Genomic DNA, 288358 nt, shown 5'->3' with positions numbered 1-288358 from the left:
ATATTGTCTCCATGCTTATTTAACTTATATGCAGAATTCATCATGCGAAAGGCTGGGCTGGATGAATCCCAAGCCGGAATTAAGATTGCCGGAAGAAATATCAACAACCTCAGATATGCAGATGACACAACCTTGGTGGCAGAAAGTGAAGAGGAATTAAAGAACCTTTTAATGAGGGTGAAAGAGGAGAGCACAAAATATGGTCTGAAGCTCAACATCAAAAAAACGAAGATCATGGCCACTGGGCCCATCACCTCCTGGCAAATAGATGGGGAAGAAATGAAGGCAGTGAGAGATTTTACTTTCTTGGGCTCCATGATCAGTGCAGATGGTGACAGCAGTCACGAAATTAAAAGACGCCTGCTCCTTGGGAGAAAGGCGATGGCAAACCTAGACAACATCTTAAAAAGCAGAGACATCACCTTGCCAACAAAGGTCCGTATAGTAAAAGCCATGGTTTTCCCAGTAGTGATGTATGGAAGTGAGAGCTGGACCATAAAGAAGGCTGATCGCCGAAGAATTGATGCTTTTGAATTATGGTGCTGGAGGAGACTCTTGAGAGTCCCATGGACTGCAAGAAGATCAAACCTCTCCATTCTGAAGGAAATCAGCCCTGAGCGCTCACTGGAAGGACAGATCGTGAAGCTGAGGCTCCAATACTTTGGCCACCTCATGAGAAGAGAAGACTCCCTGGAAAAGACCCTGATGTTGGGAAAGATGGAGGGCACAAGGAGAAGGAGACGACAGAGAATGAGATGGTTGGATGGTGTCCTTGAAGCTACTAGCATGAGTTTGATCAAACTGCGGGAGGCAGTGGAGGACAGAAGTGCCTGGCGTGCTCTGGTCCATGGGGTCACGAAGAGTCGGACACGACTAAATGACTAAACAACAACAACAACAACAACAACTCTATGCACATCTGTGAGTCCAAAATGACTCCCAGGCTGCACAGTTGCCCCATTCAGGACCAGGGAGTCCTCCATACCCACCCCCATACCCCCAAAACAGTACTTCTGTCTTGTCAGGATTCAACCTCAATCCGTTAGCTGCCACCCATCCTCCAGCCGCCTCCAGACACTCACACAGGACGTTCACCGCCTTCACTAGTTCTGATTTTAAAAAGAGGTAGAGCTGGGTATCATCCGCATACTGATGAACACCCAGCCCAAACCCCCTGATGATTGCTCCCAGCGGCTTCATATAGATATTAAAAAGCATGGGGGAGAGGACGGGCTCCTGAGGCACCCCACACGTGAGAGCCCAAGGGTCTGAACACTCATTCCCCAACACCACATTCCTGGCCCTTCCTGGAGCTGCCAGGGTTTAAACCTGGAACCTCCTGCATGCAAAACAGATTCTCTACAAGTGAGTTAATGCAGGAGAGGGAATTTGCATTTCTTCTTGGGTCGCCGTTAGTGTACAACTCCATCCCCTGTCCCCACCCCAAAGAGATTTGTTGATGTTCTGCTTCTCCAGCCATAAGAAGGAACCAGGAGAAGACTATGTTAGCAGGTGCCATATTAACGATCTCAGAGTCCTGGAAAGTTTCATGTCTTCTCTGCTTGCCTTTGGTGAAAATGATAAATTCATACATAATGGAACTGCATTTTCAGGAACAGTTATTCTGAATAGACCTCTAGCTAAGATAATATTTTACAATATACAAGAACTCTGAAGAATGGTGTATTCATTATTTATATGACAGCTAACCATGGATTCCTGACATCCCCCTCCCCTTGTAACACTGTCTACTCTGACACAGTACAGAACTTCTTTTAGTTTGTCACTGTAGGGCATAATTTCAGCTGCCTCTTGTCTGCCTCCCTGCGTACGTATGTGTGAAAGAGAGACTCCCTAATGAGGTATTTCTCCCTTCGTAGATCAATTGTTTGCATGGGCCAACACAGCGAAGCAATGTGAACCTTATATATAAAAAAGCATAAAGAACTCGAAACAAATCTGCTTAATGTTTGATTTTACAAGTTAACTAGAGTTGCTGTGAGGACCCTGTGTTGTGTTTGACAGATAATGTATCGCTTACAAGAGGAATTACTGGGACAGAACAGAGAACTGCATCTTTAAAAAGGTATTGCCTCTCAGCTCTTTTGCTCAGCATGGGTTTTCTTAGTTAAGGAGAAATGAGAAACTTCTGACATTCTCCTGTGCATTTGGCCTTTGTGTGCGGAGAGTAGCAAATTATCTCTGACAAAATAGAAAATAATGCGCCCAAACGCGACGTTGTTGCTAACAGAGTACATTTTTTTTAAAGGAAATAAAACAAGCCGTTGAAAAAGTGGCAAACAAATGACGGTACCTATGTATTGCTCTAGTTTGCTTTGTTTTGCATTGAACAAAAGATACTTAAAAGGTAAAGGGACCCCTGACCATTAGGTCCAGTTGTGGCTGACTCTGGGGTTGCGGCGCTCATCTTGCTTTATTGGCCGAGGGAGCCGGTGTACAGCTTCCGGGTCATGTGGCCAGCATGACTAAGCCGCTTCTGGTGAACCAGAGCAGCGCACGGAAATGCCGTTTACCTTCCCGCCAGAGCAGTACCTATTTATCTATTTGCACTTTTACGTGCTTTCGAACTGCTAGGTTGGCAGGAGCTGGGACTGAGCAACGGGAGCTCATTCTGTCACGGGGATTCTGATCAGGAAGTCCTAGGCTCTGTGGTTTAACCCACAGTGCCACCCGCGTCCGTCTAAACTGACATGGGCTCACCGTTGGGCTCTCAGTAGACTAATGCTACATAAACTGTATCTTAGGGGCAAAGCATTTGCTTTTCATGCAGAAGTTCCAAGGTTCAGTCCCTGTCATCTCCAGGGAAAGCTGGGAATGTTCCCTGTCTGAAACCCTGGAGAGTCACTGAAGTTGTAGCTCTTGTGGCTAGTAGCTCTTGTGGCTAGTAACCAGGAATAGCCTTATTTTCCATAAATTGGTCTAACTTGTGTAAAGCTATCCAAGTAGGGGGCCATCACTGTTTCTCATGGGAGTGTATTCCCTAATTTAATTATGTGCGGTGTGACATACAGTCGTACCTTGGAAGTCGGACGGAATCCATTCTGGAAGTCCGTTCAACTTCCGAAACATTCAGAAACCATATTGTGGCTTCTGATTGGTTGTGGGAAGCTCCTGCAGCCAATTGGAAGCCCCGTCAGATGTTCGGCTTCCAAAAATAGCTCACAAACCGGAATAGTCACTTCTGGGTTTGTGACGTTCGGGAGCCAAAACGTTCGGGAACTAAGCTGTTTGAAAACCAAGGTACGACTCTATATTTGTATCTTGACTTTCTACTCTGGAGTTCAAGATTGTGTATGTTTTTCTTCTTTCTGTTTTTTTTTAAAAAACATTTGGAACTGTCCTTTGTGGTAGGTTAGGTTACCATCAGGCCACCTCTTCCCTCAACTGTCAACTGGGGGAAGCCATTCTAGTTGCCTTAATGGAAGAGTGAGCAGCTCTCACCAGCTTTGCTGGAGGCCCAGCTCCATCCGGTACCTCCTCCTCCCAAACTGTGCCAGCTGGTCACCCCAGAAACATCTGGTGGGGGAAATTGGTGCCCAAGCTTTGATTTTGCTCTTTCCTCACTGTCCCTTGTCCGTTGGCTTGTCATTTTAATATTATTGTTTATTTAGATCAAATAAAATAAAATAAAAACATAAGCAGCAGGTCTTGTCAATAGATTGCAGGGAGAATTATACTGACTCAGTATAAGGAAGCTTCCTATGTTCCTATAGCACATTAAAGGTAAAGGGTAAAGGGACCCCTGAACATTAGGTCCAGTCGTGACCAACCCTGGGGTTGTGGTGCTCATCTCGCTTTATTGACTGAGGGAGCCAGCGTTTGTTCGCAGACAGCTTCTGGGTCATGTGGCCAGCATGACCAAGCTGCTTCTGGCGAACCACAGCAGTGCACGGAAACGCCGTTTACCTTCCCGCCTAGCGGTACCTATTTATCTACTTGCACTTTGACGTGCTTTCGAACTGCTAGGTTTTTATTGACTTGTATTGTTTAATTTCCTTTTTCCCCCTTTCCCCCCTCTTTTTCTTTTTTCTCTCTGTAATTTTAAATTCTCAATAAATATCATTAAAAACAAAACAAAACAAACCAAACTGCTAGGTTGGCAGGAGCTGGGACCAAGAAACGGGAGCTCACCCCGTTGTGGGGATTTGAACCGCTGACCTTCTGATCGGCAAGTCCTAGGCTCTGTGGTTTAACCCATAGCGCCAAACCTGTTCTAATGCCATGCTACATACCTTGCTCCCATTTAATTTGGAATTTCTTTATTTCTGTTATTTATTAATGGCCTCAATCCCACCCCCCACCCCAACCTACTCCCATCTTTACATTCTTCCTCCCAAACTACCTTTTGGACAAGCTGTTTTCCTCTTTCAAATTTAATGCAGATTGCGGACTCACCCCCAAAGAAACAATCCCCATGGAAACTACATTGCACAGACATGTCACTACAGAGTTCGTATTACGCATTTATTTCTAAAAAACAAAACAAAAACCTTGTTCATTGTTCTTCCTTCCCTGTCTCTGCTGTCGCTTTGTCTAAATGAGATCGGATGCCCTTCAGGGCAAAGATTCATCTCTTTTATGTTTGTAGAATTTTCTGGGGCTGGGGCCATAAACAATAGTAATCTGTTCAAAACAACTCAGAACTCACATTAACCTAACTCACATTACCTAAAGGGGAGCACTGGAAATCAAGGCAAATGCAGAAAGCCATGAATGGGCTGGTTTTCAGAGCTGCTATGCTACCAGAGAAGTACTTGGGATCAGAGCAGTATCAGGCTTATTGAGCTGCCATTGCCAACAGAAGGGCAGAAATGATGGTAGCTGCCAATGTTGGGCCTTTGCAATACTGGGGTCACTAAAGCTTACCTAGCTGGGACTGGGCAGGGGTAAGGCTGGGGCTGTGCATATGCATTGATGGAAATGTCAGATTGACTCCACTGGTGCCTCCACGTAGCTCTGGCTTACCTGTGAACTGACCGGGGAAAACTGCAACATCCTGTTTTTCTGCATGAGAAGATGGCAGCCATTTTGGGCACCTTACTCTCACATGATTTCGGGCTGAGATCTCGCACCGAAAACACAACCTTTTTCAGGTCCGTAATCTCATGCAGTGCCCCCAAACTGTGCATTTTTGGGTGCTGTGCCCCCCAAAAGTGCTTTCCCCGTGATCTGTGATCTCACACAGGTCACGTGATTCACAGGGTTATTTCGAACCCTGAAGATGGTGTCCTGGATTGGGGCCATGCCACCTTGGAGGGTATGCTCTGAGCTCACTGACAGCACGCCATGCTACATCCAAGGAAGCCGCAGCAACACCACGGTCAGGAAGGTGGCTCTATCCCTGCACAACAACTGCGGCTGAATGGTGCCACTGCCATGTTAGCAAACCGGTGTTTGCCTGCTCACCTTAAGTTGGCGTGTAATTGCTATTTGCTGGGAAATGCTTATGGTACTGGTCTCCACCCCCATCGTTCAGCTCAGACACTGAGGTCCAACTCTGAGGGCCTTCTGGTGGTTCCTTCACTGCAAGAAGTAAGGTTACAGGGGACTAGGCAGAGGGCCTTCTTGGTGGTGGCGCCTGCCCTGTGGAACGTCTTCCCATCAAATGTCAAGGAAATAAACTATCTCACTTTTAGAAGACATCTGAAGGCAGCCCGGTTTAGGGAAGTTTTTAAAGTTTGATGCTTTATCGTGTTTTTAATATTCTGTTGGGAGCCACCCAGAGTGGCTGGGGAAACCCTTCCAGATGGGCAGGGTATAAATAAATAAATAAATAAATAATAATAATAATAATAATAATAATTCCTTCTGCAAAAGCTTGGTTTTAAATGTTATGAGATATAAAGGTATAACAATGGATGGGTAATACAAATAGATAACATGAATGCTGGGTTTATGCAAAGTGTTTGAAATATTGTTCTTTGGCATATATTTGCCATGTTACTAGGAGACCCCTATTCCCCTCAGAGAGCTACAGTTTAACAATCAACTCTTCTTCCCAGGAAACACAGGGAATTGTAGTATTTAGGGTCTCCTGAGAGCTGGACCATAAAGAAGGCTGATCGCCGAAGAATTGATGCTTTTGAATTAAGGTGCTGTTGAGAGTCCCATGGACTGCAAGAAGATCAAACCTCTCCATTCTTAAGGAAATCAGCCGTGAGTGCTCACTGGAAGGACAGATCGTGAAGTGAGGCTCCAATACTTTGGCCACCTCATGAGAAGAGAAGACTCCCTGGAAAAGACCCTGATGTTGGGAAAGATGGAGGGCACAAGGAGAAGGGGACGACAGAGGACGAGATCGTTGGATAGTGTTCTCGAAGCTACCAGCATGAGTCTGACCAAACTGCGGAAGGCAGTGGAAGACAGGAGTGCCTGGCATGCTCTGGTCCATGGGGTCACGAAGAGTCGGACACGACTAAATGACTAAACAACAACAACTACTACTCTTAGTTGTCTGTGAGCTTTCAGAGACATTTTGATGGCTGCTGTTGCCAGAAGCGTGCTGGACTAGCTGGACCTTAGCCTGATCTAACAAGGCTTGAGTGGTGACATTCAAAATTGCAATTGTGCTCATGTGGTGGTGGTCAGCCTATTTGTCAAGCGCACTGCAAGCCGAATCCTTGCCTATTTGTCAAGCGGAATCTTTCCCTGCTTTGTCTAGTGCACTGAGCACTGAATTAGACAGCCATCCTGCAGTAAGCTCTACAGTACATATGTTGCCCCAAATGCCTCAGGGTAGGCTTGTCTCTAGTCTGCAGAGCAGTGAAGCAAGGAGTGGTCTTACAGCACCAAAGAAAAAAACTGAAGTTCAGGCTTAATATTAGCAATAGCTGGGCCTACAGGCCTTTTTGCACTTACCTGGTTGTGCCACAGACTACTTTTGTCTGTGCCATTTTGTGCACTCACCCCTGCACAAAAATTAGGACGACCACTGGTGCGTTACTGAAATAATAAAATAAAATAAAATAAAATAAAATATATGCATTGCCAGCAAAGAGGAGTGGTGAGGTTCTCATAACAACTGCATGTATTTATATCTTTGAATGTAAATTTAGAAACAATGCCTATAAATTAAGCCAGCCTTTTTCGATCTTGGCTCCCCAGCTGTTGTTGGATTACAACTCCCATCAACCCAACCACTAGTCCTGCTGGCTAGGGATGATGAGACACAAGGTTGAGAAGGGCTGAATTAAACAGATATGCAAGACGTCTCATCATGGTGTGAGTAGGTGACCTGGCTGCCTGCCCAGGTGCGGACTGCCAAAAAGTAACATCAAGGCTTTTGCTGATTTCCCATGTTAGGATTCTGTAATCTTTAAACTGAACTGGGATCAGACAGCCCTTCAAATAAAAGACTGCTTTCTCTAAAGCTACAGGTTGACCATTGGCCACCCATAGGCTATCCAATACATTCTGACCTGGAGACCAAAGATCGGTGCTTGTTTTAACCAACTCCAAAGTTCATTGTTGTGATGCTACTGTGAGAGAGCTAGAAAGTACCTGTGCTTCATTTCTGACACCAGGGAACAGTAGCAAGCAGGTAGCTATTACAATGCTATAAACCTCATAGGTACAATCCAGAGTAATTAAAGTACACAACTCAGGAAGTTGCCTTACACTGAATCAGGTCATTGGTCTATTTGGTTTAGTACTATCTACTCTGATTGGCAGTTTGGTCAAACTCATGTTCATAGCTTCGAGAGTTTGACCAAACTGCGGGAGGCAGTGGAAGACAGAAGTGCCTGGCGTGCTCTGGTCCATGGGGTCACAAAGAGTCAGACACGACTAAATGACTAAACAACAACAACAACTCTGATTGGCAGGACGCGGGTGGTGCTGTGGGTTAAACCACAGAGCCTAGGACTTGCTGATCAGAAGGTCGGCGGTTCGAATCCCCTGATGGGGTGAGCTCCTGTTGCTCGGTCCCTGCTCCTGCCAACTTAGCAGTTCCAAAGCATGTCAAAGTGCAAGTAGTAAATAGGTACAGCTCCAGCGGGTGCTCTGGTTCGCCAGAAGCGGCTTAGTCATGCTGGCCACATGACCCGGAAGCTGTACGCCAGCTCCCTCGGCCAATAAAGCAAGATGAGCACTGCATCATCTCCCCAGAGTCAGTCATGACTGGACTTACTGGTCAGGGGTCCCTTTACCTTTTACTCTGATTGGCAGCAGCTCTCCAGGATTTCAGACTGGAGACATTTCCAGTTCTACCTGCAGATGTCAGGGACTTAACCTATAATTTTTTTGCACGGGAAGCAGATGCTCTGCTGATGAGCTCCAGCACTTCCCAAACAAGTGCCACAGGGCGGATGGGCAGCATCAGTGATAAGTACATAGCTAAGCATTCGTATCCGCTTAATTTCAACGGACGTCAAGCACACCCAAGTTTCTCAGGATGCATTTCTACTTATTGGGTGCAATCCAAATTTCTCTATTGCTTAATATCATCTTATTTTTGTCCTACGAGAGACAAATAAAAGTTAATTACAATGAGCCAGTAATTGATTTGAGCAAGAGGGAGAAGGGAATGATTCATGCTTTAGTGTTTATGCAAATATGGGCCACTGAAATGTTGCGTGATGATTAAGAAAGGCTTTTTCTATCTGATTCCCCTGAGTCTGTCCCTTGTTCCTTTTCATCATGCATATAACAAGAGAAAAAGAATCCTCTTCCAACCATTACTTCTTTCAAAATATCATGGTTAATATTCAAATTAGCTTCCATCCCTATGTAAAATTTCAAGACCTATTTGGTAAACATTTGGTGATAAGGTGATGCTCTGCTTATTTAAGCTAGGAAGCCTTCGAACAAAATGACAACAAAGAAAACAGGGATGTGAGTATCTAGGAAGCCAACCTGGACAATTTGTCAAAACTGATGAATGTAGTGCTTGTGTCTAAACTAAGTGGCTCACAGCTTTGTGCCCCTGAATCAATTAACATTTAATTTGACTTTTTACAACCTCACTTATCACCGTTTTTCATTCTTGCGAGGCTAACGAATGGTAGCTTTTCAGAGCTGACACTTTATGATTACTCATAAGCAACCACAATTTCAGACCAATGTAATAAGAGATTAATGTACCTGGTCTAGAAGCCACTGAAGGATTTAGGAGACTGAAACAAAACACACACACCAAGAAATCTAATCAAGATGTACTATAATACCTCTGAGGAACCTCTTCACATATCAATGTGCAGGACTACAAACTGACCCAAGAGAGTGTCTGTGAAATATGCTACCATCAGCCTGAATTGAAAAGGATGCTGCTAGCATGCCCTTCAGCTGTCCCGGGGAAAATGGGACATCCAATTTTTTTCGTGCAAGAGCACAATGGGCATTTTGGGCACCACAATCTCACCCCAGAAAAGCACCTTTTTCAAGGCTTTGATCTTGCTTGGGAGCGTAGCCTAGAAGAAGCGTGGTCTGGTTTTTGGTCCGGATACGTTGGCAGGTATGTGATGGTATGAAATAAAGCTGGGGAACCTCAACCCACAACCAAGTAAGGTACTCTAGACATCTCCGTCTTGCCCTTAGGACTCTCTCTGTACCACAGCCCTCACTGCCCCTGCCTTACAAATGTTCTTGCCTTGCTGGAATGTGTCCTTCAACTTTTCCTTGGTGTGGATGTGACCTATATACTTCTATAAAAAGAAAGAAAGAAAGAAAGAAAGAAAGAAAGAAAGAAAGAAAGAAAGAAAGAAAGAAAGACATATCTCGCTGACAAGTAATTCAGCAAATCTGATTTGTACTTGGAAAGATTTCTCATATTACTGTAGCTTTATAAGTAAAAATTGTAGCAGTTCTTTATTAAAAAATCACCTTCAGGAAATACAGCATTAAAGGGAGGGAAATGTTTCGTTTAGAAGCCTTCACACATATCATGCATATCCTGACAGAGCTATCAAAAATCCATAAAACAATTTTCAAAAGGAACTCGCCCACGTGCTTCATGCTATCCCCCCCCCTCAATAGTTGGTGTAATTAAGCCTCCTAGGCAGGATTCACTTCCAGTGGGATCTTGAGTTCAGTTTAAATTTAGAACAAATATCCAAATCTTTGAGCTTTTGATTGATGTGCTTGTGCTTTATCATGTAAAATGTCACCATGGCATCAAGAGCCATGGAAGAGGAGGCTGTCTGTGAGTAGCGTGGAAAGTCCAACGCATGGACGGGGTGTTGGGACCTGGATACGGTTGCCTCGTGTGCTTCAGGCTGTAGCTGGGGAGTCAGGGGCCAAATGGCCTCTCTAGCTGGCCCCTGGGACTCTTTGCAGGCCACGCTCCCTCCCCTGCCACACCCTCTGTTGGTTGGAGAACAGTTTGTGTAGAAACTACATGCTCCAGTACAAGGGAAACTTACATTTATTTCTCCACCCACTTTGGCTTCTATCACTCATGTAAGGCCCCCGAAAGACTCCCCAGGAGAGAAACTGGCCCTCAGGCTGAAAAAGGTTCCCTACCCCTGCTTTAGGCCCTGGAATGACTCCACCAACCCCATCTGGCCATTACATCCTTCTGGGTAGGAAAGGAGTATAAAGGGCTTCTTCCTGCTGACCACATTCATTCCTGTTCAGAACTACGTTTCTCAGAGTGGTTACAGGGAATTCTGGCAATTGTAGGTCTGGGAGGGGAAGAGGGGTCTTCTAACCATTTTCAGCACCCTTAACAAACTTTAGTTCCCAGAGTTTTATAGATGAAGTCATGGCTGTTTAAATAGTGCTCTGGGATAGCTCAGTTGGTAGAGACTTTCAGTCTGAGGGTTGTGAGTTCAGGACCATGTTGGGCAAAACATTCCTGCCTTGAAGGGAGTTAGATAACCCTTGTGGTCCCTTCATGAATTCACAAATCTCTGAATTCTATGAAATGTATGGTGTGGATGTGACCTTTGGTCTTCTTGAGCTCTCCAGTGTGCTTGTGTGTGCTGGATTATGATCCTTTTGAGTGTTGCATCCTGGTTTGTCCTTCAAATTCCCTCTTAGCTCTTGGCTACTGGTTTGTTCCTTGAGCCAACCTCAAAATCACGGTTTGCGCTTCGGACCTGAACTGCCCCCATGGCTCCTGACTCACCTGAGAATGCTTTCAATATAGCTCAGCCCAGACTGTGTACAACCACTGTGTGCTATTGAGTACTGTCAATTACATACTGCCTACAAAGATCTTCCTAAAACGTCTCTAGTGCATTAGCACCTCTGTTGTCTAGAGACAACAAGTATTGTCTATTCTGGCCATTTTGGGGTCTTTCTCAGCACCTCGGTAAAAAGAGCAACGAAATAGACTGAGGAACAAAGCTCAGTTTTAGTGCTCATTCCCATTGTGGGTCATTGTGAACAACAACAATACATTTGTCATGCTTCTTTTACTTAAAACGAAATTTGTAAAATATATTTGTTTCATGTATTGTATTGTTTATGGCCTGTCATCTCTCTTCTGTCAAGCTCAGAATGATTCGGCTCACTTCCTAAGGGTGGTTTGGAGAGTGAGTTACTAAAGATGTGCTAAAACAAAAAATAAATTAAAAAAATGGAACATATGTTTATTTATTCTGAAGATTTCACCAGAGGACTATAACTGGGGGCACCAAACTGTCATCATTTCACCGGGAAGCACATCTGGTATAAGAAAACACCCTAAATGCAAAGTATTCTCTAGATCAGTGAAATGCTTCCTTCTGATTATTTGAAATCAAGAGATGAATCCAAACTTTGCCCTCAAAGGAAATGTTGGAAATAATTACATTGTCTAAATGTCAGGCGAGCTGTACAATGTAATATTCGTAGAGTTCTGTGTCATTATCAGTCCTCATTTTAATCAGAAAGCATTTCATTTCTCAAAAAAGGAAAGAAAAGGAGGAACATTCCCAGTAGAAGCAAGGAAAGAACAAGGTATCCTGATTAGGAAGAAGAAACCATGTTATTTCGTTTGCCCTGACAGGGAAAACATTCCCTCAAAAAACTCAGAATCTTAACTGAGTAAAAGCAGCTGAGGTTCGGATTTACTTAACTTGAGGTGCATTTATGCGTATGTTTCATGCACACTTTGGTAACTTCATGTCCCCAGGTAAAAAATATATGACATTAAAGGCGCTCATAGTTATTAAACCAAGTGGCTGCTCTTTGAACTTTTAAAGGTCTTCACGAACTTTATCTTCAAAAGGAACGGTTTTGCCTTGCGCCACTAGCTACCCTTCTAACTTGTGACCCAGTGTTGGTGAAGAATCACTTAGTTGTTGTGTGCCTTTTTGTTATACAAAATTCTTTGAGGATGTTGTCCTAGGCAGGAAGGATATTAAACCGGTAGTTCCAAAAGAAAATTGATCAGCATAATTGAAGAATGGAATTAATTTAGAAAGGCAGGTTTGCAACAAGTGACATTCTGAACCTGTAGATGGGAATGCCAGGACTGGTATTTGCACTGAAAACACGAACAGTAAAAGTGATGATGGAATTCATAGAATTGTAGAGTCCCCCATCCTATATTTGGGCAGCTGGCCCTTCCTACCTAAGTGCAGAACCTTGCATTTGTCCGTATTGAAATTCATTTTGGTAGTTTTGTTTTTTTTAAAAAATTATTTATTGCATTTTTTAAACACAAAACAAACCAACAAACATATACAATACCATCACCATAGAACAAAGCAAAAGAAAACAAAGAAGATTTAGAAAGTAAACAAAGAATGAATAAAGAATAAAATATATCAAGATCGATTTGACCGTAAATCATATTCTCATAACCTTTGGACTTCCTCACATCACCCTTTCCTGCGTTCTCAGTAATATAGTTACAAGCAGCAAATTATTACCTTATTTCAAATCTTATTTTGTAGTTCTCGAATATCATGTCCCCAATTTTCAATATTTTTATCTTATACTAAACAGGTTAACTTAAGCATACTATTACCTCGAATTCCACCATTTTCTTAAACATCACTTAATCATACATCTTACAACTAGGTTGCTGATGCCATGTTGTTTTCTATCGTACATTCTCTTAGCATTCATACAGCTTATGATATTTTTGTAAGTAGTCTTTAAATTTCTTCCAATCCTCTTCCACCGTCTCTTCTCCCAGGTCTCGAATTCTGCCAGTCATCTCGGCCAGTTCCATGTGGCCTATTTTGTTAGTTTTGACTCAGTTCTCCAATCTGTTACGGTCATCTTGAATCCCGATTCTGCCTTCCTGTGGTATTAGCTACTGCTCCCAGTTTGGTGTCGTCTGCAAACTGGACGAGCGTCTCCTCAATTCTCTCATCCAAGTCGTTTATAAAGACGTTGAACAACAATGGGACCAGTACAGAACCCTGCAGCACCCTGCTTGTTACTTTTCCCCAGGATGACGAAAAACTTGCTTTGAATATATCCTTTATATTTTACTTTCTTCTGTAATCTCTCTCCACCCCCCCAGTTTATTTGATGTTTTAGCGTAGGTTGTAAACCACTTTGACTTTTTCTCTTAAAAATATAAAGCAATATAGGTAAAGGTAAAGGGACCCCTGACCATTAGGTCCAGTCGTGGCCGACTCTGGGGTTGCAGCGCTCATCTTGCTTTACTGGCTGAGGGAGCCGGCGTACAGCTTCCGGGTCATGTGACCAGCATGACTAAGCCGCTTCTGGCAAACCAGAGCAGCGCACGGAAACACCATTTACCTTCCCGCCGGAGCGGTACCTATTTATCTACTTGCACTTTGACGTGCTTTCGAACTGCTAGGTGGGCAGGAGCAGGGACCGAGCAACGGGAGCTCACCCTGTCGCGGGGATTTGAACCGCCGACCTTCTGATCAGCAAGTCCTAGGCTCTGTGGTTTAACCCACAGCGCCACCCGCAATATATAAATGAAATTAATAACAACAGTTATAGTGGCCGGTGGCCACTATTTTCTCTATAATGATGGGAAGAGAAAAGGGTTTGCTGTTCTTGGTCTAGTTAAATTTGAGCCCTCTCTTGCATAACTGATTTTTGGTAATACAGTGGTGCCCCGCAAGACGAAATTAATTCGTTCCGCAATTTTTGTCGTCTAGCGAATTTTTCGTCTTGCGAAGCACGAAATCCCATAGGAATGCATTGAAAATCAATTAATGCGTTCCTATGGTCAAAAAAAGTCCAAACAAAGCCAAATTTGGTACAACAACAGTTTATTAACTGCTCTTTAAAGTCACACATACTGTAAAGAGCAGTTCAAAAATTTAAGGGAAAATAAATTAACTTTATAAACAAAACATGTCTTTGTTTTTAGTCATTGAAAAAAAGTCGTGAGACGTTTTCGTCTTGCGAAGCAAGCCCATAGGGGAAATTCGTCTTGCGAGGCAAATCGCGAACGGAAAAAACTTTCGTCTAGCGAGTTTTTTGTATTGCGAGGCATTCGTCTTGCGGGGCACCACTGTAACAGAAATAGACCTTAGAAATGGTAATTTTATCAAAAAAAACTACCAAGAGCTGGACTGGAAGGTTGTCTAACCTTTTCCCATTTGCCTTTGCTAATTTTTTTTTATTATAGGAAACACACAATCCTGCTAATTAGCCCCTTGCTGTTATCTTTATAACATCTTTATTGGAAATAAAGTTCTGTACATGAATGGAATTATAAAGTCTTTGTTTTAATACCATTCTCAGAAAGTTATTATGACATTTAGTAGATTGGCATGCTTCTGACTTAATTTTTTTTAATGGTTTTTAGACCTTAACCTTTTAGATGTCTTGAAAGCCATTCTAGTTCCAGAGATGGCCCCATGTATGAATTTTTCAACAAAGCGTTCTTGAAATATGTGAAATAAGAGGTGGAGGATGTTGTCAGGGGTTCAGGAGCAGAGGCGAGGGCAAGGGAGGAAACAGAGAGTGAAGGGGAGGAGTCTGAAGGAAAGATGAGCGATGACGACGACCCGAGATCTCCGAGTCTTTCCAGTGAATTGGAAGATTCACAGAAAGGAGCGCCAGTGACCAGAGCAAGGGGGGAGCTTAGGGGGACACCCCAGGAAGAAGGGACAAAAGGGGGTTCAGAGAGCAGCAGTTGGAAATCGGGGCCAACATCCCCAACAGAGCGCAGTGGGGAGGAAGGGCGCCAGGCATCGGGATCAGGCGGCTCGCCGCAGGGGGGAGGACATGAGTCAGGAGTGGCCACACCTCCATTGGAGAGAGAAGAAACGGTCAAACGGAAAGTGGGAGGTTGGGCGTGCGCGCCAAGTTCAAATGCACAGGAAGGCGGCACAGTAAGCAGCCCGGAAAGGGAGCCAGGTCCTAAAGCCCGCCGCAAGGAGACAGAAGGGTCCGGGGGGTCAGCGTCAGAAGAGTCCCGGAAGGAAGAGACCACGGGGGTCAGAGGGACCCAGAGAAGAACGGTCAGGAGGAAAAGGTGGAGTAAGGCTAGGGTATTAAGTTGGTGTACAGGAGGCGGAGACTCAGACGGAGCTTCGCCGGTCTAGCTTATAAGACGTAGAGTTGAGCGCTACAGCTTGAAAATGGAAACTGTAAATCAATAAAGACTTTTATACAGTGAATGCTGGCTAGCGTGATCCTCTGTGAGCTCGGATCTGGAAGCAGCTCTGACAGATGTCATTTCCCCCATTACTTCTCTGGTTCCTCGCTCCACATACCTGCCCCCCCTCCAAACCAGGCTTGTCTGAATCACTGTCAGTGGCTGGAACAAAATGTTAACTAACCTATATACTAAGGTTCCTTATGTGAGCGCAATCAGGGCCGTCTTTACCTGGAGGTGCAAGGGGTCTGGGGCACCCGGGTGCCAAATTCTGGGGGGCGCCAGGTGCCTGCCACTGAAGCCGCCTAAGCTCTTAACTCTCTACCTGTTATGAAATAATAAATAATTTTGATCAAGTTAGAAAAACAAAATACCGGTACATATACACCATGGTATGCCCGAAATGTATACCTACTGTTTCACTAAAGGACTTTCGACTTTGTGCACTCATTTACCAAAGACGTGACGTGCCAGCGGCAGCGCTTGTCATTCACAACGGCGCCGTGCATGCAAAATTAACTCTTACATCAAAATATTATGTTACGTATTGTATTGAGCTGCTATGCGGCAGCAGGGTCAGCGGCACCTTTGACACGACTGATGTGTCTCATAAGTAGGTGCCTAAACAATACTTATAGCTTTAAGTGTGGTGGTGTTGTATACTTAAGTATAGGTGTATTGTAAATAAATGAGCAAATAAAAAAAGTTTTTCCCCCTCCCTTCTTTTGTAAACAAGAGATAAGGCGTAAGCGTGGTGTCTGGCATAAGCGTAATAAAAGTTAATTTGGGGGCTAAACTAAATTTGGGGACGGTGGGTGGATCTTTGCACGCCGGCGGCGCATAGGCTAAAGGCAGCGCTGAGTGGAATGACACCACATGCACACAAACACAAGAAGGAGGTTATCAGCAGAATTTGGGATGCTCTAAGGGGTGAGTGAAACCACCAGAACAGCCCAGTGGTGACTGAAAACATGCTCAGTGAACAGAAGAAGATAGAATGGGATGGAGTATCCTGGAATAGGGTGTGTCTGGCTGGGGCAGGTCTCACCTGGTTCTGTGACTGTCTCTATTTCAGAATGTTCTTGTCTAATGATTAATTAGTGGCTTTTTTTCTTTAAGATTTTCTGGACTGGCACAGTAAACTAAAAAGAGCCAAATGCTGTAACCTTTCCCTGTAGGGGAATTGATCCACCTGCTTGATCATTCTGGTTTTCCTTTTCTGAACCTTTTCCAACTCTACAATATCCTTTTGAGGCAAGGTGACCACAACCGTCACAATATCCCAAATGCGGCTGTGCCATAGATTTGTATAACAGCATCGTCTAATTGACAAACGCCATAGAAATGGACAGATTTTAATAATAAATCACCCTGCTTTCAATACTCGGTAGTGTTCAAATATTCAAGAGCAAATACCTATTAAAAAGATCCCCGACAAACTATGAAAAGAAGCCTGGCTATATATATTAGCAGAACTTTGCAGGCATTCATATCTCCAGCTGGATTTACAGTATTATTAAGTATGTTTACTACCCTTTATGATAGGGAAAAAAATATTTTGAGATGCACGTTTAATGCACCCTTGTGCGGATACACGCTGGAGTGAGATCCAACATTCTTGCAATAAATTAAATTAAACCTGAGGACTTTTAATGCTTCATAAAGAGCAGGAGGTCAAAACACACAAAAGGATGACAGACACCTTTATGGGATATTAACCCAGCTCCAAGGATGTGTGAAATGAAAAGACTTCAGTGAAGTGAAATGAAGAGACTTATATGATTAACCCATAAGGAGGAGGAGGTCAAGTAAAGACAAACAAAGCATAAAAGTTACAAACTGAAGGAGACCTTTGTCTGGCGTCAACCCACACTCCAAAAGTTTCAGATCAGGAATTATCTCACCAGAGGTGCTATTATTCAAGTCCAGCCCTGGCAGACTTACCTTTTGTGCTGAGAGCTTCCCCTGAAAATTGTAGGTGCGTGAGGGAGATGATTTTGATCAGGCCATGGTAGGGACAAGGCTTAAAGTCCCCACATTCTCTCATGCCACGATTTTGACCCATTTCAGTCCTCCCCCCTGTCTAAAAATGGGAGAGAAATTTGGTTTCATTCACATTTTGATGCCTCACATTTTAAGGTGAACCTATTGGCTGGTTTGTCAGCCACAATCCCCTTTCAGACAGAGATGGTTTGGCCACTGTACTTCATTGCTCTGGTAACTTCCAGACTGGATTACTGCAATGCGCTCTACATGGGACTGCCCTTGAAGATGGCTTTGGAACTTCAGTTGGTCCGAAATGCAGCAGCCCGATAACTGGTGGCAGTTGCACTTACTGTATTTTTCGCTCAATAAGACGCACCAGACCATAAGACGCACCTAGTTTTCGGAGGTGGAAAACAAGAAAAAAAATATTCTGAATTCCAAAAGCCAGAACAGCAAGAGGGATCACTGTGCAGCAAAAGCAGCAATCCCTCTTGCTGTTCTGGCTTCTGGGATAGCTGCTCAGCCTGCATTCGCTCCATAAGAGGCACACACATTTCCCCTTACTTTTTTAGGAGGGAAAAAGTGAGTCTTATAGAGCAAAAAATACGGTAGATCTCATATAACTCTTGCTTTAAAACAGCTGCACTGGCTTAGCACTTTGTTTCTGGGCCCAGTTTTAAGGAGCTCACCTAAAGCCCTAAAGGACTTGAGTCCCAAATACCTGAAAAACCTTCTCTTTCCCTTCAGACCCTTTTGGGTGCTGAGGTTGGCAATGGGTAGTTTGGTAGTTTTTCTCTTGCTAGTTTTTCTGCCCTTAAAGACTTGGGGTGGTAATTGAGGAGAGGGCATCATCGGTGACAGCTCACCATTTGTGAGACTCCCTCTCCGCAGAGGTGCATCTGGAGAATGCTGAAGACACACCTCTTCATCCTGGCTTTTGATGCTTGAGGTGTCTTTTTTCCAGGACTCACCCTTATTCTTATGACTGTAAGTTGTTTTAAACTGCTGTTAATACCATGTTTTGATGCTGTAACCCATCCTGGGACCTTAGCATGAAGGGAACGGTGGGAAATATAGAAATAAATTGCACTTTGTGAAGGATGGCCATGTTTCATTTCGAAAGTGCAAACCAGGTGTGCCCACCTTTAAATGCAAACTGAATCGGATTCCTCCTCAGTCCCTGTAAGTAGAGCAAAATACCTCGAGAGCACTTGGACGGGGAAGGTGGATTCAGCCTCTTCCGTACCCTACAACTAAAATTCTCTCCTTTTGGACATTATCTCAGCTTCTTTCTTTAAATGCCTAAGCTCTTTCCTATAGCTTTTATGTCCTCTTTTTCCTCAGTCTCTCTCACCCCCTCTTCAGAATTTACTTTGGATGTTACTGCTTAACAACTACCCCCACCCCCCAATTCCACCTCTGCGCGTTTCACGTGTATCTCCTGTTTTTTTTTGTGTAATCCTAAGACTGTGGGCAGCGGACTTCTTATTGGTTGCAATTTATTTAGTGCCTTATGCTGACACCCGATGATGGGAAGAGGTATGTGAGTCAAACCTTGTGGAGATAAGACTCTGAATGTTTTAGCCTAGAGAGAAAGAAGAGCTAACGTACCGAAAGCTTTCAAGCATTTAAAAGGATCCCAGAAAGGACAGGGGCAACAATTATTCACCCTTGACTTTGAGGAAAGGGCAAGAAATGATGGCATTAAACTAGAGAAAGATAGACAAAGCATTTGGGAGAATATCCTAATCAGAAAATAGTTCATGGAAATAATAATGTTCCTAGGGTGGGCAGTATCTTGAAGGTTCCTGGAAGCCTTTGGACAGATCTGAAGGATTTTTCAGGTATAAATGTTACAGGAGTTGGGGAAGTGTAGGAATAACGAGGACGACGGGAGGTTGAATGCAGGTGAGCTGTGAGGAAGCACGCTGGCAAGCATGCTCCAAGCAGGCTGCCGGCTAGTTCTGTAGAGGCTCCTTTTATTAGCAGAAGTCAACAATTGAAAACAGTAGTGAAAGAAGGCTGATCGCCAAAGAATTGATGCCTTTGAATTATGGTGCTGGAGGAGACTCTTGAGAGTCCCATGGACTGCAAGAAGATCAAACCTATCCATTCTTAAGGAAATCAGCCCTGAGTGCTCACTGGAAGGACAGATCCTGAAGCTGAGACTCCAATACTTTGGCCACCTTATAAGAAGAGAAGACTCCCTGGAAAAGACCCTGATGTTGGGAAAGATGGAGGGCACAAGGAGAAGGGGATGACAGAGGATGAGATGGTTGGATAGTGTTCTCGAAGCTACCAGCATGAGTTTGACCAAACTGCGGGAGGCAGTGGAAGACAGGAGTGCCTGGCGTGCTCTGGTCCATGGGGTCACGAAGAGTCGGACACGACTAAACAACTAAACAACAACAACAACAGTGAAACCACCCTGTACATGACGTATTTCCATCTAAGCACATTTCCAGCGTTAGCAACTACACGTGTCAGCAGGTGTTTCCCTAAAATGTTTTTCCCCATACTTGATTGCACCTGTGTCCCCGGTCATGCTCCAGCCAAGTGTTATGTCTAGTAACCAAATCTGTGAGTGGACAAACGGTCAGGGGAAAAACCCTGTTTGCTAGCCAAGACGGCAAAAGGTCAGGGAGCGTGGGCGCAACGCTCCTGGCACACTGTTGCATGTCTGGTGCGAGGTTTGCCTCAGCAGAAGTGGAGCATCACCTCCACAGGGAAGCAAGGGAGTTATAGAAGCATAGAATTGTAAATGACCCTGAGGGTCATCTAGTCCAACCCCCTGCAATGTAGGGTCTGGGTTATGTTCCTTGGACTAAAGGAGTCTGCTGGGTGCAGTCTTGTAAGGGACTGAGCGGGGAGGTTTACAAGTCGTGATGGGGGAGAAATTTGATTCACTTTGCATTTAAAGGTGAAGCTATCTTTTGAAACAATATGAAAGTATTTTCTGAAACAATAGGAGAACTGCGACACAGCCATCCTTTAAAATCCACACTTCAGCAAATTTTGCAATGCAGTTTTCCAGCTAAGTCATATGTACAAAAAGGCATTTTCTAAAGTTTGCCCCAAAAAATAATTGAAAAGCTATACATTTGTGAACATAACATACAATTGTTATTAGGGACAATGTATTTGCACAAATCTGGATATTAAGCAAAATTGCAAAGAAAAATGTCTATACTTTGTTAGGAGAGACTCACACTAAAACGCTGAAGAATAAAAAACACACACAATAATCTCATGTGGAAATGGAGAACTGAACTTAATATTGGAAAAATGAGAAACTGAGAGAAACCAAAATTGACAGATTCAACCATCCCTATTTACAAACAAGCCCTTAAGGTCCAGGGCAGAGGTGTGTGTGTGGGGGGGCATTTGTCCAACTTTGTCCAAGTTAAAAACTTCGCAGAACACAAGAAGAGTCCTGATGGATCAAACCAAAAGCCTATCTAGTCCAGCATTCTGTTCTCATGGTGGCCAACCAGATGTTTATGGGGCATTGTTGCAATAATACTCTGCTGCTTGTGGTCTCCAAAAGCTGGCATTATGCATAGGCATAAACTCCTAGGGCCTGAGGCACTTGGGGCCCCCTCAATGGGATGCCCTCCCCAATGTTCAAAGGGCAGAGAAGGGCAAACACAGAACCAGATGCATATTTAGTGACCAGCATCTTCTTCCCTTCCTACTGCATGGGGACGGGATGGGGGAAAGAGCCTCTGGGGCTGTGCTGCCATTGTGCTTGACTTTGACCTCTGGCTCCTTGCGACGTCACACATGTGATGTCAGCTGGTCGTGTCGGTCCCCCACAATCTTTTTCAGAAGGTGGTGCCTCTGTGGTAGAGGAGCATTGATGCTGGTGATACTACATAGCCATAAGGATGAATAGCTGTTGGTAGCCTTCTCTGTGAATTTCTGTTTAGAGTAATAGGTAGTAAGATAAATAAACACAAATTTTGCAATCTATGACACCCCCTGCCTGCCCCCCATTTTAGGTGCAGCCTATTTTGATAGGTTTCTGATCAACATGTTGACCCATTTGGTGTCCCATTGTCTTAATATAATGCCGTGTAAATGGAATAATTTGCGAATCTCATAATTTGAGAATCTCATTCCCTCTTTTCTGTTGTCATTGCTTCTTCCTATATGCCTCTCCCCTCCCTAGATCTCCTCCATCTTTCCCTTTCCTTTTTAATTTTTTTTTTTACAATAATCACTGGGAATATTTTTTTTTATGTCTCTTATCTTCACTGAGAGCTGCTGAGATCTTTCCATTAATTTCCCTTATTATATTCAAGTACGCCAGGGTCACCTTTTGGAATGACTAATGAGCTGGTTTAAAGGTAGTGTGATTCATAAGTCTATAAGGGAATAAATAACACCAGGAAAACACAAGAGGGACCAAGAGAGGGAGGCAACTTCATCAGCGGTCCTCTACTTAAGAAGGAGGATTTCCATTAAAGGAGATCATATATGAGCAAATGAAGATGCACTCAGAAATAAGACTTTGAAGAGATGGGATAGAAGACAATCTCGGGGATTGTTGTTGGAGATTAAAATATACCAAAATTATAATGCATGCAACTGCAAACAACAGTAATTTTGAAGATGGGAGAGGACCCTTGTTCGCAAAAATCAAAGCCCTCCAGTGCACCAGTATGAAGAACCACAAATCAAGGGAGCTTGCATTTCTTAGGAATAACCCCACTGGATCAAACCAGGGGCCCATCTACTCCTACAGTGGGCTCCCAAAGTAGCTAACTAGACCACTATGGGAAGCCTGCAAGCAGGACCTGTGTACATTTTCCGCCTCTTCTGCTGTTTCTGCTGAACCAGGCCTATATGGGGAAGGGATCCCAGAGCATTTTTGCTCACTCCAAAAATGATCTCAATCCCATTTTTGTCACTGGTCAGGTTCAGGGCTCTTGAGCTGAAGGCTCATGTTGTCATTGTCATCTATCTGTGGTGTTCAGAAGCAAACTGCCTCCGATACTGGAGGCAGAATATAGTCAACATAATTCTCTTTGGGCGCGTCTTATGTGGTGTTACAGCTCTTGCAAGGGCAGATAGGGGCTGCATGCATAGGCCAGTGAGGAGTCTATAATGAATGCCACAGGATTATATGCATGGGTGGTGCCAGGGGGAGGGGTGGCGGGGGGGATGTCCCTCCAAACAAGGAGTCTGCGGAGTCTGCCCCCATTTGTCCCCTGCCATTGCTGGACCACTAAAAACTATTGTTGTTTTTTCTTTCAGAGATCCTAACAAATGGGACACAACTTCTCCACCTCGAAAAGTATTTTGCCTCTTTTGTGACTCCCCCTCCCCAAATTCTCTGACTGCAGGCCACCCATTTGAGAATTCTGGGTATCATCTCCACCCAGGTGTCTTGGATAGAGAGCATGCATGATTTGTACAGGGTTTTTTGAAGAGAGAAACAATGACAGAAGTCAGCAGGAGGAACCAGAATCACTGAGGAAATGGACAAAGTCTCCTCCCTTTCTTGCAGGTTTGAAATCTACACAGCTACAATTCTATATCCATTTATCCAGGAGTGTCCTGTTGAGCTCAATATGGCTTACTTTTAAGTGGAAATGCATCAGGTTGCACTAAAATAGGCTTGCTTTTTCTCATACTATGTTTAGTAGATTCACAGGGCACCAAACAAGCAGAGCATCCCAGTTCCCCTATTCTTGTAATGTTTGTACCATTAGGTCTGTCCAAATGCCGTCCAAATCAAGACACTATTTCAAATGCTTCATCTAAGATGCTACTTCCTTGAAGTTCAGGGCCATCACTTCTTGCCCTATCCCCATGGTAAAAAGATTACTCTCTGGGGAACAAAAGTTTTGTTGCATTGACACCTGTAGTTGTTCCAACCTAATTTCAACGTGCTGATTTCATATCTGAAGTTGGTTTTGTTCTGTAAGCTCTAGTCTTTTTTGCAATTCATGTTTTTCATTTTTCACCATAATCTTTGTTTTTCACAATGCAAGAATTCAATATTTTATTAAACACATAGCCAAAGTAGTACAAGACGAGTAAAAACGTAAGTGACTTATATAGAATTGAACATGACATGTATAGCATTGAAAATGACATGTATATCTATGTACAACTGGAGGTATGCAAAAAAATGTATTCCCTTGGGATCGCTTGTGGCCCATGGACCTTAGGCTGCCGACCCCTGATCTAGGCTAAGCATTAAGAGTCCCTGGGTGCAGCCTTATCTCCTTAGCTTTGCCCCCCATAGTCTACATCATCTTTATAGCTCTATTCAATCCTTGCTAGCTCATCAATCTCCTTCATGCATTGCGGTGCTTAGAACTTATCAGAGGGCTTTAAATGAGGTGTCCAAGTGGGTCTAGAAACCTGGGGATACCAGAAGGACTTCAAAGACGGCAGGGCACATAGTTAAAGTCTGAAAGTTGTCTACAATGCTGCAGCTCCACTGGTGCAAGCATCTTCCATGCATGCAACAGAACTTTCTCTTCCTCTCCTGTCCCACCCAAGCAGCCATACACACAAAATCAGCTCCAGAGGGCTGAGCTGAGGGAGCAGATTTTGTGGGGTGCACAAACTTTGTGTGGGTCAGCCTTCCCCAAGTTGCTGCTCTCCAAAGGTTTTTGACTACAACTTCCATGAACCCCAGCCTCCATTGCCAGTGATCAGGGATGATGGCTGTAGAGTAAAATGTCTAGAGGTCATCAGTTTGGGGGAGAATGGTGTGCAAGACAAACATCTGAAGAGAGTTTTCATGCTCCCAAGAAGTCAGTGGCTTCCCTGATCTTTATGGCTTCCCTGATCTTTATGATCTTGAGGGGCTGGGAGCTGGGGGCACAGTCATACAGTGGTTCTGCTCCTTCCTCCTGGGCCGTGTTCAGAAAGTGGTGGGGGGGGATGAGTGTTCAGACCCCTGGGCTCTCACTTGTGGGGTGCCTCAGGGTTCTGTCCTCTCCCCCATGCTTTTCAACATCTACATGCAGCCGCTGGGAGAGATCATCAGGAGGTTTGGGCTGGGTGTTCATCAGTATGCGGATGATACCCAGCTCTACCTCTCTTTTAAATCAGAACCAGTGAAGGCGGTGAAGGTCCTGTGTGAGTGTCTGGAGGCGGTTGGAGGATGGATGGTGGCTAAGAGATTGAGGTTGAATCCTGACAAGACAGAAGTACTGTTTTGGGGGAACAGGAGGCGGGCAGGTGTGGAGGATTCCCTGGTCCTGAATGGGGTAACTGTGCCCCTGAAGGACCAGGTGCGCAGCCTGGGAGTCATTTTGGACTCACAGCTGTCAATGGAGGCACAGGTGAAATCTGTATCCAGGGCAGCTGTTTACCAGCTCCATCTGGTACGTAGGCTGAGATCCTATCTGCCTGCGGACTGCCTCGCCAGAGTGGTGCATGCTCTGGTTATCTCCCGCTTGGACTACTGCAATGCGCTCTACGTGGGGCTACCTTTGAAGGTGACCCGGAAACTACAACTAATCCAGAATGCGGCAGCTAGACTGGTGACTGGGAGCGGCCGCCGAGACCATATAGCACCGCTCTTGAAAGACCTACATTGGCTCCCAGTACATTTCCGAGCACAATTCAAAGTGTTGGTGCTGACCTTTAAAGCCCTAAACGGCCTCGGTCCAGTATATCTGAAGGAGCGTCTCCTCCCCCATCGTTCTGCCCGGACACTGAGGTCCAGCTCCGAGGGCCTTCTGGCGGTTCCCTCACTGCGAGAGGCCAAGTTACAGGGAACCAGGCAGAGGGCCTTCTCGGTAGTGGCGCCCTCCCTGTGGAACGCCCTCCCATCAGATGTCAAAGCAATAAACAACTACCTGACATTCAGAAGACATCTGAAGGCAGCCCTGTTCAGGGAAGTTTTTAATATGTGACATTTTTGTGTATTTTTCATCTTTGTTGGAAGCCGCCCAGAGTGGCTGGGGAAACCCAGCCAGATGGGCGGGGTACAAATAATAAATTATTATTATTATTATTCAGCATTAGATCCTTGTGGGTATGCAGATGTTTTATGTGGGAGAAGAACTAAGATTGTTTTCAAGGGTTTTCATACATTCCTAACAAGAGCCAGAGCAGCATAACATGCCAATTTATTATGAAATACTTTGGGCATTTTCACTGTACAAATGTAATGAAATGAAAATATGGCATGGAATGAATCAATTTACCCTTGCTGTCTTGAAATTTCAATGTCACAATCCGTCCTGCATGACAGATCCAGCCTTTGGTGGGACTTTGGTACAAAAAACTTTAGATAGTTTAGCAGGTGCTAAATGATTCTGCACTGTAATTTTCTGAGGCCATTACCAGTCATATTCCATCTCCTGAATAATGTCTCATTTTTTTTTTGTAGTAAAAATGGCAAAAGGGTTTCTCTACAATGGAATCGGGACAATTACTTTAGGAAAATTACACTACATTATCTCTAGAGTGTCAGAAGATGGCAGCCAATTTCTGTTGTTTGATCAGGATATTAAAGATCGCCTCATTCTGCAAGAGCAAAAACTCTCTGAGGAGGAAATGAGATTTAATAGTAATGTTCAGATTACCTGTCAACCCTAAACACATTTCTATCCATCAAGCGGGCAACATAACATTGACTTCTCTAGCATTTAATAGTTAATTTGCATAACCCAACAGTGCTGGTATGTTCTTTAGTCTTAACGAGAACTTCTGTATGTATACAACATTCCTCTGCAAACCATAAGCAAAGGTAAGAATTCAAATTTGGAGACCTTTTTCCTTTGAAGAAACAGCACATAAGAAACAATACCAAAGTGTTTGATACACTTTCAATATGAGGTTCTGGTTTTGGACATCTTTATGCAAACAGTGGTTTTAAGTAGGAAATTTGTTCAAAGAGTGGACCACTTTAGATTGGAGACTAAAGAGGGAATTCCCATAAGCATCACCCTGGCTGCTACACATGCAGAAATACCACACTGAAAAGAAACACTCTTCTCCAAAACACCAGTGTCCTTCCCACTCCCCATTTATAGAGACTTCTGCATATGGAACAATGACAAACCTAGACAGCATCTTAAAAAGTAGAGACATCACCTTGCCAACAAAGGCCCGTATAGTAAAAGCTATGGTTTTCCCAGTATGTATGGAAGTGAGAGCTGGGCCATTAAGAAGGCTGATCGCCAAAGAATTGATGCTTTTGAATTATGGTGCTGGAGGAGACTCTTGAGAGTCCCATGGACTGCAAGAAGATCAAACCTAACCATTCTTAAGGAAATCAGCCCTGAGTGCTCACTGGAAGGACAGATCATGAAGTTGAGGCTCCAATACTTTGGCCACCTCATGAGAAGAGAAGACTCCCTGGAAAAGACCCTGATGCTTGGAAAGATGGAGGGCACAAGGAGAAGGGGACGACAGAGGACGAGATCGTTGGATAGTGTTCTCGAAGCTACCAGCATGAGTTTGACCAAGCTGCAGGAGGCAGTGGAAGACAGGAGTGCCTGGCGTGCTTTGGTCCATGGGGTCATGAAGAGTCGGACACGACTAAACGACTAAACAACAACACATATGAAAAGGCTGGCCAACCACATACTTCCCCCATCTGAAGAGGTACACTCCAGGAACATTTTCCGCCTCTTCTGCTGTTCGTGTGAACCAGGCCTATACGGGGAAGGGATCCCAGAGTATTTTTGCTCACTCCAAAAATGATCGCAATCCCATTTTTGTCATTGTTAAAGAATGTTTGACAAGAACCATAGCCACAGATGGATGACAATAGCAACATGGCATATATTCTTGCTAGACTGTTGTATTCTGGTCTGATGCCCGATATCACACAAAAGCATCAAAGGCTGGAAAACCCCACAGATAGCTCAAAATGAGCAATTTGCTCCAACAAAGGCTGGCAGCCTTTGAAGCTTCTGTCTCTAGACTCCATCCTCCAGACTTCAGAGCCTTAAAGGGCCACCAGACCTCTTGCCTGAAGACAGGCGCACTTCCTCCATTCTCCTTCCTGGTATGTTCTCTGGACTGCTGGACCAGTGACATGCACTGAGAGATATCTGACAACCCAGGGGAAGGTGTCCGTGAAGGTGCAGCCTCTGATCCTACAGGCCCTGGTGGTTTGAGAGGTTATTCTGGGGGGCTGTTCTCTGATAGGCCTTATATCCAGCCTTCAGCTCAAGAGCCCTGAACCTGACCAACCTCCTTATTTAGTGGCTCTGTAGCTTCTGGCTATGCTTCTGGATTGCTGCTGGATGTCAGCAACCTAGTCCAGAGATTGTGGGACAAAGCTGTCAGGCGCTCGTCCTACACTCGAGTAGGACCCTGGCAGAGACACATGCCCGACTGTCATGTTCCCTCCCTCCTGGTCAATCGCTTTCTTCTGCCCGAACATCACAGCGACCAATGCCAACAGACTCCAGCACACTTAGGGATCCGCAGAGTGTTTGCAGTTTGAGTAACAGACCTCAGCAATGCAGCATTTTGGCTAATCTACTTTATTTACATATAAACACACACGGAGCACTGCAACATGGCTCCCTCTCTCTCTAGCATCAGACAGCAAAGAGAATGAACAAACAACAATAGTCCCACTTCATGGAACACAGTAACACAAACATCCTGTCTTCGTCATTTCCCACTCTGTGGAGTCAAAACATACACCATCATGTGATTGACAACAATCCCATGACTGCAATCCCGGAGCAGGAATTCTAACAAAAGCTTCTAAGTGATACTCCTTTCCCATTCCATATGTTTGCTTTATATGCATTTGTTGTGTGTACAGGGCCAATGGCTGCCTAGCCAGAGGTGGGCCCCTGACTCGTGTTTCTCACCTATCGCTATCACTGGCAGCAGCAGAAAGAAATTTGGGGATGGAGGGTGGGGCGCAGAAGGAACAAAGTCTATTTCTAGGTGGGTGAGTTGAACCCCACACAATAAGATCTCTGAAAGAAAAATAGCAGTATATGTTAATGAGATTAATCTAGCAAAGGGTATGTGTAAGTGGGAGAAAGCTCTTTGGGTTTTTTTGGGGGGGAGGGGTTTGCTTCCCTGCCCCCTGGCACTGCCCATGTTCCCCTGGACTCCTAATTTATTATAAATGATAAATGTAATACTACTTAATATCCTGATCTTGATGCATTCGGTGAGAGGGTAAAAGGGGCTAATAAGAACTTTCCCTCTGTGTGTGTGTGTGTGTGTGTGTGTGTGTGTGTGTGTGTATAGGGTTCTGACATTTTAACATGCCCTTTTCACTGATAACTTCCCTGGGATTTGGTTGAAAAAGGTGGAGACATTCTTTTTCATGGGATAAGTGGAAGACGATATGAACTCTTTGGGGATCAATCTATGGCACCAGATCCAACAGATTTTCTGTTTTCCAGCGGAGTTTCCCCCCCCCTGACAGGTATTGAATGCAGAGAGGTTCAATTCACAATAGGAGGGTGCTTAAATCTGACAAAAAAGATAGATAATGATAATGAAGCCTAGTGGCACAATCAATAGGGCAAGAAATTCAAAAAGATGTTCTGTGACTTCGTTCTAAATGCTTTAGTTCTGGCAGTACCCACCGTGAAAGAAAAACTACTTAATACTTTCTTTTCAAAACTTTATAACCCAGAATGACTCCTGCACAGCTTTATTTTTCATGACAATGAGGTTTGGCTTTTTAATATAGCAGAGCGAACTGCCTGAAGGTTAGAGAATATCAGACATAACTTAAACCTGGGCCGGGGGGCGGAGGGGAGAAGGGGTCTCATTGCCATTCTGGCAGCTGCAGGATGTGCATCTAAATAATAAAAAGTAGCACCCAAAAGGCAAACTTATTAATGCTAATACAATTAAGACTTCTAAAACTCCTAAAAGCAACTGCCTACTATCAAACCAATAATTTCAGGATTCCAGAGAGACAACCTTCAGTCATCAAATGCTTGGGTAAGCAGGAATGCTTTTAAATTTCTCCTAAAAGTTAATAGTGAGGGATACTGACACACCTAACTGGGGAGGGCATTCCACAGACAGGGGGCTGCCACTGAGAAGGCCATGTTATATTCTATAGATCACTGCCAGCCAGGCAACCTCCAATAGCTTCACCACCAGAGGGCTTCCTCTGTTGATCACAGGACCCGAGATGGTTGATCATGGAGAAGGTCCTGAGTCATTTAGGATCTCATATGCTAGTAGTGATTCAGTGATTTGGGCCCAGTAGCTAACTAGCAGCCAGTATATGCTCTAAGGACCGGTGAAACATGCTCCCATCAGGATGATCCACTTTCCAACCTAGCAGCCACATTTTGCACCACCTGTGGAAGAGCTGGTAGAGCAATGAATGAAAATGTTACCGTTGTATAGTAGGCCAGCTTCTACACACACTCGCACCCCCCTCTCTAGGCAAGCATGAAGAAGAAGAAGAAGAAGAAGAAGAAGAAGAAGAAGAAGAAGAGGAGGAGGAGGAGGAGGAGGAGTTTGGATTTGATATCCTGCTTTATCACTACCATAAGGAGTCTCAAAGCAACTAACAATCTCCTTTCCCTTCCTCCCAGACAACAAACACTCTGTGAGGTGAGTGAGGTTGAGAGACTTCAGAGAAGTGTGACTAGCCCAAGGTCACCCAGCAGCTGCATGTGGAGGAGCGAGGACGCAAACCCGGTTCACCAGATTACGAGTCCACCTCTCTTAACCACTACACCACACAGGCTCTCCACCACAATGCATGAGGCATTATCAGGGTTCAAGCATGCAGAATTTGAGCCAGGCAAATGCATTTATGATGCAATGCAGGGCCTTTGGGGTATGTGGCTTGGGGAGAGCTTTAAGAGCCAGATAGTGAAGACCAGTGGGTAGCACTGAGCACCCAAGGCTAAGGGTTCTCACCCTGGTCTACGTCAGCCACTGAAATTACTGGATTTCCCATTGTTTTTCATGTTCTCTGGCAAAGGGACAACTTTAACTACCCAACCATTCTTAAGCTGCCACCTTAAGCACACTCAATTGAGAGAGTTAAAGGAAATCTGCCTATTCAAATAGATCACATGGCATGCCCTTCTTGAGACTGTGCCCTGTGGGGGATTGCAAGTTTTAATGCCACCTATTTAAAAAACAACTCCTGCACGCAGTGTATTTGAGTTATTTTAGACAATAAACATTTCAGTGCTAGCTACCCATATGCAAATATGTAGGGAATATTTAACTTATGGAATTGCCACAAGATATGGCGAGGACCATTGACTTTGATGGAGGATAGGTTGACCAATGGCAGTAAGCCATTACATCTACATGGAATATCCAGAATCAGTAAAAGGCAATTGCGAAAGGGCAATCTTGACAAGAATTATTGCCTCCAGCTTCCATTGTGCACTTCTGAGAAGTAACTGGCTGGTCACTGTAAGAGATGGGATGGTGAACTTCATGAATCTTTGGTCTGATCCTGCAGGATGCTTTCTATGTTGCTATGTTCATATTCTCAGAACCCATGGCTAGAGTCTACCTCATCCTTAGCAAATCAGTTTTAAAATTACTTTCGTGGATAAGGGGTGGTGGGAGGAGAGAAAATAAAAAGTAGCTCACTTGGAGCTAATCTAAAAATGAATTTCAGGAGAAGATGGAGCTGAAACTGTATCTTTGTGACCCAAATAGAGTTGGAGGTTATAGGGAGGAGGCAGCTAGGTAGTCATCAAAAATTATAGATCCTGAAATAAGTTACGTACACGTAGAATGTTTTGTTCCTGGGACTATTAGAGAGGTGTTATTTTGGATGACTATGCCAGCTATAATTAGTGTTCTGTGCCATTGCCAAGATGAATAGGCTTTTTCACAGAATAGATTGTGCCAAACATAACTGAGTTGGTTAGAAAAGAAATTAGTTTTGTTTATATTTTTGAGGGCATTTTGGGATTGCATTACGGTGAGCAGTAATAAAAAGAAAATTTTTCCAAAGAGTTCAAAGTACCTTATTTGTAACCTATTCATATGTATAATTCATCTTACAAATAACAAATGATATCCCTACTGCTGGAATACAATGAACATCTTTATCAAAAGGAACAAATGATGAGTTTCAGCTTACATTTATTGTTATGAGTTTTGTTATGAATTGCCTGGACCCTGCTTCTAATTCCTGGATCCAGCACAGATTCAATTGCTGGAAGAGCCAGGCCAGCCTGGTAATCACCTGGGAGACGAGCCATTAAGAAAGACAATGGTCCATTAAGATGTGAGAGCCTCCTCCGTGAACTCAGAGTTAGTTTGGAAGACAAAGAGTTTTGAAGTAGAGTTTTAGAATTGAGTTTAGAGTTGGCGTTTTTGCGTGATGTGAGCTGGGGAATAAAGGTTGCAGTCTGGTAAAGGCTGCAGTCTGTAAAACGCAGCAAGCTGGAGAGGTCAGAGCCATAGCTGGGGTCAGTTTGAATCCAGGCTTGAGAGAAGCAAGACTCTTTTGGAATGTTAATGCTGTGAGCCCCTTCATCCTAGGTTCAGGTTGTAAGGTAAAGGTAAATATGCAATCTATCATAAAGACACCACAGTCTCCTCTGTGCCTCATTTCCAAAGGAAACACAAACACTGGGTAAGTGGTTGGATCCCTGGAAATACTCCTCCATGCAATTTAAGAAAAACAAAATTGCTGCACTTACAAAATGAGATCAGACCAAGGATATCTGGTTTGCTATGTGGAGGGAATTTTTTTTGTATTGATGAGTATTTGATCATATAAACTCTCATCAGCACCCTGAAATGGTACAGGCTTATTAGCTCAGTGAGCACTGGGCCTGTGTGTCCCGTTATGAACTAACAAACGGCTATGTCTATGGAATAAAGAAATGCTTCATAGTCCTGATGGATAGCTAGCCTCTGGCTGTTTTCAACATTAACCACCTCAGTGAGAACGAGGTTGGAGACATTTCCTATCAAAACATGCAGTTAAGTTGTAGCTCTCTGAGAATGGTCACTTAGTCTCACAAGCATGCCTCTCAAACACCACATAATTCTTCGTGTCTGTCTATCTTTTTGATTCCATTTATTATTTCAATTCAACCTGTTCTTGATGAGCTTGCATTCCCCTTAAAGAGTAAGACATATGTAGTTGGGGTTGCTCTTCAACCCATGGCTTACCTTGATAGTCAGTGGTGAGGAGTGGTGTTGTTGTTTTTTAGCAGCTTGGGGTAGATTGTCAGCTGTGCCCTTTGCTGGAGAACACAGAGTTGGCCTCAATAATCAATGCCCTGGCAGAGGTTGGGGAACTTCAAACTTGAGGGTCACCTGCAGTCCTCCAGGCCTATCTAACGGGCCCTCTTGACTCTCGCCAGACCACACCCTCCTTGAGTATTTTTGCCTGGCTGAAATGTGTTCTTAAATGTAGCCTACTGTACAATGGTAAAATCACCTCTACTTTTGGCCCCTAAAAGGTTTTGCAGAAGGAAATGTCTCTCTCAGGCTGAAAAGCACCCCCCCCATCCTAGTTACTTCCAGGTTTCATTGTTGCCGTGCTCTGCAGTGCCATATGTTTTTCTGGGGCTTAAATATTGGACAACATCACACACTGGTCAAGAAAACCCAACCCACTCTGTTTTAAAGTGCAACCGGTATTTTTTTATTTTTATTTTTTTGCATTTAAGCAAGGAAGGGTCTTGGAAATATCGCTGTTATTTCCTACCTACACTGCATGCCAATAAAGGAAGATCATGGACAACAAAACAAAAATAGCTTCCATCCATCATCAAAGGAGTAAAGTCTACCCCTCTCAAGTGAACTACTGATTTTTTGTTCTCCCATCATCCATCTTGATTTTGGGCTGTTGCTGCAGTTCTAGTACGGGTGGCAGATGATTAGCAAATGCTGTGCCCATTTGAGTTTCTGAGATTGTCGAAGGTCAAACTGAGAAAAGCCTCTGGTGTTTCTGGCAGTGAAATACACAGTGCGAAGGGAATGTTCTGTTTTCACGAATGCCTTTGGCAGGGCTCCGTTTCAATATGTCCACTCATTAATCTTAACCTAAGAGTTGCTCTTCATCATCTGTCTTTCCTTGTGCTGTAGTTGAGTGGTCTTTGTAATTATGAGCAGGCCGAGCACTCTCAGGAGTACATTCTGCCTTGAGATGGCATTCCTTACAGCTGACAATTGTAGCATGGAATAGGACTGAATTGTGTACTTGATGTTTGCAATTTATTGGTAGATGTGTGTGTGTGTGTGTGTGTATATATATATATATATATATATATATATATATATATATATATATGCTTTCGTAGATTTTCACGGGTATAGGAATGCAGGTTTTGGTGTCTTCGGGTGTCTTCCCGTGTAAGAGTCGGGGTGTCTGTGAGACGTTTCGACGAGGTCTCACTCGTCATCTTCAGGCTGGTGCTTTCGGCTTCTTGTTACTGGAACAGAGCAGAGTCTGGTGTTTGAGTTCCTATAAATACTGTTGAGGGGTGTGGTGTATAGCCTCCAACGTTCTGGGTAGAGAGGAAGTTCCTAGATTAGTGTGCCTTTTCTTCTTTTGTTCCTTAATTACTTGAGGGATATCTTGGGTGATTTCATGAGTGATATTCTGAATATCACTGGGTGGGTCATTAATTACTTGAGGGATATCTTGGGTGATTTCATGAGTGATATTCTGAATATCACTGGGTGGGTCATTAAGTGTAGATTAGTTGCTAAAGCTCTCGTGTCTTGACCTCTTGAGCTTGTGAAGAGTTTTTCTGAGAAGATGGCTGTGCTGCATTTAGTTGTGCTCTGGCTTGGCTTCGTGTATAGGGGCGAGCTATGGTTTTGTGCCTTGTGCCAGCCAGAATCCATCGCTTCACATGTTACTAACTCCTTCCAGTTCATAGAAACAATAAAGAAACAATACCTACATCCCGATGACCTACTTGTGAGCTTCGATGTTGTATCTCTCTTCACTCAAGTGCCCATTAATGAAGCCTTGACAGCCATTCAAAACAAATACAACCCCCCCAAATACATCCTGGACCTGACCAACCACTGCCTAACCAACACGTACTTCATCCACAATGGACAAAGATACAAACAGATAGAAGGAGCACCCATGGGATCACCCCTCTCACCGGTCATCGCAAATCTGTACATGGAACACTTTGAAACCAATGCTTTAGACAAGTCAGAACACAAACCCAAACTTTGGCTCAGATATGTTGACGACACCTTTGTAATTTGGCCACACGGGAAAGAAAAACTAGATAGCTTCCTCACACATCTCAACAGCCTACACCCCAAAATACAATTCACTATGGAAATAGAAGACAACAACCAACTCCCCTTTCTTGACGTCCTAATCTACAAAAAACCTGATGGCTCCCTAGGACACACTATCTACCGGAAAAAAACACACACCAACCGCTACTTACATGCACAATCACACCACCACCCTGCACAAATAAACTCCGTAGCCAAGACTCTCATCTCCAGAACCAAACGCCTGGCTGACAAAGACCACTTGACAACTGAGTTACAGAATCTCTCAAATGTGTTAATCGCCAATGGATACCAGAAAAACAGGGTTACGAAGCTAATCCAAAAAGAAACACCCCCCAAAAACCAAGACACAGAAGAAAACAATGGCATGGCCCTCCTTCCTTATATCAAGGGCACTACAGACAAAATCAGCAAAATCCTCCATAAACACAATATCAAAACAGCCTTCTGCACCAACCAAAAAATAGCCAATATCCTCAGAAACCCAAAAGACAAAATCCAGCTGGAAAACCAAGGGGTCTATGAAATACCCTACAAAGTCTGCCCAGCCACGTACATTGGACAAACAAACAGACGAATAAATGCACGTATCGCAGAACACAAGAATGCCGTCAAAAAAGAAGAAAAAACTTCCTCTCTTTTCCAACACATGAAAGAAACAGGACACGAAATTAATTTTGCAGATTCCAAATTGCTCTTTAACATGGAACATCACCACAAGAGAATAATCATGGAAGCCATCGAGATAGAGAAACACCCTCACAACATGAACAAGCGTGACGACACGTCCCGCCTGCCAGACATCTGGAAATTAGCCCTCCCCACAAAAACCGACACCAGAACCAGAGGCACACAGAACGCCGTCACCAATCAACCACACCAGACCCAAACCCAGACCCTCTCCACAGACATATTACAGACTCCATCCAGCAACCAAACTATAGTGGCACCTCCGGATGCTGCACCCCCCTGCAATCCCTACACAGATCTGGCTGGCACAAGGCACAAAACCATAGCTCGCCCCTATACACGAAGCCAAGCCAGAGCACAACTAAATGCAGCACAGCCATCTTCTCAGAAAAACTCTTCACAAGCTCAAGAGGTCAAGACACGAGAGCTTTAGCAACTAATCTACACTTAATGACCCACCCAGTGATATTCAGAATATCACTCATGAAATCACCCAAGATATCCCTCAAGTAATTAATGACCCACCCAGTGATATTCAGAATATCACTCATGAAATCACCCAAGATATCCCTCAAGTAATTAAGGAACAAAAGAAGAAAAGGCACACTAATCTAGGAACTTCCTCTCTACCCAGAACGTTGGAGGCTATACACCACACCCCTCAACAGTATTTATAGGAACTCAAACACCAGACTCTGCTCTGTTCCAGTAACAAGAAGCCGAAAGCACCAGCCTGAAGATGACGAGTGAGACCTCGTCGAAATGTCGCACAGACACCCCGACTCTTACACGGGAAGACACCCGAAGACACCAAAACCTGCATATATATATATATATATATATATATATATATATATATATATATATGAGAGAATGGTGGTTTTAGGTACTTGGCAATGTTTTTAGTTGCTCCGTATGATGCCTTACATAACAAGAAGTGTGAAATTGTGCGTCATGATGTGTGTCTCCATATCTAGAGAGCTATATGTGACGGGCTTCTTTCTCTTGTTTTATAAGCTTCTAGCTCATAGCAGTCTCTACTGTATATGCCCTTGGGGAAAGATCAGAAGCATTCTGGACAGGGTTGCTTCACAGTTAGGTATGATAATTTAGATGTCAATGCTGGTGGGAAGGTCTTAGTGGTGATGAAACTTCTGCTGAAGAGATTCAAGAAGGATGAAAAGCTAGCTTATGGATCAATGGATGGATACAAGATTATGGAAAGCTGTTTGTTCTCCAAGCATTCAGACGCCTCTTAAGATGCTGTCTCAAAATATTACATGATGGTTCCTGAGACTGAGGAGCAGGTTTTGGTCCACGTTGTCCTACAACTGGACACCATTTTGAATCTTGATGGCAGAATGAACTTGGGTATGACAACTGGTAGACTGAATAACACTGAGCACAAAGCTGCTAGTTAACTAGAAAGTGCTAAATTAGTATAATTTATAATAGAGCCTTTGTTATGAATATTTTCAGTTCTCTACAGCACTGGTGATAATGGAAGTGTTATCAAACAATCACACTTGCTGAAGCAGAGGGATTTTGTGTTTTTGATAATTTTGTTGCAAGGGATAGATGAAGCAAAGGCCTGAAAATGATCCTCTCAAGCATTTCAGGAGAACTTTGAAACCCCTTGAAAGCATGTGATCTGATGTTTGAAAGAATGCTCAAGGTGGTATCTCCGACCTAGGGTTGGATTTCCCCTCCTCCGATTTAGTTCATATTTTCGTGGTTTTTTCTCCTAATAAACATAGTTTTAACTACCGTACACATTTTTTCAGGCAGTTTCCCCATAATATAATGCATTTTGTATGTTATTTTCATGGATGTATGTGTCTTTATGCAACTTTCCCTGAAAGTATATAGTTTTGTACCTATTGTTTGCTCAGACAACTCCATTGCAATATTCAGCAAACTGTGAATTTCAAAGGATATCTGTGTTTCAGTTTGTGTACTGATTCAAGAAGTGTGAATTAGGTAGTTTCTCATTAACATGCAAACAAAAACATCAGATTTCATCTCTGTCTGTAGCCATGACCTACCTGTGGTCAGTGTATTGTCAGTCAAGACCCTCTTGTATCAGATTCGTTAATAACCTACCTTGACACCTTATGTCATTTATCATTTTTTGATCATAATCTGTTGTTCACATAAAGGTCATTCTATTAGCTATTGTAAAAGGTCATTACAATACTGTGAATTACACCATAACCAATAAAACAACAAAACAACAATATATGAAGCTTTGAAAAAGACTTGTCACCTTGGCAGCACACCAAGTTGCTTTGCTCAAAGGTACGTCCCAGTTTCTGCAGGGTTATGTGGAACACAAAACTAGTTGCTTGGTGTCTTTCTTTGCAAGTCTCTGTTAAATTCCAGCCCTTACTGAGGTCAAACTTCTAGGCTCAAGAGGAGCAATAATGCATATAAGTGGGATAACCAGAGATTGAACATTGACAGGTTTTTAATGGGACTTGGCTGAACTTTCTCAGTGCTCAGTTTTCACCTGAACATTGCTCTTTAGAAATGGCAGGGTGGTGAAAGGGTGCTTTTGTGCAGAAATATTTTGTTTGGCTCCATAGAGTCCAGCATTTCTCATAATAAACTAAGCCTTCAACTGTTTTCAGTTTATATCACTTTGCTATCTTTTCTTATTCTATCTGAAAATGTCCATCATATGCTTTTCAAACAAGGAAAAGTTCTCAAAGCAAAATATATTTGGCTTACATGTTATATAAATGTTATTATGTGGCTATAGACCTGATAATATATATTGACTTTGTGATTCCATTGGTTCATTTTTAGCTGCCCCATGATGCAAAACATATCGAAAGAAGTCTCTCTCTCTCTCTCTCTCTCTCTCTCTCTCTCTCTCTCTCTCTCTCTCTCCACCCCCCTTTATCCCACTTTTGCCCCACTTTTCAGTTGAAAAGATAGATAGCTGGATGTCAGAGGTATCAGAGAACAACTAGCTATAAGTCCTGCAAGACCCTGAGGCAAGGCAGCGCACAGGCACACTGCTAAAACAGAGCAGCGTTCTGATGTTTGCTTCAGTCAAACTTAGACTGAGCCTTATAAGGGAGTGTGCATAGAAACTAGTCTACCTGCATAAAAGTAAAGCCACAGTTCCCAGGATTCTTTTTGGGGTAGCCATGACTTTTAAACTGTCATCAGAGGGTTGTAAAATGTATGATGTGGCTGTGACCAAGGTTTCCCTATCATGTACTTAACAGGATTTCAAAAACACATTTTGGCCAGGCTAAAATACTGGAGGAGAATGCAAAACAGGTCTGGTGAGGGGAGGAGCTTGGCAGCATGGGGGTGTGGTCTGGGGAGAGTACCAAGGGCCAATAGAGAGCCTTGGAGGGCCTTATTTGAACCCTGGGTCAGAAGTTGCTTGTGTCTGGGCTAGAAGGATGTTGAAAATAATCTAGCAGAAAGGATTTGGGTCTGGAGGGAGTAGTGGGCATGATGGGAGGTGGATAAATCCTGGCTGCCTCCCAAGATGGATAATACTGTATCTCTCCCCAATCGCCATTTATTTTTCAATTAACTAAAGGTCATTACAGTAATGGATTCTAATACTCATTAAAAACATCAGGACAGTGAATCAGTCATGACAAAGTTTGAGGCTTTTCAAATAGCCAAACCCCACTGGCACGTCACCAAATTATCTCGTGCAAAAGTATGTCACAGTTTTCATAGCCCCCCACCCCTGCTAAGATGGTTGTGCATTAGTCTGAGTTGAACAGCACAAAACGTAACTTTTGCCAGGTCATTAGAATTTGATATCAGACATAAATTTGTGAGGGGTTTTTCTCTTGGAGATGCATCGTATTTAAAGACGAGAAGAAAATCTCACTTCAGTTTCAAAGCTATCATCATAGATTTGTGTATGGAAAACTAACAGAAAGATAATAATAATAATAAAAACCAAGGAACTTCAAGTCTTCTCTTCTCTCTGCTGTGTTTGGTGTGTGGTTTGCTATGAGCTGAATGCAACACTGATGGCTCATAAAAAGACATTATCAAAACATTCAGACAAGCTGTTTTCAACACTCCTCTTGCAATGTGAGTTTGTTGCTAAAGGAAAACACCAAGAGCTGCTGCCTCCCCCTTTGCTGTCCTGCATTAGCCTAAATCATTACTCTTAAACACCCCTAAAAGCCTCACAGATGTGCAGCCGCTGCCTCTGAATTCGGCAGCACAGCAAAATGCATCCTTGCTTAATTCTTTCTAGGTTCTTCGACCTGAGATATGCAAATAGGTACTTGGCACATTTCCAGGGGCAAGTGATCCTTTCAGGTTAATTACTGGATATTATGGAGCCTCTAGCCCTCCTTGATAATCTGTCAGCATTTCATTTGAAGGAAGCAGATGTTCAACTGAGGAATTGGGCGAGAGCGCTGATGGCCTCATCTGCACCGAAAGCATCATCATACCTCTTTAAACAGTCACAGCTTCCCACAGTGAATCCTGGGAAGTGTAGTTTGTCACGGGGGCTGAGAATTGTTAGGAGACCTCTAGTCCCCTCATCAGTTCCCAGAGGTCCATGGGAAGAGAGATTTATTGGGAATTGTCATTTCAGTGGCTTGGATCAGGGTTTGCATCTACCCCTTTGTACTAAACTGAACGAGTGCCCTTCAGTTCTATGTGACTCAAAAATGGATAGAACTACAGAATCATCGAAGTGGAGGGAACCCTGAGAATCATCTAGTCCAGGAATATGCAGCTGTACGTTGTGTTTAAAGGGCACAGGTGGGAGGTACAAACAACAGGTGGATACTATGATCCTTAAGTCTCACTTGTAAACTTTCCTGAAACATCTGTTACATTGTCATCCAATAGGAGGTGGAGCCCAAGTCTTCTGTATGCTTAATTCCTTGATGATCAGGAGCACCAGCTGTGAACATGGCTTCTGCCTTCAGATTGATGTCAATAGTGCACACCTGTGTCTATGGTGTGTGGCTGGTTCCCTTGGGCATGAGATGCCTGGTCACTGATCATTTTTTGTGTGATAAAAGGAAGCCAAAAGCTGACTGCCAAATGCATCTTATGTTACTCTTGCTCACAATGCTTGAAAAGCTCCACTTTCTCGCTTTCCTAGGTCAAGCAACTGAACGGGTAAACAACACCCTCTGATACGAAAGTATTGTAACTGTTTAAGAAATGTGCAGCTCTGATTTATGCACTTACTTCATCACACAAGGGGTTTCCTTTACTTTAGACCTCCAGGTGTCCTTTTTTATTTTGCATTCATCATGAATTGCGCTCGTGATATTACTGGGATGGGTGGATAATATGTGATCCTGCTTTTTATATTGTTTCCCCCTGCAAAGGTTTTTGGGCAGACATACAGCTTTGCTTCCAGCCAGTGCAATTCCCATAATTTCCTGCTGAACTCCTGTAACTTTTAGCTAGGGTTGCCATATGTTTGGAATTTTCTGGCCATAGCCAGAATGCGGCAGTCAGAAGAAGTGTCCAGGAAGAAATGGGCTGGAATGTCTGGGAAAATCCAAACGTATGGCAAAAAAACTGAACAAAAAAAAAAGCTCACCAAAGTTTGTGTCCCGATATTCACCTTTTGAAATATGGCAAATATTCTTGGAAGTGGGGTTTTTGGCTCCATTTTTGTTGTGCTGTAGTTCAAGAGTGCCTCCCTAGATGGCAGTAATGTGGTGCTATTAGGGAAGCGTTGCAGAACAATTAATACAGTGTGGATGGTCCGATATAAATCAAAACCACAAATATATTATTATTGCATCAGTGACATGTTGCAGAATATACATGCTTAAAAAAACACAGTCTGGGGTGGGGGCATTAACTTCGAACACTTTGGTCTTCTTATCAGTGGTTTGCAGTGGCAAAGAATAGCATTCTCTCTCCTGCCTATCCAATTTCCCTGAGCTGGCAGCTGCAGCTTTCACTTTCTCAAACTGTAGGGCTTTGCAATTACCAAAAATGTTTATAATATCTGGGTAATTTGAAACAGGTGTTTAAATCTCTTTCCTCTTTTGGACAGCAGAAGGTTTCTGTGTCTTTCACTATTCACTCAGGCCAAGCCCAGCACTTAGGATGCCCATCTGTCATTGGTTCTAGGCTACCTTCCCAAAGTTAAGTGAGAGGAAATATCTACTTGAGATGCAGGCCAAGCTTGGTTCAAGAGCCATCTCTGTGTCTCATTTTGCAGGCTGCTTTTTCAGTGGGAACATTATCCTGAGATGATACTTCATGTTATATTAATTTTCATGTCAGGATGATGTCATTAAAAGCTCATAGGATGATACAGCTTTTTAAGTGTTCGGAGCTCCATATTAATTAGGGGATTTGCTGTTTCTCTACAGCTACGTCACTTTTTGGAATAGGGTGTGTTTATTTTCCCAGCAAACTCTTCTATTGAGTCATATGATGCCTTAGCTCAGCGGTTACCCATGTGCCTGTCTGTACCTCCTATGATGTCCACAGAAGGTTTCAGTAAATGTTGTTGTTGTTTAGTTGTTTAGTCGTGTCCGACTCTTCGTGACCCCATGGACCAGAGCACACCAGGCACTCCTGTCTTCCACTGCCTCCTGCAGTTTGGTCAAACTCATGCTGGTAGCTTCGAGAACACTGTCCAACTATCTCGGCCTCTGTCATCCCCTTCTCCTTGTGCCCTCAATCTTTCCCAACATCAGGGTCTTTTTCCAGGGAGTCTGCTCTTCTCATGAGGTGGCCAAAGTATTGGAGCCTCAGCTTCAGGATCTGTCCTTCCAGTGAGCACTCAGGGCTGATTTCCTTAAGAATGGATAGGTTTGATCTTCTTGCAGTCCATGGGACTCCCAAGAGTCTCCTCCAGCACCATAATTCAAAAGCATCAATTCTTTGGTGATCAGCCTTCTTTATGGTCCAGCTCTCACTTCTATACATCACTACTGGGAAAACCATAGCTTTAACTATATGGGCCTTTGTTGGCAAGGTGATGTTCAGTAAATATACGCCTTCAAAAATCCACAGTGAATGAGAGACTATTTGCTCATCCTGCTCAGTTCCTGTTTGCAATTGTTCAGCTTCCCCTATATTGAGTGCACACCCTTAAACATGGCCAAGAAGCAGAGATTAGTCTGACTAGTGAAGAGGCACAGGTATCTCCCCTTCCTGTTGTGACAAGCTCCCTCCTCCTCAGTTTCACAGGACCAGTAGAGGTATGAAGAGTGCAGAGGAGATGCAGGCGCAGTCTCTGATTGCTTTGGGAAAACCCTGAAGAGGAGGGGACTTAGCCATCTGTGGGAAGGTGGGGACCATCAGTCTCAGAAACTGCTTCACGGTGGCAAGACTTGCTGGAAATGAGTTGCTCTGCTCATTAGGCCTGACACTCCTGTGCAGATCCTGTTTTTGCTAATGAAGAGTTAACTCAAGCGTGCTTGGTGTGGCTTACTGCTGGCTCACTCCTGACAGATGCACATCTCCCTTTGTGCACTCAGACAGTTCAGTAAGGGTTAGGCATGGATGGGAATGAGCATCCTAACTGGGATCCACTTTAGTGGGGGCATGCAAAAGATTCTGTATTTATATATCTGTATCTCTCTCCCTTGCTAGATCAGGGTGCCTGTGTATAAGAAGCAAACCCCTTTCAAAGTCCCAAGTATGCAGTTTTATGCCTGATTCCAAAAGGAAGGGTTAATGAGGATCTGTGAGGTTTATTATCTTTCTTCATGTGCCAGCTAAAAAAACCCATTCCGCAACTGACAGCAGGTACTAAAACCACAAACAAATGTCTCATCTCATTAAAAGCCACATAAAACTTTTCTTGCTGTGTTCCCTGGGCGTTGAACTTCTGTGCTTCCAATCCTTCATAGCAATGCTCTGGGAAGCTCACCGGGTTCAAGGCCCAACAACTGTTCAATTCCTCTTGAGTACTTCAGTCATTTGAGCGTAAGACTCTTAATCTCAGGATAGTTGGTTCAAGACCCATGTCGGGCAAAAGATTCCTGCATTTCAGGGGGCTGGACTAAGATGACCCCACTGGTCCCTTCCAACTCTACAGTTCTGTGATTCTATGAGTTAGGTCTCTGAGGTAGCAAAGGGCAGATGGATATACATAGGGAAATAAGAAGGGACTTTATGTCCCGTCAAAAGCATTGGTCCATCCAACTCAGTATTGTCTACACTGTCTAAAAGCGGCTTACCTGGGGATTGAACCTAGGATTTTCTATATGTAGAGCTCAATCACCGATCTATGGGACCTTCCCCTGAGCTTTGGCTGTTTTCCCCCCACCCAACCACTGCTCCCGCCCTCAGATCACATGACACTCTCATTTTCAAACCAGAGGAAGATGTGTACATCAGCCTGTCGCCCTGACAATGCGTTCCCCACCACCATCTTCCTCCATCAAATTTTAATCCATTTACTTTCGCAGTTGTGGCACTCATCAGATTGTTGGCTGTGTTTGGAGAGTATCCCTCTGTTGCTGTGAAGGCGACCACCTCCAATCTCCTTGGATAAGTGTTGTTCAGGAGATGAACCGCGGCCCCCACATGAAAAGACTGTAAAGGTAAAGAGACCCCTGACCATTAGGTCCAGTTGCGGGCAACTCTGGGGTTGCGGCGCTCATCTTGCTTTATTGGCCGAGGGAACCGGCATACAGCTTCCGGGTCACATGGCCAGCATGACTAAGCCGCTTTTGGCGAACCAGAGCAGCGCACAGAAATGCCATTTACCTTCCCGCTGGACTGGTACCTATTTATCTACTTGCACTTTGACCTGTTTTCGAAGTGCTAGGTTGGCAGGAGCAGGGACCGAGCAACGGGAGCTCATCCCGTCGCGGGGATTTGAACCGCGGACCTGCAGATCGGCAAGCCCTAGGCTCTGTGGTTTAACCCACAGCGCCACCCACATCCCTCTGAAAAGACTGTAACTCCCCTTAACATTATAGGGCTATCTTCGTTCTTAAGCAGACTCAGTCAAAGTCTGTCAATAAACCACAAGAAAAATCAGCAAAGACATAGAAAAACAGCAACGACTAGGTAGGTCTGAGCTGAAATTTCTCAGGAAAGTATACTTTTTGAATGGTTCTTTTTAACCCTCCTCCTGAACTTGGGGGACTTCAGTCCTCCTCTGGAGAAAATTGGGCAAAATAACCTCCCCAATGTGTGTATTTTGGGCTTCAATATTATAATCAAAGTAATCAGTGCTGCAGCCCCCCCAACCCTCCTCTTCATAGACGTAGCAAGTTTCAGCAGAAGAAAACTCAAAAGAAACATAAAATTATAGCAAACATGCCCAGCAGACAAAACCACCCATCAATATTGTAAGCCAGAAAGAAGTCCTTAAGGACTCCTGAGTTTTATATTCCAGTGATGCCACTGTGCCACTCTGTTCTGTTCGCTAATTGAACAGTCACAGACACACAAAAAAGTTATTCACAGCAATTAAACAATGCTCAATTGAAGGAATTAGATTTTCCCCCCACACCGCAGAAAAACCAAAGAAATGGAACCCCACAATCCAAATAATAAAATGAGGAAACAGATGAAGGTGAAGCAGCAAGTTTGCTTTAATCATTCTGGTGGGGAGAAGTTAAGAGAGAATGAAATAGCAACTTGGCTTGTTACAACCACCAGGCAAAAAAGGCTGTAGGGATAAATTGGAGGTCAAAATGGTACCATGTGGTATAAGGAGTTAAATTTGTGGTAAATGACTTGAGATAAGAGGGGGGATGTAACTGTTTCCCAAAGCTTCTTTTGTAAAGAGCTACACTCACATAATAAAAATGTTACCATTTTTTTAAAAAAATGTTCCATCCATCCATTCCATTGCTCATAAGAACTCTGAAATGGGATGACTATTCCTCTCTCTGCACACACTAGCGTATTAGTGCAGATTTTTCCTAATTTACACATTTTTGTACCCAATTTTCTATAGTATATCTTTTTTTGTAAACAATTTTTTCCTAATATAATGCATTATGTAGGTTAAGCATTTTATACCCAGGGCTCACCCTGCTCCCCAGCCAAAACTCAGTTCCAGCACCTCTCAGGTGGGCACCACTGCCATTATAAGAGAACAAGGGAGGTGTTCATGGAGAGTTCTGGCACCTCCTTTTCTAGATTAATAGCAATGACCTTACCCCAGTGTGTGCAGTTTTCTACACATTACTTGGCTGGAAAACTGCATTTTAAGTTCTTTGAAAACTCCTGAGCAGTTGCCCCCCACCCCTCATAGAACAGGATATCTCATAAAATCATACAGTTGGAAGGGACCCTGACGATCACCTCGTCCCATGGTTCCTAATATGGGGCACACGCCCCACTGGGGGGCATTTTGATTTTTAAGGGGGAAATTCGAGAATGAGTTATTAACAGTGAATGGCCTTTTAGGCTTACTCCACGTGAATCATTCACTTTTTGACTAATAATAATAATTATATGTCACAGGAGGGGGCATCAGGATTTTGGAGGTGCTTAAGAGTTTGGAAGAAGAGTTTGGATTTGATATCCTGCTTTATCACTACCCTAAGGAGTCTCAAAGCGGCTAACATTCTCCTTTCCCTTCCTCTCCCACAACAAACACTCTGTGAGGTCAGTGGCGTAGCGTGGGGGGTGCCAAGGGTGCCGGCCGCACCGGGCGCAACATCTGGGGGGGGGCGCGAGTCCAGAGGGAAGGGACAAGTTCCTTCCTCCGCCGGGCTCCCCGCAGCCACCGCCAGCCTTGCGCCCTAGCGCGCGCGCGCCCCCCGCCGCCGCTGCGGCTGCGCTCCACTCACTGCTCACAGGAGGAGCAGCCGCTGCAGCAGCGCCTCCGCCGCCACCGACGCCTGGCCGGCACGGGCAGCCTCCACACCCCGACGCGCCACTGGGCCTCGCCGCGCCCTGCGCTCCCCAAAAACCTCCGAGAGGAAGCCGGTGGGCGGGCGAGGCCCGGCTAAGCCTCTCGCCAGCGGGTTAAGAGGCTTTCGGTTTCTTCAGCAAGTTTGGCGGGCTTGCTCACGAGTAAATGAGTGGTGGATCATCCCCCTAAGGGTGTGTGTGTGTGCTAAAGAAAGGCTTCCGGTTTAAGTTCTTTGTTACGCTGAATGTTTATCTTTTAAAGATACATAGTAATAATAAAAATAAATGAGAAAAACGAAAGGCGTTGGATTTTGCTGTGCATGGTGCCCTTTGGGAACTGGCAAGGTGGGTTTTGAAGCTACTGCTGCAGAGTGGCGTAGCATGGGGGGTGCAGGGGGGCCCGGTCGCACCGGCTGCACTGGCCGCAACATCTGGGGGTTAGGGTTAGGGGCGCAAATCCACTGGTTAGGGGGCGCAAATTACTTGCCTTGCCCCGGGTGCTGACAACCCACACTACGCCACTGTGTGAGGTGAGTGGGGCTGAGAGACTTCAGAGAAGCGTGACTGGCCCAAGGTCACCCAGCAGCTGCATGTGGAGGAGTGGAGACGTGAACCCGGTTCCCCAGATTACGAGTCCACCGCTCTTAACCACTGGCTCTCAAGGTGGGGCATGACCCCCCCAAACCACTGATCAAGTCCAACTCCCTGCAATGCAGTTGTCCCATACGGGAGTCGAACCTGCAACCTTGGCATTGTAAGCACAACACTCTAATCAACTGAGCTATCCGAGAAGACTTGTTACTTTTTAATTTGTGCCAAAGACGGCTTGACCACAGAAGTCCTGTGGGTTGTTTCTAAGACGAGACAGATCAAATCGATCTCTTTCTCACCTTTGCTTTGTACGCCTGCGCTCTTAAATTGTGCGGTATCTGTATTGCCGGTATGCAAAATCCATACGAACGATGTTTCTCATTTATGCCTGATATGTAGAGTGCAGCCCCGTTGCGGGCAAGGCTGAATATACATTCCAGCTGGGGGTTACTCCTAATAGCTTCCCCGCTTTTCTGGTTTTAATAAATGCCATTGGGCATTGCATTCCGTTAAATCAAGCGGCAGAGGAAATGGAATGCATTGCTAGCCTCTGAAGTCTGCACGCAAGCACACACACAAGTTCCCTCATAAAAGATACATGCAGAACACAGCGCCATAATTACAACAATCCAGTCTCGGTTGCTCCTTCCAAAGCTCTAGTATACTAGGGGCTCTAGACTTTAATTCTTCTCGCAAGTCATTCTGAGTCCCCACCCTTTTGTATTTGGTTACTTTTAATAAACTCTCCACAAGCATCTGTAACACACTGTCACATGTTGCCCCAGTGCTCTGTTTGCTCTCCCTTCCAGACATGCCATTGCTAGACTTGGGACGTGTTGCCTGCAGATGGCATCCTTGCCTTGCGATTCACTGCTGTGAGGAATCTGGTGGATCCCGTTCCTTGTCGGCATGCCAATGGAAAACCACCTCTTAACTCGTGCGTGACTCACCCTTTCAGGACAGCTGGTTCTGCTGCAGAGAATGGTGATGATAAATATGGGCACTAGATTCTCTGATAAACTGCCCAGTGAATAGTGCCAAACTGCATGTTGGCTCCTGCGGCTTTCCTCTGGTGAACAGAAAGCAAAATATCTAGAAAGATGTGCATGGTTCTGAAAGAGTAAAATCCTTCTCCTCGTGCCTCCCAGAGTGGCTGGGGCAACTCAGCCAGATGGGTGGGGTATAATTAATAAATTATTATTGTGAGGATGATGATGATGCAATGAATAGTACAGTGAACTATCTCACACATTCTGCAGATGCAAGTCTGGGTTTGCCACTCAGTCTGCTCTGGTGAGTGTAGCTCTCAGACACCTGTTAGCACCAGTGCTTTTTTCTAAAAAAATATTTAGGGGTACTCTCATTCTGACTCAAGAAAATCACCATTTTATAGTTCAAATTGGGAAAAATAAATACAGTACAGTCATACCTTGGGTTACAGATGCTTCAGGTTTTTTTTTGGGGGGGGGGGTTACGGATGTGCCAGAACCCAGATGTACCGGAACTGGTTACTTCCGGGTTGCAGTGGTTGCGCATGAACAGAAGTGCTAAATTGTGCTTTGCGCATGCGCAGAAGCGCCAAATTGCAACCTGCACATGCGCAGACGTGGCACTGCAGGTTGCAAATGCTGTGGGTTGCGAATGTGCCTGCCACATGGATCACGTTCGCAACCCGAGCATCCACTGTAAATGGACAAAAGGCTGCCATTGGGAGTAGCAACGAAATTGATAATTCACTGTGCTATTCAATGGAACTGATGATTCACTGTGCTTTTATTTTTTTAGTTTCTTCTCCCATTGGATTCACAAAATGTTGAGGGGTCCCCCTCAGGAAAAAAGCACTGGTTAGCACACCACTGGTTAGTTGGTGGGGGAGGGGGGCAGGTTTAGATTGCGCAGCCTCCACTGATTTTCAGTAGAGTCCCTGAGTTTTATTATCAGGTAAACAGGCTAGTTGTCACTGGCTGTTTTTGCAAGGTCATTCTAGTAGCGTTTGCTGAAATACATACACATCAAAGCAATAAAACTGGAGGCAATTCTACTCTGTGCGCCAAATCTGTCATTTAGCCGCATGAGTAAAGCAGCCATAAAAGGGAAGAAATAGTCCACATCTATAATGCTGCTACAAGAAGTAGAATGGTACATTTTGCTGGTGGTGTTTTCACTTGACAATAGCCTATTGAAAATTCTAGGTCAACACCGCTTCCTTTCGGTTTAACATTTTCCCCTTCCTTTCTTGCATTTTTTTTTAATTTAAAAAGAATTCATCCTTGATGTGTTCATGGGACAGAAACAAATCAGTGACAGTCTGACAGAGTTTGGTATGGAAGATCCCCCCCCCCCAACTCCCTTGCACAATAAGCTGCTCTTTTGTATGTTGAGAAATGACGGCCGCTACCCTACAAAGGGGAGGGGAATACATCACATCCCCTGGCTTGCTAAAAAGCAATTGGTCTTTGATTGCTCAACAAGCAAATCTTATAAGATGACATCAATCAACAGCACCACTGTTTTCTGTTGCCCAGAGCTAAAAATGTTCTTAGGCTCACTCCAAATCTCTGAGCCTCAAGGAGTTCCAGCACTCACCCAACTTTGGTCTTCTTCAGAAGGAGGTCACTGGAAACATTGGTATTTTACCATACAGTGGTACCTCGGGTTAAGAACTTAATCGTTCTGGAGGTCCGTTCTTAATCTGAAACTGTTCTTAACCTGAGGTACCACTTTAGCTAATGGGACCTCCTGCTGCCGCTGCACCGCCGGAGCACTATTTCTGTTCTTATCCTGAAGCAAAGTTCTTAACCCGAGGTATTATTTCTGGGTTAGCAGAGTCTGTAACCTGAAGCATCTGTAACCTGAAGCGTCTGTAACTTGAGGTACCACTTTATTAGTGTACATTTACAAATATACAAGTTGGCAACAGGTGGAGGCAATGCAACAGATAGCCAATGTTCATGGCTTCCACCACAGCAGATATCCAGGGAAATAGCTGGCACCCTAAAAGGTAAAGGACCCCTGACAGTTAAGTCCAGTCGCAGACGACTCTGGGGTTGCAGCGCTCATCTCGCTTTACAGGCTGAGGGAGCCAGTGTTTGTCCACAGATCATTTCTGGGTCATGTGGCCCTGGGTCATGACTAAGCCACTTCTGGTGCAATGGAACACCAGAGCAGTGCACGGAAACGCCATTTACCTTCCCGCCAAAGCGGTACCTATTTATCTACTTGCACTTTTTGGTGTGCTTTCAAACAGCTAGGTTGGCAGGAGCTGGGACCAAGCAATGGGAGCTCACCCCATTGTGGGGATTTGAACCACCGACCTTCTCATCGGCAAGGCCAAGAGGCTCAGTGGTTTAGACCACAGTGCCACCCGCGTCCCTGTAGCTGGCACCCTACCCCTCACCAAACACTGCTAGTCTAAAACTTGGTACCGGGTGCCTTTCGTTATCTCTAGCTCAAACTGCAGTCTCTCCTCACAAACATAGATCTAACTTGCTTTATTTAGCTGTGAGGGTCTCAGTCTCTTAACTGCAGTCTCTGATCACTTTTTCCTATGCACAACGTTCCCTGAATGTTTGTATCAAGAAGCAATTGTTAAAGAGTTTGGTTCCCGTGGCAACATGTCGCCTGCAATTTACCTCACAAAAGGATGAGAGCCAGTGTGGTGTAGTGGTTAAGAGCGGTAGTCACGTAATCTGGGTAACCGGGTTCGCGTCTCCGCTCCTCCACATGCAGCTGCTGGGTGACCTTGGGCCAGTCACACTTCTTTGAAGTCTCTCAGCCCCACTCACCTCACAGAGTGTTTGTTGTGGGGGAGGAAGGGAAAGGAGAATGTTAGCCGCTTTGAGACTCCTGAAGGGGAGTGAAAGGCGGGATATCAAATCCAAACTCTTCTCTTCTATGTGCCTCACCAGACCAGGTTTGAGCAACTGTTAAGCAGCCCTTTAAGCATTAACACTGACCAATTCCCAGTCTCACAATGCTATTAAGTTTTTTTAATTGTGGAAATTAACCAGTTCATTCTCATTAACCTGAATCTAATGTCTTCTCTTCTAGCACAGGGTTGTCTGTGAGTACACATTGGTTTTCAGCTGCTGGACAGATCCCCATTTCTGGGTTGCAGGCTGACCTACGGTTGATTGCTACCACCATATAAATATAAATATACTGTGATTTTTTTATATAAAAAGAAATGGGTCTCCAAATGTGTGTTTGGACTCAAAGTAGGTCCTGGACATATGCAGGGTCAAATGAAACATATCATTGAAAAATAGCTTTATATTTTCAAAAATGGGGATTAGCCATTCCTTCCTTCCTCCAGAGTCCTAATACCTACAGCACCTAATTCAGTCTGCAGTCTACATCTGGGAACAGAGTTCCCAGACCCCATGAGTTCAACATCCAGCCTCATCTTTGTACTTTCTTTGTTTCTGCTCACTCTCATGCCTGCTTTGTGTGCCATCTTGACTAATGAAGAGCTCTGGGGAGTTCAAAAGCTTGCTTATTGTTTTGTGACATTTTGGCTGATCTTAGAAAGGCAAAGGCACAACTGTGGATTTTGGAGTTTTCTCTCTCGTGCGGACCAACACACCTGCCTTTCCATTTATGTGCTTGTCAGTTAAGTTGGTTATAAAGACCTCTCTCCTCATTAGCCCCAAACCTAAGAGTACCTTCAGAGCCTTCTATTGTAGGAAAATGGTGACTCTGTTGATCCTTGAGGGAACTCAGTTCTACACACCATTCACCCACCTGGCCTTCCTTCTGTTCCCTCCTTCTTGCTTCCTTTAGTTCCAGGTTAACTTTACTTTTTCTGCTTCCTCACTGGGTTGTTTAACCTGGAAAGAAGGTTCCTGCTGGTACTCCTGAGGGCTCCTGTATCATCACTCCCTCACTGTGATAAAGTTCAGTATTGGCTTGATTCTTGAGTATGTAGCTGCTGTGCCCACTGCCCAGTCACCTTTCCCCAACAGAGTCTCTCCTTTCCCTGTTGGCAGGGAGGCAGGAACGTCCCACATGACCAGTCACCACCATACTGCACCACTTCCAGTTCACGTATATTTATATCTGGATGTTGCTGGACTACAACTCCCATCATCCCTGACCCTTTGGCCATGCTGGCTGGGACTGATGGGAGATGGTGTTCAACAACATCTGGAGAATTCCAGTTCCTCTTATGGAACCAGTGTGGTTTGGGGCCAGTGTGGTGTAGTGCTTAAGAGAGATAGACTCATAATCTGGGGAACTGGGTTCGCATCTCTGCTCCTCCACGTGCAGCTGCTGGGTGACCTAGGGCCAGTCACACTTCTTTGAAGTCTCTCAACCCCACTCACCTCACAGAGTGTTTGTTGTGGGGGAGGAAGGGAAAGGAGAATGTTAGCCGCTTTGAGACTCCTTCGGGTAGTGATAAAGTGGGATATCAAATCCAAACTCCTCCTCTTCCTTCTTCTTCTCCTCCTCCTCCTCCTCCTCCTCCTCTTCTTCTTCTTCTTCTTCTTCTTCTTCTTCTTCTTCTTCTCCTCCTCCTCCTCCTCCTCCTCCTCCTCCTCCTCCTCAGTATTTCTGAATATCATTGTATGGTCCAGCTTTTTGGCTAGTTTATCAGATGGCAGAAAATCAATTTATGGGATATATAGAAAATGGAATCAAGATTTCCTTTGTCAGGTTACTCTTTGGGTACTGATATTTCAGTCACATGCAAACATGCAGAGTGAAAGTATTCTGTTGAAACTGGACATATGCATCTTAAAGGGTGGGTATAATTAATCTTTTCTTTTGACTGTGGAAGTTGCAGCGAAAGAAAATGAAACCGATTCCCTTTGTTTTCTTAGTACATGGTAGGTTTTGTTATAGGAAGCACACCATAGATCCTTTCAAGTAAATATTCTGCTCTCCGTTATATTAGAAACTTGCCAGCCAGACCACAAAGGGGAATTCATTGACAGAATGATTTTAATTTTTACAGGATTTCATTTTGGTATCATAACACTGGAACTTTTAAATTAAACCTTCCGATTCTCGTGGCAGATTGGATTTAGAATAAGTTCGTTTTCTGTGCTGGTTGCCGTGAGAAAACAAATGGTTCGCTTTCTGTTTTTCACATAGAACTTGAGCAAATGAGCAATCTCCCATTCTGTGCTTTCAAACTATTGGTATTCAGAAGCCTTACTGCCTCCAACCTTGGAGGTGGCGCATATCCATCATGGCTAATAGCTATTGATATTCTTATTCTCCATGAAATGTGGTATCACCATTGCCATCTTAGCTCCATTGCACCCTTGTTTCCCTGTCCCTGGTTACTGCTCAATAGCTGGGATCTGAAAGGCTTGGTGTACAGCTCTTTTCATGCAATGTTTTCACCCCACCCTAAAATCATAGAATTGCAGAGTTAGAAGGGACCACAAGAATCATCTAGTCAATGCAGGAATATTTTGCCCAACATGGGGTGGGAACCCACAACCCTGAGATTGAAAGTCTCATGCTCTACCAACTAAGCTATCCCAGAATGGCGGCAAAAGCTACAGTGTTTTTCTGGCTCTGCTGATCCATCCTACATCACTGGAACTGTGATTGGCTTAACACATCACATGTGACACAGTCCTGGAGCAGACAGAGGAAGGGCACCTGTCTATGCTCAAAAGCAGTGCCCACCGTCTCAGCAGATGTAGATCAAATGGCCCAAGTGCATGTAGAATGTGTGGGTCTTGCATTTGAGAGCTTAGCATTGACGCAGAGTTGATCACTAGGGAATCCAGGCTACGATTAAGCTCTACAGCTGTTGACCACCAACAGTTCCCCAAGGTAGGGAATATTTCTCATCCCAGTGAAAAGGACTGCCCATCCTGATTATAACATGCTATGATCAGAGGGAAAAACAAAGAAAAATGGTACTCTATATACCCACCTGACTGAAGGAAGTCTTTGCACATTCAAAGTGCTATACAACTGAGATTTTTTCTGCATTAAGGCCCATAGCTCCATAGTAGAACAATCTACTATGAACAATCCCCAGCATCACAAGGTTAGTCTCTGAAAGACTGAAACCCTGGAGATCTGCAAGCCAACATGGGTAGTCAGCATGGTCCCCTCTAGATACTGCTGGACTACAACTCCCATGATCCCTGAACATTGTCTGTGCTGGCAGGGGTTGATGGAAGCTGTAGTTCAAAAATGTCTGGAGGGCACCACATTGGTTTCCCCTGGGACAATCCTGAGCTAGCTGTACTGGTGGTCTGTCTTAGTATAAACCACCTTCCTGTCTTCCTAAGTTCTTTGAGAAGAGAACTGAGAATTGCGGCACCTACTGAAGTCACCTGTCGCTAATATTTCTTAGAGGAACCGTTTGGCTTTAAAATATGCTATACTCCCTTTGTCAAAGTCACTCTTGATCTTTACATTACCACTGAATGCTTTGAAGCGTAAAGGAGAAAGAGGTCTTCTTACTTGTCAGGGTTACAGGGGAGGCCAACAGAGGGAAATTGTAACTGTCACACAGAACAGAAAAGCTGGAAATGCAACCCTCTCACAGGACTGAGGCCTGCTTCACCTAATGCTGTTGAACACAAGCAAGCTAATAATAATAATAATAATAATAATAATAATAATAATAATAATGCAATTATCACAAATATTGTGATAGCTCTCCATCAAAGAACACATATATTCTCTAAGCCACACTGGTGTTGTTGGGGTTTTTTTAAACATCCTCTATGTTTATTTCTTTTCGAGGATTTTGAAATGAATTATTTCCTTTGTTTAAGAAAGGAAATATCATTTACTTCTTGACAGTAAGTGCAGTTCATCAATGGAACCAATAACCTAAGGGTGGCAGTAGAATGCAGAGGGACAGATGAACAGATGTGTGTACCTGATGGGAAGACTAGAATTAGTGAGGCAGTCATAACTCCCCCCAAAGAATTCTGGGAACTGTAGTTTGTTAAGCTGAGAGTTGTTAGGGGCTTACAGGGCTATTGTTCCCAGAGTGGTTCAACAGTCCCACTGAGAGTTTCTGTGAGGGGACTAGGGGTTTCCTAACAGTTCTCCGCACGCTTTACAAGCCACAGTTCCCAGAATACTTTGGGGGAAGGCAAATCTGTTTAAAGTGGCATAATAGTACTTTCCCCTTCATGGATCACTGCCTTGCCGTGGCGAAGGGGCTTGAATAACTCAGAGAAGCTATGAACTATGCCTAGCAGGGCACCTAAGATAGACAGGTCATAGTGGAGAGTTTTGACCAAACGTGATCCACCTGGAGGAGGAACCGGCAAGCCACTACAGTATCCCTGCCAAGAAAACTCCATGGACAAAGACAATTTGACCAAACTGCGGGAGGCAGTGGAAGACAGAAGTGCCTGGCGTGCTCTGGTTTATGGGGTCACGAAGAGTTGGACACGACTCTTGGCAATCCTGCTTGGCAGGGGGTTGGACTCGATGGCCCTTGTGGTCTATTCCAACTCTATGATTCTATTCTGTGACTAAACGACTGAACAACAAACAACAATAGTACTTTAAATGTAAGGCGTGGGCGTAGTCTTATTTAGGGCTTCAAGTATCAAAAATAGCCCTTTCAATTGGGTCCAGAAACAAACTGGATGCCAATGAAATCGATGCAGATAAAGCAGGCTCCGGATAGCATTCTAGCTATTGCATTTTGCATTAGTTGATGTTTCTATGCAGCTTTCAAGGGCAGCCCTATGCCGAAGACATCACAGTAGTCTAATCTGGATGTGCCACCACATTAATGATTCGTTTCTCTCAGTTGTTTTCCATCTCCTCTCATAAATGCCAGTAAACTAGCGGGGTGGGTTGAGGGTAGGGAAGTATGTTAAAACGACTTCTGTGTCAAAGTGAAAAAAGGGAATTTATCATTTCCACTGTGTAGGTTTTATCAGTTTCATTTTTATCTTTACTTTGATAGAAGAGCAATTTTGTATCCTCTGATGCGTTGTTTCCGTGACTGCCGACTCTTGGCAATTATAAGGATGCATCAAATAAAACAAACAAGTCGTCCGAGGAGTGTTTTGAATATATCGCTCCTGTTTAGAAGGCTGTACAATGGTTATGCATTGCCACAGTCTTAGCGCAGCGTCTCCGTGACACATGCCATCTCTCCATGACAAGCTGCATGAGAAATAGGTTTTTGCATACAGAGGAAATAAATGCAGGAATCAATGGCCCCTGCTGGCTGCAGTGAACTGTGTAGGCCTCTGTAGCTTGACAATGGCATGTTTTATGCAGAAAGCAAAGCTCATGGGAAAGACACCAGGAACTCTATGCACAAAGGCATTTTCAATAAACGCGACAGAGAATATCCAGTTAAGTAGAGAGGCAACGGAAAAATAATGCCCTCCCTGGGGATCTGCAGTTATGGCGACTGGCAGAATCTACAGCTAAATACTGGAGGTGCTCCAAGCTGAGGTAAATCAGGGACTGCTTATCAGTTACAAAACTCTCTAGAAGGATGCAAGGCGAACGCATATCCTGGTGGAATCTAAGCAAACAGTTGTCCTCCATATGTTCTGGACTAGTCCCAACCAGCACGACTAATTGTCAGGACTCCAAAACACCTGCAAGGCCCCAGCTTTGGGGAAACTGTCTTGGATTGTATTTCTCTTAATTCATATTTGTGCTATGACCCAGACTCCTGCAGGAGAATTTGATGTAGTGACTACAGGCTCATCCTTTTGCCCTGCCGCTTTCCCCTGGGAAAACTTGTGTTTTAATGCTGAGTCGGAACAAATGGCAATTGGGTTTTCTGCAGATTGCTCTTTGTTCTGATTTAGCACTGAAGAGCAGGTTTCCCAGGGGAAAGCAGCAAGGCAAAGGCAAAACCTGGTCAGACCCATGCCTAGAAAGCACAGGGCAAGTGGAAAACCTCTTGGACCTGGAAATGTGGATGAGGCACGTTGCCTGAAAACAGCGCACACATATATGCAGCATCTGTGTGCTCAAACTGAAGCAAAATTTCTTGAATTTAACAGTGCTGGAGTAAGCCATTGTGTCATAAATTGCTGTTAAGGACAGTAAGTTCACAACAGAACCCCACCTGTTCAAGACCAGTAATGATGATAGGCCGCAGAATTTCACCGCCCTCCTGCAGGAGATCAGAGCTCCAAGGAGGCAGGAAGCTCGTAAAGTTTCTTCACTCCTTGTAGGACAACAGAAATGGTTGGCTCACAACATGCACACCACTTAGTGGGTGTCTGCATTCAGCTGCAATTTTGGAATAAGATCTCACAATCCCTTTGGATTTTCAGTAGCTGCCAATAAGCGATCGTGCTGGATGGAAGTAAGTGGACAGTTTCTAAATTATTATCATCATTATTCATGCTAAGATTTAAAGTGGCACAATTCTCCTAAATGGCCAACAGCTAAAAGGACTCATAACAGATTTTTGAGTGTAATTGTTCAAAAATCAGAGCAAACACAGATTATCCCATTGCTTTTCCCTAATCTTAAATGCCATAAATTCTCTCAACAGTGAAACTTGCATCAATATTGAATTCTGGTGTGTTTTATTAATGTTCCATTTGGGCTTCCAACTGATGAGATTAAATCCTAAAAGTACGGATCAAATGTGTCCTTGGGGTAGGGGTGGAGACGTATGAAAACATTGCACGGGTAGTGTACTTCCTTTAAAATTGCTCCAAAATATAATACTAGAGTCTTGCATGAATACAGAACTGCAGTGATATCAAATTAAGGTTCTCTATTTACTGAATGCAAATGCTTATTAGCAAAGCGCTATAATACTTCAAAGTGCTATTAGCTTGCCTCATTCAAGCTATTTCGTGTGCTCTGGGGTTTCCAACTGCTTCTGTCTATAACAGCTTTCCCATTTACTTCAATGGGGGATAACAGCTTGGCCTTGCATTCTTAAAATGACTCGCTGTGGAGCCTGCTCACAAGTAAATTTGCTCCTGGGGAATTATTTCATCTTGCCGTTGGGAGTAGCAAGCTTGATAGGGATAGTGTAAGAGAATCCTTTGAATGCTCTACATCAGGGGAAGCAAGCCAATGTGGTGCTCTCCAAAAATTGTGTATGACAACGGCCACCATCCTTTGCCAGCAGGACCAGTGTTCTTGGGGGTTGAAGCACACAACATATGGAGGGCACCAAGTTGACTATCCCTAGTCTAGGGGGCAATATTTGCAGTAGCAGCATCTTTCGATCCAAATCTTCCCTAAGGAGACCTCATTCTACCTGCTTCATTAATTTCCCTTGAAGAGAGTGTATGTACATTATATCCTTTATAATCTGTTCACTCTCCATTGCACAGGCTGTTTTTGTGAATTTTTATATTTCGATGAACAAGAGGTTAAGGTCAAATTTGGCCTTCCAGGACTCTCTTTCTGGCGCTCCGGGCTCTCCCCAGCCCACACCCCTCTCCAGCCCTTGTTTGCATCTCAGTGGAGTGTTTTTGCCTGACAGAATAGAAGATAGAGAGAGGTTTGTGTAGAAACTAACCTACTGCACACACATAAAATCCACATGTGTCGCTTCGCTCACCATCGGCATGTGGCCCCTGAGAGCTTGCCCAGAAGGAAATACGGCCCTCAGACTGAAAAAGATTCCCCACCAGTGCCAAGCAGTGTGCCCCACCTGTGGCAACTGTATTTGCAGAAACTACCCGTGGAGTGAGGCCTCACAAACTAAGTGGGGTTTCAGTGTAGATTACGCCGTAAGCCATTTTGCTATACCACTTATTAGGGAAATTTAGCTTGCTCCTTTCACAGAAGGGTAAAGGGAGGCTGAATGAATACTCTCCGCGTGATCCACATAATCGGATCGGCAGAGGCGAAAACTCTGAATTTCAATCCCTTAGGCCTCAACTCTAGCCAGAAAATCCTTCCCTGGCAGGAAATTGTGAGCACCACACATTAGGGTCAAGGGCTAAACCCCCTGGATCAAATGTTCACTGGTTAAGTCCTCTCGAAACTAAAATGAGAGGCATCAGACAAATGAACGAACGACTCCTCTGGCTATAATTCCAGCCACGGCGCTTACTTTGTGTGTGACAAATTTTATTTCTTTTCGCCAACAATGATTGATAAATGTATATGACTCAAGACTGGAGAAAGTTGCTACAAGCAGGAGTTCTGAAGGTCAGATAGCTTTAAAGAGACATGTTCTCCTGCCAGCTTGCTTGGTAAGGTCAATACTTTTTTGGGTGCTGTAAAAAAGTAAGAAAGCAATTAAATTCACCTCAAACTACTACTTGACCCTGCTTTTAGTTGCCTGTAGCCACTGTTCTGGAAAGCCAGCATTTGGTATGGATCACAACGTGTTGCCCAGCTTTTCGTAATGGTTAGAAAGAGAGGTTTTATAAATGCAGGAGTTGCTTATATATATCCCTTTATCATTTGACGTTCTTCTACCATACCGATAACAAGTAAAGCGTGCTGCATTAAAATAAGAAATAGATGTCAATGCACAGCTGGAATGGCAAATTAGCAGTAATCCCCCTGGGGTATCATTCACAACGCTGGGTAGAGACAGAAATTAATTTTGTCATGTTGTCAAAGGTCTGGGGTCCAACTAGGGACCAGAAAAATAAAGATTTTGCTGGAAGTCAACTGCTTGGCTCCAATCACTGTGACTCACATGAGGGAGAGGAGAATAAGTTAATCTCTCAGGAGAGTTCTCTTTCATTTGTGGGGCTGTAAAGCCCAAGGTGCAAGAGGAGAGCGCAAAATATGGACTGAAGCGCAACATAAAAAACCCCCTAAGATAATGGCCACTTGTCCCATCACCTCCTGGCAAATAGAAGGGGAAGAAATGGAGGCAGTGAGAGATTTTACTTTCTTGGGCTCCATGATCACTGCAGATGGTGACAGCAGTCACAAAATTAAAAGATGGCTGCTTCTTGGGAGAAAAGCAATGACAAACCTAGACAACGTCTTAAAAGCAGAGACATTACCTTGCCGATAAAGGTCTGTATAGTTAAAGCTATGGTTGTCCCAGTAGTGATGTATGGAAGTGAGAGCTGGACCATCAAGAAGGCTGATCGCCAAAGAATTGATGCTTTTGAATTATGGTGCTGGAGGACTCTTGAGAGTCCCATGGACTGCAAGAAGATCAAACCTATCCATTCTTAAGGAAATCAGCCCTGAGTGCTCACTGGAAGGACAGATCCTGAAACTGAGGCTCCAATACTTTGGCCACATCATGAGAAGAGCAGACTCCCTGGAAAAGACCCTGATGTTAGGAAAGATTGAGGGGACGAGGAGAAGGGGACAACAGAGGACGAGATGGTTGGACAGTGTTCTGGAAGCTACCAGCATGAGTTTGACCAAACTGCGGGAGGCAGTGGAAGACAGGAGTGCCTGGTGTGCTCTGGTCCATGGGGTCCCGAAGAGTCGGACACGACTAAACGACTAAACAACAATAACAAAGCCCAAGGTAGATTTGGAGGCACATATTCAGTAATCAGTTGTTAATCTGTTGTAGTTCTTACCCTTCCTTCCTTCCTTCCTTCCTTCCTTCCTTCCTTCCTTCCTTCCTTCCATTCCTTCCTTTATCTTGCCCAGGGTAACCCCAAAACATCCCACCCCTACAGATAGTTAAAGGCCAAAGACCTGGTTATAGACGAAAGCTTTTGCCTAGTGCCTAAAGATATATAATGATGGCGGCAGGTGAGCCTCCTCGGAGAGAGCATTCCTCAAAGGGAGAGCCACTGCAGAAAAGGCCCATTGTTGTGTTGCTGCCCTCTGGACCTCTTGCAGAGGAGGCGCATGCACAGTCTCGGTCAGTTCAAATGGAGAGAGGCAGTCCTTTTGGTATTCTGCTCTCAAGCTGTTTAAGGCTTTATAGGTTAAAAAAAAAAGTGTTGTAGATGTTGTAGATGGTAGATGGGTGACACCTGGCTTGAGAGCAGTACATGTGAAAAGGATCTAGGAGTCTTGGTTGACCACAAACTTGACATGAGCCAACAGTGTGACGTGGCAGCTAAAAAAGCCAATGCAATTCTGGGCTGCATCAATAGGAGTATAGCATCTAGATCAAGGGAAGTAATAGTGCCACTGTATTCTGCTCTGGTCAGACCTCACCTGGAGTACTGTGTCCAGTTCTGAGCACCACAATTCAAGAAGGACACTGACAAACTGGAACGTGTCCAGAGGAGGGCAACCAAAATGGTCAAAGGCCTGGAAACGATGCCTTATGAGGAACGGCTAAGGGAGCTGGGCATGTTTAGCCTGGAGAAGAGGAGGTTAAGGGGTGATATGATAGCCATGTTCAAATATATAAAAGGATGTCACATAGAGGAGGGAGAAAGGTTGTTTTCTGCTGCTCCAGAGAAGCGGACACGGAGCAATGGATCCAAACTACAAGAAAGAAGATTCCACCTAAACATTAGGAAGAACTTCCTGACAGTAAGAGCTGTTTGACAGTGGAATTTGCTGCCAAGGAGTGTGGTGGAGTCTCCTGCTTTGGAGGTCTTTAAGCAGAGGCTTGACAACCATATATCAGGAGTGCTCTGATGGTGTTTCCTGCTTGGCAGGGGGTTGGACTCGATGGCCCTTGTGATGTCTTCCAACTCTATGATTCTATTATTCTATGTTCCAAGGACTTGGTGTGTCTTCAGAGTATTTCCTAAGGTCATAGGACTGGTTCCTTGGGTGGGGCATGGGTTGCCAACCTTTTAAAGGCAGTAGCCACATTTGGAATTTTTGGCAAGTCATCTTTTATTAGCAGCAAAACTAATGGTTGCCCATTTTGGGGGAGAATTTGGCAGGAGCTACAGAAGAATACTGGTTTGGTTGAGAAGTTGACAAATAATGTTAGCTGGAGGAAATGCAGAATGTGGGTGTGGCATACTGCAAAAATGTCTGCTGGAAGTGTGATTTTAAAAAAAGCCCTTTAAGCTAAGCACACACACACACACACACACACACACACACACACAAACAATTATGAGCAGCTTGATGAAGTCATCTTGGTCTCCCTATGCTCTGCCTGTATGTGACCTCCATTAACAATGTGTTCACCCCTGGCTAGATTTACTTGGGTTTAACCTTGACCTAACCACGAATGACACTTTTGCCAGGAGTAAAAGTTAGCTAGGTTGTGGTTGCTAAGCGATAGAATGCCATGCTCCTCAGATAGCATGTATGGTCCTGGAGGGAAAGCTGTGGAAAGCGGCAGAATGTGAAGTTAGGGATGGGTGAATGTGCCCATTTCAGTTTCTTTTATTTTTTCCATGCACACTTGACCCTAGTATGTGTATTTTTGCACCCGTTACTTGGCTGGTGAACTGCATTGCAAAATTCAGACAAGAGTGAATTTTGAGGGTTGGCTGTGTTTCGATTCACATATTATTTCAGAACATGTGAATGAATTAGACTTGCCTTTAAATGTGAATTGAATAAGCATTTCACCCCTACGCCTAGTGAGGATGGGCCTGCTTCACAACAGGCAAGGTACGGTAAATGTAAGAGCAGCTGCCTTGCATCCATAGACCCCAAATAAAATTTCAAAGCTTTTCCTTCTTGCCTCTTCCTTTTGCAGGAAGAAAAGGGGCATACTATGTTGGCTAGATGAAACTTCCAGCGACAGCACCGGCTTCGGCAATAAATGGTGCCATTTGAATGTTTAGCTTTTCCTGAATCCTTGTTTACTGCAGTTTGCAAGGGGAGGGAAACCCCTGTGCAGTTCGGTGAACGAGCTGATGGTGTCATCCCATTACCACGGTAGGGAGATGGTGCACTGTGTTGTTTCTGCTGAAGCATTTAATACATTCTTCTGTAATTTTTGTCTCGGAAGTAATGAGGCCTGACAGCTTAGGCTTGTGCATGATAACAACCCCACACTGGTATCTTTTAAATTCTTCATTGCCAAATTCATAAAGGACAAAATGACTCCCTCTGCCAATCCCTCTCTCCGTAACTCCCCTCCCTCCGCTGCCACCCAATGACAGTAACCATGCTTCATTTTCTAAGACATCGTGGTTAACAACCTGAAACAATGAATGCCTTTTTTAAAATGAAAAAAACAACAACCTAGTTTGTGCTATTGGGGGGCGGAATCCTGCTGATCAGAATATTAAGCCATTTTTGTTTTGTAGAATGGCAAGAAAACAAACATGCCCAAAACTTTCAGGCTTTTGTTTATTACAAAAATACAACCCAAATGTATGTCGGCTGTTTGTCCTCTGCACCCTTTCAGGGAACATAGCAAAATGATCTTTTATCCCAGGCATAGGCAAACTCGGCCCTCCAGATGTTTTGGGACTACAACTCTCATCATCCATGACCACTGGTACTGTTAGCTAGGGATGATGGGAGTTGTAGTCCCAAAACATCTGGAGGGCCAAGTTTGCGTATGCCTGTTTTATCCCCACCCTCCATAATGGTCCGTTGTTTTATGTAGGTATAGGCAGAGGCCGCTCACTGGAAGGACAGATCGTGAAGCTGAGGCTCCAATACTTTGGCCACCTCATGAGAAGAGAAGACTCCCTGGAAAAGACTCTGATGTTGGGAAAGATTGAGGGCACAAGGAGAAGGGGACGACAGAGGACGAGATGGTTGGACAGTGTTCTTGAAGCTACTAACATGAATTTGACCCAACTGCGGGAGGCAGTGGAAGACAGGAGTGCCTGGCGTGCTTTGGTCCATGGGGTCACGAAGAGTCGGACACGACTAAACAACTAAACAACAAAGGCAGAGGCCATGAACTTATAGCGAATAAGGTGCCTGCCTAAGGCTCCTATTGTTAACACTTTCAATTTTCTGCTGCCACTATTACCTGGGCTTTCATCAGGCAAGCTGAGACAAGGCACTGCTGATGGCAGACTGAAGGACAACAAATGGCCAATTGCTTATTGTGCATTTCATGTGGGAGGGAGGACATACCACTTGGATTTGCCATGTATTGCTGCCTAATGTGCTGGGTGCTGGGGACCTGTTGTTTCATCATTTTATTGGATTTTTATAAATCAACACACACAGAGCATAGCTATTTGGGGAGGCATGTGGTGACCGGGGAAATGACCTTTTTTGTTGCTTCATTCCATCTGTGGAAGAGTTACCCGACACCATCCATGGATACCTTCAATGCTTTTTATGTTCCCAGTTTATTGCCCCCTAGTGTGCATAGCCTATAGGGTCTGTCATAGCCATTCTGCTGAGTTATACGGCTTGTTTCTAACCAGTGCTTCATCGCTTGGCTTGTTGTTTTATGATGATTATTAGCTTTATTAATTTTCATTTCGCTGCCTCTCCAGGAGATCTTAAATGAAGGCTGGCGTAGACAAATTTCAGACAAACAGCCTGACAGATGACAAAGAGATAGGTAAACAGATAGCTAGAATGAGACAAGCTCTGCCCAGGAGATTTGTAAGTTATAGGCAATGTCTGTTTTTAGCTTAACTGTTGATTTGAATTACACACACACACACGCACACACACACACACACACACACACACATACACACACACGACTTGTTCTTAACTTAATCTTTCGTTGACAATTTAAATGTTTCTTTAATATGTTTTTCTAAACTGCAAAGAGGAGGTTTCATTTACAATCAAGCGATACATATACTTTGTCAAATAAATACAAATAAATGGCATCCTGTCAAGTCTCTTGGCCAATGTAAGCGCTCAACATTCTTGGGCAGTTTCCAAGGCCCCGGTGTTTTGCCAGGGCATCTGCTCATGCCTGCCCTGAGTGTCCTCCTTATTCAAAACAAAACCCCTCTCAACTCGGAGCTGGATATAGACAGCCTTTTAATTTCCCACAATGCCCTCAACCCAGCATCACACTGGAGCAGTGCAGGAAAGCAGTGCTTTGAGGAAGGCTTAAAATCAAGCAGTGTGTAACTGTTACCTAATGAAATAATAATAATAAAAAAGTTTGAACATGGTAGAGCAGATACTTGGTGCGATGGGAAGGAGGAGTGTGGTTAAGAGCAGTAGTCACGTAATCTGGGGAACCGGGTTCGTGTCTCTGCTCCTCCACATGCAGCTGCTGGGTGACCTTGGGCTGGTCACACTTCTCTGAAGTCTCTCAGCCCCACTCACCTCACAGAGTGTTTGTTGTGGGGGAGGAAGGGAAAGGAGAATGTTAGCTGCTTTGAGGCTACTTTGGGTAGTGATAAAGTGGGATATCAAATCCAAACTCTTCTTCAGCCAGTGTGGTGTAGTGGTTAAGAGCGGTAGTCACGTAATCTGGGTAACCGGGTTCGCGTCTCCGCTCCTCCACATGCAGCTGCTGGGTGACCTTGGGCCAGTCACACTTCTGTGAAGTCTCTCAGCCCCACTCACCTCACAGAGTGTTTGTTGTGGGGGAGGAAGGGAAAGGAGAATGTTAGCCGCTTTGAGACTCCTGAAGGGGAGTGAAAGGCGGGATATCAAATCCCAACTCTTCTTCTTCTTCTTCTTCTCTCTCCCTGCCCATACATTCCCCCTGCCACCGCTGCCCAAGCTGTGAGCTGATCCCTGAGAGAGAGGCTGAAATAAGGCTCCGCGTCAGGATCAGCCCCATGGCAGGCAGCTGGGGGAGCAGCAGCAGTTGCTGCCAGGCAGCCCTTCCCCATTGCACAGCAGTAAAGCCCACCAACATCCTCAGTTCCCTCCCGGAGCTTCTGTTGTTGTTGTTGTTGTTGTTGTTGTTGTTGTTGTTGTTGTTGTTGTTGTTATTTACTGTAGTTTGCAAAAAAAGGAGGATGAAGAGGATGAAGATGTGCAATAAATGTGCCTATGCTCATTCATGTGCCAATCTGGAAACAATGAATAGAACTTGAATAGAAATACAATAAACCTAATCATAACTCTGCCTTACAAAGATGTCTGCAAACGTGACATGGAGGCTGGCAGTATTTACCTGCTATGTGGAAATTCCTCGCAGACTACCACAGAAATACTGAATCACCAGCCTGCGCTCTCCCAGGTTCCCATGCTTTGCTTAAAGTACAGTGGAAGAAGACACAATGAAGCAACTCCTCCTATGGGGTTTTTGCTCCCCACCCTCAAACTGGAAGTGAAGGCACCAAGGGAGGCTGCTTCGTGCTGGAGAAGTGTTTACAGGAAAGAGAATATCATACTCACTACATGACCCCAGTCAAGCTTGCAAAAATATATCATTTGCCAGACAATAAGTGTTGGAAATGTAAAGAAACTGAAGAAACATTCTTTCACCTATGGTGGATGTGCCCAAGGGTTAAGGCCTTCTGGGAAATGATATATAATGAATTAAAAAAGGTATTTAAATATACCTTCCCTAAGAAACCAGAGGCGTTCCTTTTGGGCATTGTTGGCCAGAGGGTGCTAAAGAAGGACAGAATTTTCTTTATGTATGCGTCAACAGCAGCAAGAATACTCATCGCAAAGTACTGGAAGACAGAAGATTTGCCCACCCTGGAAGAATGGCACTGATTGACTACATGGAATTGGCAGAAATGACTGGCAGAATCCGAGACCTGGGAGAAGAGACAGTGGAAGAGGACTGGAAAAAATTTAAGGACTATTTGCAAAAGTATTGTAAATTGTATGAATGTTAGATGATGCAGGACATAAGGTAATATGGCATTAGTAACCTAGCAGAAAGAAATATGAAAATAACTGAACTATAAGAACAAAGATGAAATTTGAATAATATTATGTCAAGTTTAAATATCTAAATATTTGATAACAAAGGGTAACACTGGAGACATAATAGCTGAAATGTCTAATTTGAAATAAATTTGGAGAGAAGGTGAAGCATTGCTGAACATGACTTGGTAAATGGGAATGCAGGAAAGGGAGATGTGAGGGAGTCAAGAAAGAGGGTTATGGAAAGAAGGTTTAACTATGTTTTATGTTTTTACATTTTTGTATACATTTTGTATTACATTTTGTATACATTTACAATACATTTTTGTATTGTATTGTTTGTTGTTTTGTGTGACTTTTTATTTTTTTGTCTTTTACTGTGAAAATTTAATAAAATATCTTTTTTTTAAAAAAAAGAGAATATCATACTACCCTTGGCCACCTTGCAAAGCTAAGGTTAGCACTGATTGAAATGCTCAATAAAGTCTCAAGTACGCTGAGAATGCGGCAGAAAAAGAAGACTCTTTGGCAGGAGAAGACATTACTGAAGGATGTAACTAGTTGATGGTGAGGATGGGAAGTAGACAGTTATGGTGGCACCTCATGTTGGAGAATTCCATTGGGAATGGAAACAGGAGAGAGGAAAGTGTTGCAATTCACACCTTCATCTGAGCTCAGGAATGGAAATCATGCAAGTGAAGATGAACAGTGTTTGTCATCGTTTTCTGAATCTGCAAATGTTACGGAAACAATGATATCATCTTTTGCATTTTTAAAAATGTTTCCTTTCCACTGAAATGCATCAAAATTAATTATCTAATTGATTTAGTTTGGGCTGTAGTGAGTGGATAGAGAGATAAATAACATAGGTTTTAGCAGAGCCCTAGTTGCAGTGGAACGCAAATAGCATGGATTACATTGAACACAGTATGGGTCAGAAATCGTTGCCTTCTTACATTCCTATCAGGGAATTCCCTGCAATTCTTCTGTGGTCACTCTACATGCACGAACTGCCCTGAGATCTATGGATGAAGGGTGGCACATAAATTAATTAATTAAATAATAATTATGTAAAATCAAAGCACCACCACAGGATGCCTTCCTGATCCAGGGATCTCAACTGTAGGCTGCATGGATGTTGTTGCATTCACAGATCGGTGTTTACCTGCTTGCCCAGTGGCTGGTCTGTGCTGCTTGAACATATCTATCACCTGTTTGGGATGCCTTATGTGGACCTCTGGCCAGAGGATTTGAACGCAAATCTCCTGATGTTCGTATTGTCCCCAGTTCCAGATGGGGTTGCGCACATGGGTTTCTGCTGCTCCGGAGAAGCGGACACGGAGCAATGGATCCAAACTACAAGAAAGAAGATTCCACCTAAACATTAGGAAGAACTTCCTGACAGTAAGAGCTGTTCGACAGTGGAATTTGCTGCCAAGGAGTGTGGTGGAGTCTCCTACTTTGGAGGTCTTTAAGCAGAGGCTTGACAACCATATGTCAGGAGTGCTCTGATGGTGTTTCCTGCTTGGCAGGGGATTGGACTCAATGGCCCTTGTGGTCTCTTCCAACTCTATGATTCTATGACATGGGTTCTGAGTATGGATCTCCTTTCCTGGTTTAGGATACATACAGAGAATGTGTGGTTGCCTCTTAAGCAAGAATAATTAAAATAATTTGTTCACCTTGTAGTGATATTTCCCTGCAAAAACTATTGTGCTACCTTACCTGAAGGGACAGGAGTTTTCCTTTGATGCTGCCTCCACAGTGGGAATTCAGGGCAAGTAACCAATTCTATGGAAAGTCTAGATTTAATTACAATGAGCTGGTGTCACAGAAGGACTCTGCATCCTGAATGCAATTTTATTTCTCAGCTCCTCTTCCAATCAGTTTGTATCAGCTTTCCTCTGTGCACATTCCTTGCTTTTTAGTGCTTAAATTGAACAAGTTCTTAATTGTTTGCATATGAGATTCTTTGTAAGTTTTGCATTAAAAATGGAAGCAATTGAAGTGAAAGTATGATGAACTAGGTGGGAAGCATTTGTAGAGAAAAATGAGGTGTTTTATTATAAAGAATAAAGGAAAATAAAACTTGATGATTAATAATAACCATAACCATAAAACTATCAATTGGTTAAGATTCTCTTAGTCTTATGATTAATAGTTCACTCAAAATCCTAATGGAATGCACAGTGAAATTAATCTTGAGAAAGATTTAATGCCAACGATGAACTGCTGCTGAAATAGCCCCCAGGATAAACCTTTTTGAGCATGTTAGAGATTTAGGTATATTGGATGTGTTTGAGCTAAAAAAAAATAATTGTTGAGGTTTTTTCCACCATCCCTTTGCCATTTAAATACGCCCTCCGAAGAGAATTCTGAGTATGTTGTCCTTGGGATGAATCCAATTTAAGTCATTCTCAGAGCAGACCTTTTGCCTGGGCCTACGCCCTTTGGGGGAAAGTCGACACATTTGGAGTTTTGAGAAAGTTCCAGTCACAAAATGTCTGCTGAGGGGATGTCTGTGGTAGAACACAAAATGGCTGCTGCATCTAAAAGAGTATGGAAAGAAACAGGAACCCAAAATACAGGTGTTGGGCATTCAAGCTACATCTATATCAGCTGCTGTTGTGTACAAAGAGGGAAGCTTTTTGCAGCTCATTTCTGTTAAGAATGGCAGGTTTGCAGTCCTGGAAGTGAAATGTGGGCATATTAAAGAGTGTGTGTTCAATGGAGGAATGGCTAAGCCAGTGGAAACAGGAACTGAGCAGGAAGTGTAAAAAATCACACACTGGATTTTTGAGGGAATATTTAGTCCAACCTTTCACTAGCACCATAGGAGATACTGATGGACATACTGGGATCTGTGCCAGAAGGACCCCAGACCTTTTGAAATTAATGGATATTGATCTCAATGAGTTTATTCTAAGTATGACTTTGATGGATGCAAATTATTTATTGCTCCCCGCTTTATTAAGCATTAGAACTTCCCACAAGGGGGATCAAAGGCTTTCTGGGGAATCACCTTTTATTATATGAATCTGCTCATGTGCTAAGATCATCAATGGAAGTCCTGTTCTGGCTACCTTCACCTTTAGACTAGATGGATTAGAAACAGGGTCTTCTTGATTATGGCACCTGAACTGCACATTGCCTTAGAAGTGTGGTCACTAGGGACCCATGTCCCCTATAAACTATTAGTTAAAGCAAACATGGCATGTGAAAACAAGCTCAGGTTCTTCTGTATCCGCAAACAAGTGGGCTAGCTGAATACTCAGCACCATAATGTCCTGTCACTCCTACAAGAGGTAGTGATGGCCTCCAACTTGGATGGCTTTAAAAGCGGATGAGATAAGGTCATGGAGGACATGACTATCAATGGCTTACTAGCCACAGTGGCTATGTCCTAGCACCAGTGGCTATGTTGGAGGCACCAGTTTCTGAGAATTACCATTGAGGAGACCCGTTGCTCTAATGGCCTGGTTTTGGGCTTCCCATGGTCATCTGGTTGGCCACTGTGAGATCAGGATGTTGGAGTAGATTGGCCTTTAGCCTGATGTAGCACAGCTATTTTTCTGTTCTCTTGTCCCGTGCCTTAGCCTGCAAAAAGTCTTGGACCAGCCCTGTCTAGTGCTCACATTCCCCAGAGAGCAACAGCAGGAAGTGCAGAGGCTAAAGTGTGGATCTTGGCTAGCTTTCTTCACCTGATGTGTGAGTGTGCAGATTCTTCTTTAGCATCCGATCGCTGGAGCCAGCAGCCTCTTCTGTAGCTGCTTAGAAGCATCATCTTGAAGGGAAGGAGATTTTGTTCTGCCTACAGAGCCTCTGCAACTGACATGCTGGGTAGCTCAGCCCTGCTGCCGGTGAAACGGATGGAACTTAGACAGAAATGGGCTTTTATCAAGTCATTATTCAAAAATAAAGGAGCTTTTACTCCTTCAAAGTCAAATTCTCAACTTGAGGGAGGGGAAGGAGAAAAGCAACACCCCCCCCAAGCCGCGGATCTCTTTCTTTCCTTCAAATGCTAGTTTGCTTTTAAATGCCCTATTTTGCTGAAGTTGTGACAGCTTAAAACCCAGCAGGCGGCTTTGCTGGGTTGTCAGTTACGAAGTTTTTTACTGCCAAAGAGAATGGTTTTATTACCCGCTCTCAGTTTTTGCAAAAGTGGTTACAGACCTTGGAATCTTGCAGTGACTTCGTTGCAACCTAATTTATTTGATTTGTGAACTGAATTCAAAGATCTTTTTCTGTCAACAAATCTCCCAAGTCTTATTTAACACCTTCAGAATGTTTGTGCTGACTTCGTTCGAGCTCGGCAAATTCTTTTCAAAAAACCGAACGAATCCTAAATGCAATTAAGCGGAAGCACCTTACTGTTCATTACCTCTACAGTTAGCTTGTTTAAAACATGAGGGTGATGTAAACACTGAATTCATCCAATGGTATTGTCCACTTTGGAGCTGGTGCAGTTCATGAGCGAAAAGGAATTGAAGCACGATTCTCTCTCTCTTTACATTTCACACACTTTCTCTCTCTTTACATTTCAGCTTCTTTTAAATGGCTGTCACATCGAAAAGATCAGAAAGAGAAAGAGTCTCAAAATGGTGCAGGCATGCTGCACCAACCTTACACCCCCCCCCGGCGGGAGGAAGGGCACTTACATCAGCCACTGCCCTAGTCACAAACAGAAGCTCTTTGCAACAGTCTCTCATGCTTTGTAAATTTTCAAGGACATATTCACTGAGACTTTTTGCAGATGCCATAGGAGGTACAGATGGGAACAATGGTGTCCATTTATTTGCACTGGTGATCCCTGGTCTAGGCATATCTGTGTATTTGTGTGTGTGTGTGTGTGTGTGTGTATGCATGCACCCATTCATCGTCCAGTATCACAGACAGTATGCCTTTCAATATCAGTCAGTAATGGTGCCATGAGTGCTGTAATAGCTGCATTCCCTTGTGACCCTGGGAAATACGATTTCCCCAAGATACCTGAATTCTTAGGCTGCATTCAGACAGCAATTTATTCCAACTTCCTGAATTTTCCTTACCTTTTGATTTCCACATTTTATGTGATCTTTCACACAATGTTAAAAACCGCTTCTAGAAATCTAGTGGAACCTAGTGGGAGTTTAGTTCTCATTTCCATATCATTTCCATTTGCAACCTGTTAACTTGGAAACTTACGGGAATTTTGCATTTTAATTTTCCTACGGATTTGGTGATCATACCACCGCCACTTATGTGATTCATTTTTGGATAGTACTTTCCTGCTGTTTAGCACAACATGGTGGCAAATCAATAAAAAAGCACACCTTTCCATAAAACAACAGCTACCCCAGTGTAAAAGGAACATTAGAAATTGGGATGGAAGTGGCAGCATTATCAGCAGGAAAACTAACGCAAGAAATCCCACATCTGAGTGCAGCCATTGTAGGGAAGTGAGGAAGCTTGGAACACAATTCTTTTTGTGCCTGGGATGTTGCTATGTTGCTGAAGCATGATGGGGGTCCAAATTTCAGGATTGTGAATCAGTTCTGAATGGAACTGAAAACAGTTGACTTGTCACAGTCTTTACAGATAGCCTTATCCCTTTTACTTATTTTTACAATGTGACCATAGAACGCCATTGCGACATATATATAAACTCGTTCATAACCCCACAGATCATCATCATATTCATCATAGTTCCTACATCCTATCTTCAAGGGTTTTGCTCAGGAATTGCTAGAAGGTTGCAGGACTAAATGCTGACAAGCCCTAGCTTAAAATCCCTCCCCTTGTTTCATTTTGTAAGATTCTCCTGTCCTTGGTTCCCCATGGCATGAAATTGTATTTGTGGTAAGATCCTTTGCACCTGTCTAGCTGTGGCAGTGAATTTTGTAAAAATAGCAATTTGTACAGAAGAACTAAATATATTTTGTACTTTGTGTCTGTCTTTGCAGCCAGTTCTGCTGACCTGTGAATCCATTTCTTTCTGAAGGCTTTAGCCATATTTGTCATTGATACGTTATAATTCTGTTAGCCCTGAAATATAACTTTCGCTAATCCACTTAGTAACCCCTCCAAAAAACATTTCATAGTTTGGATATTTTTCAGCAAACCTAAGGCATAACTCATCATCCTAAGACACTTTTGTTTATAAAATGACATTAGGGAAAATTAGCATTTAACTCATTAGCCGGTGAGATGAACTGAGGCATCCTGCACTTTGCAACTACTAAGGACTGATTCCACTGTACTGCACTTCCTCAGGTAAGTGGCACAATTCTATATACAATGCTACTTTTCAGTGCAGATAAATGCCTTTTGACAAACTACATGGGAAATGAGGTGTTTCAGACCTAGGGAGGGACTGCGCCGCCCTTGATGGTGATCAGCTTAAGCAATTCTTGAAATGATCTGAATATGTTGTAGACCTGAGGAGGTTTCAGTAGAAAAATCTAAATGAATAAAAGCTGTTCTGAATTCCTATTTTTTAAAGAATGTTTTCATTGAAGAGGAAGAAGAAGAGGAGTTTGGACTTGATATCTCGCTTTATCACTACCCTAAGGAGTCTCAAAGCGGCTAACATTCTCCTTTCCCTTCCTCCCCCACAACAAACACTCCGTGAGGTGTGCAGGGCTGAGAGACTTCACAGAAGTGTGACTAGCCCAAGGTCGCTCAGCAGCTGCATGTGGAGGAGGGGAGATGCGAACCCGGTTCCCCAGATTACAAATCTACCGCTCTTAACCACTACACCACACTGAAGACCTGTATAGGACCAATTTCAGACAGGCTAGACACTTTTACTAGCAAAACCTATTTGGTGTTTTGCAACTTTCTGACTAGTTGCAGGACCTTAGACAGACCTAGCAGATGAAACGCAGAATCCACGGAAGCAATTGGCAACTTTGCTGCAGACAGGATAGACGAAGCAGGAACCAGGAACCTAACTTGTAGTTAGGTGTTTATTTATATACAGTGGACTATTTACAGGAACAGAACACGGATCTTATGCTAGCTCTCTCTGACACGACTCACAACTCCTACACTCGCTGACACAGAACTCTGAACCTCCGAACTCTGAACACTGAAATACTGAACTAACACATTCCAGTTAGTAGGCAATTAATTATCACTCCTTTGAGAGAGCTTGACCAATCAGGGAGCAATCTCCATGTCTCTGTTATTACCAGGCAAACTTACTCCTTCAGATTGCCTTCTGGCTCTCTGCCAAACCTTAATTGACTCTGCGTGGGTAGCTGCACATACAGTTTCCCAACAACTTTGTTCTAAACCAGTAGTGTCTACTATGGCTGGCTGCAGCTCATTAAGGTATCAGGCAAGACTTTTTGAGTCATGTTCAATGTGCTCCTTTTAACTGAACATATCAAAAATTGAACCTTCTATGTCAGGAGCGGCTCACTTAATGGGAACAACAACTGGTAGGTTTTGCATTCACACCAACAGAAGCACCAGGTTGACTCCACTGGCACATCTGCTGCCACCAGGAGGCTGTTGTGGTGGCTCCATCCCACCAGGTGAGCTGCTCCTGTTCTGCATGCAAAATACCTGCTCTACCACTAAGCTATGGTTTGCCTTCTTCTAGTTTCCATATGAGAGATTGCTAGAGAGACTTACACTGCCTCTTGTGACATTGCCTCTTCACATATACAGGCCAAACAGGCTGGCAGCCCCAGTCCTTAAACAACGTCAGTCCCACAAAAACAATGGCCAGCTCAAGTCTGCTGCTTGATAGCCACCAATGAGATTTAGGATTCTTCCCTTTTTCTGGACAATATCTTCCAATTTAGACTTTCATTGGACACAGAGCTAAGCGTTCTTAGTATCAGGAGAGTGCAGACCCTCCAAGTGTCCCAGGCACGTCCCTGATTTAGAGAAGCTACCCCAGTTTCTGATTATGTCCGTATTTTCATTGGAGAAATGTTGGAGGGGATGGAGGTATCCAACCCCTGAGCTGTCTGAAGGCAATCCTGTATAGGAAAGGGTTTTTTAATGTTTAATGTTTTCTTATGTTATTATATATTTTGGAAGTTGCCCAGAGTGCTGGGGCAACCCAATAAGTTGTGTGGTGTATAAATACCACACAATATCATTGTGGAATGGGAATAATATCATTGTGGAATGGGAAGTGGAATGGGAAGTCTCTATTTTCATCATAGAAATGTTGGAGGGCATGAGAGTGCTGGTATCCTGACCATGGTTTCTCCACAGGCATCTGTTTAGTCATTGTGAGAACAGGATGCTGGACTTGATGAGCATCTGGCTTGATTCAGAAGACCCATTTTACAGTCTTAATCTTAAACCCACCGATTTCAATGGACATAAACACAACCATCATTCCTAGGCACTCTGATGTCTCAGGGCATGGGCTCAAAACACCTCTGGGAAATTCAGGTGATGATTGGCTGGGCTCTCACTAGCATTGCAGTGTACCAGCCATCCTATAAGCAAAGTAAAATAATAAATAATAATTTTTTATTTATACCCTGCCCTTCCCGATTCAAAAACCGGGCTCATGGCGGCTAACAACAAATTTAAAACACTTAATTATAAAAGCAGCATAAAATACAGTATAAAAACATGAATAACAATAAAATTCAAAAATAAAAAATCAATTAGATAATCCCCAGGGTTAGCTGGCTGAATTGGTCCTACTTGGGCCAGCAAGGAGGCCAGGGGAGAATTAGCTGTGGGGTCTCAGAGCGGGTGATCTTCATAAAAGGGGAGGGGGAGGGAAGAGAAGGGAAATAAAAGATCAGGCTGAATTCAAATTAAAGGCCAGGTAGAATAACTCTGTCTTACAGGCCTGACGGAAGCAGGTTAAATCCTGAAGGGCCCTAGTCTCATGGGAGAGAGCATTCCACCAGGTCGGAGCCATCACTGAAAAGACCCTGGCCCTGGTGGAGGATAGTTTGACTTCCTTGGGGCTTTGGCCTTGTATAACTTTAGGAGTGGCTCCACTGCCACCATTGTGAGAAGTGAAGTTACAGGGAACCAGGCAAAGGGCATCCACCCTGTGGAATGCCTTCCCATCAGATGTCAAAGAGTTAAACAATTACAGTGGTACCTCGGGTTAAGTACTTAATTCGTTCCAGAGGTCCGTACTTAACCTGAAACTGTTCTTAACCTGAAACACCACTTTAGCTAATGGGGCCTCCTGCTGCCGCCGCGCCGCCACCGCACGATTTCTGTTCTCATCCTGAAGCAAAGTTCTTTACCCGAGGTACTATTTCTGGTTTAGCGGAGTCTGTAACCTGAAGCGTATGTAACCTGAAGCGTATGTAACCTGAGGTACCACTGTATACAACTTTTTGTAGACATCTGAAGGCAGCCCTGTTTCAGGAAGCTTTTAACGTTTGATGTTTTGTTTTGTCCCTTTATATTTTGTTGGAAGCTGCCCAGCGTGGCTGGGACAACATAGTCCGATGGGCGGGGTATAAGAAATAAATTAAACAGACAAATTAAAAAGATGGAAGGAGCAGGAGAATCAAACCCACTAGCAAAGTCCTGTGGTCTGGGTCTCCTAAGCCACCCACTAGCAGCAAGTCAGTTGCACAAGAAAGGAAGCTGCTTAATCAGAATAATTCTTTTTTATAACCCGAACGCCTCCCACATGTTTGCTTCTGGACAACCGTCATCCCAAGGTAACAAAGCTATTTTACAAAGTGTGAACTTTGTTGTTGTTGTGCAGAGGAAGTGTTGGTGGTAATTTCTGAAGGCCTCTGAAAAGCATTAGCAACAATCTTCTTTTCTCTTGTTGAGTTCTGGACAGCAGTAATAATGGTATCTGCCCATTGTAGGCATCAGGTTACGACAACTCATGCTTACACACTTTTTAAAAAAGTGTTGCTAATCCAGCTTTCTTACCTTTCATGTGGCAAGCACAGAATGCATGACATAAAAGGGTCCCCCCACCTCTTTCCTGAAGGAAAACTCTTTGTTTTATTTTCATATCTCCCATATATTCTTGGAATACTACCAGGCACAACCATCATGCCAAACCAAGCCAAAACCACTTGAGATGACAATGACCACTCTCAGATGCTCCAAGTGTCCCTATTTTCCAGAAACAGCCCCAGATTTACAGACGCCATCCTGGTTTCTGTTTTGATCCCAGAATGTCCTGCTTTTCCTTAGAATGTCCCTATTTTCACTGGAGAAATGTTGAGGGGCATGGAGTTAAGTGACTCCCAAGCAAAGGAGATAAGTAACTATACAACCTTTAAAAGACATCTGAAGGCAGCCCTGTACAGGGAAGCTTTTTAATGTTTAATGTTTTGGGTTTTTTTGTGTTTATATATGTTGGAAGCTGCCCAGAGTGGCTGGCGCAATCCAGTCACCTTGCTGGAATAATAATATTAAAAATAATGGAATAGGACGTCCCTATTTTCATCAGAGAAATATTGGAGGGCATGCAGTCCCAAAATGAGCAGTCCAAAACATGTATTGAAAATAATAATAATAATAATAATAATAATAATAATAATAATAATAATAATTTATTTATACCCTGCCCACCTGATTGGGTTTCCCCAGCCACTCTGGGTGGGTCTCAACATTAAAAACACAATAAAAGGTCAAACATTAAAAACTTCCCTAAACAGGGCTGCCTTCAGATGTCTTCTAAAAGTCACATTGTTGTTTATTTCCTTGACATCTGACGAGAGGGTGTTCCACAGGGCGGGTGCCACTACCGAGAAGGCCCTCTGCCTGGTTCCCTGTAGCCTCACTTCTCGGAGCTGTACCTCAGTGTCCGGGCTGAACGATGCGGGTGGATACGCTCCTTCAGGTATACTGGGCCGAGGCCGTTTAGGGCTTTAACAGTCAGCACCAACACTTTGAATTGTGCTTGGAAACATACTGGGGGCCAATGTAGGTCTTAAAGGACTGGTGTAATATGGTCTCGTTGGCTGCTCCCAGTCACCAGTCTGGCTGCTGCATTCTGGATTAGTTGCAGTTTCTGGGTCATCTTCAAAGGTAGCCCTACGTAGAGCGCATTGCAGTAGTCCAAGCGGGAGATAACTAAGATAAGGTTACCAGATTTTTTTCAATGAATCTGGGGATACTTTTCAACTTCAATGGATTTTGTATAGGGATTGATTTGTAAATCCGGGGACTGTCCCCAGGAAACGGGGACGTCTGGTAACCTTAAACTAAGAACATAAGAAGAGCCTCTTGGATCAAGCTAGTGGTCAATCTAGCCCAGCATCTGTTCTCACAGTGGCCAACCAGGTGCCTGTGGGAAACCCACAAGCACAAGTGCAACAAAACTCTGCCCACCTCCGATTGCCAGCAACTGGTATTCAGAGGCCACTGCATCTGAGGATGGAGGTACTTGCAGGGACTCTTTACGTGTGCATATATTTGTTTGTGGTGTAGTGGTTTGAGTATTGGACTAGGACTGTAGAGATCAGGGTTCAAGTTCCCATGAGCCTTACTAAGTGACCATGGCCCAGTCAGTACCACTCAGCCTCCCAGGGTTGTTGTGGGGATACAACAGGGGTGGAAGAACTGTAGCTTACAGATGTAACGAGGAAGTAAATAAAGTACCTCACACATCTCTCCGAATAGTAAACTTTGTTCAGTGTCAAAATTTAAAGTAGCAAAACTGTGAGAACAGGACAGGGAGGGCAAGTTTTAGGCACCCCATTGATACCCATCATTGGGTATTGATGAGACAATAGGGTTTTTTTTTTAATTTGATATCCCGCTTTATCACTACCCTAAGGAGTCTCAAAGCGGCTAACATTCTCCTTTCCCTTCCTCCCCCACAACAAACACTCTGTGAGGTGAGAGGCTGAGAGACTTCAGAGAAGTGTGACTAGCCCAAGGTCACCCTTCAGCTGCATGAGGAGGAGCAGGGAATCGAACCCAGTTCACCAGATTACGAGTCCACTGCTCTTAACCACTACACCACACTGGCTCTCATATAATGTTAAGCAGATACAAAGCTGTAGTTGGGCTGTGTGTTTTCCGGTGTGGAGCACAGAATGAACAGCCGGGCCAGGTTACCATATTTTGAAAATTTCCTGGCTGGTGTTAAGGCCTATCTGCCGCTAAATAGTTAATTCTGCACCCGCACAGTCAGTTGGTGTTTTTTTTATATAAAAAAAAGAGGGAAATATGGATGTCAGATCGGATAATAGCTGACAGAGAACTACAGTAGCTTCATAGTTCCAAGCTCAATTTTAGCATTTGGAATTATGGCTCTATTTATGGCTCAAACATTATGTCCAGAAGGTGGTGATGGACTTTAATCCTCATCCATTAAAAAAAAAAAGCAGATTTAAATGACTTATCGCAGTCATGAAGGTCTAGGGTGTAATACACATATCTGGATTAATATGCCATATTAATTAAATCCTAAAGATGGCATAAGTGAAGGCAAGGGGTTCCAGCAAACTGGGGGGCCCCATGTGAACGATTCATAGAAAATTGGCTGTTACAGACAGGCAGCTTCTGCGTGATTTTTGGAGACAATTTTTTTTTTGTTAACAATAACAGAGATGTGAAAACTTCAGTTAATCACCAATTGTGTGCACACAGTGGGGGCTGTCAGGGGAAGAATTTGGGACAGAAGCCCAGAGCTTCACTTAGCAGAATGAACAGCAGGGCCAGGTTACCATATTTTGAAAATTACCTGGCTGGTGTTAAGGTCTATCTACAGGCCGCGAAAACCCCTGTCATGTAAAGCCTGCATGGGTCAAGCCTAAGAGCTGTGAATATTGTCCTTAGTAACTTACTGATAAGTGCATGTTTCACAAAGCAAAGTTCTGTTGTTGATTGGAAGTGATTAAATCAGAGGTGGGGAACCTCAGATACAGGATTCACATGCAGACCTCCAGGCCTCTCGCGCTAGCCCTTGGGACCAGTAGTGTAATTACAATTTCAGAAGTGCAGCTGCCCTTCATGATAGCCCCCTCACATTCACAACCCCTTTTCTAGATTCAGGTAGGTAGCCGTATTAGTCTGATGCAGTAGAAATAAAAAAATTAAAAATAGTCCAGTAGCACCTTAGAGACCAACTAAGTTTGTTCTAGGTACAGTGGTACCTCAGGTTACATACGCTTCAGATTACATACACTTCAGGTTACAGACTCCGCTAACCCAGAAATAGTGCTTCAGGTTAAGAACTTTGCTTCAGGATGAGAATAGAAATCGTGCTCTGGCGGCGCGGCGGCAGCAGGAGGCCCCATTAGCTAAAGTGGTGCTTCAGGTTAAGAACAGTTTCAGGTTAAGTACGGACCTCTGGAACGAATTAAGTACTTAACCTGAGGTACCACTGTATAAGCTTTTGTGTGCATGCAGGTATCTGAAGAAGTGTGCATGCACATGAAAGCTTATACTGTACCTAGAACAAACTTAGTTGGTCTCTAAGGTGCTACTGGACTATTTTTAATTTTTTATTTTGACACCCCCTTTTAATATCTTACAATTATACAATCATAGAAATTAATAATATATTACAATGATCATTGCCGATCTCCATGTGTTACCTTCCAGCTAGATTTATTATTTTCTGTGCGTATACATGGGGAATGATTTGGAGTGCTCCAGTATCTTCATTAGGAGTGACTTAAGCTTTTCTTGAAGTTCCATTGTAACAGAATTGCACACAGTTCTCTTGAAACAATTGGAACACTTTGTGTTTTCAATGTTGCTAAATGCTTTGCTTTGGAGCACACAGAACAACTCCTCAGTGTTTTCCCCATGCACCTTCTTCAGAATGACCCTAGGAGTCCATCCTCAGTGGCCTTTCACTCTTAATTGAGTCCAGTCAGCACAAAGGGTGAGAAGACTTCTCAGTGGCTAGAAAGCTCCCCTTTCATGCTGATGGGGCACTTCTGAGACAGGGACCCTGCTGAGACCCTGCTGCAGAAATAGTAAAAGGTCTTTGACTCTCTCTACCACAAGCCCAGACCACTGCACCTCTTCTTGGGACTTGTCCCAGGCCACACCCCTCCCCAGCCACAAATCCCCCCTCTCTCTGCAGGCTGAACCCCTCACTGGCCCTACTTCACACATTCCCTGAATTTTCATGCCTGCCTGGAATGTTTCCTTGAACTCTCATAATGCCTCACCATCCTGGATGGAGGACTGAGAGGAGTATCATATCCTCCAACATTTCGCCAATGCAAATAGGGACATATTTATACAGTGGTAACTCCTATTGTGAACAGGATCTGTTCCAGAGGTTTGGCTGCATCCCGAGGAATTTGCAACGGGAGGACCGCTTCTGTGAATGTGCGTGGTGCGTAGAGCGCTTCTACACATGCGCATGCGGTGAAACCCGGAAAAATACTTCCGGGTTTGCCATGTTCACATCCTGAAAGGTACACAACTAGAGGAGTGCGTATCTAGAGGTACCGCTGTATTTATATTTATACCCCACCCCTCTGACTGGGTTGCTCCAGCTCCTCTGGGCGGCTTCCAACATAAAACCTTCTGTATACAGGGCTGCCTTCAGATATCTTCTAAAGGTTGTATAGTTACTTATCTCCTTGGTTCGGGGGGTCACATAACCCTCCAACATTTCTCCTATGAAAATAGGGACATCCTAAGGAAAAGCAGGATATTCTGGGATCAAATCAGAAACCGGGATGGCTTCTGTAAATCTGGGAATGTCCCTGGAAAATAAGGACATTTGGAGGGTCTGGAATATGTGTACATGCCTATACAAAAATGCAGCTTATTGATCCACCCACCTTTGCCCATGGCCCGTTTCTGGCATGTGATCTACCCCGGGAAGATTTGGAATGCAACCTTGGGCTGAGAGTGATTCCCCATCCTTGGGCTAAGTGATCCACATATGACCAGTTTTAAACCCCAATTCTCCTTCTGAGAACGACTCTCAATAAAGTTGCCTTGTAATTTTGTGGCCTGTCAAACCCCAGAAAGCATTTCAGGCTAGCATAGCACTCTTGTGCCCTTTAATCCACTGTTGCTCTTCGTGAGGATTAGAAATGGCTAGTCAGTATATCTTGGCTCTATATACGCTCAATCTTCTCTGCACTCCTGATTTATGACAACCCCATGCATTTCCATAAAAAGAGAAAACACCGAAATCTTTGTATTTCACTGGTTGCAAACAATCTTAAAGCGCCGGCTAGATAGATGGCTCTCGTAAAAAATAAGGCCATTACGATCTGCTTCTGTCTCTGTAGCACAGTTAAGGGAGATTTTTTAAAATAATTGCCCTGCCTTTTTTAATGCAGTCCTCGTGGAGTTGAATGCCAATGATGCCAGATCATGAAACCTCCAGCACACATAGTTTTAGACACCACCCACAGGTACTAAGTGTCCAAACAACTATCTCAGAGAGAAGCAAAGGAGTGGGAAGATTCTGTTGCCGCATTGCACACAGAAGAAACATTAAAGTGCTCATCAGTGGCAAAATAATACAGTGGTGCCCCGCAAGACAAATGCCTCGCAAGACGAAAAACCCGCTAGACGAAAGGGTTTTCCGTTTTTGCGTTGCTTCGCTAGACGAATTTCCCTATGGGCTTGCTTCGCAAGACGAAAAAGTCTTGCGAGTCTTGCCATTTTTCCCCGCTCCCCCCCTTTTCTAAGCCGCTAAGCGCCTTTTAGCCGCTAAGCCGCTAAGCCTTTAATAGCCACTAAGCTGCTAAACTGCTAATAGCTCTAATCCGCTAATCCGCTGATAGGGTTGCTTCGCAAGACGAAAAAACCGCTCGACGAAGAGACTCGCGGAACGGATTATTTTCGTCTTGCGAGGCACCACTGTAATGTCGGCCCACTTTAACCAACTTGTTGCTGCTGTAATGGAAATGCAGATTTTTACCTAGGCTAATTTCAACTCAGACTCAGTCTCTCCTCCTTGTCCTCTCAGACAACCAGCAGGCATCAGCAAGAGTTTGAGAGCACATTCCTGCAGGCAAAAACATGCATGGAGAATATGAAGTTGAGCTGGGTATGGAAAGAAGGGTGTGGTTGTAGAGGAGGCATGGCTTTAAGATAGTCCCAAAAGCTGGAGGGTTGCATTTGGCCTACAGGTTCTCAAGCTCTGCCTTCAAGGATGGTGGTTGGAAGTAGTGGCGGCAGCAGCCTTGCAACATAATTCAAAAGGTTAGAGCCCCTTAAAAAAATTTAAAAACACAGTGGTACCTCTAGTTACGAACTTAATTCGTTCCAGAGGTCTGTTCTTAATCTGAAACTGTTCTTAACTAGAGGTGTGCTTTGCCTCTTGCTGCCTCTGCGCTGCCAGCACACGATTTACATGCTCTTCCTGGGGCAAAGTTCTCTTTTTTATAATAATATTTATTATTTTCCCAAAAACTTAGACATTAAAATGAGAAACAATACAATATAACACAACAAATCAACAAAAACAAAACAAAAGCAATAAAATAAATCAAACAATTTCGTTTCCCATCTTTCATTCACTTATTTCCACGACCTCCTCACACCTCCCTTTTTGTATTCCACTTCTGTTAGTTATTTCAGCAATTCCTTTCCATCTTCCTCTGTTTTCTATCCTTTAATTATCTTAACTCATTCTAACCTTATTTTTTCCTTTAATGCTCTATTACCCTATCTGTACTTAATTCCTTATAACATTTCTACTAAAGCCATATAACTTTATTCCAACATTTATCTAACATTCATTAATTTTACAGTATTTCTGTAAATAGTCTTTAAACTTTTTCCAATCTTCTTCCACCGTCTCTTCTCCCTGGTCTCGGATTCTGCCAGTCATTTCCGCCAGTTCCATGTAGTCCATCAACTTCATCTGCCATTCTTCCCAGGTGGGCAAATCTTGTGTCTTCCAATACTTGAGTATTCTTACTGCTGTTGTTGCATACGTAAAAAAAGTTCTGTCCTTCTTTAACACCAATTGGCCGACCATGCCCAGGAGAAAGGCCTCTGGTTTCTTCAGGAAGGTATATTTAAATACCTTTTTCATTTCATTATAAATCATCTCCCAGAATGTCTTAATCCTTGGGCATGTCCACCAAAGGTGAAAGAATGTGCCTTCAGTCTCATTACATTTCCAACATTTATTTTCGGGCAAATGGTAAATTTTTGCAAGCTTGACTGGTGTCATGTACCACCTATAAATCATTTTCATTAAGTTTTCTCTTAAGGCATTACATGCCGTAAATTTCATACCTGTGGTCCATAACTGTTCCCAGTCAGCCATCATTATATTATGTCCAACATCTTGTGCCCATTTAATCATAGCTGATTTCACCGTTTCATCTTTTCCTGGGGCAAAGTTCTCAAATTGAGGTAACTCTTCCAGGTTAGCGGAGTTTGTAACCTGAAGCATTTGTAACCTGAGGCGTTTGTAACTCGAGGTACCACTGTATGAGAGTTCAAGTGAGGTCAGGAAGCTTGGATACCACTAAGAGTTGTATTCAAAGCAGGGAGGGGATGGAGGTGTCTTTGACCTCCTTATCTTTTTGAAATATCCTCCTTAGTTACTGTTTCAGAAAACTACAATAGGGAATTGGTTAAATAAAATGGGGGCAGTTAGGAGTTTGGGTTTGGGGAACATCAAAATGGACCTCCTACATTTCTTCCTGTAATTCAAGCACTGACAGGATCCCAGAAGCGGCAACAGATGTGACTAAAAACTCATTCTCTTAGCCAGGTAAGTAAGAAGGCGTTTTCTATTCTGCGCTGTATTTGTCACATGCAGTGCTGTTTCCATTCAGCTGCAGTTTGTCTTCTGACCAAACCCTACATTATTGGTCTTTGTGTCCTCTGTGGCAAACACACATAACTTGTGATGTCAATATGCTATTCTACTCCATTCTTTCCAAAGGGAAAAACAATGCAGATGAAGAATCAACAATGTATTGTTATGGATGGAAAGCAACAACAAATACCCATAGTATTCACTAGACTGATTTCCACTTTGGTCATGGGACAAATAAGGGGACATTGACAACTCCTGCTCTCATTTCCATCAGAATTTTCTGACATCCCGTCTGTTAGTTACTTAGCTGGAGATCTTTAAGCAGAGGCAGGGCAGTTATCTGTTGGGGTTGCTCCGGCTCTGAATTTCTTGCACCAAGCAGGGATGTTAGACTTAGAAGGCTCCCTCCAACTTTACAATTCCACTACCCTTCACCAACTCCTTGAAAAGACACCCACCAAAGTAATGTGGAAGAAAAAGCTCATTTGGGTAGATGTCAAGGCCCTCGGTTGCCACATATTTCAAAAGGGAACACAAGGGCCTTTATATAACTAGAGGGGGTAGAACTCTTGCAACACCGGGAGACTGTGTTCTGAAGCAAAAATCCAGCCATGGAATTAATCAGCTACAGTGTAATTAATCAGCTTCTACAACGCTGAGACAGCTCGATTCCCCATACAAGTGTGTGCACTTAAATCATAGCTGATGTAATGTAGTTGCATACATAAAAATGAAATTTACTCTCTTGTCAATAGGAGCTGAACTTCTGAACCTCTGTGCTGTGATTACGCACAAAAACAATAGGTTTGGGAGAGAAACTCCTCTCCCTCTCTCTCTCCTCTCTCTCCTTCTCCCTGGAATATATAATGATGCTGACATGTTGCTGCAGTCCTGATACTTCGTGACCATCTCTGGAACTGTCATATGGGCCAGGACAAATTATGTACTCATCTGAGAGCACAGAATAAGTAAGAGACCAGTCAACAGCCTCCAAGCACTGAATCAGAGGCCTGGGTCATGCAATCGTGGCCCATTGCTGGGCTTCTTGACCTGCCTAACGCTGGGCACTCTACCTGGGCACCATGCAGAAAATATCACTTGTGAGTTGGGCACTCTATAGATATAATCAACATGGTGGCCCAAAGTTATAAAAAAACATCCCCACCCACTCGAAAAAGGGAGAAGTGGGGGCATCACAAATGTGGATCACATCCACACCATGTTTTTTTAAAGCACCTTTACACCACTTGAACAGCCTTGGCTTCCCCCAAAGAATCCTGGGGGCTGTAGTTTGTTAAGGGCTTTGAGAGTTGTTAGGAGACCCCATTCTCCTCCTATAGTTCTCAGAGAGGTATAACAATCAATTCCCCATGACAGGGAACATGGATTGACTGGAATGTAAGCTTCATCTACTGCTCTCACGTGTTCATTGACCCCACGAGAGGCCTTTTTTCATAAGAGGAGGCACTGCTGTTTGTAAAGAAAATATCTCACTAAGGAAAGCAAAATCAGCACCTAAAATAAGATTTATTTAGTTCAGAATGAAATGGTGGGGGACAGACCGGGAGGGGGACTGAGCCATCGTGACAGCCTAAAGGTAAAGGTAAAGCTACCCCTGCCCATACGGGCCAGTCTTGACAGACTCTAGGGTTGTGCGCTCATCTCACGAGAGCCAGTGTGGTGTAGTGGTTAGGAGCGGTTATCTCGTAATCTGGGGAACCGGGTTCGCGTCTCCGCTTCTCCACATGCAGCTGCTGGGTGACCTTGGGCCAGTCACACTTCTTTGAAGTCTCTCAGCCCCACTCACCTCACAGAGTGTTTGTTGTGGGGGAGGAAGGGAAAGGAGAATGTTAGCCGCTTTGAGACTCCTCAAAGGGAGTGAAAGGCGGGATATCAAATCCAAACTACTACTACTACTACTACTACTACTACTATTCTTCTTCTTCTTCTTCTTCTTCTTCTTCTTCTTCTTCTTCTTCTTCTTCTTCACTCTAGAGGCCGGGAGCCAGCGCTGTCTGCAGACACTTCCGGGTCACGTGGCCAGCGTGACAAGCTGCATCTGGCAAGCCAGCGCAGCACACGGAAATGCCGTTTACCTTCCTGCTGGTAAGTGGTCCCTATTTATCTACTTGCACCTGGGGGTGCTTTCGAACTGCTAGGTTGGCAGGCGCTGGGACCGAACGATGGGAGCGCACCCCGCCGCGGGGATTCGAACCGCCGACCATGCGATCAGCAAGTCCTAGGCACTGAGGTTTTACCCACAGCGCTACCCGTGTCCCTTATCGTGACAGCCTAGATTAATAACCCCCCCCCAATGTTTTACTTACATTCAGGTTAATTTCTTTAATCTGCATACAGGCACATTGCCCCCCCCCCCATTTTGTTGGGAAACAGGGTTGGTGCAGAATTCTTGGCTTTTGCACCTGAAGCAGAGATACTAGGATTTCCATATTTCAAAAAGTGAAAATCTGGACACAAAACTTGTTGAGCGTTTTTGTTTTGCTTCAATATGCCTGGATTTTCCCGAACATTTAAGCAATTCCTGCCCAGACACTGTTTCCAGAGACCAAATCATGGCGATGTCTGGCAAATTCCGGATGCATGGCAACCCTAACAACCAATGTCATGCCCTCTGGGTTTTGAAGCTACAACTCCTCACATCCCTGATTGAGGCTGATGGAGGTTGTGGCTCACCAACGTCTGGAGGGGACCACGCTGGCTGTCCCTGTCATGGTCTTCACAGTTCCCCAGAACTCTGCTTTAATGTCAGTCTTTACATTAAGGCAACAATTCCCCTTTATACGGCAAGGCCTTTGGAGACGCGCCCTTTACCTTCCCTTCATCTGAAGGGTGCGTATTGCTTTATGTGCCATACAAACCACTCTTTTAGGAGATATGTTAGGGTAGATTTGTGCCAGTGTTGTGCATTTTAATACAGCGTCTCTTGACGACCTTTGCTTGAGACCGACAAAAATAGTCCTTTATTGTCTTCTTGATTCTTTATTCCTTTGTCACAGTTTTATGTTTGGCTGCTTCCCTGCATCTGCTAAATCTCCAAAGGAGTCACCCCTGCACTGTTGCCTGCAGCAAACAGTCCTGGAGAAGGCTGGGGAATGATGTCGGGAGTTGTCAGTTTTCCCCTAAGACTATGAATATGTCCAGCCTAAGCAGGTACCAAATTGCCTATATCTCGCCTCGGGGGAATGCTGTGTAAAGAAGTCGGAGAAAACTTTCAGTCTGAAATTGCCAAGCAGAACTAGATGGGTTATTCAGGGCTTCTCGCAGTGAGAGTCTCAGTCCTGATGAAAAGACGGGGGGAACCCTCCATACCATTCTAGTAAACACTAGGGACCTCTCTTGCTTTGCCTCACTAATGCCAGTATTAGAAGGAACTCAAATGAGGTCCCGTTATAATGAGGTCCCTTTTGTTTTAGTCTGAATGGATTTTATTTGACAACACACCATTCCATATTTAAGAAGTTTGGAATGGTGGAATCTATTGTATGTCTTCTTCTTCTTTTTGTCCCCCAGCTATCTTATTTTAAGAGCTTTGCCTCAATGATGGACCATACCCAATTTGAAATATGCCTTCATTTTTAAAAAAGTATATTCGGTGGTATCCCCCCCTTTAAATTAAGCAAGAAATACATAAAATACAATATTGGATTACACACACACACACACACACACACACACACACACAAAACAAAATAATATGAATCTGTGCAAGGAATACAGATAATATAAGCAGTATAATGAGAATTATTGGAAGTTATATATTTTAATCTGTCATGTAAGTGTAATATATTGTATTTGTTTATGTCTGTTTCTTTATCTTTTCTTACTTTATTGTTTCTATTCATATGTAGTCTTTTCCGTTTTGTATGTTATGTAACTCATGTATATTTGTTTATGTGAAAATTAATGAAGATTTTCTTAAAAACAATAAAATAAATTAAAGTGGCAAAAGCCCCCCCCCCAAGTGAAGGAAAATTCTCAAGGTGTGGATTAGGATGGGTTTTGTTTTTTGTTTTTTGTTTACCCAGTTCACATTTGTGCTTTACGAAACAATACAAGAACCAAAACACAGGCATCTTTCAAAAGCCACGCTTTTCTGAATTTTTCAAGGGAGTTTTTCAAGTGAGATGTACACAAATGCATATACTAGTATAAAGTGTTCATAAAAGAGCATGTAGTACTCACAAAACACATACATGAAAATGCATTATATTTGTTGGAGAAATTCACAGTAAAACACGTAGGAATTCTCACGAGGACTTTTTTTTAATTTAAAAAAGCAAACTGATGTGGAAAATTGAACTTAAGACTTGCACGTACATCATTTGAATGGCAATGCTCAATAACTTTGCGGGCGCCTAGCCCCCCCTCAAATATTTGTGGGGGCCAAAGCCACCACAGTCCCTAGGAGTTGGCCCCTATGTCTAGGTTGGTTTGGAGACAACCGTAAAAAAATACTTCTGCAAAGGATTGTATGGCCGACTCTTGTGGTGCAATTTGTTACAAAGAACCAGACACTGCTTTCAAACAAAGAAAAAGAAAGACAAGGTAACCTCACAAAGTGTACAGTTGTCAGGAACTGGGCAGAGGAGGAATGGTGGAGACAGCCTCCCCAGCCTGACCCAGGGAGGAGGAAGAGGAAGACAGTTTAGGTTTACAACAGGGGTTTGCGGGAGGTCAGAGCTCAGAGGCAGATGAGGGGGAAAGCTGGGAAATAATGGGAGAGGAGGAGGAGGAAGCAGCAGCAGAGGGGCGACAGCTGACGGACACTGTGTCTTTAGAAAGCTTTCCAGACCTCCCCTCTCCCAGAACCTGGCGAGCCTTGAAAGTAGGAGAGCAAAGAGCTCAAAGACAGAGGGCACGTAGCAACACCCGTAGGAGAGATGAATGAGGAAGGGGGAGACACAGGCGGTGGAGATTCACTTGGGACAATGCCATTACCAAAAGGGGCTGGGTTCTATAGCCTCTATCTGTAAATACTGAATAAAAAAGGATGGTAAGAACCCTCCCTTGTCTTTATACTTTCCTAGCAATCAGCCAGGAGTCTCTGACAGCATCCTGTCTATGACAAATATATCATACGGTCAACTCTCTAGACATAATCTTCGCAAATGCTGAGCCCTCAGTGGTTAATTCAGCAACACAGTGAATGACAATAGTCTCCAGTGGTTTCATTTGCATCAAGACTTGAATGTCATGTATCATGGCAGTTCTAGAAGATGTCAAGGCTGAGCATTTGCTGAGGCACCAAAACATCCCTACCACTTCAGCAGTATTATTATTATTCTCATGTTGCTTGGGTGGAAGAAGCCTGAGAGAATGACCACTTTGTACACACATCTCTTGACACAACACCTCTAATTATTATTACCATTATTATTATTAATATCCCACCCTCCCCGGCCAAAGCCAGGCTCAGAGTGGCTAACATCATACAAGTCAGACAATGCATAAAATGCAATTAGCAGCAGTTATTTTGTGTGAGAGAGTGGCTGGTGTCCACACGCCACCCTGCTTGATGCAGACCTTGGTCAGTGGAGGGGATTATAACCTCCTGCTTCTGACTACAGTGAGAGGAGAACTTTAGTTTGGTTCACATTTTAATGCCAACCTATTTAATTTGCTCTCACTGAAACAATGCACTAAGATATGGGTGGGAAACAAGCTATGGAAAGATCCAAGCTATGACCTGATACTGATAGAGGTTGCACAGGCTGTATGCAGAAACAAAAAGCTTCATAACTTCCAATTCAAAAGTTCAGTGGTTAAAGAATTCATTTAATTCTGTCTCTCACCAACTCCAAAGCTCTTCCTGGCTATGAAGTCTTCAGATTCAGCATTGAAAAGCAGTGCCAACTTGAATAAAATATTGGGGAGGCCCATGTAAGCCCTGCCCTGCATAACTGATCACATGACACGGTGCACATGCACTATTCGAATGCCAACACCCATCAATTTTGCCCCCTCAAATATTTTATGGGGGTGTGTGAAGTGACCTTTGCCCCTAGGAGTTGGCTTCTGTGTATGGAGAAGATGCCATTTCAAAGTTCAGCACCATTTCCCCTATAAATTCTCCAAAATATCCATGGAATAAAATCTTAGCAGCTGATGTACCACAAGGTAAGTGATGAAGATGCTTGGAGCCAAGAGATTCATTATCTTATTTGGGAGCTCTGTCCCTGGAAAAAGAATCTCTTTAAAAGATTCTGTATCTGTGGGGTGTGTTTTTTTAATAAGATAAGATTGATGTAGATGCAATCATCTAATATGGGAACATGACTAAGTGTTGTTCGTTTGTTCAATTACTGAATTGCTAACACTTATAATAAGCTTTGAAAGTAGGTTTGTTTTCTTCAGCCAAAAGGTATGAAACTGTCTATTAAAAAGCTGCTATTAATTTTCTTAGATTAGGGATGAGTAACTTCTAGACCTCCAGATCTGATCATTGATGGTGTTTGCTGGGGCTGATGTGGGGATGGGGAATCTGTCAGTTTTAGCTTCCCTCCATTTCTCAATTTTCCCAATCTTAAGTTCTGTCATCTACATTTTGACATCAGTTTGTGTTGTCTTTTTTTAAATAAAAAGGTCCTTATAAAAATTCATTAGCATTTTAGTGCCATATACATAAATATATTGCATGCAACTCTTTGCCACTCTCTCTCCACCCCTCGTATTCAGAATAATGCAAACCCCAGCAATGACAAACACCTATATTAAAGGACTCAATCACTTGTCCGCAATCTGCAGACGAAAATCATTTCCTTTGAGGCATTTGAGAAATTTCCTGTCTCGGGGAAGAACTAAATAAACCAGCAGTTGCTAAATTGCCTAATTGATTCTTGTCTCACAGAAATTTTCCTTGGCATTTCCTCCAAAGCCAAGAGTATACTGTGGCTTCTTCCAATTGATCACACCGTCTCCGTTAAGATAATGTCTTCAGAATAGGATGTTGTCGCTAGATAATGGCCCTGCAGCCAGATATACTCTGGAGCGAAACAAGGGCATTCATCAGAAATAAGTATTGAGGTAAAGCAGGGACACTTAATTCCCAAGCATGAGGCTTCTCTTCTGTCAAACCGCCTATGCCTTTTATTTCCTCGACTCATCCCCCTGCAGAAACCCCAAATGATTAACGACCTAGATTTGGAAGGGTCCCCCCCCACTCCCAGTGGATGTTAACAGGTTGATCGAGCTGTTTGCTGCGTGATGCAGCCTGATTAGATCAGAATGCAGAGTTGCCTTGTTGCAAGAAAGGAATAATGCACATTATAGGAAGATGCTATGATACCCTGATAGCTAAAGGGGCCAGAGCTGGCAAAGCAGAGGAGCGCAAGTTCCCATGAGTCAGGAAACAATGACGGAAAGCAGGTGGGTCATCATTATTAAGCACAGAGATTGGGTAAATGTGCCCCCCCAGGGTCTCTCTATCTAGCCCAGGCCACACACACCCTTCAGCTTCAACAGCCCTTCCTTGTACCTCCTTGAATGGTAGCAAACATGGAGTACGTCAGAAATGTTGAACAATAACCCTCATCATCTCTGATGATTAACCATGCTGGTGGGGCTCATGGAGCTTGTCCAAAACATTGGGGAAGGGGGGGCACCAGTTTGGTTACCCCTGCATTAGTGAGAGACCAGTCTAGCATGAAGCTTCCAACACATTCAGAATGTGAAGACTGGGAAATAGCCCCACTGGATTCCTGGAATTAGATACATCTATATCTGCCAGATCATGAAGGACAGATCGTGAAGCTGAGGCTCCAGTACTTTGGCCACCTCGCGAGAAGAGAAGACTCCCTGGAAAAGACCCTGATGTTGGGAAAGATGGAGGGCACAAGGAGAACGGGACGACAGAGGACGAGATGGTTGGATAGTGTTCTCAAAGCTACCAGCATGAGTTTGACCAAACTGCGGGAGGCAGTGGAAGACAGGAGTGCCTGTCGTGCTCTGGTCCATGGGGTCACAAAGAGTCGGACACGACTAAATGACTAAACAACAACATATCTGCCTTTGTGGGGGGCAAAAAAGTTAATCCACACAGGTAGCTGCTATGGGGAAATGGCTCACAGCATAGTGATATCTGCCGCATGGAGCGATTGAAGGCAGATTGCACATAACTGGCGTGCTGTGTGTATACGTAGACCCTATGCAGCTTCATTCAGGATGCCTTGCTTTGGAAAGAAGTAACTTTCAAGCCACATCTTGGAAAACATTTTCTACCTGTGATTACTAAACTGGAGCGTCTTATCACTACGCTACCTTGATGTGGATTAGGCTACTTAATCCCTTGGCCCTAAGGCACAGGATTTTCCAGAACAGTTGCCAAATGCATTATTCATTATATGATTGTCAGCTCCTTGAAAACCTACTCTTTATTCAATGCATTTTCCTACCCCCCTCTTTAATTTTTATTACCAAGTGCAGAGGGAAAACTCCTGCCTCCTATCTTTGTCCATCCTAGAGTATTCATTCAACGGAACGGAAAAATAATTGCTTGCACACCTCTGGATGTTTCCAGCATGTGCATCTCTAACCCCAGACTTGCTACAATTTGTTTTTTATTGATTTGTTTCCCTTTGCTCCATCCTGATGGTCTGTTGTGAATGATTAATGATAGCAATCCATATTGCAACAGAGGAAGAGATTTTTTGATAACAGTGGTAGTGGTGAAAAAGAAGCCTTTTGCCATGATTGGTTGAGCTGCCCTGATGTCACAGAGAGATGGCTTGTGGAGACAGATCATGGGCGGAGCTTTTCAGTTCAGATAGAGAGAGGGGGTGGGTCAGGGTCAACAAAGAAGACTAGGGAAAGGAAGGTTTGGTCTCCAAGATCTTACATATATGCTTACCTGCACATTAAGAAGAAAAATGTTTTAAATGCATTGCTTTCTGTTAGTAACTGTGGCGTTCGTACGGAGCCCCTGGTCACCTCACGAACTATTGACTTGAACACCACTAATCCGCTGCCACCAACCAGGTCCTCCCCTGTAAATCACTTAGTCTCAGTCAGGTTCTTAAGTTAACAAAGAAGAGTGTAGTTTATTGCAAACACAAATAAACTTTAACTGCATTCAAAACGTTGTTACTCTTTACCTTCTTAGTCTTATTTTACCCTGTCTCTAACTCTTCTACCTCCCCTCACACAAGAACCAACTGCACTAACTGTCTCTCTATTCCCAACTGTCTGCCAACTGCTTTCCCAACTGCCTTTCCTAACCATCCAACCAACTAAAACCAACCCTAACTCAAACCTTGGGCTAAGCCCTTTTATATACAGGTAGGTTGCACCTCTGGATTTTCTATTGGTCCACCTATTAACCCTTTCTCTCCCCCTGTACAGACATTTTCAAAAAAACGGACAAACGCCACAGTTACAAACAGATGCCCCTTTTATTGTGCATTTATGATGTTCTGTGCCCATGATACCAAGGTGGTTGTAAGTGATCCCACTTTCAATACTGCAAAAGTTTCAGGACACGCATGCTGTTTCCTTTCCAGTCATCACAGATCCTGCAACCTCTTGCTGAAATCCTATAACTCTTTAAACCATAAATGTTCTAGATTGTGGGGGCTTTCTGCTCCCACTTTTCTTTAGCGAGAGTGCAAGCGTGCCCCTTCTGTTCTTACACTGATTATTTGAAGTGATCTCATAACTGCACAGATGGGCAGAAGTGACATTGAAATGGGTTATCAGCAAAACTTTTTGCTAGGACGTTTCTGTCAGGAGCTAGGATTCTCTCACGCTTCCTGGCACAAGTTGCCTGGATATCCCACCCACGAGGTGGCAGGACTCCACCTTCATTCCTGCTGTCAATTTTTACTCCCATCTTCTTCCCTGTGGGGGACAAGGATGCCATTTTGTGGTTGTCTCATGTGCCAAAATGTCTTGGGCTGGTTCTGTTTGTGGGCTTAGAAGCTGTGGCAAAATGGTTCATGTCCTTCCCACCAGTTTTATGAAAGAGCTCCAGATAAGGGTCTGAGTTCAGTCCTTGACATTACTTGTTAAAGGTTCTCTTCCATAAGGAAAGGCTAGGAAGACCTTGGGTGAGACTCCCCCCCCCCAGCTGGAGTACATAGAAAGGGCCAGGATGGACCAGTGGCCTCACTTAATAAGCTGAAGCTTTGTATATTCAAGATCTGGCATAGTTTAGTAGGTCAACGTTTTGGATTAGGATTGTGGAGACACAGAGCCAAATCCCCATTCAGCTATGAAAATGCCTGAGTGACCTTGGGCCAGTCACTGCTGTGTACACACTATACAGTGCTGCCATGCAAGACGAATGCCTCGCAAGACGGAAAACCGGCTAGACGAAAGGGTTTTCCATTTTTGAGCTGCTTCGCAAGACGATTTTCCCTATGGGCTTGCTTTGCAAGACGAAAACGTCTTGCGAGTGTTCCGATTTTTCCCCGCTCCCCCCTTTTTCTAAGCTGCTAAGCCGCTAATAGCCTTTTAGCCGCTAATCCGCTAAGCCTTTAATAGCCGCTAAGCCTTTAATAGCCGCTAAACCGCTAATAGCGCTAATCCACTAAGCCGCTAATAGGGTTGCTTCGCAAGACGAAAAAACCGCTAGACGAAGAGACTCGCGGAATGGATTAATTTCATCTTGCGAGGCACCACTGTACCTTTAAAGCACACTCATGGTCCACTCCCATCCTCAAAGAATTCTGGGCACTGTAGTTTGTAATGGGTTCCTGGGAACTGGAACTCTGTGAGGGGTAAACTACAGTGCCCAGAATTCTTTGAGGGAAAGAATGTGCTTTGAATGTGCTTTAAAGGTGCAGGGTGTATGCAGCCGCATGCTTTCATTCAAACCTACCTCAGAGGACGATTGTGAGGATAAAATGGGGTGGTGGAAATAATGGAACTGTGTATGTCACCCTGAACTCCTTGGAACGAAGGTGGGAAATAAATTTAATATATTAAAATAAATGAATACCCCTCCCCAAAAGCTCATGTAAGAGTTGGCCCATAGAGTTACTAGCACACTTGCTAGGCTCTGATAACTTATTTTCATATAGTTTCTCTTAAAGTTTCAATGTGGTCTTGAGCCTTTCAAACACCAAAAGCAATTGGATTGAGTTAATGATGGCTGAACTTGGAGGTTCATTTATGTAGCATCAAAAAGACAAATTCAGAGAACAAATGTATTGAACCAACCAGGAAATACACTCAACAAAATTGCCCAATTAATAAAGTTCAGGCTACACTGCTGAAATCAAAACATAAATAACACCAGGAATACAACTCAAGGCAGAGTGCTGGCAAAATAATTTCCTGAACATTAACCACTTGTAATACTTGGGAAGAAATAATAATGTAAGGGAACCATTGAAACCGATAACCTGTGTAGGGGGAGGAATTGGGGAAAAGAAAGATATTTCTTTTGACAAGTATTTTTTTTAAAAAAAAGACATCCAAAGGCAAGAAACTTCTTTGCAGAGAGTACTCTCTGGAGCTGTTGTGCAAAAAAATAAAAACTGAAGACTTAAAATAGAGTAAAGATCGGTACGAAATGGAGACAGCAGGAGGGCAGAGCGTTCTGCAAGGCTTCTTTTTTTGTTCAGAAAGCCCTTAGAATATCGCTGCCGAGGCTGGCACAAATCCAACTTTTGACTCACTCCTTTCAAAAGCCAGCTTCTGCAGAACAATATTAGCCTCTAAATATTTCATATTTGTAGTTGTCCTCAGTTGTTGGGTTATTATGCTCGCTGCCCATGCGTCTCCCTATTGCTGATCTTGCTACCGTGTTTGATGTTCCGTATGTATAGAGCTATAATATGTTGCTCTTTGTTCCCCATGGTTCTTGTGTTCACTCAATTGTGTGGGCTGTCTACCTAACCCAGGAATCACGTCAGCGGCTCCTGGAACAAAAACCGGAACATTTCATGGCTTGATCTCTGGTGGGGCATGCCAACTGCAGCAGAAATTGTGAGCTGGCTCCCTGGAAAAGTATTACATATAGGCTGCCATTGGGTACCATGTAAGGATGAGCTAAGTATGTAGAGGATCACAGGGTGCTGCCTTGAAAAGTCATACTCATTGGTTTATCTCTGGTCTCTGATGGGGGCATCCCAATAACAATTGGTGGCAGAATGTGAGAGCTGGCTCCACTGGAAAGTTACATTTGGGCTGACTCCGGGTACTAGGTAAGTTGCATCTATGGGGTTAGAATATTTATGAAGGACACAGAGGATCATAGTTCTGGCATAATACATCATAGAGCTCTGCATGTTGACATTGGATTCCTTTTTGTTTGCTTGACAGGGCAGAGTAGCTCGCTATGGCTGGGTCGACACTGACTGTAAAAACGCTATAAAAAACTTAATACAGTGGTACCTCGGTTTACAAACTTAATCTGTTCCAGAAGTCCATTCTTAAACCAAAGCCGTTCTTAAACCTAGGCACGCTTTTCCTAATGAGGCTTCCTACCACCGGTGCCCTTCCACCATTTGGCTTCCGTTTGTAGACCGAGGTAAAGTTCACTAACCGGAACACTACTTCCGGTTTTGCGGAGTTCGCATACCAAATAGTTTGTAAACAGGGCCGTTCTTAAACTGAGGTACCACTGTAATAGCTCTCAATGCAATTTCCCATTGACGACGGAGGGCTTCTCTACAGCACCCTCTGGTGTTACATTTTTATAAAAGGTAAAAAAGGTACCATGCGGGTGGCACTGTGATCTAAACAACTGAGCCTCTTGGGCTTGCCAATCAGAAGGTTGGCAGTTTGAATCCCCACAACAGGGTGAGCTCCAATTGCTCTGTCCCAGCTCCTGCCAACCTAGCAGTTCGAAAGCATGCCAGTGCAAGTAGATAAATAGGTACCGCTGCGATGGGAAGGTAAATGGCATTTCCGTGTCCTCTGGTTTCCATCACAATGTTAAGTTGTGCCAGAAGTGGTTTAGTCATGCTGGCCACATGACCCGGAAAGCTGTCTGTGGACAAACACTGGCTCCCTCAGCCTGAAAGTGAGATGAGCGCCGTAACCCCCTAGTCGCCTTTGACTGGACTTAACTGCCCAGGGGTCCTCTACCTTTTCCTTTTTTGAAAATAACAATGCATTTTTAACGTTAGAATTGACCAGTATATCTAGGTCCTATGTCTCTATAAGGAACACGCAAGTGAAATACATACTCAACATTGTGTGTGCGTGTTGGCTGGAGTGAATATTACAGTTGTACCTTGGGTTAAGAACTTAATTTGTTCCGGAGGTCCGTACTTAACCTGAAACTGTTCTTAACCTGAAGCACCACTTTAGCTAATGGGGCCTCCTGCTGCCGCCGCGCCGCCAGAGCACAATTTCTGTTCTCATCCTGAAGCAAAGTTCTTAACCTGAAGCACTATTTCTGGGTTAGCGGAGTCTGTAACCTGAAGCGTATGTAATCTGAAGTGTATGTAACCCGAGGTACCGCTGTATTTATTTATTATTCAAAAAATAGTACAACAGAAAATCACTGCAACTTACAGAAGCTGGTGTGGCATAGCAGTTTCAGCGTTGGTCTAGGACAGGGGTCTGCAACCTTTAAGTCAAAAAGAGCCACTTGGACCCGTTCTCGAAGAAAACAACAACTGGGAGCCGCAAAACCATTGCGACATTTAAAACAAATATATCTCCGGAGCCGCGATCTGACAGTGGGCGGGAAGGTGACGTCGGGACAGTGCGTGACTAACGCACGCACCGCCCCCATGCGACATCACAGCCAGTACAGCACCTGCCACAGTGGGGAGTGTCAGGGCGCACAATGCGCCTCCTCCCCTCGCTAGTATCCGCCCTGAAGCCGCAGCAAAGGTGTAAAAGAGCCACATGCGGCTCCGGAGCCGCGGGTTGCAGACCCCTGGTCTAGGAGCTGGGAAACCATGCTTCAGATCTCTGCTCGGCCATGAAAGCTCACTGGGCGGTCTTGAGCCCATCACTGTCTCTCACCCTAACCTATGGACATAAGAATAGGCTGATGGAGGAGGCCAGTGGCCCATCTAGTCCAATACTCTGATCTCACAGGGGCCAACCAGATCCTAGGAGAAACCAGAGAGCAGGACATGAGCACCAGAACGCTCTCCATTCCCATGGTTTACAGCAACTGGTATTCAGAAGCATTGCTTCTCCCAACAGAGGAGGCAGAGCGCAGTCACCATGGCTAGGAGCCATTGATAGCCCTCTCCTCCATGAATTTGTCAAATCCTCTTTTAAAGCCATCCAAGTTGGTGGCCAGCTCTGCCTTTTGACGAAGTGAGTTGGACCAAAGAAATGCTTTCTTTTAGATCTCCTAAATCTTCCAACCTGCAGCTTTGTTGGATGCCCATGGGTTTTAGTGTTACAGTGGTACCTCAGGTTACAGACGCTTCAGGTTACAGACTCCGCTAACCCAGAAATAGTACCTCGGGTTAAGAACTTTGCTTCAGGATGAGGACAGAAATCGTGCAGTGGAAGCGGAAGGCCCCAATAGCTAAAGTGGTACCTCAGGTTAAGAACAGTTTCAGGTTAAGAACGGACCCCCAGAATGAATTAAGTTCTTAACCTGAGGTACCACTGTATAAGAGAGGGAGGAAAACCTACCACACACGGGTGTTGCGAAGATAAAACAGGGGAGGGGAGTTCCTTTAGCTCCTTGCAAGAAAGGTGGGATAGAAAAGTGTGTGTACATGTGCATTCATATATCGAAGACACACATTCATATAATATAAAAAGAGTTTAAAAAGTATCTTCATTGGCCCCGTACCTAGTTTAAAAGATCAGAAATTGGCATTACACAGACAACGCGTGGACAGTAATGGTTCATTTCTTTCTTTGCTGGAAAAGTAGCTTTGGAGGAGTAGGAAAGTTATACGGAGGGGGTGTTTTTCCTTCCTGCTTTTTCTATGCTCAAAATCCCCCCTCCCACTGCTTCCATAACCACAAGAGAAAATATTTGGGATTCCAGTATCCTTCTTCCAGGGAAAAGAAAAGCAGTGTGTGTGTGTGTGTGTGTGTGTGTGTGTGTGTGTGGTGTATTGTGAGCCAATCACATAAATTGCATTCTTCTGCTCAGATTGGCAGCTCCCCATGCCTGCTTTCCATTTTTAAAAAGCCTTTTGGGAGATTGTTCATTTCTCTCCTACGTAAAGATGAGTTTGGCCCCGACTGTGGCAAAGGAAGGCAATAAATATTTAATAGTGTGGCATGTTAATGAGTGATTTGCTTCTGAATTCAAAACCATTTGGTGTAGTTTTCTCTTCAAACATACGATGCAGTGCAAATGTTCTGAATAATTTAATCCACAAGATCTGTAAGCACAGTCAATCCGTTGTTTGAAAAACCCGGAGTCACAAAAGTAATTAATGTAGCGCTTTCTAAAACTCGCTATCATTCCAAGAGCCTTGCAGGACTGTCTACATGCTTTGAAAGATCAATATGTCAGCGGCCTTTTTTTTTAAAAAAAAAAAAAACACGAGTTATTGTGAAGGATTTGCCCATAGCCCAAAGCGAAAGAAAAAAAAAGGGGGACAGGAAATGTGGCGTGCAAACACATGTATGTTTATATCTGCAGTGTGCATGCATAAAGTATTTTCCCTCAAGACATATAAATGATTCCTAGGCAAACATTTACTTTCCTAGGTGGAATTTTATTCAATCTAATTTTATAAACAGAAATGCCTTAACATATCTATAAACTGTGGTTATAAGATCTTTAAAGGCATTGTCAGCACTTTGGAGAAAAGGTTTATGTCTATCAGCGGAAGTAAAGGCCTTAATTGTGTCTGGAATTTACAGGAGTCTTTATGGTTCAAGTAACTCACTCAGAAGGCTCCTTTGCTTAAGTTCGTAGGCTATGGAAATCACATAAATTTCGCATCTTGCGGCCTGCATGAAAAGTGCCCACTGCCTAATAAGAATATCAGATCGCTGCTGGGTCAGATGAAACAGCCACCTAGTCCAACCGTCACAGTGGCCAGCCAGGGGAAGTCTGCAAACAGAACCTGCGTTAGGGTCCAATGTGGTACCAGCAGGAAGAGAAGAAGTCAGGGGTCCAGACTGAAGAGCAGTCAGGCTCAGAGGGCAAAAGAGGCAGTGAGACTGGAGTCGGGGCTGAAGGACTATAAAACACACTGATGCTCAGGTAAATCTCAATACTCAAGGAAGGCTGAGCTGGAAAAACAGTTCCTTATGTACTCCTTCCACTTGGAGGAGGCCATGGTTGGCCTGGATGGGTAGAGCCAGGCCAGACTGGAAAGAGTCTTCACTAATAGGCTGCACTTCTGCAGGTCACCACATGGGGCAGTGGCCAGCATTTACTGGGAAAATGTTGCTTTCTGTCCTGTGTTCTAATGTTCATTTCACACCGCAATACCTGTTGTGACTCGAGCAAGAGCATGCCCCCCCTAAAAGGGCGTCTTTGGGGGCTTGAACTCTTGTGGTGTAGCACCCTGCTTGTGGTTAACGCTTAGCTGGAATGAAATATTCAACGCAGCAACAGAGAAATTAAAATAATAATTTATTTGTCAGACAAATAAATGAGAGGCACAGTGGTATATGGTTACCAAGCTCTGGCCTGGCCTCCTGCCATTATGGCCAGCACTGATATTCCCTTAATCCAGCCCCCTTTGCTCCTCCTTTGGCTGCCTCTGTCCAATCAGCCTGGTTGGATTTCCTATTGGCTGATTGCTATAACCAATCCTAAAAGATACACCCATATCCTCCTGTCCTTATATGGAACACAAAGAGCTATATATTGTTACATCTATAAATGACAAATAAGTAGTAATATATCTTACATGTGTCTCAACAAGGAATCTTAATTACCAGCTCACCTCTTGCCTTCCTTGCCCTCCAAAACAGATGGTTAATAATTTTAAATTTTTATCTTGAACAGATGTCAGAGACCTTGGGTTCATATTCTCATGCATCATCAATGAAATATCTCCTTTTGGAGGTCTTTAAACAAGGGCCTGACAACCATTTGTCATGAGTGCTCGATTGGCGTCTCCTGTCTGGCAGGGGGCTAGGCTGGTGGCTGACTTAATTTCAGGATAAATACAACTCTTACAACTATATGAAATAAGAATCTAGCATTTCTTAAATCCTTTGCATAATTACATTTAAGCCAGCATATTTCATACATTATCATAGATAGCTTTTTAGAAGGATAAACTTCCTCAAAGTAAAAAGGAAGGAACAGTTTACAGCCTCAAAATAAAATAGGAAAAAAGCCTCTTCCCCTGTTTACACTCCCCCCCTTCTCCAGCCAGTTGCTTTGTTTCCATGTGCTCTTGGCCTTTTGACCTTAGAAAGAAGATCTGGCTCATTTTACTGGGAGGCACATTGGTATTATTTTACTATTTACTCATTCCTAATTATGTTTATCTCTGCCTTTTTTATCTTCTGTAACATGTAGGGTCAGTGTCCTCGTTCTCAGCCTGTAATTCCCCCTTTTTATGACTTTGAGAATTGTTTTCTGCTATCAATCAAGGGGGGCCCCTTGTCTAGGAGGAAAACATTGCCAAGGTTCTCTTAAGCAGCTGGTCTTGTGCCTGGCATGAAACATTTGAAAATCTTTAAGCTCATTTTTAGAATTTTAGGAACCTGATCAAGATATAAGCCAATATAAGCCTTGATTAAAAATGCAGTCTATATTCAGATGCCTCAGTGGGAGCCAGGAAGGGCTTCTGTAATGCCAGGATGTTGCACTTAAAGTGGGACAGTTAAGGGCTTTGCTCTGATTGAATATAAGAAGAATATGTTCTCTGAGTAGAAGGAAAGAAAAGAATGAGTCCTTTCGCAATCACTGAATCTGGTTTGTCAGAAGACAAATGGTAATTCAGCAGTCATGTTGCTTCTCCTGTTCTCTGATACCCCCCAACAGCTGCCTTAGAGAAAGTCTATGGGCAGTTCCCTACCATACAATTTAAAGTACATTCAGTGCACATTGAAAGCACATGGGCCTGTAGTTGGTTAAGGGTGCCGAGAATTGTAGCTCATTGAGGGTGAAACTACAGTTCCCAGGATTATTTGAGGGAAGTCATATTCTTTAAATGTGCATTAAATGTGGCATGGATCTGCTTTACACAGTGGCGTAGGAAGGGGGTGCGGTGGGTGCGGGTCACCCCGGGTGTCATGACTGAGGGGGGCGACAAAATGGCAAAAATATGCTTTTGAAAAAATAACTCCCGCACCCACCTCATCCCTCTTCCTATGCCACTGCAGGAACACTCTCCCCTCGAGAGATTTCCAGAAACCAGAAGCAATTGCTGCCTCCAACTTTGCAGGCAGAACACAGCCTTTATGGCTAGTAGCGTTCATCCTACACTCCACATCCTACAACCACAGGAGCTCATCCTACACTCGAGTAGGACCCTGGCAGAGACACATGCCCGACTGGCATGTTCCCTCCCTCCTGGTCGATCGTTCGGGAGCCACAAAAGCTTTCTTCTGCCGGAACATCACAGCGACCGAAGCCAACAAACATCGGGACACTTAGGGATCCGCAGTCTCTTCCCAGCTTGCGTGACAGACCTCAGCAACTCAGCATTTTGGCTAATCTACTTTATTTACATATAAACACACACGGAGAACTGCAACATGGCTCCCTCTCTCTCTAGCATCAGAGATCAAAGAGAAAGAACAAAGGACGAGAGTCCCACTTCACGGAACACAGTAACACAAACATCCTGTCTCCGTCACTTCCCACTCTGTGGAGTCAAGACATATAATGTCATGTGAAGGACAACAATCCCATGACTGCAATCATGGAGCAGGAATTCTAACATCTAGGTGAGGCAGGGGGCACTGGGTGCCACACTGCGGGGCCTGCAGCATGCCTGAGCCATGTGTCTTTCCTGAGGGGGAGGCGGCAGGCGGACTGCTTGCAAGCTCCTTGCTGCTTTTTCGAGCAGCGCGTGGCTTGCGTCTGCCCACCGCCTCAGCCGCCCTACAGCTGAGGGGGAGGCTGTGGAGCCTTGGCTCACCCCACCCCCATGGGTGGCTCACTCCGCCCCTGGCTTCAGGCCGTGCACGCCACCCCGGGCACCCGAGCAGCTAGCTACACTGCTGGCTCTACATGCTTTCAGCTTTGGGAAGTTGGGGATACATGCTCTGAATAACATTGCTTTGGTTCTGGTGTGAGCACATGCATTAGTTTTTGGGGGTTTTTTTGTGCTGGGAGCAACAATGTTTCAAGCCTACCCTAGAATGATTATTGGAGCAAGAGCCCAAACTACATATATTCTACTGACAAATGGTTTTAATTAGAGGTAGGTTAACAAACACTTTTTTTTAAAAAAGAAGATGCAATTCCAAGTTGTTTCTGTACTTTAGTGCTCCTGGCAGGAAAACAGTATTTATTCTCAAGGCAAGAATTGGAGGACTAATTGGTTCTTGCTTTAATTTAGTGATGATTCAATTTGGCTATAATTAAATTGAAATGGTGAATCTAAAAATTTCTAGATAAGAAAATTTAGCAGCAGTGTAGTTTGGCTCAGCTGTTCTTTCTATGTAATTAATTTATGCATTAGCTTGTAAAGTTTTGCCGTTGTTCCTAATGGTTAAATAAACAGAGTCCATAAGCTAAAGCCCACTGCTTACAGCTAATGTGGTAATAAAATGGCTGGCTGAATGAAGGTGTGAATATTCAGTATATTCCTATATTTCTGTTTGGTTGTGATGCTGGTTCTGCAATTTTTGATTTCCCGTCAAATTTCAAAAATCCATTGGGTGACATTCAGCGGTGCCTGCCCACTTTCACAATGGAAATCTGTTTGGTAGAAGTGTGTAAAATTATGCATTGTCTGCACAAAGTGGATAGGAAAAAAGTTTTTTCTCCTTCTCTCATAACACCAGAACTTGTGGACTTCCAATGAAGCAGAATGTTGGACGATGGTGGAACATGAATGTGTGTATGTGTATGTTAAATCAAGGCACTGCAAACAGTGCTATGGGTGGACCTCAGATTTATGCCCCCACCTCTCTTCCTTTGGCAAACCCACAAAGAGGGTAGAGGAAGCTTTCCCTTCCATTTTCAACTAACCACATTTTGTTTTCATGTCCAAATCAGGAAGTTTGATTTTTTTTAAAGCTAAGGTTCAGCTGTACAAACCAAGATTGCATGTCAAGACCCCCAAACCACCCCCTCATTGAAGAATAACACACACAAGGACACATATATTAGGTTAATGTTATTGGGCAAATTTTGGCCACAACATTATTGATTACAGAATGTGAGAGGTATTAGCTTAGGCATTGAATGAACCCGACTATATCTGACTCCTGTCTGTTGTGCAGTGAGTCTGGTAAGGGTAAACCACCAGAAGGGGGAGCCTCATCCATGCATACCAACTCGAGGTCCCCCGGGTGTTCACGTCGGGGTCGTGTCATGGCCCTAGCCTCGCCCCGGGCTTTGGACAAGATCCACACACCCGGATTCCTTTAACGGAATACCCTTAAGCTTGGAGGGGCAGGTCAGACATAAGGTCAAACAATGGCTAACTGCCAACCTAACAAAGTTGTGACGATTGCTACGAGGTAGGCGAAAACCAAATGGCCTGTGCCAATTTTGCCAAGTGGAAAAATTCCTACCAGGCCCCTCAACGGGGACCAACCACGGTCCGTAGCAAGGCCAATGAGGAAAACCTGCAAAATAGGGAGGGAGGGTGGGAGATTGAGGAAGCGAGCCAAGAGGAAGCCCTTTGGCTCACGCCTCAGATTAAACAGTCCCAGCCACGCCCCCCCCAAGCCAGTGGATTGGCTGGCTGGTCGCTGACGTGGCTGGGATCCCCGGGCAACACGGGACTTCACCCCATGTCCCTGGAGGATAGTGGGTGGCCACGTGGTCCACCGCAACTCCTCCCCATGGTGAAGTGGAGTGGACTTACAAATCAAAGTTACAAGATTCCTTGTTTGGACAAACCCAGGGCCATCCCTATCATTAGGCAGATGAGACACCTGCCTCAGGCAGAAGATTCTTAGGGGTGTCATGAGTGGCTGTAAAGTATTGGGAGGACAAAGAGCTGTGTGTTCCACTCTGAGCTACTCTGCTGTTCTCAGGTGTGGTGATGGATAATGCTATTCTGTTACCAGGGCTGAAATAAGATTTAAATGAGAATTCAGTCAACTTCTGTACACAGAAGGGCGTATTGTCATCTTGCCCTTCACCTCAGGCTGCAAAATATTCCCGAGTAACCACAGGTAAAACTTACATTTTCTCACTTTGGACATAATGTGAAAATAGGAAGCTGGTGGCAGTTAGTAGGAAGTAGGTGGCAATCAGGAAGCAGTGGGCCAATCACTTTGAATCAGATGACATCCAAGAAGAAGAGGAGGAGGAGGAGGAGGAGGAGGAGGAGGAGGAGTTTGGACCTGATATTCTGCCTTTCATTCCCCTTAAGGAGTCTCAAAGTGGCTAACAATCTCCTTTCCCTTCCTGCCCCACAACAGACACTCTGTGAGGTGAGTGGGGCTGAGAGACTTTAGAGAAGTGTGACTAGCCCAAGGTCATCCAGCAGCTGCATGTGGAGGAGCAGGGAATCGAACCTAGTTCACCAGATTACAAGTCCACCGCTCTTAACCACTATATCACACTGGCTCTCAAGGGGCCTAATTAGAAATTAGCAGGCTGCTAGCTATTATCTCTAACAATGAAACATTCCTGAAAGATGCATGAGCCAAGTTTTTGATTTAGAGAAATGCAGTCTATTCTGGGGCTGAGACCTAGTTAGCCATAAGCCAGAGACTAGCATGAAACCCATGACCTCGTTTAAAAATTAAGCAGACAATCCTCCACTGAGCTGCAATGTTAGTGTACAATGTACATCTCCATTGCCATGCTTGCTAAGCCACCTGATGGAGCCGCAGGGAATAGAGAGTCCCTTGTGACTCCATTTGCAGCTTAAATTATGCAGCTGTTACAGCGTTTTCACTAAATAAGAAGTCGCTCTCTGGATCTTCTCTAGGGTGGATTTTATTTCCATCTGCCAAGTTTCCATTTTTGGTCTCACAGATTCCTGGTTTGACTTTTCACTTGTATTTTTCTTTTCTTTTCCAATAAACTCTTCTTCACCTAGTCTTCCCTTTCTGGGATGTACTTCAACAATGGTAGGAACAAACTGGAACAGGAGGGGTGTATTTTCTTTCTTTGGGCTGAAAAACTGGCAGATGTTTATTAGTATTAACGGTGGATGACCAGGCACCATCACGACTGCAACCAAAATCACATGAGACTGTCTGTATTACTGACTACTGTTGGAAGTGCAACAGCTGAGTGTTAAAGTCAACTAGTCAGGATGAGGGATGTGTGGAGACGTCTCACAATCAGGCAGAATGGCATGATGTTTGCTGAGGTAGCAAGTGCTCTGACTGGTTGCGTAGTTCTGTGGGTGTTTTTGTTCTGCATGTTTGGCTGAATGTCTCCCTGCTATGTACAAAGTAAGGCAGAGGAAACCGACACTGCTTTTGTTCTGTTTCCTCAGTCAAGTGTTAACAGGATATATTTTGTCTTTGAACTTGATAAAAACAACTAGCATGCATCACACCAGAGCCCTATGCTGTTTGGGTGGTCCAAAGGGATAATAGAACCTGGACATCAGGCTTGACCAAACTTGACCCTCCAGCTGTTTTGGGACTACAACTCCCATCATCCCTAGCTAACAGGACCAGTGGTCAGGGATGGTGGGAATTGTAGTCCCCAAACAGCTGGAGGGCCAAGTTTGGCCATGCCTGCTGTAGATGGAACAGCATATGGTGGTTACTCTGCCCAGCGAACCTGATCTGAAAGCCTTTCTAAAAGGATCTGGAGATCAGGTTTTACACTGAGTTGCCTCAAAGTAACTTAGAGGATAAAAACAGAAATAGCAGGAAACAATAAAAGTGGTGGGGAATCATTCTTGTCTCAAGGGCCATATTCCTTTCTGCTAGCAGTAGGTGGAGCCAGGGGCAAAAGTGGGTGGAGCAATGAATATAAATGTTATCTTTGTACACTGGGCTAGTTTCTACACACACTCTCTTGCACTTCCATCCTGGTGAACCAGAAGCATTATCAGAGTTCAAGGAGACATTCCAGCCAGGCAAAACCACATGAGGTGCAAAGCGGCATCAAAGGGCCTGATAAAGTGGTCCAAGGGCCCCTAGGACTTAGGTCCCCCACCCCATAATTATAAAACAGCAATAAAACACATGCAAGAGGCCAGTCAGTGTTGCAGTCATTAAATGGTAAACACACTTGTATGAACCTGTCACAGGAGTGTACCAGTCCGTAATCACCACAATTCAAAGTTTAAGTTAGCTCTTTATTAGCAAAAACACGATCTCCACAGACTTGGTTGCATGTCAGGCCTAATGAGCACGGTGCCCTAACATAATGAAAACCAGTTGCCAAGATTGAAAGTCCCCATCTCCCCATAGCCATCTTAGTCCCCTCCTCTCCTGGCCTTTCCCAAAGTAACTGGAGACTGCGTCTGCATGCAGCCATCCTTTCCTCTGCCCTTTTCATGCCTCTTCTGGTTCTGGAAGACAAGGTGGAGAGTAGAGCTTATCACAGCAGGGAGGGGAGACACCTGTGACTCTTCAACAGCTTCGGCTTCTGCTTCTGCTTTCAGACTTCTCTGCCCCAGACTCTCCCAGCTCACTGAGCCCTGTTACTTCTTCAGCTTTCGACACCTCCTCCTCCCAGTTTTCCCTCTCTGACAACTCATTGTTGTTCCACCACTACTCCCTGTGCTCTGAGCCTTCTTCCCCTGGTGGCTCCCCAGTTGGTTCCTCCCACCACTCCTCTTCATCCTACTAGTCCATGACAGAACCAGACCCACAGCTTGAGGTACCATTGAGATTTCTGTTATTTCCCTTTGCTGAGAAGACCAGGTCCTTCTAGTTTTGCTTGCTGTCTGCAATTCTAAGAAATGGAAACTCATCTTCCGACCCTGCAATATGCTTTTCCCATTCACCAATGAATGAAAGGCTTAGAATGCTGCTTGGATAGGATCCCCCCCACCCTTTTAAGAAATTTTATTTATTCCATGTTGTCATGTCACTGAGCAGACAGACAATTTTGCCTCTGCCCTCTTTCGAGCTAAAAGAGCTATTACGCTCCCATGATATGGCACCGTATACGAATGAAGAGATTTCCCTTTAGCTCTTTCAACTGGAAGGCTTCTAATGAATTATTGCTCAACATGCTTAGGCAGGGTTCAATAGGAGCTCTTTCTTTTTGTGCGTGAAATGCGAAAACTTTTGAATGAGTCTTCCCTGTTGCTGATTGCAGCCCCTTTACTTTTTCAATTCGCACAGAAGCATCTTCAGCTGGCATGATTTATGCAAAGAACTCTCAATATGGCTCTCAGAAGTCATTTGGAGACCTTGGCTGCGGAGATCAGCCTGGTAGAGATGGATATTTGTAATTTAAAGGGGAAACCATTCAAAAATGTCTGGTTACGAGCAAACCCAGTAATTGGAGAAATTACACCCTGGGAAGGAAAAGTCCCCAGTTTTTCTTGATAATTTGCTGGAATATTCCATTCTATTGCATTTATTTATTTAGATTTCTTTTTTTTTAACCCGACTTTCCCCAGATCAAAGCATTTTGCAATAGATTATGCACTGTAATGAAAAGAAAATTATTCTGCTCCAAATGAATCACAATGGACGCTGCTACATTAGTAAAAAAAATGTGTTTTGAATGCGTTATAAACATGCAACAAAACAGGCGACACCAGATGGCACTGGAGAGCAAAAAAAGCCTATGCGAATTTACACTTTTTTTAAAACCTTTTGTTATAATGATTTAATTTCTGGCTTATTTTATAGCGCCCCCCCCCCCGGTGTGTAGACCACCCTAGGGCTCTGCTCAGTCTTCTGCTGATATGCAAAAGGTATCTTATTACATTGAGATACTTCTTCAGCTGTTTTGGACCACAACTCTGACCTGCCTCAGCCAGCATGGCCAACGGTCAGCGATGATGCAAACTGTAGTCCAAAATGTCTGGAGGTCAACAGGTTTAAGATTATTTGGCGATACTGTTCTTAGGTTTTAAAAGTCACACAGTACTCCAAAGAAGGGGAACAGATTATATTGCCAGTTCCTACTGGGGAACCTAATTAGGCAGGAAAATGACAGAGATAATTTCATTAATTTGCATTCCCTCTGACTTTAGTGATGAGACATGACACATAACGCTGCTGCCCTTTGAGCTTTGAAGACTTTGCAGTTTGCAGTTGTAAAAGACACAAGAGGGAATGCCTCAACATATGCCAGAACAGAACGGGATGAATTATTACGACATGCAGTGAGCGAGTCATAAAATGGATCTCTCTCACCGCCTGCCTCTCAAAGTGTTTCTTTAGGAGGGGGAAAAAAGAGACTCGTTGGATGGCAATATTCTAGAAGAATATTAATATATTATCCTCACAGGATGCGTCTTTTCTCTTCAAAAGGAATAAGCAAATATCTGTATTTTTGAATTATTAAAGCGCTTTTCCTGTTGCGGTGAAGAAGCAAGGTGAAACTACACATTGGCGCAAAGTTCTGTGATTATTTTTCGGGGGGAGCTTACCCCCCTCAATACAGGAATTTAAAGTGGAAGGCATTCGTGGGTGAGGAGGGGCTTCTTCTTACACAGTTTCTGAAGTGCTGTTTACCTGCTGAAAATCACATATAACGCTGTGTTTTACTCCTGATGGGGAAAATATATGTATCTGTATCTTTCCCCCCAGCTAAGTACAGGTAGTGTATTATGTAAGAAATCCTCTGTTCAACTGAGGGTTAAAATTACAATCTATACATGGTTTTAGACAACAGTAGAGTTGCTGCGGAACTAGCTGACATGCCTGTAATGATCCTCTCCACAAGCACTATGTATCAACATAATCTATATCTAAACATTGTAAATGATTTCACATCAAGTTTCAGGTCTGAGGTTCTTTCTTTCCGCTCCCCAATACCTCTGACTTGATACCCCATCACTCTGCAGTGGGATCCATTCAGAACACAGAAGTAAAACGCATTCTGTATAGGTATAATAGACAGGGTCATACGCCTATCAGTCACTGCCATTATCTCTGAAATCTCCCTCACATCCTTTGCGCTTTTAAAATGTGGTGTGTTTTTTCGGAGGGGTATTGGATTGTTGTTTTTTTATTTTGATTATATATTTTGTGGTTTTATATTTTTATTTTGTTCTGTGAACCGCCCTGAGACCTCTAGGTATAGCCCAGTATATAAATCCAATGACTACTACTACTGCTACTACTAAATTGAATGCCTCCAGAGCTGTGAGATGTCTTTTGAGTAGGAAAGTGTATATCTTGAATCAGGGCTGGGGAACCTTGTGTCCTCTCAGTGTTGCTGAACTGGACTACTGCTCTCTTCATAAATGACCATTGGACAGGCAGATGGGGTTGAGGAAACTAGAGCCACCCCCCAAAAAATCTGGTTGGCCACATTCCTTTCTTAAGTCTACTATTCACTATGAGTAGTAATTCCCATTATCATTAAGGTAAAGGTAAAGGGACCCCTGACCATTAGGTCCAGTCGTGACCAACTCTGGGGTTGCAGCACTCATCTCATTTTATTGGCCGAGGGAGCCGGCGTACAGCTTCTAGGTCATGTGGGCAGCATGACTAAGCTGCCTCTGGCGAACCAGAGCAGCGAACGAAAACGCCGTTTACCTTCCCACCAGAGTGGTACCTATTTATCTACTTGCACTTTGACATGCTTTTGAACTGCTAGGTTGGCAGGAGCAGGGATCAAGCAACAGGAGCTCACCCCGTCATGGAGATTCGAACCGCCAACCTTCTGATTGGCAAGCCCTAGGCTCTGGGTTTTAACCCACAGTGCCACCTGTGTCCCTTCCCATTATCATTATTATTTATTAAATTTGTTTACCCACATCCAAAGATCCCAGGGCGGTTTGCGGAATACAAAATGAGAACACAAAATACATAATGAAACAAAAACAAACACAACCAATAAACCCCTCCCACAAATACATTTTAAAGGCCATAGAATGTTAATCAGCCAATGATGAGGTCCATACCAGGGTCATGTCCACTGTTTCCAGGATCTATTCTCTCTGTGAGAGTTTTGTGGGTGAGCTGAGAATTTGTTTGGACCAGGGGTGAGAACCCGGAGGTTGTGAGGGACTGTGTGTCAGAAGGAAAATTATATTGATTTAGATGTATATTGGTGACTTTGTATTAGATGTAACTGGGTGTGTTTTTGTCATGTTTTGTTTAAGCTGTTGTTGCTCCAGGTTTTTTCTTTTACAGCGCTTAGAGATATTTTTAATATATTAAGTGGTATAGAAATTAAATAATCAAATCCTGTGGGAAAGAAGTACTGAGCAAATAGATTAATCCATGTCTTTAAAGAGCCAACCAGCATCAACCAACCACCAGCCAATGTTAAACCAGCAAGCATCTACTGGTGTTTTAAATTAGGTTTCATAGATCTTTATAGACTGATTTTATTGTATTTTGTGTGTTGTAAGCAGCCTTGTTATATTTTATGAAAGAGTGGGTTACATCTTTTCAAATAAATAAGCAACAGGGAGTGGGAGGTGATGAACTAGTGAAAAACAAGAGGAAAGATTTAAAGGCATATAAGGAAGGAGAGGCAGAGAGACGCAGAGAAGTGATCCCAGGCATTTTCTTTAGAAAAAGAAAATACAGCAGATATCTCCTCTATTCACCTTTAAATGTTTACTGAAAACATTTCTGTGCTGCCAGACAATTGCAGAAAGCGTTTTCTGTAATAGCTACCTGGTTATCTGGATTTATGAGTCACTCAAAACAACATAAACATCAAAAGCATCCTAAAATTTCAAATTTTATGTGGTTCTAATTGTATATACAGTATATAATTGTTGTAAACCGCTTTGATTTAAAATACAATTGTGGTGTGCAAGTTTTTTTATTAAAATAAATAAATAAATAAATAAATAAATATTAAGGAGATTTAATGAAAAGGTAAAGGGGATTTGATAAATTCTCATTTCCTCTTTCAAGCAACGTGCTTAATACTCACTGTTAATCAGATCAAGAGCGGACTTCTCTTGATATCAAAGAGCAATGCAAAGGGGATCCCTGTGCTAAACAGGCAGAAGAAAAGGAGACGCATTAGGGGCACCTGAGATGCAAACGGCTCCCTTGGGGAATCACAATAAAAGCTCACCTCCCTGATGCATCAGCAAACGGCAGTCAGAGCAAAGTTCAGCACTTGAATACGAGAGACCCAATTCCTTTCTCTCTGCCTGCTCCACTCCCCAGATATTTATTTCAAGATGGCTTTTGAACTTGAAATGTAGATCTTGTCAAATTGCTAGGTATGGTGCATGCATTTAGATTTTATTAGAGGACAAAATTCAATGCTTTTTCTCTTCTTCTTTTTTTTTTACTTTGAAGCTATGGGGGGAAATACATTAAACCATACAATCCCCCCCGACACCTGTAGTTCAGAGCTTCTTATAAGCTCAGAACTCTTCCTTCCCTCTTATCTGCAATTCACCACTGCTCCGCCCCTCTTGACTCATGTATAAGCAGTTGCCTTCCACTTAGAGACTGCAGGGGTATCATCACCAAAAAGAATTGAAGCCAGCTTAAGGAATCTCTTGAGCTAATGCAGAAATGAGGGCAGCACATTAGTGTTATCCACAGGACATCCACCGTTTAATTCTTTATAAACACGTGCTGCCAAAATTGCAGGGTATAAAAGTCTGTTTGTTGGGAGAGGTTGTACATTTATTGACGAATAATAGGAACCAGCAATAATTTCAGGTCTGCTTGTATAAATACTTCATAAGTGACTTACATCACTTGTATAAATACTTCATAAGTGACTTACATCATGACGAGTGCTTTGGTTTGTAGTAGATTTTGGGGGCTAGAGACATCACCTTGCCAACAAAGGTCCGTATAATAAAAGCTATGGTTTTCCCAGTAGCGATGTATGGAAGTGAGAGCTGGATCATAAAGAAGGCTGATCACCGAAGAATTGATGCTTTTGAATTATGGTGCTGGAGGAGACTCTTGAGAGTCCCATGGACTGCAAGAAGATCGAACCTCTCCATTCTTAAGGAAATCAGCCCTGAGTGCTCACTGGAAGGACAGATCCTGAAGCTGAGGCTCCAATACTTTGGCCACCTCATGAGAAGAGAAGACTCCCTGGAAAAGACCCTGATGTTGGGAAAGATGGAGGGCACAAGGAGAAGGGGACGACAGAGGGTGAGATGGCTGGACAGTGTTCTCGAAGCTACCAGCATGAGTTTGACCAAACTGTGGAACGCAGTGGAAGACAGGAGTACCTGGTGTGCTCTGGTCCATGGGGTCACGAAGAGTCGGACAAGACTAAATGACTAAACAACAACAAGATTTTGGGGGCAGATAGTGAAAGGACAAGTGAGGAACTGAAACTGAATATCTAAAACTGAACTTGCCTTTTTTGCATTTTCCAAAACAATGTGAGAATTGAAAAACAGCCATCTTTTGAAATTTGCACTTCTCTGAATTTTGCAATACAGTTCTCTGGCCAAGTACTGTGTACATGCTGAGGTGAAGTGTGCATAAAAATGGATATATTAGTCAAAATAATGAAAAAGAATGTTTGTATTAAGAGAAATAGCTTTTGAGAAGTATGTATGGTAGAAAAAAATCACATTCAAAAACGTGTTTATTATGAGACATTTTCACTAAAATGCTGCTGACTTTTCCAAGAAATCTTTTTTAAAAATATGCAGACTGATCTGGGAATGTGGAGAACTTAATTTAAAATTGGGAAAATGAGGAAAGAAAATTGACAGATGTGTCTATCCCTAGGTTTTTAAAACATACATTATTTTTCCTGGCACTTTATCCCCCCTCCCCGGGAGAGGGGTTCTTCCTTCCAAGAGAAGTAGAGGGTGAATACCCCAGGCATGTTAATGTGCGCTAAGGGTTTTGACTTCTTTTGCTCAGCTGGTTTCTACATTCCCTTTCACAGCTTCTAAGGTTAAAGTAGCAATGTAGCGCTGCTTTTCTGCTGCCCCAGAGGCGGCTTCAAAGTAGGGTGGATGTCAATTTTTATGCCTGAGACTTGCAGTGTTCATTTTGTGAGCCTTTCTTGGGCTGTAAGAGGATTGGAATGCCAAAGAGAGCATTTATAATCCCTTCCAACACAGAACAGGTTATGCCTTCCAGAGCATGCGTGTTACTGAACACCTGGGAAAGAAATCTGGCTTCAATCTGGAAATCCTGATTCTGAGCACCACCTCTCACCCATAGAATCACTGAGGCAAGTCAGTCAATTTTAGATTATATTATAGCCAGAGAGGGAAGCTGTGGGCCTCCAAATGATGTTAATCTCCAGCTCCCAGCCACCAGGGCTGTGATGGGGGTTGACGGGAGGTATTGTTCAATATAATTGGGAGGGCTAGAAAATTGTTCCTCATCCCTGTATTATAGAAATGATATAACACAATATTTTTATGTTATGTCATTATGTGATATTATAGGAATGATATAACATAATATCTACTGTATAGGGTGGTATACAAATTTATTTAATTAATTACTACTACTACTAACTATGAAATATTTGAACATGTCACTAGAAGCAGGGTATTCAGATAATAATAATAAAAAAAAACCATGGGAGGGGATGAGAAACACCCTCTTTCTAAACTTTGGATCACACTGGGAAGAGGTTTCTGTTTTGGAAATGATCCAGTCTGATTCTTAACCATTATTTCCCATCTTCCTTTTCACCCCTTGGATTATTTGTAGAATCGAAACCAGCTCCATCAAGAGTATCTTCATTTCTTCTCCCCTTCATTGCTAGCTTTTAACTCAATTAATATAAACCTGATTTATTCACCTGCAAGTTTCTCATTTTAATCAAAATGGATATAGAATTATATCAAACACCTGAAATGAAAAAAAATGTTTTAACTATGTGTACTACAAATCTTTTAACATATTTTAGTTAAACCATCACGTTACTGAATATAAGGAGAAAAGAGGAAAGGAAATTAGGAAAGATGCAAAAATGAAATTCTGTGAAGCTGTGAGTTCTAAAACATAATAAAATTAAGTTGTATGCCATCCTTCCTACGAATCATATCCATTCTTTTATCTGTTTCAGCAAGATGTACTCATTCATTGCATTTAGATACTGCTTACCTACCAAGGTACCCAAGATGGTTTATAATGTTAAAATCCTTAAATATTAAAATGTAAAGCCAGTCTTCCCACAGGGTAATTGGTGTCCATTGGCCATGTAGTGGTGGTGAGGTTAGAGGTCAGTCTGACTGGCCCTGGTCCTGATGTTGTCTCCAGCTGTCTTACTTGATATCTGCCAATAATAATAATAATAATAATAATAATAATAATAATAATAATAATTATTTATTTATACCCCACCCATCTGGCTGGGTTTCCCCAGCCACTCTGGGCGGCTTCCAACAGAACACTAAAATACAATAACCTATTAAACATTAAAAGCTTCCCTAAACAGGGCTGCCTTCAGATGTCTTCTATACATTTTGGTAACCATTCCCAAACCAAGACTGCTTGCTGTGCTTTTGTGCAGGTTGGTTGCTGAAGCCACCTGTGTCCCTTATGCCTGTGGCATTGGTAAAGGAAACACATTGTCTATAATTCTCAAGTTGTGAGAATAAGTAGAAATGTTGAGAAGGAACGGAGAGCATTTGGGGGAAAGGCAGGCTTTTTCTTCAAGCATTCATTGACGGTCCTTTGCAATCCAGTTCCCATCTGATCAGAGAGTTCTCTCATCTCTGTTCCGGTGCTTCCTCCAGCAATCATGTTGCACGGAGCTCCATTCAGATGCATGTACACGTAACACAAACATTTAAAGCTGTGTGTTATGCATGCATTATTTCCACACTGTGTATGCTTGCTGTGTAAAGCTCTGCAATAACGTATTGTGTTGCCCTTAGGGAATTTAATATTGAGAATGCTTTCTTTTTGGCAGCAGTAGGGAGCCCGTGGTTGACCTGCATCTCCCATCATCCCTCACTATTGCCTATCTGAGCAGGGGCTGATGGGATTCTGAGCCCAACAACCTCTGTAGGGTCCCCGCCCCTGCAAAGAGAATCATGGTGACACATAATGAAATGTTGTTTCAACCATGAATTCTGTGAAACAACAGCAAGGCGCAAAAGGAGTCTCTCACCCTCACCTCTTGCCAATTTAATCATCCATAGCTGCAGAAATGAGGCCACTTGCTGCTTGAATTACAATGTGCGGAGGCACAATAATGGGAAAGTTAATCTCTTTAAGTAGCTCCCATATTTTTCTTCCTTCTTTGGCATCTCTGTCCCTTACTGTCTCTTCTACCTGTAAATCGACATGCTAATTTGCCTGTAAATCAACATGCAGCATGCAGGTGGGATAAGATGAAGCATCTGCTGGTGATTAAAGTTGTGCCTAGCTCTGCGGCAACATGAAATTGAGGCCCGCAGCCAAATGATTGATTTGAACTAAGCAGCCAGTGTGTGGAATTCACAGCCATACTCAACCCTACTGCCTCTACAGCCGCTCTGCCTGCTTTGGATTACCAAGTCATAATAGCCCAATTCAGGAAGTCAGACACTATGAGCAATTAGATTTCCACAAGGGAGATCAGGGACATATCACCAACCTCTGCCTCCTATCCCCATCTCCTTCCTCTGCACAGCCATGAATATATTGCAGGGTTGCTGTTCAAGAGGAAGAAATCCCGCACAAAAAGTTGTTGAGCCTTTTAAGCCCGATAGTTGCCGCCAAGCCTGAGCCACCTAGGCTAGAGTCTGAGTCTGAACCTGGGTTGCCCGCACCGGAGCCTGAACCACAGCTGCTCGTGCACAATTTCCCCCCGAAACCCCCAAATCCAGGACATTTGCTTTAAAATGTAAAATTCCCTCTGGATAGGCATGTAGGACCCCCAAAAGAGGACATGTCCAGAAATTCCTGGACGTGTGGCAACCCTACATTACTGTCAGGCTTCAGGTAATCGGCTTCCTCCCCCAGTGGCAGTAGATAAGCAGAACAAAGGAAAAGGAGTCTTCTTAACAGTTAGAAACTTTAATAACCACACAGAGAGAACAAAGAACACACCTCCTAGAAATGGCGGTGTTCCTAATTTAGTTCCCTCCCCACTCCATTCCTATTCAACTACGTCACTCCTACATCTTGTAATCTGAGCTTGGAGCTGCTGTGTTTTCTGTTCTGCCACTTTCTCAGCTCTCCAAGACTTTGGGGAAGGGTGTGTGTGAATGCTGTCCAGAGACTGTGAATCTGTTAACTCTCTCTCTCTCCTAGTGTTTCTTCTGCTAGTTGTTCCCCACCCAGTATCCCCAGCTTCTGCCTTCTGAACTATGCCCCTCTGCAAACCACTGTTCCAAATCTATACTGTCCTCCTGCTCCTGGGAAGATTCAGGATCAGGAGGAGGGGGTGGCTCCCACCATTCTTCTCAGTGCAGCCTTCCTCAGCACGACCCCTGACAATTACTCCCTCTTTGGAAAGAATGGCTTTTGGGAATTGGCAGTAATGGTAAAAATAACATATTATCTAAGAAGAAATGCAAATGAAATAAATTCTAGGAAAATGGGTTGCCCTTTATACAATATTGGCAAGAAAATAGTTAAAGCAATTCAACTTTCTTTACTTTTTTTTAATAGAAGGGATATTGTAATGTTATGTTTCCTATTTTCTTGCTGAATATTATGATCTGAAGGATTTTTTTCTGCAGCAGAGTTTTCCTGATTATTGTCAATAAGTGTCAAATGATAAAATTTAAAAAAGAGAAAATGGAAAACTCTTTACGTGAATTTTTTAGACCCAGCTCTATGACGCAACATGAATTCTGTATCTAAAACTGGCATGCTCAGAATAGAGTTCGGTATGTAAGTTTCACAACCATTGTAGACAATATTCTAATACTAACAATTTTTGTCTTTAGTAACCCCCAGAGATGTTAGCCATTTTAAGATTATTCCCTCATGTATAATGCAACATCCTGTCTCTATCTTTAGTGAGGAACATTAAATTTGGCAATAATTATTCTGAATTTATTTAGCAAAGAATAGATTTTTGACCCATCAGTGTAAGTATTTCAAATACACCTGCTTAGAAATTTTGGGATTCTCCCCCCACCCCCGTTTTACCCCTCTGGAGCCTATATGACACTAAGCATGAGACAAGTCATTTACATAAATCCATAATGCATCCACTAACTTCTACTTTTTCCAAAGGTATTATAATGCTAATAGAGAAATGACAAAGCAGTAGTTTTATCTTTTTAGACCCAATACCACTCTACTTGACATCTGTAGCCTCTGAATGATAAATACAGCTTCAGGCTTTCTATTGTAGCATCTTCATAATCCTTGCTCCTGGGCACTTGCAGTCTAAATCTGCCTGTTAAGGACTGTAAGGGATGTTTCATTAATGCAAGTTATTCTAAAATAAAAAGAAGATACTTTTCCAAATGTATCCTCTGGAACACATATATTATAAGCCAAATATTGAAAAGATCCAACTCCTCAGTTATAAACTCTGAAAAATTTCTGTTGACATATCCATACTACAGACTGACGTGTTGGACTTTTCTTCACCAACCGAGTTTGCGTAGCGACTGGGGCGATGGAATCAAAACTTGCCCGCAATATCTTTGATTACCTTGCCAACAAAGGTCCGTATAGTAAAAGCTATGGTTTTCCCAGTAGCGATGTATGGAAGTGAGAGCTGGACCATAAAGAAGGCTGATCACCGAAGAATTGATGCTTTTGAATTATGGTGCTGGAGGAGACTCTTGAGAGTCCCATGGACTGCAAGAAGATCAAACATATCCATTCTTAAGCAAATCAGCCCTGAGTGCTCACTGGAAGGACAGATCCTGAAGCTGAGACTCCAATACTTTGACCACCTCGTGAGAAGATAAGACTCCCTGGAAAAGACCCTGATGTTGGGAAAGATGGAGGGCACAAGGAGAAGGGGACGACAGAGGACGAGACGGTTGGATAGTGTTCTCGAAGCTACCAGCATGAGTTTGACCAAACTGCGGGAGGCAGTGGAAGACAGAAGTGCCTGGTGTGCTCTGGTCCATGGGGTCACGAAGAGTCGGACACGTCTAAACGACTAAACAACAACAAATCTTTGCTTATCTTTTATTTTATAATAATCAAACAGCTGCAATTCACCACTCTACACCAGCTAGTACCATACAAAGTATTTGGTCAACTTAAACACTGTTTTCAAAATAATAAATTACCCTATCACATCGCTGCGTTCGGTGCAGCAGGTAAACTCCCCCCTGCTAATTAGTTAAATGGTTAAGATACCACAGGTGTGTTGAATTGTTAAGAGCTCTCAGATGTGCTGCCATGCAGGTTACAATTACAAACACACACCTCTGAGTAGCGCCATTGACCACATCAATATTAAGAAAATTCAAAAAGACGCCCATGCCAAGAAACCATGGGAAATATTGTTCTATGAGGAATACTAGGGCTCAACCAACTACGCAACCCCGTAGAGGGGGCTGCAGGGATGCTATGTCAGTTAAAATGGGAGAGATCCATTGTGATGCAGCGGTAAGTGCATTGTACAAAGGCTGGAGAGATCTGGGACAAAAAACCCATTCAGTCACTAAGTCTAACCTACATCGCAGGTAGTAATCCTCAGCATGAGAAGAGGGGTACAACAGAAGCAGTACTAGTTGGGAATGGAGACTTTGGTCTGCATCCAATGTTCTCCACCTGCTAGTGCAAGGTGTACTGCACTGGTGGACAGGTGAGTTCATCATCACATACAAACATCCAAAACAAATCAATACAGAATTACCACTTCCCCAGTGGCACAAAACATTTGCTAAAAGAAAGGAGGCAGAGCAGTCTATCGTCACATCTCTAGGTCTCCAGGGAGATCGGACGTCTGCAGTGTATTTCGACGACAAAAAACCAAATGGAGATATTTAGCCACTAACCTGGGGAGCTCCTGGTCTTTCTCCAGTAATAGAAAATGTATGACCTCCAACTCTGGTTTCCATTTGGGGATACAGAGTTGATCTAGATATTGCTGATGGAGATCAGCATATAGTTTACAATTAAGAACCATATGTGTAAGGGTTTCCACCAGGTGGTCTTCACAAGGGCAAGTTCTTTCTCCTTCAACCCAGACAGGTGAGTTGTAAGGTTGCACAATGGAGGAATCCATCTTAACAGTTGTGCTATTGCAAAACCATAGTGTGGCAGACTGCACAATCTATTGTGTGGCAAGGTTGCCAGCAAACTGCTTATGCCACTGCAGTGGAGTTCCTTCTTGGTTATGCTACGACCTGGCTTGTTGTCTCGGAGAAGGCAGGGTGTAAATCTCAAGGAAATTGTTGCATCTATTTGTGTGATCTTCTTCCTGTGTGGTATCCGATCACAGTGGACACAGCAGCAAGCACATCAGTAGCAACATTTTAAAGGGCTGTGCAGCTCACAGGTATACCTTTGGGATCATGATGCCAAACTTAGCACAACTGGTAGGGTGTCAATTTGCAGGGGTTAACTTGCACTCTTTTTCTCTCCTTTTCCTAAAAACGGTGCTTGCCTTTCATTATACGAAGGATTTCCCCCTTCTTGTATCACCCGCATCCAGTATTGCTCTTGGCCAAGGAGATGGTACTTTAGCTGTACAGCATGCATCCTCACAAAATGTGTGACAAATTGCAATGACAGGGTTTTCTTACTTGCTGGCTCAAGATAGAGGAACGGAAATGTTGACTAGACAACCCCTGAGGATAGTTTTACAAGAGCACCTCTCACACATCTGAGAGAGGCTGTATTGCCTAAGCATTTTTCTCCCATTTTGTCTCTCAAGAGTGTTTTGGTGTGGGTGTGCAGTATGTAAATTCAGTGCCACCTAAATATAAAGGGAAGCTTATAGGGTTTCCTCTATATTTCTGCTCAAGTCTTCCCTGTATTCCCACCAAAATAGGTAAATAAATTTATATAACTCATTATTTATTTTGTAAGGGTGTTCAGTTAGCTCATTCCTAGTCCCGGGGTATGTTGGCTAGTTTTAGCATGCTTGAAGTACAATGGCCATGAGGATAAAAGAACACAGAGATTTGCATAAGATTTGCATATGCTAATAGATATGTGGAGTTGCATATTTATAAACAATTGCTATAATCAAATTATACACACAATACATCTCACTATAGGAGTCCTGTGTTCCTTAAAGAATGATGAGAATAAAGGACTGTGAAGCAGGAAACCTAGCATCCAGTTTGAGGCAAACTTTTAGGAAGCATTAAATTGGACCCTGAAAACCCAAGATTCCCTCCACCTCAGAGTAGTGAGCAGAATTGCAAGGTGAGATTAGCAAGTTCTCCTATCACCAGTACAAGTGGACTGTGAAAATAATAAAAAAGATATATTTTGTTTTAAATGTATTATTAGACCAGATGAATTTCCACCCAAATTCATTAAAGCATTTTATTAAGCTGAAATTTCATTGCTTGGAATTCTAAAAGATGATTATTTTTTAAAACATAAAGTTTTAAACGTTCAGTAACTAAAGTAAGAAAAGGAACGTTCAGTAACAAAAGCAGACCCAGAAATAGAATATATATATAAAGATACAGTAATCTAAGGTCATAGCAAAAGAAAAAAAGAAACAACCAAATAAAGTAAGGATTTTCTTGTCACACTGTGCACCAGGTAAGCATATTAGCAAGTATTTTTCGGTAGCAGAAAGCTGTCGGGAGTCTAACAGATTTTGATTTTGACATTTGCTGAGATGTACCTTCTTCGTAATTCTTTGTATTAGCAAAAAAAAATTAAGTTTGGGTTATTATCTTTAATGCTAATAGTAGAATATTGATTTTTCAGTCATAAAACTTATCCATGAGCATGGATTCAAAATAGCACTGTAAAGGGGTTGCCCTAGAGAATACAAAACCTTTGCTATATTTAGAAGTGTGAACTCTGATTACATTTTAAGGACTAGCAGTGTGATACATTTTAAGGACTAGCAGTGTGATACCGGGTAAAAGCCTCAGCGCCTAGGGCTTGCCGATCGAAAGGTCGGCGGTTCGAATCCCCGCGGCGGGGTGCGCTCCCGCTGCTCGGTCCCAGCGCCTGCCAACCTAGCAGTTCGAAAGCACCCCCGGGTGCAAGTAGATAAATAGGTACCGCTTACCAGCGGGAAGGTAAACGGCGTTCCGTGTGCTGCGCTGGCTCGCCAGATGCAGCTTTGTCACGCTGGCCACGTGACCCGGAAGTGTCTCTGGACAGCGCTGGCCCCCGGCCTATAGATGTGAGATGGGTGCATAAACCCCAGAGTCTGTCAAGACTGGCCCGCTCGGGCAGGGGTACCTTTACCTTTACCTTTAGTGTGATACAAAGCTCTCTTGGGATCCAGTACAAGCATGGGACTCTCATGAGCTGGGACTTGCCCATTCATATTAGAGCTGTTGTATGCAAATGTTCCACGAATGGGGAGGAACTTCTGCTTGTCATTGGGAGTGAGTGTCATAAAACTGGCATAGAACATAGCACCCCTCAGGTGCAAGATGGGAGAGGAGCATTAAGTACTCCAGTGGGTGTGGGTCTTGAGTCCATTAGTGCTTCAGAGATGGGGACAGTGTGCTTGGCAGTGATCCTTTATATGTGGGTTTTAATATTGCTGAGTATGAGTGGTTGATTGACAGAGATAATGTTTTCAGGTAGTGAATGACCATAGCGGTTGCTTGGAACAGATGGTGAGTGAGACTGGGTGAGTGGCTGTATGAGTAAGATGTGTCATATTGGTGAAAATTTTACATTATAATGCCTTGTGATACTCTTTAACTTTATACAGTGGACCCTCAGGTTACATTACCTTTGGGTTACGTAACTTTTGGGTTGCACCGTGTGTGTGTGTGTGTGTGTGTGTGCAGAAGCAGCGTTTCTGGATGTGGACTTTTTGGGGTATGTACGGACCCCTGGAACGAATCCGGTTCATATCCGGAGGGTACACTGTACTGGATATTGTGTTAACGTAGAAGAAAAAGAAGAATTTGCCTTGATATCCTGCTTGAGGAGTCTCAAAGCGGCTAACATTCTCCTTTCCCTTCCTCCCCCACAACAAACACTCTGTGAGGTGAGTGAGGCTGAGAGACTTCAGAGAAGTGTGACTAACCCAAGGTCACCCAGCAGCTGCATGTGGAGGAGCAAAGACGCGAACCCGGTTCCCCTGATTACGAGTCTATCACTCTTAACCACTACACCACACTGGCTCTCTTAATGTACAATGTTCAAACATTGTTTCTGTATTTGTATTGTTTTTTATGTAAATCACTTGACACAATTTTTATTGCACTTATCATGTTTGTATATATTTATGCATTTTTTTTAAAAAAAACCATCAAGACCTTCAGATTGTAAACAGCCTATAAAATGGAAATAATAGATAAGTAGATAAACACAAAAATGTGTACATTGGGATAAATTAGCACTAAAATTCTGATGAATTTTCATATGGGTTTTTATCATTATCAGCACAGACTGATGTGGAAACAAAGAGAACTGAACTTAAGAGTGGGGAAATTAGCAATGGAGGGTAACCAAAGCTGACAGATTTTCCTGTTCCTATCTCCTAGCTACCCATACCAAGTAAAGAGTCTCCCTCCCAGGCTTTGCAAGGGGTTAGGGAGTATCATATGACCCGCTATGGCCTATGGGTGCAAAGAGACTTACTTCAATGGTTCCCTTCATTGACCAGATCTGGTTTGTGGTTTGCAGGCTGAATTCCTGCCTGATATCTTTCGGGTTGCTAGTTCAATACTCCCTGTGGACTCCAGTTCTGATTTTTCAGTATACAACGGTCCTTCATCTGATCATTCTGTGCATCTCGATACCATTAATGTTCTCAGATGTCCCTTTGTGTCCTCTGATTCTTGAACTCACCATAAACTCTTTTCACGTCGTGATGTGGCAAATTAGGAAGAACGTCAAAAAGTCTGCTCCATTTTTAAGGCAATTTAAAAAGTGCCCCAAGCTCTTCTTTTTATTATTATTTTAAGGAAAGAAAACCAAAACATGACAGCTTGATGCCCTTTCAGTATCACTCCTGTGTCAGCCCACATCAGTTTATCTACCAATACAGTATGAAAAGTTGTTATTTATAGCTAGCAAGGTCAGGAATGGCTTGGAAATTCAAGTTACACAGCACCTTCTGTGTCATACAGAATTAAAATAAGATAGACATTTTATAATCAGGAAAGGGTTATTATCTCATAACCCCTTCCCATCTGTGAGGAAATGGTTGCAGGGCAGGAAGAAGAAACCTGTTTTCCTTCAGATGTTGAACTCCAAATCCCATCAGCCCCAACTGTCATGGCCAATGGTCATGGATGTTAGAATTAAAATCCAATAACAATCAGAGGGCCACATTTTTTCCATCTCTGTTGCAGGGCAACTTTAAACACTGCCAGGGCCTGGGGTGTTCATTGCTCTCACCTTGACTCTTACCACAGAAAGGGCTGAAGGAAGGCTTCTTCTTCTTAGTTTCCAAACTATGTTCTCCCACCAAAGCCAAGCCCTTCTGAGTTATGGTGCCCTAGTTTTAAAAGAAATCTGGCAAACTCTGCATGCTACCAGCAGCTTTCCACAGAACTGAAGAGAGCATCCCTGTGGTCACAGCAACCGGTCTCCTGCTCTATCATGGCAGTAATGATGAGAAGCTCTACTGTGACTCCAGCATTCAGGGTGTGCATCTCTGCATGTTCAAGTCTCTTGTGCTGATATACAAAGCCCTGAGCATCTTGGGTCCAGGATACTTTAAGAACCACTTGAGCACTTACTTTCCAGAGATCATCCAGAGGAGTGATGTTAGTTGTCCTCATGCTACAGAGGCCCACTTGGCCTCAACCAGGAGTCAGACATATAACGTCACCAGTCTTGTATGAAACCATGGAGAGCTGGCGCCAGCCATTGTGTAGGCCATGGCAATCTAGCTTAGGACCAATGATTGATTTGGTATAAGGCAGCTTCCTATGTTCCATCCTCATTATATAACCCAATATTCAAAGTCATTGCTTGAGTGTTGGCATTAATGATCCTTCCAGTCTTAGTGTGGTCAAAGGATCACCAGCATAGATGTGATGGCAGAAGAGCTATGTGTTAGAATCAGATTGCTGCTGAATTCCTTTCTGTGTAGGCAATTTAAAGTGCAGCACAGATGTTGACCCTAACTTCTGCCCTGTAAGTTCTTCCCCTGAAGAAGCTGAGAGGAGGCAGATTTGTTTTTCTTTTGAAGGAGAGGTAAATTCAAGCAACTGAATGGTTCAACAACTTTTCCTGCCTCCCTCTGCTGTGCTATAGTTGAAATCTTCCTCCTACTTAGGAATTTGGCACAGAGCACATTGAAACACACAGGTTTTTCTTGTGGTGTAATTTGTGTTTTGGCCCTCAAGCACCTTTATCGTTGTTTTTTAATCATTCAATGAGAACACGTTCCTGTGCAACTGGCGACATTTATGTCTTTGAAAAAGCATCCACTTAAATTTCCAATAATCTCAGAGCGCAGTCTAATACTTGTTCATAATATTGTACTAATGCATTTTTTGGCCACCTTCTGGTTTTGTTTCTCATACTCTGCTTAGACGCAAATGGATCTGCTGCGGTTCCTGCCTGACCTTTTCTTTTTACTAACCATCCATTTACAACCTGTCCAAGAGAACATTACGTAAAAGTAACACAATTAATGATGATCTGTTGTTAATTTTTATAACCCTTGCCTGGTACAAATGCTGTTAATTGCCCTTATTATCTTGTCTTCTCATGTTTAATTGATTGTAACAGTGAGGCATATGACACATATTTTGTGCCCTTCACTAAATGATCTCTAGGGACTTAGAAAACATTAATCATATTTCAATTGGATTGGGTTTTTTTGAGATTATTTCATTTCTCATTGGCTTGGCAATCACAAGCTCTCCATGCAGAACCACATCTTTTTGTGACATCGTCCTTCACCACTTAGTTTTCTTTGCCCACATAGCTTGGTAGCCAAAGCTTTAGCCAGGAGAGAATTTTTCTATTCCCTCCCACTTAGTTATATATTGACTCTGTGTTTTATTTTAATTTTTCTGTCTCATTTAAAACCTTCACTGTCTGCTGTGATACAAAGTAAAACAAAGAAATGCATTTTTTAAAAGAGCAATCTCAACAGCGTTCTTGATGACAAAGGTCAGCTAAATAAGTCTTTTAAAACAGAATCTGAAAACTTAGAAGTAAGACCATGCATTTTGTGATTTTCTTTTGTCATGGTTGATAAGTTTAAGCAATTTTCTGGTTGTTATTGTGGAAGAGGATGAAAATGTTCACACATTACCCTCTGAATAAGCTTCATTTGCCCCCATGACATCAGTACAAAGCCAGATCTGAGACTAACATCATTCACTAAGTGTTCCCATTAAATCAGTCCAGGTGGCATTGACCACACTCTAAACAGATTTCATTTTCTCCCAGTGGCGTCACCACATATCCAAATCCAATCGACTATATAAAACTATGACTTCAGCATACTCAATATGGAATCCCTGATTGGTTGGGATCCTTATAAGATGGAGAATGCCAGCCTAACAGGAAAAATAATGGTGCCAAAACAACATGGAGCAGGAGAAGCAATTGCATTGTAGGGCCAAAGCATGCAGGGCAATGACCACACTTTAGAGAGGCCTGAAATTCTACAGGGGACCAGTCTGGGATGCAAGCCATTTACTTTGAAGAAAAACTATGAGACTAAATTGTAGAACACGCTTGATTATGCTTTGACAGACTTATTTCTCCACATCTATATGCAGTGTCCAGATTTTGTGAGTTGTCTGGAGCCAGTCAGAATCAAAGGGCACTGCACACTTGTGTATAATTAAAATATATACATGCCATGCTGCCCTGTCTGGCTATAAATACAAATTAGGCCACCAGAAATGTAAGGCACTTAAACAAAGGGTTCTAAAAGAAGCTGAAGGACTACATTCTTTTTCAGAACAGACAAGGACTTTAAAGTCTTTTTTTTTCAAAATAGAAAAGGGATTAAGCAGTTCTGGTGAAGGGGGCAGTGACAAGGGATTCATCTCTGCCAAGCTAAGCTGTTGGCTCCTTACCTCTCTCGCCCTGACCTAGCCACTGTGATCCACACGACGGTCACCTCCAGACTGGATTATTGTAACTCACTCTACATGGGGCTGCCTTTGAGACTGACCCAGAAACTCCAATGGGTTCAGAATGCCATGGCGAGTCTCCTTACAAGGTCCTTGCTGTGGGATCACATTCACCCAGTGCTATACCAGCTGCGCTGGCTCCCGGTGGAGTACAGGATCAGGTTTAAGGTGCTGGTTTTAACCTTTAAAGCCCTATACGGCTTAGGACCCTCGTACCTACGTGATCGCCTCTCCTGGTATGTCCCACAGAGGACCTTACGGTCTTCAAACAAAAACATCTTGGAGGTCCCAGGCCACAGGGAGGTTAGGCTGGCCTCAACCAGAGCCAGGGCTTTTTTGGCTGTGGCTCCAATCAGGTGGAACACTCTGTCACAAGAGACTAGGGCCCTGTGGGACTTGACATCTTTCCGCAGGGCCTGCAAGACAGAGCTGTTCCAGCAGGCCTTTGGCCAGGGCACAGCCTGACCCCCTCCTTTGGCAATCCTCACAGAACTCTAGCCCAATGGTTGCCATTAATTTGATTTGAACTGATTTTATAACGAAATGATTTTAGAATGTTGCATTATTTTACTGTTGTTAGCCACTCTGAGCCCGGCTTCGGCTGGGGAGGGCGGGATATAAATAAATTATTATTATTATTATTATTATTATTATTATTATTATTATTATTATACAACTTTGCCTGGGGCCCAAGTAAATGTTTGGGCACTATAAGCTTTATTAGACTGAAGGAAAAGCTCAGCTAGAGCAGAAGCAAAATCCCTCCACCTCAAAAGCATTGACTTAACCCATTATCATACACAACAGTAACCCTGACTTAAAAATCAACCTCTGCTTGTAACAGATGACTGATCTCATCTATGTACGCAACCTCCTATTTCCAGCACCATTTAAGATTTACTGACAAACTAAACTAAACATGGCTAGTAGGTCACTTTGAGCTTTTGGGTCATGGGTTGTGCTATGAGGTAAACTGAAACAGCTGCCTCATGCAGCAGGTATGTGGGTCAGTAAATTGGTGACTCCCCAGTTACTTAAGTACTAGTTGGTGGTTCCCAATTAGCTAACTACTGCAGACCCCCTGTTTTTCAAAAGCCAAGCCATGGACCCTTTACTTTCAAAAAATCTGGTGGTTTTTGTTATGGTGAATAGTGCCACAGATCTCCTGGGTGGGTTACATGGACCCATTCACCAATTGAAAACCACTGTTCTAGAGGGCCTCTCCTTCGCCCCCACTTCTCCACCTTGCCTCACTTTGAAAACAGGTAAAAGATCCTCCCTCAGACCATTTTGAGTGAGGTGGTCAGGATACAGCCTGTGCCATGGATGCTTTACCATGTTGGCCAGCAGTTTTGTTTGAAATTCAGATGAACATTTAAAGCTACTTTACATTTAACACTTTTATGCTTCTGTGCTTTTTATAAAAAGTAGCTCCTCTACATCTGGGGTCGAGCGAGGCCTGCATCCATCCTCTTAAGATTTCAAACATCATGAAAGACGGAACAGATTCCAAAATACGTTGACAGTTTCTTCTAGCCTCCATTGAAGCAGGAAGAGAGAACTTCAGAGAAAGTCTGGCAAGCAGAACCTTTGGGTGGCACAAAAAGGCTTGATTAGCTTTAATCAAAATGATTCATTGCAGAGGAAAAACCCATGAATAAGCTTTACACATTTGTGTGTGTGTGTTTATCAGCTTTAATCCTGGCCTGGAGTATATGAGTTATCTCTCAGATTACATATTAAAATTACATACTCAAGGAATAATGATTAACAAAGATGCTTGGACAGTTAGCATGTACAGTGGTACCTCAGGTTAAGTACTTAATTCGTTCTGGAGATCTGTTCTTAACCTGAAACTGTTCTTAACCTGAAGCACCACTTTAGCTAATGGGGCCTCCTGCTGCCACCACGCCTCTGGAGCATGGTTTCTGTTCTTATCCTGAAGCAAAGTTCTTAACCTGAAACACTATTCTGGGTTAGCGGAGTCTATAACCTGAAGCGTATGTAACCTGAAGCGTATGTAACCCGAGGTACCACTGTACTTAATCCGAGAGGCAAACATGTGCTGTATTGACCAAATCAAGTTTAGATTAAAGCACAGTTCAGATGTGTCTTTTGCTCACAGCCCCAAGTTATCCTACTAGTGTCTCTAACAGGAAATATCCCAGTTTCTCATTGACTAGATTTTCACCCGCTAAGATAATAGTGGTCTTGGGAGACATAATGTGTGGATAATGTCATTTATATTGTTTAGCCACAAGGTGGCAACTGGACCACCACTGCATCATCTGGATCTTCTCTTCTTCAAGAGAGAGATAACATAAAGTTCTTGTCAAGCTTCCTGACTGGTGTATCCTCTAAGGCAGGGGAAGGGAACCTCAGGCCTGGGGCTAAATGTAGACCTTCAGGCCTTCCTATCTCACCCATAGATTTCTCCCCATGCACTCAGGCCTGAATGAGATTCAGGACAGACAGAAGAAAGTACATAGTTAAACTATGGAATTCGTTTGCCTCAAGTTGTAGTGATGGCCACCAACTTGCAAAGCTTTAAAAGAGGATTGGGCAAATTCATGGAGGATAAGTCTATCAATAGCTACCAGCCATGATGGCTGTGTTCCCCTTCCAGAGACAGTATGCCTCTGAATGCAAGTTTCTGGGAATCACAAGTGGGTAGAGTGCTGTGGCCTCAGGATCTGCCTTTTGGGCATTCCATATGCATCTGGTTGAAAGGATCTCCTTATGTCCCCAGGCCATTCACCTCACTGGTCCACATTAACGCCCTGTTTTTGCCTTGCTGCAAAGTGAACCCTGAAAATGTTCCTTGCTTTTATGGATGGCATATAGAGAAGGGTGTGTGTGTTTGTGGGTGTGGGTGGAAATTAAAGGTAAAGGTAAAGGGACCCCTGACCATTAGGTCCAGTCGTGACTGACTCTGGGGTTGCGACGCTCATCTTGCTTTATTGGCCGAGGGAGCCAGCGTACCGCTTCTGGGTCATGTGATGCACGGAAACGCCGTTTACCTTCCCGCTGGAGTGGTACCTATTTATCTACTTGCACTGGTGTGCTTTCGAACTGCTAGGTTGGCAGGAGCTGGGAGAGAGCAACGGGAGCTCACCCCGTCATTGCGGGGATTCGAACTGCCGACCTTCTGATCAGTAAGCCCTAGGCTCTGTGATTTAACCCACAGCGCCACCCGCGTCCCGGGTAGAAATTAGCCTACCTTAAAAAGGTATAATTACGGTGAGTTGCTGAAACAACTTTTGTTTCTGACCCCATCTGCCACAGGAAAGTTGCCCAGAATGGAATGAGATCCTTGGGCAGAAAGAGGTGCTGCACCATGGGCAGAAACTTTTTCCAGAGGAAGAAAGCAAAGCCCTGAAATTGGAGAGCAGGTTAGTTTTTCCTTACAAAACAATTTGAGAAGAAAAATGCTTGTATTATATTTTGACTCATATCTCAGGTTCTACAAATGCTAGAAACATATTCATCCATGGGGTGGGCAACTGTCCCACCCCCCTTGCAGATGCCCATGTTTCCTGCTCCTGCTTTCAGGCTCAGAATCTAAGCCTTCCATGACACATAGAATACTTTTTCATCAGCAATTACAAGCTGTATCTCTAACTTACAGAATTTTAACAAGCAGCAGATCTTATTGACTTGGTGCAGCCTTTAACCCTTTCTGGCAAGTGAGGTGAGGTTTAAGACAGTCACATCAGCACACAGAGTAAGGATAGGGAAAACTCAGCTTTGCCAGGCAAGATGCCAGGAAGAGCCATGGGCAGGCAGGTGGCCTCACATTCTCTGAAATAGTATTAGCATGATAATGGACCTTGACCTGTCTATACTGATTGCTGTAAGAACTAAGTTAAGCACTTTGAATGGTTTCTTTTTTTTTATTTAAAAAACCATTGTATTAATTAACCATTATTATTAATGCATATTACCATTGTAGATAATCATGCTATTTTGCAACTGAAGCCATGAGGTGATCCCATCTCATAACAGCCATGGCTTCCCACAAAGAATCCTGGGAACTCTAGTCTGTTAAGGGTACTGGGAACTGTAGCTCAGCGACAGGCAAGAAATATATCCTTGGCTTGTTGTGGATGTGATCCAAGTCAGGCTGAATAATTTGTTTGTTTAAATATATTATTGTCTGCATTTCTGCTGTACATCTATCTCTTTCTCTCCAAGCATGTATAATGAAAAAATTAATTAATTATTTGACTTTAGCTATTTATTATAGGCATTCTCATTGCTGACAAAAAAGTTCCTGCCCTTCCTGCCTCTCTCTTCTTTGGAACATTGCTAAGTTTTCCCTCAAGGTAGTACCTATGTCGTTGTCACGTCTCGTGAGCCTGTTGAGAATTATGTTCATGTTTCATCTCACATTAAGTTGTGATGTGTGGGTTTGACTTTGCCGATTCATTCAGAGGAAGGACATTTGCTTGGCACGCAGAAATCCCACAAACTGGGGTGGTTTGTTTGTCACTTGCTATTCATGGAAGGCAGGCTTCCTCTGCCTTAATAAAAATGTCTGTCGTCCGTAAGATTGATAGGATACCACATTTGCATTGCCTTCAACAACTGTAAGTTGCAGAGGAAAAATACATGCACAACTCACTAATATGCGGGTGGGGTGGGGGAGGTCTTCTGAAATTATTACTGCCAGTAGACCTGACTCCAGACTGGCTAACAGTGTTAACACTGAGAAACGCAGAAAGGAATATATGTACTGTTGGTGTTTTGCAACTTTGACCTATTGCAGGACCTTAGCCAGACCTTAGCAGAGCAAATGCAGAATTCCAGAAAGCAATTAGTTGCAGGCAGGATGGACGAAGCAGGAACTGTTAGCAACTTGGTTACTTATAGGTGTTTATTATTTACAGCAGACTTCAAGTTACTATATACAAGAACAGAACAGATACAGATCTTAACTAGCTTTCTCTTAACAAACTCCAAACGACTCTCAGACTCCACACTGACCAACAAACTATCCAGTCAGTAAGGTCATAAGTCACCATGCCTGTGTGAGACTTCAACCAATGGTAAAGCTGTTTCCAGGGTTCCATATTTCCAGGCAGATAACTCCTCTCTGCTCAGTCATCCTTGGCTGCCGACCAACTCTTAATTGACTCTGTGTGAAGCTGCACAGAATGGCACGTAGTCAAAAACCCCAACATGTACCTACTAGGGGCTGCACCCCTGCTTATCCCAGTCACCAACCCCTCTGCCACTGCCTCCACATTAACACCCTAGAGCTACCCCTTCCCACCCCATACAACCACTAAACACCCTTGACACATTCCCGGTCCAACACTAATTATTTTTCTACAAGCAAACAACATTTGCTGGATCTAGACACATCAAAGAAGCAAGCATTTCAGTTAAACACGTTGTAAATTTAAACAGGGAAAACAGGTAGAGAAAAATGGGACTCCACAGTGCCATCTGGTGGCACAATGTTATGTCGCAGATACAACACATATAAATTGCTTTTTCTTTACCAGTCTAGCTGAGTTCCAAGAAATAACTGCTTAAACCCCCCCACCTCCCTAGAATTGTCTGAGGCCCACAGTATCTTCCAAAGTGGCTTTAGTGTCAAGGAGACGGATAGACCATTAGTGTCCCTTATCCTCTATCAATGACCAATGCTTTGTGTTACTGGGACACTTTGGTTCACTGTGGTTTCCACTCTTATCGACATCAGCGCCTAGTTTCAGCCTCTTGATAGGACTCATTATGCAACCGATATTATCCTCAGTGGCAGATTCTTGGCTGGCGTAAAGTGAAATCTCTTCATTCCAATCAGCAAAGTGGTCACACTCGTATCTGCCCATCGAGGACTTCAGCGCCATTATTTGCATTGCTCCACTCTCCTGATTTCTCTTTGCAGGTTCAAGAACTCTTATTTGGCATAACCAATCATCATGCTAGAAGGTTTGTTTAGGATTAATCATTTAGTATTAGTACGGAGCAGTGAAGGGAAGAAAAGTTAATTGCTAATCACGTCTTATGGCATATATACATGCATACTTGTCATTCACTGTTAACAAACAAATAAACAATTGGGAAATGATCTCAGTAGATTGCATTGCCAAAGTGCTCTTTCATCTGCTACAGCAATACGAGTCCCATTTTTCCAAATTCTGTGGAAATGTTGCAAGGCTCTTCTTTTGAGCTGAAATGCATGGTTTCCCCAAAGAGAACCATTTTGCTAATCACCAGACACAGAATAAATTGGAGCAAAGGATAAAAAAGATTCAGTTTTTATCCTCATCTGTGGATGCAGCTATGTGGGCACCTGCAGGGGACTTCCCTGGAATCCATAGCATCAAACACAGGAATGTATGAAGCTGCCATATACCAAGTTAAACCATTGGTCCATCTAAGTATTTGTCCACACTGACTGGCAGCAGAATCCATGTGTCCATCCACAATCTGCAGAGTGTTAGTCCAATTGCTAACAACAGGGATGTGCTATTTTTCTCCCACAAACACTTGCTCCCTGTTTCACAAACCTGTGCAAAATGAGGCAGTGCATTTATATATTGCATATTTTTGTGTAGTAGCCCACTGTATTGGACTATTACTAGTTTATGCTTTTAAATGTATATTGTTAGAGATGTTGCCAAGAAATTGCATAGCCACAGGAGTTGAGAGACATTTCTTCCTCCCATTTGCTTCCACTGGAGCAATGGTAACTGCCAGGTAACTGGGGTCCAAGGGAAGGGAAGCAACTTGGATGTTGAATGGATCAGGGGAAGAAAGTTTATGGTGTGTGTGTGCATGAGAGAGGAGGAGGATGCAGTGGCAGCTTGGAGATGAATGTAGGATTAAAACTTGGATTGGCTTGGATATGAGCCAGCGCTTCCCCTCCCGATTTGTGGGAGAAATAGCTTGGCTTATTTCCAAAAGAATGATGTCCCCAAAGTATCTCCTTTGTTTCCCCCCCTCCAACCCTTCTATATCCATCACTGAGAAGATAAATTGCATCCATCCAAAACTTACCAAAGGGGAGATAAATTTTTGGTGAAATTCTCAGGCGTGCAGTTGCAGGCTCTTTGATGCATTTAAGTTACTTTTGAGATGGCCTTTCTTCCATTTTACAAATCTTCTTGCCACTGGTCTGCACTCTGCATCTTCTCTGGTGCCTGCATTTCCAAGACCAGGGGAAGACTTCATAGGGTATCTCCTCCCATGGAACTTTTTTCTTTCAGATCAAGAAGCACCAAAAAACCAACGAGATGTTTACTATAAAGAAAGATACACACCCCTTCCATGGATACCTCACAATGATAAGGTAAGCTCAAAACCCAGTGCTGACTGAAATTCTAAAGAAACTCTCAAGTGACATGAGAATGAGGTGGGAAAATAGAAGCATCTCTCTCACAGAGGAAGAAAACATCCAAGAAACTGGAGGACAGATTTCAGTAGAGCTCTATTCTGAAGTAATCCAGTTCCAAGATAGGGTGGAGACCACAGCCCTGAGTAAAAATTAATACTCATACATCTATGATCTCAAGTTTCTTTTATTCTCCTAGCCAATTGGAGGACAACTGACAACCACTCTCCAGTTCTCTAGAAGAATAAAAGAAACTGCCTTGGGCTTCTCAGCAACTTTTTCAACACACACACACACACACACACACACACACACACAATAACATATGGGATTTGGAATATGTACTGGAATAGCTTTTCAAGTTGTGAAAGTTTTCATTGCGGGGTGGGTGTGAATGACATGATTTATTTCTGTTGCATCCCCAAATTATATCATTGTGTTCACACTTTATCTTTTCTTTCACCATGTTTCCAGTCTCTCCGAGTCATAATGCATGTTTTTCCACATCACATAACATTACTCTTACGGACTATTCTTTCAAGACTCATTTTCGGAATACCACCATCTCCCAGCCACATATTCTGATCAAAGCAACTTTTTAATGTTTTCTTGGTACATTAGCACTGTGAAATTGCTGCTAACAGTATCAGCCAATTAGCAACTCTTTAATCTGCTATATTGTTTGTCAAGCCAGTGTGACAGAATGACAGGGTACCATGCTAATTAGCTGACTCCTGCATAAGGAGAAAATTGCTCTTTGTTTGGCAAATATTTCATAAGCAGAAGAAACAGAAGCCCACAAAGTAGGAAAAGAAACTTGCTGGTGTGCAGTTCTCCCAAGAAGAATGAAGTACCGTGTTTCAGAAGATGGTTGCCATATGGAGATCTCGGCCACATCCAAACCAAGCATTTAAAGAACTATGATATCACTTTAAATAGTCACAGTTTCTCACAAATAATTATAGGATATGCTGTTTGTTAAAAGTGCTGAGAGTTGTTAGGTGTCCCCTATGGGCTGATTGTTAAACCACTCTAAGAACTGTAGCTCTATAAAGGGAATAGCGGGCCTCTTAACAACTCTCAGCACCCTTAAACTACAGCTCCCAGAATTCTTTGGGGGAAGCAATCATAGTACTTTCATAGTACTTTAAAGGTAAGGCAAGTGTTATGACCACTGCATGGGTGGTGACAGCTGCTTCACTTTGTGAGCCTGTTCAGTGTGTGTGTGTGTGTGTGTGTGTGTGTGTGTGTGTGTATACCCTTTAAGAGCCAGTGACACACAGTGGCTAACCAGATGCCTGTGGGATATGGACAAGCAAAACGAAAGCTCAAGAGCACTCTCCCCTCTGGTGAGTTTCACCAACTGGTATTCAGAAGCATTACTGTCAGTCACGGATTTGGTGGCCTCCCCTCCCCGCTCTCATGCTGCCTTCTGTAAAGGGGGTAAGGAGGCATCCTGCTTTGGGAAGGAGACATGGAAGGCTCTGGCAGGAGCCTAGAGCCCTTCCACCTCCTTCCCAAAGCTGGGAAAGTACTAATGGAGCTTTGGGAAGGAGGTAGGCAGCTCTAGGATCCTGTCAGAGCCTGATGCCTCCTCCCCAAAGCCCAGCACCTTGCTTACTGGGCTTTGAGATGGCGTCCACTCAGATAGCCCTAAATCTGCCCCTGCTACTGTTAACTGTCTTTTTCAGAACCCGTCAGAAGAGACACTATTGGCCACTACGGTCACCTGATTTTTAAGGAGGGATGTTAAAAATAGTTAAAAATAGCTGTTAAAAATAGCTGTTGACGAGAGTTGTATACAGTGGAAGCCAATAATGGTTCCTTGATTACTGGAGTGTGCGGATGCAAAGTTTTAAAGTGTGTGCCACTAGTCAACAAATTAGACAATATGTGAGGAATGGCAACAAAAATGATATAAAGCAAGGAGGATCAATAATTTGATGGATGGGAAAGAAAGAAGAGCTAAATCTATGTAGCTTGGCTCCCGCTGTGACATATACAAGAAATCCAAGTATGTAAGACCAGCTTTCTGGAAATTCATGACTGATTGGGTAATTAATATAAAATGAACTATTATCTGATCAGAGATACAAAGTATTCTAATTTAATAGGAAGATTTAAGAGAGCTACTGCACTGTGCTTATATGTGACCCATATGCTTTTAAACCAATGAAATAATGGTGGTAATAAGAAGGCCCATCACTCAGTGACAAAGTCCACGTGCTGCATGTACAAAGTCAGAGGCCAAGTTCCTGGAATCTGAAAAGATCTCAGGTAACAAGGTTGGGGGAGGACAGAGCCTCAGGCCTTGGAATGCCATTGTCAGGCAGAGTTCTATCCCCACCGTTGGAGGGAGAATACTTTGAATCCCGGTTGCTCAAAATTGCAGGAGTGAAGAGTGCTGTTCCACTCAGATCCTGTTTTTGGGCTTCCTGTAGGTATTTGGCTGGTTACTATAGGTATCTGGTTGGCTACCAGGATGCTGAACTAGACGGGCCACATTGCACACCCATCTTGGTTTTTTGTGTGCAAGAGCTGTTTCGCACTGCAATCACACACCCCCAAAGTGCTTTTATCAGGGCTACGATCTTGTGTGACACCTCAAATCATGCATTTTGGGGTGCGGTACTCAAAAAAGGGTGCATTTTGGGCTCTGTGATCTTGCATGGGTCACGTGAGTCACACAGGGACACGGCCAGGAAGACATACACATCCCAGTTTGGGGACTCAACATGTTGGAGGGTATGACATTGGCCTAATCTAGTAGGCTCCTGAGTTCTTCTAAAAGGAGTGAGGGACAGAATTACTTAAGGATGCTGGAGTATTTTTAAGTGAACGGATCAGATTGGCACTTTCCAGACTAATTTGCAAATTGAAATGCAGTTATGCTTGGGTTTTTTGTGATTTGAATTTTGCAAAACGTAGGGCCACAGGCTCTTTATCACTCTCTTTATCAGAGAAAGGAGGGACCATGGCTCTAGGCTTACTTAACACTGTGAGAACAGGGTCCTGGACGTGATGGACCATTGACCTGGTCCAGCAGCTCTTCATGTTCTTATGCAGTCTTCTCTGGTCACTGCACACCATGCGGTTTCCATTACTGTTTGCTGGAGGTGTGGTTAACTGAGGAACATTCGGGGCACATTCATTTGAAACATGAAAAGTTCTGCATCGCAGTCAGCTGCAGATTGTCTTTAGCATTGAATTTGTTTCCATTATGCCTGCACTCTTCGCTGACAAGCTGGAAGCACATAAAATAATGGAACAGCATAACGAATAATAGGAAAGATGAGCAGCAAGCGGTCAAAGGATTTGCTCAGTATGCAGGTCCACAGTCTGCTTCAGCCCTTCAGACAATCACTTTTCATAATGGGCCATTTATCACAACAAATATCTGTATACATAAAAGATAAGTGGATGTTGAATATGTGGTTTTAACAACTTTCTAAGCACCACCAGCGATATGTTATTTTCTTTTATCTCTCCTGTATATCTGTTTATCAGGGGAGTGTCATTGGGTGTATCCCAGTGGAACCAAATGGGTTCTAATCAACTGCTAGGAAAATGAGACACAGCAGTAGGGAAAAATGGATAGCATGATAGAAACTCCCCTGTGAATGGATCACTCTTTAGTGTTCCCAGGTTTTGTGCTTAAATAAATGTGGGTGTTTTTTTTAAATTTTGAATTTAGGCCACACAGGACATCATCATCACTATTATTATTATTATTATTATTATTATTATTATTATTATTATTATTAACTTATACATCACCCTATACCCAGAGGTCTCAGGGCGGTTCACAACAAGACCACAACATATAAAATCAAACCAAAAGCAGTAACTCAATAACACCCCCCCCCAAAAAAAATGCCACATGCTCAAAGGGTATTGGATGTCAATAAGATCAACCAAAGGCCTGGTTAAAAAGGAACATTTCTGCCTGGTGCCTAAAGGTGCCTAAAGGAGCTTCCTGCAGCCAATCAGAAGCCACGCTTCAGTTTCCGAACATTTTGGAAGTTGAATGGACTTCTGGAACAGATTCCATTCGACTTCTGAGGTACGATTGTACCAGAGGTGGTTCAAAAGTTAACACCAGTTAAGAGGGGCATTTAACAACACAACACAATACATAGGCAGTATTAGATTCTTTTAATCTCTCTTTCATCCCAATATTTAATTATATACAATAGAAGGCTAGATCTCTTCCAGGGTTGGCTGGAGTGATAACTTTTGGCTTTTGATTGTGAAAATAAGTCCTTAGGCTTGTTACGGTTGTTTAGGAATTCAAGCTACTCCATCACTTAGCTATGCCTTAATGAAGCATCTAAGCACAAGGAGAGAGATTTGCCCTGTTAATGGTTAGGTGAGCCACCCCCGTTGCTTAATGGGCACGTAGAAATGCCCTTTCCTGCAGTCAGATAAACATGACTTAATGCTTAATTGCATCTGTCTGTACATTGTGCGGCCAGATAAAAATGTGAGGGCCTCTGTTTCCATATGACTTAGCATTGCTGTCTCATAGTTAAAATCAGAAGATTACTTTCATTTAGTAAACAGTTGCCTTTTTGCTAGGCATATTATAAGTCCAGTGGAGGAAAGTCCCAATGAGTTCAACAAAGTTTTTGCCACAGATCATTATTTTCATTGATAATTAGCAATAAAAGAATTTTGTTTCATGTCTATGTGTTTGTTTGTAAATAAAATTTTATAATAATAATAATAATAATATTTTTAAAAAAGAAGTACAAAAGCTCTGGCATTCCACCAATAAGAAAACATCCATCGTTTGTTCTAGTGCAATTTGCAGCAAGAAAGGGGGAGTTCCTATTGGAGCTAATTGGACTGCATCAGAGGGATGCATGCCAAGGTCCCAATCCATATATTGCCACCTGCAAGTGCCTGATTTTTTTTTAAAATATAAGCCATTAATTACTAATTACATGAACAGTGTCTTGTCTGCTTTGGCTGTCATTTCCTTCCAATTCATTTTGTTCTTAAGTGTATCCTTGGGCCATCCTGCTCTTCAATTTCCCAAAATTCAAATCACTTAATAATTATAGAAAGGAAATGCATTTTTTTTTAAAAAAATGAAATTATTGAGCTCCTCGGGGAAAGCTCCAAGATCAGGAGAAAATTGTTTCTGCTTTGAGCCTGAATCTCAGTAGGTAAGATGAGTTAAGCAGGTTAATGGGGCTAGAGGAGGAAATCAAGAAATGTTACAGTCAACGGCAGTTTTTGTTGTAATATACAGTTACTGATTTAAAATCACATGCATGAAAGGGTTAACCTGAGCCCTGAGCTCAAGATAACACAGTGGATGGGGTTTTGCAGGCCCTCATCAGCCTCTGCTCCCCACTTTCCCAGTCTTTCTCTCCCTGGAACTAGCAAAGAAGGAGCCATGCGGCTTTGGCTCCCAGCCCAGCTGATCCTGGGATTTTATAGCCTGTGTCTTTGCTAACCCAAATATTGTATGATCCTTTTTGTAAGGACTTTACTTTGTATGTCATTTGGAACTCCCCCCCCCCCTATTTTTGCTTTACTGCCAGAGGATGGAGACTTATTTGCTGCAACTTCTAGAAACTTTGTGAGTAAAACATTCACTTATCTGCTAAGCTAAGTGTCTGTGATTTATTCTAGCCTAAGTATTTTGGTGGGCAACAGTCATTTAAATGTGATGAGGGCAGGTGTAAATCTAACCAAGTTTTAATGTGTTTGGAGCAATTGCTTAACTCTGCTATGAGAGAGTAAGAAATTTCTCTTCCACACCTCTCTCTCCAGTAACTTAAAATGCATAACATGAGTACGCATATGCCACACACAAACACAAAGTCTCTGGCAAACATTGCATGGACCTTGAAATTTTATAGGGTCTCTTTAGATAATTTTCAAAGAAATGAAAGTTGCCATGTCTGCATCTTTTTCACCAATGATCATATGGAGGAATACCTAAGGTCATGATTACGGAAGTTGGAGAATTCCAATCCAAACCGAAACGGGCACAGAAATTGCCACTGTTTGCATATTCACTCATTGTCAGGCCAGGATTAACTTCATGCAAATACAAGCAAATAGCTGACACTGTGACTATCTAACCCTAATTAGTGTAACTAATTATGCTAATTACACTATTACATTACTTGGATGCAAGTTCCATTTAACATAGTGAAACTTGCTTCTGAGTAAACATGCATAGGATTACCCTGTAAATCTAATACACAAGATTGGGCTTTGACTCTATGTTCCCTTGATGCAATTGCTGTTTTGCTTCCTCTGTGGTTCTCACTCTTTCTTAAAGCAGCAGCTCCTATAATCTGGAGCTTCTCCAAACTTTAAAATTACCTTTCTAAATTTATGATGCCTTCTGGGGCTCCTCTGTTCAGTGCCACTCTCCCAGCAAAGATCATTGCACAGAACTGTGTGCCCAAACTCTCTGCTGCATGCTAGGATTTGTGGGGTGAAGTAATGCATTAGAAGTCTAGCAGAGTAGCCTTGTATCAGCTCTGAAGCCCCAGTGGCTTCAACGGCACTTATTTGAGCCATTGTAAAGCCAGACATATAAGATCAAAGAAGCAGGTCTTTCTGGATTTCGTCCTTCTCAGATCACAATGGCCTAATGGAGAGAGAGAGCCCATGACTGTAGGCATTTATTATACCTAGATATTTTGGAAGATTGGTGAGAGAGGCACAACTTTAGTCAGGATCTATGAAAGTCTGTATTGATATGCCCCCATCAACAGGAGGTTGATGTGCAGGTGGTTTCACAGTCAAACATCAAATCTGAAAAGACCCTGCCAAATATTGTTATCTACTTGCTCCTAGGCTTTGTACACACAGCAGTTTCAAGTGGATTGGAGGCACCTGGTGGTATTTTTCTAGAAAAAGAGGTGCCAGAGCTCACCACAAGCTTCTCCCTTCTTCTGTTAGAATAGCAATGTCACCCACCTAAGAGGTGCAGGAGCTGAGCTCCAGTGAGCTCCGGCTGGAAAAAAAGAGAGCCCTGTGTGCATGTTTTGTTGCTGGGGCCAAAGACACTCTGTCAGATACTTTGAAGTTCACAGCATGTTATTCTTTGAAGGAGAACTACTTGAAAATGATTTACAGATGGTATTTAACTCTGAGTAGGCTTGCTAAGGGGGATGCGGGTGGCGTTTCCGTGGGCTGCTCTGGTGCCGGTTCACTGGAGCAGTTTCGTCACGCTAGCCACGTGACCCGGAAGTGTCTCCGGACAGTGCTGGCTCCCGGCCTCTAGAGTGAGATGAGCGCACAACCCTAGAGTCTGTCAAGACTGGCCCGTATGAGCAGGGGTACCTTTACCTTTACCTTTAGGCTTGCTAAGATGTATAAAACTGAATCAGATAAGTGCTGGAGATGTAAAGAGCTTGAGGGAACATTTTTTTTCATATGTGGTGGACTTGTAAAAAGGTAAAAGAATATTGGGAAATGATCCATAACGAATTGAAAAAAATGTTTGAAAGTACTCCCCCCCCCGAGTCCTTTCTGTTGGGGACAATTCAGACTGAAATTCCCAGGTGTCAAAAAAGATTATTTATGTATGTCACTACTGCCGCCCATGTTTTGTTAGCCCAAAAATGGAAAACGAGCAAGGTCCCAACTAAAGAAGAGTGGCAACTTAAGTTGACAAAATATGCGCAGCTTGCAGATTTAACATATAGAATAAGAGAAGAAGAAGAACATGTGTTTAGAGAAGATTGGAAAACATTTATTGACTATATGGGAAATAACTGTACTGCTGAAAATGCTGGCAGCATTAAGATAAATTCAACAGTGTAAATAAGTTACGATGGATGTAATAATGGAATACTGAATGGTATAGTTTCTGTAAAATATACAGGGATTTGTGATATGTAAAATGAACCATGGAAAGAGAAGAAGGGAAGGCATTGATATCTTAAGGATGTATAAATGAGTACTTTAAATTGTAAAACGGAAAATTTAATAAAATTACACACACACACACACACACACACACACACACAGACTTACTTTGTCAGCTGGGACACCTTATAGCTTGTGGAGTCATCATCCAAGTACCATCCCATTTAGTGCAAATTCTCCTGATCTCAGGATAATGTGACAAGGAAAACCCCAGCATAAAATGGCAGGTTACCCAACTGTGAAAATACTGAAGTGCATTGTGTGGGAAAGCTTTTTCATGTGTTTGTGTGGTGATGTTCTATTGACTGCTATCTATCAACACTCACCCCTACTTCTGTTAATAAGGCAGTGTTCAGTGGGTTGCTGGTGTGGTCTGGTGTGACACACACACTTTCATTTTTGTTTAACTTGCTGTTTTGTGCAGGTCTGGCATATCAGAACACTTTTATCTCAAAAAGTAAAAATGAAAAATTGGCTGCCTATAAAGCTAAACATATACCTGCATTTATGTGGGACACGGGTGGCGCTGTGGTCTAAACCACGGAGCCTCTTGGGCTTGCCAATCAGAAGGTCAGCAGTTCAAATCCCCACAAGAGGGTGAGCTCCCTTGCTCTGTCCCAGCTCCTGCCAACTTAGCAGTTCAAAAGCATGCCAGTGCAAGTAGATAAATAGGTACCGCTGTGGCGGGAAGGTAAATGGCATTTCCATGCGCTCTGGTTTCTGTCATGGTGTTCCGTTTTGCCAGAAGCAGTTTAGTCCTGCTGGCCACATGACCCGGAAAGCTGTCTGTGGACAAATGCCGGCTCCCTCAGCCTGAAGGCAAGATGAGCGCCGCAACCCCATAGTCGCCTTTGACTGGACTTAACTGTCCAGGGGTCCTTTACATTTACCTTTTACCTGCATGCATCTCCACAACGGATCTCAGGTTTCCCAGTGGAGAAGTGCTAATTGAGGAGATGACACCATGAATGCATTCCCCCAAGCAGTGCCCACTGGTGTGGATGGGAAGCTTTGAGACAGAGTTGAAACAAAAGCACCTGTGTGTAGAGGAACGTGCACAAAAGCACGCAGGAAGAAAAAGAACCTGTGTGACTCAGGTGTGCATTAATGCTCTGGTGTGTACAAAACCATAGATGTGAATGGCATCCAGAGCGTGATCTCATACAAAGTTGAAAATCTGGATGGGCTCATAAACTAAATGGGAGTAGGCCCAGACCATGCAAAATTTCAGGCAAGTAATACTGATGTTCAAGACCGTGGAATGGTGTATCAGCCCATGAACAGAAATGTAACAGAAATTGGCAGACTGATTGTTAGCTAGAAATTAATATATGACAGGTTGTCCTATGGGAAAACCATCTCCTGCTCTAATCCTTTAATAGTAAAATATATCCACAGGGTTGTCAAAAACATTGTCCTGTGTGGAATGTTAGCTCCTCTTCCACTCGATAGACAGCATAACGAGAAAGGGTATGCTTTATGCCAGGCTGATTTGTGGCCAGAAATTGCTACCTGTCAGGTTCTCCTACGAAAACTTTATTTTCCCATTTCCCTTGTCTTAAGTGCAACAGAACACACAATATGGTCTAGTTGTTCATCAAGCCTTTAGGATACAGTGGTGTCTCGCAAGACGAAATTAATCCATTCCGTGAGTCTCTTCGTCTTGCGGTTTTTTCGTCTTGCGAAGCACGGCTATTAGCGGCTTAGCGGCTACAGGTATAAACTCATTCCCACAACTGCAAGCCTCGACCCCTAGGGAGCATCTGGCCATTGCATAAGCCTCGTCCGGCCTCTTAAGCAGTCCCTCCTGACGCGCTTACATAACACAAGCCCCGACCGCCGCCATCCCAGCGACCCCGGAAGATAAGATCTGCAGCAAGCACCCCGCACCTCTGATCCCGGGGCACGCTCAGCCAAAGCCTCCCCGGACACCTGTCCCGCCGCGCCTTTGCGCAGCGCTCTGCAGAGCAGAGCGATGAGCCCGGCCGATCGCAGGCAGGGCAAGCGGCGGTGAAGGCGGAGAGAGTGAGGCCCAGAGGGAGGAGTCTCCGGCAATGCCATCGACGGCCCCGCCGCAGCTCCGGGTCCTGGAGCCCTCCGGCTGCCGACTGCCTTTATTTTGCTGCAGGAGCCTCCTCTGCACCGGGATCCTCGCGCGCTCCCTCCGTCTCTCCATGCCTTTTAGGTGAGTGGTGTGCTCGGGCTGACTTTGGACGACCCACAGCGGGGCTTCCCTCGGCCGCGCGACCGGAGCTCGCCTTTGCGGTCACTTTGAGAAAAAGGGAAAAAAAACTCGCAAGAAGTTTCGTCTTGCGAAGCAAGCCCATAGGGAAAATCGTCTTGTGAAGCGACGCAAAAACCGAAAAACCCTTTCGTCTTGCGCGTTTTTCATTTTGCGAGGCATTCGTCTTGCGGGGCACCACTGTATCAAGATATCCATTATGGAATGAAAGGTTAAAATTTATGGCCTGTACTGCGTTAAAAGAAAATGTAATGAAAATGTTATATAGGTGGTATATTACTCCAGTAAAGTTAGCAAGAATGTATAAAGTGTGTAACAAATCCTGGAAATGTAAAGAAAAAGAGGGAACGTTTTATCATATGTGGTGGGAATGTAAAAAGGTAAAAGGCTTCTGGGAAATGGTATATAATGAATTGAAAAAAATGTTGAAATATACATTTATTAAGAAACCATAGGCATTTTTGTTGGGAATGGTAAGGAATGAAATAAATAGAAAGGACTGTAAACTTTTTTTATACGCAGTAACAGCGGCAAGGATACTACTGGCCCAAAAGTGGAAACAAGAAGGATTACCATCGAGGGAAGAATGGAGAATGAAACTAATGGAATATGCAGAACTTGATAAATTAACAGGAAGGATCTGAAACCTACGAGATCACAGATTCACCGAGGACTGGAGTAAATTTGTAGATTATTTGAAAAGTATATGCGATTAACAAATTTGTTGTTTTGCAAGAAGCTCTGTGAAAGATTATGATAGAAATATTGTAAAAAAGGGAGTAGGGAGGGAGAAGGTTGGTCAACTAAAGGCAATATTAAATTAAGAAATGCGGAAGATAGAATTAAAATGGAGGATTTGCGGAAGAGCTGAGGGAAGTCTAAAAGAATGGCTTGGTGAATTGTGTATGATGTGTTTTTTTCTAAATTTGTATTGTAAAATGAATAAAAATATTTTTTTTGGGGGGAAGGATATCAAGATATCCACATGAAGGTTGTGGAATATGCAGTTCACACAATAAATGTAAGCAAAATGTTTCTGACTAACATTTACAATGACTAAAACAATTAACTGTTCTTCTCTTCATTTTCCAACCTCTGCCATGCAGCAATTGGGAGAAAGCTAAACAAAAGGGAGATATTAGTGTTGCATTCATGAGATGAGGCCTGATCAACCGCTTTAAGAAAACAAGTCTGTAAGAATGATTCCTGCCCATTATCCCTTCCCAGTCTCCCAAATGCCACACAATGGGCGTTGAAGAGTCACACTGTGTGTTGTGAGAGTGCATTAAATCCCTATCCGCCCACCCATGAAAGGCTCATTTCAGAATATAAAAAGTTTTTAGTCACAAAATTAGTGCTGATCAGATGCTATGTTAACTTTTGTAGATTAAACTGGAACTATTCTGCAGACTGGAGCTATTCTGCAAACTAAACTGATTTTATTCTAAGCTTATTCTGCAGACTGTCCAAGTGTCTCTGTTTTTCAGGGACAGTCCCAGATTTACAAAAGCTGTCTTGGTTTCTGTTTTGATTCCAGAATGTCCCACTTTTCCTTAGGACGTCCCTTTTTTCATCAGAGAAATGTTGGGGAGTATGGAGTTATGTGACCCTCAAGCCAAGGAGATAAGCAATTATATTCTAGGCTGTATCAGCTGAAGTATAGTGTCCAGATCAAGGGAAGTAATAGAACCATTCTATTCTGCTTTGGTCAGACCACTCCTGGAGTACTGTGTCCAGTTCCGGGTGCCACAATTTTAAAAGGATATCGACACTGAAGGTTTTAAAGCAGACGTTGAATGGGCATCGGTCATGATTGTTTTAGTTGTGATTCTTATGATTGCAGGGGTTGGACTAGGTAACTCTCAGTATCCCTTCCAACTATGATCATACTGAATTAGATCTTCTGGTGAGGTGGTATTGGCAGAAGGTCCTCTCCTGCAGAGCACGGTGATTGATTAGGTTTGGATTTGGATTTGATATCCTGCCTTTCACTCCCTTTAAGGAGTCTCAAAGCGGCTAACATTCTCCTTTCCCTTCCTCCCCCACAACAAACACTCTGTGAGGTGAGTGGTGCTGAGAGACTTCAGAGAAGCGTGACTGGCCCAAGGTCACCCAGCAGCTGCATGTGGAGGAGCGGAGACGCGAACCTGGTTCCCCAGATTACGAGACTACTGCTCTTAACCACTACACCACACTGGCTCTCAGGTGTATGAGAGGTGAGGCAATCTTTTAGGTCTCCTGGTCCTGAGCTTTAGACGGCTTTGCATACCAGCGCCAGCATCTTAAACTTAGCCCAGCAGCTAAGCCTTTTCTTATACATAATTGTGTTTATTCATTTTTCAATCAGATAAAATAACAGTGATCCCAGAGAAGGCACTCGCTCGGGAGCCTGAAACGCAATTTGCTACTTCTGCATTCCTCAGCACCTAGTGACCGAGCTCCGTTTTCAGAAGGCTGTCGCAGAGAAGAATAAAAATGACAAAACATCTGCTTTTATAAAATTGTTTACCTTCATCCAACTTTCCAGTCACTTTTCTGTTTGTGGAATCCGGCTTGATGTACCCTGGGGACACACATTTTAACAACCCGTCATCCTGAAATGCCTTTGGAATTCTTCCATGACTTAAGCTGTGCATAAGCTTTTGGGATGTTTCTGTACTTTTCACAGTTGCCAGGAGCAGTTTCCTGACAAATGTCTGTAAGTCTGTAATTCTGGGAAATACATTTTGAATTAGCTGCTGCTGCTGCTTCTTCTTCTTCTTCTTCTTCTTCTTCTTCTTCTTCTTCTACCACCTTGCAAGTATAGCTTCTATAGGTCAATGTTAATGGGTCAATCACACCCCTTACCCTGCTTTTTATATTTGTTCTGAACCAGGGATGGGTGAAACAGTCCCGATCCTGTCCCAAATCTGTGTGCATTTTTTTAAAGGAAGAAAAGCTTTAAAAAAAAATCAGCATGCTTTCCAAACATTTAAATTAACTGGCTCATCTGAAAGCTTCCCTGATTATTTCTTGCTCTGAAGACATTTTTGCTTTGCTGCACTCATCAAAATGTTTGAGTGAAAAGCCCTTGGAAGGTGCAGTAGCCTTAGAGATATTGTATTGAAGAGTGGCTCCCTGGGTAGCATGGAGCTGCTTTGCTGGCTTCCCGGCAGGTGGGTCACTGTTGCTTACAGGGAGGGAGAGCGGGAAAGTGGTGAAGAGGTGGGCATGGTGCAAACTCACTGGCAGGACTGCTGTATTGTCCTCTGCACTCCTATGGAACTCCATCTTCCTAGTGACTCTTTCCACCCTCATCATGGCAACAGCACTTCAATAACTTGAAAATGTGAGCTTACTGTAAAATCTGTTATTACTACTTGTCATTTCAAGGCAAAAGTGCATCCACCAAAATTCCATGTAGGTGAACGTGATATGTTAATGTGGGGAGTTGCAGGCACAGGCCTGGCCTGGACGTTGGAGAATGCTTGGAATAAACGGCTGTTGAAAACCCAGAAAGAAAGAAAGAAAGAAAGAAAGTCTAATATGTCTAATACTGTATCTATTGAACCTTTCCCTACAGCTTCTGAAAGGCAGCAGGGTTTTTTGTTCCTTGGGTTGGGGGTGGGATGAACTGGAAGGAAGGGCTGAGTGTTGATGCAATGGAGCAAAATACATTTCTTTTCCTTATGTGAAAAATATGGATATTTTACCACACTTTAATTGATTTGGTAGGGTGTCCAGGGGCCAGATGAATTGCTTTTGGATCAGATCTGGCTGACCATTAGGCCATTGCTGATACATGGAGGATCAAGCTGTACGGTAAAGAAATGACAACAGTATTTTGGCAAAATGCTGAAAATGAATACATGAACTTGCCTGAATCTTTGCTCAGTGCCCTCAAGGATGTTTCTTCCTTTCTGGATGGTTAAACCTTTGCTGGTTACCTTTGCCGGTTAGTATGATCGGTTCGCCAAAGTGGGAGATGGAAAGAGTCAAGTTAAAGATGTTCATTAATAGACACGAAGAGCCTTTGAACAGTGAAATTACTTGGCAGTGGGGAGGGAAGGCTATTGACCGAATGAATAATTTACTTGTGCAATGTATGAGGGCATTGCCTTGGGCAATGGGTGTGCTGTTACTCTTGTGAAGATTGCTGTTTGCTGTAGTTTGATCTTTAAAGTTCACTTTGTTTGGCCCACATATCTTTTTTGAATGTTTACTAATTTGGCCTTCCAATTTTCCTGAAGTGACTCACCTAAGTATTTCCTTAAAACTTCCTTTGTGATTCTCTGTTGCGTGTGCTTTGACTTCTCTAGCTGAGTCACCTTCTCTTTTGTTGCCCCCCTTGGGCCTGGGACTCCTGCCGCCCCCCAATACTTCAGTAGCGTCAGTTCCCTCTTTCTTCATTCAGAGCCACCTTTCGTTTGAAGTAGAGATTAAAGCTGATCCAGAATTGCTGGGAAAACATTTCCTCCACAGAGAAAACTTCTGAGCGTTGCCCCCCCCATCAACCCCTTAGAAAAAGGCCACTAGGAAGAATTTTTTTAGAAATGTTCTCCACCATTTTTTTTTTTTTTGTGGTGACAACTTCCAGTGTCCAAAAATGATGCTAGAGTTCCTGGGTGTTGTGGAGGATACAAAATGGTGGCCAGGTTGCAAACACTGTTTTTGCCACTTGCAGCAGCAAAACGTAGGGGGAAGCCTTGAGAAAAAGAAGAAGCTGGACTATTGCTACTGAGCCCTACCACTGAGAAAATGTTGAATAATTTATTCTCCCTCTGGATACAATGTGCTGAACTGGCCACACCCCAACTTCTCTGCCTGCAAATAGTTGGAAAATGTTAGAGGCCTTTTGCACACAACTCTAGTAGAAATGGGGGCATTTTCTATAATCCTTTATGGTTGATTTACCCAACCGAAAGAGTGCTTACTAATGGTTCCTCATCATCCCTTAAAAAGTTGACATTTGGGGTACCAAAAGGGTTCCGTCCTGGGTCTGCTGTTTTTCAACATCTTTATAAATGACTTAGATGAAGGCATTGAGGAGATTCTAATCAAATTTGCGGGTGACACCAGACTGGGAGAGGTAGCTAATACTGCAGCAGATAGAATCAGTATTCAAGATGACCATAATAGATTGGAAAGAGTTGAATTTGTTCAGCCGGGATAAGAGGAGACTGAGAAGAAATATGAGAGCCACTTGTAGGTCCAGGCATTGTGCTCCCCAGTCCCCAACCCGCAGACAAATAAAGGACCACAAAGACTGGTTTGGATCGAAACAGGCCACTGAATACAGATGAAAGAGGTTTGGCTTGGGCATGGGGCAATCAAATACTTCCAGCCCACCCACCAGAAGTGGTACATAGGTCAATCCAGGCAGGGATGGGGGGTTTCCTAAGACTTACATCAAATAGGGTGACCCCTGCAAGAACCGCCATCTGGGGGAGCACTCTTGGCCCTGGCCCCACCTGGGCACACGGACATGACCACTCCCTCCCTCAGATCCCTTTAATGGGATATCCCAGCGTTTGGAGGGCCAGGCATAGACTACAACCTCCCCTCCATCCAAGACAAAGGATTGCCCTGATGCCCCACCCAGTTGCGACAATTGCTATGAATTAGGCAAAACCACTGGCTTGTAGCCAATTGGCCTGGTGGACAAATTCCTACCCGGCTCCATAAAACGGCGACCACTGTAGCCACAGTGAAGTCCTTAACCATCAGCTTGAACCAAGGGAGGCTGGGTGGGGAACCAGACGAGGGAAAAGCAGGTGGGACCCTAGTGAGGGTTGTTTAAATGACCAGGGAGTGGACCCAAGGGAAGCCTTCCTGCTCTATCGGCTCTGCCCCGCCAGCCCGTGTTCTAGCCTGCATCTCCATTCACCGATCCGGGATGTAGGCTAGGATCTGGCTTCTGATAGGTGGTGCGGGTTTATACCCCACCCCATATCTGGATGGGGCACCAATGCCGCGATTCCCTCATTGGGGCCTTGGAGGAGCCTCTGCTGTCCTGCAACACCACTGCACTGAAAGGGTGAGTGGACTTTCCAGTACAGTGGTACCTCAGGTTAAGAACTTAATTCGTTCCAGAGGTGTGTTCTTAACCTGAAACTGTTCTTAACCTGAGGTACCACTTTAGCTAATGGGGCCTCCCGCCGCCGCTGCACGATTTCTGTTCTCATCCTGAGGTAAAGTTCTTAACCCGAGGTACTACTTCCGGGTTAGCGGAGTCTGTAACCTGAAGCGTATGTAACCTGAGGTACCACTGTATATAAAGGGCAGTCACATGGAAGATGGACCTAGCTTATTTCCTCCTGCTCTGGAGGGTAGGACCTGAACTAATGGATTCAAGTTATAAGAAAGGAGATGCTGGCTAAGCATTAGGAAGACCATTCTGACAGTAAGAGCTGGAACAGTGGAATGGTCTCCCTTGGGAGGTGGTGGACGCTCCTTCACTGGAGGTTTTAAAGCAGAGGTAGAATGACCGTCTGTCATGGATGCTTTAATTTTGTTTCCTACATTGCAGGGGTTGGACTAGATGACCCTTGAGGTCCATTCTAACTCTACAATTCTTTGTCACTGTGTACACTCTGCTCTCTAAACTATTTTGAGATCTGCCCCCTCTGACTGTTCAAGAGCTAGCATCCTTTGAATAATAATAATAATAATAATAATAATAATAATAATAATAATTTATTATTTATACCCCGCCCATCTGGCTGGGCTTCCCCGGCCACTCTGGGCGGCTTCCAAAAGAATATTAAAATACTATAATACATCAAACATTACAGTGGTGCCCCGCAAGATGAATGCCTCGCAAGACGGAAAACTCGCTAGACGAAAGAGTTTTCCATTTTGGAGGTGCTTCGCAAAACGAATTTCCTATGGGCTTGCTTTGCAAGACGACAATGTCTTGCGAGTTCCTGCTGGTTTTTCCCCCTTCCCCCCTTTTTCTAAGCCGCTAAGCCGCTTATCAGCTGATCCGATCAGCAGATAAGCCGCTAAAAGCCGCTAAAAGCCGCTAATAGCGCTAATAGCGCTAATAGCGCTAATAGCGCTAATCCTTCAATGGGCTTGCTTCGCAAGATGAAAAAACCGCTAGACGAAGAGAATCACAGAACGGATTCTTTTCGCCTTGCAAGGCACCACTGTAAAAGCTTCCCGAAACAGGGCTGCCTGTTACCCCTGTAACAGGGTAAGCAGTTACCCCTGAATAAATATACCTCTCTCCATAATTATTATTATGGGTATGAAAAAACTGCCCTTGACTGCTGCCAACACATCTCACCAGGATTGTTTTAACCAGTCATCACCAAACCTCTCCATAATGTCAAGATGGATGATTCTCCCAGTTTTTTTGCTATGGAGAAATAGGAGATAAAGTGAACTCCTTAAGGTCTCTCGGTGAGTCAGGCAGAGGGTGAAATTCCACCTGTGCCTCAAAAGGAAACTATCCCTCTTTTCATGCTATCAAGAGAATAGTGGACTATTAGCGTATCAAATATCCATAAAGGCTCTTCTGTTGTAGGAGGGATGACATTCTGCCTTTTCTCCTCACACAGTTATGCTTTTATCCTTAGATCAGAGAACTCCCCCTTCTGACTCATATAATAAGCCAAATGTAAAGGACCCCAAATTCTAGTCACAGAGTGCAAAGTAATGGCTTCAGAAGCTTGCGCCTCCATGCCAGCATTCACTGTTCTTTATAAGCATAACTTTAAATGATCCAGATTCCAGGTGTAGTCCACACTTTGCTTGCTGGATTTCTAATCAGCCTCAAATTGCATGTTATTCTGATGGCATGGATTCTCAAGAGTACATCTCATTATGTTCATCCACGAAAAGAGAGAGAGGTAGGTCTAGGAGAAATATTAACCTCTGGTAGGTGAGTCATGTAGCTACGCAGTACATTTTTATGGGCATAAAAGGCACATTCCACTGGAATATCATAAAATAATAAGCTGCCTGGCTAGATCAGACCAAATATAAAAACACGAGAAGAGCCTGATAGATCAGGCCAATGCCCAATCTAGTCCAACAGTTCTCACAGGGACACCCGTGCTGTAGTGCGGGGGATATTTGACCCCCCCCAGATGTTAATGAACTACAACTCCCATCAGCCTGAGCAAGCATAGTCAATGGCCACGAATGATGGGAGTTGTAGTTTCCCCCTCCCTGCTATATTACCATGCTACATAGGTAACAAATGTTGCACATTGCAAGTCTCTGAACGCAATCTGCTTGGTTTATTTCCCTTCTCAGAAACTTGAGGATATCCTTCCAGAAACCAAACAGACATTGAGAATAATATGGTTAAAGTCAAGCCCCTGCAAGTCCCACTGTTGTCAGTGAGTCAGTTAAATAGATGCTTGACTCTGCCATTGAATTTAATGGGGCTTAAAAGCTGTTATGCTGCAATTCTATACCTGGGAATAAACCCCAGTAAATTCATTGTGACTTACCTCTGAGTAGACGTTGTGCTTCTATAGTATGAAGGTTCCCCACCTTTACCTGGGGCTATGTTTACTCCCTTTTCTAAGCTTTCCTCCTTCTTCGCTCCATCCTTCTTACCAGATTATTGAATTCCACTCACATTGTTCTTCGCCCCTTCATAAGAGAGTTCGCCATCCTATCTCCTTTCTAAGCACCCTATACTCCTTGCATGCCTAAAGCCTGTAACAAAGGTACCATTTATCCAGTAGACGTGTGAACCCTAGGTACATTCCCAGTGCATAGATGAAAAAGCCAAGCTATGATTAAATAGATGCCACAAGAGTAAGGGCTTGGGGCAGTATGTTATTGATAATGCAGAGCCCCTACTCCAGATTTTTCCATTAGACTTTGTATACTTTGGGTATCCCCTAACACACACGCGCGCGCGCACGCACACACACACACACACACACACACACACAGCAGTGAGGGGAATAGGGAAAATACAATCTTGATTTTTTTCTTTTTACATAAGATGAAAGGTAGGCATCAGAAATTAGGTAAGCATGCAGATTACAGATGCAAATAATTAGAACTCAAGGAGCCAGCTCCAGCCTGACCCTTTTTTCTGAGTTTGTGGACGTGTTTGCAGACATTTATATGCAGGATCCAGGCAGTTTTGATTTACATATAAATAGCAGTGTAGAACACATTTTCTTTTTTCTTTTTTTGTAGCCAGAAATTGCTAAAAGTGCAACAGGAAAGTGAATTGCTACAACATATTCTGGTCTGGCTGCAATTTATTGCTCTCTGGACTCTGCAGCAACAATTGAACTTGTTTGGCTTGACAGCTAATCTGATTGCTAAGTATCGAAAAAAAATCTTTTTTACACATGGGGAAATTGCAACTCTTCCTGGGTAGGAAGCCACCAAGTATTGCTGTCACTGAGTCTCCGTTCATTTCCATAAACAAAAATCTGATTCACAGATACGCGCTCACCCACACTACTGCTCTGCCACACATCTGTGGCCCCTACCAGCTACCATAGGAACATAAGAAGAGGTTGCTGGATCAGGCCACTAGCCTAGCATCCTGCTCCCACAGTGGCTGACTAGATGCCTATGGGAAACCAGCAAGCAGGAGTTGAGCACAAGAGCATTTATCTCTCCTGTGGTTCCCAGCAACTGGTATTCAGAAGCACTGCTGCCTTCAACTGTGGTGACAAAGCATAGCCAATCATTGCTGGTAGCCATCAATAGTTCATGAATTTGTCTAAGTAAAGGCATCCAGGATGATAGCCATCACTGCCTCTTGTGTTAGCAAGTTCCACTGTGTATTGCATGAAGAACCACTTTGTGAAGAAGAAGAAGAAGAAGAAGAAGAAGAAGAAGAGGAGGAGGAGGAGGAGGAGGAGGAGGAGGAGTTTGGATTTGATATCCTGCTTTATCACTACCCTAAGGAGTCTCAAAGCGGCTAACAATCTCCTTTCCCTTCCTCCCCCCACAACAAACACTCTGGGAGGTGAGTGAGGCTGAGAGACTTCAGAGAAGTGTGACTAACCCAGCAGCTGCATGTGGAGAAGCGGAGATGCGAACCTGGTTCACCAGATTATGAGTCTACCATTCTTAACCACTACACCACACTGGCTCCAGGACCAGTTGACTAGCAGCCTGAAGAATGTTTGAAGAAGGCAGACCCTCCAAGTGTCACTATTTTCCAGGGACTGTTCCAGATTTACAAAGGCTGTCCCAGTTTCTGATTTGACCCCAGTATGTCCCGCTTTTCCTTAGGGTGTCCCTATTTTCATTGGAGAAATGTTGGAGGGTATGGAGTTATGTGACCCCCGAGCCAAGGAGATAACTATACAACGTTCAGAAGACATCTGAAGGCAGCCCTGTATAGGGAATGTTTAATGTTTTATTATGTTTTTATATATGTTAAAAGCTGCCCAGTGGCTGGGGCAGGGTATTAATAATAATAATAATAATAATAATAATAATAATAATAATAATAATAATAATAGAATTGGATGTCCCTATTTTCATCAGAGAAATGTTAGATTACAAGAAGAGGTTGCAGGAGAGAGGAGTAAATTTAAGTTGCGGCAACAAAATGAACATTTGAAAACAGAACGAGAAAAAGTCAAGTGGAGAAAGCAAGGGCCGCTGGAGTATTTAGATATAAAACATTCATTTGTCCCTAATTGTAACTGGAGTGCAATAAGCGGAGCACTGGGCTCCGTATTAAGGTGGCATCGTTCTGTGTCATCACCATGTCTCCATTAGCAGCACTTAACAAAAGCAGGAGCAGTTGGCACAAATGAAAGGACTTGGTAGAAGAAAACACTTAAAGCTCTAGTTGAAACACTCATGAGCTGAAACCGTGTGGTGTAGCACTTAACTCCCATTAACATACTGCTGGGTAAGACAACTGCCGTCTCTGCTGCATGGAGCTTTTTTCATCCCTCTCGGTTCTCTCCATTCTTAATTGGATCACATTGGCCTATTAATTTAAATAGCCGAGGAATGTATAAAGTCGTGAATCTCAACTTGCGATGCGGAATTATGGGTAGAAGCACAAACTCTCCTTCAACTGCTCCCTAGAGCACAACTTTTAAAAGAGAACCAATGTGGTGTGGTGGTTGGAATAGGGCAGGGGAGAGACCGTGGATTACTTCTCCCTCTTCGTCATGAAGGTCACTGGGTGGGCCAAACTTACTCTCTCTCCCTCTCCCTCTCCCTCTCTCTGCCTGAGCTACCTCAGGGGGTTGTTGTGAGGATAAAATAGGAGAGAGGCTCACTCATGCCACCCCCATGTTCTCTGGAGGAAAGGTAGGATATAGATGTAATAAATATATAATATAATAAGTTAAAGCTGGAGGTACATAGATAGTTCTGCCCCCAACCCTGGTCATAGCCATGAGGAAGAGTTTGAAAGCTTCCATTTCTACCTCAGGTTAATTTTCATCCAAACACTAAGCTATGAAAGACCATTTTTTCCTGTGAATCCTAGAAGACCTACCCCTTGCTTTGCTGGCTTATTTCCACCTGGCTTGTGGTAAAGGGGCCCTGACTGACTCCTGCTACAAAAGCTGCTGATGTCGCCGGGGCCAAAGACCATCTTTTATTGCAAATCCTACAAGACTTACTGCTTAGGATGCCTAGAGACTACTTGGGTGGGTTATTGTTTCAGGGATTTTGTTGGGATCAAGATTTAATTTTGGAGGTGCTTAATTTTCACTGTTACTGGGATTGTGTTTCTGTCTTTTTATTGTCAGACTTCAATGTGAATTATGTGTAGATTGTAAATTTTTTATCATATACTTATTGAGATGTTTTCATTTATTGTTTATGACTGCTTGATTCTTGTTACGTTTTTGTGATTTTGTACATTTTTTTAATGTTGTGAGCCACCTTGAGCACTGTTTAACTATGGAATCTTGAGCACTCTTTAAGTATGTGGGCAGGAACCAGTGGGAATAAGTGGAACTAGTCCTGTCTCATGAACGATGAAGCATGTATCGGCCCCGGCCCCAGTGATGTGTGATTGTCACCCGCAGCTAATTCTGAATGGGGAGGCTTCAATGTGCATAGGTTTTTCTTCATGCAAGCAAAGTGGCAGGGATAGCCTCTCTTATTCACACTAGTCACTTCATGCACTGAGCATGTCATAAGACTCTGAGAAGGCCAAGATTCCTCAGCAAGGGTTGCAGCACATATCATAGTTTCATGAGCACATTCTTTTTTTCTTCTAGCCATCTAAAAAAACCACCCCACTTTTGTAACTTTATTCTTTACTAGCATAGGGACTGTAGTCTATTGACTTCATATCTAAAATATGTGCTATATTTATCTCTTTTTCTCTCCAGGGGAATATGCTCTGGCTCTTCCGATAAGGACAGTGAGCTCTTTCCTACGCATGTTTTAAAGCTAGTACTTTCCCCAAGAATGCATTTTATTTTCTTCCCAAAGCTTTTGGCTTTCTCCACAATCATGATATATGAAAAACAGAAGCTTGTCATTGTGATGTAGTACAAAATGGCGGGAGGAGAAGGGGATTTGGGTAATGGATTGCAATTGGAGACATAAACATGTCATTTATTATTATGATTTTTCATAGTTTGGGAGTAGATTAAAAAGCAGGAAGGGTGGTTTCCTGATTGAAGTTGGGTTGCATTGCCCCTGGGTTTGAGAGAACCAATAAATAAAATGTTTTCATCAGCCTGCAAACCCTGCAAGTTGAGTGATCTTGATAAATTGGCAGAATTTCCTGAAGCAAAAGCGGTTAGCTATGGGCTCCAGTGTCTCTTAATATCAATGTCTTCCAGCCGTGCAATTGTTATTAGAACTCCAAATCTGATTATAATGGCACCTCACAGTGCTCTTCTAACTAAGACTGGCTGACATCAAGCATATAGGAAATCATCAGTACAGAAGCAAGTTTTATGGCCAGCTAACACAGAATTGTGTTTTTTTAAAAAGCTTTTAAAAAAACAGATCTTTCACTTCACTCACTATATTTTATCTGGCAACCAACTCTTTTTGTTATGTTTTGTTTAGGACAGACAGTGTCCAGCAATTGCTAAATACTCATTTGCTTAGCACAATTTGCAGGACAGTTTTGCAACAGAATTGCATTAGTGAACGAACTGTGGCTTGTCCAGCCAGCATAGGGAGTCAGCAGTCTGGGCCGATGTGTGACGTCCATAGATGACTGTAACAAATGCTAACACAAATGGCATTCTCTCTGATCCTGAAGTAATCTCTACTTATTTATCAAAAATATTTATATCTCACAATTTCCATCCTCTCAATGGGATACCCTAAACGGCTAACACAGCTGTTGGGCAAAAGGACTCAATAATACAATGGGTGTTTCCAGTGCAATGCGATGACTCTGGGAACATGGTGACAGCTAAAAGAGATGACCAGTGAAGTCTATCTATAACAAAAGACTCTCTGACACAGGGATGGCTAAGCTTTTCCTCCCACTGATGTTGTTGGACTACCACTTTGGTCATTCCTGACCATTAGCTTTGCTGGCTGTGGCTGATGGGAGTTAGAGTCCAACAACATCTACATAGGCCACAAATTCCCTGTCCTAGTTTTAACAACTCCACTGAAGTGCAACAGAGCTTGAAATGAAATGGAATGCTTGCAAAAGTCCCATTCATTGTGTGGGAGTATAGGCAGAGATTTTAGTGAAGTGAAGTTTATTTACCCCCATTGATTTCACTGGGAACAAAGTTAGGCTCATGGCAGAATCTCACAAATTATGCTTGTAGGCATGTCCCAGGCAGATGTTTCCAACACAAATATTTTGCTACATTTGGAAGATCTTCCAGAGTGTACAGAATGCAAGCTGTCACCTTGAATTAAGTCAAAAGGAATCTTCATTACGGAAGACTTTTTAGATCTAATTAAGAGTGCTCTATATAAAAGTTAGTTTATGTCTCAGGAGAAATGAAAGGAGGTTATCGAATCCTACGCTGCATGGGTTATTGATGTGGTAAAGGTGTTTAAAATTATTCCATATAATTGTAAATGGGAAGCAAGGGATTCTTTGAATAAATTGTTTCAGACTAGATTGATGTTTTTCTGTAAAGGATAAGACTTAAAAATCATCCATTGTGCACCATTTGAGTTTTTAAGGGCTTTGTAAATTGTGATGAGCTTTTGCTTTTTTAGAAATAGTGTATAAATATTGAAAGCGGAGTAGAATGACATGGTTTGTGCATTAATATGAAGGAAAAGCCTTTAGTCTCTCAAACTTTCTCACGTTTGACAATACTAATGTTCCGACTTAGGCTCCCCCCTGCTGTTTATTAATCGCAATGTGCCTTTGTATCAAGGACACCACCGACTTCTCTTTATTTGTGACTTTCAAAATGGCTTTTATTCTGCAGCTTTAATTATTATTGCGTCTAAGCTGGCATCTGATTGATGCTGCCTGTACAGTAAAATAAAGATGGCTGTGTTTAATAACACAAAAAGTGGATTAGATTTAGACGCCCATTACACTTGACAGGAACTCTGTAGGAGATACATTTCTGTGACTTCAACTCATTGTCGCCCTGTAACATTTAAGCGCCCAAAGCCAGGTGGGTGGGACTGATAGTGTGGGTCTCTCCAGTGGAACAATTACCTCCCAATGCCAATTCCATGGAAAAGTTTGACACAATTGGCCCAGCCCTGCCTGCATTGTTGCAGGCCTTCTGATGTTTTACTAGAGCCATGAGATGAACCCATAAAGAATAATCACTTATGGAGCTAATATGATATTTAAACTAAGGGCACATACTTGTCGTAAGAAGTACCCTGCTGGTTTGGACCCAAAGCCCATCTAAAGTAGAATCTTGTTCTCACTATGGCCAACCAGCTACCCACAAGAAGCTTGCAAACAGGACAAGAGTGCGATGACTCTCTTCCTACCTCTGATTCTCCACACCTGGTGTTCAGGTGCAAACTGGCTCGTAGCTAATATCCAAACAGTAATCTGTTCCAGGTGTTTCAGGTGAAAGAAACAGAAGCTGAAGTAGACCAATATGTCAACCTGACATTCCTTGTTTAACCTTCCTTTTTTTTTGTAGATTGTTACTCTGAAGCTTATTTTATCCCTAAGGTTGCTTTGACATTAAGCTGTATCTGCTTATTTTATTCTTGATGAATCGTGTCATGCTTTGAATCATTTCAAATAGTTATTTTAGAATGAGTAAAGCATTGGGAACTTGCTACTTGGCTTGGCTTGTGATTCAGAGGATTCTGTGAACAACTGGAATCCTAGGAAATGGAGGGGCCCTCAGAATCTAGGAAAGGCACCAGCTCACAGGGTCCTCTTTGCCTGTGAGAATACAGCTTTCCCCACTGTGGTGCCTCTCAGTGTTGTTGAACTGCAAATTCCAGGGGTAGGTAACTTGTGGCCCTCCAGATGCTGTTAACTACGCCAACAATGAGGTCCAGCCCACATGGTCAGGGCTGATGGGAATTGCAGTGCAGTAACATCTGGAGGGCGACACATCACCAGCCTCAGATAAGTGGAGCCCTGCTGGATCAGACCAAAGGCCCATGTAGTCCAGCAATCTGTTCTCAAAGGGGCCAATAGATGCCTATGGAAAGCCCAAACATCACACATCAACCTACCCATCTCATCCTTTCGTGGGATAATCTTTGGAAGCATTCATGTGCATGTCTGATTTGGGGCATGTAGCAGCTGTGGAAAGGGCATCTTTTAGATTTAGGGGAGCTAGTCTCAAACGTTTGTTGGGGAGATCTAGGTGTTTTTTTTGTGTGGGGGAAGTTATTTGTCCTGTCTTCAAGCTTTTTATGATAGAGGACCTCTGTAGCCAACCCCAACGACACGATCTCAAAATGGAAGGGGAGGGAACAGCTGCAGTCGCCTGCGATTCCTGCGCAATGTTTGCCATCTTGCCAAAGGTTGCAGGCAGCTTTACCTGCAGCAATTGCATGTTGATTGCCCTCTTAAAAGACAAAGTCCAGCAACTGGAGGAACGTGTAGCTACGCTCCAAAGAATTAGAGAGCTGGAGCTCTTCTTGGAAGCAACAGAGCACACCGTCTCCACCAAGGAGGAGACAGGGGACTCCCCTGAGAAGGAGTCTAGTTCACCAACACAGGAGCCAGATATATGGAGAAACGTGACTCAAAGAAGTAGGAGGCCCAGGGTTCACTCTGATTGCTTAGAAATACACAATCGCTTTGAGGTCCTCTCCCCTAGCATGGAAGACGAAGAGCAGACTCCATTTGAGGATCTCTCCCTCAGTACAGTCGATCAGGTATATGAAGACGAGCAGCAAAGTCAGTCCTCAGGGAATGTGCAGGCGACCTTGGAACGGACAGCTCACGGAAGAACCCCGACCAAACCCAAGAGGAGGCGTGTAGTGGTGATAGGGGATTCCCTACTGAGGGGAACAGAAGCAGTGATCTGTGGGCCTGACAAGATGTCTCGGGAAGTGTGCTGTCTCCCCGGGGCTAAGATCCAAGATGTAACTGAACGACTGCAAGGAATCATAAAACCCACTGACAAATACCCCTTCCTCTTGGTTCATGTGGGAACCAATGACACTGCAAGCAATAGCCTCCAGAAGATCAAAAGAGACTACGAGGCTCTCGGCAGGAAATTGAAGCAACTAAATGCACAAATTGTCATCTCATCTGTCCTCCCAGTTGAACGACGTGGCCCAGGGAGAGAGGGGAAAATAGTGGAAGTGAACAGCTGGCTCCGCAAATGGTGTAAACAGGAACGGTTTGGATTCTTAGATCACGGACTGCAGTTTCTTGAAGATGGACTTCTGGCAAGTGATGGGCTGCACCTCACAACGGTTGGGAGAAATGTTTTTGCCAAAAATCTCAGAAACCTCATCAGGAGGGCTTTAAACTGACTAATGTGGGGGAGGGAGACAGTGCTCCTGAAGGTAGGAGTCTATCAATTAATGAAGATGATCATCCAAATGTCATAGACCAAATGGAGCAAACAGCACGCGGACCTAGTGGTGGGAGGAAAAAATCCTTAAATAAGAGACACGGGGGAATGATTAATGGACTTCAATGTCTGTACACTAATGCACAAAGCATGGGAAATAAACAAGATGAGCTTGAGCTCTTGGTACAGCAAATTAAATATGACATAATAGGCATCACTGAAACCTGGTGGGATAAGTCCCACGATTGGAATGTAATAATGGGGGGATACAATCTATTTCAGAGAAACAGACCAGACAAGAAAGGAGGAGGAGTGGCGTTATATGTCAGGGATGTGTATACCTGTGAAGAGATCCAAGATTTAGATCCTCAAAGCCAAAGTGAGAGCATTTGGGTCAAAATTAAGGGAGAGAAGAATAACAGAGACCTCATTGTGGGAGTTTACTATAGATCCCCAAGCCAAACGGAGGACATAGATGATGCCTTCCTGGAACAGATGGCCAAGCATGCAAAAGGAAGGGAGATAGTAGTAATGGGGGACTTCAATTACCCGGACATTTGTTGGACGTCAAACTCAGCCAAGAGCATAAGGTCAAACAGATTCCTCACTGGCCTTGCAGACAACTTCATTGTCCAGAAAGTGGGAGAAGCAACAAGAGGAACAGCCATTTTAGATCTGGTCCTAACCAATGTTGATGACCTGGTTAGTGGGGTAGAAGTGGAAGGATCATTAAGCGCGAGTGATCATGCTCTTCTGAAGTTTACTATACAGCGGAAAGGAGCAGCCAAGCATACTAGGACTCAATTTCTTGACTTTAAGAAAGCCGACTTCATAAAACTTAGGGAAGTGCTGGGTGAGATCCCATGGACAACAATACTAAAAGGAAAGGGAGTTCATGATGGCTGGGAGTTTGTTAAGAGGGAGATACTAAAAGCACAACGTCAGGCAATACCAATGAGACGGAAACATGGAAGGTGCCTAAAGAAGCCAGGGTGGCTATCTAAAGAACTTTTAACTGAATTAAGATTAAAAAAGGATGTGTACAAAAAATGGAAAAGGGGGGAAACCACCAAAGAGGAATTCAAACAAATAGCCAGCACGTGTAGACACAAAGTCAGAAAAGCTAAAGCACAGAATGAACTCAGGCTTGCTAGAGAGGTTAAAAGCAACAAAAAAGGCTTTTATGGGTATGTTCGTAGCAAAAGGAAGAACAAAGAAACAATGGGGTCACTCAGAGGAGAAGATGGTGAAATGCAAACAGGGGACACAGAAAGGGCTGAACTACTCAATGCCTTCTTTGCCTCAGTCTTCTCCGATAAAGAAAACAATGCCCGACCTGAAGAATTTGGAGCAAATGATTCAGCAAAGGAAACACAGCCCAGAATAACTAAGGAGATAGTACAAGAATATTTGGCTAGTTTAGATGTATTCAAGTCTCCAGGGCCAGATGAACTGCATCCAAGAGTATTAAAAGAACTGGCAGATGTGATCTCAGAACCACTGGCAGTCATCTTTGAGAATTCCTGGAGAACAGGCGAAGTCCCGGCAGACTGGAGGAGGGCAAATGTTGTCCCTATTTTCAAAAAGGGGAAAAGAGAGGACCCAAATAATTACCGCCCAGTCAGTCTGACATCAATAGCAGGGAAGATTCTGGAGCAGATCATTAAGCAAACAGTCTGTGCGCACCTAGAAAGGAATGCTGTGATCACCAATAGTCAGCATGGATTTCTGAAAAATAAGTCATGTCAGACTAACCTGATCTCAATTTTTGACAGAATTACAAGCCTAGTAGATGAAGGGAACGCAGTGGATGTAGCCTACCTTGATTTCAGCAAGGCATTTGACAAGGTGCCCCATGATATTCTTGTAAAGAAGCTGGTAAAATGCGGTCTTGACTATGTTACCACTCAGTGGATTTGTAACTGGCTGACTGACCGAAACCAAAGGGTGCTCATCAATGGTTCCTCTTCATCCTGGAGAAGAGTGACTAGTGGGGTGCCACAGGGTTCTGTCTTGGGCCCGGTCTTATTCAACATCTTTATCAACGACTTGGATGATGGACTCAAGGGCATCCTGATCAAATTTGCAGATGACACCAAACTGGGAGGGGTGGCTAACACCCCAGAGGACAGGATCACACTTCAAAACGACCTTGACAGATTAGAGAACTGGGCAAAAATAAACAAGATGAATTTTAACAGGGAGAAATGTAAAGTATTGCACTTGGGCAAAAAAATGAGAGGCACAAATACAAGATGGGTGACACCTGGCTTGAGAGCAGTACATGTGAAAAGGATCTAGGAGCCTTGGTTGACCACAAACTTGACATGAGCCAACAGTGTGACGCGGCAGCTAAAAAAGCCAATGCAATTCTGGGCTGCATCAATAGGAGTATAGCATCTAGATCAAGGGAAGTAATAGTGCCACTATATTCTGCTCTGGTCAGACCACACCTGGAGTACTGTGTCCAGTTCTGGGCACCACAATTCAAGAAGGACACTGACAAACTGGAACGTGTCCAGAGGAGGGCAACCAAAATGGTCAAAGGCCTGGAAACGATGCCTTATGAGGAACGGCTAAGGGAGCTGGGCATGTTTAGCCTGGAGAAGAGGAGGTTAAGGGGTGATATGATAGCCATGTTCAAATATATAAAAGGATGTCACATGGAGGAGGGAGAAAGGTTGTTTTCTGCTGCTCCGGAGAAGCGGACACGGAGCAATGGATCCAAACTACAAGAAAGAAGATTCCACCTAAACATTAGGAAGAACTTCCTGACAGTGAGAGCTGTTCGACAGTGGAATTTGCTGCCAAGGAGTGTGGTGGAGTCTCCTACTTTGGAGGTCTTTAAGCAGAGGCTTGACAACCATATGTCAGGAGTGCTCTGATGGTGTTTCCTGCTTGGCAGGGGGTTGGACTCGATGGCCCTTGTGGTCTCTTCCAACTCTATGATTCTATGATTCTATGATTCTAAAGGACCTTCTCAGTTGTGGCATTCTGCTTATGGAATTATCTCTCCGACAAGGTTTGCCAGGCGCTTATGTCAAATGTCTTTCTGATGCCTGCTTCTTGTTCACTGAGAACTTTTAACTCAGTGAGATGTCCTTGTCCTGCTGTTGTCTCCCATTTTGTTGGACGCGCCCAGAGGGGCTGGGGCCACCCAGCCAGATGGGGAGCGTATAAATACTAAAATTGTTGTTGTTGTTGTTGTTGTTGTTGTTGTTGTTGTTGTTGTTGTTGTTGTTGTTGTTATTTATTATTTATTGTTTTATTGCTTTTTACAAGAACTGCTTTGGAAATGCTTATTGAAGGGTGGCCTATAAGTGCATTAAACAAACACATGCATATGTTTGAAGACATGTTTTTCAGTTTATCTTATTGTAATAAGTTGCTGTAAGAATGGAACAAACGTGAAACTATTGGCACTGCAGTACTAAAAAATACTTCATAGTCACAAAACAAGCCCAAACTCTATAAAATACCACACATTTTCATGGGGCATATAAATAATTAAGAGAGCACATTGATTATGCTGGTGTGCAGTAAACAGAGTAGTCAATGGAATGCTGAGTGAGATGTCTTTCTGGTGCCTCCATTGGAGACTCCTGAATGTATATAATATTTTTTATATAAAAAAATCCATCTCTGTCAATTGGAAAAACAGAGTATCACTAATAAAATAAATGCCATTCCCCAGTTCTAAGTGGAAGCTGGATAATAACATTTAACAAATTATTCCCAGTAGGAAATAATCAAAATGATAAAAATGCACTTGACAGAATCCCTTTAAATGAATACAGATTGAGAGATTATTAATGATCCTTGGCTCCAATAATCCCTTTGATGATTCTTAACACTCTCCGAATTAGATGTGGGGAAAACAGCTTTCTTGTTTTACTCCTGCTGCTTCAGCATTCTGTGGGAGTATTTGCTCCATGTACAGTCAAAAAACTCTGCTCAGCCAGACAGGTGAAGGCATAGCATGTGAAGAAACCAGTTGTAAATGTCCCCTTCCCTACTTGCTTCTCCCTCAACTTTCCACATTGAGCACAAAGGTCTGGAACTCAGTCGGGCTCCCAGTCTCTGGGAGGTCTCCAAGTTGGATGCATTTATCCAACCAACCGTCCAACCTTCCCATTCAATGCCACAAGACTAGAGGTGAAGCAGTTAGGGCTGGCATGCATGTCTGCATGCTCCCTGCAGGGTTTCTGCCCTCATGGGGGTAAATATTGTTAGTATCCCCCCCAATGCTTTTTTATTAATTTTCCACTTTAAACAAACAAAATACAATAAATTTCAACAATCTGCCACACAATTCAGCACTCTGCTGAGCAATGACCTCCCTCCCTCCCTCCCTCCAACAGGTTTTCCTATTTCAGTCTACTTCCCACAGTTTCTTCCTATTAAATATTGTTAATATTTGTAATGTAGTTTCATTGAGAATGTATTTCACAAAGAATACTAGGTGGTGTGTTGGGGAAAGGAGGTGGCAGTTGTTTGGTTTTCCTGTTAGTTCTATATTGACCGTGAAAGCAAAAGGTGGAAGGACACTCTCTGGAGTAGTTTGTAAATAATACTTATTACTCAAATGTTGCCAGCCTGACAAGTAAAGATTTATATTCAACTATTTTTGTAAGGCACCACAAATAGCTAACATATACGTTAGTTGGCAGAAAGTGGGCTTTCTGGTGCTTTGGAGTATTTCCCATCCATTAAAGAGGGTTCTAAATAATTATTTTTCAAGCTAAAACTACAGTACTCAAATAGATATGAATGTATGCTATGTGGTTTATTTCATTCTGGCCAAAATAGCAAAATGGAACTTCTGGGATGGGAAACCTTGGGCGCTCTTGATGTTTTGGAACTCCAACTTAGCTGGCATGGCCAATGATCAGCAATGATAAGAACTGAAGCCCAACATCTGAAGAGGTAGATATTCCCTGGCTTTGAACCATAACTTCATATCTCTATCACTGCAAGAGAGATATAGTTGAAAAAATCAACAGAAATATATGGGCATATCTATAGGTTTGCACCCATCCATCATCATCATCACCATCATCACCATCATCATCATTCATTTCATTTCATTTCATTTCTGTACCACTTTATATTGTCAAGGAAAAAAAGCACAAAGCAGTTTACAACCTACATTAAAGCATCAAATAAAACAATCGAGACTAAAACATTGCAGAAGAAAGTCAAACACAAAGTATACATTCATACCAACATAATGATCAGGAAACTAAAATATGATTTCAAAGATTTCAAAATAAAACATTACAAAGCAGTTTAACCACAGAATGACATTTATCACAGCTAAGTTAACAAAAACAATTTATCTTCAGCATTTCAAAAGAAGATATTACGAAGGGAAGTCAAATATGAAACGGACATTTAAAACAGCATAATTAACAAGAGAATAAAATTTGATCATAAGCATAGAACTTAGCTGCTTCTGTTGCTGCCAGTTCATCCTGGAGAAGAGTGACTAGTGGGGTGCCACAGGGTTCTGTCTTGGGCCCGGTCTTATTCAACATCTGTCTTGGGCCCAGTCTTATTCAACATCTTTATCAACGACTTGGATGATGGACTCAAGGGCATCCTGATCAAATTTGCAGATGACACCAAACTAGGAGGGGTGGCTAACACCCCAGAGGACAGGATCACACTTCAAAATGACCTTGACAGATTAGAGAACTGGGCCAAAACAAACAAGATGAACTTTAACAGGGAGAAATGTAAAGTACTGCACTTGGGCAAAAAAAAAAGAGAGGCACAAATACAAGATGGCTTGAGAGCAGTACATGTGAAAAGGAACTAGGAGTCTTGGTTGACCACAAACTTGACATGAGCCAACAGTGTGACGCGGCAGCTAAAAAAGCCAATGCAATTCTGGGCTGCATCAATAGGAGTATAGCATCTAGATCAAGGGAAGTAATAGTGCCACTGTATTCTGCTCTGGTCAGACCTTACCTGGAGTACTGTGTCCAGTTCTGGGCACCACAGTTCAAGAAGGACACTGACAAACTGGAACGTGTCCAGAGGAGGGCAACCAAAATAGTCAAAGGCCTGGAAACGATGCCTTATGAGGAATGGCTAAGGGAGCTGGGCATGTTTAGCCTGGAGAAGAGGAGGTTAAGGGGTGATATGATAGCCATGTTCAAATATATAAAAGGATGTCACATAGAGGAGGGAGAAAGGTTGTTTTCTGCTGCTCCAGAGAAGCGGACACGGAGCAATGGAGCCAAACTACAAGAAAGAAGATTCCACCTAAACATTAGGAAGAACTTCCTGACAGTAAGAGCTGTTCGACGGTGGAATTTGCTGCCAAGGAGTGTGGTGGAGTCTCCTACTTTGGAGGTCTTTAAGCAGAGGCTTGACAACCATATGTCAGGAGTGCTCTGATGGTGTTTCCTGCTTGGCAGGGGGTTGGACTCGATGGCCCTTGTGGTCTCTTCCAACTCTATGATTCTATGATTCTATGATTCTATGATTCTAGAGGAGGGAGAAATGTTGTTTTCTGCTGCTCCAGAGAAGCGGACATGGAGCAATGGATCCAAACTACAAGAAAGAAGATTCCACCTAAACATTAGGAAGAACTTCCTGACAGTAAGAGCTGTTCGACAGTGGAATTTGCTGCCAAGGAGTGTGGTGGAGTCTCCTACTTTGGAGGTCTTTAAGCAGAGGCTTGACAACCATATGTCAGGAGTGCTCTGATGGTGTTTCCTGCTTGGCAGGGGGTTGGACTCAATGGCCCTTGTGGTATCTTCCAACTCTATGATTCTATGATTCTATCAATGGTGGTTCATGGCAGGTGGGAACTATGGAAGTTCAGGCCCAATGACCTGGATCTGCACTAAGAGACAGCCATGATGGTGTCTGGCCTCTTCAGCAGCCTCAACTTTTGTACGTGGACTCAGTCAGGGCCCTGCCCTCTCAAGCCGGTGGAAAAAGGCCCATAGGAAAAGTGGCAGGTCTTCTAGCACTCACAGCCAAGATGATGTTTCCATAGGCCCTATACCATATTTCCTGATTTTGAAATGTCCCATAGTTTCAAAAGTGGTCTGCCAGTTGCTGTCCAAGGAATACAAACCCCAAAAACCTTTGGCTCCAAAGCAGTGAGCTGAATGCTTCTTTTGGACAGCACGATTTCTTTCTCTACCTCAAGGTCACCCTCAGAGTTTGTAGTGTGTGTGTGTGATATTTAGAAAAGGGGACGTGTTTACTTTTCAGCCTTGGCATTTCCACCCACAGTGATTTTGTGGAGGAGTTTATTTTCCCTGCTTTTGAACTTATTTCACCATTTTCCTGAGAGAGGAAAATCTTATTTTGCAAGGTTCTGTGAATCCCAGACAGTGGTGCTGTCAGGGCAGGATTTGGTGGTAGAAGTCCTAGGCCCCAGTCAGCAGAATGAGCAGGAGTGCCTCCAAAAAGCACAGGATTCCACCCCCTCCAGTAAGTTTATTAAGTACAGAGCCTACAATTGCCTAATTAGGTACATAGAAAGCTTATACCCTGTCAGACCATTGGTTCATCTAACTCCATATTATCTACACCAGAGACATGTGTCTTCCAGATGTTACAGGATTCCAGTTTCCATTATACCTGACTATTGCCATGTTGGATGGGCCTGATAGGAGGTGAAGTCCAACAACACCTGGAGGGGACCGTCATGGCTCCCTCTGGTCTATACTGACTGGTTGTGACTCTCCAGGGTTTCAGAAAGGAGATGTTGCCAGTCCTACCTGGATATGCCAGAGAGCGAACCCAGGACCTTCTGCATGCAGATCAGATAACTCTTCTGAGCTACGGCTCTTTCCTGTTCACCACTGATCTCAGGCAGTGTCTTCTCTCCTGTGTCCCTCCCCAGACCTTAAGCTCTATGGATTCAGCCTACTTCCACACCCCTCTTTTCGTGCATTACTTTTATAGCAATGATAGTTACAAAGTGGAAGTCCATTCCCAGAACTGTTTCCTCAGCTCCTGCCTTTGTGCTATTTCATGGACAGGTTAATATGTCCTCCTGCTCCTTCAAATCCAAAGGCTTTCCATTTGAGGCGATGAGCTTTAGCTATGTATTTTGAATTCCCTGAAAATTTAGACTGGTTATTAGATGTTCTTACTGCTGTATATTATGTATACATATGGCTTTATCTAGTAAACTGTTATTTCACTGCTTTATTGTTTTATTGTCCTGAGCCTCCATAGAAAAGCAACCAAAAATGAATACTTAAAAAAAAAAGAACTAGATGAGAGTAGGTTCCTTGTCTTCATCTTAGGGGTAGGGGAGAATTTTAATGCAGGTTGCATTTATTGGTGAACCCACCTAATGTGCACCTTCTGAAAGACACAAACAAAAACCCAGCTGTCCTTTTAAATTCACAGTTCTCTGAATTTTGCAATGCAGGTCTCCAGTCAAGTAACATGTGCATAAAATGCATATGCTAGGTGAAGAATGCATACAATGTGTGTATTGGTGGGGAAAGCATACAATTATACATTTGGGGAAATTGTTCTTGTTTTTAAAAAATCAGTATATAAAGCACAACTGCATGCAAAATGTGTAGTATTAGCAGAAATTCACACTAAAATGCTGATGAATTTTCATGGGGATTTTTTTTTTTAAGTCACACACCCATATTTAATTGGGACTGGTCCCTTTTGGGAATGTGCATTCTTCAGTGGAGGAGCTTTTGCATTCTTCTGCTTTTGCGTACATTGTACTACATTGTACCTTGCACTATAAGAATCCTCACTGCTTCGATCAAAGAGAGAAGCAGAATAATCGAGCATGTTGCCCTGGAAATGAGTGAGGACATCAAAAAGGTCTTTGTGGGAATATACCTATTTTCCTCAGTTTTGCAGTGAAAAAGAAAAGCCCCAGGTTTCCTTATAAACTCTCTCTCTTGCAGCTGCAAATTACTTTTTTTATTAGCAGGAAAATAAATAACTCAGCAGTCAGAACTCTATTTGCACCACATTGCACTTTCTTGAATTTCTCTGGTTGCTTCTTTGTTGAGAAATTGGGATGTTTTATGTTTTCTTCCCTTGCACATTTTTCTTGGATTTAGGATTGTCTTCCATTTTCTCAGTAAGGAGTGTCTTTAGAAATATCCCTATAAAATGCTGTGCTATGCCAATGGTTTTGATTCTTATAATAGTCACCAATAGCTACTAGATATGATGAGAATAGTACTCTGTTGTTCAGGTCCTGAGCTGCCCTTTGGCTGCCCTTCCCATCTCTCTCCTTTCTTTATTATTGTAGTATCCTGTGGGCTTGAGAAGGGTACTCACTGTGTGAGGAACCCTTGCAATAGGATTGCCCTAAAACCAGGACGCAGGTGGCACTGTGGTCTAAACCACTGAGCCTAGGGCTTGCCGATCAGAAGGTTGGTGGTTCAAATCCCCATGACGGGGTGAGCTCCCATTGCTTGGTCCCAGCTCCTGCCAACCTAGCAGTTCAAAAGCACATCAAAATGCAAGTAGATAAATAGGTACCACTCCGGCAGAAAGATAAATGGAGTTTCCAGGCGCTGCTCTGGTTTCGACAGAAGCTGCTTAGCCATGCTGGCCACATGACCTGGAAAAACTGTCTGCAGACAAATGTCAGCTCCCTCGGCTAGTAAAGCGAGATGAGCGCCACAACTCCAGAGTCATTCACGACTGGACTTAACTGTCAGGGGTCCTTTACCTTTACCTTAATATCAGGAAGCTAGAAAAAACTTCCTCCAAACTACATAGCCCATCAGATCAAGTGCTACCTCAGTAATTCTGCTTAGTTCCTAAGCAGCACCTCCATCACCACCATTCTTGGTTAGCTGATTTTCTAATTACAGAATTAACCCTTAAGTGACAAGCTGAATGATCTCTGCTACTGCTTCCAGCAAGAGCAACCTTTAAAATGTCTTAACATTATAAAGTTATTTAGACCAGCTAATACCTCCTCACAGGTTTTTTTTTTTTTAAAAAAAATTGTTTCAAGATGCTCCCAGGAGGCAACTGTATGCCATAGCATGTACCTCCTTCCAGGGGAATTGAAAAAAAGAACAACTTCCCCATGTGTCTCTTTATTTCTGTACAATATATTGCAGGCTTCCTCAACCTCGGCCCTCCAGATGTTTTGAGACTACAATTCCCATCATCCCTGACCACTGGTTCTGCTAGCTAGGGATCATGGGAGTTGTAGGCCAAAAACATCTGGAGGGCTGAGGTTGAGGAAGCCTGGTATATTAGTTGCTCTAAGCAGCTTTAAAATGCTAATGACAGACAGCACTTGGACAACCTTGGAAATTATCTTTTCTTCCTTCCTTTTTTCTAAAAATCCACCCACAAAGATACAGAGCCAGTTTTGTGTAGATATAAAACTGTCATGGGAAGTTGATTGATCCTTAATGTGTGTGTGTGTGATTCTATTCACTAGTACAGAGTACAAATCACCTCTTTTTTGCTGCCCGCTGCAGGAATTTTGGGTTGATACCCATTTTAAAACTCCCCCAAAGTCCTGGGTTGATCCATCCAAACCTAGGCTTAGCACATGGAGCAGCCGCACACAGAACCTAAGACCCAACAGCTCAAATCCTCGCAACTCTTTAGCAGTACTAAAGTACAAAATAGCTCAGAACCAAATCATGACTAGCAAGATAAAAAAAGCTGAAATGTTTCCCAAGCTGTTAAATATACCTGTGGACATCAGAAAGGTTAAACATGCCAGTGAGGTATCCATCCACTTGAACAAACCCTCACCTTTGAAAAGGCAAATTAGCTCCAAACACCCCTAACCTGTGTTTTATCTAGACATAATTGTCGTAACGGCATGTGAGTCACTTCTGAATATCCTAGCACTTCACTGATTTGAATCATGCGATCTCGACTGTACTTAAATGCAGGTTTTGTGTATTAATGTCAATGTGACAATTATGACTATCGCCAAAATCATCATTAATTATTAGCCAGCTTTCCATTAACTGCTACCTGCTGCTACTCACCAGTGGATAAACATTATGTTTGGTCCTTTTTGGACTTGTGTTACATGGGAGAGCTTTAGATAGTGCATACCGTACTTGAACTAAAACCTTTTCAAGTTATATAAACTGGGCTATGTATTTATTTTAAAAATCATTTGATTATGAGCAGCAGGAGATGTACAATAATTTCCTGAAGGGTTTTGCTGCCTTCTTTATTTTTATTCCCCGTATCATAATTTGAATATGTGATTATCCTACAGGGAGCAAATTCCAAGGAGCAATGCAGGGTGCTTGACACAAACTGCAAGATGCTGCTGTGAGGACCTCTGCGAAGGAGCAGAGTGGAACCCAGATCACGATAAGCAGGGTAATGATGATTGGCAGCTCAGTAAAGCTGAAGCTCTCGTACCACAGCCAGTTTCATCCCACTGAGATCAGTATGACTACGGGGTTTAAATCTTGATGTCTCAATGAAAGAAACAGTGCTTTTTAAAGTTTGGAAAGAACAGAGCTAAAATGAATATATGCAAATATTTTGAACTGAGCACTTTCCACAGTTTTCCCTGCTAGCTACATAGATGGATCAGCCTATTTCTGGATTGTGTGAATTTAGCATATATTCATTCATAATTGTGATGGGATGATGAGCTGCTTGTGCGTAAAAACGTAGTCCCTCAGAGTCTGTGCAAGTTCACAAACCTCTGTCTGTGACAGAGCCCCTCAGACATGGCTGCTCTAGTCACTTGCAGATTCCGACAGTGGTTGTTTTCGGAATCGCTTCCAGCATAAAAGCTCCTTAACGGAAACACGTCTTCTGGACTCGCGGCGTGACAGTTTCCGGCGAGGAGTGGGTCTCCCTATGGGAGGTTCAGATACCTCCCCACTGTTCTCGCTGGACGTGTCCCTGACCCCTCCCTCTTGCTCGCTTTCCCTCAGAGACCCACCTCTCCCCCTGCTGGTTCCTGCTTCAGCTGCTGAGTCTCTCCCAGCCTCCGTGAGCCCCTCCACCACCTGTTCCTCCGATGGCAGTTCCCTGACAATAATATCCATTCAATTCTGTTTCCTCATTAATATGTAATTTTTTAAAAAAAGATGAACACAAATCTAGGTTTAATTTTATATTTAAAAATATGTCCAAGCTATCTGAAAGACTGTATTCCCTCATTGGGAAATGCCCAGGTTTTGATATTTTGGGGGGAGGCCCTACTCTCGGTCCTACCACCCTCACAGCGATAGGGGGGAAAGAGAGGGTCTAACTGGTGGCTGCTCCCAGACTCTGGAGACCCTGTCAGGGAAAAAGGAGAGGTATAAAATAATAATAATAATAATAATAATAATAATAATAATAATAATACACAGAGTTTAACCCCAAAGAGTATTTAGATACATATTTTATTTCAATGTAGGCATGTCTACATTCATTTTAACCTAAAACACAATTTCTTTAATGCATTTGGTATTTTTGAGCCAACTTTGGGCCGACCAAAGTTGTTAACTTTTTTTAGGATTTTACCCCAGGAAATAAAATGCCACAGGGGCAAGATTAAACCAGCCAGTGGGCTGGATTAGGCCCCCAAAACGGACTTTGGACATGCCTGCAGTAGAATCTCAGGTTACGTTACTCTCAAGTAACGTAAACTTTGGGTTGCAAAGGCGGCAAACCTGGGAGTATTTTTTCGGGTTGCACCGCTTGCGCATGCGCAGAAGTGCTCTATCACACTGCATGCATGCGCAGAAGCGGTACCTCTGGTTATGGATTTTTCGGGGTGCGAATGGACCCCCGGAATGAATTAAATTCATATCCAGAGGGACCACTGTATTCAGCTGTTTTTTTTGGTCTAATCTCCTTTTAAAGCCATTCAAGTTGATGACAATCGCTATATCTTGTGGGAATGAATGCCATCGTTTGACTTTGCACTGAGCGAATAAGTATTTTATTTTGTCCTGAATCATCTAGCATCATTGGATGCCCCCAAATTTTTGTATCGTCAGAGAGAGAAAGCCCTACTCCATGCATAAGACCTGATGACCTTGTCTGAAGCGGATCAGAGGCATCAAAAACAACAAATCTTGAAGGCCCCAGCACTTTCAAACATGTCATCTGAATTTCTGGACACCTTTCAGCTACCACCTTTTAGCTACCACCCCAAGGTTGCCCAGTGCCCTGAGAGAGCTGTAGAAGGGCATGGAAGAGAGGCTAGTAATTTGAAGAACTGTCTCATGTTGTGTTTCGCAGGCAGCTTTGCAGATCCCTCTAGGCATCCATCTCTCCTTCCAGACGGGTCAAAGCAAGCTCTGACAACTTAAGAAGGGGCCTGCCAATTGGAAGGGTGACCTTTGGATGCTCTACCTTCATGTAGGCACACACACACACACACACACACACACACACACACACACACACACACAGGCACATATCCAAAGAACACTTTCCACAACTTCTCAGTCAGGCTTGTTTTTCTTTTACAGCGCTGCTGGAAAGTTCATTAAAAGTGCCAACATACCAAAGGAGGAAAATCAGAGAGAGTGCCATGGACCAAGATAACGGCGCTCATTCCTGTTTAATTTTGCCATGAATAAAACTGAATGATGAATTCCTGCATTAAACCTGTCAAATAAAAAATAAGATGAAGAAGAACAACAAATGTGATTGGCTATAAAATTAACATTCACATTCTGGAGCATTCATAAACAGCTTGTAAACATATTATAGATGAGAAATAAACCCACACAAAACCCACCACATTGCCCATAGGTATGCTATATAACAGATACACACATACATGAGAAACTTTTTAGGAATAAACAGATTGTTGCTTTTTAAGGTGATTTTTTATAATACCAAAATGATTGTACAACTAAAATCATGATTTTATTCCATTTTTCTTCATTCCGTTTCTTTTATTGTTATTTTCCTTTACTGTTGTGTGTGGAAACACAATATTGAAATTACGGGCTGTAATTCTGATGGCCCTATAATGTATACCAGGGATGTTTAACCAGTAGATCATGATCTACTGGTAGATCCCCAGCTGATCCTGGTAGATCACGGGATTCTTATCATGTACAAAAAGTTACAGGGGAAAAGTTTAAAAACTCTGTGCAATCCCCCCCCCCAAAAAAACACACGCTCAACAACTCTGGGCAATCAACCCACCCCACGGACGCTCCTCCTCCCTCCAATGACAATGGGTAGATCACTGCTAGGTTTTTTTTTATACTGGGAGTAGATCACAGTCTGCTGGGAGTTAGACATGCCTAGTGTATACCATTACCAGGGTTTCCTCTCTTGTGGGCAAAGCCTATAGCCATAGATCTAAATGCATGTAGGTTTATTTCAGCCTATGCTGCCCCCCCCCTGTTGTATGAAGGAAACACTCTTTCTTCCCCTGAGAGAAGCTCTGAATGGCTTCTCAAAGAGGGGGAAAAATACAATTGAAAATAAATAAATAAATTGTGATCTCAGTTATCAATATGACATGCACATCAATTGGCGGAGTGCAGTTGGAGTCAGTCCACAGCGGAGACCGGATACAGCTATGCCCCCATTTTTGTTTGTAAAATGTTTTTTTTCATCCTATTTATGGTGATGCCATTACATAGCCAAATACTGTAGATTTAACATGGTTTTTTAAAAAACAAAACAAAACAAAACAAAACAAAACAAAACAAAACATGGGGTGTTCTCCAGTTCCAAATCAAACCTACAGAGGATAATAATTACAAATAATGACAACAATAATAATGCTACAGCCAGACAGGAAAAGTATTCCATTGTAAAGAATATTATTATGCAGATTTCAAAAGGCAAAGGATTTGCATTCTTGAATTAGACTTGAATTACTCCTACAGTACTAACATAATGATGAGACCTTGTTTTGAAGAATCTACATTTCAGTCACAAATCTTAACATATAACCCCCGCTCCGAAAGTTGCAACTAGAATCTGTTGCTTCAGGGAGGAGAAATACTACATGAATCTGTTTTGAGCAGATCCATTGAAATCATTGCCATCTATTGACTACTCCTGATTTCCTGATTTGAGACATAAAATGTTAGCTAGGTATGTAGGTATTATATATTTGGTTTATTATTTAAAAGTCTATAAGGGACTAGCTCTTCTGTGCAATTTCATTTTTTTCCAAAAAAATCAATACATCTTTTGAGTTATCGAAGTGCAAAATACTTCTGTAGCCAGTAGAGTCTATTCACTTAAAACCTCCCCTGAATTTCTTTAATATTTCTTGAAAATTGCTTCTAGGCTTGAGAGTCTCTTATAAGATTCAGCTGGAGAAAATTTTTATAGCTGAGTTATAACCCTTTCTCCCTAAAAAAAAATGGGGGGGGGGGAGGAAGACCGTAAAAGATGGAATTGCAGCAGCAAAGAGGGAAAGTGAGTTTAAGGCAGAAATAAGATGATGTCATCAAAGTTCAAGGACAAGGGGTATGTGGCCTTTTTGTAGTGAGCGTAAACTATAAATAAATTCATCTTGAAAAGCACAGGAGAGCAAACAGATTTTTAATTTTTGTGGGGGGAACAGGGAGTTCTCTGAACATATGAAATATTTTCCACTTAGCTATAGGATTGCATCCAGGAATATGATTTTTTTGCTGAGAAGACTAGCAGCTGATGAAAAGATTTATCAAACTCCACTGGCTTTAAACTAATCAGCAAACATCAATTACATATCTCGATACGTGTATCATAGCATTTTAAAATGTGTCACAGTGAATCACCCTCCAGACACCAGTTTCGCTGCAGCTCACCTGGGCAGTAGTTAGGCAGGGCAGGGTGGCAGACTGAATCTGTGCGAAGACACTGGCCAAGCCAACCTGGAGCTCCCATTGGTGCATCCATGAAGCCCTGATCTTGCCACTGACCTGTCCCACTCCAGTACCATCCGGGTAATCTGCAGTAGTGTCAGGAGGGTAGTCCAATGGCTCAGTCTCACCACACTAGCCATTCCCACAGTGGGTCACCTAGGGTAGGATTCAACTAAAGAATCACACTAGCACAACAACTTTTAATTGCACAAGGTATCTTCCCTGCCCTCTCTTCTCTCTATGTGCCCCCATGCCCCATGCTAAAACTGCCCTGGAGGATTGGTGGAACCCCTAGAGATTATTAGGGGGCATGCAGGGAGAGAAGAGAGTGGGACATTGCATTGTGCAGCTAAAAGTTGAATACAACCCCTAGAGCTGCCACTGTCAAGGAAGAAGAGATTTGAGCTACAGTGAATCTCAGAAAGATCAGGTTCATATTCCATCTCTAGGACCTGTTTGCAAAGCCCATTAACAACACCAGTAAGCATAGGAACAGAAGAGAATGAGACAGGATGCCTTTGTCAGAAGATGAGTTGGTCCCACTTCTTGAGCCCATTGAGATAGCTGTTGTGTTTCCTTTTTCATTCAATGCATATATTGCTATTTTCACCATTTTTGAATAAGCAACAACATGCTAACTTAATTGGGTTTGTTGGGTACAAAGCATCCCAGAAAGCAGGGAGCAATCCAGTTTTCAAAATGGTGGGGCTAGATTTGTGTTCCATCACTAGGACAGGGCTGATGGCATGACAGTACCAAATCCTAGAAGCCATATTGGGAGCTGACTTACCCTGGATGTCAACCTATTGGTGCACCTAGCTCAAATATGGGAAATATATGGCCCTCCAGATGTTGTTGGATTCCAACTCCCATTAGCCCAAATCAACGTGGTCAGTGTTGGCAGTTGCAGTACAGCAACATCTGGAAGACTACAGGTTACCCGTCCCTGCCCTAACTCAGTCTTTTCCACACTGACTGGCAATGGCTATTCAGGGTTTCACACATTCTCAGTCCCACTCAGAGATGCTGAGGTTTGAATATGGGGCCTTTTCCATACAAGGCAGTTGCTCTACCACTGATCTATGCCCCCTCCAGTTGTGAATAATTGGTAGAGACAGAGTAGTCCACCCCACTTGGATTCCAAAACACAATCACCTAATCCAGTCTTGGAGGATTTCTATGCAGTTTGGATCAGTGATCCATTCCAGAATCCACAGTCCATTATGAGGTGGTCCTATTTCAGAAGAGAGAAAAATGGGAGGGGGAGATAGATGGAAGCAGCTCAGATTTCCCTTTAAAAGTCTGCCTGGAAATGCGATAGGAGGGACTGGACTTCAGTGATTCCATTCATCCTTAAAGATTGGTTCCTGTTTCAAGAGTCCAAACTTTTGCTTAATTTAGGTTCCACTCCAGGACCCAAAATCCTGTTCAGTTCCTCCACCCCCCAAAACTGACATTCTAGCAGAAGTTATTCCAACTGACTGGAGGAGAGAGGGGGCCTTGAATTTCTATTCTAGTTTTGCTTAAACTATACCAGTGTCAGATTTTTGTATAATATAGGTGAAAGTGTACAACGTCTCCCTTGGTTTATCTCCGCAATGTCAGAATCTCCATTCTGCATTTGTATGGATTTTGAAAATGACACACAGAGGACTGTCACTCTCTCTCGGAACAGGTGGCAAAAGTTTAAAAAAGAAAAGATGTAAAGAGCTGGCCTAGCCATTTCAAGTTGCAGCTGTCTCTCCTTCTCTCAACTTTTTACAAACTCTTAGATAATTTTTTCGCTGTGTAAGGTAAAAGATCCCTCAGGCAACTTTAACTTGCATGACCAGCCTTCCCTGACCTTGGCAGTATTACAAGGGTCACAGATGAACTGTGGGACAATGTCTGATATGCATTAGCTCTGAAAAGGATTTTCTACTGCATTCGTCTTGCAGGTTTTATCTTTTCATCCATTATTTTTTGTTGTTGTTGCAGAGTACATTCACTGCCTGCTAAAAAGTCTCCTTTCCAATGTGGAGTAAAAGAATTGTGTGTGTGAGAGAGAATTTGAGCAACACAGAGAAGATTATTGGAAAGAATGATCACAATTATGTCCTGTCCTTCATCCAAGGAACTCAAGGTGGCAGGTTCCCCCCCCTTCTTCTTCTAAACAGCTAAACTGTGAGGTGGCAAGGCCTGGTCTCCCTCATCAAAGTTCAACAATCTTGACAACTACACCATACTAGGCCTCTGGGGTTTACACCAGATATGGATTGTTCAGAGTAGTCTTTATAAGACAAGTTTATTCCAGAGAACATTGGGACTTCATTATGCCCCAAAGTGCAGGTTGATCAGGCATTATGTCAAGCAGGACTGGCCCACCCATGAGACAAGATGTGGTGACCGACTCAGGTGACAGATCTACAGGGGCAGCAGATCCAGCCTCCAAGGAATGAATCGCCACTTGCTGCTACTACTGTGGTAATAGCAACAGATGCAGTGCGCTTCTTTGAGACCTGATCTGCTGCCTCCTTGGCAGCCACCTCCCCGCCAATGCCACCCCCTACAGCAGCTTCTTGTTCTCCTCTCACCCTTGTTCCCAGTGTAGATCTTTACCCCCCCTTGTAGGTCTTCACTTATCCCTTCTTCCCTGGTGGGGGAGACACCATTTTGTGGTTCACTTCAGGTGCCAAAGTATCTTGGGCCAGCCCTGATGTCAGGGTGTGAACAAGCACACAGAAAGGTAAGTAAAGTTGCAGAACAGTACCAGTCTGGCTCCGTGAAGTCCTACACCCCATTCCCCGCCAAAGCCAGAACTATATACAACAGTTCACTCATACAACTCCTGTTTCAATCTGACCAAACCAGTTCCATTCACCTCCCGTTCAGCAGGTGCTGGTGGTGGAGAACTTCTGGCCTGGCATAGGTCCCAGAGTGTCACATAGTGTAGTGGCCAAATGTGTGAAAAGTGGGGTGGTAGTGGCTACTCAGCACATTTGGATAGGTCGTCTGGCAAGTTTAGCTTTGTGGACTGCCCCCACCATGCATCCTTCAATGAGTTCTGGAACGTTGTCTGAATCCCCTACAGATTCATTCACTTGTATTGAGAGGTACTCAATACATAAGATTCTGGTTATCTATCTCCATCCTGAGCTGCTGTGACCTTCCCCAGGCACCTTCTTGTCCACTTTGAAAACAGACTGTTGGACTAGATCAGCCTTAATCAACCCAGGCTTATGGGAAGTGTAGTCCAAAACATCTGGAGGACAGCAGGTTGGCAAATTCTAGTCTATATAGTTTCATGGTCTGATATATGTTTGTCTGTATTATGATTAATAATCATAATTTCTCCCATAAATTATTCTCTGGATTGAATATGTTAAAACAACTTTCTGCCCATTTGCATTCAACATTAGTAGGCCAGGTGCTCAAAGCAAACTGATTTCTAACTCCGTGCACATTTTGGTTTTTTAAAAATCAACTGCTGACTCAAAATGAAAATCCCAGTTAGCGATGGCATCAGCACCCTGATGAAGAATGCCACTGAGGCCAATTCTGGGCTCTCCTTTATCCCCCCCCCCCGGATCACAGCTTCAAATTGGAGCATCTGATTCTCTTTTAAATTCCGTATAATTCCCTATCTGTAGGAACAGCACATTGGCCAGAGCAAGGGTGGGGAACCTCTGTCCGAGGTGCTGAATGTGGCCGCAAGCTACTCTGCCTGGTCCTTGGGACTCTCCTCCTTAAGCTATGTCTACTTCCCAACCACATTCCATAGAGGCCTTGTTTTGTACCTTTGAGTGTTTTTGCCTGGCTGCAATATGCCTTTGGAGTTTGTTAACGCCTGTTACTTTGCCAGATGCCAAATAGAGAGTGGTATGTAAACAGGGGGATATATGCAGGGTCAAGGCTCAGGGAAAGCTTTACAAGATGTCTGCAGCAAATAATCAAAAATTTAATATTTCAAATGCTGAATATTTAAACATCTCCAAGCGGCATAGAAAAATACAACACGGGGAAAAGAAAGGTGTTTCGTGTATGGCAAAGGAAAGGACATTCCAGACTACTGTGGCAACAGCAGAAAATGTCTATTTCTGGGTTACTGCTCAACAGTTTTCTGAAGGATGTGGTTTTCTCTGATGATCTAAGTGATCTTACAGGTCTATACAGAGGCAGGTGGTCCTTCAGTTAACCTGGTCCCAAACTTGATACATTAATAACAAGGCCTTGGACATGATCCAGTAACTAATCAGCTGCCAGTGCAGGTGTAATGCATTCACGTCTATATGCACTGTGCAATAACCTGGCTGCAGCATTCTGAACCAACATGAATATTCACTTGGCCAAAGGGGCTGCGTTCTTGTGATAGTCACAGGTCCAGCATATCTGTTCTTATTGTCCAGCTTTGGACAAGTGGCTGCCTGCCTGATTCCATTTCGCTTTAGTGCAGGAGGAATAATAATGACCGATATCTCAGGGACAAGGGTTGAAAGGGGGAATAAGGTCAAGACTGCAATGCTCTGCGACTATTGAAATGTCTGCGCAAAGGCTGCATCGTCATAACGCACCTGATTCGGCTAATGACTCCTGGAGCTGTTGCAGCTTTCTTTTTTGCTAAGGGAAGTGATAAAGATGAGAAAAAACGGGATGGGGCCCTGCTGGTGGACAATAAAGGCTCGCAGCAGGTATGAAGTATGCATTGCTGTAAAGACATTTGCGGAGAGCTTCCGACTAGCAGGGGGGAATACGATGGGCCTCTTTAAAGAGAGTTCTTTATGCCACTTCATTGTACTCTTAAATAAGCCTACTCAGGATTCAGCCCGGATGCTATTGCCAACTCTTTACATCCCCATCCTTGTGGGGACAAGGATTATCATTCTCAGCTACAGTACCCAGGGGGAGCAGGAAAGGTGTTTAACCCTCTCCTGCCTGCAATTATTCTGCAGCCTCTCTGTTTCTGCCTCTACCCCAACTATTTTCTCAGCCATTCTCTCCAATCTCAGAGTCTGGAAAGCTCTGAAGGAAAGCAGCAAAGGAGAAGGAAGGTGGGGATTAATGGGTGGGGTAGGGGAGAGTTCTGCACTCTTCTTCTCCCCGTTGATTCTTCGTTCCGCACTGCTTTGAAGATCCCAGGCAAACATGGAGCTCTGCCACTAAATGAAGCTCAAAATGGTGGAATGTCTCACCTAGGAAGATCCAATTGCCTCTTCCACTGTGATGGTTTCCCATGAAGGCCCTCCACCCCACATTCTTTTTAAAAATCCAGCAAGTGTTTAACTTTCCAGGCAGCTGTATTGCTCTTGTTTGTTTGTTTTATCTCCTGCCACCACTTCTCATTTCATTTATTTATTTATCTGACTGCACTTATATTCTGCCTTTCCTCCTAGGAGCTCAAAGTTGTGTACATTGTTCTCCACATGTTATCCTTGCCCAAGTTCACCCAGAGGACTTCATGTCTGAATGTGGATTTGAAGGCTGGTCTTCCAGGTCCCAGCCCAACACTCTAACCACCACACCACACTGGGTCTTCAATTACAACTCCGATTTTTGTGAGCCATTTTCCTTGTTCCTTAGTGGAAACCATTGTAGCTCAGTAGTAGGGGATGTAGTTGCATGCAAAAGCTCCAATTCAATCCCCTCCAGGGAGGGAAGAATCCTACCAGACAGCCTGGAGAACTGCTGCCAGCCAGTGAAGACAATACTGAACTAGATAGAGGAGTCATCTGGCTTGCTATAATGCTTCTTTCTATGCCTGATGGCCTTATTTATAGCTTTGTACTCAATGTACTGCGTTTTATTGATGGATGTAAACCTCTTTGAGTATCTCTTTGAGGCACAAAGTGCTGGGTATCAGCAAACAAATAAATCAATTAAAGTCAGGGACTGCGATGCAGACTGCCATTTAGCAAGTGGTAACTCATAACACTGCTTATATAACCCTTTTGTTGTCTCAGTCCTGGTGGGAAAGGACTGTAGCACAGTGGTAGGACACATGGCTTGAATGCTGAAGGCCCCTTGTTCAATCCTTGACAACCCCAGGAAGGGATGGTTGGCAGAAATCCATTACCTGAAACCATGGAGAGATTCTCTGGCAGCCACAGTAGTGAATATATTTGGTATAAGGCAGCTTTGTTCAGATTATTGGCCAAACTATCCTGGGGTGAGTTTCTTGGGGAGAGGGGAGCCTCAGGTTTGGGGACCCAAATACTTGGGGACCCTAGACTCCTGGGTCTCTCTCTTGACCACACTCCCTTTCCAGCTGAACTCTGAAAATGCCTCTTGCTTGCCTGGGTAGGGGATGGAGAGATGGAGAGAGGATGGCCCTCACTGCTGGACTCCTTGCTTGGCTTCTGCGTACATTAGATTAGCACACAGGCAAAGCACAAGATATATGCTGCAGCAGGTACACAAGAGGTATAGATGTTACACGCTATGGCTAAGTGCAAGCTAAGATGCTGATCAAACAAGTGGCATGCCCCCCGCACCTTTCTTTTGAAGAGTGAGGTGGGCACAAGCAACCAGAGCAAGCAGACCTTCATGTGGGTTGGGCCACTCCATGGTTTGTTTACACCATCACTAGTGTCTCTGCATCCTTGGAAATACAGTCAGTGTCAGCACTGGCTCATGGTCAGATTTAGTCTCCATCACTTCCCCAGGCCCCTCACTAGCAGGTGAAGGCACCAGAGGTAGGCTCCACAACAGGAGGTTTCTGGGTAGGGGTGTCCAATGTCACAGTGGTGGGACATCCTTCTGCTTGGTCCCTCCCCTGAATCCAGCTCTCCACCCTCTAGACTGTTGGTTGCATCCCCAGGCTCAGACCCTTCTTGAAGTCCCAATTTCACCTTGCCCATCCCCAGGGTCATCCAACGCCAACCCCCTGAGCTCTTCCCATTTCTTCTCAGGATTCAACCATCCCCACCAAGACACCTCCACAAAACTCGTGACAGGGAGAAGTGTGAGTGTGCATAGATGCAAGCCTACCACACCAAGGTAATATTTGCATTCATTTCTCTGCCTACCTCTGCCTCTGGCCCCGTGCACTGCTGTCATGTGGCCCCCAGAGGATTGCCTTGAAGGGAATTTGGTCCTCGGTTTGAAAAAGCTTCCTCATCCCTTCCTTTGGCCTTGCCTTTTGTCAGCTGCCTGCAAGCAATTGCCTCTACAACAGACGGCCCCTTTGAGACAGAGTGGACTGAGTCAACCCTCATGTAAGGATATGCTGGCAGGATGTAAATAATGATTTTCATGGTGGAATAAAAATATTTGGGGAATTAATTCCCCCTCATCGCAAAGGTGACTTGTCAAAGGGCTTTCTCGAGCTATACCTGCTGCTGCTTTGTTTTTCCTTTACAACGTCTTGAATTCTATTAAAAGACAAACAAATTTCCCCGTCATTAGGCACCTTGCTGACACCACCTGCCATTCTGTCACTCGCAGCTAGAGACATGGACCTCCGTGCTTTGCCTGACAGATTTAGACAGAAAAATAGAAGGAAGCGGAGCTGGAGCACCTGTGCCTGCAAGGGCAATAATGGGATTACCGTTACCCCAAATGTGCACTGCAGAGAAAGGAGAGGGGGAAAATAATAATCGCAAGGTGTAGCTAGGTCCTCCCCATCAAATGCCATTATGCTTCTCCATCTCGAAAAGCTTTTACCTGGCTTGCACAGATGTACGAAACACCTAGAGGGGAGAGAGATAGGACTGCTGCAGAGCTTAGGAACTTTTGGGTTCCCCCTCTCATTGAAATCTTTCAATTCCAGCTGGTCATTACAAAGCCTTTGTAGCTTGAAGAATGCCCTGATGCCCGGGCTTTCTTGTTCTATTCTTCTCAGCCGAGTGTGAAGACAGGGATTGCCTTATTGCTGGCATTTGTAAGTTGCTCTGGGCTCTTTTAGCTGAAAAGCAAGATAAAAATTACATAACATGGGCAGACCCTCAGAGTGCCCTCTTTTCCAGGGACAGTCCCGGATTTACAGAAGGCGTCCTTGTTTCTGTTTTGATCCTGGAATGTCCCACTTTTCTTTAGCATGTGTCTGTTTTCATCAGTGAGAAGAGAAGATTCCCTGGAAAAGACCCTGATGTTGGGAAAGATGGAGGGCACAAGGAGAAGGGGACGGCAGAGGACGAGATGGTTGGATAGTGTTCTTGAAGCTACCAGCATGGGTTTGACTAAACTGTGGGAGGCAGTGGAAGACAGGAGTGCCTGGCGTGCTCTGGTCCATGGGGTCATGAAGAGTCGGACACAACTAAACAACTAAACAACAACAATTTTCATCAGAGAAATGTTGGAGGGTGTGGATTTATGCAAACCCCGAGACATGCAGATAAGTAACCATAAAACCTTTAGAGGACATCTGAAGGTAGCCCTGTAAATGGAAGTTTCTTTTTTTAATGCTTAATGTTTTTATATATGCTGGAAGCCACCCAGAGTGGCTGGGGCAACCCAGTCAGATGGGCGGTGTATAAATAAAAGTATTACTATTACTATTATGGAATAGTAAAGGTAAAGGTACCCCTGCCCCTACGGGCCAGTCTTGACAGACTCTAGGGTTGTGCGCTCATCTCACTCTAGAGGCCGGGAGCCAGCGCTGTCTGCAGACACTTCTGGGTCACGTGGCCAGCGTGACAAAGCTGCTCTGGCGAGCCAGCGCAGCACACACGGAAACGCCATTTACCTTGCCACTAGTAAGCGGTCCCTATTTATCTACTTGCACCCAGGGGTGCTTTCGAACTGCTAGGTTGGCAGGCGCTGGGACCGAACGACGGGAGCGCACCCCGCCGCGGGGATTCGAACTGCTGACCATGCGATCGGGAAGTCCTAGGCGCTGAGGTTTTACCCACAGCGCCACCTGCGTCCCTTTTATGGAATAGGACGTCCCTATATAGGATGGAGAAATGTTGGAGGGTATAGAAGAGGCCTGCTGGATCAAGCCAAAGGCCCATCTAACTCAGAATCTTGTTCTCACAGTGGCCAACCAGATGTCAGGCTGGGCAGAGGAAGAGGAATGGGGAGACCACCTCCCCATCCTGACCCTTCCAGGGAGGTGGAGGAGGAGGACAGTGGTTTGCGGGAGGTCACAGCTCAGAGGCAGATGAGGTGAAAAGTTGGGAAATAATGGGAGAGGAGGAGCAGGCAGAGTTGGAGTAGCCGCTGGCTGACATATCACTAGAAAGCATTCTAGACCGACATCTCCCAGAACCCGGTGAACCTTAAAAGTAGGAGAGCAAAGAGCTCAAAGACAGAGGGCACTTAGCAGCTCCCATAGAGGAGGTGATGATGATGATGAATGAGGAAGTGTGAGAGACGGAGGGTGGAGATTCACTCAGGACAATGCCATTATCCAAGAGGCTGATTTCTATAACCTCTTTCTGTAAAGTTTAAAATAAAAAAGGACTGTAAGAAACTTTTCCTTGTCTTTATAATTTCCTGGGCAACCAGCTGAGAGCTGCTGACAGTACGCCGATACCAGATGCCTTTTGGTATCTCGTAAGCAAGACCTGAGGGCAACAACATTCTCCCCATTTAACATAATATATTATAAATGAAAAAGAATCGACAACATTTCTTTTTAATTGCTATTAATTGCTATGAAAGCGCAAGAGAGTTTACAGCAGCTAAGACTTCTCACTTCTCACTTTATAAAATTAGGAAATGCTTATTTAAAAATTTGAATAATGGATGATTGTCAGAGAGGTTGAAGGAAGTCTAAAAGAGAAAATATCTGATACATTTAGATTGGATACTAAAAAAGAAGAAGACAGGCTTCTCACTTTCAACCTGTCACATCAACGGTAACTTTCATAACAAGTCCCCCCCCCCCCGGTCTCTATGACACTCAGAAGGTGACATGCTATGCCCATTATGGTATTGTTCATAGGAGCCTCACATAAAGTGAGCTGGGTATGGGGAAGGACTCAGGGAAGGTAGAAAGAAAGGAAGTCTCTCCCCCTCCCTGAGTTGCCTTTGTGCCTAAAAGACGATAGTTGCACCACATGCTCCTTTATCTGCGATTCCCCCTGTTGATATTGTATTATATAAAATGGAATGCTTGACCTGTCGAAGGAATAAAGACTTTCTGCTGTCACGCATAGACTAGCTGCGTTGTTGCAGGGACTCTGGGAAACCAGCTGAGATTGCTTATGATCCAAAGCCCCTTGAAATCAATGTGAGAAGTTTTATTAACTTCAATGAGCTTTTGGATCAAGCTCGGTATGGGATGTCGGAATGCAAGTGTGTTATGTACAAGCGCCGAACTGCTCAGACGGCAGGCTCCAGCCGTGTAGAAAAGCACGGCGATAAAATCAATAACAGCAGCAGCTTTTGCTCAAAAGAAAAGGACTCCTGGAGATTAGACTTGAATTACAAGCCGTGCCCTTTGTGACAAGCCAGCCAATTGCTGGGCACCGTAACGCACCAAGTAGGCTTTCTGGTGTGGGGCTGGCATAGGGAAGAGGGAATTTGAGTGGATCTGAACCACAAAACAATTTTGTTGTTGTGGTTGTGGTTGTGGTAGGGAGGGGAAATCTAGACAGGGTTGAGGCCTAGTTCACAAAAATAGCAGATGCGGTGGTAAAACTCCTTATGCGATGCACCAGTTTAGAATCTGGAGGGTGAAATACACATGACTAAATGTTCCTTGAATAATATAATTTAAAAGTACCCTCTCACATATGTACACATAGAAAATTAAATGCCAGAAATAGCTCTGGTTTTTCTGTCTCCTCCTTATTTGATAGCCTATATCTGCAGAGGTTTTTGTCCCCCACCCCCTTGTGGGGAGGCTTTTGAATATGTAATCTCCCACTTGCAAAGTGAAGTAGTACAGTGCAGAAAGAGTTTTTTCAACCTCACCTGTTGACTGGCCCTTGGTTGCTTACCATGGCATTTTCTCCAACCTAGGTATTATAATAAATAAATAAGAGCCAGCATGTGGAGAATGACTTTTTTCTTGCTGCTGAGGAACCACAACCAGTCATCCTATATGTTGACGGAGGAGAATTCCTTTCAAGCTGAACAAATCATGATGCACCTTGGAGTTTTGGCTCCATTAAATGGACCTAGTGCTGACTTTAGAAAAGCGCAGGAAGAGTTAGAACTGTGTATTGTTAATATATGAATGATGCTAAAAATATTTGCTAAGTCTCCACATAGACTTGACAGCTTCATAACAACTGGAACCATTTTCAGTGAAGATATAAAAATGCCTTTTGACCTTGAAAAATATTCACATTTCACAGAATTAAAAGTAAAAAAAGGAAGATCCTCTGCAACAGGAACACGTTGTAACCACTAATTTGTTACCTACACATCACTGCTGCTCACCTGCAAGTACCTGGAGATCAGGAAGAACTACTAAATAGATCACTCAAGTTTAAATCCTCTTACCAGAATCTCTATAAGGGACTCCCCAAAATACCAGAAACTAAGCTTACAGCTAAGAATAAAATAAATGCAATTAATACCTGGGCAGAACCAGCTCTGACTTACTCCATAGGTACCGTTAAGTGGTCTAATGCTTATTTGAACAAGCTTGATAGATTAACCTGCAGATTTCTGACAAAGTTCAGGATGCATCATTCGAATGTCTCCGTGGAAAAACTAAAGATCTGAAGGAGATGGGGATTAGTGCATGGATACATGGATTCTGCAAACATTAGGCATAGGAACTCATGACGTAGCAGCTGATGTTATGGTTCTCCAATCAGCATTGTAGAGCTGAAATAAAATGGGTCCATCCTATTCACTGGTGGTAAATTTGGAGAGGTTGGGGTAAAATTTCAGAAGTAGCCATTGAGCACTGGTGGATGTAACATCTGAGAGCCATCTTTGCCTTCACTTGGTTTGCCTCCCTGCCCAACATGGCTAATGTTTTTGCCCTCCCCCCCATGAAGACAGATTCACAAGTCCCTGATTTTGTCACACAATTTGGAGTGGAGTATTCAAACAGAGAACTTTCAGCTCAACAACACTATTCCACCCCACCCCCACAGACCCCAAAGAAAAATCCGTCAGTGAAAAACCATTCTGGCCAGCTGGAAGAATTGAAACATGAAAATCGAAAGCATGAGGAATACCCAGACGGCCATTAATGGAGGAACTGTGGAAGTAATCTAATCAATGGAGTAAGTGGCTAACGGGCAGCAAGCCAACTGAAAACACTGAGGCTTTGATCCTGTGCACATTTTTGTGAGTGTAGCACTTACTTCTGAGTAGACATAGGGCCATGACAGCTAGGTTTGAGCATTGGTGCTCAAGTCTTTTGAAATTGCCAACAATAACTATCAAAAATATACAACAAAAGCCACATGCTTAAGTCCTATTCAGAGCACGTGATGATTTAAAACCTAGAGAGGACACAGATATGCACACAATTCCCACCCCTAACATCCCCAAGTGTGGCTTTTTGTCTCATGTGTGAAAGCACCTCTTCATACCTTCACATGTTCAGTATAAAAGCCAGAAGAGGGTAGACGCTTCCCCGTGATCAATAACTTTAATTCCCCAGTGTGGTGTAGTGGTTAAGAGCGGTGGACTCATAATCTGGTGAGCTGGGTTTGCTTCCCTGCTCCTCCACATGCAGCTGCTGGGTGACCTTGGGCCAGTCACACTTCTCTGAAGTCTCTCAGCCCCACTCACCTCACAGAGTGTTTGTTGTGGGGGAGGAAGGGAAAGGAGCCGCTTTGAGACTCCTTAGGGTAGTGATAAAGTGGGATATCAAATCCAAACTCCTCCTCCTCCTCCTCCTCCTCCTCCTCCTCCTCCTCCTCCTCCTCCTCCTCCTCTTCTTCTTCTTCCCCAGCCATAGGGAAGCTTCTGAACATTCCCAGCTAAATAATAATAACAATTTTTAAGCGGCGATGGAAAACTTTGGCGATGGATGTGCAAAGTTCTAAAGCAGAGTCTGCATTTGTGTGGATGATGTGTGAGCGGCTTGTGTGCACGCCTCATCCCTCACATATTCAGGTGAATGCTTGTATAAGACAACTGCCCCTTGTAAAAAAAAATATGCAAAGAAAACCTGGAAACGAGCATGTTACATAGGCTACCCTTTCTTTGGCAATGTGAAATATTTTGCCCAGCACTATTTGGTTGCAAAAAAGAATTCCCCACTAACTTCGTATGCATTAGGAAGCTGCTCCCCTTTTGTACAAATTTATAATCCCGAACCAGTTGTTTGGAATGGTGATGATTACACTTCGTATTGGGATGATAAACCTATTATAACAGATAAAACAAATAGATTACAATCGGCCAGTTGTAATTCTGGTGAACAAAACAAATTGAAACAGCTACTATAACAGATGCTGCAATTCCTCTAAAAAAATAGAATGAAAATAATGACCACCACATAATCTTATAAATAAAACATGCCGAGAAAATCAAGACAATTCATACAGAACCACTATTAATATCATTTACGGAATCTCTCCCCACAATTCCCCAGTGCTAAACTCAGAGAAAATAAATGTACCTGTATTTTGATGATATTATTATTATTATTATTATTATTATTATTATTATTGGCATACTTTATAGGGCTTCTATAAAGATGACTGCAATTATGTATGTGAACTGCACCGAACAGCTGAACTATTTTTAAAAAATGTAAAATAAAACATTTGGAATGTGCTATGTAATTGTGAAGTGGGTTGCTTGGATCCAACTTGTCCCTGTCTTGATATCCATTACAGACAGATTTTTCCAATGTGTTTCTGTTTTTTTAATTGTGTACATACCTGGAAATGTGCCAGGTCCTAAAAGGCAACACACCTGGTTGGATGGACATGTGATGAGTTTCCTTTTGAATGACTATAATTCAGCTACACACATTTCCATCTGCGGAATAAAGTGTGAACACATGGTCAGTGAATACCCCGCACTCCATCCATTCGTGAGCAGAGAGCTGGAGCTACACATATGCACTCTGACGGAGCAACCCTATGCAGAATAATAATAATAATAATAATAATAATAATAATAATAATAATAATAATATATTAATACCCCACCCATCTGGCTGGGTTTCCCCAGCCACTCTGGGCGGCTTCCAACAGAATATTAAAATACAATAATCTATTAAACATTAAAAGCTTCCCTAAACAGGGCTGCCTTCAGATGGTAGTTGTTTTTCTGTTTGACATCTGGTGAGAGGGCGTTCCACAGGGCGGGTGCCACTACCGAGAAGGCCCTCTGCCTGGTTTCCTGTAACTTGGCTTCTCGCAGTGAGGGAACTGCCAGAAGGCCCTCGGTGCTGGACCTCAGTGTCTGGGCAGAACGATGGGGGTGGAGACGCTCCTTCAGGTATACTGGACTGAGGCTGTTTAGTGCAAAGAAAGCTGGTGTCAGTTGTGCTGTGGTAAAGTTGCACCCAATCCAAAGCCTGGGCTGCTGATGCTGCTCTATCTACAATAGTGTCCTGTGCTGGGTTGCCAGGTCGCTTGACCAAGCTGAGCAGGCTTAGGATCCAGTCTAAGTCCCTACTCTCTGGTCCTGGGTCACCAAAACCCCAGAATTCCCTCCTCCTTTTTGCAGAAACTCACACCAGCTCAGTCAACTTCAGCTCAGTAGGATGAGCAAGTTATGCCAATATCTCAACGGAGCTGGAGTTGGGGAATTGACTCCAAGTGAGCCCAGCTGAGACAGGACGCAGCTGGCTGGGCCACAGATCCGCTGCGTTCTAAGCTGCTGATCCCGGTGGATCTTGCTATGGGATTGTCCCCTTAGTCAGTTATTGGTAATGGCACCACCAACCACTTATTTGGGTAGGCGGGGAAAATAACAAGACTAAATGCAGCCCCTTTCTTCCTCTGTGTAACAAAACAGGCGATTGGCACTTTTGCTAAGATTATGAACAAGGCAGTGTACACGGACAAATGGCTAGGGCCTTCCTATAACTTTGATAAATATTTGCACACAAACAGCCCCCTCCCCTGAAAATAAAGGCTTTCCTGAAAGAAGTGTGTGTGTGTGTGTGTGTGTGTGTGTGTGTGATTGTATGTTGTTTGCTTGTGCCATGTTTCTTCTACTGAGACTACTTACTTGCAAATGATCCCAGCCAATCAGAGATCATGTTCAGGATGCAAAACAGAGCATCAGATTCAGTACTGTGGCATCTGTGTGGGAAAGAGGGAAAGTATGGCTACTGTTGTAGCCAGCTTCATGTCTGAACACTGAAGTACTTTAAGTACGTCAGGCAAAACGTGAGAGAGAGAGAGAGAGGGAGAGAGTTGGGGTGAGGCTTTTCGTCACCTGAGAAAACTCTCTCTTTGTGTGTTGTCTCAGCTCTAGGTTTCACAGGCTTAGGAAGTCCAATTCCTCCCATCAATGCAGTGAACAGCCTAGTCACTGCATTGAAGAATAAAGCTGGAACAAGGAAATAAGGCAAAATAAGCAAATCTTGCAAAGGACGCTGCCGTGGTGACAGTAAAGAACAAGGCATCATGACACAAAGCATGAAGGCTTGTAACTGAGCTCTGCCACAGCAGTGACAGCCTTAATGTAAGAAATGCCTAGACTGATAATACTAAAGGTCCCACTAGGATCTTACTTGCTGGCAGTTTCTTCTGCAAGCCACTAAAGGTCTTAAGCTATAATGGTATCACCCTGCTGTGTTATAAAGGGGGCACCAATATCTCTGGACTAAGCGGCTTCTTCATACTGTGGTAGCATCTTGAGGCAGGGCTCTCTGTCTTGGTTGCTCTTGCTTTACTCATTATTTACACTCGGCTTCCCTTGTTGCCATTTGCTTTGAGAAGCTGTTACTCAGCATGAATGCATGTGGTGCTATTGGGCTCTAGGGAGTTTTCTGAGTTGCTCTGAGAGAAATAGGTCTGTGTCTTACAAGAGGAAGTTGACAAGATCAAGCAGGGTCCACAGAAAGGACTGTGCTCCAATGCAGTATGTTGAATAAAATGCATGTGTTATATTTATTAGTTTTACAAATAATAATAATAATAATAATAATAATAATAATAATAATAATAATTGTTGTTGTTGTTTAGTTGCTTAGTCGTGTCCGACTCTTCATGACCCCATGGACCAGAGCACGCCAGGCACTCCTGTCTTCCATTGCCTCCCGCAGTTTGGTCAGACTCATGTTTGTAGCTTCCAGAACACTGTCCAACAATCTCGTCCTTTGTCGCCCCCTTCTCCTTGTGCCCTCCATCTTTACCAACATCAGGGTCTTTTCCAGGGAGTCTTCTCTTCTCATGAGGTGGCCAAAGTATTGGAGCCTCAGCTTCACAATCTGTCCTTCCAGTGAGCACTCAGGGCTGATTTCATTCAGAATGGATAGGTTTGATCTTCTTGCAATCCATGGGACTCTCAAGAGTCTCCTCCAGCACCATAATTCAAAAGCATCAATTCTTCGGCGATCAGTCTTCTTTATGGTCCAGCTCTCACTTCCGTACATCACTACTGGGAAAACCATAGCTTTAACTATACGGACCTTTGTCGGCAAGGTGATGTCTCTAATAATAATAATAATAAACCAGTTCAATTCAGCACACTTTGCTGTGTATGATTCTACACATCATAGGGAGCTGCCTTGTGAGTTAGTCCATTGGTTCATCTTTCTCAGTATTGTCTGCACTGAGTGGCAGCAGCTACAGTTTTTTAAGTAGCAGTCTCTCAGCCCTACTTGAAGATGCTGGAGGTTGAAATGGGTACCTTCTGCAGATGTTTTACCACTGAGCTATGGCCCTTGCCCAGTTCCTTGTTCTCTTCCTTTCCTCCTGTGTTCAGACCCAAAAACTGTTTTCTGAATTGAGCTTCCATGACCTTCTGAATGATTGGGCTGACTATGAAGAACCTGGGACTGGGCATAGTGTGGCATAGTGTGCATAGTACCCAACAGATGATGGGCGCAGTCAGCTTTGTCACTGCTAGTCAGCTGTTTGGGAGGAATCGTCCACATCCTCTCCTATCAATAGATGGAATAGGCAGATGGATTTGAGGTTCCTCATTCCTTCAACAGATGACTGGCTCTTCCAAAGTCATGAACTGACTAGCTAGGCTAGGGAGATACATGTATGCATGGACCAAGGCCAGAATTAATAGTAGTATTATTTAGAGTCCACTTATATTGTCCCTAGGGACAGGGGTGGCGCTGTGGGTTTAACCACAGAGCCTAGGACTTGCCGATCGGAAGGTCGGTGGTTCGAATCCCCGCGACGGGGTGAGCTCCCATTGCTCGGTCCCTGCTCCTGCCAACCTAGCAGTTTGAAAGCACATCAAAGTGCAAGTAGATAAATAGGTACCACTCCAGCCAGAAGGTAAACGGCGTTTCCATGCACTGCTCTGGTTCGCCAGAAGCGGCTTAGTAATGCTAGCCACATGACCCGGAAGCTGTATGCCGGCTCCCTTGGCCAATAAAGCGAGATGAGCATGCCTACCTTATTATGTATATTTGTATCTAAAATTGTTGCTTTTATCTATATTTTGATAATTTTATTATTGGTTTCAATGTTTGAATTTATTCGTATTTCCTTGTAAATATTTTAAATTATTTTATGTAAATCACTTAGAGGTATTGCGGGGTATTCAGCTAAGTTTTAATCGGAGCAGACCCACTGAACACAGTTAAGTAAGGCCCATTAATATCAGTGGTGCTACTCTGAGTAAACCTTTACTGAATGCCACCCACTGTTGCCAGTAAGTAGTGTATAAATAAAAGCAAATAAAAGCTAGGCTCATTCCAGGTTAGAGGGTACTCTCACAGCTCCCCACAACAGGTTTACCAGGCAGTTGGTAATTGGCCCAGTGGGGATTGGCAGGAATGCTGTCGGAGCCCATGCAGTTGGGCTTGCTAATGCAGCCATTTTAATTCTCCCACAGTGCAGTGGGATGTGTAATGTAGTTATGGGAGAAATAAAAGTGGCAGTTGCATGTCCAGTCTTACAGACCCAGCACTCCTGTCAGAGCTGTGGCTGGTCTGCTTTCAGCCGCAGCAACAGCAAGCATGCGCCAACGAGATCCTTGACAGGAGCACTGGGACCATGCGCCTGGTGTAGCCCACACAGCTATTCTTCCAATTCCCCTCACAACAGAAACATGAAACAGAGGCCCAGTCCCAGCTCAGCATTAACCATGGTGCACCCTGAGGGAATCTATTAGCATTTGCCTAAGGGTTTCAAGTAGTGGAGGACAGCTTCATAAGCGCACAAAAAACGACACAGGTGAAACAGACAGGGAAATATGTTCAAAATTGCTCTTTATGAAGCAGCCACAAGATGGCACTTTTACCTCATAGATGTTTGTATTTGATGTCAACTCAAACCTCAGATGTTCACTTGAACCGTTATGGGGTTTTCTTGCTATCTGTTCTTTTTAAAAAAACCTGAAAACACCATTGCTCTATTAGAAATGGGAACAACCCTCATTAGTCGGGAGGTGGGAGGGGAAGGTGGCTATAGAATATGATTTCATCAGAGACTTTATTCGCTATTAATGAGCTGTGTTTTGGGCTTTTGGATTTGGACGTGGAATTGAAGGTCAACGCTTTAACCCCCCACCCAACCACCCTGCTTGCGGTTGTCTTTGGTAACCGGCAACTACCTGCCTATGCTCCTCGTTAAGATCTTCCATTCTGCATCTAATTAGCTTGTTTTCTTTCATTAGGTTTTTTTTTTAATCTCCCGCTCTCAGCCAGACGGCTGTGAGTTAGCTGCTTTCAGTGTGGCAAGCTATTTTGCTTTGCTATCTCGATCCTTTGGGAGTCCATTCTTCTTTCATTTACATGCGGCGTAATATTTCTGAATGGCTGAACCTTATTATGTCCTTCCTCGCCATCGCGCCCCCTCCCCCCGCATTGTCAGGTTCTAGTTTGGCATTCTGCCAACAATCGGCTTTGTTGAGTCGAAGCTGTATAAGACACCTCGTCAAAGGCACCTTTACCTGTTTCTCCTGGAATGTACTCACAAAGCACAACTCTTGCAGCCTGCTTTGTAGATGGTATTCTTTAGTCTCTGTAGACAGTATTCTTTAGAGGATGTAGACATGTGTGTGCCAGATCCTTGCCCTTCCTGCCACATCAAACGGGCCCATGGGGACCGGCTGAGTGCATGAATGTCAATGCCTCTTTACACAAAGTTGGATTCCAGCACACTTAAGGAAGGCAGTAATAATACCTCAATTAAAAAATCCCTCCCACTGTATTGGATAATTATTGTCCAGTCTCCAGTTTCTCTTTTGGGGGCATCTCAGTTTGAGGTGTTTCTGGAGGAAACTGCCCATGTAGATCCATTTCAAGCCTGGTTGTGGGACAGAGATGACTTTGGTCACCTTGGTGGATGACTTACGCTGGGAACTAGATGGGGAGAGTGTGTCCCTGTTGGTTCTGCTGGATCTCTTGGTGACTTTCGGTACTGTTGACCATGGTGGCTTTCTGGGCTGTATTGCTGGGGTAGGACATAGACACATTGTTTTACAGTGGGATTTGGAAAAAGCCTGCATTAATCGCCTGAAGCTGAAATAATTGGAGGATGGGGGGGAGTTCTCAATCAGATTCTGCCAGCATGAAGTAGTTTGCAAAAGAAATTGTCACATTTGTTTTCTTCCCTAAAATCTCCTCCTCTCCTTATGCCCCCTTATGATGGGCACAGTTTGAACGGGGTGGGGGTGGGGTTGTGTGTGTTATCATTCTTTATGCAGTCACTAGTGGCACATATGGATTCCAGTCTCAGAAAAACGATGGAGCATCACCATAGAATGGAATACTAGCATTCTACCTAAACTGGCTTTCATCTGGTGATGTTTTTAGATCAACATCTCCCCTCACCTGAAGAAGCTGGTATATCCCTCTCACAAAGGTTGCATCATTACTAGAGATTAAAGTATGAATTAGATTCAAGGCAACAGCTTTTAAGAAAATTGATGGTTTGTCTTCTAGTAGATTTAAACTATTTAACACCAGAAGCTAGAATCTGTGAAGAGGCTTATGTAACACATCTTGTTTTTAGGTTATATTCCTTAGAAGAATGGCAAGGATGACATCTACTGACAAGGACTTTGGTCCATCAGTTTTAAATTCCATGGTCATTTTCATCTCTTCATTCATTAACTTTCAAAGTGGAAAGTAAAGCCATTCTTGAGGTGCACCAATTTTGTTTTGCCAAACCTCCTTCTGTACCTATTTAGTTGGTAAAACATCCATTTTCTTCCAGTTTTCCTCCAGTCTGCATGTAAGAAAAGAGTCTACCTATCACCTGTCCTTTTGTTTGCTGAACCCCTCCTGGCCTTGGTTAAACTGGTTCAGGTAGCTCTAGATTAGGAAGAGAGAGAAAAAGGGTTGGTCCAGGGTTCTTGAAATCTATGTGAAATATACTCGGAGTCGAGTGTAGATTTCATGCTCTTTATTCAGCTCATAGTAGTGAGGAATGAAAATTCCCCCCAAATATCTGCTTTATATACATTATTTACACAATGGGCCGCACGTGATTGGCTAATTCTGGGATTCTCCTGTAGGCCAATCAGGTTGCGGATTCAATTCCACCTGGAGCTGGATTGGGTGGCTCCTGCGGACCAATCATACTGCAGCATTGTTCTAGGACCAATCAGACTGCTGCATTCTGAATCCTATTGTTCTAGGACCAATCAGACTGCTGCATTTGGATCCTATTCAACTCAGTACGTAACACTAAGACAGCTGAAAATTGCAGCTGAACATTTTTTGTGTGAAGAAGCATGGAAGCTGAGACACTAACTTGAAGTGCGCTGTTTCTCTCTCTGTGTGTGTCTCTCTCTTTCTTTCTCTCTCACACACACAACACACACACACACACACACACACACACACACACACACACACAATCAGTGGTAGAGCAGCACATGCTTTCCATAAAAGGCCCCACGTTCAATCCTTGGCATCTCTAGGTACAGCTGGGAAAAATCCCTTCCTGAAACCCTGGGGAGCTGTTGCCAATTAGCATACCCCAGTGGTTCCCAAATGTTTTTCACCACGGACCACTTGAAAATTGACAAGGATCTTGGCAGACCACTTAGTATTTTTCTTCTTCTGCCTGTTGTAGCAATTATAATGTGCTCTGCCAGATACTGTAGGATTTAGAAGTGCATTTTTACAGACCTGCTGTGGACCACCTGAACGAAGCTTGTGGACCACTGGTGGTTCCTGGACTACATTTTGGAACCCCCTACTGAACTACATGGGCATAGAAACATAGGAAGATGCGTTAGACTGAGTCAGAGCCTTGATTATTCTAGTTCGCTACTGACGACACTGACTGGCAGCGGATCTCCAGGGTTTGTGTCAGGGGAGAGTACCATCCCTACCTGGAGATGTTGAGGACTGAACCTGGGACTTCCTGCATGAAAAGCAGATGCTCTACCCCCAAGCTATGGCCCTTCCCATGGTCTGACACAGCATAAGGTAGCATCATGCGCCCACGTGGAACTATTCCGCCAAGGAGCTTGACCCTAGCATGTATACATTCCCCCCCCTCTCTCTCTCTTATTAAATTTTCTGTTTTACAATTTAGAATACTCATTTAAACATCATTCAATTATCAATGACTTCCCTTCTTCTCTTTCCATGGCTCATTTTGCATACCATACATCCCTGCATATTTTACATAAACTAAACCATCCAGTATTTCATTATTACATCCATGAAAACTTATTTACATTGCCGAATTTATCTTTATGCTGCCAACATTTTCAAGTGAACACAATTTCCCCCCATATATTCAATAAACATTTTCTAGTCTTCTCTAAATGTATGTTCTTCTTATTCTATGTTAAATCTGCAAGCTGCGCATATTCCATCAGTTTAAGTTGCCATTCTTCTTTAGTTGGGACCTCGCTCATTTTCCATTTTTGGGCTAACAAAACACAGGCCACAGTAGTGGCATACATAAATAATCTTTTTTGACACCTGGGAATTTCCCTTTGAATTATCCCCAACAAAAAGGACTCTGGTTTTTGTTTTGGAAAAGTACTTTTAAATTTATTTATTTTTCAATTCATTATGGATTATTTCCCAATACTTTTTTACCCTTTTACAGGTCCACCATTTCCCTGTCAAGGGATGATGGGAACATGATTCCCCACTAGAACAACACCCACATACCAGCAGGATAGTCTTTCCATCCAGGAAAATAAGCAAGCCTGGACCAGACCCTCCATTGATAGTATGCAAGGTGCACATGAGCCCAATGTATCGTTTCTGATCTCCTACCATGACCCCCTTGTTCACCTAACAAGTGTATCCATTTCCCTTTGCCGGTAGACATATTGTCTTAGGAATGTTTTTTTAGAGTATTACAGTTAACTCCAGAGCATTCAAATACTGGGGTCAAAGCCAGTGACAGGAAAATAAATCTGCTACAGTTCTACTATTCCCAAGCTTTTGCTCTGAACTGGTAGGAACATGAATGGATTTGTTCCCACTGTTTCTATATCTAGATATTGTTTTCTTATGCAGAAAAGTATACTGCTCATCCATTTGCTGAAACCGTCAAATAAAACACCTGCAATTTTCAATGGTATCTGAAAGAGTTGGGTCTGTATTTTAAAACCCATACATTCCAGCCAGTTGGAATATAACGGCAACAGGAATTCTGTTTCGTCATCTCAAAAAGAAGAGAGAGCCATCTCAGAAAATGGCATAATAACTAGCTAAAGAAATTGCGTCCATGACCTGGTCTTTAATAGCTGGTGGCTATTAGCTTCTGGTGATGTGGGGATAGCAAATATCCCCTCCACTCCTGGGGATGGGGAAGAAATTCAATATAATTCACATCTAAAGTCAAGTCAACCTAATTCACAATTTCTGAGTGGCTGGGAATGCAAACTGAAGCATGGCCATCTTTTGAAACATGCAGTTGTCCAAATTTTGCAAGCCCAGTAATGTGTACAAAATGCAGATACTGGGGCAAAGTATGCATTAAAATGCATATATTATATGACCCATCTGCAATCAGAGGTGTACCTAGGGTCCCTTATGTCCTAGGCAAGGAGCTGTATTGGTGCCTCCCCCCCCAGGGGGGGGGAATCACTTTGCCACAATAGCCACATCAGAAATTACTATATTTTACATGACCCAAGTACTTGAAGCATCCAGGGTGATGGCGAGGCAAGGCAAGGAGGAAGGACAAAAAATAAAACAAAAACATGCAGATGGAACCTTTGAACAATCCCCCCCCAAAAATCTATCAAAAATGTATAATTTATTACTTGAATGGGAACTCAAAGATGAACAAATTAAAGAAGTAATGATCAAGTGGGGAGAGGATTTTGGATATGTGATTTCATTAGATCATTGGGAAAAGTGTGTTCTCCCTCATGGAGAGCACAGGTTGCGGGTGGGGCTGACAAGACACCTCACTGTTGCTAGGCAAATGGTTTGGCCATCCTTTAAGCAGGGGCGGGCTGTTACTGGGGAAATATAGATGTTGCGATTTGTTGATTGACAGCCCTATTTGTTAAATACAATGCCCGCAGCGAGGAACTTCCTCTTTTCGCTGCTTTCTTTGGATCACCTGCCCTCCCTTCCCTAATGTTAGGCTGTTTGCTTGACCTTGCTATGCCTGTCATGGGGTCGTCTGCTTTGGGGCAGGGGCCTGGTAGGAATTTTGTCCATTTGGCTGATTAGTGTGTGCCATTTGGGTTTTGCCTACTGCGTAGCAATTCGTCACAACTTGTAAGGTTTGCGGTTAGGCATTGGTCTTGGAATTGGTTGGTGGAGGGGTATGGATTCGGCTGTGCCTGCCCCTCCAAAATGCTGCTGCTGCTTCAAGGGTTTTCCGTTAAAGGAACCCAGGGGCTCCCCATGCTTTTGTCCTAAACCCCCTGGCAAGGGGCTAAGGCCACGCAAGCCCCTGGGAGCATTCTGGGGAGAGGTGAGGCATGGTTCCCAGTGACTTTGCGGGGGGTGCGAATGTCAGAGCTGTCCCGTGCGGGGTCAGTTAGTGCTACCAATGCCTAAGCAACCACTCACATTGCTGTAATTTGAATGAAGTTGTGGCCAAAATTATGCCAAAAACCTTAAACAAAAATTAAGTGTCAATTGTGTTTTTCTTTGGGGGGGGTGTCTTGGGGATCTCGACGCGCAAGACATTGGAAATCAGATACTAATTTCACCGCATGCATTACTATCAAAGAAAACACTATGAAGATGTTTTACAGGGGGTACTTAACCCCTGTAAAACTGGCTAAAATTTATAAACTAACATCGAATCTGTGTTGGAGATGTAAGGTATCAGAGGGATCTTTATATAAGAAACCCCTGCTGGACTGGACGAAAGGCCTATCTAGTTTGACATCCTATTTTCACCATGTCCAACCAGATGCATATGGGAAGCACGGTAGGAACATAATAGCATACCCTCCAACATTTCTCTGATGAAAATAGGGATATCCTTTTCCATTAAAAATATCAGTAATCATTCTATTATTTATAAGCCGCCCATCTAACTGGGTTGCCCCAGCCACTCTGGACAGCTTCCAACGTATATAAAAACATAATAAAACATTAAAAACTACCCTATACAGAGCTGCCTTAAGACATCTTCTAAAGGTTGTATAGTTACTTATCTCCTTGGCTCAGGGGTTGCATAACTCCATACCCTCCAACATTTCCCCAATGAAAATATGGATATACTAAGGAAAAGTGGGACATTCTGGGATCAAATCAGAAACTGGGACGGCTTCTGTAAATCCAGGACTGTCCCTGGAAAATAGGGAAACCTGGAAGCTCTGCAACAGCTATCTCTCACTCATAATCTCCAACAGCTGGTATTCACATCACCTCTGACATTGGCAATAATATAGTCCTCATTACTAATAACCATTCATAGACTTATGCTTCACTTGACGCCCTGCTTTTCTACCCTGGACAAAAGAGATCTGCACCTCACGTTCATGAGGGCTGAAAGTGGAGGGGAAATTTGGGCAGGAACACATCCAAGCTAAACAATTTCAAACAACAGTTTGAGTCCGTAAGCTCTCTACCCCCCTTGAATGCTTCCTGCATTAATTGAATGTAGTGTGTGCAATTACCTGAAAAGGATTTCTAAACACAAAAGAAAGCATCCAGAAAAGAACACAGACTAGCCTTTGGTGACAGCTGTCGTGAATGAAGTGACCAAATAAGAAGTTGTCACATTCTGAGGGGATGCATGTTATTTATAAAGTAGAAAATAGTGCACTGTGCATGTTTGCAAAAGTGAACAGTCTTGCATTTTAAGTTAAGGAAAGCCTAAAGAGGAGGTAAATAGAATGCAAGGGATCCTGGGAGAATGAATACTAATGAGGCAGCAAACACCACCTCATTATTATGGATTAGGATTCATTAGCATACATTTTCCTTTCTGACTCCTCAGCTTGTCTAGTGTTAGTGCACTGCAGTTGCTCAATTAAATGGGATGGTGTGGTGTATTTTTGTAAAAAACACACACACAAATGTTTGTTTTCTCTGTACAGAAGCAGCCTCAAACAGTCAACTAAAATTATTGAAAAATAGCTAGATGAGAGAGATCCACGTCGAGCCCTATTGGAGAGTAAATTACAATGATTTTAATGCAATAATAAGTTGCATGAATTCAAATTGTTAAATTAACTAAATGATTCAGTTGTCATAACAGATCCATAGATGCTGGAGACATGTGCCAGCAGCTTCTTGTTGCCCTGCTAAAATTAGCTAAAATTAACATTAAATTGCCCTACTAAACATCAAAGGACGCAAAGGAATTTCAGATCAGAGCAACCTGCTTATTGTTAACCAAACAGTAGTCACATTATTGCGGAACAATTCACATAATACTGCTGCTGCTCAACTTCCATTCATACCTTGAAAAGCACTTGGAAGCCACAGCTGGCCATATTGTTAACCGGGACTTGTTGCCCTGAACATATGTGTTTGAAGATCTCCCATGGTTTCCAGTTTGTTTCTGGGTGCAATTCACAGTTCTAGCATTGACTTATAAGGCTCTAAACTAGTGTGGGGAAACTTGATCCTGTAGATATTGTTTGATTCCAACTCCTATCAACTCTGGCCAACATAGCCGAAGTTCATGGATGGATAGTAGTTGGGAGTCAACAGCATCTGGAGGGCCACAGGTTCTCCATAACTTTCCTGGGTATAGTTGGGGACCAGGATATCCAAGGGACTGCTTACTCAAGTATGGACCTCTTCATCTGTTGAGATGGTCAGCTGAGGCTCCACTCCAGGAACTCATGCTACCCATGGTTAGGTCTGGCCTCTCATCCTCATGCCACAGCAACCCATGAGAGGGAACATACAAGCCAGAAGATCCACCTTTAACCTCCACTTTCAGGCAACTCAGCACCTACCCACTTTCCTTTGTTTTCAGTATAGGCCTAATCCAGGGGCTGAGTAGAAATTTCTTCCCCCAAACCACATTAACCTTGGAGTAGGGTTTCTCTCCTTCTCTATCCTGTTCTGCTCTATTCAAATCAGGAAGATGCAGCACTAAAGCAGATGAATAAAGAATTGTAAAGAATATTGGTGAATGAAGGGTGGTTCCTCAAATCAGCCTCTCAGGGGTAATGGACCCACAAGAACGGGACAGATATCCTTTTGCAGCATGCCTGACTCACCCATTCATCCAGAGTTGATTGGTTCAGGGTGGTGATATCACAAACAAGGCCTCCCTCAATTCACCATGAGGTATTGGATGATGATGATGATGATGATATGGAAAGTGTGACCGCCCCACAGTAACCTGATATTCATTCAGTTTCTACATGAACCAAGGCTTTTGATGTAGTAGCACCAGTTATTTGGAACACTATTCCTATGGAAACAAGAAAGGTACCTACAGTCTTGCTATTTCATTGCTTGGTGAAAACATATTCATTTCACCAAGCATTTTTAGAGAATTAATGTAATTCAGTGTTGGTCATTTGTTCTATGTTTGGTTTTTGTTTTTTAAAAAATATTTCATAATTTTGTGATTTAATAGTTTTATGATGCTCTAATGTTTTTATTAAATTGATGTTTTTAATGAGTTGGAGGTTTATAAATATCTCTGTGAATAAATAAACATGGTCTCTGCTTCAGAACTAGATGGAGTATCTCTAGATATCACAATCCCTTATATGAATTCTGCGCTTTTTAATACCTGCAGGAAACTGATGGATGAGGTCAGACAGAGGTTTGGGCTTACATGCCACCAGTGTGCAGATGATGAACAGCTCTGCCTCTCATTCCCCTTACTTGATCCCAGATGGACTGTGGAAGTGATAGACTGGTGTCTGGAGTCAGTTTAATAGTGAATGGGGAATTAACTAACTTTAAGCCAAGAGAAATTTAATCCAGAGCTATTCTTCAAATGAACTGAACACTAGTATGGAGTGAGGTTGTGCTCTCCTTTAAGGAACAAGATAACTTAGGTGTGCCCCCTGTGAAAATTGCTGAGCCATTTCATTGAAGCATCATTGTTTCAAAGTGCTGGTTGTGCTTTAGTTATAGAAAATTGCTTATTTGTTCTTTCTGTTTATTAATTTGCTTTAATTTGCTTTTAGTATTGTATTTCTAAATTGTTGTGACTTGCCCAGGGACCTTATGGCAAAGGGTGGGTAATAAAACAAAACAACAAAAACAACATTATATGGTTTTGTGATTTCTGTTGTGTTCTCTTCCAGGTACTTCTAGAAGAGTAGAATATTATTATTATGGGTCAATGTCCAAAGTTAAGTCATATTCTGAAGAGACCCAATGAAATTAATAGACCAAGTGAAGTCCACTGATTCTATAAGAACAGCTGTGTTGGATCATGCCAAATGACAATCTGGTCCAGCCTCCTGTTCTCACTGTGGCTAGTAGGTAGGCCCAAAGCAGAATGTGAGTCCAACATCACTCTCTCCACTGGTATTCAGACAGGCCTCCAATAGTGAAGAGACAACATAGGCATCATGGCTAGGAGCCACTGCTAGCATTATCCTTCATGGAATTGCCTAATCCTCTTTTTTAAGTCACCCAAGATGGTGGCCATCATGAGATCTTGTAAAAGCCACAGCTTAATTATGCACTGTGTGAATAATTACCATCCGTTTAACCATGTGCTCCATCACTTCTACGGATCTACTCTAAGTATGACTTAGTCAGATATCACCCCTTTTTAATCCCACAGTTTGTGTCTCATTTGCTCATTTATCTCTTTGTCCACAGACCACCTGCTGTAGAGATGGACTAATTCTAAGGCCTAAGAGAGAGATGCCATCGTTACTCATTATACTGCCTGGTGCCTCACAGTCCCTAAAATTCACACCAAGCCCATTCCATATTTCATAGTCCTAGCTGACTCCTTGTTTGCTGCAGATTGTGAAAGAAGTTTGGGAAGAGACTCTTAAATATAGGAACCTGGACAGTCTGTTTGTTCCACTAGATAACCCCCTTGCTATAAAAAGAGCTTAGCTAGTCCCCTTTCCCATTTTCTAAATTCTTTAGATCACTTTCTAAGAATGATTAAGACGTGTGCTAAAAATGTGCAAAGCCCTAGCTAATTATGATGTACTGATTAATTTTGCTAGACAGCTATGGCAGTTATAATGAATATTAATATTTTTTTTTCTAGGACAGAAGCTGTTGGCAAGAGGAACAACTTTCCTGCATGGGTAACAAGTGTGGCAGAACAGTACGAGGTTGATCAACGGATCCTTGATTCCTCTTGCTGGAGCTTTCAAGTCCTGTTTGCAGCAGAGACCTGCAAAATGCAAAATATACACTGTGAATAGCTACAAATTATGAACCAGTGTTTTCTTATTAATTAAAATTACATTTTCTGTTCTTTCCATAATTTCTCTACAAGGATCACAATGACAAAAAAGGGCGGCTGGGGAGGAGCGGGGAGCAAACAGATTTGATTGTTATAATTCCCGTCCCATATTAGAATGTTTAAAATGTTACAAATCATATGCCACTTATTGGAAGTTGAGTAATGATGAGATTTGCAACTTAATGAGTTTCTGAGAACAACACATTTATATGGTAATGTGCAACTCATTGCCCTCGCAAAACGCGTGCACATGGGCGCTGGTGTTTGCTAAAAGCTTACTTAACAGTCCAGGTAAATATAGCCAACATAGGGAAATGGAAATGACATGTAAAGCTGAAATGTACATTAGCTGACATTTTAAGATTTCCAGATTTACTAGTTACACCATTCAGATTTTTGAATGAATGAGGGGTGCTGAGGCAAAATTCATGTTAAAATGTTAGGTATGTATTAACCCCCCCTTCTCAAAATTCCTAATTTGAACTCTTCAGTGTGTATGCCAACTCTACATGCCTAGAGAGCCAGTGTGGTGTAGTGGTTAAGAGCGGTAGTCTCATAATCTGGGGAACTGGGTTCGCGTCTCTGCTCCTCCACATGCAGCTGCTGGGTGACCTTGGGCCAGTCACACTTCTCTGAAGTCTCTCAGCCCCACTCACCTCACAGAGTGTTTGTTGTGGGGGAGGAAGAGAAAGGAGAATTTTAGCCGCTTTGAGACTCCTTAAAGAGAGTGAAAGGCGGGATATCAAATCCAAACTCTTCTTCTTCTTCTTCTTCTACCCAATGATCACCATTAAATTCAATGCCAGAAAATTACGTATAGGATTGTGGCCTTAGCCTTGTTGGTATCGGTTGATCATCAGACTTCAAAAATGAAATCTCACAAACGGTCAGTTGCCAAAGTATAATTGCATGTCATTTATCAGATGCTGCAAGACAAAAACCTGTTATGGCTATGAGCCAATCCATTCAGGTAGATTGCTGGTTAATAGCCCAGAATGGCCAGCTGATGGGAGCTTATGACTAGAAGACACCTGAGAATCTACCCTCACAGCAGTGCAAGGGCTGTTGGACTTGCATAAGGATGAAAATAAAGGTTATGTAATATGAAATGCGGTGCAACATCTGCCCCAGGGGAAGCTTGTGCAACTGGAAGTATTGGGACTGTAATCTGTTCTGCAACCGGCAACAAGAACCATAGTGGCTTCCTGTGCCTTCTCCTGTGCAAGCCATTCCACCAGTGCAACTAGTACACTGCTAAGTTACTTTAAATTAGTGCAACATTGAATCCCTACCTTTGCATTTAAATGAGATAGCTATCAGTCCATGGGGAGCTTGAGGTGGGGGTAGGTGTGGGGTGTGTGGGTGTGTGTGTGCCTCCATGCACGTATAATAACCATTACTTGTCAGCCATCAAATATGATGCTGGATGGGGCGCAAGACATTGGTTATAATATCATGTTTGCTGACTGGGAACGGTTATGGACCACCGGCGTGAAGTTTACGGCATGTAATGCCTTAAAAGAAAATATTATGAAAATGATATATAGGTGGTACATGACCCCAGTCAAGCTCGCAAAAGTATATCATTTGCCTGATAATAAATGTTGGAAATGTAAGGAAACTGAGGGAACATTCTTTCACCTTTGGTGGACGTGCCCAAAGGTTAGGGCCTTCTGGGAAATGATCTATAATGAACTAAAAAAGGTATTTAAATATACCTTCCTTAAGAAACCAGAGGCCTTCCTCTTGGGCATTGTCGGCCAAATGGTGCCAAAGAAGGACAGAACTTTCTTTATGTATGCGACAACAGCAGCAAGAATACTTATCGCAAAGCACTGGAAGACACAAGACTTACCCACCCTGGAAGAATGGCAGATGCAAGTGATAAGCTACATGGAATTGGCAGAAATGACTGGCAGAATTCGAGACCTGGGAGAAGAGTCTGTTGAAGAGGACTGGAAGAAGTTTAAAGACTATTTGCAAAAACATTGTAAAATATCTGAGTGTTAAAATGTTGGAATGTTAAAAAAGATGCAAGATATGAAGATAATGTGGCACTAGTGACATAGGTAGAAGGAGTAGGTAACAAAAGTTTCAAAAGATAAGGGTGATATAAAATTAGACTACATTGTGTCAAATGTAAACAAAAGGATATAAAAGGAAGAATTGGAGACACATTGGGTCGAAATTTACAATATAGACCAAGATTTGAAAGAGGGTAAGATATTTGCTGAATATGGTTGTGTAAAAAGGAACACAAAAAAGGGAGATGTGAGGAAGTCAGGAAGAAGGGTTATGAAAATAATAAGTAAAAAATTTGATCTTTATGTCTTTTTTATTTTCTTTTTTATTTTCTTTTTTTCTCTTCTTATATATTTTAGGTTTTCTCTTTTTCCTTCTTTAATGTATCTTAATGTATTCTTTTGTATTAATTTCTGTGTGAAGGTATCTTTTATTGTTTAAAATCTTAATAAATATCTTTAAAAAAACAAAAAACAAATATGATGCTGGATGCCAGTGCATGCCATTGATCAGAGCCTGTCAAATATGAGTTACTAGTGTCTTTCAAATGAGGTGTTCCTTGATAGCTTCTTGGTAGTTCCGCAGTGAGAAGAGCAGCTGGAAGACTGCTTGTCCACCCATACTGATCTTTTGTAATGCAGAGGACATAGTTTCTGAATAATTATTGGCATCAAAATTCCACACAACACATAGTTAATCAGTGGGATTTGGTACCTTAAGATGTGGTGATGACCGCCATCTTGGATGGCTTTAAAAGCTAGGAACCCTTTAAAAACTAGACTGAGATTAATTCAACAGAAAACACTCCTCTGAGCCTACTGGACAGCAACATGCCTTAACTACAGGGGCATTGCACCTGCAAATGACTCCCGGAGATGCCAACAGCCACAAAGAGGCCTAGCTACCAGTATTCCAACTGTTCTGGAAGGAAGTACAGTGGAACCTCGAGTTGCGGACGTAATCCGTCCCGGAGGCACGTCCACAACTTGAAGTGTTCACATCCAGAAGCGCTGTGTCTGCATGATTTAGTGCTTCTGCGCTTGCGTGAACGAAAACCCCCGGAAGTAACTGTTCCGGTACTTCTGGGTTACCGCGGGATGCAACCTGAAAAGAAGAAGAAGAAGAGAAGAGTTTGGGTTTGATATCCTGCTTTATCACTACCCGAAGGAGTCTCAAAGTGGCTAACATTCTCCTCTCCCTCTCTCCTCCACAACAAAGACTCTGTGAGGTGAGTGGGGCTGAGAGACTTCAAAGAAGTGTGACTAGCCCAAGGTTACCCAGCAGCTGCACGTGGAGGAGCGGAGACGCGAACCCGGTTCACCAGATTACTAGTCTACCGCTCTTAACTACTACACCACACTGGCTCTGAAGCGGACGCAACATGAGGTATGACTGTACAGGCTTTGATGAACCTGGTTCTGGACAAATCCCTGTTCTGGACAAATTTCCAACACAATAATCAGTACATAGGAGGTTACCAAAAGGACAGGAAGTATGGTTTCACTTAGCTACACTGGCAGAAAATGAATAATCCTTCAACACTGGAAAGCCTGGACTACCCCAAGCACAGAAAACTCGAAAGCAGACCTTTTGCCACTAGCAGCCCATGAGAAAATTCTACTCTATAACCTACATCATAATTCAAGTTTCCAAGAGATTTGGAGTGCTCCTTTGCAACTCTTCACCAAGTAATTGCCGCAGAAGCAGTGAGAGGCTCAATGCAGCAATGGAAACTCCCCCAGTTTAATGAATATCAATCTGGGATTCCAGCAGAACACCGACACTCATTTGTCCTAACTCTTATCTGAGCCTCCAAACCTGAACACTGTATAGCATGCTAAACAACTGGATATGAGAGGTGAACATGCTGTCAAAGGGAGAGGGGGAAGCTGGGAAAGGGGAGTGGAAAGAAAGGACTGTATTGTTCTGTTGCAATAATGTGAAAGCTCTAATAATCTGTAGATGAATTATTGAAGGCCATGGCTCTCAATGGCTATTAGCCATTATTGTTATACAATACTCCCCAGTTGCCGGAAACCACTAGCAGAGGAATGCTGTTGCCCTCATGTTCTGTTTGTGGTCTTCCCATAAGCAGCTGTCCATGAAATGTGATGTCCACTGGCTTATCTGGAAGAGCATTGGGGAGATGTTTCAGTTCTTGTAGAAATCTGACTTTTTGCATGATTGGAATGTAACTGCTGAACAAAGGTAAGATTCACATCATTGTTTTGCATGCTTTTGCATCCAGCCCTGCTCATTTCTGGAATAAGTGCCCACAGAGGAATGTGACTTTCAGGCTAAAAACATTTCCCTGCTACAGATATAGTGGCTTGGATGATTATAAAAAGGGGATCAAATAATTCAAGGTGCAATTGCATGTATTACTTCCAGTATAGTCGTACCTTGGAAGTCAAACAGCCTAGTTCTCAAACGTTTTGGCTCCCGAACGATCGAAACCCAGAAGTGACTGTTCTGGTTTTCAAACATTCTTTTGGAATCCAAACGTCCAACGGGGCTTCTGCAGCTTCTGATTGGTTTTGGCTTTGGTTTTCTAACGTTTTGGAAGTCAAACAGACTTCCGGAATGGATTCCATTCGATTTCCAAGGTACGACTGTATAAGAGGATATTGCTGGGGAACATCTGCTCCACATAGGTATTTGGTTGATCATCATGGGAGCAGAATATATGTCTAGAAAGACCTTTGGCCTGATCCATCTAATGTTCTTGGCAACAGTGGGAGCACTGTTGTCATTGCTAATCCTGAAGAGTGTTGAATTGAAACTTTCTTGGTCAGGAGGAGGACGGGAAAATGCGAACTATGGTATTTATGCTGGTTTTGCTGAACCATTGCTATAAATCTCTCCAACATGATGGCTTCCAGATATTGTTGGACTACAACTCCCATCAACCCCAGCCAGTATGGAAAATGTTCAAGGTTGATGGCAACTGTAGTCCAGCAACTTAAAGAAGGCACCATCTTAGCTACCCCTGCTTAAACCCATTGTACTATTTGTGTGCAAGTACATTTAGCACTATATTGAAACGTAGCCAAAACTGTGTTTCACAGTACAATCCTCTACTTGTCTACTCTCATTGACTTCACTGGATCTTACTCCCAGGTATGTGTGAGTTGGATTGCAGCCTTAAGCAATTGTTTCCTATCTACATTCAAATGAACTACTTTCAGAATGTTCACCCAAAGAAAGCTGTTTTCTCCACAAGGGCAACAAAAACAGATGAGATAAAATTAAATTAAAATCATGAAGCACTCATACAAAATTCCAATCACACATTTTCCTTTTTTTCTATTTTTTCTGAAGAAAAAACACACACACCAACAATCCGAACCCTGTCTATATATCTCCACAACAGATGACTCCATAATTTCTCAGAGGCAAAATGAAAAGAGAAAATAGCAAAGTATATTATCTTTTCTCAGTTGTTGCAAAGAATGGGTAATGAATATGTTGATTTCATTAACTCTTCTTCAAGTTCCATTGCCAACACAGAATACTGGAAAAATGAAGATTTTCCCGTAAAGCGATCAAAGTTTTGGAATGGCAATAATCTGATTTCCATTTTATATAACACAATGATCCACAGATTACATTACATTTTACAACCGAGAATTGGAGATGACATTAATGATGTCGGCATGTAGCCTGAGGGATAAATTAATCTGTCCAGAACATATCATTTCTTGGGTATAATCAATTAGTTTTCTAGCAATTAGAGCAGCCCAAGTTTGGTATGTTCTGTTCTTTTTAGTGTTAATTGAATTATAGCCTCAGAATAAATAGCAGAACTGTCTAGAATTGCCAATAATCTCTAGTGCAGTAGTCTCCTTGATGAGGAGTGGAAACGCTGCAAAAGTTTTTCCATATGTATAAGCAGGGCTCAGGGTGGAAGATTTGCCAAACTCAGTACGAAGGGATCTTTAGAACACCTGCATTTTGCTTGTTTGCTTCAGATATTTCTGAACTGCCTTTAATCAGGTAATAGCAGAGTGGTAGACCACTTGCTTTTCAGGCAGAAGGTCCTGGGTCCACTCCCTGGCTTGTTCAGGTAGGGCTGGGAATATCCCCAGTCTGAAACCTTGGAAGTCACTGCCAACCAGTGTATCTGATACTGAGCTTGTTGGTCCGATGGTCTGGCTCTGTATAAAGCATCTTTCTGTGTTCCTATGAGAGGATTCCCAAACACCCAACAAAGGTGTGTAGGAAACAAAGTGCCCAGTACCTTTCTGAGCACAATTCAAAGTGTTGGTGCTGACCTTTAAAGCCCTAGACAGCCTCGGTCCTGTATAACTGAAGGAGCGTCTCCACCCCCATCGTTCAGCCCAGACACTGAGGTCCAGTGCCAAGGGCCTTTTGGGGGTTCCATCATTGTGAGAAGTGAGGTTACAGGGAACCAGGCAGAGGGCCTTCTCGGTAGTGCTGGAATGTCCTCCCAGCAGATGTCAAGGAAATAAGCAACTATCTTACTTGTAAAAGACATCTAAAAGCAGCCCTGTTTAGGGAAGTTTTTAATGTTTAATGCTGTAATTGTGTTTTTAACATTCAGTTTGGAGCTGCCCAGAGTGGCTGGGGAAACCCAGCTAGATGGGCGGGGTATAAATTATTATTATTATTATTATTATTATTATTATTATTATTATTATTAACAACAACAACATATACCTGCGGAATTTTCCCTAGGAACCGTGCCCCTTCCTCATGGCATGCCCCTCTCCTTAAGCCACAACACTCTGTGGCCAATGCTCCATACCCTCCTCAGAACCATTGCTTGGCTAAAACTTATCCTTGAGAGCAGGGTATTTCTCTCTGTGTGTAGAAACCCATGCCATGTGGCCATCTGCACTATGGAATGAAAGCCAGCACCGCACGCCTTTAAATAGCCATGTTACACACACCTCTCCAAAGAATCCTGGGAATTGCAATTTGTTAAGGTTGCTGAGAGTTGCTTTGTTGTTTAGTCATATCTGACTCTTCATGACCCCATGGACCAGAGCACGCCAGGCACTCCTGTCTTCCACTGCCTCCCACAGTTTGGTCAAACTCATGCTGGTAGCTTCAAGAACACTGTCCAACCATCTCGTCCTCTGTCATCCCCTTCTCCTTGTGCCCTCAATCTTTCCCAACATCAGGGTCTTTTCCAGGGAGTCTTCTCTTCTCATGAGGTGGCCAAAGTTTTTTTTTTTAAAAAATGATATTTATTGAGAATTTAAAATTACAGAGAAAAAAAGTAAAAAAAGTAATTAAACAATACAAGTCAATAAAATGAAAGAAGAGAACAAAACACACAATACATCAAAACCAAAAACAAAAGTGAACAAAAAATTAAAAACAAATCCAATATTCCCAAATCTTTATCTCTCGTTATCTTGTTTCATCGACCTCCTCACACCTCCCTTTTTTGTATTCTAGTTATTAATTATCTCAGCAAATTCTTTCCATCTTTCACTATGTTCTGTCATTAAATAGTCTTGATTTATTTTAATCTTATCTTACCATAAAAGCCCTAAAACTTAAAACTTATTTGTACATAACTCCTTATAGCATTTCTACTAAAGCCAAATAGTTTCATTCCAACATTTTTTCTAACACTCATAAATTTTACAATATTTCTCTAAATGAATTTTTAAACTTTCTTCCAATCTTCATCCACCATCTCTTCTTCCTGGTCTCGGGTTCTGTCAGTCCTTTCTATCCATTCCATTTAGTCCATCAACCTGGTGATCTTCTATCCGAGGCTCAAAACTCTTTTCCATGTCCCTTCTGCAGATCTTCTTCATATTTATACCTGCACTTTACTTTGTCTTCTGCTGATCTTGTTCTTAATTTCCTTCCTTTATCGCTGAGGAGTAGATCTCGGGGAGACTCCAACCTAACAATGCCTTTATCCCTTCTCGACAGGTCAGCCCATTCTCCATAGTCAGCACTAAAATCCAAAAGGTATTTCAAGGCATGTTTCAAAGTCCCTCCAAAGTTAAAGGCCCTGACAACTCCAGACTCCCCCTGGCGCAGAACCAGATCCCAGAAGCCAGAACAGCCCTGCATAGGAGGATCTATCCAATTTCCCATCTCCAATCCAAACAAGACTCCATCTCTCCAAATCTGACTTTCTCCAGGTTCGGTCATCAAAAACAACAGCTTATGTTCCTGCAAGGCCGCGGCTCTCTCCACTTGTATTACTTGAGGTTCAACAGCAACCTCCTCCTTTTGTCTTCTGCACAACTTGCCCTGTCAAAGCAGATTCCTGGGTCGGTTCCTGAGAGGTTTCTATATAGGTATTCACTGTTTGTCCAAAATTATTAACTGCAACAGTCATCAAATCCATCTTCTCATGTAGCTGTTCCAATAAAGCGCTTGTCTTGCAAAAAGCAATCACTAAGGCTTCTTCTGGGCACATTCTTGTTCAAGGTCAATGTCTGGTTCTCACGATCTTTAATCTCTACAGCTGGAGAATTCCCCAGATCGACTCCAACAACAGTTTCAAAAGCTCCCTCTAGGGGAAACAATTTCTATTTATATCCGTCCTTTTAAAAGCAGATCCAGCAACAAAATTACTTTCGTTTTTCAAATATTTTGTTCCTTTTAAATGCAAAAGGAAACATTGGAATCAATATGTTTATCTTTTTTTAACTATCTGTCAACAAACGTTTTATTCACAGTCAATGAACTTTCCCAAAACGTCTGTCTTCCTAGCAACCAGTTCGCAGGTTCAAGGCGGTGGAAATTTATCTTTCTTTACTCTCTCTCCTGCAGGCTTGAACAATCTAAAATTTCCCCCCTCTTCTCCTGCTTCCAAGGGGGGTTTAGTAGTTTTAGCCGATGGAGATTTAATCCTTTACAAAAGACTTTCCAGACTTTAGCTTGCAATATCTTTGCTTCAATCTATTTACAAAAGCGGAAGGCGGACTTCCTGTTTAGAACCTTCCCGCTTCGGTGCCAAATTAAGATGTTTCATAGTCCAATTTTCCGTTCTACTCATGTGTAGTTGTTTCAAGTTGAATTGTTCACAGGAAAAAGTCAGCGCTCTCCGGCAACAGCAATGCGGCTTCACTCCGTGAAAAGAGCAGTCGATTCAAAGCACCGCGCCGCTCACCCCACGTCGCTCCGGATCCCCAAAACCGGGTTTCCCCACGAGTAGGGGAGGCGCAAAAGCTGCCTGCCGAATCCCACATCCACAGGCTTCTCCCGCCTGGGGTTTTTGATGGGTCTCCACCTCGCCGTGGCGGTCCAGACCCTAGTTTCCACGAAGCGGATTCCTCCCGATCAGAGGAAATCTGCGATTGCCGGAGGCGCTAACCTGGAAGGCATGAGGTGGCCAAAATATTGGAGCCTCAGCTTCACGATCTGTCCTTCCAGTGAGCACTCAGGGCTGATTTCCTTAAGAACAGATAGGTTTGATCTTCTTGCAGTCCACGGGATTCTCAAGAGTCTCCTCCAGCACCATAATTCAAAAGCATCGATTCTTTGGCGATCAGCCTTCTTTATAGTCCAGCTCTCACTTCCATACATCACTACTGGGAAAACCATAGCTTTAACTATACGGAGAGTTGCTAGGAGAGCCTTGTTCCCCTCACAGAGCTACAATTCCCAGAGTGTCTTCACAACCTACCCATCTTCCCAGGGAACTTAAGGTTCAGTGGCCAAATAGGAACTTCTCTTGGGACTCTCTTCATGTGGCATCCCTTCCCAGCCCCACCCTTGCTTCCCATCCCCTTTGACTGCTCCCCTCTGGCTGAAATGTGTCCTTGAACTCTGCTAATGCTACTTGTTTGTCTGGATGGGAGAAGGTGTGTTTGAGTAGATGTTAGCCTACTGTAGAGAAGGAGAAAATTCACATTCATTGCCCCACCCACTTTTGCCTCTGGCTCGGCTCATCTCAGCCTTTGGGCCCTGAAAAATGCTCAGAGAAAAAGCTGAAAAAAAGGTTCCTTACTCCTGACATACAAGGATGTACTGAATTAGAGGAAGAAGAAGAAAGAAAAAAAAAGGGACCCAGTAAATTCCTGAATTATGTCCTCTATGTTTTTTCTTGTTTCTTATCATTAGCCAGGGAGAAGGTTTGAAAATGAAATGCCTTCTCATCTGTCTCACTCTGACAGGCCACTTTTATCAATTGCCTGCTGTGCTTGTGCACAGTAGATCAGAGTGTGAGAGAACCTGACACATCCATTGCATGAGCTGTGTGACTCCTGCTGAAGCTGTGTCTATTCCAGCTGCACAAAATGATGCACTAAAAATTACAGTGGGGATGTTGATTCTAAAGGGTCACTGCAAAAAAAAGAAGAAGGGGGGGAAAGGCAATTGAATGTCGCCCTGCTGCTCTTTTTCACCTTCAAAGGAGAACCCTATCATCCCTTGGAAAGGGGGATAGTAAACAATAAGGATGCACCTTTGTTTTCTTGGCAGCCTGGTAAGAATGATAAATCGCTCCCCTTTTCCTTGAATGAGTTTAAACCAGAACCCAATAACCTCACCCATCTTTGTACAAGTGCCTACAAAATGTGGATGTTTTGTGTTCTGATTAAAGGGCTGGTACTTTTGCATCCATGAAAGAGCCCTGTTTAGCAGGTAAAGCTTTTTCTCCTGCTGAAATTTCCTCTTCTACACAATTATTAACAACACACAATCTCTGTCCTCCCCCCTCCCCTACTATTTGAATAGGCAGCTATGGAGGGAAGGGGTGGAAGAAAAGGAGTGCTCTGTAACTTCCTTCCCATGCACAAGCTAGGCATGAATATGCATGAGAGTCAAAATGCATTTGCTCTGCATTCAGAGATTTAATATCTAGGGAATCCTGGAAGGGTTTGAATCCTGGAGCCCTCTTGTGCAAATGAACATACAGTACATTCACATTAAAAAGGTAGATAAATCACAGCACAATACTATATAGGAACCTAGGAAGTTGCCTTATACCAAGTCAGACCTTAGATTCCAAATTTCTCAGTGACTGGCAGCCATTTGCCTGAGTTTCAGGTCAGGAATCTTTCCCAGCCCTAACCTGGCGATGCTGAAGATTGAACCCAGCTGAAGAGAGAGATGTCTCCTCTCTCTCTCTCTCTCTCTCTCTCTCTCTCTCTCTCCCTCTCTCCCTCTCTCCCTCTCTCCCTCTCTCCCCCACCCACCCCTCCTCCTCCTCTGTGTGAAATCAAATCCCTTGGTGTCATGTGCTTCCTGGAGCATTGGCCAAGGTGATGGTTTAGCCATTCTCAATTGGCTCCTGACAGTTGCTGGAGTAACATCCTAGTCTGCCTTTGAGTGCCTACATCCAGTCTGAATTTCTCCTAGTTCCACTGGAAGCAGTCTTTAGTTCTACTTGCCTGTTTAAACTGCATGGACTGCTTTGGCAGTTCTGCCCATGGGCTCTGCTTGAAGCAGGATGCTAACATGTGAAGTGGCCATCCTTCTTCCGAATGAAGCGCTCTAAGGAATTTGCTTATGAATGCCTCTGTGCATCCACACCTTCTTCTTCTTTGGCGATCACTTGTAGCCGAGTAAGATTGTCTTCCATGAAAACAGTTTTAACTGTGTGACCATAAGTGACTGTGGAGGCCAATTCTGGATCCACATGTCCTTCCACAGAGGGGACATCGGTTTCCGGATGGGAGTTGATCAAGGTGAGGGTTTGCAAAATATGCCTTCCTCTTAGCACGTTTCTCCCTATCGTCCTGCATTCGAGCATCTTCAAAGTCCATGATACCTTTGGTAAAGGCTATTCTCCAACTGGAGCACTCACAGGCCAGTGTTTCCCAATTGCCGGTGTTTATACTGCTTTATTTTTTAAAAAGATTTGCCTTGTGAGAATCTTTAAACCTCTTTGGAAATGAGAACAGTCCTTGTGGCGATTTCTTGTCTTCAACCACCATTTCCTAGGGAGTACCTAGAACTGTGTGTTATTTGCATAAGAATGAAGTCTTTGACAGAGAGCCAAAACAGCACCCTCTGTGTGGTGAAACTCTCACTCTGGGTTGTGCCATTTCTAATGTTGCTATGAACAATTTATCAAAATGGCTTGACAGTTTGGCATATTTTGCTGACATTAATATAGTCGCTGTAATTCAAAAGCTGCGCAGTATTGTCTACCAAATGCTTTTATCCAATAAGAATAACTTTATGGGACAAAATCCATCAAAGTTAAGAGAAGGGGTGGGGAAGGGAGGAAACCCAGGAACATTGCCTCAATTTTTACAGCTTCCAGAAAAAAACAACCTTAATTGACAGCAAACAACGTACAACTAGGATAAAACCGTAACAAACTCAAAGGCCAGCACAGCCCGAGCATTTATTCCACAAAGTTTGCTACTTTTAAGTTGCAGAGTGTGATATGGTGCTCTCAGATGGAAGGGTATTGTTCATGCAGAGTGCGCCTGCTAATGTTTGAGTGTGGAAACAATGGAACTCCATCGAAATGCCAAATGAGGACATGCTGGGTGAGCTCAGATAATGAAAAACAAGCAGGGGTTTAAACTGACCTCAGGATAAATGTCAGCTTTTGCAAGGCTGATAGTTTCAAACTTGGGTGCATATGGTTAGTTTTCTGTACCTCCGCTGAAGTATATCAATAAATCACTGGGTTGCCACTTGCCTGTAAATAACCAAATGGGATTAACAGGATTTTGCTAAGTAGATGCAATTGCCCACTCTGGCTTAGGTCACTCAAAACAATGAAGACAAGTGTGAGATCACAGCAATAGGATGGAACCTGTTGTGGACTTGCAATTATGGAGGCATGGATGTGGATTCTACTTCAAATCCATAAAGCTGTCATGTTGCCTACCCCATGGGAGGCTATTGCTATTGTACTAGAAATAAGGTTACCAATGGCCACTTGAAATACAATTATTAATGACTACGCTCTATGTTCTTCCTCAATGTCTGAGTACCAGTTGCTGAATATTGCAGATGGAGAGATTGTTCTCAGGTTCTGTTTGTGGCTTTCCTATGGGAATTTGATTGGCTACTGTGAGAACAGGGAGTAACCAGATGGGTTTTGACCGACTCAACTAGGCTATTCTTATGTTATTAAATTGGTATGGATGATTCCTTTTTGCTTTCTGACCATCATAACTGAAGGTTAATTTGGTCTTTGCAGTTTTGGACTTGATAGTTCTACTGTGCGAAAGTGTTTGTCCAAAGGTAGTATTGGTTTTTCCTACACAGTACTTCAAAAAGTTCTGCTGTTGGTCCTAAAGTAGCAAATACTAAATAAGAATAAGAACAGAGTAAGGTAAAGGTAAAGGTACCCCTGTCCGTACGGGCCAGTCTTGCCAGACTCTAGGGTTGTGCGCTCATCTCACTCTATAGGCCGGGAGCCAGCGCTGTCCGGAGACACTTCCAGGTCACGTGGCCAGCGTGACAAGCTGCATCTGGTGAGCCAGCGCAGCACACGGAATGCCGTTTACCTTCCCGCTGGTAAGCGGTCCCTATTTATCTACTTGCACCCGGAGGTGCTTTCGAACTGCTAGGTTGGCAGGCGCTGGGACCGAACGACGGGAGCGCACCCCGCCACGGGGATTCGAACCGCCGACCATGCGATCGGCAAGTCCTAGGCGCTGAGGTTTTACCCACAGCACCACCCGCGTCCCGCTAAGAACAGAGTAGCTAGGTAGCAAAAATGCATAGGTGGAAGAAACACAGATTTTAAAAAAAGAGAGAATAAAGAAAGGGAAAGAAGCAAGATGAACATATATGATTAAAAAAGAATACAGTCATTTATTACCATTTGGCCTTAAGACTCTCTCAGACACTCTCTCCCTGCTCCCTGCTATTGCCCAACCACAGCCTAAACCTAATGTACATCTTGAACCAACTAACAAAGAAGCTGGCCATGCAATCTTACAGATGTCTTCTCAGAAATGATTTCAGCTGATTCAATAAGACTTAATGCCACCTGTTTCCTTGTAAACTGAGGTGGCAAGCATGAGGACATTTACTAAAGAACTCACTTGCTTCCTAGCAAAAAATGATTAGAGACATTGATAGCAATAAGAGGTTCTAGCCATAAATAAATAAATAAATCCTGGTTTCTGAGATCTGTTGTTGTATAACACTATGCACAATGTTATATCACAATCAGTCTAATAGCTAATTTTCTGTTTCCTTTCATATTTTTGTCCACAGTCCTACTTAGTCAGCTATAAAGTCCCCAGTATGTTTATCAGCAGGTTCTTGTCTTCCAATTTAGCCTCAGGAAGGCCTTAATCTGGGATTGCTGAGCCACTTGCCTCAGGAACTGCCCCCAGGTTTGTTTAAGCAGAAGCTCACAGCATCTGGCTTTCAGCTTCTCTACTGTCTTTCCTCAGGGACCACCTGCAGGTCTTTTACCAGAATTATTCAGGACAGCATCCCATACAGCTTGTCTCAGGCCCTGGCTGCCTCTTATAGACAATTAGATCTCTTTTCCCTGGAGAAGGTGGTTTGCTGTTTCCTCATTATGCTGATCTCTGTGTATTCAGCATTACCTCGATCATAGAGCCATTTGGAGATTTCTGAGAATCTGTCAAGGGTCCTTATCTTCCCACCACTAGGGATGAGCAATGCTTCTGTAGCCACTTCATGGAAATGCTTCTCACTGATGGCTAAGAATCATGACTGAATTACCTTGAAGCTCTCACACCATGGTAACTTTTCCTTTCATTATCGTACTTCTGTTTCCGATTCAAGTCTTTCACTGGCTGTGAAGGAGTTGCCAAAAGAGCGTCACTTATACACATGGTGGAGGCATGAGGTTCACCAATGACACGCATCCCTCCCTCCCAAAAAACCAACCCATTAGGACTCAGTGGAACAGAATGTTATTGACTTACAAAGAATAGAACAAACTGGCTAGAAAGGGAGGAGGAAAGAAGAGACACAAATAGGGTTAAATGAACCATCTCTTTATTCATTTCCTGTTTCAAGAAGTCCATACCTGAATCCCAAGAATGCAAAACCAACATCAGTTATGCTGGTTTAACTCCTGTTCTAGAGATACAGAGAGCTAACTATAACAGTTCACATGGATGCCTTCTGAGGAAAGGGAGGGAGACTGAGCAGGCAGATTTCATTTAGCCCATGTTAGAGGCAAGTCTTCCCTTGCTGGCACATGTATGAATGAATGGAATATAAAGACACATGGAATGCCCATTGCCTTTAATCCAGCCAGACGTCAGACTTCAAGCCACTACCCATTCAACAGTAATTGTACTCTGATGCCCCAGAAAGCACTTTTGTTTTTGTTTTTAACTTCAACTTAAATTTTGAGTCCATTTCTTTCTACTTATCATTCTCCTCTCCTTGTGCCAATTTGTCTTTAATTAGAATGTAAGCCTCTGGCTGCCTAACAGCATCTGCAGTGCCTAGTTGTACATGGTAGGGGCTATAAAATAAAATAATATAAAATAATAAGCGGCTATGATGATTTTACAGGTATCTTTTTTATGTTACAAAATGTGGTTAACATTTTGTTTCAGGCTCTCTTTTCTTTCATTTACAGGTTTGAAGCCTCTGTCTCAAAATCCAGAGATGTGTGCTCTTTATCCTGCAAAATACAATGCAGTGGTCAAGCATGAGTTTTCCCCCTGCGCTTGAGTTGTTTTCCTGGAATCTGAAGGCATCAGTTTGAAGATTGCTGAAAGTGGAATCCAGTGCAGCACAAAGTCTCTCATTCGTCCAGCACAGGGTTTCTACTTGCACCCCAGAATGTTCTCCCCCTGTGTATTTCCTAAATTTGTTGTAGAGCATCTCCTCTGGAGCAGATCTGGGGATGGCAGGGGGCACACATGGGGGAAGCATACATATTTCTTCCCGCCCACACTGCTTGTTTTCTTTGACATTCAAGCTTGTTTGATGTATAATGTTATCTTGGCTACAAAACATAATAAATTAATACATTATTTTTTTAAAAAAAAGAATAATTGAATTTTATAGTGGGAAGGGAGCTTGAGGATCATTTAGCTCAACACCCTGGAATTTAGGAATATGCAGCTGTCCCATGCAGGGATCAAACCTACAACCTTGGTGTTATCAGCACCATGCTCTAACCAACTGAGCTATCTAGGCCCAAGCTGTGCAAGGGAAAGGGTCTTAGTTTAGTGGTAGATCATCTGACTGGGATGCAGAAGGTCCCAGGTTAAATCCCCGGCAACTCTAAGTAAGGCTAGGAGAGATGCCTGCCTGCAGTCTCTCTGCCTGTCAGCATAGATAATACTGAGTTAGATAGACCAATGATATGAACCCATATAAAACAGTTTCCTATGTTCCTATCCACCTGGAGATAACTTTGGTATTTGTATTCCCTGAACTTGTAGGTGAGCTGAAATGTTCCCTATTTGCTAGTCATAGCTTGTGAATTATAGATCAGCTACAACCCAAACATGGGGAACATTACATTATATACTGAGTCCAAACAGTAAAAGAATCTATGTGACATGAGTCAATTAGAGGATTTTAAAGGGATAAGCATTAAATTAGTAATGATGGAAGAGTCAAATCTGAAGTACAATGTTTAATTTATGGTACTCTGAAATTGGGCGGCCTTATTGTCATGTTTCAAGTGGAGAAACGTGGGTTGCACTAAAATGTAATTACTCTTAAGTAGAACTAGGGCAGATTTCACAAGAAAAGACTTGGATTTTTTAAATGAATGAATGAATGAATGAATGAATGAATAAGTAGTGATCTCTTGCTCCTCCTTGTCAAAGAAGTCAATGTGTGCAACTAACTGGTGCCAGAGTGCAAGACTCAAGGCTAGGAAACGGACCTAGGGAGCTGCTGTAATTAGGGACCTCTCTGGCTAGCATTGGGAATTCCCAGTGGGGAACATTCCCAGACCTACCCAATGCTGGGGATTGAACCTGGAACCATCTGCATGCAGAGCAGAGGCTCTACCACTGAGCCTAAGGTGACCTTCCAAGAGCTGGTAAGCAATGTGGAGGGATCAAAAAAACTCTCTACAGCAGGAAAACCCAGCACAGAGAGAGTTTTTAAGCCCTCCACCTTGTTTACTGGGCTGTGGGAAGGTCATTGAAGATCTTGTGGGGCCTTTGCAAGATATTGGACAGCCTCTTCTAGCTATGCCCCCACCCCAATCCCCATTTAGTTATCTTTTTGCCACCTGCACAAAGCTGCAGTTGTTTAAGCGAATCATGCTGAATAATAATAATAATAAATAAATAAATAATCATGTAATAATAATAAAAAATCTCCTAGCGTCTAAAGCACAACAAATCCCACGAGGAAGGATTTCCAGAAATGGGGTGCCCCAGCCAAGCCTCCCTCCCTGGTTGTCACAAGGCTCACCTCTGAAGGTGAGCATTAGCAGATGAATTCAACGAGTGGGCAGGTTGATGTCTTTGTCTTAGTTCTCTCATTGCTCTCCTGTGTCTGACCTTGTGTAGGGAAGCCTACCTGCCTATTGCCTACTGCCTCTCACTTGCCTATTGGGTGAGCTGTGTCCAACAGTCCCCCCTGTAGGTTCTGACCAGCTAGGATTGGACAGAGGACTTGCCTTACTTTGGAAACTTCAGCTGGAGGAAAAAGCACCGAGTACAGGAATTCTCTCCTGTTTAGTGCCCTCCAAGCAAACCACCCAGCCTTGCAAGGAGCTTTTATATGGGTGGGAAGAAGCTGGCATGGTTCTCATGCAATGGTGCTAGTGGCATTGCACCATCACAGCACTTCTAACCTGATATGTGCATTTCTAGCTGGGCCAATTGCACTTCAGAGCCAAAGGAGCATTGTGGTTCCTGAGTCCTGACACATGGGATTGATTTTAGAACTAAAATTTCATCAGCGCAATAACAACACAACTGTTGGGAAAAGCCTGTCGGTCACAATTATGGAAGACAATCAGGCACCAGGTTTCAGGTGGATTGACTTCTATGGCTGCTTTCTAACCTCAATTAAACATTAAGCCAAGTTTTTGTGTGTGTGTTTCTCCTGAACTTCTGTTTTCATAAAAGCACAGCACTGGACCATAAACTGCAGAGATGTGACTTGTAGTTACTGCTATAATAAATGAGGCCAATTGGGTATCATAACATCCCCCTCCTTTTTAATACAGGCTTTTGAAAGTATGACAGACATAATGATGATTAATCACATTTACTGCAGGGTTGGGTGAGGGTTTTTTGTTGGTTTTTTGTATATTCACTTGTATCCTATGGGGTATCAAATACAGAGCTGTTACTTCTACTGCAAAATGCCAACTGGCATCATCTGTTGTTGTTCTTTTAAAATAAATGTTGCCTGGGACATGCTCTGATTTCGCTAGTAAATAGGCAAAAGCATAAACATCACAGGTGCTTTGCAAGCCATGCCAGACTGTGTCACGGTGTTATTAATTTTTCACCTTTGGCTTCTGACTTGCTTTGAAACAGATCGGGCTCTTTGTCAGAACAAAGGAAAGAAGGACTGCAGCTTAAATACAAGAATGTTTTGGTTTCAATTTACCTCAAAAATGATACCCATTATCCTCCAGTTCTTTGTGTTAATGCCCTTTTGACAAACCCAATCAAAATGAAAATTGTCATGTTATAATTCATGTACTTGGTTAATCATTAAATATCTAGATTATTAGACAATTTCCTCACTGTATTTGGCGGGGGGGTTTTCGGGGGGGGGGCTTCCCTTAACAATAGAATCAATGAATAAAAACAATAGAAGGAATATCAACAATGGATCGTAGCAATTTGTGTTCCAGTATAAATTTGTAAGGGATGTGGGTGGCGCTGTGGTCTAAACCATTGAGCCTAGGGCTTGCCGATTGGAAGGTTAGCAGTTCAAATCCCCACAACAGGGTGAGCTCCCATTGCTCAGTCCCAGCTCCTGCCAACCTAGCAGTTTGAAAGCACGTCAAAGTGCAAGTAGATAAAGAGGTACCGCTCTGGCAGGAAGGTAAACAGCGTTTCCGTGCGCTGCTCTGGTCCGCCAGAGGTGGCTTAGTCATGCTGACCATATGACCCAGAAGCTGTACGCTGGCTCCCTTGGCCAGTAAAGCGAGATGAGCGCCGCAACCCCAGAGTCATTCGCGACTGGACCTAACGGTCAGGGGTCCCTTTACCTTTACCTTATAAATTTGTATTCCGGTACAAAAAGAAAAAAGGGTGAAGGGGGTTTGTTGGGGGAGGGAGGAAGGAAAGTGGAGGATGAGATGTAGCAGATTCCACCAGGCAGATCCCACCTTGTTATAAACAATACATCAAATAATCTAGGAGCCATATATTCTTTCTGGTTGCATTTCAGGTTCTGCTGATCTCTAAATAGCAGCTTTGATGGCATTCTCCTCTTGCTACCACACCCTCTTTACCACCAAAGTTCAAAGTTTTGAGAGAGTTTCTTCTCCTTTCAGTTCAGAAGACAGGCTTCAGATGCATTGTGAGAAACGACTAGAAAGGCAATGCTGTCACAGCGACCTCAAGAAGTTCCACAGAACCTTTTCACTGCAAAGACAAAGCTGCATCCCCTTCATCCCTCCTTTCTTTCCTTGAAGCGATTTCAAAGAAGAATGCAAAAGAGAAGTTAATATGGAAATGGCTGCATAATGTAAAATAGCAACAGAGAGAGCACTGATGGTGGGGGATGGGGGTGTGGCAGCACTCACCTGACCTCTGGTTGCTCTGCCATTCTTTAGTTCTGCTCCCACCTCATTCTTAATCTTTTTACTGGACCCCCCTGTAAACTGGTGGGGTTTATGTAACAAGTGATGCCATTCTCAATTGGTTCACAATCTAGTAGTGAAATGAAATAGCTTGGACTGGCAGCGGCTTTGTCCTCTTTTTAGCTCTTCAAGATATGGCAACCCTATTATTATTATTATTATTATTATTATTATTATTATTATTATTATTTCCTTTCTTTTAAGTATGTTGAGAAAATGGTTTTCCAGATATGTAGAATCACTCAACTAGATTCATGGTGCCAATCAGTAGTGATTCATGAGAACCGCTGCTTTCAGAACATCCAAGGTATAGACCTAGGGTATAATCTCCCAGACATTTGAGTTTATAATCGAAACTTGGCATTGCTTGGATGCCACCCACCCAAATGTGTAGCTTTTGTACTTTCCGTCCTGAGAACTCCCAACCTGCTGTTAAGCAATCTGAAAACTATAACAACCGTCCAGGAGAACAGACTGGGAGATATAATAAGATTGTAAAGCTTTCTTTATGGAAGAAAATAATGACGCAGATTTCTCATTACTCAAAACTGGTTCGAGTGAAAAAACATCCCGAGTAAACAAAAACAACAACTAATTAACGATGATTTATAGCTTATTACCAAATGCCAGGCAAGAAAACATATTTGGCCAAAGTGAGAGCCAATGTGGTGCAGAGTGTTGGACTAGGACGTGGGAGACCAGAGCTTGCTGGGTGACCTTGGGCCAGGCACAGATTTTTTTTACCTACCCCACAGGGTTGTTGTATCAAATGCAAGGGAGAAAGAATAATGTGTACCACCTTGAACTCCTTGGAGGAAAGCTGAGATATAAATGTTGGGATACTGCCAGGGAGACAAAGTCCATCATGGCCCCCAAGCTGGCTGCCGGACGTTCCATCGATCTCCCGTAGTCACGCAGTATGAGCGATTAGCGACACGAGTTTCCTGGAAATACCTTGCCACATTCCAGGGCTCATGCACACTCTTATCAGCAGATAATGCACAGCCAGAAGTCGCACTCAGAAGAGCATTATTTACAAGCTTTTATTCAGCGTTGATCAGAACAAAGAAAGACATGACTGTCTGCGTCAGTGTCTTCGACAGAGAGAGAGAACGAAAGCAATAGGAAACATAAACATCCTGTGAACAGGAAATACGCAGGCTGTGACACAAACATCCTGCTCCCTTTTAAGGTGGAACGGAAATATCCTAACAATAAATGCCATAAATAAAGTACCAAGCATTTCTTGAAATTGAGATACAGTGGTACCTTGGTTCTCAAAATTAATCCATTCCAGAAGTCCGTTCCAAAACCAAAGCGTTCCAAAACTAAGGTGTGCTTTCCCATAGAAAGTAATGCAAAACAGATTAATCCATTCCAGCCTTTAAAAACAACCCCTAAAACAGCAATTTAACATGAATTTTACTATCTAACAAGACCATTGATCCATAAAATGAAAGCAATAATCAATGTACTGTATTATAAAATAAATAAGACAGTATTGTAGATGTTAGAAATTAAAATTATTATTATTTTCTTACCTGCACTGATGATAGTCATTGTTTGGATGCGGGGCTTTTATCTATTTCCGCAGTCACACAATCAATCAATCAATCAATCAATCAGCAGCTGAACTGGGATCCACACAGTCACAAAAACAAATTAACCAAAAAAGCCTCAAAACCAAAAACACACAATAAATAGCAAAAACAAAAGCGCCAAACTTAATCTGTTTCGGAAGTCCGTTTGACTTCCAAAATGTTCGAAAACCAAGGTCCAGTTTCTGATCGGTGCAGGCGCCCTGGAAACAATAGCTGACAACCATATTGGATGTTTGGCTTCCGAAAAACATTAGAAAACCGGAACACTTATTTCTGGGCTTTCGGCATTTTGGGAACCAAGGTACCAAGGTAACTGTAAACACTTGTTTAAAAAACCGAGTAAACATCAAAATTTATATTTATTCTCTTTTGACTCTCCCTCCCTCCCTCTTTGTATTGAGCCTAAGTATTAAGTTAATAAAACTGCAGAGGCTCTAGATAGCAAATAAATCCCACTGTTCTTTTCTGCCTCAAATGCTTTTATGGTTTATTTTGATGGGATTTCAAAACAATTAGAAAATGCTTCCAGGGGTTTCTATTACAAAACCATGAGGGGCATCTTGCAATGGTACAACTTGGGGACAGGAAATGTCCTCAGACTATATGAGCAGGTAGCACTGTCCTTAGGTGGCTTCTAAGTAGTTGCCTAATGCTAGCTGAGGGAGTGCATATAAGGGTGACTGAGGGTGAGCAATATATTAATTGTTCCATTGAAAGCACAGAAAAGCTTTTTTAGGGAAAGGTGGAGAGGAAGTTCCTTGCCATCTCTTTCTGTAGCCCTCCCTCCCTTACAAGGCCTGTGGGAACACCTGGGGTTCTGGAGAGAAAAACTGAGAAGTTTTTTTGAGGACATTAAATGGTATTTCCAATAAGACTACAGGCTGTTTCACACTCAGGTCCAGTGTGTGCATCCATTGTGTCTGCACAGCAATATATTGTATGTATATTTCAGCCCATGTTTGATTGCCCAGGGACAGGGAAGAATCATAGAATCTTAGCGTTTCCGAGCACAATTCAAAGTGTTGGTGCTGACCTTTAAAGCCCTAAATGGCCCAGTATACCCGAAGGAGCGTCTCCAGCCTCATCGTTCAACCCGGACACTGAGGTCCAGTGCCAAGGGCCTTCTGGCGGTTCCCTCACTGTAAGAAGTGAGGTTACAGGGAACCAGACAGAGGGCCTTCTCAGTAATGGCACCCGCCCTGTGGAATACCCTCCCATCAGATGTCAAGGAAAGAAACAACTATCTGACTTTTAGAACACATCTGAAGGCAGCCCTGTTTAGGGAAGTTTTTAATGTTTGAACTTTTATTGTGTTTTTAATATCCTGTTGGAAGCTGCCCAGAGTAGATGGGTGGGGTCTAAATAATAAAACTATTATTATTATTATTATTATTATTATTATTATTATTATTATTATTATTATTATTATTATATTTATTAGAGTTGGAAGCGATCCAAGGGTCATCTAGTCCGACCCCCTGCAATGCAGGAATCTCAGCTAAAGAATCCATGGCAGATGGTCATCCAACCTCTGCTTAAAAACCTCCAAGGAGGGAGAATCCACCACTTCTTATGGGAGTCTGTTCCGCTGCCAAGCAGCTCTTACTGTCAGAAAGTTTTTTTTGAAGAAATCTGATTCAGTTTGCATTCAATTCAAACCTTTGATTTGCAGTTTCTGAAACAATACGCAGACCAAAACACAGCCATCCATTGAAATTCACACGCCTCTGAATTTTGCAGTTCGGAGCATGAATCCTCAAATGTTGTTGGTTTGCTTATTAGTCCATCAAAATTTATATGCTGCTTAATAAAAATAAAAAAGAAATATGTCTATGTAGTTTCTGTGGACCCTGTTAGGATAATTAATTTTATGTGAGTGGAATGGGGCTGGATCCTAAAACAGGTGAGATCATCCTCTGTGGTTCATGGAAGAGTGGGTTTTCCTACTTATTATCCGTTATCGGGAGCCCATTGCACACACTTGCCAAAAAACCTGCCCTGGAAGTTGGGGAGATTCTTCATAACAGTGTGAGTGGCACAAGAAGCTGCAGCAGGGAGAGAAAATATATAAAAATCTTCCCCTCCGTTAAATGAGCAGAGACTTTTGACCTTTCCTTTTATGCAAAGATTCCTTCCATTCCCGAATAGGCTGCACTGGATCCAAGCCATTCTCTTACATTTGATGATTCTGCAGCACTAAAGTGAATAATTCTGCAACCCACCATACAATTAGGGGAGTGAGCCCCACAGAAAAAAAGCTAGGCTTACTTGTGAGTAAGCATGAAGAACAGTCTGTGCTATACAATCTCTCTCTCTCTCTCTCTCTCTCTCTCTCTCTCTCTCTCTCTCTCTCTCCCTCTCTCTCTCTCTCCACATCTTTTTCTAATCCTATTTCTTCATAAACATCATAATCTTTTCCAAAACTCTTTAAAGTATTATGCTTCTTTGCACTGTAGTAATTCTTCTTTTTCCCTTTTATGTTAAGGAAGAATGCACTGTAAAGTACTTATTATGAAAGCTCCGTCTTACTGACAACTTTGTAAACTATTCTAATAGAAACAGCCAACAGATAAATCCCTGAAGAGGTTTTGTTGCTTTCTGTTAGGAACCTCAATACCCTAATGGGTAAGCTTTATGAGGATGCCATTAGAGTAACACCTGCAGCGACAAAAAGTCATTATTTTGAAATGACTAATAGGAGGCCCACTATGGATATGATATTATTTTCCATGTTGTTAAGGATCTTAAATTCAATGTCTTAATTCAAAAGGCATATTTCCAGAGGATAAGATTAGGAAATACAATGCCTGGTTTTGACTGCGGAGTGCTTAATGGAAAACTTAGAGTGTGTAATAGTTTATGAAAACCAGGGACAGGGAACCAGATGATCTCAGAGTACAGCTACCATAATCTCTGGCCATTGTTCTTGCTGGTATGGACTGATGGGAGTTGGGGTCCAACAATCTCTCTCTAAAGAAGTTTGCCTACTTCATTGTAAGCTAAGGGGGGCAGGGAGGGTCCCACGCCACTTCTTCCATTGCTCTATAATTACAAACAGCCACCATAACAGAAATACTGTGCATAATATGCCCTGGGTTAAGCTCCCATTCTTATATTTCTGTTTTACCTAAAAGATAGCTTATAATTTCTCCTGCCAAAAATGCCTTTTTATGTCTCTGTCCTGTTTCTGGAAAAGTAATGCTTGTCATTTAGGGTACAGTTCAGTTCTCTGAAATGTTGCCTCCTTGACCAACAGGGTTTCTTATCCCTGTGGGTGATAAATCTGTAATGGACTCTGTCCTTGGAAATGATCAATGGCCAATCAGACTCAAGTGCCAAACCATTGTTGTTAAGTTGCCCTGCACAATCTCCTGCTGGGCAGAAACACCTCTTCTACACCTGGTCAAATGCTCTGATTAATGACCCATTGACTGACTTCATTTCATCCTCTGCCCCACTGTGAAAAACACTCTAAATGGCAATCCCTTTGTCCTAATGGAAGGTGTGAGTGGGGTATACAGTTCTGCCTTATGGGTGTCTTATCAGGTGTCTTATGTGACCTGGAAGATGGTGGGCATCTTTCACCAAACCATGTGACTTAGTGCCCAACTTGAAGCCTTTGAAATGGTTTCTAGTGGGGTCCATGAGGCCTTCCAGGCTTCTCTAATTGACCACTCTTTAGCTACACCCCTCACTAGCCCACTTCATAACTTCCTTGAGTGTTTTGGCTTGTTTGGAATGCGTCCTTTAAAGATTCGTTTGCTTCCCTGGATGAAGTATGGAGAGGAGTGTGAGAGTGTGACCAAAGAAACTAACCTAGTGTACAAAGAGAAAAACCGCATCCTTTGCTAGTCTGAATCCATCTCTCTGTCAGATCCACTGCACTGCTGAGCATTTTTTACTCACTTAGTAGACAAGAACAGCAACAAAATTAATTAGAGAGCCCTAATCTGTGGATTGCTTGCAAAACTTTACCTTTTGTGCTTTCTGAACCTGAAATCAAAAGAACATTGGGTTTTCAAGTTTGACCCAGTTTTTCCTATATGGAATGGTTGAATAGCATATTTAATTCCAGACATACCTCCAGGTTCTGGGGGATTGTGTGTCGCTTTAAAAGTTTCAGGGCACAATCCACTGGGAACTTTCGCTTCACAACAGCCAATGTCCTCTTGCTGAACCCCTGTTCATTTTAACGGTGCTCGCATGGAATAAATTCTGGGTAGATCATGCTCTCGCAGTTGCTATTCTGCATGCAAACAGAGATCAAACCTCAAATGAAACACAGTGTTAATCTATAATAATACCAATACATAACCTCCTTTTAGTTTCTGTTCTGCTCTTTCCTTGTATCTGGAATCAATGGCTTTGAAATAGCTGGGAACTTTCATGGTTCCTTGGTGGCCAACCAACATACTAAACAATTCATTGCAAAAATTCTCTGCATTTTAGAAAAATGTACAAGGCTTCAAAATAAAAAGAACAGGTTGGAGAGGCTTATACTTGACTGGTATACACATTTATTAATGTTTAGTCCTAATGTTTAGTGTGTAGGGATTTATGTACTTTGTGTGTGTGGTGGGAGTCATTTTGTTAATTTCCTAATCTACAGCCAAGTAAGCTTTTTACATTTTGAATGTTACAAAGTTATATTTCTTTAAAGGACTCAAACCACAAAAGACACCCTTATATAACATGGTACCTTCGCACCCTTCACTGAAAAGATTGAGACCTCCACCAGATGAATCTGTTATTATTTTTGACACTTCAGTTTGGTGTCCTCACTTATCTTTCTGATTGATTGCTAGGATATAGGAGAATAATGCAAATGTTACTAATCATTATTGTGTATTGTTAAATGGTAACTACTGCTGGTGCAAGCCAACTGTCAGATGCTAAGTGAATATAGGGTGCCTTAAGATATATTGGAAGTAAAAAAAAAAAAAAAAGGCAAGGTCTCTGACAATGATTAGCAAACCATTGAAACAAAGAAAGATGTACAGTATTCTGCAATTGTACAGAGTTTTTCATCTCTCTCTCTCTCTCTCTCTCTCTCTCTCTCTCTCACACACACACACACACACACACACACAAATTAATAACCACAAGACCATGTCAGGGCAGTTAAGAATCTCATCCGTTACTGAAAAGGGAACTCATTGTTCCAAGATGACATAGTAACAGATTGCAGCGAGGATAATGCATTAATGCTTAGTCCAGCAAAACGGGTATTTCTGGACTGCTCAGAAACATCTCTCAGCTTTTGTGATTAAGGCACTTGCCAGTATCGTTAAAGGACCAGGATTTTGTTGTTCTGGAGCCCCATTCATTAACAAGGTGATAAGATTTTGTGCTCATGAATGAATAGTGACTCAGCGCAGTCTTTATTTGGAGAATCTTTGATCATCAAAATCTGCAGAGCAGAATTTTTCGAGGGATAGGGACATTAGATTACTTTCAGCTCAAATATTTACTGGTTCTTAAGGTTGTTGTTTTTTTTTTAAAAAAATGCGATCTTAGTCACAGAAGTTGTGACGAAAGCTGATACCGTGTAAGAGCAAACAGAATCTTGTTATTGACATTATAGGATTGGAGGGATTCTAGCAGCTGCACTATATAATTTAAATAATCTTAGCATAGGTAGGCTTTGGTAGTTTGACTAATCAAAAACAGGTGGACTATTTGAACACAGAGGGCAGTAAGAGGAGCACTGTTTCAGGGTTTGGCAGCTAATCATCATAAGAAGATCATTTACAGCAGCTGGTAATTAAAGATCCTATCTACATGAGCACAAAATGATGTGTGTGGGGATAGAAACAGCCTTTTATTTTTAACCAGAGCAGAGCAACTTGTCATTCTGAGAATGAAATTTCATTTTCATAATGGTTTGGAAACAGGAGCAGAAACAGATCTTCCCTTCACTGATTATTTCCACTTTATCTAGCTAATGTAAACTAATCATTATGGAGCTGGAAGTTATCCAGGACTTGGATGCATGGCCAACAGTTTACCTCTAGGTTGATGGTTTCATTTACCAAAGCTACGCTGTCTTTCCAAATCTGATAATGGAGGAACAACATTCCTAGAAAAGAGATCACAGGTGGGGATTTAGGAGTGATTTCACTGGTGATTTATTTATTTGTCAAATTTATTTATGCCTTGCCCTTCACGGTCAATTGATCCCGGGGTGATTCACAGCACAACATTTAATTAACAAAGGCAGCAGCATTGTTGACATGTATGGAGGCGAACCTACCAGGAAACAGGGCCTGCCCAACCCCCAGAGAGCTGCTTTTGGGGGACCTACACCAACATAAATTACACTGGCTTAAATTCTGCTGGCAGAGCCCTGGCTAAGACAGGGTGAATGATTTATGTCAGTGGGACTCAGCTGGGAGAGCCCAAGTTTGGCTGAAACCAAACTTTCCCATCCTGGTTGATCTTGTGTTTCGGATGTGCTGTAACTCTTCCTTCTTTTGGAAGCCTATTTTGATTTGTTGGCAACATTGCCTGTGTCACCAGGGCCTTTGGAACAGCCAAATTCCTCAGATTATTTTGTGTGAGGATTAGGGTTTCAACCATTGTGCTGACACACAATCAGTGAAACAATATAACTACCTTTTAGGAGGAAGAAATATTTCATAAAGGTACCCAGGAAGGTTTGGACCCATTAAACAAAATTTATTCCAGGTCTATACACTGTGCTTTATTCTATTAGGTGCCCATTTAATTTTAAATGGCTTTTGGGTAACATATTTGAGGTACTTTTGCCCAGCCAGCTTCTTTCAGAGAAGAATTTGGTTTGATAATTGGGCACAAAACAATAGCATGAACTGAGCTTATACATAAGAATTGCCCTGGGAGGTTTTTTAAAGACTGTGTGGCCTTTTTAGATAAGCATAGAGCTAAAACTTGCCTTGAGCTACGGCTTTACTTTGGACTCAGTAGGGAAGCTTAGGGAGAATTTGGCCTTGAGTATATTTCCCTACTATTAGCCAATGCTTGGGTCTTTTAAGACAGAGGATAACCACAGAGTGGAAAATCTGCAGAATATTAGGAACATGAGTTTAAGATTTCCCTCCAATTATTCTTAGAGTTTCTGGAGTTCAGAAAGTTATCCGTGTCTTTAAACGAACCTTAAAGTAGTGCTGAAACTGGGCCACGACTGACTTTATAATAGAGTGAAAGCACATCATTCAGAGATGCACTCTCTGTTCTAAGTGGTACTGTGGCAACATAAAAATGTGAACCAAGACTCAAGACATGGTCTTAAAGTACATGATGCAGCAACCTCTTTGAAGCTCAGGAAATGTGATCTGGTCTGTGCCTGGAGGGGAGACTATATGAGAATTTAGGCTGGATTCTTGTGCACACTTACCTGGGATTAAGAGCCACTGAACCCAGTAAGACAAACCTCAGTGATAGGGGAGAAATTTAATTTTGTTTGTGTTTTATTAAGAAGCTGCCTTATTGGCACTTGTCAAACCAGTTCACGAACCGGAACACAGCTAGTATTTGAAATGCACACTTCTGCAACTAACCGATGCACATAAAATTGAGGAAAGTTTGCATAAAAATGTGGATCTTTGTGAAAACAATATACTAAAATGAATTATATTAGTCAAAACTGCATACAAAAATGTGTTTACTAGGATAAATTTGCACTAAAATGCCGTTGAATTTTCACTGACTTTAAGATTGGAACAATGAGAAATCAAGAGAAACCAAATTGTTAGATTTGTTCACTTCTAACTCATTTCCAAGTAAACATGCACGGGATTGCATTTTAAATCCTCATGCCACCTTGAGTTCTATTGAAGAAAGGTTGGGTATTAATCTGCTGAATGAAAATAAGTAAATAAAATCTCTGTATTATAACTTTTGAAAATTATTTCCTATGTGGGAAGAAGTAACTCTTCAAATATCCTGATCCCAAACTATTTTGGACTTTATAGGTAATAAGTAGCTCCTTGAATCAAGATGCAAAATTCACAGGAAGTGAATGGAAATTAAATACATTTGATGTGGTCTGGAAAATTGAACACCAGAATTGTCTTCAACCACTGCATAATTTTTGCCCCCATTGCAGTTTCCTAATGCTTTCAAGAGCAGCATCTGGCTGAGTGTGCTGCAGTAATGTAATGTGGATGTGAGGCATCGGTAACCGTGGACAGATCTGCTTTGTCCAGCAAAGGACATAGTTAGCATCCTAGTCAGAGCTGTGCAAAGGCCAGCCATATGTTTCCTTTAGAGCTGTAGCATACATCTAGAGTGGCTTTCTGTCTTCTGTGTTGATTAGGATTCATAAGGATGTAGAGCAGTTGCAATGTAATGCATGTAGTCATTATTGTGAAGAGATGACAGTCTTTTCTGACCTTCTCTTGCACTCGACAAGATACCTTTTTGCTTAAGATGGAAAAGGCAGAGATTCCCCCCACCCTATCTGTCACTTAGCATCCTAGCACACCTTTCAGCTCCATAATGAGGAAAAGGCTATAGCAGATGATGAGTTATCCTCATTACCTGAGTAGCAAAGTGAGTATATTTAAGCAGTTACCCATGTATCCAAGGGGACTTCTCTTCCTTAAAATAAAAATAATATCTTCTCCCCTCTTTATATAGGGCAATTTCACAGGGATGACATTTCCCTCAAGGCCCATTAACTGTCCTGAGAAAAGGTGTAACTTTTATCTACTAATTAAATGTTCTTGTTTTAAAAAGAAAGGTTTCTGCGATCCTGCAGAAAGCCATCTCCTCTCCCATTAAGAAACCACCTTGAAATATTGGTCTCAGTGGGTTGTAATTACTCTGATGATGCTACCTTTTGTATGGTAACGGACAGGGCAAGCCAAAAGTACCCGGAATGGCTGGAGAATTGTGTAATAAAGCCAGAAAGATGATGATTTGTAGATTGCTTAATGGGGCAAAATTTCAGCCTTACAGGCCAGTGACTGGCAACGTAATTCAGTGCATCTGATTCACTAAATTATGTTTGATCCAGATATGCAGAGAGAATGGACTAATGCAAGCTGCGCCACTAAGTCTTCTGTGACCTCATTGGCAACATGGCAAGTTTGCGATGCTTTTTCTTTTTCTTGATAGCAGGAGGGAATCAGTCCAAGTGAACCCCAAAGTAAAATCTACCCAGCAGTCACAGCACAACCCATAACCAGCTAAGATCATCATTGTATCACATTTTGCCTCAGCAGAATTGACTTGCTAGATTGTTTACTGGGGTGCATCCTTGGTTCACTGCATTGTTAATGTGATTGTAGGGTTTGGTTAGTGAGTGTCCCAGCCAGGAAGGGACCCATCTGTTAGTTAAGCCTTTATGGACAAAAGAAGCATGTAGAGCAGGCACCCCCAAACTCAGCCCTCCAGATGTTTTGGGACTACAACTCCCATCATCCCTAGCTAACAGGACCAGTAGTCAGGGATGATGGGAATTGTAGTCCAAAAACAGCTGGAGGGCTGAGTTTGGGGATGCCTGATGTAGAGCAACTCCCATATTGCTCTGGATGCACATATACATATACTTCTAGCTACTAGGCAGCTGTCCCTCAGATCTGTGCCTGGCTGAGCAGTTTCAGCAACAGTGAGACCCTTCTACCAGCTTATATACCCTCCCCTGATGGGTTGTGTGCCCTCAACCCCAGACTTCTCCTGCACTGAAGTTGCCACAACTCCTTCCACTTCAAGCCCCTCCTGGTTCTAGGAGACAATGGGGCAGGGGTAGATGATTCTGTTGGGATACTGCCAGGGAGACAAAGTCCATCATGGCCCCAAGCCGTCTGCCGGATGATCCATCGATCTCCCGTAGGCATGCAGTATCAGCAATTAGCGACATGAGTTTCCTGAAATAGCTTGCCACATTCCAGAGCTCATGCACACTCTATCAGCAGATAATGCACAGCAAAAGTCGCACGCAGGAGAGCATTATTTACAAGTTTTATTCTGCGTTGATCAGAACAAAGAAAAACATGACTGCCTGCATCAGTGTCTCCGACACAGAGAGAAAACGAAAGCAACGGAAAACATAAACATCCTGTGAACAGGAAATACGCAGACTCTGTGACTCTCAAAGCCTGCTCCCTTTTAAGGTGGAATGGAAATATCCTAACAGATTCATCTACTGTCATGAGAACAGCCTTTTCTTCTTCCACAACATCCTGTGTGCCTTTCTCCATCTTGGATTGCCTTTGCCTTGACTCTTCCTCCTCCCGGTGCATTGGCTCCTACCTCCAGGCAGCCCCAAACCCCATACATTGCAGGTGCCCTCTCTTGGGTAACTCCTCTGGCTCCCTGACTCTGCTCCACATTTTTTGGAGCCTTGCCAGTCCCTGACAACAGGGCACATTGGCCAGACCTGTCATTAGGCATTTCATACAGTGTATGATATTTTGCAACATGCTGCCCTGGGCAAGGCATAGCTAGCATTGCCTACTCACTAACAAAATGGCTAAGAACATTTTTTTTTTTTAAAAAAAAAACCCATTCATATAGAATAGGTATGAGTTGATGGGAAAATGTCCATCTTCTTCTTATTGAACAAGAGATGCCTTACTCACACCCCAAGTTCTCTGTGGTTCTCTGTGTGTCTGGGGCTGCATTCATCCCACAGCCAGGTCTGGCCAAAAACATTTTGCTGCCTGAGGTGAAGCAACAAATAATGCCCAGTTTCTAGCCTGGTTCAATGCATGTTTGGGCCACCTTGCTTTAAAAAAAAACCCCTGCATCTTCCATTTCAAATTGGATGGAAAAGAATTAATTTTGGTCACATATTGAGCCCAGTCTGTTCCTAATCTTGACAATAATTCAACAGAAGACAAAATATCATAAACGACCCGGAAACCCAAAAATAATATTTAGGAGATATTCCTGATGCACAACTTGAAATAACCTGATGTAAAGGGATTTTTTTTTTTTTAAGGCTCAAGAAGGGAACAGGTGAACCATTCAGCAATATTAGGCAGCTAGTCTGAACGTTGTTAGTCCCGGGCATCCGAAACAAACCTTGAATGTCATGATGGTTTCTGAGGTTCATGTGGAAAATGCAATTTTACCCAGTTCATTGACTGTGCTGCTTGTGAAGAGAGCATCTAGCACTGAAGTTGCCAATCGCAGGTCTCTTCATGTCAGCAGCCCTTTTGGAACAGTTTGTAAATCTGCTGATGCTGTTATTCCCTTTTGCCCACAACGGAGGTGAACCCAAACTGACTGAGAGTTTCCATATTTCAGGCATTTGTCAAAGGTTTATTTTAATTCACTGAGAACTAGAGGGAGATTGCACAGAGGTAAAGCTCTGTCAACTTGATGGAATGGCAGCTCACCAATGCTACAATTCAGCCTACCACGACTTGTGCCTTCCAGAAATTCTGGACTACAAGCTTCATCAGCCTCAACACCAACATCCAGTGGTTAGGCTTGATCAGAGTTGTAGTCTAAAACAGCTAGTGGGTGCTAGGTTGGGGAAGGCCACTCAAATTATATGCTTCATTAATTGATCATTGCTGGCAAAGGGAAGCCTTAACCTGCCTATTTGGCGTGGTGCTGTGGGTTAAACCACAGAGCCTAGGGCTTGCCAATCAGAAGGTCGGTGGTTCGAATCCCCGCGATGGGGTGAGCTCCCATTGCTCGCTCCCGGCTCCTGCCAACCTAGCAGTTCAAAAGCACGTCAGAGTGCAAGTAGATAAATAGGTACCACTCCAGTGGGAAGGTAAACGGTGTTTCCGTGCACTGCTCTAGTTCGCCAGAAGTGGCTTAGTCATGCTGGCCATATGACCCGGAAGCTGTATGCCGGCTCCCTCAGCCAATAAAGAGAGATGAGCACCGCAGCCCCAGAGTCGGTCACGACTGGACCTAATGGTCAGAGGTCCCTTTTATCCCCCCCCACCATAGAATCAGAAAACTGTAGAGTCAGAAAGGGTCCTGAGGATCATCTAGTCCAATCGCCTGCAATGCAGGAATATGCAGCTGCCCCTACAGGGATCAAACCTGCAACCTTGGCATTATCAGCACCACGCTCTAACCAACTGAGCTATCCAGACTCTAGGCTGGATGCTTTGTTTGTTTGCACCATGTTACCTTGATTGGAAAATTTCCACTGGCTCAGAAAGTAGCACAGTCACAGAGGCTGTTAAGTGGCACGAACAGGGGCAAGCATACCCTGCTGCTACTCAACTAACCTCATTTGCTACCCATTTGTTTGGGGGCACAATTCAGAATGCTTGCTCATCCTTGTGAATAGGTCTGCAGCATCTTCTTCTGTACAGACCCATCTGGTGGTTAAGCTGCTTCGGGGTGTCCCATTTTTAGGATAAGGTGAGTGGTTGCAATAAACATAGGAAGTTGCCTGGATTCAGACCACTGGTCCAGCCAGCGTGGTATAGTTTACAATGAATGGCAGCAGCTCTCCAGGGTTCTAGACAGGGGTCTCTACCAGCCCTTCTTTATGCAAAGCAGATGTTCTACAGCTGACCTACAGGAGCCTGATTTAGATAAATGGTTTAATAACTTCACCAGCACCTTGGGGAGTCACTAGTTACATTTCTCCCAAAGATTCCGCAGTAGAGGATACATGAAGTTCCTTGACAACATTGGCTGCCCTCCCCGTATCTTTAAAGAATAGACTTTTCCCATCAAGTTTTTGGGTGTGTGTCATATCTGGTTTGTTCATTGAACTGTATTATCATGTTACATCACATAATGAGACATGACAGAGTCAGCCCAGTCTGATGTGTTTGAGCATAACCCACTTTTGGGAATACTGAGAATACTGTTTGTCCCTAAAAATATAATTTCAAGAAGTTAAAGACAGAATAAAACACACACACAAACAAACAAATAGTTCTGAATTTTGGCAGGGCAAAATACTCTGGACAATGATTTAGAGGTCTCAATGTCATAGGTCCTTTCACCCATTCTCCCCGTCTCCTCTCTCTCTCTCTCTCTCTCTCTCTCTCTCTCTCTCTCTCACACACACACACACACACACACACACAGTGAGCAGGTGAGTTTGTGGCACCAAGATGCCATAAGCCCTCTTTGAAATGAATAAATTTGCTCTGTTTTCTGCTTGACTTGAGCTATGCAAGGCAGCAAGCTACCTTTGCTTACCTTTCATTTCAAGATATAGCTCCTGAAGTCATTCTTGACATTTGCAAGATCAGATCTGATGTCTGTTTACATGCCAAGGAATGCATCATCTAGCAGAAGAAGCCCAGGAGCAGGAAAACAGATCTGGATGGTTATGCCTGGCAAAGGACTGAATGAGGGGGGGGGGAGATGACAAAAAGAACCCCCTGCCTTCTGATATCTCATATTTTAGGGGCTGCTGCTTCTCTTGAGGGGCATGAGGAATTTCTACCGCTATAAATAAACTGTTGGCACATTGTGAGTGTGGATTTCTAAACATATGTAGCTGACATTCTGAGTCAGTCCATTGAATATTCCACCCCACTTCTCTCTATTCCAAGTGGCAGCAGATTCCAGAGCTCTCACGCAAACTCTGCTACCAGACAGCCTTTCAATGGGAGATGCCATGGATAGAAATGGGGACCATCTAAGTGCCACACATGTATTCTAATACCAAGCTGTTCTTTATGAGTGTGAGTGTCTGGAGGCGGTTGGAGGATGGATGGCAGCTAACAGATTGAGGTTGAATCCTGACAAGACTGAAGTACTGTTTTTGGGGGACAGGAGGCGGGCAGGTGTGGAGGACTCCCTGGTCCTGAATGGGGTAACTGTGCCCCTGAAGGACCAGGTGCGCAGCCTAGGAGTCATTTTGGACTCACAGCTGTCCATGGAGGCACAGGTCAAATCTGTGTCCAGGGCAGCTGTTTACCAGCTCCATCTGGTACGTAGGCTGAGACCCTATCTGCCTGCGGACTGTCTCGCCAGAGTGGTGCATGCTCTGGTTATCTCCCGCTTGGACTACTGCAATGTGCTCTACCTGGGGTTACCTTTGAAGGTGACTCGGAAACTACAACTAATCCAGAATGCGACAGCTAGACTGGTGACTGGGAGCGGCCGCCGAGACCATATAACACCGGTCTTGAAAGACCTACATTGGCTCCCAGTACGTTTCCGAGCACAATTCAAAGTGTTGGTGCTGACCTTTAAAGTCCTAAACAGCCTCGGTCCTGTATACCTGAAGGAGCATCTCCACCCCCATCATTCTGCCCGGACGCTGAGGTCCAGCACCGAGGGCCTTCTGGCGGTTCCCTCATTGCGAGAAGCAAAGCTACAGGGAACCAGGCAGAGGGCCTTCTCGGTAGTGGCGCCCGCCCTGTGGAACGCCCTTCCAGCAGATGTCAAAGCGATAAACAACTACCTGACATTCAGGAGACATCTTAAGGCAGCCCTGTTCAGGGAAGTTTTTAACGTGTGATATTTTATTGTATTTTTGGTTTTTATGGAAGCCGCCCAGAGTGGCTGGGGAGGCCCAGCCAGATGGGCGGGGTATAAATAATAAATTATTATTATTATTATTATTATTATTATTATTATTATTATTATTGCAAGGGGAGCTAATATGGTGCCCCCTGAAGTTGTTGGACTCCAGTTCACATCAGCATGGCCAGTGGTTGGAGTCCATCAACAACAGGAGGGGGCATTACATTGACCATTCATGCTTTACACCTTTGGTATTCAGCTAGTTTACTCTGATTCATAATACGAACATAAAAAGCTGCCTTATATTGGTCTATACAACTCAAGATTACCTACAGTGACTGGCAGTGCCTCTCCAGGCTTTCAGATTAGGTGTCTCTCAACCCTACCTCAAGATCCCAGGGATTGAACCAGGGACCTTCCATAGGCAAATGCTCTATCACTTAGCTACAAGCCCTTCTCCAAAGTTTGGAGTCTGACCTCTATGAGCTGGGGGGGGGGGACGGACCCCAGATGATGGAGTGTCTCAAGCCAAGTGGCAGTGTGTCAAGGTGAATAGTTCGGCTGTTGACTTAAGCACCTTTTACAAGAGAAGGTAAGCACTCCGTGTTTATTTAATGAATCAGCTGAACCCCAGGAAGGTAATCATGTAGAAACATCTCATAGTTATTTGGCAGAACACTGTGGAGAGTAAAAGATGCTAAAGTAATAGATAGGCCTTTAGTCTAGGAGAGCTCTTCTTATGAGGAGATGCTATGGTTGGTAGGCAGGTGAAATGAGAGAGAGATTTTGAAAAAAAGATGGAAATGAGCGAGATGTAATAAAAATGTAAAACTAGGTCTACATCTGCATTTGGAGGTTAAAGGTAGGCCTTGGGCCTGAAAAGGCTAAATACGTCTACTTCCTACATCTGCGATGAGTTTGGCATATAGGGAGACTAGCAGATTTTCAGTGGTCCCCTAAAATTGTGAAATCTCCTCCTCCTTCAGAATTCAGGTAGCTGAACTACTTGGGATTTGCCGGTGGGGCGAGTGCTGTTGCACTCTGGTTCTGCCTTCCAGTTTCCCATGGAGATTTGGTTGGCCCCTGTGAGAACAGACTCCTGGACTAGATGGAACTTTGGCTTGCTCCAACAGAGTCCTTCTTATGTTCTTATTCCCTCCCCCAACTCTCTAGGATTTCCCATCTCATGCTGCCCAATGGTAGGCATAACAAGGGATATCGGATAATTCTGATAGAAACAGGAGTGCAAATTTTCAATATTCGCTAGTTTGCCCCATGTCTGGAACAGATCAATCGATCCAGCAAATACGACTGGTATTCACTGCTGTCGCTGCTATTTTTGGTCAGCAAATGATACATAAGTGATTATATTCTGCAGCTGGCCCCCTACCCCGCATTTGCCTTGTTTTTCCTTTGCATTGAAAAGAGTGGTGTGGAATACTGTAATGATAACATAATTATTAATGCAATTTGTTATATTAAATTTGGCCACAGTGGACCATGAGACAAATAACAACATTTTTGTTGGAAGTTGAATCGCAGCAGAATGGAAACAGCACTGCATGTGACAAACAGGTTGGAAGAGAAATGGATGCCTTCTTATATACCCCAGAGCCAGTCCTGTGCTTCAGAATTGTCTTTTGAGGCAATATCTCCTTACACATTTTTTCTACAAAGCCTGTTTATTCCCTTGTCTACCCTTTGTTATTTGTTACAAAATTCTGGTGAAGCTGATAGCTTAAAGGTCAAGGGTGCTACTACTGAAGAGAGTGTGAAAAAGAGAGATCAGGGCTACTATGTCTGCACAATGCCTTTCCCTCAACTTTGTGCATTTACACATGAATGGACCGTTGGTTTTAAACGGTAGAAAGGTCACGCTGAATTATCTACACATTAGCATTATTTGTGGTAAATTCAATGTGGTATAAAAAATTCAACTAAAGCGGAGTGGTTGAATTTGCACCATCAGCAAAAAAGCTTTTGCTGACACCCTTTTCATAGAAAGAAGAACTAGTTGAGCTTGGTTTTTGTACATCTAATTCCCAAACTCTGTGATAGTGGCTGAAATGTATGATAAGACCTATCATTGTCCCTGATGTGCCATAGATGTCTCTGATCATGTCTTATGTACTGCCATCTCCTCAGGTGTAACAGAGAAATGTAGTTTGTATTCGGCAACTGCCAGAGATCCTCAGCATTTGAAAAGACTTTATGACAGAGGAGGAGCTTTGCTTTGAACAGTCTGCTAGGCTGCCATTTCCCTTCTCTTCTCTTCCTCATCGCAACATAGGAGCTAACTCCCAGGGGCTGTGGGGTCTTTGGCCCCCACAATTAATTATTTGAGGGGGCTGCCCCCCCCCAAAGTTGATGGGCATTCCCATTCAAATGGTGTATGTACACTGCACTATTATGCTTATGCAGGTTTTACCTGGGCTCCCACAATATTTTATTCAAGTTGGTACCCCTGCCCCACAACTAGATAGGGAAAGTGTTGTTGTTTAGTCGTTTAGTCGTGTCCGACTCTTCGTGACCCCATGGACCAGAGCACGCCAGAGAAAGTAAGGGAAGATAAGTGGGCAGCTTTGGTGGCGGCAATGAATGCTGAGAAAGAGCCAATACATTCTGAAGGACGATGATTCTATCACTAACAGGGTGTGAAAAAGGGATTTGTTCGAAGCCACCAAGGAACCTTCATGACCAACATTTCAACCTGGGCCTAAGTCCAAACTTCCATTTATCTCGTGCACACTTTCTGAAACAAAATGAGAACTGGAACACAGACATGCTTCAAAATTTGAACTTATCCAAATTTTGCTATGCATATCTCCAACCAACCAAGGTTCACAGAAATGCATACGTTAGGCACATAAAAATGATTACACTTGTGAAAATAGCATACAACATGCATTTTGACAGGGAAAGTTGCTTGCAAAAATGTCTGTGTTAGTCCAAACTGCATATAAAAATGTACTTATTGGGTGAAAGTCACTCCAAAGTGCTGTAGTATTTTCATAATGGCTTTTAAAAATAATAATAATAAATGAATCTGCAAATTGCTGCAGAAATGTGGAGGGCTAATTTAAGGAGGAAAAAAATAAGAACCCGAGAGAACCAAAACTTCTTCCATCCTTACAGAGAGGGCAGAAGTGGATTGAATGGGGCTAAAATACAGGAAGGCAAATATCAACTGAGCACTAGGAGAAACTTATTGATGGTAAATTTAACAATGAAACCAGTTATCCAGAAGGCTAATGGCCCTCTCTTTCTGGTAGTTTTCCAGCAAAGACTGGATAGCCATCTGTTGAGGATACTCTAATTCTGGATTTCCTGCAATGAGAAGAGAGTTTGGCTAGATAGCCTGTTATTCTATCATATTTTGTGCTATGAATGATGGCTTAATATTAAATTCATCAGAAATTTCTCTCTCTTGGAATGATTTCAAAAATTCACCATTTTGATAATGCACTTTTCCTTTGGCAAGTACTTTCAAAGTTGCTGTATAATTTTTTTTAAAAAAAGAACGTCTACATTCAATATTAGTGCAGAACAGTCTTCATCACCTGTAACATGATGGCTGAACTTACACCTTCGTAAATGGCTGCTAGCTTGCATCAAGAATTTGACACTTCAGTCCAGTTTGGTTCCCAACACAACATTCATATAGGCAGGCTAAATTGTTTTTACGGGCGTTGAAGGATGATTTCAATGATTCCAGGAAATTGACAAGAATCTTCAGGGGTGAACTAGTGGCATAGAACCACCACTTTTAAAAAATGACAAAATGTATTTGATCATCTTACAGGAGATCAGTTGCTGTGACACTGGATTTTTGCTGGCACTGACGAGATGAAGCAGATGGGGGAGGGGTTAGGGAGCTCTCCCAGCAATATCGAGAAAATCCTGCCCTTTTTGGCACTCCTTGTGAAAATGTTTGCTCTTTTTCCTCTACAGCTGTCCTCATTTGCCTGCACTCTAAGTTGCCCCCACTTGCCCTGTGGCATCATTCAGTCAAGTCAGATTGGTTAGCTACCGTTGTTACATCTTCCCTTTTTTGGTCACTACATCTTTGGCCCTAGGTCTCACAAACAGCAAGTGGTAGATCCAACTGAGACTCAGCTGTACTGATTCATGTTTTAAAGAGAGGGGTTCTAGTCCACCAATGTGCTTGTTTTCTATGCGCAGGATAATATTTTGAATGGGAGAGGATTCAGCCACCTGGATCCTGTGGTGTTACCATCAAGAAAACCAGCTTATCATCTCATTTTATTTGAAAAATCACACCCTCTTTCCTCCCAATTCCCCAGATGTAACCCCATGGTCCAGCTCAAAGGTGACGAGAAACAGTGGTTCTGGTTAGATATCCTGCCTTGTTAATAAACCACTTTTTGAGCAAACCACCATTTACTGAGTTTTGACATCAACAGACGATGTTCATGTATTTCCACCCTAGGGTGTGGAGGCCACTTTAGAAATAGGATAAATAAATGTAGTTGTCAACTTCCATTTTAAAGTTCACTGCTCCATCATCTTATTACATATTACATACTGAGTAATAAAACAAATGCACATTTGTTCTGATTTTATGTTGAGGGACAAGCCTGTTTTAATCTTTCTCATTTTGCTCTTGCCTATCCTTTGTTGTCACACCATAAATCTACCAGCTTTATTGCTTTGATCATATCTTTAGAAGGATTCAACCTCTGGTTTACTTGTAAACATCTATCACACTTTATGTTGTACAATAATGATAATTAGTTGTCAAAATAATATGATACATTGTCAAGAGAGTGGTTGATGTTTTGATTCAACTGATTGCTTCTCTTTAACTGGAGTATATAGAAAAACTTAAACCAGTAGCAGGCTCCTAAGTAATATTATAAGATACTCTTTCATTGAAGGAGGAGGAAGAAGAGAAGAAGAAGAAGAAGAAATAATGCCAATACTTGACAATAAAACAAAAAGCAGCAAGCCCGATTTATTTCAGTGTGGATTTGTTTTCCCCTAAATAATTAAATAAATATATTTTGGGGGATTGTCTCCAGAATCTATGTATGGGGAACCTTTGTCCTCTATCCCCAACCTTGGGCCTCCAGCTGTTTTTGTACTACAACTCCCATCATCCCTCGCTAGCAAGACCAGTGGTCAAGGATGATGGGAATTGTAGTCCAAAAACAGCTGGAGGCCCAAGGTTGGGGAACACTGCTCTATACTGTTTGACTCCAACTCCCCTCAGCTTCAGCCAGCATGGCCAATGGCTAGGGATGATGGGATATCAGACCTCAATAATCTTTGTCACTATCCTCTGTAGATCCACACACTCCATCCAAATGAATGATCATACAATTGCAATATGGTGCCTCAGTAGAAGAATTTGTGCATTGCTATAATTGTCTTGATAGACATTGGGATAAAGTGATCTTAATGTGGTTCTCAAATAGCCCAGTAACTCATTATAAAAGCTGGTAAGATAAACCGGCAACCATTTATGTGTCTTTCATTGATGATAATCCATTCAACATATGCTAGGATTTTTGTATCGGGTTTAGAATGGACAAAATATAACTATTATATATTTTGCATGCAGTTAGCTGGGACTTGCAGACTACTTATTTGACAGATTTCATATGTGCTGAATCTTCACTGCAGGGAAAATGTGTTTAGATAATTTCATATTAGTAATAAAATGCAATAAATCAAATTAATAATAATATTAATTTCCCTTATTTGTTTTTGAAATATGTCAAATTAATCCACAGTTCACAAATATTTGTAGGTCTCCTCACATCTAATTATCTTTATTTTATCTCCATTTAAATGTCAAGTGCCTATGATTTATCTTTTCTAAAGTGTGCACGCACACAAAAAACACCTTTAACATTAACATTATATTGCTTTGTGACATCCCAGAAACCATACATCAAACAAATGTAGAATCTCTTTGGTACCTATTATCTCATTCTTTGGGAAGAGGGAAATCCATAAAAAGCTTACATGTTCTTAACATCTAAAACCAATTTACTTTCTAAATCTTGACTTCTTCCCATGGGATATCTGTCTTCCTTGTTGTTACTATGAAACATTCTTGATGACCACTTTAATACAAGCTTATATCTCATAATTTTGATTTCTCCATACTTCTTCAATACTATTCAATTCTATTCAATACGTAATCCTTTGCACCTGCTATCTGGATGGCTTCACAGGCTCAATCTCAAGGCCAAAATCTGATGTGTACCTGCAGCTAGCATACTGTAGAAAAGATGCTCAATTTCCATTTCCCCACAGACCTGTAAGCCCATTGCTTTAATTGTGATGTTTAGCTTTGTTTTTAGTTGTTGCTTTATAAGTGTTTATAGATTGCAATTGTTTCACTGACGATTTGTTAATTATTCTATAAGGTTTTTGATGGTCAAAGGCCTGGAAACGATGCCTTATGAGGAACGGCTAAGGGAGCTGGGCATGTTTTGCCTGGAGAAGAGCAGCTTAAGGGGTGATATGATAGCCATGTTCAAATATATAAAAGGATGTCACATAGAGGAGGGAGAAAGGTTGTTTTCTGCTGCTCCAGAGAAGCGGACACGGAGCAATGGATCCAAACTACAAGAAAGAAGATTCCACCTAAACATTAGGAAGAACTTCCTGACAGTAAGAGCTGTTTGACAGTGGAATTTGCTGCCAAGGAGTGTGGTGGAGTCTCCTACTTTGGAGGTCTTTGAGCAGAGGCTTGACAACCATATGTCAGGAGTGCTCTGATAGTGTTTCCTGCTTGGCAGGGGGTTGGACTCGATGGCCCTTGTGGTCTCTTCCAACTCTATGATTCTATGATTCTATTTGTGATGTCATATCATGTTACGGTTATTTATGGTTTGTAAGCCACTTTGGGATTCATTTGAATGAAAATCAGCATGGAAATATAATAAATTAATGAAACTGAAAAAGGACTGGAAGTAAATTCTTCCTCATTGCTATATGAACCTTGGGTGTGTGAACCTGACCTGTGTAATCTGGACTTGCTGTCCAGTACCGACTAAATTGTGCACGCCAAGCCTAAAGGGCACTTCCAAGAATAATCCAAGCTAAAGACAGCAGAAGGTGACCATAAAGCCAATAACATCTCAGGTTTTACCAACATATTCTTCAAAATTCTGCTACCTGCACAGACTAAGCGCTAAATAAACTACCACTGGACTAGATGCTAAACCTTCACTCTATTTATGTCTGGATAACAATGGCGTATGGCTGATTATTGTGTGTTATCTTTATATTGTATTTTAGTCGGGTGATATCTTGCTTTTTGCTATGTAATTGCAGTTATTAGGTTTTGTATTTTTAAAGTGTTTTTTTGTAACCTTGTTAGTTCATTTGGGCATCTCCCTTAGAGAGGAAAAATGAAACAGAAGTTTTATATCAAACGTTAAATCAAATCCTTCCTATATTTTCTCTCTGCCTCCCACTTCCCTTCAGTGTTACTTGACTCCCCCTCTAATCTTGAAACTGTTTTCCTTTAACCACAGAACAACTTATATATATTGAAAGAGGTGAAAAATATAAGGTTCCTTCTTTAGGAAATTTTATTTGCAAAATACATTAATTATTTTTTCATATAGTTCTTAAGTTTATTCAGACCTTGCAGTCAAAAAAAAAAAGTCATTCTGTGAAACATGAGTGGAAAAGATTAAACTATTTTATAACGAAGAAATTTAGCTGCTGGAACAAGAGAGCTTTTTCTTAAGCTGAATACTTTGACATAACATAATCTCTTTGACATTTTTGATAGAGAAGGCAAAGAAAGTGGGACTTTTTAAAACATAGAGATGTTCATAAAATGAATAGAGTGTCTCTGTGTCCAGGATGAAGGCAGCATTTATTCTGAGGCTTAAAATTGACATTTGTTCTAATGGATTGCTCTGTATTAGGGGATATTGGAAGCTGTCAAATTGTATGGGAATCAGAAATAGGCCACCAGATCAAATATTGCGTGCTGAGGTCCCCCAAAACCCCTACCCCAATAACTCACACATCACACATAATTTTTGTTTAAGGTTTTTGGCATACTTTTGGCCACAACTTTATTTTCATACAAATTGAGAGTGGTTGCTTAGGCATTGGTTATGACTATCTGTCCCCCCCGCCTTGGGGACAGCGCTGACTCCCGTGAGTCAGCGTGTGGAGGAACAAGACCAGGGACAGCTGGGACTGCGACACAGACCCTCAGCTATTCCCTGCTTGTTCCTTGGGAACTTACACGGCCCGCACCCTGCTCCAAGGGTTTGGACGAAGGGATGGTAAGCCCCAGAATTCCTTTAACGGAATTCCCAGCAGCAGCAGCATTGGAGGGGCAGGCACAGCCAATCCATACCCCTCCACCAACCAATTTAACCAATGCCTAACCGCCAACCTTACAAGTTGTGACGATTTGCTAAGCAGTAGGCAAAACCCAAAAGGCACACACTAATCAGCCAATTGGAAAAATTCCTACTGGGCCCCCGCACCAAGGCGAACGACCCCATGACAGGCAGAGCAAAGTCAAGGCGCAAGCCCAAGCAAGGGAGGGCGGGCGGGAGATCCGATGTCCACAGCGAAAGAGAAAGAGAAAGCTGTGGACCTTGCTTAAATAACCACTGATCCCACCCCTAAATTGGCAACATCAAATTTACCCCAGTAACACCATCCTCCAATCTGCTCCAGGCCCCTTGAATCTAATACTGCCTGGCAACCAAGTGGAGTTTTGTTCGGCCCCATCCGCAACACGTGCTCTCTTTTAGTGAGAACACGCTTTGCGTGCTGAGGTCCCCCAAAACCCCTACCCCAATAACTCACACATCACACATAATTTTTGTTTAAGGTTTTTGGCATACTTTTGGCCACAACTTTATTTTCATACAAATTGAGAGTGGTTGCTTAGGCATTGGTTATGACTATCTGTCCCCCCCGCCTTGGGGACAGCGCTGACTCCCGTGAGTCAGCGTGTGGAGGAACAAGACCAGGGACAGCTGGGACTGCGACACAGACCCTCAGCTATTCCCTGCTTGTTCCTTGGGAACTTACACGGCCCGCACCCTGCTCCAAGGGTTTGGACGAAGGGATGGTAAGCCCCAGAATTCCTTTAACGGAATTCCCAGCAGCAGCAGCATTGGAGGGGCAGGCACAGCCAATCCATACCCCTCCACCAACCAATTTAACCAATGCCTAACCGCCACAGAGCCTTAGCTCACCGCCAAACCACTCACAAATGCAACCCTTCCTTCAATCCCAAAGCAACCATAGCCAACCAGGTGTCGTTCCCTATAGGGGAAATATTCACCCTAAAGCTGGCAGCAGCCTTGAAGGTAATCACAGGGTGCAAAATCATGGAACCACCTGAAGCAAAGCCTATTTTACTTTATTATTTTAATTATTATTTTATTTTATTTTATTTTATTTTATTTTATTTTACACTTCCTTATTAACATGCTTCCCGGCCTCTTTGGTGGTAGTTTGTCTAGGCACTGGTTCCTGACTAGCTGCACCTGACCTCAGCAGGGCAGCACTGACGACTGGGCCCCACCATATCGTCAGTACCAGCAACATTGTGGGGGAGCAATGAATCCCAAGGCAATCGCATCCCGCCAGGTGTCGTTCCCCATAGGGGAAAGATGCACCCCCCATCTGCCCCAAAGAGGGGAACAGTCTTGAAGAAAATAGCAGGGTGCAATATCACAGAACCACCTAAAGCAAGGACCTATTTTATTTTATTTGTTATTTTATTTTATATGTTATTTTATTTTATTTGATTTACTTTATTTATTTTATTTTCCACCGCCATATTAACATGCTTTCTGGCCTGCTCGGTGGTAGTTTGTCTAGGCATTGGTTCCCGACTAGCTGCACCTGACCTCAGCAGGGCAGCACTGACGACTGGGCCCCACCATATCGTCAGTACAAGTAAACAGCGTGGGGGAGCAATGAACCAGGATCAGACTCAAGCTCACCCCAAATGCTCCCAGGGACTCTTGCGTGGCCCTACCCCTCGAAAGGGGTTGACAAAGCATGGCAAATCCTTGGTTTCCTTTAATGGAATATCTTTGCGCATTGGAGGGGACAGGTGCTCCAACCCCCCCTCCAGACCACCTTGAACCAATGCCTTAAATTATTTTGAGTCCAGGGAGAGCTGCCATCAACTCAATCCAAGCCCTCTTGCATGCAGGAATGCAAACTTATGCTGGAGGAAGACAGCAAATCATTCTTGCCCAGCTGTACCACCAGCCCTGCGGGAGGACCTGCACAGGTCACACTCGACCGCACCAAAGGAAGGACCTCCTCCCAAAGCATTCCCCATCTGGACATCCAGTATATGTCCACATGGGCAGGAAGACTGAGATGGCGCCCCAGTCCAGACTTGTCAGCGCGCTTGCCAGCCCAGTGTACAATGCTGTGGCCCAAATGTGCACCACTGCTCCTATGAGAAAAGGAAATAACAGACAAGCATCAGCACAGATATCATTGTGACACTTCCTGATATAACCCTTGTCAGCGTCAGACTTCCAATGACCCGTATTCACAATCCTGTCTACTGACAGGCCCCCAGTGTGCAGCCTTTGCAGCAGCGTGTTCAGTGGTAGGCAAGCCGCAGGCCGTAATAACTGGTGCACGATGTAAGCACATTAATGCCTGGCTAATGGGAACCCATTTTCATGCACTAGGAGCGGGCCAGCCCCCAGGGAATAAAAAGCCAAATATTCTGTTATCCATAACCGGGCAAGGGCCCTCCTCACCTGTGGCGGGAAGCCTGATTGTGGCACTCCTGCCCACTAAGTCTGTTTTAGAGTTACCAGCTCTAATGACAAGCTCCAAAGGATAAGGAAAAGTCCTGAAGCAATAAGCCTCCAGACTCTCAGCCCTGTGCTGGCTCCAACAACCATTTCCCCAACCCTCAGTGCAAAAATGCAATGGACTACTGAAAGGAGTCTCACCTTGATCTTTAACCCGCAGACAAGTTTTAACTTGTTGCAGATACTGCCTAGGTAAAATTGACCGACTTCCTGCCCACTGTCCTATGAGGTTGGAGCCTATTCCAACCTTCCAAGGCCCTGCACATTACAAACTTTATGCAAGGGTCTCTGAAAAATAAAGCTTCAGTATAACAGACATTGCAGCGGACTGAATTCTTATAGTTATAACAGGACGCCCAATCTGCGGCAGGTGGACCAAATACTGCAGGATCTGCTCAGAGGATGGGGGCCAGTTCATCTGAATGGCCGAGGACTGCCAGCTTAAGGCTAAGAAATCCATCCAGGCCTTCCCATAAGAGCTAAAAGCAGAAGGGGAAATGGAAGCTGCTGCTCTCTGTAATTACTAATTGTTGTCAAAATGCCACAGGTGGTCTGGAAAAGTCTGGCAATAGCTGAGTCTGGAGCCCAGGATCTGAAGCGCTCCATCTGAAAATGGGATAGAGTGTCAGAGACATCATTAGAGGATCCCGTAATCAGGAGAGCAGAAAGCACAATAGTAAACCTTAAGCGGTGCAGCTCAAAAGCATGAGCGGAGGGGCGGAGACTCTGCTGGAGCGTGAGAACTGTTTAGCCAAGACGCTCACCACTACCTGGTTATCAGACCAAAAGCAGATCCGATGGTCACTGAACTCCTCGGGCCACATGTGAACTGCTACTACAATGGGGAAAACTCAAAAGTTAGGTCACATGATTGCCTCACCATACCGGGCTTGAGGCCATGGCTTTGCACACCAGCAGCCCCTGAAATAAAAAACCAAAGGGCAAAGATCCAGCAGCATCAGCATGAACCTGAAAAATCCCTGTGCAAGTATCCTGCCATGGCCAACTACTATTGCATACATATAGGAATTGCAACCATTGCATGAGATCCCATTGCATGAGAAAGGTAAGGGGACCTCAGGCCGCAGGCAGCCTGGCCTAGTGGGAAGGGAAGGGGCGGCCTGGGGCAACCACTCTGCATGCAAGATTAATTAAGTGACCCAGCAAGATCGGATCTGATGAAGCATCACTTGCTACAGAGGAAGTATTACAAAATAACTTCCTTCAAGGCAGACAGCTTCTCCATAGGCAAGTGGTATGTTTTAGCAACGATATCCAACTGGATCCCTAAATAAAATGGGAATATGGGCAAAAAGTATTGAGGTATTGCTTGCCAGCTTCCAGCCCTGCTTGGGCAGGGGGCATCTTGTGCTGCCATCATAATACGTAAATTTACAGGGCCGACGCTGGCCAGAACCGCTAAAAAAGTCCCGACAAAACTGCCGCCGTGCCAGCTTCCTTTTCAGACACACACTGTGCAATGCAAAAACACACTCCGTGCGGTGCTCACACAATCCATGCAATGCAACTATACTCCGTGCGATGCAGCTACACACTCCGTTCAATGCAACTACACACTCAGTGCAAAAAAAAACACTCCGTGCAATGCAAAAACGCACTCCATGCAATGCAACTACCCTCCATGCAATGCAACTACCCACTCTGTGCAATGCAACTACACACTCCATGCAATGCAACTACACACTTCATGCAATGCAACTACACACTCCGTTCAATGCAACTACACACTCCGTGCAATGCAAAAACGCACTCCGTGCAATGCAAAAACGCACTCCATGCAATGCAACTACCCTCCATGCAATGCAACTACCCACTCTGTGCAATGCAACTACCCTCCATGCAATGCAACTACACACTCCGTGCACTGCACACACCCTCTGTTCAATGCAACTACACACTCCGTGCAATGCACTCTCTGTGCAATGCAAAAAAAAAAAAACCAAACCACACACACTCTGTGCAAATGCCACTACACCCTCCGTGCAATGCACACACACTCTGTGCAATGCACACACACCCTCTGTGCAATGCACTCACACCCTCTGTGCAATGCGCACAACCTCTGTGCAATGCAAATGCAAATCTCTCACGCAATGCAATGCAAATGCAGCCCGTGCAGCGCTGTGCCCTGTAACGCACAGAGCAAACTGCAGTGCGGGCACACAAAGGTGCTTTCTCCCGCTTGCATATTGCAAACGTGGCGCCTGTTACATCCCTCGCAGTGAGGGAACCACCAAAAGGCCCTCGACACTGGACCTAAGTGTCCAGGTAGAGCAATGGGGGAGCATGCAGCTGTCCCATATAGGGACCAATCCTGCAACCTAGGCATTACCGGCACTATGCGCTGACCAGCTGAGTTATCCAGGATGATCCCTAAAGACCCGGGACAGCCTCACCCTGACCCCTGTAGAGGTCCAAGGTGATGTCTGAATCATGATCCCTGCTCCTCTTTGCCCTCCTCCTGGATTGCAGCCTTCGAAGATGCTTTCTTCTGGAAGAAGACACCTGGGGCGTCCACAAGTCATCCCCTGCAGGAGAGGCAAGCTCTTGAGGCATTTGCAAAAGCCCAGTCATAGTCCGCAAAAACTAAACAATGTAAGGAACTGGTGAAACCAATGCTTCATGGACCACATGGGGACACTATTCAGGCCGGAAACGCTTCCAGGCCATCGAATTCTAGGGCAAAGCCCTAGGATCACCTGCCAGGCCAGGCATAAATGTTTCCAGTGAAATAGCAGAGTTGAAGCAGCCCACAGCTTGTCCAGGTACCCCTGCTTGCCCTTTTAGAGGGAAGCACCCCTTCAAGAAACCCAAAGTTCTTTTATGGACCGAACTACCCAGCAACAGAATAGCCCAAAAGGAGCAGTTTGTTTTGTTTTGTTATAACAATGGCTAAGAGGGGGATATGAACCCTGTCTCCCAGGTCCTAGTCCTACACTTTAGCCACTAAACCACAATGGCTCGCCTCTAAAATGGCAGTCGCCACTATCAGGGCAAAACAAACTTAAAGAAAATAAACTTGTTCAGAAACAGCATAGTTCAAGAGCATATACAGAGTGCTCATAGTCATTGGAGGCACAGAGAGCCTCTGCCGCCCTCTGATATACATTAGCAGCAACTGAGCCTGCAAGCAGGTACATTCTTATAGAGAGGTCAGAGACTTAACAATTAACTGCTACCTGTAGCATACTTAGGCTCGGAAGTTATGCCCAGGCCAAATAGGGCTCCATGCCTCTGCTCTTGAGAATCTTAGTCTCATAGCAATATTAAAGGAACTCAAAATAGTGCTCCCGCCCAAGGCTAGATTAAAATTTGGCCAACAGCGCTGCACACACCCAAATAAAGCCAACCTTCGGGGGTGCTGTAAACGAAAGTGATTCCAGCTAAGCTGGGAACAGCCCTGACTAGCCCCACAATTTACAACAGGAGAAATGGGGGAAACCTTTTTGCGAAAGAAAGGCAAGCCACAGATACAGGGAGAATCTTCCCACAGGGCAGGGTAAGGGGTGGGGTGGGAAATTGAACAGGAAAAAGGGGAATTAAATTATTTAAGGGACTAAAGAGGATTAAAAGAAGGGGGAAATAAAGAAATGTAACCAGACAATGAGAAGTTTGCATCACTGTCCTCCAGACAGTCCAAGTGCTCCATGTGATCCGATGTCCACAGCGAAAGAGAAAGAGAAAGCTGTGGACCTTGCTTAAATAACCACTGATCCCACCCCTAAATTGGCAACATCAAATTTACCCCAGTAACACCATCCTCCAATCTGCTCCAGGCCCCTTGAATCTAATACTGCCTGGCAACCAAGTGGAGTTTTGTTCGGCCCCATCCGCAACACGTGCTCTCTTTTAGTGAGAACACGCTTTACAAATGAGAAGGTATCTGGACAATTCCCTCTTTTAAAACCATCTCTGGTGGCTTACAGGTGGCCTCACTCAAGGTCATCCTCCTCTGGTACAGAATGCCAGACAGGTTGGCAAAAAATAATCTCTCCCTTTCCCCTTTGTGTTGGAAGGGTTGTGGAAAACTTGGCTCATTTATTCATGTTTGGTAGGAATGCCCCTGTTATGAGTTGGTGGGTGCCAGGCTCCCCTAAATTCCTGGGTCCAGTAAGTGTTAGAATTTAATTAAGGCTTGGGTTACTAGGCTGTCTGCTAGATGCTCTAATCACCTTGAATCAGCAAGAATTACTGTAATAATGAGCTGATTGACTACATGGAATTGGCGGAAATGACTGGCAGAATCCGAGACCAGGGAGAAGAGTCGGTGGAAGAAGATTGGAAAAAATTTAAAGTATATTTACAGAAATATTGCAAAATTAATGAATGTTAGAAGGATGCTGGAATGAAGCTATATGGTTTTAGCAGAAATGTTATAAAGAATTAAGTAAAAATAGATTGTTAATGGGTCAAAATGGAAAATTTAAGGTTAGATTGTGTTAAGATAAATTATAGAACAAAAATTGAGAAAGATGGAAAGGATTTGCTGAATTAGCTAATTGAACCAGAATACAAAAAAGGGAGGTGTGAGGAGGTCGATGAAACAAGCAAACGAAAGGTAAAGATACGGAAATATTAGATGTGTTTTTTAAATGTTTTTGGTTTTTTCGTTGTTTTGCTGTATAGCTTTTTGTTTTCTTTTTATTTTTGATGTATTGTAAGGTATTGTTTTGTTTTGTTTAACTTTTTATTGTTTCTTTTTTCTTTCTTCTTTTTTCTGTAACTATTAAACCTCTAATAAATATCTTTATATATATATATATAAAAAGAGACTTCAGTCAGTGGAAGAATTGTAAAGAAAAGTACAAGTGAAATTGTGTACACTATAGATGTTCCTCGGGGTCCCTTCCAGCTCTATGGTTCTATAATGATGATGATTAAATTAATTTACATACTGATTAATTGCTTCTAAGTGGTTCACAAGTATAAAGTCAAATACAAAACACACATAAGTAAAATACATGATAAAATTATTTCACCAAAACGTTAAAATACACATTTGCAACTGTATAGTTAGTTAACTGGTTTTTCCAAAGAGATAGATCAAGACTGGTTCTTGGATAAACACGTTTGATAAACGATTTGCATGTGGCAAGCAAAAAAAAAGAGAAAGGAGTATTTGTTTGCCTAATTACAAATAAATAAATAAATAAATAAATAAATAAATAAATAAATATGCAATTTATTTAACAATCCTCATTGGCCCTTAAGTGCTATACAGACTTTTGGTCTGAACACTGCATTGAGTAACTTGCTGCATGAGCACATTTGATGTCCCTAGAAAGCCAGTGCCATGAACTGGAAAGCTGTGTCTTGATCTTAATGCTAGGAATTTGGAATGTTGCAGAATGATTTGGCCGCAAGGGGAGCTCTTTTGCTTATGAGGCCCTGGTTTTCACCCCAAAGACCCCGGGCCATCTGCTTAAATGAGTGGAAACCATTAAGCCCCTGTTTTAAAATGCAGCAATTATGCAAGGAATGGAAGATGAACAATGCATGAAGAATAAGTACGCAAAGCTAAAACTATTTTTTAAAAAAGTTTTGCCCCAAACTGTTGAGCTTTTTTTGAAAAACCACTGATGGCATGGACTGCCATACGTACAGATTTTTATTTTTCTGGACATTTTCACTGATTTCTGCCCAGACACTGCTTCCGACTGCAATATTCCGTATATATCTGGCAAATTCCAGACATACAACAACCCACTTCTGATAAGATGCAAGTCCATTTGTGGTATGTGGGCAGCAGTGTTTTTTGATTCTCTGTGTGCTGGTAATACTGGAGATCCACGTTCATAATAAACAATACAATCTGTCACATTCTGAACATCGTTGGTTTGCTTCTGTTTATGTGCCATTTGTATGAGCTGAAGAGTCACCCTCATTTTCTAGTCTTTGAGCAAGCTTGCTGAATGATATACAAACAATGCAAACATTTAATACTGTAGTGTTAGGCTCTCCTGGAGAGAACATGGGAACTGATTTATACCAGGTCCATCTCTCAGCATCCTGGACATCTTCTTTCATTCTTTGATTGACATTCTTTAGGAGCAGCTGGACACTGCAGCCTCCCACCTTCCAGTTTATCTCAGTTTCATCTGTGTAATGTAAAAATTCTAGAATACAGGCCAATGCCTTGCTATATCTTAAAATACATAATTGATAACGTGAAAGTGCAATTTCCCCTGTCTTCCTTCACTTTATACCTTCTAACTCTGAAGTAACATCTCCCCGAAATGAACTTGATCAAAATATCAATTAATCAGCAGAATGAAGGAGTGAATGCAGAATTTCAAGTGTGCTTAAGGTAGGAGAGAGGTCAAAGAAGTGAAGGAAAGTTCTCGGTGCTGGTGTGATCAGTAGGCTATCGCAGCTCATCAAAAGAATTAATTTTGTAGAAGGATCAAAGCAGTGACTTGGAAATAAAGAAATGAGCTTTCTTTTGAGGATTGGAAAAGTCAGCAAGTTAAAGATGGTATTGGTAATATATGTGAGAAGAAAGCTGATTTGTAGACATCTCTTCTACATGTAGTAAGGAGAGGGACTCTGTTCTCAGGGTAATTGCATGCCTTGAAAGATACTGGTAAGCAAGGGACTGCAACTCTGACCTTATTGCTGTGCTATTTTTGTATTAAATGTTTGGCATAAAAGGCTGAAGTCTAGATTGCAAACCTGTGGGCTATTATGCAAGTTTCTGAAGTTTGGTACTGCCTCTAGATGCTTTCCACAGCAAGTCTATCAGTACAGCCAACTTCCTGTAGTGCTCATGGAGTTGTCTTCTACAGCTCAGTCCTATGTATGTTCAGTTGGAAGCATGTTATTTAAGACTGAGGCTGTATACACACCATACCCCTCAAGAATCCTGAGAACCGTAGTTTAACCCTCACAAAACTACAATGTCCAGCACCCTTAACAAACTACTGTTCCCAGGGTTCTTGGGGGAAGTCATGTGCTTTAAACCTGCCTTTAAAATGTGGTGTGCATGCACCTTTACCGTGTATTCTGTCTACTCCATTGATTTCAGTGGGGCTTGCTCCAAAAAAAATTGGTGTGCACTCACCACATTGGAAGGCTTGAAATGAGGACTGGACAAATTCATGGAGGCTAAAGCTATTCATGGCTACTAGCCATGATGGCTGAGTTCTGCCTCCATAGCAGTTGTGCGTCGAGGTCCCCAAGACACCCCCCCAAAGAAAAACACAATTGACACTTAATTTTTGTTTAAGGTTTTTGGCATAATTTTGGCCACAACTTCATTCAAATTACAGCAATGTGAGTGGTTGCTTAGGCATTGGTAGCACTAACTGACCCCGCACGGGGACAGCTCTGACATTCGCACCCCCCGTGAAGTCAGCAAGGGTAAGTCACCTGGGGAGAGAGACGGGACTGGGAACCATGCCTCACCTCTCCCCAGAATGCTCCCAGGGGCTTGTGTGGCCCTAGCCCCTTGCCAGGGGGTTTCGGACAAAAGCATGGGGAGCCCTTGGGTTCCTTTAATGGAAAACCCTTGAGGCAGCAGCAGCATTTTGGAGGGGCAGGCACAGCCAAATCCATACCCCTCCAACAACCAATTCCAAGACCAATGCCTAACCGCAAACCTTACAAGTTGTGACGATTTGCTACGCAGTAGGCAAGAAACCAAGTGGCACACACTAATCAGCCAAATGGACAAAATTCCTACCAGGCCCTGCCCCAAAGCAGACGACCCCATGACAGGCATAGCAAGGTCAAGCAAACAGCCTAAAATTAGGGAAGGGAGGGCGGGTGATCCAAAGTAAGCAGCGAAAAGAGGAAGTTCCTCGCTGTGAGCATTGTATTTAACAAATAGGGCTGTCAATCAACAAATCGCAACATCTAGATTTCCCCAGTAACAGCCCACCCCTGCTTAAAGGATGGCCAAACCATTTGCCTAGCAACAGTGAGGTGTCTCGTCAGCCCCACCCGCAACCTGTGCTCTCCATGAGGGAGAACACACTATGGCAGAAATGCTTCTGAATAGCAGTTGCTGGAAACCATAGAAGGGGGGGAATGCTCTAGTGTTCAGGTCCTGTTGCTGGCTTCCCACATACATCCGACTGGCCACAGTGAGAACAGGATGCTGGCCTAGATAGGACATTGACATGATTCAGTAGGTTCTTATGTTTTTAAGGATGCAAAGAAAGGAGAAGTATAAACAGGCATTCATAATGTCTGTGATCTCTGCATTTGTTACTCTTGCCTCTTTGCCCCACTAAGGGACAGGACCAATTTATTCTTTGAACTGAGTAGCATCATTCTGTCCCCAAACAATGCCTGTTAATCAGAAGATGGCAGCAAAATCTCATAAACCATGGAGCCCCTCTTCCTTTTCTCTCAGCTGTGCAATCATATGTGCCAAGAATAAATACAGAGAATAGATGGTGATGTGGCTTAATGACCACATTAGAATGAGGTTGGGATGCCCTTCTCTGAATGTCATCTCAAATAAGCCTCAGCAAAATATTTGCATATCACACCAAAAGGCATTCTTTGTCAGTCCTCACATTTATAGGACAGCTTAACAGGCTCCCATTCTGCATATAGTTTGCCATAGCTAAGTCTGTGAAAGAATCACACCAGAATTCCTGGACTGAAAATTACTCTGCCCCACTGATTTCAGGTGACCAATATCCTAAGCCTTCGTCTTGCATCATCATCAGCAGACTACAGAAAGTCAGATGCAGAGTCAGAGCAGCCATTAGACAGGGTGAAGGACTCCCTTCCCCTGATAGAGGCATTCTGCTAAGTAGAGTTTGATTTTCTAAATGCTTTGGAAGAATAACTTACTGCCTGAACAGTAGAGGAAAGAGAACTAGAAAGCAGATGATAATTTTTACTAGTTTCTTAGAGCATTGGGTACCAATGTGCCTAAAACAGGGTTTGAGTTACACCACCTGTTTTGCCAGCTTAATGTACACTGGGTTGCCTGGTCCTGTGACTCAGCTGAATGGGCTTAGGATCCAGCTTACATCCCCACTCTCTGGTCCCACCCCTCGCCCTCCCCTTCCCCCAGAGCACCCCCTTTTCAGGCTTATGCCAATATAGGATTTGCCAGGTTTGGCCGAGCCACCTGGGTCCCAGCTGAGAAAGGATGGGGGGAATACACTGGAGCATCTGCAGCTGAGCAAGCTGAGGATGGAGAGTTATGCTGGCATAACTCAGCTGTGCTGGGAACCTCTCACTTCACCTGCTGATCTCTGGATCCTTACTCCACTTATTCCGATGGGATCTTGCTATAGCATTGCTTTGCCGGTCTTTTAAAGATGTTAGTGCTATTTTTTTTTGTAGGTGCACCTGCATCTACAAAGGCGTATGCTTGAATTCTCAGTCTGCAGTTTTTAATTGCTGTATTGTTTTAATGACACTGTTTTCTTGTGCGCTTTAATTATGGGTGTTTATATTTTAATGTTTGCGTAGCTGGTATTTTGGACTTCGCAAACTGCTTAGAAGACTATTTGGGCGTTACGCAGAACATAATTATCATTTATCGCTAAAACGTTTGTTGTTTTATTTACAAATCTATTTGTTTGTGCTTTTCATTAGCTGCGATTTCTGCATTGCAGAACAGATGACCTCTGGGGCCCTTCAGACTCTGCAAATTCTATGATTATGTCCCATGCTTGTTAATCTGTTTCAGCAGAAAGTGAGCTGTGGCTTGTATGTGCAAACATTGTGCGGAGCCAGACTATCTCACTTTCCCTCCACAAGTAATGCTTTTCGTAGAGCCAGTGATTGGATGGCGAGGATATTGAACAGTTGACATTCTTAGGGATGAAGTAGAGATTTTTCATCAGTGCAATGCAGCTGCTCCTTCAGATACAGCAAAGCTTTGGAAACTGGGCACAACAAACACAGTTTGCTTAGTACCTCGTCTTGGCAAGGATATGGCCATGTAAGGTGGTGTATGTCGTTAGAGGCACACCTGTTTCCCAAAACAGAGAAATAATTTGCCATGTGACCCAGTTCTAGGATTGTGAATGGACTTCAGTAATAAAGCTGTATTCAAATGTTCCCATAACCACTTGCTATTCAATAGTCAATGGAAGTTAAAGCTGAAACAAAATGCCATCAGTTGTATTCTGGTAGGATGAAGCAAACATGACATGTTCCCCTTTTTTCTTTCCAGTATTTGGCATTAGATGTGTGGTCCATATGTAACTGAAATGATATCTCATAGTCCACCTAATCACTGGCTGTTTTATGTAAGGTCATAAATGCAGGAATGGATATTACCTGGAAGCTTAGTACCAGTCAAGGTGTTAAATGGTATTAATAGGAATGGAACGTATGATAGGCTTGGGGAAGATATTTGATTCAGTTCCCATTTTAATATAAATTGACCAGTTCAGTGATGGGATGAATGGGGTGTTAGGGGAGGGATACCTTTGGTAATGGACACATCATGCTCCTTCTGGGGTACTTTGTCCACCTTTGGTCCCCACCCTGCACTCAGCTCTCATCTATGGCTCCTGGAAGCTGTCGGCATGCAACAGTGACGACACCCCTGGAACGGCTTTGACTGGCTAGCTAAACCAGGTGAGGGTAGGAAAACCAGGGACTTCCCCTGCATGCAAAGACAGGCTTGAGTAGACAAGTGTGTCCAACAATCAAGAAGGCATTTTCTGCACGTGCTTTAGAAGGAAGAGTGAGGCAGATGGGACTTGTCAACTTGGGAAGGTAGCCCACCTAGGGGAAAGAAAACTTTGATCCTAAACCTCTACTGCTTTGTGCCTATACTAATTTGTGAGAAATGCTTAGGGGGTGAACCCTGCACTGGCTGAGCCAGGATGAGCAAGTTATGCTGGTATATTTTTGGCTGAATCAGGGTTGAGGCCTTCGCACCATCTGAACCTGGCTGAGCTAGGAACCAGCTGGCTGAGCCAGAGATTTGCTGCCTCCTAAGCTGTTCATCCTGGCAGATCTTAGCATTGTCCCCCACAGTTTCCCTTTTCTTTTCTTATGTTCTTGATCCTTTCAAAAAGGAATCTGTGCTTAGAGTTTCTGAGCATGAAATGATAGAGAACCTGCAGTTTGAGCCTCAGCCGACACATATTCCCAAGTGTCCTCTCTGGCTTAAAGCCATCTCACTGCACTAGACCCTGAAACCATGTATCTGACTACCAGAATTTAAAGGAGCTTGTAATCAGGAATAGAAAACTTTGCTATCTACTGTGTTGTATCAACCGAACTTCAAGTCAAATTGAAACTTTTTCAAATGTTTCTTTTCAAGTGTCACCACTGCTACAATGAGTTTGACAGTAAAACAAAATGAAATTGGAGATGTCTGGAACAGACATCAAAGTTTTTGACAAAGCTTGTTTTCTTTCTTTGTGAATTTAGTATGCTTGATATGTCTCTCGAGCCAGTTTGTCTTGTAATTATTTTTCCAGGAATACGTGTGTGAATTTAGAATCTAAACCTTAGTAAATGTTAGGCATTTCTGCCACTTGATGTCTTTGTTACTTATACTTCCGATGCAAGTTGTTAAAAGTGTTTGCTCATTTGTTCCCGTTTTCACTGACATATCTTCTTAACCCTGAAGTATACCTTATTTGTTGCAATTGAGTGGCAGCCAGTCTTGATTCTGCATACCCAGATCTCAGCCAGAAGACTAGGGGTGCTGGAAAATTCCATTACTCCACATTCCAAAGTAAACCAGTCTAATTCACACTTCCTGGACTTGCAGAGTCATCCAAACCAACTCTGTGCCCTAGTTTCCTTCCACCAGCCCTGCCAGCCTGTGCCTGCAGAGCACTGCCAGCATGTGTTGTTGGCATCTGTCTGTCTTGGAAGACAATGGAGGAGTGCACCTTTAGGGGTGAAGTCAAAACTTTGCAGAGTCACAGCGCCTGCTGTGGCTGTAGAAACTGACATAGGAGAGACATGTTTTGTTGCAGCTTGGAGGTTGCTCCTTGAATGAAAGTACACACCATCATCAGTCAAGCTGCAGGCATATGAGAGCACCAGGGAAAAGAATATGTTAAAGGGAGCTGGGGCAAGAACACAGCTCTGTTTCACACCACTCATAATAGGGAAGCCATCTGAGGATGAGCTGTCATAGTGGATTGTGCCATGCGTGTTCTTGTGGGAGGACATGATCATCGTGAAACCTAGGTGGGCATCCTATCTTGCTGAGCATCACAGAGCAGAGATCTGCTTTCTGTATGCCAGACTTACAGACGGACACAAATCCGACTTCTGGCAGCCAGAGAAAAGTCCAAAGATGGGACTTGCCTCAGTTTCCCCCTTTAAATAAAATAATAGTTTCACTTGTATCAGTGGGTTTTGAAACAAATCATCAATGAGAAAGTTGTTCATTGCTGCATAATTTTTTTCCATGTAGTTTTTTATTCACGGAATCAGTCAACTTCAACTAATAGGAATCATAGCAAAACAAAACTTTTACCACCCAATTGTTTCTGAATTACAGGCTTGAATTGATTTCTATCACCCAACTCTGTTTTTGCTGTACTTTCCTATACCAAAATAGAACTCTGTTCTGCAACTTCAATCATGTTGAACAATATATATTGATTTTCTCCATTTTCTAACTGTGTGTAGCGCTAATGCCAATGAAACCTTAATAAAATGAAGCCAAAGTTCCCGACCCCCTTCCTTTTCAGTCATGCAAAACTCCACAGAAAGCAAATTCTAAGCAGTAGAAATCAGTCAACGAACATTTTCAATAAGGGTCAGCTTGTACTCCTAGCAAAATATGAAGTTGCCAAGGACTTAAAAACAAAGATGCACATCAACACTTCAATAGTTGACAAGTACAGTCCTTGGGTGAGTTTCTCCGATAGGCGAAATCCTTGAAAAGCTACAGCTCAGTGAACCAAAATAACAATTTTGGTTTTATGAGGCTGGTTATCCCATAGTATCCAAGCAATGAGATACCTGTCTTCAGGGATTTTCTTCATGGGGAAAAAATCACTGTCTTTGTGTCATCACAAACCCACAGTTTGGTCAAACTTTATTATGAGCAACTAGCTTCAGAGGGCCTGGAGCTCTCACTTCACAGCTTGTGCACTAACCTGGAAATTAGGAATCACAAAGTGGGCATCTTTAAAGCCACCGTGAGGTTGTACCCTAAGATGACAATCCTGAACACAGTAATTTGGAAGTCAGTTCAGTTGATAGCAACGTGACACCCTTTCACATAAGTAGAGCTAGAGTTGAGAATGTGTCACTTGCAGATAAAATTCTTCCCCCTGAAGACTGTCATGGTCTGGTCTATGGGAAATCGAAGTCCCGGCTGAAGACGTTGGATGGGGGCAAGATGGCGGGGTGGGAGCAGGAACTAGAGTCCAAAAGCCAGGGGTCCAAGGGTCAGGAAGCAGGAGTCATTAAGTCAAGGGTCCGAGGGTTGAGAAGCAAGGAGTCAAGAAGCCGAGGTCTGACGATCAGGAAGCAAGAAGCCAAACACAGCTAGGCAGCAAATGTGTTGCTGTGGCAAAGAGCCAAAGGGAAATGCTGACCTTATACCGCTTCCTGGCTCTTGCCACCAGGTGCAGCGAGTTACCAAGCCTTGCCTCTCCAGAACAAACTTAGGAAGGCCCCAGTCATGCGAAGCCCTACTGGTCACAGGGCCTGGCTCCTGCATGCACTCCTGACAAAGATGAAAATGCATTTCATTTATTGTTGCATGCAAAAAAGCAAAACCAAACAAAAAAACTCACAACCCACACACCCAAAATTGGCAGATAGATTATTTAAACTTGTTGTGGGTATGTTTGCAGACTCCCTTGGTGTAGCCTGAGAAATTCAGATTTGACAAATGTGCCTGGCAGGAAAGAGAGAACATTTGGCTCATGGATCCAAGATAAGAATGTGATCAAAATATTCCTTGGCACCTTAAAAGGCTGTTTGGGAAAGGCAGATTTATTTACAGCCTTGGGAATTACTGAACTGCAATACTGGCAGAAGGGGTGTATTCATTCACTAAAGCAATGTAATAAGGGTTAGAGTCAGACAAATTCTGACTTAAGGCAAGGAGATGAGAGGGATTTGGGGCTTGTTCGAGGAGACACGGGATCTGTATAAGGTTGCATAAGTCGAGGCAGGTACTCCTGAAGTTCTTTACAATATCTCAATCCAGACATTTAAAAGAAAAAGCTGCAGGAAAGTGTCTTCTAAAAGAAAACTTATATACCTAAGCTTACCATATAAGGGAGCAAGGAGTAAAATCCAAACTGATGGATTTCTAGTTTAAGAAAAATGCCAGGACTTAGATTGTTCCTTGGTGACTGGCAGGTCCAGTTTGTAGTAAGAGGTGATGATTTAACAACTACTCATACCACTGCTTTTAGTATTTGTAAAGGTAAAAAGGTAAATGACCCCTGGACAGTTAAGTCCAGTCAAAGATGACTATGGGGTTGCGGTGCTCATCTTGCTTTCAGGCCGAGGGAGCCAGCATTTCTCCACAAAAACGTAGTAGGCTGTATGATAACAATTGCAAAGTTATTTACTAGAAACTACATCTCAAAAAAGTAGACACAGCTTCTCATACTGTCAAAATCAACATTGTGGCATAATATATTAAAATGTAGCTTATTCAGTTGACAACCGAGTCCATTATGTACAAAATACAAATCTTATTTTGTCAGTGCCGTAATACATTCACTTCTAATTTCTTCACTGTCAGGGGTTCAGGAGCAGAGGCAAGGGCAAGGGAGGAAACAGAGCGAGGGGGAGGAGGCAGAAGAAAGGATGAGTGATGACGACGACCCGAGATCTCCGAGTCTTTCCAGTGAATCAGAAGATTCACAGAAAGGAGCACCAGTGGCCAGGGCAAGGGGGGAGCCTAGGGGGACACCCCAGGAGGAAAGGGCCAGAGGGGGCTCAGAGGGGAGCAGTTGGAAATCGGGACCAGCGTCACCAACAGAGAGCAGGGGAGAGGAAGGGCGTCAGGTATCAAGCGCTGGCAGCTCACAACAGGAGGGAGGGCACGAGTCAGGAGTGGCCACACCTCCATCGGGGAGCGAAGAAACGGTCAGACGGAAAGTGGAAGGTTGGGCGCGCGCGCCAAGTTCAAATGCACAGGAAGGTGGCGCAGTAAGCAGCCCGGAAAGGGAGCCAGGTCCTAAAGCCCGGCGCAAGGAGGCAGGAGGGTCCGGGGGGTCGGCGTCAGAAGAATCCAGGAAGGAAGAGACCCAGGGGGGCAGAGGGACCCAGAGAAGAACAGTCAGGCAGAAAAGGTGGAGTAAGGCTAGGATATTAAGTTGGTGTACAAGGGGCGGAGACTCAGACGGAGCTTCGCCGGTCTAACTCATAAGACGTAGAGTTGCACGCAGCAGCTGGAGAATGGAAACTGTAACTCAATAAAGACTTTTACAAAGTGATTGCTGGCTAGCGTGATCCTCTGTGAGCTAGGATCTGGAAGCAGCTCTGACATTCACCTTCTCATGTATTTTTCTGTCTGACGTATTCCTTAGAAGAGTGACATGAAATAATCTTCTTAGTGTCTAATGAAGATGATAAAGTTGGTAGACTGAAATGCCATTTACCTTCCCGTGGCAGCAGTACCTATTTATCTACTTGCACTGGTGTGCTTTTGAACTGCTAGGTTGGCAGGAACTGGGACGGAGCAATGGGAGCTCACCCCGTCCCGGGGATTTGAACTGCCGACCTTCTGATCAGCAAGCCCAAGAGGCTCAGTGGTTTAGACCACAGCACCACCTGCTCCTTCATTATTTGTATCCCACCTAGGTTACTCCAGCCACTATGGCCAGCATTTTCCAATCCCTGTGCTTTGTGGGAGGGAGCAACATTACAAGAGGGAAATTTTTGTCTCTGAGCTTTAGGAATATGCTAGGACGGGCAGCTTAGGGCAGAGGGAGAACTGCATTGTGAGTGAGAAGTCAATCTTGTATTTTATACTGAAAGCAAATCCTTTTTAGCAAATCCTTCCTATCCCAAAATCAACTGAGAACCTAGCACAACTCCCTCCCACTGCCCAGATCTTTTTGCCTACAATTTGGTAGGTAGCTTACCTAGAGGCACTTCTCTTACGCCTGCACCTTTCATTCTGATTGCCTATCAAAAACTATGAGAAACTAAGTCTTCCCTGCCCCCAGCCTCAGAACTGAAATAGTTGCCCTTTGAGAAAAACCACTGCAGCTCTCCTTCTGAAATTTGGCAAGACTCATATCCTCAGAAGGAGCAATCTTGTCTGTAAATTTCATCGAATTCTACCTGTAACAAATAAAAAAGTTATGAATGTGTTCTTTTTAAATATAAAAAAATACTTTGCAAGTGTTTAGCAAAGAAGTCCTTGGATTTATTTCCTTGTAAATTGACAGACTTTATATCAGGGCTCTGCAATCTGGGTGGGACATCAAGGGGAACACCCTCAACCCAGGATCCATTCTTGAATAAGTTCAGGGTTGGGCTTAATGTTTAATTAGGGTTTTAAATCCCTCATTAAACATATAGCTGGGAGACGGGTGGGAGAAGGAGACTTTGCACCTCCTCCCTCCTAAAATTGGTACAACCTTCATAGGCTGGTAGAACAGAATAGAATAGAAGTTATTATTTATACCCCGCCCATCTGGCTGGGTTTCCCCAGCCACTCTGGGCGGCTTCCAACAAAGTATTACTATACAGTAGTCTGTTAAACATTAAAAGCTTTCCTAAAGAGGGCTGCCTTCAGACGTATTCTAAAAATCTGAGAGTTGTTCTTCTCTTTGACATCTGGTGGGAGGGCATTCCACAGGGTGGGTGCCACTACTGAGAAGGCCTTCTGCCTGGTTCCCTGTAATTTGGCTTCTCGCACTAAGGGAACCACCAGAAGGCCCTCGGTGCTGGACCTCAGTGTCCGGGCAGAATGATGGGGGTGGAGACACTCCTTCAGGTATACTGGACTGAGGCCATTTAGGGTTTTAAAGGTCAGCACCAACACAATTGTGCTCAGAAACGTACTGGGAGCCAATGTAGGTCTTTCAAGACCGGTGTTATGTGGTCTCGGCGGCCGCTCCCAGTCACCAGCCTAGCTGCCACATTGTGGATTAGTTGTAGTTTCCGGGCCACCTTCAAAGGTAGCATTCAATGGTACAACCTCATAATATACTTGCTCCCCATGTCAAAGTGTCCCTACATATAGAAAACTGGCACATAATTAATATGTTTTGCTAGCTTTATATCTGCAAGGAGATTTCAAGACAGATGTGATTTTGTGGTTTGCAATGAGCAAATAACATGCACTAGACTTTTTCAAATTCCGCTCCACTCCTTTCCAATCCCTATGGTATTTAGAAGTCAGGTCCTTGTGCAGTTATGGAAGTGTAGAAATTACATGGGTGTAAGAGGGAGGCGGGGTTGCACAAGGCAGCCAAAGGACTGACCAAAATGGAACAGCAAATGTTAGCCGCTTTGAGACTCCTGAAGGGGAGTGAAAGGCGGGATATCAAATCCAAACTCTTCTTCTTCTTCTTCTCTACTCTTTCCCTAAGTCAAAGTGCACAGATCTCAAAGCAGACAATCTAAGTCAGCACCTAAGGTAGAACATCTCTTTTTCGAGCTTTACTTGATGTATGTGCTTTCAGCTTCCTTTCCAATCGTATGTTTCCAATTTTAATTCCAAGCTGCAGCAACCAGCACGCAATGATTGGAATCGGCGTCAGGAAGAGCTGACTTCACCGAGGGCCTGTGCCAAGTGTTCGGCAACCCCATCACTCGTTTCAGGGAGTGCATTGTGAACACTGCAGGCAGGACAGCACTGTTACAATATTGAAGCAATGCAGCCGCGAGCTACTGCTAGCTTGAAAGCAAAACATAATAGGAATGTTGGGACTGTTCCGTGGGAAACAGAGGGACAGTCAATTCACAGTGCAGAGGGCACCGGAATTAGCTCAGAGTGTAATATGAGCTGTACAGGAAGTGTTTGTCTCTCTCGGCTGTTGGAGTTTGAAGAGAGCAGTCATGTTTTCTGTAACGCTGCAAAGACAGAAATAAAGGCATGTAAATACGTTTCTGTCTATCTCTTTCCCCTGCCTGGGGGGGCAGGAAAGAGTGGTGTGTTCTTCTCACGCTGAGAAGGACTGCCTATCGCAACCTCTGCCTGGAACTTGCCGGGAAAGCAGACAGGGAGGTCAACAGGAGACCAAGCCGGGTGATTGGGAGAGTTGCCAGTTTCTTCTGATAAAGGCTTGATTTCCGACAAGCACTCCCCCACATCCTGGGGGAGCAAAGGAAGGCTGCATACTTCCCATAGCAGCCCCTTAGTACCTCGTATGGGTCAGAGAGATGTTATTGTCGGCCATCTTCCAACGTGCCACCTGGTGGCCCCCTAAGGTAGAACATCTCACAAGCATGTCTCCCTCTCCCTCCCATTTTCCATCTCGCTCAGTATTGCTTATAGTGACTTTCCAGGATTTAAAATAGAGGATGTCCCCAGTCTTCCCTGGAAATGCTAAGGATTGAACATGGGACCTTCTGCATGCAAAGCAAATGCTATACTACTGCCCTACAGCCCTTCCCTCATTTGTAAACTAATAATAATAATAATAATAATAATAATAATAATAATAATAATTTCGAATGATTTGTCACCCTTCAAGATAGCAAAATCAGCTGCCTGAGGCAGCTACTTCTCTCTGCCTAATAGTAGGGCTGGTCTGTCATTGCTTTTGGTGGCCCAGGCTCTGATCTTCCTGGATTCAAGGTTTGTCCTATTTGTATGGGAACAAAAGTGAATGGTGATCCAGACCAGCAAAAATGGTGGGTTCAGATCATGGGTAGGCAAACTAAGGCCCGGGGGCTGGATCCGCCCCAATCACCTTCTAAATCCGGCCTGCGGACAGTCTGGGAATCAGCGTGTTTTTACATGAGTAGAATGTGTCCTTTTATTTAAAATGCATCTCTGGGTTATTTGTGGGGCATAGGAATTTGTTCATTTCCCTCCTTCAAAATATAGTCCGGCCCCCCACAAGGTCTGAGGGGCAGTGGACTGGCTCACTGCTGAAAAAGTTTGCTGACCCCTGGTTCAGATGGATCATGCACAGGGACCCTGCGTGTATTCAGGCCAGTCCGCTTACTGTCATATGCAAAATAAATGTCCCTACTTTGATCTGTGAAACGTCAAAAATTAGGCAACTCACTTTATTTTGCCCATTAATGCCTGCTTCCCACATGCTCTCGTCAAACCTTAAACCACAATGAAGCTCCCTTATGTGAGAGACTTGTTCTTGTTTATCTTCAGTGCCGAGAGGGGAAAAAATCCCGCAGATAAAACTCCCCTGGGCCATTTGAAAGAATTTACTAGGGCCAATTACACACCATAAAATCAACGACCAAAGTGTTAGAGTCAGTAATAATTTATTTGACAACACTTAAAAGTTCAGTTTAGAAATTAGGGCTGTCATCTTAAAAATGCTGTGGTTCCTTCTTCCGCATTGCTGTGTGATGGTCTTGCTTTGATGTGATGTCAAAGCACCATGGATTCAGAAAAGGGTTTCGTGTTTTCTCTCCCCCCACTTCCAAGCAGCCTCTGTTCACTGTATAAAATCACTTCAAGCTTGAGTCTCCTACTGCGATGCCCTGGTACAGCCATTCACTCTCAATCAATCCTTTTTAATAATTCCTCACTGGTCCCTATTATCACTAATAGCAAGGATGTCTCAAGGCACTATCGGAGAGAAGACGGGGCTAGCTCTAGGAACATGTGCCTTGTTTCAAAGAGAACATCAAGGTTAGAAGAAAAGACACCCTGGTGTTTTGAAATACAGAAGGAATCTGGGGGGAAAAGTTTACAGATGCTTTCTCCCCCAAATTTCAAACTTGGTTATCAGTGCAGTTTTCCTGATTAGATTTGTTTTCACATAATCAGACCTAAGGGCCAATGTTTACTACCATCCAGTGATTTGCATTGGGGACATTGAATTGGCTTATATTTGGAAGGAAAACACAGAAAACGCTGCTTTGTACGGAGTCATACCATTGGTCCATCTAGATGCACCTCTGTGAAGAAGGAATTCTACCACTTAGGGGCTGCCACAGAGAAGGCCCTCTCCTGGACCACCCCACTCAAATGCTGTAGCAGAGAACTTTCTGCCACTAAAGTCTTCTTCCAGATCTATGGTTCCATACTGAGACAGAGCATTGGTCTATCTGGCACAGCCACTTCCTGTGACTGACAGCTGTTTCCCAATATCTTTCCCAGCCCTTGTACCCAAGCTGAGGTTCCAACTTGAATAAAATGATTTTTTTTTTTGGGGGGGGGAGGAGGTAAGCCCTGCCCACATAATCATAGAATCAGAGAATCAGAGAATCAGAGAATCATAGAATCATAGAGTTGGAAGAGACCACAAGGGCCATCGAGTCCAACCCCCTGCCAAGCAGGAAACACCATCAGAGCACTCCTGACATATGGTTGTCAAGCCTCTGCTTAAAGACCTCCAAAGTAGGAGACTCCACCACACTCCTTGGCAGCAAATTCCACTGTCGAACAGCTCTTACTGTCAGGAAGTTCTTCCTAATGTTTAGGTGGAATCTTCTTTCTTGTAGTTTGGATCCATTGCTCCGTGTCCGCTTCTCTGGAGCAGCAGAAAACAACCTTACTCCCTCCTCTATGTGACATCCTTTTATATATTTGAACATGGCTATCATATCACCCCTTAACCTCCTCTTCTCCAGGCTAAACATGCCCAGCTCCCTTAGCCGTTCCTCATAAGGCATTGTTTCCAGGCCTTTGACCATTTTGGTTGCCCTCCTCTGGACACGTTCCAGTTTGTCAGTGTCCTTCTTGAATTGTGGTGCCCAGAACTGGACACAGTACTCCAGGTGTGGTCTGACCAGAGCAGAATACAGTGGCACTATTACTTCCCTTGATCTAGATGCTATACTCCTATTGATGCAGCCCAGAATTGCATTGGCTTTTTTAGCTGCCGCGTCACACTGTTGGCTCATGTCAAGTTTGTGGTCAACCAAGACTCCTAGATCCTTTTCACATGTACTGCTCTCAAGCCAGGTGTCCCCCATCTTGTATTTGTGCCTCTCATTTTTTTGCCCAAGTGCAATACTTTACATTTCTCCCTGTTAAAATTCATCTTGTTTGTTTTGGCCCAGTTCTCTAATCTGTCAAGGTCGTTTTGAAGTGTGATCCTGTCCTCTGGGGTGTTAGCCACCCCTCCCAGTTTGGTGTCATCTGCAAATTTGATCAGGATGCCCTTGAGTCCATCATCCAAGTCGTTGATAAAGATGTTGAATAAGACCGGGCCCAAGACAGAACCCTGTGGCACCCCACTAGTCACTCTTCTCCAGGATGAAGAGGAACCATTGATGAGCACCCTTTGGTGCTCATCAATCAATTTGAATGGCAATGTCTATCAATTTATGCCCCCCTGCCCCCTCACATATTTTCGGGGGGGGGGGTGTTGAAAAGACCTCAGCCTCTAGCAGTTGGCTCCTCTGTACAAAAGATAATTTTTTTATTTTTTATTTAAAAATGATATATTATTTTATTTTTCAACACGAGAGCATGGAAAGTCATCAGAGAGATGCTTATACAATAATGGTAAATACAGTTCCACATATGAATTATTATTATTATTATTATTATTATTATTATTATTATTATTATTATTAATAATAATAATAATAATAATGTGGCTTAATATTAAACTAGCACTGCTTAATATTAAACTAAATTAATTATTGGGCAGCTTGATTACTGGGTGGTTTAATATTAAACTAGCACATGAATCAGGAGAGCCATATTTCTTTATTAGGTGCAGGTAAGGAATTGTGCAGGTCATTATTTGAACCATAAGATATAGAGTCCCACCATACTGCATAAAATTGTTCTTCTGGTTCTAACCCAAGATCATTTTCAGCACAGCTGCCAGGGACTGAAGCTGGGAGCATTTGCATTCAACACGTGTGCTCTACCACCGAACTACACACCCTCCCGATGGATACTGATGGACTGATGGACATAAAGTACTTTGGCGCACACAGCACACCTGGTTTCCCTCAGTGGAAGGAGATGTGTTAACATATGGAAGGGGGCAAGGTGTCTTTTCCAAACCTGTGATTGGCAGCAAATAGCCACAGGGACATTGCTAGGTCCTTTAAATACTTGGGGCACAGAGCCATGACTAGGGATGGAGCAGAATTTCAATTCAGTTTGCATACAGAGGTAACACTACCAAATCCACACTTTCTGCAACAATACGTGATCTGAAACACAGCCTGCCTTCAAAATTCCTCCTCCTCTGAATTTCACCATGCAGTTCATCCCCCACCTGCACTGTGCTTTGCAGGGTACACAACCTCCCTTCAAGGGAAACTGGTGCTCAGTTCTGAGATCTTATTTATGAGGAGAACCGTTCATAATTGGAGTAACGGGACTGGCTACACATTTCTAGATCTTAAAGTAATTGCAAATCTCAATGTCAGATATTTATTTCCCTTTCTTCCTGTAACAACAGATGCCAACCATCTTGACTATATATTTCTCCTGAACAGTTTTGGCTTTGAGTCCCATCCTCTGGAATTCCACCTCTGAGGTGTCAGAGGGAGGGTGCCAAGTCTATATTTTCAATGCATGGAAGCCTGCTGAGAATTTTCACTAGCCTTCTTGAAACTTTGGAATTCCTCAGCAGTTTCATATAAGGATGCAGAAACCTGAAATTTTGCTTTCGATTGGTCGCCAGTTGCCCATCTGTAGTTGGTCATAAGAAACACAAAAGAAGAAAATCTTCACATGGACACACATTCATTTTTTATTTTACTTTTAAAGTGCCCCAGGAAGTCTACAGCCAGGTGAGACCTTCTTGATATTTTTAATGTGCATTGTTGTCCATAATTCCCAAGTGTGATCAGCATTCCTTCCTTCAGCTTATACAACATCAATAGACAACTACTGTACATCTATGATTGCATCTCCTATAAATAATACTGGATGGCAGGCAGGGAGTTTTTACACTGCAATTTACACCACTTAAGCCATATATAAAAAAAATCATGTTGTGTAAAAATGCATTTTTAATGTCAAAATCTTGTAAACTCTAAGCAAACTCTAAGTAATTTCTGCTTTGGAAAAATATGGCAGAGTATGTATTTTTTATCCAATCTCACAGAGGTCAGGCATCTGCATAGGACTCATAGAATGACACTCATGTTTTGCTATCTCAGTGCTTTAAAACTAAAGTTTAGAAGGATGGTGAGTGGAATTGTATGCCTTGAACCATGATCACAAACATTTGGGCCCAGATAAGTGTCTATTAATTTCAATAGGTTTACTCTGAGTAAAACCTAGTTGACTAGCACCAAAAGGTCACCCACACTTCTGCTTTCACCATGCCTAGAAAGGACGGCTCTGAGTTGTTTTCCATCTGCTCCACTGCCTTCCCCAGGAAAGCCCACTCTTTAGCACTAAATTGGAGCAGATCTCAATCACTGAAAACATTACAGTGGTGCCTTGGGTTACATACGCTTCAGGTTACATATGCTTCAGGTTACAGACTCCACTAACCCAGAAATAGTGCTTAAGGTTAAGAACTTTGCTTCAGGGTGAGAACAGAAATTGTGCTCCGGCGGCGCGGCAGCAGCAGGAGGCCCCATTAGCTAAAGTGGTGCTTCAGATTAAGAACAGTTTCAGGTTAAGAACGGACCTCTGGAATGAATTAAGTACTTAACCCGAGGTACCACTGTACTAGTGTTTGCTCTGATTCAATGGTAGAAACAGGGTTTCTCCAGGGGGAAGTGGTGGGGCAAGTGGAAGTCTGGATGAACCCTAAACATAAACAAGCTTGATTTAGAATAATAGAATAATAGAATTGTAGAGTTGGAAGGGACCCTAATGGTAAATGTCCCTACTTTGATCTGTGAAATGTTGAAAATTAGGCAACTCCCTAGTCCAACTCCCTGCAATGCAGGAATCAACTTAGTTGTCCTATTTGCTTTTTTTGGTACAGTGGTGCCCCGCAAGACGAATGCCTAGCAAGACAGAAAACTCGCTAGACGAAAGAGTTTTCCGTTTTGGAGGTGCTTCGCAAAACAAATCTCCTATGGGCTTGCTTCGCAAGACGACAATGTATTGCGAGTTCCTGCGGGTTCCCCCCCTTTTTCTAAGCCGCTAAGCCACTTATCAGCTGATCCGATCAGCAAATAAGCCGCTAATAGCGCTAATCCGCTAATCCGTCAATGGGCTTGCTTCGCAAGACGAAAAAACCCCTAGACGAAGAGAATCACAGAACGGATTCTTTTCATCTTGTGAGGCACCACTGTATAAGCAGAATAGCTAATGTGAGCCAGTTTTCCCTCTGATGGTTATTCCTTTTTAAATAGAAATTCCAACATACTTTCATTCTTCTGCTTACTATGGCAAAAGTTTGAGGCCAAGCTGTGTACGAAATGCTTGATAAATGCAATCATAATTTTAGTTCAGCACCTTGTCGGATAATAAAGAAATTTTATAATGCCAGCATTAAAAAATGACAATGCACAGGGCTCTGCTGGAGTTTAGATTTCAATGGCTTCCATCTATCTATATCTATATCATCTATATCTATATCTATATCTATATCTATATCTATATCTATATCTATCTATCATCTATCTATCTATCTATCATCTATCTATCTATCTATCTATCTATCTATCTATCTATCTATCTATCTATCATCTATCTATCATCTATCTATCATCTATCTATCATCTATCTATCTATCATCTATCTCTATCTCTATCTCTATCTATCTATCATCTGTCTATCTATCTATCTATCTATCTATCTATCTATCTATCTATCTATCTATCTATCATCTATCTATCATCTATCTCTATCTCTCTCTATCTATCTATCTATCATCTGTCTATCTATCTATTTATCTATCTATCATCTATCTATCATCTCTCTCTCTCTCTCTCTCTCTCTCTCTCTCTCTCTCTCTCTCTCGTTCAATGTCATTGTTGCCTTAATTTTTTGGGGTGGTGGTGTGGCAGAAGCCATGTGCCATGGGTGGCAATAGGCCTCAAATGACGTTTTGACACCTTAGAACTATGTATAAATTAATAATGGTAAAAGGTGAGAGTAGGGACCATTGCAGACCTGCGCTGAGTATTCACGAGATACGTATATGATGTATGAAACCAGTGCTCAGGCTAACAGACTCTGAAAGAAGTTTCCAGTTCCACAATTGCATCCTTTGGTCTCTATTTGCTATAATACAGCACACAGCAAAACAAGCATAACTTGTTACTACTAACATTGTGACTTCAGAGCTAGGGTTGTTAACCTGAGGATTTCAATAATCTATTGCATTCCAGCTCCCATCATGCCCATCCAGTATGGGCCAATGGGAGCTGCAGTCTCACACATCTGAAAGGCCACAGGTTCCCCAGTCCTGTTTTCTGTAAGGCTACAAGGGACATTGTGTATAGAGAAAAAGATGGCCCATGAGAGCAGCCATCTTTTCCTCTGTACAATGTACTACCTAGGAGCATCTTAAACATCCGTTAGCTGCTCTAAGCAGCTGTAAGAGAATGAAAAAGACACCACCAGGACTCCCTGACAAAGGAAGCTGGTTCATTGGGGCGAATGGGGCACTGCCCACCAACTTCAGTCTGCCCATCTTCTGTCAAGGATGCTTCCCAGTCAAAGGAATGCACATGTCAGAGAGTTAACTCTTTGTTGTCAAAGATAACATAGCCACTTCTACAGGTCTGAAGACATATGCTCACCTATCACCACCACCACCACCACCTACTTCCAGGTCTGTGCTCTATGGAGCAGTTGCAGCAGCTGGGGACCACTCTCCCTCCTCCATTATGTACCTTCCTCTGATGGGCTGCACAAACATAGCTGGAGACTACGCCTGTGTGGAAGCTGTTTCTGCTCTTCTCTCTTCAGTCCCCTTCTTGTTCTGGAAGATAGTGGTGCAGGGGAGGTGAGGGGAAGCATCCAGACCTTTACCTGCTTGGCTTTCCTCTACCTTCTCGTCCCCCAGCTCTGAAGCTTCTCCTGACTCTTATCTTGCCTCCTGACTGGTATGGGTCCCCACAGACCCCCCCCCCCTGCTCTCCTAAGTCAGACTCCAGTCCCCCTTTCCCTGGTGCACACTCGTCAACATCCTGCCATTCCCTCGCATCTTCTTCCTGGCAGCCAGTGTAGGAGGTGGCCCTGGTTGTCAGCTTCCTGTTCCTTAATCCCTATAGAATTCAACAGGGAGGAAGACTGGATCAAAGTAGAATTAGTTTGCTTGCCATTGGCTCCAGCTCCACCTAGTGTTGGTCTCCTTGCCTTCTGCCCTATTAGTTTCAATGGGTACCAGCCACCACTGTCACCTTGTAAGCACAGTACAGACTCATGCAGGGAATCTCTCATCATTTATGGTACTTCATCTGCAGCTTCATTTTCTGCTCCACACATGGAGGGTGGGAGAAAAATGAGTAGGTTTGCTCCAAAGCATATACTGAAATAGAATCCCCCCCACTCTTAGTTATAAGTGCTGCCTATAAATAGAAACAGATATGGGATACTGCCAGAAGCCTTTCATCCAAACAGAGTGTTCTGGTGCAAGCTTGCTTAGGATACTCCTGAGTCTATATGGGATCATGGCAGCAGTGATAGATAAACAGTTTAATTAAGCATTTAACATATCACTTATAATTATTTCCAATTAGCTCTAATAAAATGAGGATTGCACAAACAAGCAATGTAATCTGGCGATAAGGGCTAGTTAATTAATGCAAGCAACATGGCCAGTACTAATTGATTCCTACTTTGATGATAGCCTGCTTCTTCTTCTTTCTTCTTTTTAGACACCTGGGACTTGTTAACATGTCATACATGGTGCCCTTTCTACCATCCGGTCATTTGTTACACATCTCTCCCTATGGTATTTCAGAGTAGATGAGTTCTGGGATTTTGTACTCTTCTTCTAATCCTCATCTGCTAGCCCTGTAGTAAATTGTAATGGAGAAAGAGTCTCAGCAGAAGACTGATACTTTAAAGGCTACTGTATTTACCAGTTTGCAGCAGAATCCTAAGGATATTTGCTCAGAAACAAGTCTTCCCTAGTAAGTGTATTTAGGATTCTAGCTTGTAGCCTTAGAGTCCAACCTTGCAAATGTAAGTGCACCAGTGCAATACAAAATGTAAGAGGATCCCTGATGGATCAGACCAAAGACCCAACTGGTCCAGAAACTTGTTCTCACAGTGGCCAACCAGATGTCTATGCCTCAAATAGGACTTGAGTGCAATAGCAGCCTCCCCAGTTGAGATTCCTGTAGCTGATATTCAGAGACATACAGTGTCTGACATTAGAGACTAAGTTTACCTATCCTGTCTATATATTGGGGATCATGTAATCACTCAACAAGGTTCAGTGGATGGGAAAGCTAATGTCCAGCCATGTATGCAGAGACCTGATTAATGCAGTCTTGTCCTTCCTTTGATTGAGAGGTCTATGTATCATCATCATCATCATTGTTGAGAACTAGTGCAGCACAACAGGGAAGAGGCTGAACACAAGAACCTCAGAAGACCAGTGATGGATCTTACAAAATCTTGCAACTTTGTTCTCGCCCTCATCATTTTACTTGTATGCCACCTTTCCATAGTTAAAACCATTCTCGAGGCAGCTTACAGCATGAAAAGATTTGCATAGGTAGTCATAAACAATAAATAAAACACATCACAAAGCCCACAACAAAACTGAGCAATTTCCACATAATAAGATCTAAAAATGAAGACACAAAAAAGTAATATCGATTACAGCAGCAAAACCTCCTAAACAGTACCCCAGCCCAAGTGTTTGTTCAGCAGACTCGGTTTTTGTAGCTGGAGTCAGTCAGGGCTCCTCCATCCCACCCCAGGTGGAAAAAGGCCTACAAGGCAGGGAGCAGGCATTCCAGAACTCCAGCTTCTTTAGCAGCCTCAGCTTTTGTAGCTGGAGTCAGTCAGGGCCCTCCCCTCCCAGGCTGGATGGGAAACAGCCTGCAAGGCAGGGAGCAGGTCTTTCTGGACTCACAACCAATGACCAAGAATTGGAAGAGCATGAAGAAAGAGCCTTTTTCCATTGTTGCCAACAAATAGCATTCAGCGGCATGTTTCCTCTCCACCTGAAGGTTGCATGTATCCATTGTGTGTCTGGTAGCCATTGATCAACTTACCCATTGTGTATTTGTCTAATCTCCTTCAACAACCTCAAAGGCATATAGCTGTTGCCGTACGATGCGGTGGCACATTCATTATGTGCTGTTTTATGAAATAATGAATCAGCAAGAAGCCCTCTGAACACTCAGAAGCACCACATAAATACTCTGTGTTGCTATTAGAATGCCTTTAAATTATTGTGTGACTTGTGAGCTGCCTTGAGGTGCAGCCTTGGGTTGAAAGGCGGGCTATGAATCAAAAAGACCAAACAAACACCGCTTTCCTGAATTTGTTGCATTGTTTCAAGCACACACTCAATCAGCAATTCTGGTCACTTTCTCTAGCCTGCAATAAAAATGTATCACTTCTCCCTTGTGTACACATAAAACCCGCGTTGTCGGGGACACTCGGAATGCCAGGATTCCATTGTTGACATTGTTGTTATTTGTTGTCTTGCTTTTCTGGGGGGATTCAGGTGCAAGAGCTACCAAAAAGCAAAACACTTTTATTACATTAACACCGGAGCCTTTGGGGACAGACTCCAGGAGAATGAATTCTATTTCCACCAGCTTGCGCTAAAGAACTTTCACCATCCACACTGTAATACAAGAGGAATAGCAGAAAAGAGGGGAAGTGGCAGGAAAAGCTTCCTGACCCAAAATTTGACTGGCCAGTTATCTTGCCCAGCCCTGCCATGCAGCTGGCAATTCTGCCCCCTGCCCCCCCCGGGTGAATTAGCAATGACGGCATATGATGAGAACTAAATCAGGACTGGGGAACCTGTGGACTGCATCTCCCATTGTTCCTGACCATTGATTATGCTTGCTGGGGTTGATGGGAAGAGTCTGACAACATCCGAAGTGTCGAGGGTTTATTTTTTTAAAATCCGTACATCCTGCTTTTCACCATGTAGGTCTTTTTATCTCCTGACAATAAAAATAAACAAAATACAAAATTCAGAATACATATCAAATCTCAAAAATGTAACCATATTGAGTCGTATGCTGTTGGTGGATTCTTGTTGTCTTGTTGTGCTGTGTATGTGATAAAGGGGAGCTATACCAGGGTGAAGGCGTCTTCTTTTATTTGTCCCCGTGTCAGTTTCAGTTTGTTGGTTAGTTTTTCTAATAAGGCTGTTTCCCATACTGTTTGGTACCATTAGTCCATGCTTACTCCTGACAGGTCTCTCCAGTGTCTGGGTATGATGTTTCTGGTTGCTGTGAGTTGGAAACCCACCCACTCCACTCACACATGAAAATAAAGTTTTCCATCTCTTTCCCCCTTTCCCCCATCCATCTCTTTTCCCCTTTTCTTCCTAAGGTAACACTAATGTCTCAACAAATGAAACTGATCTGTAGAAAATGTAACTCAAAAAAATAAACATCGCACATACTTTTATAAACCAATAAATCTTTAATAAAAATATGTTTTTTTAAAAAAAAGCAACCTCAAAATGTAAAACCTCAGAAATGAAAAAATCTCAGAAATGTAAACAAGGAATATCATCAAAAAAATTGAAAGATAAGAGAAGTATTCATGATGCAAAGGACTCCCAAAATGAAACGGTTTTAACCAGGTATCTGGAACTCAGCATGACTGGTCCCTGTCTAACTTCTAGTGGGGGGAAGTTCCACAGAGTTGGGTCCACAACATTGAAGTGAGTGGTGCTTCTGGTCCATGCTCCTACAGGTGGACTTGGTGATTGATTTGGGTTCATCACCCTGAGCTCAGAGGGTCTGCAGCCATAAATCACCTGAAGGAAAGGCCACCTGGAAAACAGGAGTAAGCTGTTTCCCACTCTCTGGAAGAAGAGCAGAGTGCGAATTAAATAAAGGAAATCCATGCAAATCGGAATTCATTATTGGATTTTAGTACTGACTGTAACATATGGCTTTATTGATGGCACTATAATGGAGAACATAATTCTAAATTTCCAGTTCACCCCTTTGAAATTGTGACTTACAATCTCAAAAAACAAAACACAAAGGATTTTTTTTTTTATAAAATTTTTATTAGTTTTACAAAAGTTTTTATAACAAACAAACATAAAAGAAAAACAGACAAACAAACAAATATAATTTCAAAATATCCTTTCATAGACTTCTTTCCTCGGACTTCCCCATACCTCCCCTTTCTGCATCCTCATGTCCAAATTTTATAGCAACTTATAAATGTTCTTTCCCATCCTAATTCATCATAGTCCTTTCTTAATCTGATCTTATATTACTGCAACCCTTTCTCTCTGTAAAATCTCGACATTCTAAGCTTCATCAAGTTTATAATAGTTCTTAAGATAAATCTTAAATTTCTTCCAGTCTTCTTCCGCAGTCTCCTTTCCCTGGTCACGAATTCTGCTCGTCATTTCCGCCAATGTCATATAGTCAATCACTTTCATCTGCCATTCTTCCAAGGTGGGTAAATCTTGTGTCTTCCAATACTTTGCGATCAGTATTCTTGCTGCTGTTGTTGCATACATGAAAAAAGTTCTATCCTTTTTTGGCACCAATTGGCCGACAATGCCCAAGAGAAAGGCCTCTGGTTTCTTAAGGAAGGTATATTTAAATACCTTTTTCATTTCATTATATATCATCTCCCAGAAAGCCTTAATCTTCGGGCATGTCCACCAAAGATGATAAAAAGTACCTTCAGTTTCCTTACATTTCCAACATTTGTTATCAGGCAAATGGTAAATTTTTGCTAGCTTAACTGGGGTCATGTACCACCTATAGACCATTTTCATAACATTTTCCTTTAAAGCACTACATGCCGTAAATTTAATACCAGTGTTCCACAACCTTTCCCAGTCAGCAGACATAATATTATGACCAATATCCTGTGCCCACTTAATCATAACTGATTTAACTGTTTCGTCTTGTGTATTCCATTTCAACAGCAAGTTATACATTCTTGACAAGTTCTTAGTATTGGGTTCTAACAATTCTGTCTCAAGTTTTGATTTTTCCACCTGGAAGCCAATTTTCCTGTCTTGTTTGAAAACCTCCATTATTTGATAATAGTGGAGCCAATCTTGTACTTTGGGTTTTAGTTTTTCATGGCTCTTTAATTTCAGTTTCTCTCCATCCTGTTCTAAGATCTCACAATACTTTGGCCATCCGTCCTCCATATTAACTTTCTTGTGGGCCTTAGCCTCTAAGGGTGACAACCATCTAGGGGTTTTGTTTTCCAACAGATCTTTATATCTCATCCAAACATTGAACAACGCTTTCCTTACAATATGATTTTTAAAGGCACTATGCACTTTGATTTTGTCATACCATAGATATGCATGCCAGCCAAATGCATTATTGAAACCTTCTAAGTCCAAGATATCTGTATTCTCGAGGAGCATCCACTCTTTCAGCCAGCAGAATGCTGCTGCTTCATAGTACAATTTTAAGTCCGGCAGGGCAAATCCCCCTCTTTCTTTTGCATCTGTTAATATTTTATATTTTATTCTGGGCTTTTTGCCCTGCCAGACAAATTTCGCAATATCTTTCTGCCACCTCTTGAAACAGTCCATCTTGTCAATAATCTGCAAAGTTTGAAATAAAAATAACATTCTAGGCAATACATTCATCTTAATCACTGCAATTCGGCCTAACATTGACAATCTCAAATTTGACCATATTTCTAGATCTTTTTTAATTTCTGACCAGCATTTTTCATAATTATCCTTATACAGATTCAAATTTTTAGATGTTAAATTAACCCCTAGATATTTCACCTTCTTAACCACCGTCAGACCTGTCTCTTCTTGAAACTTATTCTTTTCCATATCTGTTAGGTTTTTCCCTAAGACTTTAGTTTTTTGTTTATTCAATTTAAATCCGGCTACCTGCCCAAATTGTTGGATTATTTCCAACACTCTTTTTGTACTAGTGTTTGGCTCCTGCAAAGTCAATACAAGGTCATCTGCGAACGCTCTTAACTTATAGTGTTTAGTTCCGACCTGTACACCTTTAACTTGCTGGTCATCTCTAATCATGTTCAGCAACACCTCCAGGACCGAAATAAAAAGCAATGGGGAAATTGGGCACCCCTGTCGTGTTCCTTTTTCTATCTTAAGTTCCTCAGTTATTACATTGTTTACAATTAGCTTAGCTTTTTGTTCAGAATATATTGCACCCATACCATTCTCAAATCCTTGTCCTACCCCCATCCCATGAAGATTCTTTTTCATAAAACTCCACGAAATATTGTCAAAGGCTTTCTCCGCATCCACAAATATCAAAACTGCTTTAGTATTTATATTCACCTCTAACTTTTCCAAAATGTCTATTATGTTCCTAACATTGTCTGAGAGGTGTCTTTTTGGGAGAAAGCCTGCTTGGTCTCTGTGAATCTTCTCCATCAATACTCTTTTAAATCTTTTTGCTAAAATGTCTGCAAAAATTTTGTAATCCACATTCAATAATGAAATTGGGCGGTAGTTCTTCAGTTGAGTCTTTTCAGTCTCTGTCTTTGGTATGAGTGAGATATATGCTTCTTTCCACGATTCGGGTGCCTTTTTTCCCTCTAAGATCTCGTTACAAACTTCCTTCAACGGTTGTATTAGCCATTCCTTTAAAGATTTGTAATATCTGGAAGTCAGTCCATCTGGCCCTGGAGATTTGCCCAATTGCATATCCTGAATGGCACCCTCTATCTCTTGTTCTGTTATTCTCTGGTTTAGCTCCACCTTGCTATGATGAGAGATTTTTTGTAATCCATATTTATTAAGGAATTTATCTATGTCCTCTTCATTTTGTAATCCTTGGGAATAGAGTTTTTTGAAATAACTCACAAAGCAATTTCTTATCTCGTTGGGTTTAGATATATTTTTTCCATCCACTTCTAGACTTGTAACTGTATTTAATTTCTGTCTTTTCTTAAGTTGCCATGCCAGAAGTTTACCACATTTGTCTGCCGACTCAAATGTCTTTTGTTTCATTTGCTTTATTTTCCATTCTATCTCTTGGTTCATCAATTCCATATATTGTGTTTGATACAACAAAAAACACAAAGGATTAATTCTATCAGTGTTTCCACCCAGAAATCTTTCAGATGAATGATCGTCAGGCTATACCCATTACCATAAACTAAAATGACTCTAATGACATGTATTTAGGTAGAGTTCTCTTTCATACAGAGATTCTGGAAAATAATAGTCTTGTGGTAGAACATAATGTCAGTACAGTCGTACCTTGGAAGTTGAACAGAATCCATTCCAGAAATCTGTTCGACTTCTAAGACATTCGGAAACCAAAGTGTGGCTTCTGATTGGCTGCAGGAAGCTCCTGCAGCCAATCAGAAGCTGCGGAAGCCCCGCCGAATGTTCAGCTTCCAAAAATAGTTCGCAAACCAGGACAGTCACTTCTGGGTTTGTGGCGTTTGGGAGCCAAAACATTTGAGAACTAAGCTGTTTTAAAACCAAGGTACGGCTGTATGGTACTTGCCTTCTCACAACCAAAATGATCAAGGAGGTGGAGCAACTTCCCTGTGAGGAAAGGTTACAGCATTTGAGTTTAGAGATAAGGTGACGAGGAGGTGACATGACAGAAGTTTATAGATTTATGGATGGCATAGAGAAAGTGGATAGAGAAAAGTCTAATTCTCTCTCATTCATATATATATATATATATATATATATATATATATATATATATATATCAGTAGAAATCATGGACATCCAATGAAAAATTCAGGACAAAAGTACTTCTCCAAACAGGACATTGTTAATCTATGGAACTCTATTCCACAGGAGGCAGCGATGGCCACCAACTTGAATGGCTTTAAAAGATGATTGAGGGAAAAAAATCATGGAGGATAACAGCTATTGGCGACTACTATCATGATGGATCCAGTAGGTTCTTGTTATGTTCTTAAAGGATTATTTCAATAAGTCTGTAAGGTCTGCTCACCTTTTACCTGGTGGGTGGCATTGCAGCCAGGCAGCAGGGTCTCAACAGTTTCCAGGCCAAAGGGGTGGAGGGATGCCAGCTCTCCCCATCTCATGCCGGCTGCGTCATCATTGCTGGGGGTTCTGCCCTCCATGGGACAGCCCCAGCCCATCAATCAGCAGGTGTGGCCGTGGACGATTTAAATGTGGTGTGGCCAGCCAGCACACTCTTTCTCACTCTTTCGCCAGATGACCCTACTCACCCACCCTCTTTTCATGCTTTGCTCTGATATGACCTTGCTATGGACAATTGTAGGTCGCCGTATTGTTCAGGCTGGGTAGGAATTTTTCCACTTGGCAAATTGGCACCTGCCATTTGGTTTTCACCTACCTAGTAGCAATCGTCATAACTTTTGTGAAGTTAGGCATTGGGTAAGCCTTTGTTTGGTTGGAGGGGATGTTGTTGTCTTCGCCTGCTCCTCCTCAGTAAGGGATCCGGGGTGTGAATCCTGTCCAAAGCCTGGATGTGGGCTAGGACGCACGGGGACCCTTTGGGGTGCTCCTATTTGATGTAAGTCATAGGGCACCCCCTATCGGTGGTTTATCCTTAAGTGGACTCCCTGCAGACTCCCTGGCTTCACCCCAATGCCTAAACAAGTGATGGCCAAACTTGGCCCTCCAGCTGTTTTGGGACTACAGTTCCCTTCATCCCTGACCACTGGTCCTGTTAGCTAGGGATGATGGGAGTTGTAGTCCCAAAACAGCTGGAGGGCCAAGTTTGGCCATCACTGGCCTAAGCCAAACTGCTCACATCTGCAACCAATAAAGTTGTGGCCTATTTGAATCCTGGGAACTTTGTGGCTCAGGTGCCTTAGCATGCAAGGGACACTGATGAGATTTCCAACAATTGTCTCAAGACATTTGGTCTCATCAGGGAGGAGTGGGGAACCAACGGCCCTCCAAATATGTACAAACTGGAAGGCTGATGAGATTGCCTGCATTGCTGTCACAGCTTTCAATGCTATACTAAAAGTCAACTGCTGTGACCTTGCTTGAACCACCAGCCTTGTGGAGACTGATTCTTGTCACAATTTTCATCAGTGGCGGCACTTGAGGGTTGCAGCTGGGTTAAAAGAAGGAGCAAGTGTTTAATTCCACACCTGCCACTAAGCCTCAAAACCACAATATCGCACCTATCATGAGGTATTTATTTCCTATTAGGAGAATGCCTGGAGACGGATCTCACAGAGTTTTAACACAGCAGACCTTTGGTGTTTTGTGTTTTTGTGTGTGTGCATTCTGGAGTTTCTCTGCTCTAATGCAGTTTTAGGTCACCGCTTGCTTTGTCGTGATCCGTGCTCCTTCACATGAACAAAATCAATACCCAATTCAACATGAATGGCAGCTTTTGTTCAAGACTGGGAAAATAATGTGGGTTTCAAGACAAGCTTGAGCTGAAATGGGTAGGAAAGTGGCTAGGGAAAGTGGTGCAAAATTTGCTTTTGTGCAGGCTGGTATAGCTAACCTCTGCTGATCACATTTTATGAAAGAAACCCCCTCAAATATGTAACACTTTGTCTATTATACATTCCGTTGCATGCTTGCTAGATATTTATTTATTTATTTCGTTTCAAAACGAAGGTCAGTGTTCTCTTGCACTGTGATCATTTAACTCTCTTTGGGTTGAAATGATGTGGTGTTTTTGTGGTTGGCAGGTGGGAGATTAGGGTTGCCAAACTTCCAGACATATCTGGAATACAGTGTCTGAACAGAAATCAGGCAAATGTCCAGGAAAATCTGGATGTACGGCAGCCCATGTCGACTGTTTTTCCAATTTTAAAAAAGCTCAAAAACAGCTCAACACCTTTTCTGTCCAGATTTTCAGTGTTTGAAAGTTGGCAACCCTGGGGAGATGAATTA

General features: G+C 43.1%; 1 long non-coding RNA gene across 1 annotated transcript; it reads left to right on the top strand.

Moving 5' to 3' along the window:
• The first annotated feature begins 203898 nt into the window (after positions 1–203898).
• On the top strand, positions 203899–205913 carry LOC309532388. Its single transcript, XR_014219839.1, has 2 exons — positions 203899–203981; positions 205747–205913. It is a non-coding gene; the product is annotated as an uncharacterized lncRNA (long non-coding RNA).
• Positions 205914–288358: the final 82445 nt, after the last annotated feature.

The sequence above is a fragment of the Podarcis vaucheri genome (genome assembly GCF_965113315.1).
Source record: "Podarcis vaucheri genome assembly, chromosome: 5".
NCBI lineage: Eukaryota > Metazoa > Chordata > Lepidosauria > Squamata > Lacertidae > Podarcis > Podarcis vaucheri.
This window is presented reverse-complemented; position numbering and strand designations above follow the sequence as displayed.